General features: G+C 36.6%; 23 protein-coding genes, 1 long non-coding RNA gene and 1 pseudogene across 60 annotated transcripts in view; 14 read left to right on the forward strand and 11 right to left on the reverse strand.

The window, feature by feature from the left end:
* Positions 1-5,272, forward strand: part of LOC127809608 (uncharacterized protein At2g39795, mitochondrial-like) — a 24,647-nt gene extending 19,375 nt beyond the window's left edge. For 6 of the 11 annotated variants that reach the window (XM_052348525.1, XM_052348529.1, XM_052348532.1 and 3 more), the window contains one exon: positions 4,295-4,573. Coding sequence is in view for 4 of the 11 variants with exons in the window: in XM_052348526.1 (XP_052204486.1) it covers positions 4,295-4,484 (190 nt within the window). In the remaining 7 variants the exon portion in view is untranslated. Of the gene's footprint in view, positions 1-4,294; positions 4,574-5,052 lie in introns of those variants that run through there. The other 5 variants (XR_008025145.1, XM_052348528.1, XM_052348531.1 and 2 more) reach the window with 5 other exon arrangements.
* A 19,197-nt stretch (positions 5,273-24,469) lies between these two features.
* LOC127809396 (calcium-dependent protein kinase SK5-like) lies at positions 24,470-25,779 on the forward strand. Its single transcript, XM_052348155.1, has 4 exons — positions 24,470-24,490; positions 24,575-24,704; positions 24,821-24,973; positions 25,107-25,779. The coding sequence occupies exons 1-4, from the start codon at positions 24,470-24,472 to the stop codon at positions 25,244-25,246; spliced, it is 444 nt and encodes a 147-aa protein (XP_052204115.1). The 3' UTR covers positions 25,247-25,779.
* A 17,449-nt stretch (positions 25,780-43,228) lies between these two features.
* Positions 43,229-45,626, forward strand: LOC127809609 (uncharacterized). 5 transcript variants are annotated; one of them, XM_052348535.1, is made up of 5 exons: positions 43,229-43,434; positions 43,827-43,959; positions 44,137-44,199; positions 45,004-45,192; positions 45,282-45,626. In XM_052348535.1, the coding sequence occupies exons 2-5, from the start codon at positions 43,930-43,932 to the stop codon at positions 45,366-45,368; spliced, it is 369 nt and encodes a 122-aa protein (XP_052204495.1). In that variant the 5' UTR covers positions 43,229-43,434; positions 43,827-43,929; the 3' UTR covers positions 45,369-45,626. The 5 variants fall into 5 exon arrangements, with proteins under 5 accessions (XP_052204495.1, XP_052204496.1, XP_052204498.1 ...); XM_052348536.1 differs by lacking the exon at positions 43,827-43,959 and having other exon boundaries at positions 43,230-43,434; XM_052348538.1 differs by lacking the exon at positions 43,827-43,959 and having other exon boundaries at positions 43,240-43,434; positions 45,088-45,192.
* A 1,224-nt stretch (positions 45,627-46,850) lies between these two features.
* Positions 46,851-61,757, reverse strand: LOC127810502 (uncharacterized protein At5g08430-like). 2 transcript variants are annotated; one of them, XM_052350021.1, is made up of 13 exons: positions 61,540-61,757; positions 61,245-61,364; positions 59,519-59,598; positions 59,069-59,256; positions 56,649-57,600; positions 55,968-56,071; positions 53,257-53,316; positions 51,962-52,012; positions 50,852-50,922; positions 50,322-50,473; positions 49,188-49,298; positions 49,033-49,071; positions 46,851-47,155 (listed from the first exon to the last, which is right to left on the reverse strand). In XM_052350021.1, the coding sequence occupies exons 2-12, from the start codon at positions 61,343-61,345 to the stop codon at positions 49,067-49,069; spliced, it is 1,875 nt and encodes a 624-aa protein (XP_052205981.1). In that variant the 5' UTR covers positions 61,346-61,364; positions 61,540-61,757; the 3' UTR covers positions 46,851-47,155; positions 49,033-49,066. The 2 variants fall into 2 exon arrangements, with proteins under 2 accessions (XP_052205981.1, XP_052205980.1); XM_052350020.1 differs by lacking the exon at positions 49,033-49,071.
* Positions 61,758-64,893: 3,136 nt separating this feature from the next.
* Positions 64,894-66,978, reverse strand: LOC127809418 (pentatricopeptide repeat-containing protein At3g62890-like). Its single transcript, XM_052348179.1, has one exon. The coding sequence runs from the start codon at positions 66,935-66,937 to the stop codon at positions 65,039-65,041; it is 1,899 nt and encodes a 632-aa protein (XP_052204139.1). The 5' UTR covers positions 66,938-66,978; the 3' UTR covers positions 64,894-65,038.
* Positions 66,979-68,639: 1,661 nt separating this feature from the next.
* On the reverse strand, positions 68,640-70,970 carry LOC127810360 (mitogen-activated protein kinase kinase kinase 17-like). The gene has a single exon (XM_052349795.1). It carries the CDS (start codon positions 69,965-69,967, stop codon positions 68,843-68,845), a length of 1,125 nt encoding a protein of 374 aa, XP_052205755.1. The 5' UTR covers positions 69,968-70,970; the 3' UTR covers positions 68,640-68,842.
* A 150-nt stretch (positions 70,971-71,120) lies between these two features.
* On the reverse strand, positions 71,121-82,771 carry LOC127810359 (uncharacterized). 3 transcript variants are annotated; one of them, XM_052349793.1, is made up of 21 exons: positions 82,664-82,771; positions 82,312-82,373; positions 80,233-80,337; positions 79,460-79,516; positions 79,292-79,362; positions 77,871-77,970; positions 76,932-77,002; positions 76,639-76,739; positions 76,442-76,545; positions 76,298-76,351; positions 76,087-76,142; positions 75,942-75,980; positions 75,695-75,839; positions 74,169-74,350; positions 74,029-74,096; positions 73,725-73,797; positions 73,596-73,657; positions 72,588-73,515; positions 71,874-72,164; positions 71,349-71,658; positions 71,121-71,279 (listed from the first exon to the last, which is right to left on the reverse strand). In XM_052349793.1, exons 2-20 carry the CDS (start codon positions 82,366-82,368, stop codon positions 71,382-71,384), a joined length of 2,841 nt encoding a protein of 946 aa, XP_052205753.1. In that variant the 5' UTR covers positions 82,369-82,373; positions 82,664-82,771; the 3' UTR covers positions 71,121-71,279; positions 71,349-71,381. The 3 variants fall into 3 exon arrangements, with proteins under 3 accessions (XP_052205753.1, XP_052205752.1, XP_052205754.1); XM_052349792.1 differs by having other exon boundaries at positions 71,121-71,658; XM_052349794.1 differs by lacking the exons at positions 76,639-76,739; positions 76,932-77,002; positions 77,871-77,970; ... (3 more) ...; positions 82,312-82,373; positions 82,664-82,771 and having other exon boundaries at positions 71,121-71,658; positions 75,695-75,834; positions 76,442-76,480.
* A 1,544-nt stretch (positions 82,772-84,315) lies between these two features.
* Positions 84,316-98,384, reverse strand: LOC127810438 (uncharacterized). Its single transcript, XM_052349928.1, has 5 exons — positions 97,945-98,384; positions 88,560-88,754; positions 88,358-88,433; positions 88,012-88,138; positions 84,316-84,685 (listed from the first exon to the last, which is right to left on the reverse strand). The coding sequence occupies exons 2-5, from the start codon at positions 88,671-88,673 to the stop codon at positions 84,490-84,492; spliced, it is 513 nt and encodes a 170-aa protein (XP_052205888.1). The 5' UTR covers positions 88,674-88,754; positions 97,945-98,384; the 3' UTR covers positions 84,316-84,489.
* Positions 98,385-99,417: 1,033 nt separating this feature from the next.
* On the reverse strand, positions 99,418-110,635 carry LOC127810708 (cytochrome c). The gene is made up of 3 exons (XM_052350319.1): positions 110,349-110,635; positions 108,271-108,404; positions 99,418-99,872 (listed from the first exon to the last, which is right to left on the reverse strand). Exons 1-3 carry the CDS (start codon positions 110,458-110,460, stop codon positions 99,777-99,779), a joined length of 342 nt encoding a protein of 113 aa, XP_052206279.1. The 5' UTR covers positions 110,461-110,635; the 3' UTR covers positions 99,418-99,776.
* A 3,107-nt stretch (positions 110,636-113,742) lies between these two features.
* Positions 113,743-117,049, reverse strand: LOC127810706 (uncharacterized). 2 transcript variants are annotated; one of them, XM_052350317.1, is made up of 3 exons: positions 116,902-117,049; positions 115,604-115,679; positions 113,743-114,969 (listed from the first exon to the last, which is right to left on the reverse strand). In XM_052350317.1, exons 2-3 carry the CDS (start codon positions 115,604-115,606, stop codon positions 114,046-114,048), a joined length of 927 nt encoding a protein of 308 aa, XP_052206277.1. In that variant the 5' UTR covers positions 115,607-115,679; positions 116,902-117,049; the 3' UTR covers positions 113,743-114,045. The 2 variants fall into 2 exon arrangements, with proteins under 2 accessions (XP_052206277.1, XP_052206276.1); XM_052350316.1 differs by having other exon boundaries at positions 113,743-115,679.
* A 4,757-nt stretch (positions 117,050-121,806) lies between these two features.
* Positions 121,807-133,731, forward strand: LOC127810705 (probable serine/threonine-protein kinase At1g09600). Of its 3 annotated transcripts, none has more exons than XM_052350313.1 (9): positions 121,807-122,395; positions 122,466-123,155; positions 125,262-125,546; positions 128,635-128,952; positions 130,335-130,562; positions 131,284-131,384; positions 131,663-131,777; positions 131,945-132,430; positions 132,946-133,731. In XM_052350313.1, exons 2-9 carry the CDS (start codon positions 122,697-122,699, stop codon positions 133,156-133,158), a joined length of 2,205 nt encoding a protein of 734 aa, XP_052206273.1. In that variant the 5' UTR covers positions 121,807-122,395; positions 122,466-122,696; the 3' UTR covers positions 133,159-133,731. The 3 variants fall into 3 exon arrangements, with proteins under 3 accessions (XP_052206273.1, XP_052206274.1, XP_052206272.1); XM_052350314.1 differs by having other exon boundaries at positions 122,500-123,155; XM_052350312.1 differs by having other exon boundaries at positions 121,807-123,155.
* A 601-nt stretch (positions 133,732-134,332) lies between these two features.
* LOC127810707 (glucuronoxylan 4-O-methyltransferase 1) lies at positions 134,333-135,742 on the forward strand. Its single transcript, XM_052350318.1, has one exon. The coding sequence runs from the start codon at positions 134,476-134,478 to the stop codon at positions 135,349-135,351; it is 876 nt and encodes a 291-aa protein (XP_052206278.1). The 5' UTR covers positions 134,333-134,475; the 3' UTR covers positions 135,352-135,742.
* A 2,766-nt stretch (positions 135,743-138,508) lies between these two features.
* Positions 138,509-149,842, forward strand: LOC127810480 (ras-related protein RABD1). The gene is made up of 8 exons (XM_052349992.1): positions 138,509-138,674; positions 138,799-138,871; positions 139,381-139,428; positions 139,528-139,575; positions 141,414-141,485; positions 148,119-148,274; positions 149,246-149,349; positions 149,505-149,842. Exons 1-8 carry the CDS (start codon positions 138,661-138,663, stop codon positions 149,593-149,595), a joined length of 606 nt encoding a protein of 201 aa, XP_052205952.1. The 5' UTR covers positions 138,509-138,660; the 3' UTR covers positions 149,596-149,842.
* Positions 149,843-152,508: 2,666 nt separating this feature from the next.
* On the forward strand, positions 152,509-158,259 carry LOC127810286 (elongation factor 1-gamma-like). The gene is made up of 8 exons (XM_052349672.1): positions 152,509-152,629; positions 152,747-152,792; positions 153,678-153,824; positions 153,953-154,013; positions 154,109-154,161; positions 154,355-154,456; positions 155,718-156,231; positions 157,635-158,259. Exons 2-8 carry the CDS (start codon positions 152,784-152,786, stop codon positions 158,012-158,014), a joined length of 1,266 nt encoding a protein of 421 aa, XP_052205632.1. The 5' UTR covers positions 152,509-152,629; positions 152,747-152,783; the 3' UTR covers positions 158,015-158,259.
* A 2,299-nt stretch (positions 158,260-160,558) lies between these two features.
* Positions 160,559-171,656, forward strand: LOC127810371 (uncharacterized). 2 transcript variants are annotated; one of them, XR_008025417.1, is made up of 3 exons: positions 160,559-160,711; positions 164,845-165,121; positions 171,250-171,656. XR_008025417.1 is itself a non-coding variant. In XM_052349810.1 (2 exons), the coding sequence occupies exons 1-2, from the start codon at positions 160,636-160,638 to the stop codon at positions 165,084-165,086; spliced, it is 318 nt and encodes a 105-aa protein (XP_052205770.1). In that variant the 5' UTR covers positions 160,559-160,635; the 3' UTR covers positions 165,087-165,263. The 2 variants fall into 2 exon arrangements, 1 of the variants encoding a protein (XP_052205770.1); XM_052349810.1 differs by lacking the exon at positions 171,250-171,656 and having other exon boundaries at positions 164,845-165,263.
* A 5,628-nt stretch (positions 171,657-177,284) lies between these two features.
* LOC127810111 (regulator of nonsense transcripts UPF3-like) lies at positions 177,285-189,811 on the forward strand. Of its 5 annotated transcripts, none has more exons than XM_052349374.1 (14): positions 177,285-177,402; positions 177,506-177,841; positions 179,025-179,131; positions 179,398-179,493; positions 179,584-179,682; positions 179,813-179,892; positions 181,093-181,206; positions 184,226-184,370; positions 184,651-184,724; positions 187,297-187,732; positions 187,918-188,016; positions 188,183-188,307; positions 188,409-188,464; positions 189,045-189,811. In XM_052349374.1, the coding sequence occupies exons 2-13, from the start codon at positions 177,702-177,704 to the stop codon at positions 188,445-188,447; spliced, it is 1,554 nt and encodes a 517-aa protein (XP_052205334.1). In that variant the 5' UTR covers positions 177,285-177,402; positions 177,506-177,701; the 3' UTR covers positions 188,448-188,464; positions 189,045-189,811. The 5 variants fall into 5 exon arrangements, with proteins under 5 accessions (XP_052205334.1, XP_052205335.1, XP_052205337.1 ...); XM_052349375.1 differs by having other exon boundaries at positions 177,321-177,398; XM_052349373.1 differs by having other exon boundaries at positions 177,349-177,841.
* A 1,009-nt stretch (positions 189,812-190,820) lies between these two features.
* On the forward strand, positions 190,821-195,480 carry LOC127809691 (stromal 70 kDa heat shock-related protein, chloroplastic-like; annotated as a pseudogene).
* Positions 195,481-195,876: 396 nt separating this feature from the next.
* On the reverse strand, positions 195,877-199,690 carry LOC127809690 (leucine-rich repeat receptor-like serine/threonine-protein kinase BAM3). The gene is given in 5 exon segments (XM_052348702.1): positions 195,877-196,489; positions 196,678-197,088; positions 197,166-197,684; positions 197,687-198,278; positions 198,280-199,690. Coding segments are annotated over 5 exon segments (3,015 nt in total). The 5' UTR covers positions 199,339-199,690; the 3' UTR covers positions 195,877-196,055.
* Positions 199,691-204,682: 4,992 nt separating this feature from the next.
* LOC127809560 (coatomer subunit delta-like) lies at positions 204,683-210,626 on the forward strand. Its single transcript, XM_052348434.1, has 12 exons — positions 204,683-204,887; positions 205,213-205,273; positions 205,441-205,480; positions 206,196-206,419; positions 206,801-207,043; positions 207,148-207,325; positions 207,975-208,279; positions 208,583-208,775; positions 208,920-209,073; positions 209,681-209,743; positions 209,850-209,946; positions 210,380-210,626. The coding sequence occupies exons 2-12, from the start codon at positions 205,271-205,273 to the stop codon at positions 210,467-210,469; spliced, it is 1,590 nt and encodes a 529-aa protein (XP_052204394.1). The 5' UTR covers positions 204,683-204,887; positions 205,213-205,270; the 3' UTR covers positions 210,470-210,626.
* Positions 210,627-212,377: 1,751 nt separating this feature from the next.
* Positions 212,378-236,036, reverse strand: LOC127809559 (uncharacterized). Of its 3 annotated transcripts, XM_052348432.1 has the most exons (17): positions 235,838-236,036; positions 233,503-233,589; positions 226,257-226,541; positions 225,993-226,177; positions 225,779-225,856; positions 224,951-225,194; positions 221,398-221,646; positions 220,455-220,667; positions 219,346-219,582; positions 214,743-214,982; positions 214,398-214,636; positions 214,122-214,325; positions 213,905-213,997; positions 213,414-213,773; positions 213,241-213,326; positions 213,093-213,144; positions 212,378-212,730 (listed from the first exon to the last, which is right to left on the reverse strand). In XM_052348432.1, the coding sequence occupies exons 3-15, from the start codon at positions 226,444-226,446 to the stop codon at positions 213,297-213,299; spliced, it is 2,562 nt and encodes an 853-aa protein (XP_052204392.1). In that variant the 5' UTR covers positions 226,447-226,541; positions 233,503-233,589; positions 235,838-236,036; the 3' UTR covers positions 212,378-212,730; positions 213,093-213,144; positions 213,241-213,296. The 3 variants fall into 3 exon arrangements, with proteins under 3 accessions (XP_052204392.1, XP_052204393.1, XP_052204391.1); XM_052348433.1 differs by having other exon boundaries at positions 213,093-213,326; positions 226,257-226,500; XM_052348431.1 differs by having other exon boundaries at positions 213,093-213,326.
* A 4,167-nt stretch (positions 236,037-240,203) lies between these two features.
* LOC127809937 (probable ion channel SYM8) lies at positions 240,204-251,425 on the forward strand. 4 transcript variants are annotated; one of them, XM_052349119.1, is made up of 12 exons: positions 240,204-241,065; positions 241,222-241,290; positions 241,946-242,575; positions 243,330-243,512; positions 243,643-243,702; positions 243,829-244,032; positions 244,947-245,195; positions 245,707-245,805; positions 247,180-247,374; positions 249,113-249,205; positions 249,489-249,755; positions 251,022-251,425. In XM_052349119.1, the coding sequence occupies exons 1-12, from the start codon at positions 240,472-240,474 to the stop codon at positions 251,028-251,030; spliced, it is 2,652 nt and encodes an 883-aa protein (XP_052205079.1). In that variant the 5' UTR covers positions 240,204-240,471; the 3' UTR covers positions 251,031-251,425. The 4 variants fall into 4 exon arrangements, with proteins under 4 accessions (XP_052205079.1, XP_052205080.1, XP_052205077.1 ...); XM_052349117.1 differs by having other exon boundaries at positions 240,205-241,065; positions 250,812-251,425; XM_052349120.1 differs by lacking the exon at positions 251,022-251,425 and having other exon boundaries at positions 249,129-249,205; positions 249,489-249,671.
* LOC127809939 (uncharacterized) lies at positions 250,080-263,829 on the reverse strand. Its single transcript, XR_008025313.1, has 3 exons — positions 263,716-263,829; positions 259,347-259,413; positions 250,080-250,635 (listed from the first exon to the last, which is right to left on the reverse strand). It is a non-coding gene; the product is annotated as an uncharacterized LOC127809939 (long non-coding RNA).
* On the forward strand, positions 259,755-260,965 carry LOC127809938 (WEB family protein At2g17940). Its single transcript, XM_052349121.1, has one exon. The coding sequence runs from the start codon at positions 259,992-259,994 to the stop codon at positions 260,703-260,705; it is 714 nt and encodes a 237-aa protein (XP_052205081.1). The 5' UTR covers positions 259,755-259,991; the 3' UTR covers positions 260,706-260,965.
* A 4,219-nt stretch (positions 263,830-268,048) lies between the features above and the next one.
* On the reverse strand, positions 268,049-275,644 carry LOC127810638 (ATP phosphoribosyltransferase 1, chloroplastic). Of its 3 annotated transcripts, none has more exons than XM_052350209.1 (11): positions 275,246-275,644; positions 275,089-275,148; positions 272,840-272,953; positions 271,322-271,387; positions 271,072-271,179; positions 270,874-270,957; positions 270,446-270,547; positions 270,218-270,331; positions 270,071-270,151; positions 269,755-269,874; positions 268,049-268,576 (listed from the first exon to the last, which is right to left on the reverse strand). In XM_052350209.1, exons 1-11 carry the CDS (start codon positions 275,498-275,500, stop codon positions 268,481-268,483), a joined length of 1,200 nt encoding a protein of 399 aa, XP_052206169.1. In that variant the 5' UTR covers positions 275,501-275,644; the 3' UTR covers positions 268,049-268,480. The 3 variants fall into 3 exon arrangements, with proteins under 3 accessions (XP_052206169.1, XP_052206168.1, XP_052206170.1); XM_052350208.1 differs by having other exon boundaries at positions 269,637-269,874; XM_052350210.1 differs by lacking the exon at positions 269,755-269,874.
* Positions 275,645-280,709: 5,065 nt separating this feature from the next.
* LOC127810482 (probable magnesium transporter NIPA4) overlaps positions 280,710-284,459 on the forward strand; it is a 6,913-nt gene continuing 3,163 nt past the window's right edge. Inside the window, exons 1-5 of one of the 5 annotated variants that reach the window (XM_052349994.1) lie at positions 280,712-280,882; positions 281,052-281,267; positions 281,840-281,896; positions 284,105-284,195; positions 284,272-284,432. In XM_052349994.1, the coding sequence (XP_052205954.1) occupies positions 281,102-281,267; positions 281,840-281,896; positions 284,105-284,195; positions 284,272-284,432 (475 nt within the window). In that variant the 5' untranslated portion in view covers positions 280,712-280,882; positions 281,052-281,101. Of the gene's footprint in view, positions 281,268-281,839; positions 281,897-281,920; positions 282,081-282,102; positions 282,930-284,104; positions 284,196-284,271; positions 284,433-284,459 lie in introns of those variants that run through there. The other 4 variants (XM_052349995.1, XR_008025458.1, XM_052349997.1 and 1 more) reach the window with 4 other exon arrangements.

A 284,459-nucleotide genomic window follows, 5' to 3' on the forward strand; every position in this document is an offset into this window, starting at 1 on the left:
TGGGCCTCAAACCCAGTTTTAGGATGCCTCGTGTATGTATCTTTAGAGGCTGCGGCCAACATCTTCCATCATATGGCTACCTCTTTATTGTAGTGAAAATAATTATCATCACCAACCTTTGAACTTATTAAAGTGCTTAACATTGAGGAAGATGCCACGTACTTGGCTAAAATTCCATAATTCAATTTTTTCCTTCTTGTTCATTCACTTTTTGTTAGGATGAAACAACACTCATGGAGTCTCTGTTCAGCTTTTGTCAACATTCCTAGGTTTGGTTACTTATTAATCAATTTAGTTGTTTTAACTTCGTTGTAACCCTTTATAGCGACGCGCTACACTGCCCCCGTGTAGTGACAAGTGAGCTAGGGCCGCTGCATCGGTGCCCGGATGTAGTGATAAATGAGCAAGGGTTCTCGTATTTGTTTGGACGGATGTGGGTAAAGAAGCTAGTCCAAAATCAAAATCAAAACTAAAACCAAAATCAAAACCAAAACCAAAATCAAAATCAAAATCAAAATCAAATTTAAAGTCAAGGCCAAAAACTAAATCAAATCCAAAGTCAAGGCCAAAAACAAAATCATAGATTAAGGATTGGGTCATGGAACATAGGAACATTAACAGGCAAAGCTATGGAAGTGGTGGATGTGATGATTAGGAGAAAAATTAATATTATGTGCCTTCAAGAGACGAGATGGGTAGGGAAAAAAGCAAAAACTTTATCAGAAGCTGGATATAAAATATGGTACACAGGAACTGATCGAGCGAAAAATGGAGTGGGGATTATTATGGATAAAAGCTTAATAGATGAGGTAGTGGATGTAAAGAGAATATGGGATAGGATTATTATGGTGAAGATTAGTCTAGGAAGAATGACTATGAATATCTTTAGTATATATGCACCACAAGCGGGGTTAGCTGATGAGATAAAAGCAAAATTATGGGAGGACCTAGAGGGACTCATACAAATGATACTAAGAGGAGAGAGAGTGATTATAGGAGGTGACTTAAATGGGCACGAGGGTAGAGACGGAAACGGATATAGAGAGGTACACGGAGGGTATGAATTCGGGAAAATTAATAATGAGGGTAAATCTATCCTAGATTTTGCTATGGCATATGGGCTCATTATAACCAATACTACGTTCAAAAAACGGGACGAACACTTAATCACATATAAAAATATCACCTCAAGCACTCAAATAGATTACTTCCTCATGAGACAAGAGGATCGGTTATGTTGTAGGAATTGTAAGGTGATACCGGGAGAGTGTTTGACTACTCAACATAGACTTCTAGTACTTGACGTCTAAGTAAGAAATTGGAAGAGAAAAAATCACATAAAACAAAATCTAAAAATCAGGTGGTGGAATTTAAAAGGGGAGAAACAACTAATCTTCATAGAAAAATTAAGGGGTAGAAGGGAATGGAATGGAGAAAGACAGACAAACCAAATGTGGAAAGAAATGGTTAATGCTCTGAGAAGCACGACAAAGGTAGTCCTTGGAGAGACAAATGGTAGAGCTCCTAACCTTAAGGAGTCTTGGTGGTGGAATGAAGAGGTACAATTGAAAATTAAAAATAAGAAAACTTGCTATAAGGCGGTATATCAATGCAACAATGAAGAAAATCAAAAAAATTATAAAGAAGCAAAAATGGCAGCAAAAAGAGCTATTAGTGAAGCAAGGTCAAAAGCATATGAGAATCTATATAAACGACTTGATACAAAAGATGGAGAAAGGGATATATATAAATTAGCTAAAGCAAGAGAAAGAAAAACACGGGATTTAAATCAAGTGAAATGCATAAAAGATGACAATCAAAATGTTTTAGTAAATGAGGGAGCGATTAAGGAGAGATGGAAGGAGTATTTCACAAAATTATTCAATGATGGTGGTGACACAAGAGTTAGGTTGGGACATCTTAGTAACTCCAAAGGCAATGTGAGCTACACATTCTATCGACGCATAAGTTCAAATGAAATAAGGTAAGTATTAAAAAGGATGAAAAATCATAAGGCAGTGGGACCAGATAATATACCAATAGAAGCATGGAAATGCATGGGAGAAGAGGGCATCTCCTGGCTAACGCAACTATTTAACGCCATCCTTAAATCAAAAAAGATGCCAGATGAGTGGAGGAAGAGTACTTTGGTTCCTATATACAAGAACAAATGAGATGTTCAAAACTGTGAAAATTATAGAGGAATTAAGTTAATGAGTCATACCATGAAACTCTGGGAGAGAGTAATAGAGCAGAGGAGGAAACAAAGGTGTCAGAAAATCAGTTTGGTTTCATGGCTAGTAGATCAACAATGGAAGCTATATATTTACTGAGGCGTTTAATGGAAAGGTATCGAGATCATCAGAAGGACCTACATATGGTGTTTATAGATCTAGAAAAGGCCTATGATAGGGTCCCTAGAAAAGTATTATGGAGGGTTTTAGAGAAGAAAGGAGTCAAAATAGCCTATATACAAGTCCTTAAGGACATGTATCATGGTGTAATGACAAGGGTGAGAACATGCGGAGGGGATACTGAACCATTTACAACTACAATAGGACTGCATCAAGGTTCTACACTAAGTCCATACTTATTTGCCCTAGTAATGGATGAACTCACTAAAGATATTCAGACAGATGTGCCATGGTGTATGCTATTTGCAGACGACATAGTGTTGGTGGATGAAACAAAAGAAGGAGTGAACACTAAGCTTGAGTTGTGGAGAAACAATTTAGAATCTAAGGGATTTAAATTAAATAGAAAGAAAATAGAATATATGGAATGCAAATTTAGTAAAAATGCAAGAGTGGATGATGTTATAATAAAATTAGAAGACCAAATCTTACAAAGAAAAGACCATTTTCGATATTTGGGATCAGTGATTCAAAAAGATGGAGAAATCCACGAGGATGTCGCACATAGAATTAAGGCAGGTTGGCTAAAATGAAGAAATGTATCGGGGGTGTTATGTGATGTTAAAATTCCATTAAAATTGAAAAGAAAATTTTATAAGACAGCTATAAGACCAGTCTTGCTGTATGACTCAGAATGTTGGGCAGTCAAATACCATCATGAGCAAAAGACGAGTGTAGCGAAGATGAGGATGTTAAGATGGATGCGCGGACATACAAGAAAGGATAAAATTAGAAATGAAGTTATTCGTAATAAGATAGGAGTAGTGCCAATCGAGGAGAAGATGAGAGAGATTAGACTAAGATGGTTTGGTCATGTGAGAAGGAGACTAAGAGACGCTCCTGTGAGGAGAGTTGATGAAATAGAACAATTAGTCACAAAAAGAGGTAGATGTAGACCCAAGAAGATTTTGGGAGATATATTAAAATTTGATATGAAATATATGGATCTAAATGAGGATATGACAAAAGACAGAAATACTTGGAAGTCTAGAATTCATGTAGCCGACCCCACATAGTAAGATAAAGGCTGGATATGTTATTGTAACTTAATTTCCAAATCCATGTGGTTTAAGTCATGTTCCAGAAACACTTTGGGGTTGCTTAGTTGTGGGAAGTGATTTCTAGTTTCTATCTCCCATTTTCTATATATTCTCTTGTTTTCATTTTCCATAGGAAAATTGAAAGATGTGAATACAGAAAACTAATTTCCAATCTTGAAAAGAGAAACATATGGTAAAATAAGGGAGTTGTCTTAATTTCTTTTGTGTAACTTCTGTTAGAGAAAGAGATGGGGATGATTTATGAAGAACTTTTGGAAAATGCTCCAAATTAATAAGGAAAACTTGGAAAGCTTGTTTTAGGAGTTTTGAAGTTTCGTTCAATTTGGGAAAACCATGTTTTCGAAATCTTCATTGTCTATTTGGAAATTTTTTGTAGTTGAACAAGTTTTCTAATTTTTCATTTTTTATGTAGTATTTTTTCTAGAAAACTAGAGCAGTTTTCCACAACTAAACAATCCCTTTGAAGCTTGAATATAGGGTTTGGAACAATACGATGACTTAAAGCACCACCTAACTTTTCAAAATGTTGAGAACTCCTCATAGTGGGAAATTGCTTTCTGGATTAGCCTTATAAACTAAATAACTGGACTTTAGTGCATATTGTTTTACAAATAACCACTAAATTTTGTGTAATCTAGAGAAATGAAAAGCACCAATTAATTATTTTTTTTTGTTTGTCAAATGAACACAAATGTATTGGGGATAATAAATAATCCAAATACTGACAAGATTAATGTAAACTTTATTTTGTTAGCTATTTTCCTTGCAACAAAATCTGTGGAACTTCCAAAATGAAGTAACACTCTTTATGATGTGCAGAGATCTTGATGAAAAGATGAGAGATGCACTACATAGTTACATTGAAGAGCGAGGTATAAATGAGAGCCTTTTTCCATTTCTTCAAGCTTGGCTTTATGTTAAGGATCACAAGAATCTGATGCGTTGGTTCAAATCAGTTGGCACATTCATTCATGAGCACAAGAAAGTTTTAGATTCTAATGCTGTTTAAGGTGGGTTTTTGAAATGATTTAATTATTGTCTATGATGTTAAACGTCGTCATTTTGCAAGTATAGGCTAATTCTCGTGTTTTACCTGAATTTTAGGTTTTACACTTGCTTAGTGTTTAAATTATGACCATATTTTCTATTATCTCTCTTAGCGAGCTAGAATTTATGTAATCGCCCTCACTAAGTGCAGGATAAAGGCTTAATGCATTATCAACAACATAATTTTTGCTTTTTATCAATAACATATTTTATTTTTGAAACAAGCAGAAAAAACTCTCTTGCTTGATTAAATTCTAATGAACAGAAGGGCAGAAATATATACAACATACATCCTTATCTTTTCTCTTATAAAGTAGGAGATGAGATAGGATATGCTATCTCTTAAATATTAGGATATTCTATCTCCTAGACACTAATTTAAACTTTAAAAATACAAGTTTACAATATTTAAACTACAAGACTAAAAGTCTTATCCATCGGTTAACTATCTTTAAATTTGAATTTCTCTTCCTTGTCTGACCATTTTGTTTTTTTTTTGCTCTTCATGGTACCCATGCATACTTCTGTAGTCTATGCCTGCTTTGGTTCCCATCAAGCTTTGAAACAATTGGATCATTCCTATTACCATCTATTTGTGATTGGTATAAGCTTCTTCTCTATCTTGTTATTGATTAAAGCTTTCATTTAGAATCTTACATGTATAGAATCACCAAAGTGTTTGTGTACCCTTGGGTGACAACCTAATTATTGAAATGAGAATTGATGTTTTCTGTGTTGTATTTGCACCTTTTGGGTGTGTGGTTGCGTAAATGACAACATTGACCGTATTATAGCTGGATTGATTGTATTTTTGTCAATTGTGACTTTAAGACTTGTGGGTTTTAGAGAGAGGTCGTGTCTATGTGAGCAGTGTGTTAAGAGAGAGGCAAGAGCTAAACTGCATACCGACAACACCACTACCCTTCTCATCCTCTTGTTGCCTTGTTTGGGATTTTTGATATTTATGGTTTGAGCTTCATATGGGTTGGTTGGTGCTGTAACTCCAGATTTTAAGTTTCCCTTTTGATAAAAGTTGGCCAAATTCATATTTTTGTTTTTATATTTTCACGTTTTTCTTGTGTGGCTACTTGAAACTTGAAATTTTTGTTATTTTGATTACATTCTTGAATTTTATTTTTGAGTCAATTTAGCCTTTGTATTTTTTGTTATTTTGATTATATTCTTAGATTTATATTTTTGAGTTAATTTAATTTTTGTACGTGAAAAAAAAGTAAAGTGCGATGTCAAATTAAACGTCAAAATACAGAGGTTAAATTGACTTGAAAATGTATATTTAGGAGTTAGGTTGCACGGAAACAGAAACGAAAGACGTTTCCAATAGAAAATGGAAATGCGAAAATGTATTTTTTTAAAAAAAGTAGGAAACGAAAACTTTGAGTAAACTATAAATTTAAAAAATATAGAGTTTTTTTTATAAATATAATTTTAAATAAAAAAATTCAGATATAAATAATAAACTTAAGTTTTATAATGTATTCAAAGTTCAAATAAACATAAATATAAAGTTTACAATGCATTTAAACAACTATCAAAGCTCAAACGTAAACATTCCAACAATATCACAATTCCTCTTTACAAAAGATCAACTCAATAAATAGAAGTTGTTTAATATTTTTAATATTACACATTTATAGTTAAAAGACTTGAATAAAAAAAAACATTCAAACCAAGTTTAAACGTGTTCATGTCATCCTTCCATTGAACATCAATTAATTGTTCTTTAGTTTTTGATAATTTATTAATAAATTTGATATTTTGAAACAATCTATAGCTAATTGGAGTCTGAAAAGCCCAAAATTGCCAATGGATGAGAGAAACCCACAAATTGTCACTGTGCCTCTCTCAAAACTTTGCATAAAGGGCAAGAAACTTAGAAACATAAATATATATATATATATATTGTGTGAGAGAGAGGGGGGTTACAGAAAGGAACTGGCACTGGCAATGAGATGGTAGAGAAGGAACGACCTATGGTGCGGGTGATCGAAGGATTGGTGGTGAGGGCAATCGAATTGAGGAAGTATTGGAGTAGACGATAGAGGGCTGATAAGGACTGACGGCGAGAGCGATTGAAGCACTAGAAGCAAACGGCAAAGCGACGAGGGTGATCGAAGCATTGGAAACAGATGATAGAGCGATGAAGATGATTGAAGCATTGGAAGCAGACGGTGGCGAGGGTGATCGAATGAGAAGAAATAGCTAGAAGATGAGGGAAAAAGGAAGGAGGATCGAATTTTTTAGGGATTCATGCCTTTGGGCAGGGTAGCACTCGCCAGAAACGCGTTTCTGGTCAAGTCTTTTAAATTACAAAACAACTTGAAATTTTGCAAAAATTATTTAAACGGCCTAAAATTTTGCAAAAATTACACAAATGGCCCGAAAAACGTTTTGGGCCATTTTTTGTGTTTCTGAAACGGAAAACGGTTCGGAAACACCGAAACGGCATCTCCAAGCAATTTTCGTGCTTCACAGTTTAGGAGTATAATCGAAATAAAAAAAAAATTCAAGTTGTTACATTGAAAAAAAGATTAAAGTATATGAATCAAATTGATTTGAAAATGCAGGTTTAGGAATGTGAAAAGTTTGAGTGATCACATGAAAAAAAAAAGAGTGAAGGTACAAAAGAAAAAAATATAAGTTTGGCTGCATAACTAGGTGTTATTATTATTATTTTTTTTAAAATTTATTAAGAACACCAGTATAAGATTCATGAAAAATGAGTCACGGACAACAATGTCAGTCACCTTTGGTAGTAGGTAGGTAGCTATTATTTGATGGTATGTATATATGAGTAGAATTGAAATTCTAAGACAAAACACATGGTGCAGATCAAAGTCCAACTTATATAAATCAGAGGCTAACAAAAGAAAAGAAAGCACAATGGGTGTGAGAAGACCCTTAGTTTTAAATGTAGGATTTTGTTTTTAGAAGGGAATAGAATAGAATTGAGAATGAAGAATAGGAAACAGAAACAAAAAGAGAATTGAGAGAGTGGATGGAAACTGTTACGGGTATTTTTTAGACTACACTCTATGGGTTGGAAACAATCAAGTGGATTAGCCCAATATTTCGAAGCCCCAATAAGTCCCAAGTTGAAGACATCAGGGCGAGGTCACAGGTCACTTCGATTGAGTTCAGATCGCAGAATGTCTTAAGCTGCGAGACACATCGTCAAGTTACTCAGCTCGCATCACGAAGAGATAGTGAATTTATTGAAAACGGTTAGAGAAGAAGTCAACATTTCTAATCTAAGACAAATCGGATTCCTGCAAATGCGGAATTTGTTCCTGATTAGGTGAAACTGAAACTGATAAGGAAATATTATCTTCATGATATTATTCTTTAATTTTAGATTTTATTCAAATTGTAAACACCTCATATTATAAATAGAGGTCAAAAATCATTGTATCGGGGAGAGCAATAATATACTATGAGTTTGCCGAAATAATCAAACTGACAGTTGTGGACTAGACACCGTTCAGGCCGAACCATATAAAAAAAAATTTCTTTGCGTACTTTTTCTTTCTTTCTTTCTCCTTGAAATCGTGTTTATTTTCTCAGAGCAGGCAAACAAATGACGGTCGACTGATTCCCAACGTCGATAGAATTTTTTTTTTTTTTTGAGAGGGGTGGGGTGGGGGGGGGGGGGTTGAAATGGAGAGAGAAGCAAGCAAAGAAGAGAGTAGAGAGAATGAATAAGGCTTAATAATAATTTATGGATTCTTCATAATTTGGTTCGGTAGCTTTATGTATAAAAAGTTATCCAGCGATTTAGTTTTACAGATAAGTTATATAACTATTTGTAATACCCGGTATTACGTGGTATTAAAAATAAATAATTTTTGAATTATTTTGAAAGGACCTCGTGTGGTCCGAAAAACCCAAGAGTCGGTTTCGAGAAATTAATTAATAAAATTGTCGAATTGGTGCCCGGGAGTGCCTCGGGACTTGGATGTCCAAGAAAGAGGGCATGAGATTGGTGAGCGTCTCGAGATGAGAATAGTGACGCTGGTGACGGTCCGACCGGGAATAATTTGTGGAATAAATTCTATATAAGCCCGAGTGGGTGCTAATACCGAATGGTTGCAGGGGATCTCCTCGAAGTTGATGGGACTCTAGGGGTGGTTCGATTTTTTGAGTAAGGCAACCCTTAAGTGCTTTCGGGTCAAATAAAGGTCCCGTGTAGGCGCAGGGACGAGGTAGGTATTCCCGAGTAACGGTCGGTTATTAATTTCGAATAAATCAAGATTTTGAGTGGCTTAAAAGTAATTAATTAAAGCATTGGAGGGTCCAAGTGCTACTTATAAGAATCCTCAAGTGTAATTAAATTTCTAAATGGAATTAATATGATTAATGGGGATTAATGTGTAAATTAATAAATTTAGATATGTATATATGTGTGTGCCGTGAGAGGAAGCTTCCTTGAAGCTTTGCCTCTGTTATTTCAAATACAGAGAGGATCAAATGTGTAATGGTGTATATTTGTATATGAGGGCGCGTGAGCTTGGGGAGCAAGCTTGCTACAGTACCTCATTTCTCTTTAATTTGAATCAATTATTTTCTCTGATGGAGGCATTTGGTTGAGAGCGAGAGTAGAGGAGAGTGAGATCAAAGATGAGATTGAGAGAGAGTTGGGCCGAGGGAGCCTAACGGAAGCACCGCGTGAGAGAGAGCTCACGGGAGAGAGAGGAAGAGCTTGGTGGCCGAACTCGGCTATGGCGGTAGCAGCTTCACGCTGCTGTTGCAGTGGCTGAGAGCCTTCGCGAGGGAGAGAAAATAGAGCTCGAGAGGGAGAGCATTGACGACAGAGAGGGAGTCGAGAGAAGCTTGGTCGAGTCTTCGCGTGAAAGAGAGTGAGGCATGAGAGCTTGGGCTGTTGCAGCGATGGCAGGCCATGGCCGACGCGAGCAAACCAGCAACGACGAACCAGCAGTGGCAGAGGCGGCTGGAGGGGTCACGATGAGGCTGTCTTAGGCTAGCGTTGGTGACCGAAACGAGCTGGTGGCTCGCAATGGCTGAAAGCTGAAGCGGCGGGGGCCATGGCAGCGCGCAGGGCGCTGCTGCTTGCAGCGAAGGTTCGTGGTGGCTCCCGCTGGAGGCGACGTTGGCTGGTGGCTCTGCATGCGGTGGTGCTAGGATGACCGGCGGCCGCGGCTGGCGGAGGCTTGGGCGGTCGGCATCGTGAGGATGAAGAAGCCGCGTGAGGAAGACAATGAACAGGAGCCCCTCGCGCGCGGGAAGAAGAAAGCAAGGGAAGAAAGAAAAAAAAAAAGAAAAAAAAAAAAAGAAATAAAATGGAGAAAAATGGGAGGAAAGTTTGGAAAGTATTTTGGGACACAAGGAGCATGCCAGAAGCTCAAAAATGGGGTTTTGAGCATAAGGTGATATCCCATGAGGCATCGCCGGATTGGGCATTTTTGAATTCGTTCCCCAAATTGGCTAAGGTAATTAATTAAAATTTTTGTTCGAGTTAATTTTGCTTATTTGAGATAATAAATTGTGTAGAGTAATTAATTGTTGGATTAAACCCTGGGTTGGGGTTGTTTGAAAATTGTTGACGGCTGATGTATGCCGTGGGTGGTGTTGTTTGGAGATAGTGTTGATGGGTGATTTTGCAGTGTAAGCAAAAGCGAAGGCGTTGGTTAATGTTTGATATTGTGGGGTTTTGTGTGTATTTGCATCTAGGTTCGACCGGGGAGGCGATGACCCTAGAAGAGCTCGGAGCTCCGGCAGGCGTTCTCATCGAGGCAGAGATGAGGCTTCGAGCCAGGTAAGGGACGGCTCCAAGTGGAGGTGGCGTTGCAAGTTGGTAAATATGTTTAATAATATTTTTATGTTACATTGAGATGTAGTGGTTATATCTTGTGTGATGCAAGACCTAGTGGACCTATGGCCATATGGAGGACTAGTGTGGTGGGGGCTGATAGGTTGATGCCTCAAACCTTAATGGGTTGTGAGGATGAGTGGGCCTAGCCTCATTTGCATGTGTTTGACATACATAAACATGATTATATCCATATTTACATGCATTGCACCCTTACTGAGTCTTTATGACTCATGAGGTTTTACCTCGTGTAGATGATGCAAGTTCGGATGCAAGCAGGGATGGCGCCGAGAGGCCCTTGTGGCAACTAGCTGTGTTGCCCGAGTTAGGTATTTTATTATTGCTTGTATGTAGCCAGGGAGCGTTGTGTATGTATACCCCTGTGAGTAAATGTATGTGTTATTGAGTGTAGATGTATCTAATTGTTGTAATCATCAGTGGGATAGATGATTGTGAGTCTGCGTGATTTATATGTGGCTTGAGTTGTTGAAGCCAAGTTCGGACTGATTAAAGACTAGCGAGGTATGTTTTCATAAATCCCCAATACTCAGCGAAATGTTTGTTTTGCTAGCTTTGTGCTTGAGTCACCTTTGGCTTGCTATAGGGCGAGCTGAAAAGAGGTGAAACTCACCTAGGTTTCTAGTCTTGGTCCGCTGAGTTTTTCTTGTTTGAGGTGGGACCGATTCTTGAGTGAAACGAAGGAAAGGACGAAGCCTAGTTCTTATCTAGAGCGTTTTTTGTTGAAACATAGTCCAACCCTTCAATTGTGGTTCGTCGGGTGAATAATCCGGTCGATTATTTATCGGTGGCGCTCGTAAGTGGGAGGGGATCGATACATTATTTCTCTACTATTTTAATAATTGTAAATAATACTTTACTATAAATAACTGCTGCCCTCCTGTTCTGCTCTTACAAATAATTGTTCCTAATTCAACGAGAAGAAGAAATGCATCTAGTTAGTTAGTTAGTTCTCTTTGATTCCAAACAATGGGTGATAGGTAGGGATATGTATATATGGGGACAATGGGTGTTTAGTTTACGTTGGAAAGGAATGGGTGGTTGAATATAATATTATTATTTGTGTCTCACTCTCCCTCTCCCGTGTAGCGTAGTAGTTTGTTTAGAGAAATGCTATCTGGCATGACTGATGATTATCATTAGTCAATGTGGCATGGATCTCACTTATTAATTTATTAAAAAAAAAAAAAAACAAACCCACTAAATCAGAGAATGTTTCTAGCTTTCGTTAACTTTTCCACGCCTATTTCTTCCTTTATACCCACCTTTTCTCTCTCCCTTCTCTAATGAAATTTCTTTCCTCTTTGATGAAATTTTCTCTCCAACTTTCTTTACGCCAATTGTCATTCCTTTAAACTCATCTTCTCCCTCCCTTTGCTCCATGGGTGGAGCGAAAAAATTTTACATGGGACCTTCAAATTTTTTTTTCCAACCATGAACTTTATCAATAGAAAAAAAAAAATAAAAAGATAAAAACAAAATTAACAATTTGGAAAAGGCCTTCATTTTTCTCAACCCCATTCTCATTATTGGAGCTTCAAAAATCATACAAATAGTCCAAAAAAGAAGAAGACATTTTTGGCACAACAGATCTAAGCTCATCGACAATGCTTAGTGTTGATGATATTTGCCGAACATGACAAATCCAAATTTATTGACATTTTCTTTTAAAATGTGTCCAAAATTACCAGCAAAACTCGAATCTAGTTCTGGAATAGGGTTTGAATTGGTCTGGGTGAAACCAATTTTGAACATCTTAAGAGTTTGCATAAGAGTTTACAAATTCCTTCAATAATGCTAGATAAACTTGTAGATTATCAACCTAAAAATCATACATTAACAAATTAAATCTAGAAAGTCAAAGAGATTAAGGATTTAAAGTTTCATCATACTTGTTGTTGGAGGGCAAAATTTTTGGATTACAACCATAAATGGGATCTTAAAGCCTAGCTTGGGCTTCATATGAAAGGATAATGATAGACGTATAACGATCACTTATTGGAAGCTGGACCAGGAGTTTAGAAGCATTTCTAGCACCAAAAATCGTGTGGATAGCTGCAAAAGAAATAGGTCTTTGTTCATGACTGAAGTAAGGGGCAAAGACACACCCTTGGATACATTTTTTTCTCAAGAACCTACAGGCACCACATTGAGGCCATGGTAGTAAAGGAGGTTGAGGGAGCAACATTGACAACAGTAGCATCAGTGGCCATGGCAGAACTTGATGTGGTTTTTACTCTTTGTTTTTGGACAGAAGAAAGACTAGAAAAAAGAATTGGGCTCTCGATTTTCAGCTGACAGAAAAGCTCTCTAGTGAACAATGGACTTTTTGATTTTCGTTTAATCTTAAGCAGATGGATGGAGTTCGGTTATATACAACCGGACCCGACCCGACATGGAGACAGACATTTTGCGAAACCAGCCACAAAATTTGCAGAAAGTCCGTGAGACATGCTGGAGAGAAATACGCGGAGGAAAATCGGGCTGTTGGGGGGATTGGGATTGGGTTAGGTTGTAGGGGGTTGAGATTGGGTCCCCCCAATAGCCCAGCCCCTCCTCATTTTCTTCTTTTCTTTCTCAGAATCCATATTCTATTAAAATCCCTCAACGTGTCCAGCGTTTGTTTCTCTCCAACAACTTTCCAATTTCTACGGCTGTTTTTCAGAATTCCAGGGGTGGTGTTGTGCGTCCAGATGCTATCGCGATCCCAACAACCTTTCTGATTTTTCTCCGCATGTTTCTCTCCAGTATGTCTCGCGGACTTTCTGCAAATTTTGTGGCTGGTTTCGTGGAGTGTCTGTCTCCATGTCGGGTCAGGTTCAGTTGTATATAATTGAACTCTGTCGATCTGCTCAAAGTTAGACGAAAACCAGAGAGCTCTTTTACCAGCTGAAAATTGAGAGCTCAGTTCTTTTTTCTAGTCTTTATCCTGTCCAAAAACATAGAGCAAAAACCACTTCGAGTTCTGCCATGGCCATCGACATTACTTCTGTCGATGTTGCTCCCTCAACCTCATTTGCTGCCCCGTTGCAGCTTCGACCATAATTCTAGCATTTGGTTCTCAATGTGGTGCTTGCAGGTTCTTGAGAAGAAAATGTATGCAAGAGTGTATCTTTGCCCCTTACTTCAGCCATGAACAAAGACTTTCTTCTTTTGCAGCGATCCACACAATTTTTTATGCCAGAAATGCATTTAAGCTCTTGGCCCGGTTTCTAGTAAGTGATCGTTATGCAGTTGCCGTTATACTCTCATATGAAGTTTAAGCTAGGCTTTAAGATCCCATTTATGGTTGTGTATTCGAATTTTTTTCGCTCCAACAGCAAGTATGATGAAATCCTAAATCCTTAATCTCTTTGAGTTTCTAGACTTAATTTGTTAATGTATGATTTTTAGGTTGACAATCTGCAAGTTTATCTAGCATTATTGAAGGAGTTTGCAAACTTTTAGGCAAACCCTCGAGATGTTCAAAATTGGTTTTATCCAGAAATCAATTTAAATCCTATTCTAGAACTAGATTCGAGTTTCACCAGTAATTTTGGACACATCTTAGAAGAAAATGTCGAAAAACTTGGATTTGTCGTGTTCAGCAAACATCAACACTAAGCATTGTCGATAAACTTGGATTCGTTGTGGCATAAATGTCTTTTTTTTTTGTTGTTGGACTGTTTGTATGATTTATTAAGCTGCAACAATGAGAATTGAGTTGAGAGAAATGAAGCTATTTTTCAAATTATTGTTGTTTTTTTTTTTATCTTTTTATTTTTTTCTATTGATAAAGTTGTTGGTTGGGAAATTTTTTTTGAAGCCCCCTCTAGTAAAGTTTTCTAGCTCTGCCCCTGGAGTAGAGAGAGGGAGAAGATGGGTTTAAAGGAATGAAAACTGCCGTGAAGGAAGTTGGAGAGGAAATTTCATCAGAGGAGAGAGGAAATGTGCGTATGAAGGAAGAAACAGGCATGAGAAAGTTGGAGAAAGCTGAAAACATTCTTTGATTTTGTGGGTTTGTTTTTTTTTTATTAATAAATTAATAAGTGGAATCTATGCCACATAGACTGATGATGATCATCAGTCATGCCAAATAACATTTCACCACATATTTCTTCCTTCATACCTACTTTCTCTCTCTCTCATCTTTGATGAAATCTCCTTTCCAATTTCCTTCACGCCATTTTTCATTCCTTTAAATCAATCTTCTCCCTTTCTCTACTCCAAGGGTGGAGCTAGAAAATTTTACTTGGGGAGACTTCAAATATTTTTTCTCAACCATGAACTTTATCAATAGAAAAAAAAACAAAAGATAAATTTGTTTTTTAGCAATTTGGAAAAGACTTTCATTTCTCTCAACTCAATTCTCATTGTTACAGTTTAATAAATCATACAAATAATCTAACAAAAAAAAAGAAGAAGACATTTCTGGTACAACGGATCCAACTTCATTGACAATGTTTAGTATTGATGTTTGCCAAACACGATGAATCTAAATTCATCGAGATTTTCTTCTAGGATGTGTCCAAAATTACCAGCAAAGCTCGAATTCAGTTCTGGAATAGGGTTTGAATTGGTTTTTGGGTGAAACCAATTTTGAACATCTTAAGGGTTTGCACAAAAGTTTGCAAACTCATTCAATAATGTTAGATAAACTTGTAGATTGTTAACCTAAAAATCATACATTAACAAATTAAGTCTAGAAACTCAGAGAGATTAAGAATTTAGGGTTTCATCATACTTGCTGTTGGAGGTCAAAAATTTCGATTACACAACCATAAATGGGATCTTGAAGCCTACCTTTAGATTCATATGAGAGTGTAACGACAGTTGCATGACGATTACTTACCGGAAGCTGAGCCAGGAGCTTAGAGACATTTCTGACACCAAAAATCGTGTGGATAGCTGCAAAAGAAATATGTCCTTGTTTATGGCTGATGTAAGGGGCAAAGACACACCATTGGATAGATTTTGCTCCTTAAGAACTTGTAGGCACCACATTGAGAACCAGATGCTGGAATTATGGTCGGAGCTGCAACCGGGGCAGCAAATGAGGTTGAAGGAGCAACATTGGCAGAAGTAGCGTCGGTGGCTATGACAGAATTCAAAGTAATTTTTGCTCTCTATTTTTGGACAGAAGAAAGACTAGGAAAAAGAACTGGGTTTTCGGTTTTCAGCTGGCAAAAGAGCTCTTTGGTGAACAATGGGCTTTTTGATTTTCATCTAACCTCTAGCAGATGGATAGAGTTCAATTATATACAACTGGACTCGATCCAACATGGAGACAGACACTCAGCGAAACTAACCGCAAAATTTGCAGAAAGTTCGCGAGACATGCTTGGAGAGAAACACGCGGAGGAAAATTGGAAAGGCCGTTGGGATCGTGATAACATTTGGACGCACGACACCACCGCTGGAATTTTGAAAAGCAGCCGTAGAAATCGGAAAGCTATTGGAGAGAAACACATGCTGGACACGTGGAGGGATTTTAATAAAATCTGGATTCTGGGAAAGAAAAGAAGAAGGGTGGGGGGAGATGGGCTGTTTTGGGGGGGAGGGGGGAGAGGGGGTAATCCAACCCCCCCCCCCCCCCCCCCCATAACCCAGCCTAATCCCAACCGCCCCAACATCCCGATTTTCCTCTGCTTGTTTCCCTCCAGCATGTCTCGCTGATTTTTTGCAAATTTTGTGGCTGGTTTCGTAGAGTGTTTGTCTCCATGTCGGATTGGGTTCAGTTGTATATAACCGAACTTCGTCCATCTGCTCAAGTTTAGACGAAAATTAGCGAGCCTATTGTTCACCAGAGAGTTTTTTTGCCAGTTGAAAATCTAGAGCTCAGTTCTTTTTTCTAGTCTTTTTTCTGTCTAAAAACAGAGAGCAAAAACCACTTTGAGTTTTGCCATGGCCACCGACGCTACTGTTGTCGATGTTGCTCCCTTGACCTCATTTGCTGCCCGGTTGCAGATCCGACCATAATTCCAGCATCTGGTTCTCAATGTGGTGCCTGCAGATTCTTAAGAAGAAAATGTATCCAAGGGTGTGTTTTTGCCTCTTTTTTCAACCATGAACAAGGACCTACTTCTTTTGTAACTATCCACACGATTTTTGGTACCAGAAATGCCTCTAAGCTCTTAGCCCAGCTTCCGGTAAGTGATCATTATGCAGCTGCCATTACACTGTCATATGAAGCTCAAGTTTGGTTTCAAGATCTCATTTATGGTTGTGTATTCGAAATTTTCGCCCTCAACAGGAAGTATGATGAAATCCTAAATACTTAATCTATTTGAATTTCTAGACTTGATTTGTTAATGTATGATTTTTAGGTTGACAATCTATAAGTTTATCTAGCATTATTAAAGGAGTTTGCAAACTCTTGTGCAAACCCTCACAATGTTCAAAATTGGTTTCACGCAGAAACCAATTTAAACCCTATTCCAGAACTGGATTCGAGATTCGCTGGTAATTTTGGACACATTCTAGAAGAAAATGTCGATGAATTTGAATTCATCATGTTTGGCAAATTTCATCAACATTGAGCATTGTCGATGAACTTGGATCCGTTGTGCTAGAAATGTTTTTTTTTTTTGTTGGACTGTTTGTATGATTTATTAAGTTGCAATAATGAGAATTGAGTCGAGAGAAATGAATGTCTTTTTTAAATTGGTTATTTTTTTTTATTTTTTTTATTGATAAAGTTCATGGTTAGAAATTTTTTTTTGAAGCCGTCCAAGTAAAATTTTTTAGCTCCACCCTTGGAGTAGAGGGAGGGAGAAAATGGGTTTAAAGGAATGAAAACTGGCGTAAAGAAAGTTGGAGAGGAAATTTTATCTGAAGGGAGAGAGAAAAGGTGAGATTATGGAGGAAGAAACATGCGTTGCAATGTTGAAAAATTGGAAACATTTTCTGATTTTGTGGGTTTTTTTTTTTATTAATACATTAATAAGTGGGATCCATGCCACATAGCAGGATAACATTTCTCATTTGTTTAAGAGGCAGTATTTATTCAAAATCTACTATTGTCTAAATAATATCTATCAAGAGAACAAGCACAATCACGTGGGAAGAAAATAAGCTGTCTGGTCCCACGGGCATAGTATGGTTGGTTCTTAAGTAATAGATTACACCCATGGATGTAAGTCTGAGTCATTGCAGTCGCAATGTGAGAGTTTTACCCTTTTGTGGGAGTGGCTTTTTGTGAGCACCATGCACTGTGTCTCCTACTTGGTGCGCTGTTGTGTACCATAATTAATCCTTTTCATGTACATGGGGCAGTGTGTGGGCCCTTAAGGTGAGGGATTTCATTTTTTGCACCCAAGAAAGCAAATTGTTTGGTCCAATGATGATGTGTTCACGGTTTACCACCAATATATATATATATATATATATAATATGTGGAGGAGGAAAGGAGAGGAGGTCACAATCATTTATATAAGTATGTATTTAATATGTGCATATATATATATATATATATATAAAGCTCAACATAGAGCATTTGTATCACATTAAATTATATTTAAATTTAAATCACATCACATTATTATATTATTTACAAAGAACTATTTTAAACTAAATTAAATTAAATTTAAAACTATTAAATTGTATTATATTGAAATAAAGTAAATAATTGTTATTTCAGTTCTCAATTTTTGTTATTAAAAGGATTTATGACTTAATGGAATTTGAAAGATTAGTTTAATAGATCAATTTTTTTTTTGAAAAACTTTAAATAAATGAACAAACAATAGAATAAGTTAATGGAATAGAATTCTTTTCTTCTTTGGTAAGTAAGAGAAAGTAACATAACTCTAATGGAAAAAATAATAAATACAAAAAAATTATCTCTATTGATCTAATAAGTTATATTAAAAATGAATTGTGTTCCAATGAATTAAAAAAAATATATTATGAATGTAAATAATTAATTACTTTTCTCTAGTTTTCTAATTATATAATTATTTGTTCTTTTAAATCATTGCCATAAATAACATATTCAATCAATTCTTCTTAGTATTTTGAAATTTTAAAAAACGATTGTTACACAACTTTTTAAATAAAAATAGGCTATGCACCTCATTAGCTAATGTATAGATCCAATATTATTCATGTGCCAATCTTTAATTTTTTTATTTTTTATCTTGGCAAAATATGCATTGATGATTGTTACCACATTGCAGTATCTATGTATGTATGGATACAACATTACTAATAGTGTTATTAGCAATACCATTATTGATGTTTCTTCATAAATTTGTGTTTTGATTTAATGAGAAAAAATATTAATAAATTTGATTTGATGATGATGATTAAAATAATTTAGTTAATTCTTAAGTTTGGCAAAATTTTAATGAGTAATGAGCAAAAAAATTGAGTATTATTAGAAAATTCTTTAAGTATAAATCTATCGAGTAATGTTCAGTATTTTAAAAATAATCTATTATGAATATAAGAATAATCGAGTAAAGATGATAAGAAGTACTCGACTAATTTAAACCCTGTAGTCAAATGTGTAATTTAATTTTCTGTCATTTTTAACTTAATTGAGTAAGGTGTTTTTGTAATCGAGTAATAATCGATTTGTACTCGAGTGAGTTTTTTTTAATCATGTGATCTTCAATTAATATTTTTGGGTATCTTTTTTCTTGAGTGAGGTATTTTTGTATTCGAATAATGTTTTTTTTTGTATTTTAGTAGATATCCTTTATAATCAAGTAAATATAAACTGAAAATAAGTCAAATCTCTCTATTTAAAATTTGATCGAGTAATAATCTTTGTATTTGAGGAATGATCATAATTAATCGAGTAAACATTACTTTGTAATCGAGTAGGTAATGCATTTTTCTATGGCTTAAAAATAATTGAGTAATGATATCTTCATACTAAAGTAATTGATTACATAATACATATAGTCAAGTAAAGATTATACTTGGTTGAGTAATGCTAGTTAATACTCAAGTAATGCGTGTCAGATTTTGAAAAATGTAACTGTTACACTGCATTTAATGAGTTTACCTTTATATTTTAATGCATTAAATATTCTTTAAACAACTTGTACATATTCTATGAATTGTTAATGGTTTGTTTGATAATTGTAGAGACAAAAAAATGGCAATTGTGAGACAAACAAATATTTTATTTGTTTATTAACCTGTCAGCATCATTCAATACAAAAAATCTATAAATAGGAGATAAAATATGCTGAAAAAGGTTACCAGTTTACAAAAGTTTGAACACAACTTGCAAATACACGAGCTTTTTGATCTTCCATTATCGTGCTTTCAAAGTTTGGTTTGTCATAAATCTACTTAATGTGCTAACTGCATGGGCTAGGTTTGGTCTAGTACACACCATGAGGTACATAACCGATCCTATTGCATTTGAATAAGGGACTTTACTCATGTACTCCTCTTCTTCTTTGTTAACTGGAGATTTTTCTTTTGACAATATGAAATGGGCTCCTAAAGGTAAAGAAACTGATTTGCTTTCATGCATGCTAAATCTTTTTAGAATTTTTAACACATATGAAGTTTGATGCAAGAACAACATGGAATTTGACCTATCTCTTATAATTTCCATACCTAGGATTCTTTTAGCCATACCTAGGTCTTTCATGTCAAATTCTCCACCTAAAGCAGATTTTATGTTATTGATCTTTTTAACATCAGGGCCAATAAGAAGCATGTCATCAACATAAAGTAAAAGAAATACACAGTCATTTTTATTTTTATGCTGAAAATATAGGCAATGATCAAAATCACTCCTTTTAAAACCAATTGATTTAACAAATGAGTCAAAACGTTTATACCATTGTCTAGGAGATTGCTTTAAACTATATAAAGATTTTTTCAAGAAACATACAAAATCTGGTTTTTTCTTATCTTCAAAACCTTTGGATTGAAACATATAGATTTTTTCATCTAAGTCACCATGCAAAAAAGCAGTTTTAACATCAAGTTGTTCAAGTTCTCAGTCAAAATATACAACAAAAGCAAGCATGACACGAATGGTGGTATACTTAACAACTGGTGAAAAAATCTCATTATAATCTACCCCTTCCTTTTGTGTGAAACCTTTGGCTACTAACCTAGCCTTAAATCTTATAGGGTCTTTTTGACTTGTACCTTCTTTAACCTTAAAGATCCACTTACAGCCCACAATTGACTTATCTTTAGGTCTAGGTACTAATTCCCATGTATGATTTTTATTTAAAGAACTCATCTCATCTCCCATTGCTTCTTTCCAGTTTTTAGAATACTCACTTCTAATGGCTTCTTCATATGTTTTTGGCTCCTTATCGGCTAGATCTTTGTAACTAGCAAAAGCTAAATCAAAATCAGATTCTAGCCTTTGAGGAATCCTATGAGATCTCCTCTCCCTATCTCGAGCTAGTTGATAATTTGATAGTGGAGGCTGTTCTATAGGAGGCTGTTCTTCTACTATCTCATTTTTCTCATTTTCTTCAGTCTGGTTTTGTATCTCCACCTCACTTGAGGTGGTGGAAATGTTGGTGCTAATATTCCTAGACTCTTCTAGGGAATCCTCACCCTCACTGTCTTGCTGTTTGTTATTGTTTGATTGTAAACAAGGCATTTCAGCTTCATTAAATGTGACATTTCTACTTACAATTATTTTTACTCATTTTTGACTTCTATCCCAAAGCCTATAACCCTTTACTTCTTTAGGATACCATAAGAAAACACATTTTCTTGATCTAGGTTCCAATTTGCCTTCATTCTGATGAGAATAGGCAGCACAACCGAAGGTTCTAAGGGTGGAATAATCTGCACATTTCCCATGCCATTTCTCATAAGAAGTGTCACCATTTAATGTGGCTGATGGGGTTAAGTTAACCAAGTAACAAGCAGTCATCACTGCTTCTCCCCAAAAGGATGTAGGTATATTAGAACTAATCATCATACACCTAACCTTATCTAGAACGGGTTTTATTCATTCTTTCAGCCACCCCATTTTGCTGTGGGGTGTGAGCGACAATTCTATGCCTTGTTACACCATATTCTTTACACAAATCATCAAAATCCTTGTTGCAAAACTCTAAACCATTATCAATCCTTAGATACTTTATTGTCTTGCCTGTTTGATTTTCTATTTGAGTTTTCCAAGTTTTGAAACTTTTAAAGGTTTCTGTTTTGTCTTTTAAGAGAAAGACCCATACTCTCCTAGAAAAATCATCTATAATAGACAAAAAATATCTATTCCCACCAAATGTAGGATTTGATGCTGGTCCCCATAAATCTGAATGGATATACTCTAAAACCCTTGAGGCTCTATGCACATTTGAAGAAAAAGATAATCTATGATGTTTGCCTAACACACAATGGTCACAAAAGGGGATATCGGACACAGTCCTCACCAAAGACTCCTTTATCATTTAGAAACTTAAGACCTTTAATACTAACATGAGATAACCTATTGTGCCATTTTTTAGTGACATCAGAATTGATTGAATCAATGTGAGAGCCTGAGCTACTCATTACCTCAGCAGTTAAGGCATATATCCCATTTCTTCTAACTCCCTTGCACACCATCATTGCCCCTTTAAACATTTTAATCATTTCATTTTCTATTTTTCCTATAAATCCATTCTTTTCTAATTCTCCTACTGAAATTAAGTTTCTAGCCATTTCAGGAATGAATCTGACATCTCTCAATTTTAAGACATATCCTGATTCTAACTTAAGAGTGATATCTCCAATCCCTACAACCTTATAGGCTATATTGCTACAAACTATGGCATGACCACCTACGGATTCACGCATATTTTCAAACCAATGTCTTTGGGATGTGACATGGAATGATGCACCTGAGTCAAGAATCCATTCTTGCCCATGTGCCCTAAGTGTAGCATTAATTTCAGCAATGTCAGAATCTATAAGCATGTAAACTTCACTAGGGTCGAAAGAGGTTATTGCATTTGCTTCTTCTTAATCCTTTAGTTTTTCTTTTTGCTTATTTTTCTCAACATAACAGTCTTTAATATAATGTCCGATTTTCCCACAACCAAAACACTTACCCTTTCCCTTTCCTTTGGTCTTAGACTTAGACCTACTTCTACCTTTCTTTTTACCACCTCCCTCATATCCTCTAGATTGAGACCTACCTCTCATCAAATGGACCTCTCCATGTATTTTCTCACTTTTTAACTCCGTATCTTTGCTCCTAAGGGAATCTATGACTATTTCAGGTGTCAAGGTGTCTCTACCATACTTAATGGCATTTTTAACTTCCTTATATGCATCTGGAATTGCATTTAAAAGAATTATGGCTTTGTATTCTTCAGTTACCTTTTCACCACAATTAGTTATATCTTGCACCAACTTATTGAAGATATCTAGGTTGTCATCAAGATCCCTAGAGGAGTCTATCTTAAAACTAAAGAAGCTTTCAAGCAAGAAAAGTTTGTTGAGTGTGGATTTTTTCACATAGAGTTTTTCCAATTTTTCCCATAACTCTTTTGTAGAATCAAGTTTTCCTACCTTTCTTAGAACAGAATCAGAAAGATGTAAATAATAGAAGTATAAGCTAATTCATCAGCCTCAGTTTTTTGTTCAACAGAATATGATTCAGGGTATTTGCCATCTAAGACTTTAGAAACTTTCTGTTGTACCAAAATTCCCCTTATTTTTTGTTGCTAAATTGAGAAATCCCCTTTTCCATTGAAAACCCCCAATTCAAAATGATGTGCAGACATGTTCACACAACAGAATATGTTTTACACACACAAACAGAATAATTTTAGGGTTTTAATTTCAACCTAACAGATAGAAATAACTAGGGCAGATTTCACATAAAGCACAATAATACTGATTTTCTAAGCAAAACTTAACCGTACCAAAACAGTTTATGCTAGCACAAGAAAATCACAAATAACCCTAAGTCTAGCAACAAGCAATGGTTACCACCACAGGATAACCCCCAAACCTAATGGTCACCCACACACGATGACCTGCTAATTGCTAGAAAAGGAAAACAGAGAAGTTACCAGTACAGATCTCAAGGCTGAGATCTGTGAAAGATGCAGGCACAGATTTGGAACAAACGAGGGGCACCCCGGCCTCCACGTGCTACCTCACGCGCTGCCGCCTACACGCTCACGCGTCGCTGGTCGGCAGGCGAGTGAGCAGCCATGTGCTGCTCAGAGAGAATCCCCACGACTTGCTAGATCCAGATTTGGGGTCCTCGCAACCCAACTCACAGCCTGCAAGAGTCAATCGAAAAAAAAAAAAATTCGAGATCAGATCTGATATGGAACAATCTTACCGTGAGATCGGATCTGAAAACGATAGGGCTTTTCGGATTTGATTCGAACAAAGCACTACCCAGGAGCCACACAAGGCTCTGATACCATTTGTTGTGGAAAATCTCTTCGAAACAGAAAGGGTTAGTGCAATAGAACGAATCAAAACATAGATCAAAAACAGAACGAAAGTAAACAAATACAAACTCCCTGTTTTAACCGTTCAAGGCTCAGATCTGAAAGACCAGTTACCCCTCTTGGTAACACCAACGAATAGGAACCACAAGCCCCTAATGAAGCTCTCAAACCGTAAGCCCAAAAAAGCCCCAATACCTCTTGGCCAAACCAGCAAAGTAAACCCTCTCTCGCTCAAACGATCACAGCCACACACACAGTAGGTAGATCGGTCACAAAGACAGCAAGATCAAGGCTCAAAACGAGGAGAATCACTTACCCGAAAGGTAGAACCCAGATCTGAATAAATAGGGTGCTCCCAGCGACATCAAAGGGACCGCATTTCTCACAAAAGGAAAGGTGGCTAAATCCATCAAAGGAAACAGCATCCACAGAAGGCAAGAGTGCTTTCATCGCTATCGGATGAACAAGGACTGAAACGATGAAGCAATTGGCCAAGATAGGAAACACAAGAGAGAGAGAGAGAGAGAAAAAAAAACTAGGGCTCGACCAAAAAAGATAGAGACGCCAACAGAAGAGACAAAAGTCTCTTTTATATGTGGGCCAAAGAAGACATAGGCTAAGCTTGAGTGGGCTTCACCCCCATTTGAACAAATGGGCTGAGGCCCATTTCTCCTCTAAAATGGGGAGTGGGCTTGTGACCCGACTTCTAAAATGGGTTGCCTAAAGAGGACGGTAACGATCTTGGGTCATTCAATCCTGGGCCGAAGCCTATGAAGACCCTCCTGAAAAAATCGTCATTGCCTTGGGTCTTATTAGGGAACAAAAAACAACACATACTATGTTGCCCCAGAAGTATTGCGCAAGCATTACGGACCTGAAGCTGATGTATGGAGTGCAGGAGTTATTTTGTACATTTTACTCAGCGGGGTGCCACCTTTTTGGGCAGGTTGCTATTTTTTGTTTTCAACTTATGAATATGGTTCTTCCAAAAAAAGAAACCTTCACTCTATTTGCTTCCACTACACAATATTGATGCTGGCCTTTGCCTCTGTTTAACTCCAGAAACTGAAATGGGGATCTTCCGACAGATATTACAAGGAAAATTAGATTTTGAATCTAAACCATGGCCTGGAATTTCAGACAGTGCCAAGGATCTGATACGTAAAATGCTTGATAGAAATCCAAAGAAAAGGATCACTGCCCATGAAGTTCTAAGTAAGTCTGCTACATCTTTGAAATTATCTGGAACCTAGAGTTCAACACTAGCATGAAAAGCATCTCTTATGAGGTGATTATGATGAAGTTAATCTTTTTCTATTTAACTATTGTTCTTATTGTTTTTGGTCAGGCCACCAGTGGATTGTTGATGACAGCATTGCCCCAGATAAACCTTTTGATTCTGCTGTGTTATCACACCTGAAGCAATTTTCTGCAATAAACAAGCTTAAGAAGATGGCTTTGCGTGTAAGGTTTCAGTTAACATATTAAGAATTATATCTACCTAAAAGAACTCCCAAATTTGAACCCTATTATGTAAACATACTAATGTTATGAGAAACAGAAAATGGCAGCGGAAGAGGATGTAGACTGAAGTACCGTGAGAGTTGAATATAGTAAAAAACAGCATAGTTGAACATCGTTGCAGTTATAAATAAGTAGACAATAGGGCAGCAGCAAGGGATAATTGAAGAAACTGAGGACCTATAGAGAAAGAGGGAGAAAAGAAAACTAAAAAAGGGGGAAGAGGGCAGAGATCAAAGAAGAATATGCACAAATAGGGAAGATTTTCTTTAGGAGAGGTAATTAGTAGTAGAGGCTTTAGAACCAAGAATGCAGAGTAGTTCAAGAAAATAGAGAACCTGCAAAACAGCAGGAAAGAGAGTTTTGGGAAGTAAGACAAAAAGGATAACAGAGGAAAGAAACACAGGGAATAAGGAAGATCAGCAAGACAAGAAAAAGATATAGGAGGGGAGGAAGAGATATAGAAAAATAACGGAGAATGGGGAAGTGGTAGGGGAAGAGAGAGAGCGCGCGCGCTCAAAGCTTCCTCAAATATTTGATTTTTATACATCCACAAAACCATAATTTCAATGAATAAGCTATATTTAATATTTATAGGCTCGATAAGACTTATAAAACAGCAAGAACTTTTCTGTAACTAATTCTACATAATATTAAAGTCCTAATTAAACTAAAATGCATCAAGATAAAATCAACTAAGATGGACACTGACACAATGTGTAGCGAGTGTGTAAAGAAGCACACGAAAGAAACCCTTGAAAACAAGCTTCAACAGCTGAAGCTTGGATTTCAAAAATGCCCAAAACTGAACCTGTTTTGTTGGAAAGAAACACGAATAGGCTGTTGTAATTTAATTGATAAAAAGTTGATTACCAACCCTAATTTCTAAGCATATACATATAGTGTTCAACTAATCCATTTAATACTTGTAAATAAAATCCAACTAGAATCTTAATAGAAGTAAAATCCTAACAAACATGAAATAAAATTAACATCTTAAAACATATGAAGTATTAAAATACTATTTTGCTATTGTTCCGTTATTGTTTCGCTACTGTTTGGGACGTTCTGGACTGCCCAGTTTAGATCGGGTCGGCCTTGGGCTAGGCTGGGTTGTCAGCCTTAGGCCCGGTCTTCAAACAGGAATAGTGACCACACCATTCACCTCCACTTGAGAAGAATTCGACCTCGAATTATGATCCGGGTATGACAACACAACATTCGACAAATACAAAGAAAGATCAACAACATTAAAGGTTTTGGAAATATTCATGTGATTAGGTAAATCTACAACATAAATATTGTCATTGATCTTCTTTGTAATCTTGTAAGGACCACAGTTCTTAGCTTGAGCTTGTTGTGCTTTCCTACTGGAATCCTTTCCTTCTTCAAGAATACCATGACTTCATCTCCAACCTCAAATACCTTGTGCTATCTATGATTGTCAGCTGCCGCCTTGTACTTCTCATTCACCTTGTGCAACTTTTGCTTGACATCCTCTTGAATCGGTTGAACTTGCTCAGCTAAGTCACTAATTGCAGCACTGAAACCTGGTACCTTTGGCAACTTTACCAAATCCAATGCATGATTAGGAACTTTCATGTATATGATGGAAAATGGTGATCTTCCTATTAAACTATGCACGGTGTTGTTGTAGGCAAACTCCTCAGGAACCACATCGTGAAATTCCTCCAACAATCCTTACACCTCCACTGGAATTTGATTCACCTTTAGTGGCTCACTCACACTCTCCCCCTTTACAACCAACAAGTGAACCTCTCGGCTATTCTTACACTCCCTCATAAACTCAGAGTATTTATGTGCAATGGTAAGAAAATTCTTCCCTTCCACTTTAGAAGCTTTGGTATGGTTCTTTTCCACCATAGGTAACAAGGTATAACACACACCTTATTTCTCAAGCTGATATGTGTTCTTCCTACTCGAGTGCTTAGCATCCACATCAAATTGCCAAGGTCTCCCAAATAAAATATGGCAAGCATCCATATCAACAATATCACAATAAATTTCGTCAGAGTACTTACCAGTAGAGAAAGACACCTTGCAACGTTCATCCACACGTATGCCACTAACTTCTTTAATCCATCCAATCGTGTAAGGGTTTGGATGTTTCTCAGGAGTTAGCTGCAACTTCTCCACCACATCTTTTCCTATGATGTTTTCCTGACTTCCACTATCAATAATCAACTCAAAGATATTTCCCTTCATCGTACACCTCGTGCAAAAAAGCTTATGTTGTTGAGTAGTATCTTCATTCTTTAGAGATAGCATTAGCTTCCTTACTACATATGTATACGCTTCATGGTCATACTCTCCTTCATCATCCTCCCCATCAGGCCTTCAATAGACTTCTTCATCAGCTACATCTTCCTCCTCCCTTTCTACAATGTTAACTATTTTCCTCATTTGGCAATCACTAGATCGATGTCCAACCTCATTGCACTTGAAACACTTTAAAAGAATAGGCTTTGCATAAGGATTAGGGGATTTTGGAAGATTAGAAGTAGTATCTCAAATGTTTTCCCCTATTGTAGCCTTATTAGGGTTGACTGCATGTGGTGGATTGGAGTGTTGCGCTCCCTGAATCGACTTGTCTCTATCAAAAGCTGCTTGTTTATTTTCATTCCCACTATACCTGTAATAGTTGTCAATACGGGCTCTCTCACTCAACATTAACTCAGCCTTTAAAGATAAGTTTCGTGCTTCTTGCATACTCAGAACCATTTGAACCCCAATTTTATCACAAATACCAGGGTTCAAATCATTCAAATAATGAGCTGCCTATTGATTGTCACTTTCTGACAATTGGTTCCTCTTCGCTAATCTCAGAAACTCAGAGGTATGTTCATTCACACTCCTCATTCCCTGTGCACATTTTTGATATGCTTCAAACATGTATTGTTCATAATCAAGGGGTAAAAACCTACCTCTTAACAGTTGCTTCATTCGTCTCCATGTCTGAATTGGGTGTTGAACTTCCCTTAATCTCGTCTCTCTCAATCGCTTCCACCAAACAGATGCACCGCTCTTCAATCTGTAAGCCGGTAACTTGACTTGTCATTCATCTGGGATCTCCATGTATTCGAAAAATTGGTCAACCTCAGTGATCCAATCCAAGAACCCCTCAATATCAAGATCTCCACTAAAGATTGAAATATTAACCTTTAGTTTATACTTATCGTTGCCCCAATAGTTGTGCTGATGCGCATTCCTCCTAACCCCTCTACCACCAGGATTAGCTATTGCTTGACCAAGATCATCCTCTTCATCGCTATCTTCAATCATTGATTTTCTAGGATTAACAAGGACATGATTAATGGGTGGTCTTCCCGCTTCAACTTGATTCACCCCATTATTCAGATTGTTGTCATCATCAACTTGTAGTAAGACGCTCAATTGATTGCTGATTTGCTCCAATTGTTGCTGGATGGTACGAGTTACTTCCTGTTGTTATTCGATTGCCCTCCAAACCGCAAACAATGCCTAATCATTGTCACAAGGTTGGTTGCTACCGTTACCTTCAAGATTGGCCATTTGATTGGTTGATTAACTGCTTTGATATCACCTGATGCAGCGTGTAATGAGTGTGCAAAGAAACACACGAAAGAAACCCTTAAAAACAAGCTTCAATGGCCGAAGCTTGGCTTTCAAAGAGGCACAAAACTGAACCTATTTTGCTAGAAAGAAACATGAATAGGTTGCTGTAATTTAATTGATAAGAAGTTGATTACCAACCCTAGTTTCTAAGCATATATATATATAGTGTTCGGCTAATCCATCTAATACTTGTAAATAAAATCAAACTAGAATCCTAATAGAAGTAAAACCCTAACAAACATTAAATAGAATTAACATCTTCAAACATATGAAGTATTAAAATACTGTTTCACTACTGTTCCATTACTGTTTGGGCCATTCTGGACTGCCCAGTTTAGGTTAGGTCAGCTTTGGGCCGGGTCTTGGACGGGCTAGGTCATTGGCCTTGGGTAGGGTTTTCAAACAGGAACAGTGACATCATCAGTCACAAAGACAAAAACTCCTTCTACTTGTCCACACGCACTAGTTGAAAAAAGTAAAAGGGTGTTCAAGTTCCATTTTGCTCATATGAGACAAGATATAAATGATTTCTTCCTTAGTACCTGAAATAACCATTGAGAAAAAATAAATAAAAGTAATAAAAATCTGAAATGTAAATCCCAAAATTCAAATCAAACCTTAATCCTAGTATCAATCATTAAAATTTAACATTTTTTTGATCAAATATCCTGCCTATCATGCCCTGATCACTTCTTCGAGTTGGCATGCAATAGTTAGCTAGAAAACAAGCTCCTCTTGGTGCTAAGTCAGCCTTCCTCTGGCCTTGCAACTTCAAAAGCTAGTTACTTTTAGAGAGTTAGGCTGAGAAACTCTGAAAGAGACTATTGTATTGCAAAACTGAAGTGATTACAAATGAAAGAGTCTATTCCTTATATAGGCTCTTCAGTACATATAAAAGGACATGGAATGTTCAGGAATATCCTAAGAATATCTAGGTGTTGAGAAACAATTTTTAAACTAAAGTTGTTAGACAAAATACCAGAATGAAACCGAATGTTAAATCTCTTGGTAAGAGGGGCGATGATACGTCTTGACGATAGTCAAAGCCCCCCTCTTTGCCAGGGATCCAGCAACTCTACCTTCCGGGATTCAACTAAGCTTGGATTTGATCCCATTCCCTCATGGTTTTGTTCTAACCGATAGGGAACCAAGTACACCTCACCCTTTTGTCTAGATTGCCAATGTATAATAGTGTATATAGATATTATAATTATGATTATTTAAATATTAATGGCAACTCCTTTGGACTTTTAATTGATCTATGTCTTTTGCAGATTCTAATTGATGTGTAACCTTTCTAGTTAATGTATAAGTTAATGTATGTCTTTTGGATAACCAAGCCTATTGGGTTTCCGACTCTTTAATTTAAACTAATTTACTTAATTTAAATCATTTATCAACAATCCCCCACTTGATTTAAATTAAACATTGTTGTATCTAAATTTTACGGGCATTTAGGAAGTAATGTGTTGTCACAGTTGTGCTTTGACCATAGCAATCCTTCTAATTCAACATGAATTAGAAGGGAAGGTTGAAGAACCGTGAAAAGGGGGGAAGAGGTTGGAGAAGAGAATGAGAGAGAGAGAGAGAGAGACAGAGAGAGAGAGAGAAGTTGAGAGAGTATGAATCAGATTCTTGATAGAAAAATATTCGATGCTTCTTACAGGAGTAGCCCAAGCTTATATAGTTTGTTCTAGAGTGCTGCCATAGCAGATCATAACCCTTATAACAAACTATTTTGTTCTATTCTAGCCACCTTTACACTTGGCTATACTTCCTAACTAACTACCAACTGGAAAAGGAAAATTACAATTAAAATAGTAAAGAGAAAACAGTAAATAGTAATTAAATCCGCAGCAAAATTGGCCATGATTTAGCCTCTGTTTCGTGACACGTGCATAAGTGAAGGTACCTTCAGGGTTTGAACCCTTACATAGTTCCAACACCCCATGGTTATTTGGACACTATATAGGCAGCCTTGAGCTTAAGTGTTAGGAGGATTATGATTTAATTATAGTCTACATATTAACTGTATATTTTGTTTGTATCTCTATTATATATTGTTTCTTTCCTTATATTAGTATCGGATGCATGTATATAATACATTGTACTTACTTATTTGTGAAGTACATTGAGATACACTATTTTATTTTACATTAAGAAACAAGCACGGACTAAGATAATGTACATTGATCTAGAACCACATTTGATCTTAAGTGGAACCTTGAACTTAGAACCCATGCTTACAACCAAGGGTGTCACACACATAGTACTTCAAAAGTCTTTGTACTTCTAAAGCTAGCACTTTTATAGTCTCTGCTCAATCCCAAATTCACTAAGTGCTCTAGAGATCCAACTATCTCATATGAAGTGACTAGCGTCAGCAGTTAGGTAAGCCTATCAAGAGTGTCATGTCACACTCCCAAACTGGTTTATGGACTTATTAAGAGAATGATCTCACCCTCTAACAACCAGGACTTATGTATAACCGGGAAACACAAATTATTGAGATGGACTTGATTTCAAACAAATACATCACAATTGACACATAGCTTACCTCCAATTGAACCCACATATTTCAACAGGTTGGGCTTCTGCTAAGTATGCCCTCAATTATGTAACTTAAGTCCCATCTTCTTGGCTGTCAATGGGATCAAATCTTGACCGAGGCCTTTAGATAAAGGATTGCAAAATTCTCCTTCAATTTCACATATTGAATGGCTAGATTCCATTAGAAATGAACTCCTTCACATGAGTATACCTCAATCATAATGATCTGGATTTACCCCTATAGATCTCATTGTAAGCCTTCTGCATTGCAGCTTGATTGCTTACTTTCCAGCTGAGGATAAAGCTATAAATCCCAATTCCATAGAATAATGTGTGATACAAGTATGCTGCTTTGATTTCTAGGAAGTAGCACCACCAGATAATGTAAATATCCACGCACTAAATGATTTCCCATTATCTAGTGATGAATTCAATGTAGCATCACTTTACCCCTCTAGTACAGTAGGAAACTTTCCATTGTGCAGCCCATAGCGCAAAGTACCTTTAAGGTATTTGAGAACTCTAGTAAGTGCAGTGTGATGCAACTCTCCAGGATTGCCAATGTATTTGCACAACTGTCCAACTGCATGGGCTATGTCAGGCCCAGCACAGTGAATCAGATACATAAGACTGCCAATAATCTGAGAGTATTTGAGCTGGGAAACAGGTTCTCCTTTATGCTTTACCAATTTAACACTTGAGTCATAAGGAGTGGAAGTCGGAGAACACTCAAAGTAATTGAATTTCCTAAGAATTTTCTCTACATAACTGGACTGAGTTAGTGTGATGCCATCATCAAATCTTCTTATTTGAATTCCAAGAATAAAATCAGCTTCTCCTAGATCTTTCCTATCGAAGTTTGTAGATCAAAACTTCTTAGTACTGTTTATACTCTCCATGTCAGTACCAAACAAGAGCATATCATCCATGTATAGGCATATAATGACTCCAGTATTTTCCTTAAACTTGCTGTAGACGCAAGTATCAGCACCATTAACCTCATAACGATCCACAAGCAAGGTATTTTTGAACATATGGTGCCTGCTTCAGTCCATACAATGATTTAATGAGTTTGCAGACCTTATTTTCATTTCTTGAGGACGGAAAACCCTCTGGCTGCTGCAAACATATCTCTTCATCTAGATCATCACTGTTAAGAAAAGCAATCTTAACATCCATTTGATAAATGAAGAGATTATGTAAGACAGCCGAAGCGATAATGAGTCTAATAGTAGTAATCCTTGCCACTGGTCCGTAGGTGTCAAAGTAATCATACCCTTGGTGCTAATTGTAGCCCTTTGCAACAAGTTTTACTTTATAGTTTTGGATTGATCCTTCTGGTCTTAACTTTTTCATGAAAACCCACTTGCAACCTCTGGGTTTACAGCCCTGTGGCAAATAAACCAAAAGCCATGTATTATTAGACATAAGAGAATGCATTTCATCACCAATAGCCTCCTTCCAAAATCCATGTATTGTTAAACAAGTTCTGGTTCATTTCTCTTTAGATTTTGTGGCTCTTCCACCTCCACTGGTTGAGTTCTGTCCCTTTCTGATTATGGGCTGACATGGACGAGCATGCGGGATTGAGGTGGTTCACTTGCTCCCAAGCTACTCTTGCATTTTTTCTTTTTTTTAAAGTAGTTTCAGCAAACCTTGTTTTGGAACAAGCCTTCCTTGTTTCAAAACTAGGGGAAGTTTTGAAACCTACATAGGAACTTGGTCAGCAACTTGACCATCATTTAGCACCCATTTGACCTTTGTTCAACCCAATTTCAAAACCTAACACCTTTGTTTCAAAAATTGCTAAAACTTCAATTTCTCTTTGATTTTTCACCAATCAAATCCCATAACACGTTTAAACCATTTCTAATGTGTAATGACCCGAATTTGGTTATGCAATGTTTTATCATGCTTTGTGGTGGAGTGGGTTAGCCGTGAGGCGTAGTATGTGTCCTGAAACAAGAGGAAGGCCGGAAGTCTGAGAAATTTTGCTGCAGATAGTAAGTATAGATTAGCTATTTTCTTTCCATTATTAATTAGAGACTTTTCCATTTCCAGCTGGTAGTTTGTTAGGCTGTTATGCCAGGTGTAAAAGGGGGCTAGAATAGGACAAAAGAATCTATTAGAAGAAAGAATATCTGTTGTGGAAGCACCTATGGGTCCTATAAATACTATATCAGTCCCTTTGAAGAGAATCAATCAATTAACCAATTTTAGATTCCTACTTTCTGTATTCTTTCTCTCCATCTCTCTTTCTTTTTCTTTTTTTCTTCCTCTCCAAACATCTCTCCTCTCTTACAGTTCTCTAGCGCATGCTTCCAATTCACATCGAGTTGGAAGATCGACTATGGTCTTAGCGTAACTGTGACATTTGGTATCAGAGCCTCGGTGCTGGCAAGAAGTATTAAGGTCGCAGAAGATGGCCGAAGGAACATGCATGAAGAACATGGAGTCGCAGCTCTAGTAGCTCAACTCCACAGTGGGAGAATTTTAGGATCGGGTGGACTGCCTAGAAGTCAGCAACCAAAAAAACCATGATGCGATCATGACAGTAGATCGCAAGGTGGAAGGAGGACTTAACCAAATGAGGGAAGATATCAACCAGATGAGGGAAGAGATGGGTAATCAGCTTCAATAGTTTATGTTGATGTTTACTCGCCAAAATCAGGTTAGGCTGTCTCCCGATTTCCTCATAGAGATAGAAACGACCATATTTTACAGAATGAGAGGATAAACAACAACAACAACATATCCAGCCTTTATCCCACTATGTGGGGTCGGCTACATGAATTCTAGATTTCCATATATTTCTCTGTCTTTTGTTATATCTTCATTAAAGTATATACACTTTATATCAAACTTTAATATCTCTCGCAAAATCTTCTTAGGTCTACCTCTACCTCTTTTTTTGACTAATTGTTCCATTTCATCAACTCTCCTCACAGGAGCGTCTCTTGGTCTCCTTTTCACATGACCAAACCATCTTAGTCTAGTCTCTCTCATTTTCTCCTCTATTGGCACTACTCCTATTTTATTACAAATAACTTCATTTCTAATTTTATCTTTTCTTGTATGGCCGCACATCTATCTTAACATCCTCATCTCTACTACACTCGTCTTTTGCTCATGCTGGTATTTGACTGCCCAACATTCTGAGCCGTACAACAAAACTGGTCTTATCTGTCTTATAGAATTTTCCTTTCAGTTTTAATGGGATTTTACCATCACATAACACCCCCGATGCATTTCTCCATTTTAGCCAATCTGCCTTAATTCTATGTGTGACATCCTCGTGAATTTTTCCATCTTTTTGAATCACTGATCCCAAATATCGGAAATGATCTTTTCTTTGTAAGATTTGGTCTTCCAATTTTATTATAACATCCTTCACTCTTGCATTCTTACTAAATTTACATTCCATATATTCTGTTTTCTTTCTACTTAATTTAAATCCTTTAAATTCTAAATTGTTTCTCCATAATTCAAGCTTAGTGTTCACTCATTCTTTTGTTTCATCCACCAACATTATGTCGTCTGCAAATAGTATAAACTATGGCACCTCTGTCTGAATATCTTTAGTGAGTTCATCCACTACTAAAGCAAATAAGTATGGACTTAGTGCAGAACCTTGATGCAATCCTATTGTAATTTTAAACGGTTCAATATCCCCTTCGCATGTTCCGACCCTTGTCTCTGCACCATGATACATGTCCTTAAGGGCTTGTATATAGGCTATTCGGACTCCTTTCTTCTTTAAAACCCTCCACAATACTTCTCTAGGGACCCTATCATAGGCCTTTTCTAGATCTATAAACACCATATATAGGTCCTTCTGATGCTCCCGATACCTTTCCATTAGGCGTCTCAGTAGGTATATAGTTTCCATTGTTGACCTACCAGGCATGAAACCAAACTGATTTTTCAAGACCTTTGTTTCGTTTTTAAGCCTCTGCTCTATTACTTTTTTCCAGAATTTCATGGTAATGGTTCATTAACTTAATTCCTCTATAATTTTCACAGTTTTGAACATCTCCTTTGTTCTAATATATAGGGACCAAAGTACTATTCCTCCACTCATCTGGCATCTTTTTTTATTTAAGAATCGTGTTAAATAATTTCGTTAGCCAAGAGATGCCCTCTTCTCCCATACATTTCCATGCTTCTATTGGTATATTATCCGGTCCCACCGCCTTATGATTTTTCATCTTTTTTAATGCTTGTCTTATTCCATTTGGACTTATGCGTCGATAAAATGTATAGCTCACGTTCCCTTCAGAGTTACTAAGATGTCCCAACCTAACTCTTGTGTCGCCATCATCATTGAATAATTTTGTGAAATACTCCTTCCATCTCATCGCTCCTTCATTCACTAATACATTTTGATTTTCATCTTTTATGCATTTCACTTGATTTAAATCCCTTATTTTTCTTTCTCTTGCTTTAGCTAATTTATATATATCTCTTTTTCCATCTTTTGTATCAAGTCGTTTATATAGATTCTTATATGCTTTTGACCTTGCTTCACTAACAGATTTTTTGCTGCCTTTTTTTATGCTTTGTGATTTTTTTAATTTTCTTCATTGTTGCACTGATGTACAGCCTTATAACAATTTTTCTTATTTTTAATTTTCAATTGTACTTCTTCATTCCACCACCAAGACTCCTTAAGGTTAGGGGCTTTACCATTTGTCTCTCCAAGCACTACATTTCCTGTGCTTTTCAGGGCATTAGTCATTTCTCTCCACATTTAGTTTGTTTGTCTTTCTCCATTCCATTCTCTTCTACCCCTTAATTTTTCTTTGAAGATTAGTTGTTTCTCCCCTTTTAAATCCCACCACCCGATTCTTGGATTTTGTTTTATGTGATTTTTTGTCTTCCAATTTCTTACTTGGATGTCAAGTACTAGAAGTCTATGTTGAGTAGTCAAACACTCTCTCGGTATCACCTTACAATCCCTACAACATACCCGGTCATCTTGTCTCATGAGGAAGTAATCTATTTGGGTGATTGATGTGACATTTTTATATGTGATTAAGTGTTCGTCACGTTTTTTGAACCTAGTATTGGTTATGATGAGCCCATATGCCATTGCAAAATCTAGAATAGACTTACCCTCATTATTAATTTCCCCGAATCCATACCCTCCATGTACCTCTCTATAGCCGTTTCTGTCTCTACCTACGTGACCATTTAAGTCATCTCCTATAATCACTTTATCTCCTCTTGGTATCATTTGTATGAGTCCCTTTAGGTCCTCCCAGAATTTTGCTTTTATCTCCTCACCTAACCCCGCTTGTGGTGCATATGTACTAAAGATATTCATAATCATTCTTCCTAGAATAACCTTCACCATAATAATCCTATCCCCTATTCTCTTTACATCCACTACCTCATCTACTAAGCTTTTATCCATAATAATCCCCACTCCATTTTTTGCTCGATCATTTCCTGTGTACCATATTTTATATCCATTTTTTAGCAAAAGTTTTGCTTTTTTTCCTACCCATCTCGTCTCTTGAAGACACATAATATTAATCTTTCTCTTAATCATCACATCTACCACTTCCATAGCTTTGCATGTTAATGTTCCCATGTTCCATGACCCAATCCTTAATCTATGAGGGGACCAATCCTAGGTGATGGGTTAGAAAGTGTGAAAGGATGTTTGAGTGGTACAATGTACCAGGAGAAAGAAGGGTTGCTTTAGCGGGAGCTTACTTTGATAACGGGGTGGACGCATGATTCCAAGGTTGGACTCGGGGACGGGAGAACTACACCTAGAGGGAGTTCTCTGAACGGTTGTGTGAGAGGTTCGGGGAGAGGAGCATGTCAAACACCATTGAGGAATTTAACAAACTAAGACAGGTGGGTGATGTTGGAACCTACTTAAGGAGATTTGAGGAGCTGAGATCTTTGATGAGTAGCCATGATCCTCACCTAACGAAGGCATATTATGTCTCTAGTTTCCTCAGTGGCCTAAGCGAAGAACTGAGGCCTATGGTGAAGATGATCAGGCCATGAACCTTGGAACAAGCGGCCGAGAGTGCTAGGTTGCAAGAAATGGTAGTTGAAGTTTTGTTAAAGAAGCAGAAGGTGCAATAACAAAGAACTGCACACGCGGGGAGTTGGCAGCAAGGAGGAAGCAACAAATGGGTTGACAAGGAGATGGTGAGGAGTAATGTTGGAGGAAGGAATTTTGCTAATTCCAACCTTGGAGGAAGGCCTAATGATCCTAGACGGCAACTTAGTTCCTGTTACAGATGTGGGGACAGATACTTCCCAGGGCACCAATGCAGACGGCAGCTGCTGTTATCAGAGGGCCGAGGGAAGGAAGAAGTAGAAGGCGAAGAAAAAGAAGAAGTAATCGATGAAGAGGGAATAAAGGATAATGGAGAGATATCCCTCCATGCCCTCAAAGGGATCACCAATAGCAAGATAATTAAGGTGGAGGGCAAGACGAAGAGAGGCAACTTGTCAATCCTAATTGATAGCGGAAGCTCCCACAGCTTCCTTGACGATGGCACTACCAAGAAACTGAAGTGTCAGCTCACTAATACAATGCCTCTAAGTGTCACAGTGGCTAATGGAAACTGAGTAATAAGTAACATGGCCTGCTTGGGATTCATATGGGAAATGCAGGGGGAGAAGTTCGAGGCAGATCTCAAGCTGTTGCAATTAGGAGGGTGCGATGTCGTTTTAGGGGTGGACTGGATGAAAAAGGTGAGTCTCATATGTTTTGATTTCAACTGTATGGAGGTGACCTTTGAAAAGGAAGGGAGAAGAATGACACTCACCAGTGGGAGAGAGGTTGCTACCTGCAAGATTATTACAGGTAGGAGGTTGCAAAGTGTCCTCAGAAGCAAGTGGAGTCAACATACACAGTTGTTCTCCATTGTGGAAGTGGAAGGAAATATTAAGGAAGAGGAGCCAGGAGAGCTACAGCTCACTGTCAGTCACCAATAAGGGAGAATCGACCAGGTATGCACCTTACCACTTATTGATGAATTGTTTGAAAAATTTAAGGACCTCTTTGTGGAGCCAAATACCCTCTCTCCTAACCGAGTCTTAGACCATGCCATTAACCTAAAACCGAATACTGAGCTTGTAAACATCAGATCCTACTGCTACCCCCTGCCCAAAAGATCGAGATTGAAAGAATGGTGAAAGAAATGATGAGCCAAACTTTCATTAGACCAAGATAGAGCCCCTTTGCCTCCCTAGTTTTGTTAGTTAAGAAAAAAGATGGTTCCTGGCATTTTTGTGTAGATTATCGCCAACTTAACACTCTAACCATCAAGGATAAGTTTCCCATACCACTTGTTGAAAACCTAATGGACGAGCTTAACCTAGCCAAATTCTTTTCCAAGCTGGACTTGCACTCGGGCTACCACCAAATCCGGATAAGGCCTGAGGATATCCACAAGACTGCCTTCCGTACTCACCATGGCCATTTTGAGTTCTTGGTGATGCCCTTTGGACTCACCAACGCCCCGGCCACCTTCCAATCCTTAATGAACCAAGTCTTTGAACCCTACCTAAGGAAATTCATACTTGTGTTTTTTGATGATATCCTTGTTTACAGCCCAACCTTGGACCAACATCTTAACCACCTAAGAACCACTTTTGAGGTCCTTAGAAACAACCAGCTATTCATCAAAAAGTTCAAGTGTGCATTCGGTCAAGACCAAGTGGAATACTTGGGACACTTAATCTCGAGCAAGGGAGTCAACACCGACCCAAGGAAGGTGGAGGCGATGCTCAACAGGCCGAGACCCACGACCATAAGGTCTCTTAGGGGTTTTCTAGGGCTCACCGGGTATTATCGAAGATTTGTGAAGGGATATGGGGTTATCAGCAAACCCCTCACCAACTTGTTGAAGAAAGGGAACTTCCAGTGAAGGCAGGAAACAGAAGATGCCTTTGAAAAATTGAAGGTGGCAATGAGCAAGGTCCCCACGTTGTTGGGGCTGCTGAATTTCAGCAAGCCTTTTGTGCTAGAAATGGATGCATGTGGCGTGGGAATTGGGGCTGTGTTGATGCAGGATGGCAGGCCATTAGCTTTCTTAAGTCAGGCCCTCAGTCCAAGACACCTAGGCTTGAGTACATATGAAAAAGAGTTTTTGGCTGTTCTTATGGCTGTTGAGAAATGGCAGCACTACTTAGAGGTCGGGAGGTTGTGATCAAAACTAATCACTAGTCCTTGAAATTTTTGCTACAACAAAAGCTCCAAACCCAGTTGCAAAAGAAGGGAATGGCAAAATTAATGGGGTTAGATTATTCCATATAATATAAGAAGGGCAAGGAAAATGTGGCCGCTGATGCCCTATCAACGTGTGAAGAGGAAGGTGTTGCAGCCCCCATAACCGTGGTGATTCCTGAATGGTGCAAGGAGGTAGTGGATAGCTATGAAGGAGATGAACACATCTAGAGCCTGCGGGAGAAATTAGCCTTGGGCAGCAAGGAAACCGAAGACTACACCATGGTTGATGGACTGTTGAGGTATAAGGGAAGAATTATAGTTAGCCATGATGAGGAACTCAAGAAAAAAATCCTACAATCCCTGCATGACTCCCCCCTAGGGGGGCATTAGGGTATCCAAAACACTTACTTGAGGGTGAGGTAGTTGTTCCATTGGCCGCAACTTCAAAGGGCAGTAAAGGAATTCGTGATTGGTTGTGATACTTGTAAGAGGTGCAAGCAGGAGAATATGGCCTATCCAGGGTTGCTGCAACCCCTGCCAATACCGGCACAGTCATGGACAAGTGTGTCCATAGACTTCATCGAAGGTCTGCCAAAATCAGAGGGAAAGATTGTATAATGGTGGTGGTAGACCGACTTACTAAGTATGCACATTTTATAAGGTTGTCTCACCCCTACACCACCCAAGAAGTAGCCAAGGCATTCATGGATAGAGTGGTAGCTGTGCATGGGGTTCCTCAATACATTATATCTGACCGAGACAAGGTGTTTACCAACCATTTTTGGAGGGAATTGATGAAGAACTCAGGCATAGGACTCAACCTTTCAACTGCCTACCATCCTCAGTCCGATGGGGCAAACAGAAAGGGTCAATCAAAGCCTAGAAACCTATCTTCAGTGCATGTGTTTGTTGCAGCCTAAGAGTTGGCATAGGTGGCTGGCATTGGCACAGTGGTGGTATAATTCTAGCCACCATGCTTCTATAAGGAGAACGTCGTTTGAAACAGTGTTTGGGTATAGCCCACCGACCCTACCGGCTACTGGAGGGCACACCATTGCCCCAGCTGTGGAAGAGTACTTGCAGCAGCGAAGGGAAGTGCTGCAGCAACTCAAATAGGAGCTGGCATCGGCCCAAAACCGAATGAAACAATATGCCGACAGGCGGAGGAGCGATCGAGAGTTTAATGTTGGAGAACGTGTTTACCTCAGACTTAGGTATCCATACCTTAAGTCCATCTCCCAAGGGCCAGTCTCTAAACTCAGCCCTAAGTACTTTGGGTTGTTCCCCATAATCGCTAAGATTGGCAAAGTAGCTTACCAATTGTGGCTGCTGGAAGGATCTAGAATTCATCCAGTTTTTCATGTGTCCTTACTAAAATGGACTACTGGCAAGGAGAGGGTTAACCCCGAGCTACCTGCACTACCGAAGGAGAAGGAAGGAGAAAAGGAGCCCGAGGCTATACTGGAAAGAAGAGTGGTCTACCACCAAGGAGCCCCTCTCATCCAAGTGCTGGTAAGATGGCAAGAAGAGTCTTCGGATAGGGCTACCTGGGAATATCTCCCTCAATTACTACAAAAGTTTCCGAGGGCAGCCAACCTCTTGAATATTTCTTAAGGACAAGAAATCGCTGAAATGGGGGGTATTGTCACGAAACAAGAGGAAGGCTGGAAGTCTTAGAAATTTTGCTGCAGATATTAAGTTTAGATTAGCTATTTTCTTTCCATTGTTAATTAGAGACTTTTCCATTTCTAGCTGGTAGTTTGTTAGGCTGTTATGCCAGGTGTAAAGGAGGCTAGAATAGGACAAAAGAATTTGTTAGAAGAGAGAAGATCTGTTGTGGCAGCACATATGGGTCCTATAAATACTATGTCAGTCCCCTGGAAGAGAATCAGTCAATTAACCAATTTTAGATTCCTACTTTTTGTATTCTTTCTCTCCATCTCTCTCTCTTTCTTCCTCTCCAAACCTCTTTCCTCTCTTACGGTTCTCTAGCGCCTGCTTCCAATTCACACCGAGTTGGATGATTGGCTGTGGTCACAGTGCAACTGTGACAGTATGTTGTTTTTGGGATTATTAATTAAGTGTTGGGTCTAAGCTTGGAGTATCCAAATATATATAACGTTGTATCTGAATTAGAGCTTAGATATTCGGATGGGAATGTGATGTATTCAAATATGGAGCATGGATATCTGAATAGGGTATAAGGTATTCAGATATTGGGGTTGGGAGATCCGAATAAGGGCTTGTGTATTCAGATATGGTGTTGTTTTGGCTTTGGCATATCCGAATATGGTGTCTTGTATTCGGATATGCTAGTGATTTAGAGAGGTATCCGAATACCTATGGGCTTATTCAGATACCCCATTTACAAAGTATGTTATCCGAATACCAAGCATGGTATTCAGATACCCTTGCAATTTTGGTGTCTTGTATTCGGATATGAGCTTGGGTATTCGGATATCCCTCTTGGTTTTGTCACGGCTTGGCCTGAGCATATCTTAAAAAATCAAGATAAGAGGTCATTAATGATTTTTTCAAGAATTGTCAGGTAAGCTTAATAAACATGTTAGAAATGATAGAAGTCCAAAATGCATCCCATATATTGGCTATATCTTGATAAACAAACGCCAAATGTGAAAATGTTAAATAACATATATATGAGTTTTATAAATATAGAATATCTAAAATTAGTTCAGACTGCAATTTGTTTTGCAATCCGAACTAATCAAAATGATGTTGTTTTGATCATTTCCCTTCATTATCTCACTTATTTTCTCTTATCATTTTCTCGTCTTATGTTCCTCCTATCTTCCTAGATAATTGTTGAATATTCAATGGCAAGGTTCATTGGGGAGGTAATTGAGGCTAACCAACAACGCTACAGGAAAGAGTGACAATGTGGTAAATGTAAGTTGAAAACATATCCAATGGTGAGGCGATCGAAGCTCACTAACAATGCAACAAGAATGAGCGACAACGAGATGAAAAGTTGTGTAGGTGACCAAGAAGGCAAAGGGTTGTGCTAGCTATTTTGTCATTGTCAAATTTGCCTTTAGTGTTGGCTTTGCCGTCGCTTGTTTCGTCTCCTCGCCATTGTTCTACCGCTATTATATTTGTCTTTAGCATTTACCTCGCCATTGCTCCTAGTCGCATTGCTAATCAACCTTGTCACCCTATGTTGTTAGATATTCAAGTTTTAGGTGAAGAGAGGACTTGACATCAATAAAAGCAAAGACAAGAAGAGGAAGGGAAGAGAAGAGTAAAGGAAATGAGAGAATAAGGAAAAGATCAAAACAACATCGTTTTGATAAGAACGAACTACAAAATGAATTGCAATCTAAGTTAATCTTTACGTATTTTGTTAGAAATATATATTTAAATAATTAAATTTGCTTTGGCAACAAGTGACTTATGAGTATTTATTTATTGAATATAGAAAATAATCAACTAAAGATATTCAAATTATTGTCTAAATCAAGATCCTAAATCAAAAAATCTTTCTTATTGGAGACTGAATAAGTTAGATCTGGTTTTGGGTAAACCCGAAATAATTAAATTTCAATTTGCCCGAATGACTGAGCCCAACCCGATTACCCATTAACCCATATGACTGAACTCGCCATTTCTTCTCCTATCTTCTCTCAACACGAGAGCAGCCACCGTCGGCGACGGCGTCGCGCCCCCCCCCCCCCCCCCCCCCCCCTTCTGCCATCGCGCCACCATCGACACCGTCGGCCTTGAGGTGTCGGGCAGTGTTGCTATTCCGTTGACGACGATCTTGCGCCAGGTACGTCCTGTAGTGTAGCGTTTGTGTGATTCGGAATTCTATTCTCTCTACATTCTTCTACGATTTTTACGCAATTGGCCATGAAGGCTTCTTCCCCATGCCGATGGAACCCTAGATCCACCAACAATTCCCTTCGCTCGATTTTTTCTGTTGGAATTATTAAATTGCGAATATAGTTCATCTTTCCCGCTATCACAGGTTTATCTTCTCTTGTCTCGATTTATTTTTTTTTTTTTCAAAATTTAAAATCTCTGTTCCAATTGATAGGCATTTTTGCTTTTTCTCTGCTTACTTTCCGTCAGATTTTGCTTTTGATTGGATTCAGTTTTTCTACGGCCAATAGTTGAGTTCCCGATTTAATTTAGGGTTTATTCATACTTGCTTGATCTTAGGTGTATTTTCGTTTTCTACCTTTTAATTCCATGAACTCGAGCTCAAGAAGCTGTTATGAAGAAAAGAAAACTGAGAAGAATTGGATCTTGGCTATAGAAGGGGATGACGATCTTTGTATTTTTGATGATTTTAGTATTCTCTCTCTCTCTCTAGCCATATACTTTACTGACAATTTTAACTTGCTATTTCTCAGTTCAACGTGAAACTAGCCTGATTCTTTCTGAATATTGTTCAAACTATTAAGTTACGGCTTTTTTTCCTATTTGGATTGGAAACGTGATGTGCATTGTTTCTTACACTGCTGTACAGCTTGAATACTTGGGAGAAATGCATCCTCCTCTAACATTACACAGACACCCAATGTGTGCTGAAGTAAGTTATTCTCTGGCTGCTCATCAAACAGTGCATTTTATGCGTACAAAATATAAAAATTGTTACTTGGGATACTCCGTTGATTGATGCTCTCTGTATCTGGCACGTGTGTGCACACAAGCTTTAGGTTGCTCATTGGTTTTGGTATGTGTCTAGTTATTAAATTAATATATTGTTCAAATTGGAGGTTATTGGATGCAGTTGCTCATTTGAATTTTTAATTTTTCTTTGTTCATACTCTAATTGTAAATCTAGATACATGTTGAAACATTAGCTCCAACCTGATTACCATCCTTTTATTGGAATTTCCTACTGTGACACTAGGAGATTGTTGAGAAAGTAGGAAGATGTTCCTCTTTCTATGATAGCATATTAACCAAAGTGTGATTAACTTTCTCGGCTTATGCCTTTCTAATATGGTTACTTCAAACATTCAGTAGAATTTTTGGATGTAGATGGTGCTAAAACTCCTAAGTCCTAACGCTTGTGGGACCTTGTCCTGGTTGCACACAACAATGTTCAATCCTGATATTTTTTGATGGCTTGTTCTGGTTTTGGAGTTGGGACCGTTGTGTTTTGCTGTCTGTCACTGTGTAACCTTATTAACTTTTATGGGAACAAGAAGTCCTGAAAAGATTTGATTAAATATTAGACACTTCTGGACATGTATTTCATGTGATAATGAACATATTGGATTTTGCAAACTTGTCTTTTATTTTTTTCTAAGCCAAACAGATTGTAGTTCCCTTTTGGTGAAACTAGTTTCTCTTCCTACTGAACTGTTATTTGTCAATCCTATGCAAGGTTCTGTTCCTGGTTGAAATGGTTCCATGCTTTGATAAATGTCTAACCACCGGAATTGTTCTGTTGGCGGCCTGCATGGTGCAGATCATTGAGCAGTTCCAGAAATGTCATTTAGACCATCCCATTGCTAAATTCTTCGGTGAATGCACAGATCTTAAGATAAAGCTTGATCGCTGTTTCCGGCAGGAGGTGAGTTTTTGTCAACTGGCAGTTATCTTTTACTTCCTGTTCGGGATTTTGGTTGAACCTAATACCAATGCTTTCCTCATCGTTCCCAGAAAGCTTTGAGGCGAAAAGCGAATTTCGAGGAGAGTAAGAAACTGAAAGAGAGGCTAAAGGCCTACAGAGATGAAAATGCCGAGTGAAGAAGCTCATACCAATGCTTTCCTTCATTTGTTTGTCTAGAGTTTATGCAGGGCCAAATATGATGACATTGATACAAACTTGAGAAAAGATTTATTGTAGGAATGGATAAGTCAGTGTACTTATGTTACTCATAAGAAATTGAATAAGGATAAGATCGGATGGGGATGTATTTTGTAATAGTTCTCACTTCATTCTCCACTGTGATACCTAATTTACCTGTTTTTGTCGATCAATGGAAGAGACTTATCTTTGTAGTAGTCCAAGAATGAAACACTGCCGTTTAGGAAGCCCGATATTCAACAAATTTGAAATGAACAACTATTATTTTTTTTTAATTTGAAATGACAAGATTACTCCTTTGTGATGTGACACGTGATTTAAAGTATAAATTACGAAAATAATTAATTCATAAAAATTTAAAGAAAGAATTGCATAATAAATAAGATTCTCTTTCTTAAGTGAATCGAATGAGCAACAAACTTGAGTTACTGCAATGAAATAATTTATGTGAGTAGACCCATCTGCATAAATGCATATTATTAAAGCCCATATATATGCCCTCCTCTCATGGCCTCTTCACTCTTAATAGGTGAACTGTGTTGATCACCCTTGAATGTTGGCCTAAATACTAAAAAACAAGACTTGAGTAAATACAAGATAAAAGATATAAATGTTTGGTGGAAGGTTTGAATAAATGAGGGTGATTGTGAAAAATTATTGTACTTTTCTTTGCTAAAACGCATTTTATTTTTTGAGGGTATAATAGTTATTTACATTCCTTTTTTGAAAATATTTTTGTCGTTGAACATTTGTTATGTTCATCATTTAATGACGGGCATTCGATCTACATATAAAATATATTTGCTAAAGCCTAAAGAACACATGATTTGTAACTTAACCACCTTTTCCATTTAATTGTAATTACGTCGAACTTCACATATTAATAGGAACTTCGGAAAACAGATCATTAATGATTATGATGCAAAGTTACCAAAATTTTACTTTGATCCTAGTTTTCAAACATGTTTATGCCTGAAATCCTTTCACTTTGTTGAATGAATATACCCAATAAATAGTTGTTTGGCAAGAAAACAGAAAGCATTCTCAGTGGGCAATACTCTCTATCTGTAAATGGATTTAACTGTTTCCAAAGAGTTAAAATAAGATGGTGTTAGGTGATTGGAAATATGAGAAAAGATGAAGGGTATATTGGTTTTAAAATAAGTTGTGTTTTAAGTGATGGAATTCATTTGCAAATTCCATCTCTTTTAGTGGAATTTGCTTTAGCTTTGATGAATTCCATGGAATTCAATTCCACAACTTTTTTTCATTCCAAACACTAATTTTGTGGAATTCATTCATTCCAAATGGATTTAACTGTTTCCAAAGAGTTAAATCCATAGACTTCTAAGTCACAAAAAGAGCAATATTATCATTTTCATCGAGGCTAATTCTCATATAATTATTTATGGTATTTCAAATGAAAAAGTGAAAAATCATCATTTGAACATTTCCAATTAATACCCTGCTTTTTGGCCAAGAAAACATCCACTTCTGATGTCTTTTGGCTTTCTCTGAGCTATGCTTTTAATGCTACACGAAGACAGCTAAAAGAAGAACAAATTTATGAACAGGATAAGTTTACCCAAGTCCTCTAACAAAAAGATCATCTTCCAAAACTTTAAGCTTTAGACAATAAAACAAAATTTTCAACACCCTGCTGTGATCTTCTCTGGATCTTCTTATGGGCTTTGCTTCTCTGCAGCAATAGGCGGAGTAGACTCATCTATCATCCAAACAAATAGAGGATTTGTAAACTAAGGAATGAACACTAGCTAGAAATTATACTATTCAATGATAATTTAAACTGCAAAGGTCCACATATATACAGAAAAAGCAAGACAATGTACAAGAGGTCAAATCCATGAGTTTTAATGTGAAGATGATGATATTTTATCTCTCTTTTCTTTTGCTTCACCTCCCCTCCCCCCCCAAAAAAAATAAATAAATAAATAAATAATCCCCTTTGTAGTGGTAGTGAGATAAATTTATTTTCATTGAAGTACTTATTTGGTATGTATCCTAGAACGTACAGAAGTTGAGAAAATCAGGAGGCATTGAATATAGGATGAGCTAGAGACATGTAAATCACAAATTGTTGGCAAGAGAGATAAATCTCATGAGAAAGCAAGAGGATGCAAATGAAACCATGAAAGGACACACTACAATGCAAATATCCTCATCAGAGATAATAGTCTAAATGAACCACAAACTCATCAGAGATGACACTCATTTTAAGCCTGCAGTACTAACTGAACAAATTTTCTCCTGGACAAGTTCAAAGAATATAATGTGAAATTTAGTAGTAATTTTTTAGCTATGTTAATTTTGTTTCTTAAATTACTTAGGTTACTAAAATTGGTTTGGAGTTGATGTAAGTTGAAAAGTTAGTCCTTCCAAAACAAGGCCGCATTAAGCACCAAATGTTGATTAATAAAAGGATGAGTAACTTCTTGACCTCATCTACTACCACCTCCTTACAAATTTTACACTTGGCATGCACCTAACAACCCAAAATCCAAGGCATGTATACTACCTTGAAGATCTAAACTCCAATAGATCCTTGGTTGCCTTTGAGTTTTTAAAATAATACTATTTTGGTAAAATATTATCAATATAGGATTGGATTCAAAATATTTACCAATCTAGTATTGGCCTTGCCACACTATGCTATGCAGGCAGGCCAGCTTGTGTGGCAGCACCAACACATAACTGCTCATGCCATAAGAGGTTATGAATCTCATCTGTAACCACTTGCGAATCGAGGGGTTTCCAACTAGCAAATAAAAATTTAATATAGACAAGTTAAAACTGCTGGTGGTAACTTGGCTATATTAAATTATTGTCGGTCTAAAACCGCTCCTGTCATGAGCGGTTATGTCTTGGGATTGCCACGCAAGCGGCCTTCTCATATGGCATATGGCGTGGCAAGGTCAATACTAGATTAGTAAATATTTTCAAATCACTCCAATTTTGATAATATTTTCTTAAAATAATATTATTAAAAAAAGCTGTCTTTCCTAGACATCTAAAATCCAATATGTTCTTGTTTTCACAGGCTTAGATTCTAAGAGTTGTTAGGTGTGGCTCACCCAAGACCTTATATGCCCATGCAGCACTTCATTTTCAAGCGATATGGGATATGGCATTCTTTCCCACTCAATCACATAATACCTTCATCAGGCTGGCTCCCAGTTCCCCAAGCCTGGAGGGGCCCACCTTGACTTGAGTCTTGACTCTAATATCTCCAATGGACCCATAACAACTGTAGAGGAATCTCATCCCTGGGTCCTACTCTGATACCACTTTGTTGTGAGCCCACATCCTTAAAGCACTTGTTGTTAGGTGTGACTCACCAAAGATCTACATGCCAATATTATACTCCCATCTCCAACTAATACGAGACATGGCATCGTCCTTTCTTTCTTGGATGAGAAAGGAAAGGAATGAGTGGGAGACAATAAAGGCTGCAATAAGGTAATTCTACAATGTTCCAATTTGTACTTTTGAGCTAGAATGATAGAATTCCTCAACACTTTTGCTCATATCTATATGCAGTCATGAAAATGTAGCTATGATAATTAATAATTTTCCAACATTTACCATAATCGGTCAGAAGTTGACCCCATCCAATAGCTCATCCTTGCATTAAAGGGCATTAGTCAACTAAATGCAACACAAAATGGAGCCTTTGCCACTGATATTAAAATAAAGTATAAGACACCATAAACTCAAAGTAGTATGGTAGCAATTTAAACCTTGTATGCTTTTTCCAACATTACTTCTCCATGTTGGTTGTGATTTTAAGTAAGCTGAACTGGGTTTGGTATATCCAGATGAGTTTCCATAAGCAACAGCAGCTCTATGTCCTGTATGCATTGCACAAAGTATCAACAGTTTGCAATGAATATGATCTCATTGAACCATAAACAAAGGACAAGGCTACTTCTATGATTAACATTTAACCACCCAAACACAGATTTCTAAAGAGAATATAGAATAACTATTATCTGAAGATTAAAAAGACTATTTTTCCAATTTCCTGTTTCCATAGTGGTTACCACCTAGTTACTTGAGCACCTCAACTATAAAAGTGCTTTCATCTGACACAAACAAGCAAAATATCTGTGCTCATTGAGGGGCTGGAACCAATTACTGTGCAATATATCTTCTGCAGATGCAGTTGGACTTCCCAATATGAATGACACCTTAACACTTAAGCCACAAGGAATTTGAAATGGTTTGTTTGATCATAGCATATAAGAAAACCAATCTTGTTGCATTTAGAAGCCCTCTGTTGGAGTATCATGAAATAGTGTCAAAATAATCCTAAATGACTAAATGAACATTGATTACATTTATCCATTTTGAACGGATGTTAAACTTATGACTGTAACCCTGTAGAGGTTATGACTAATGTTACAAGTAATACTCCAGTTCTAAGACCAGAGGAGGAGATGCACGTTCTTCTAAAATTTACGATTCTTATTTAGACAAGTTAAAAAATAAGAGAATTTTTTTGGAAATAGACTATCCAACCGGAATTTTCAACTCTAACCTTTTTATATTTCTCAGTGATCCTTCTTGTGATTGAAACCATTAGATTAATTCCTTAACTTGAAGAACCTACATAGAAGCAACAAATTTTGCAAAACACAAAACTAGATTGCCCAAAATTTGGAATTTGAAATTGCATGAAACCAAAACCAGATCTTAAAGTTACTAAATTGTAAATGTTTCATGCATGTATCTCCCAATCATTATTTTTTCCATGATAAGTGCTTATACATTTTAATCTCCCACTTAATAATTGAACATCATGGTTTCGTATTCACAACATCCAATAGATTTCTTAATAGAACTAAAGGCATAGAAGTAGAAACTTATCAAACCTCCAGATTCATCTCGTTGTTCTATAGTGGCATCCTTGGACCTAGGCTTGACTTCCACTCCTTCTGCAATTACCTCGGGAACCTTCTGTAGCAACCGTGACTGTTCTGCTGATGTCTGAAGCAGTTGTTTCCTCTCCAAGTATTCAAAGAGCGTGGAACATGTTCAGGTTAAGGATAAAATTAACCTTCCAATGTAAATAATACTTTATAAATACTGAAGAATGCACGTGGCATGTCTGAGCAGTAACAAATTCTGCCCACCAATGCCAAGTAACCAGAGGTAATGTGATGACCATGACAAAAATACTCAAAAACTGTCTTAGCATCCTAACTCTGAAATAATAAGTCAAGATGTTTGTACACAAACCATAAAAACTGGATTTGTTGGTCCATCAAATTAAAAGATTCTAACTTCTTTTCCACATTGGTTAAATGAACTCTTTTGATTGTGAGTATCTATAGAAAAATAGTTAGAGATTGTTCAGCATCACTTCATTTAATCCTCCATGCATTCCATCAGGAAAGGATATTCTCTTCGCCGCCCTTTCTCATTTGCTCGATCAATGAGGTTTTGTAATAAAGCTAGCTCTCTGAAAATCCACTGGCATTTTCCATAAACAATAAAATTAGGTAGGCAGAAGAAAGTATAAACAAACAATTTAACCCATAGGCAAAAAGAAAACAATGAAAAAGGCTCAGATGATCTAAAATAAATTCTTAATTTTTTTTTTAGCTTAGAAATGAATTCTTAATATTTAGTCAACTAATTTAACTTCAACGCAACACAGTAATGACATAAATGGTATCATTTTACAGCAATCATTTTGGGATTTAGCTCCAAATGAGCAGTACAGCATGGAGGAACGACATACTGAGATAAAGGGGAAGAAGATCTTTGAATGGCAGTAGACATTCCCAGGAATAAGATTTATTGGAACTAATTAATTAGCACAAGGAATGGTAGTAGACTTTGAGCAATATAACATTTAAGTATCATAAGTTCCTCATGGACCATTATCTCAACCTAAAACAACGCCACATAATCTTAAGCAAGTATAACAATGGGAAACACTATCTACAACAGCAACAACATATCCAGCATTTATCCCACTATGTGGGGTTGGCTATATGAATTCTAGACTTCTATGTGGGTTACGTCCCAACAAATAGTTTGTCTAGAATTCATAATTGGATCCGACTAGGTTTTACACTGGCTATCGGTTACCTAACGCAACCCTCCTCCTTTATCCGGGCTTGGGACCGGCAATGGATAACATCCCATGGAGGAGTAATGATGAAATGAAGTTTCAACACCATCTTCATATAAAGAACTCTCTCTCTCCATACACCTAGTAAACCCACAGATGAATAAACACTAGTATGTACAAAAATACAATACCCCTGGATATACAGAGGGTACATCCTTGAATCTTAAACCAAGGCCTCCTAAGAATCAGATAATGCAACACAGAAGAAACCCAGAAACTATTACAACAGCTTCTAATGATATGACTCTCATTCTATTTGTCTTGGTTAAGTTATCATTAGAGGCAACTCTTGTGTTCTTGTATGAAAAGCACAAATAATTGATATTATGTACTATTTGAAATAACACTCTAATACTTAAGTAGAAGTCTTACATGCTTTGTTATATCTTCATGAAGAACTCTGGCCTTCTGTTCGAGCTCCACCTGTCACATAAAAAGTGTTGACCGAACAGTTCAAATAATGCTCTCATTCAAATATATAAACAATTATTTCAACAGATCGAAAGAAATTGAAACATTTACTGTATCAACAAGAGTTAAGTCCACATGACCCTAGATTGAGAGACAATAGAATTATAATCACTACAAAGCAATGCCATTAAGTGTAACTAAACACAAACAAACTCAAAGTACTTAGTGAAATGGGGAAAAATGACTTAAGGAGCACATATCAAAAAAATATTAAAATATTTAATTTACTGATAAAATAATTGCAACCAGAATTCTATTCAGCTCCAACTGCAGCTTAAAGGAAGTATGTAATGTGGTTTTATGGTGCGAATCAGAAACGGAATCTACCAATGAAAGTTGTTATACAGTTCGCCTCAGAGTACTTGTAATTTCCTTTGGGTAGGATTGTCAGGAGATAAACATTGTGTGGATTGATTTCTTCTTGAGGTCAGTTGTTTTTCCAGGATGTTCAGATATTCAAATTGTTTCTCTTTTGCAACAATAGTCAAAGAGTACTATATGTTCATGAAGCCAACAACATGAGGCCCACAGATACACTTTAAGTTTGTCTACAAGATGCGGAACAAGCTCAGGAACTGAATCTTCACCCGGCTAAATCTGTGTGATAGAAAGGTAAAGGAACCCCAGCAGTCTAGGTTAAAGAAGTACAAGTAGAATAAGGGTATGGCTTGAGGAACACAATAATTAACAGGTCTTGAAGCAGTTTTGCTACATCACAATGGTGCAATTTCCAGGAACACATATCCTGCATTTTTAAGGCTAAATGCTAATCAAAATGTAGGTGATGTTTCACTTCTGCCTATGAACCATATCTGTCGAAGTCCACAAACTAAAATTTGGGAGGAGAATGATCAATTCATCAGAGCGCAATAGCAAAAATGTAGCCAACATGCCCATAGAGAGCTAATTAACCATGACCTTTACAAAAATGGAGGATCCCAGATGATTCATGTGTCATGGATATCTTCATTCCAGATCACTGAAAGACATTCCAGGAGGAACAGTGACATGCAAGGATAGATAAATCATATTACTCTAAACAATGATGTCCATGTTACTGCATCATCAGGAAGTTCTTTATTTTGCTGAGTCCATCATCACGAAGTTCAAATGCAAATTAAATTCATTACAAAGGAAGTTTACATACTTCTCTGTATAGAAAAATATAAAAAAATAAAACTTTTAAGGAGACTTACTATAGTAAGCTTTTTCAGTAGACCACCTATCACTTGTTGTCTTAAATCTTCACATTCTTCCTGAATATGAATAAAATGAAAAGCAAAAAAAATGAGTTACAACCATCTTGATTAGAATTTTAAACTGCTGCCTGCATGCTGAACCCTTCAATTCTCACTAATGCTTTATTTTAAAGCAAACATTTGGGATAGGTGTAGACTAACAGAAGTAATAAGACAACATTATTAGAGAAAGCAGCATCAGCAGTCCAGCATAAAGTAAACAATGACAATATTTTAATTTCTTATGACCTCAAGATGATCATCACAACCAGGCACCCCTCCATACGTAGCCCAAAAAACAAGTATGTTGTCATCAAGCAAAAAAAATACAAGTATGCTGGAAGAGTCAATAACAGGATCTTTTGCCTGCTACAATAATGAATCATATTGATAGCAATGAACCATTGCACATGCCAGAGAGAGGTGCAGGCCCCATGACTTATTGAGTGGGAATATATAAAACAATTAGTTCATGACATTAAGTAGAAGCACTTTGCTGCATGTATCAATTCTTGTGCATATGCTAGAGAGAGGTGCAGTGCCCCTGACTAATTGAGCAACAATTAGCTCAAGACATTAAATTAGAATCACTTTGCTGCATTTATCTTTGTGTGGGTATGTGAAAGTGCTGGTATTCAAATTCATGTAGAGAAGTAAAACATGGGAATAATAGGTGTGGAGGAAAGGGACAAGAGAGAAAACAAGACTAGAAAGGGGGAGACAGAGAATGTTTCATTATCAGAATCCCGTAAACATGAATTCTAGGAATTCCTTGGGGTGAAAGCCCCCAACACATGAAGTACAATATTTAATCCAGCTTGGAGATGGTTTATAATAAGGATAAGGATAATCTCAATCTGGAGTCGGTTGGACCTTTCTGATGATATGTCCTGCCCTTTAGAACCATTCCTAATAGTATTGAAAAATAAAAACTCCCTGGGCTAAGGGATGTTGTGCTTGAATCAGCATAGGGCTTAAGTAATTGAATGAATGCATTGATGCAGTGCAGTGTCAGCCAAATTGATGGGTTATTCTGAAGTGACAGGAAAAAATGAGCCTCCCATTGACTCTCCTTGGTGAGATTGTTGACATTGAGAGGTATTCCACTTGGTGCCATTGTTTCCATATTTGTTACATCAACATAGGAGTCACCAAATTGTGGGTATATCTAAGTTCTGGTGATGAATCATGTAGAAAAGTGAAGAGGGACGGCAAACAGAGAAACAAGGAGATGCTATGAATTCCTTCAGGTGAAAGCGCCCAATATATAGAGGACAGTAATCCAATCCACTTAATGAGATAGTTCCGGCCAAAAACAAGAACAATTCTAAACCTAAACCACTTTAAACTATCTATCAACATGCCTTATCCCATAGAACTTGTTTCTAATAAGATTGAAATAAGAACTCCCTCTCCAACTCAACTCCTGACACCAAATTATCCACTTGGATGACCTGCTATGGCAATCCTCTATCTCGGGACTCTGAGCCACATAACTTGAGAATTCTCAATTAAGTCTCTCCTAAGGTGTTTAGTGCCACATACATCTTGCAAAAGGGGTTTAGTGCTACAGTGATTCACCTTTAAGGGCAGTGTCCTTATCCTCATTGCTATTATCCTATTTGAGTTGTTCGTGTGTACCCTAGGACACTGGCCATCCTAGTTGCCAAGGGTCCATTTGCATGAATTCAAACGCATGTTAACCATTTAAACACCAAGACAGTTGTCCCAATCTAAGGCTAACACAATCAGTGCTTTGAACTCATCAGAACATCCACGTGTACCTAGGTAATAAAGTGCCTACCCTCATGTAATCTGCAAAAGTATTCTAAAAAATCACATTGTAACTGATAGCATTTATTTCTATCTTTCAAATTAGTTAAATAGAGGAAAATAATGACAAGATACTTCAAGAACAACATGCTGATAGTACAATATAAATACACGATACATATATTATTAAAGAATTAATAGTACATACAAGCTGCATCTCCATATTATCAGGCTGGCATCTGCTTAAAAGTGTTTTTATTATAATTGCCTTTACATAATTGATAGTTCAGGAAATGCGATATCAATTGGAGGAGCCAATATATTGTAGATTGACAGTGTAATAACATTGAAACTCGCCAGTACTCTATAGTACTTGATGGAGAATCTGCTCAACAGACACCATACAGAGCCAAGGTCATTTTCCTAAACTTAATGCGAGTTGCTAAATCCTATTATCTGGAAACTGTTCTCTGATTGGCAGGGAAATAAGAGACCTACTTTTACCCAATAAAGGTGATACACTAGGAGATGGTCTGAAAGCTAGAATTCATATAGCTGACCTGATCAAGTGGGACTAAGTCTTGGGATTATTGTTGATGTTATTGTAAAGGTGCTATGCTATCTCCAGCATATGATAGAGCTTTCAATAATGATCCAGTACAAATGAATCACCCTAAGCTATTTAAAAAAAAAAAAAAAGAAAAGAAAAAAGAAAACTACAGTTTAACATGCCTTTTATATGCAATTAACCAAAGAACTATTGTTTAACAAATAACAATGAAGAAGAACAGAAGATGAAGAGGCAGAAAAATATAGAAGAAATTGGGAAGATGAAAGAATGAAGAAGGGCACCGAAAATATTTTGACATGATACGGTATTGTTGTTGTATGGTTACCTCTGAGAAATTATCATCTGATAGCATGCTGATGCAAATATCTTTTGACATATTGGAAACTTGGAGAATAATCTCTGTATTGTTTACCTCCAGCTCTTTTATGCCTGAGATCATATACATGGTAAAAATAGGGAGAACATCAAAAGTTTGATGATAAAGGAAAATGCTTGAGAAAGGTAGAGAGCAATAGATCTCACCGGAAATAAAATATTATCTACACAACCATAAAGAATTGCCTAGGTGCAAGATTTAGAATAAATCAATGCAGAGAAAAAATTAAATGAATATCTAACAATAACACACTAAGAATCAAACATGACTTTAAGGATTAAACCATAAATGGCAAGTTATTACTTGTGACATTTATGATAAATATTTCTATCATGATTCATGAACTAATATATTGGAACAATATTTCTGTAAAAGAAAAAAAAATATTGGAACAAGAAAATATGAACAGTTGGAGCAGTAAAATGCAAAATGATCACAATTACTACAAAGCACACCATTCTACTCTTACAACAGAAATAAATCAATAATACTATCATTTTCATAAGGGTATATAGCTTTCTAGCACAGAGTTTATTGCTTTTCAATAAATCAATGGCACCACAGAATATCGCGTAACTGCTAGGAAGAAATAGCCTGGTTAACTCATCAAATATCTCTACCAACACAAACCTGTGACTTGCGCAAGCTGATGAGATTTTGTCTGAAAACGGTCGCTGGGATCTGATTTGACTCTCACAAAGCTTCCTATTACCTTGGATCCAAAGGTTTCAGGTTGCTTTGACAGCTCCTGCACAAGGCTCCTCTTCAGGTAGATAAGTTTAATGTTCTCAGGAGTGATGGCAGCAAAACAGCTCTGGGGAGCATTGACCACTGCTTCCTTTTCCTGTGATTTCAATAACGCACTTGACTTTTTCTGTTTTCTAAAGGCCAGTGCAGCATTAGCAGCCTCATCTTCCAGTGACTTAATGAATGTACTTGGTTCTCTACAGGTCACAACTGCATTATCAGCCTCATCTTCTGAACTGTATCCCATTTCATCCTCCAATGGCTCTAAATTCTCCAAAAAATGGGATTCCAAGAGGTCATATATTTTATTTCTGTTGATTATTTTCCTCCCAAAAACAGACTCTAGCTTTTCATCACATAAAATCTTCCTCTTTTTGTCTGGTTGGAAAAGCTTATTTTGGTTGATGTATCCACCAATGATAGAAGACACGTCGTACTGTGACAATTTTTTGGTAGTGTCTTTACCAATTGATACAAGAAAATCCAAAAGTGATTTTGATCCCCAATCATTGAACTCTCTTTTGTTTGATTTGACCCCCTTCTTAATTAAAAGTCGTCGATCCTTGGATCTCTTTCTTTTCTGCACTGGTAAGCACTCGTCTAGGCCATCCTCCTCCTCCTCCTCCTCCTTATCATTATCATCATCAGATGCTAAATACAAATCTTCATCCTTGTCAGATTCATCTCGATATGAGCTTGACTTTTTACCCTTTTTAATTACAGCATCAGCAGCATGGAGATGTTGTATTGTTAAGCCTTCTTTCTCCTTGATTATGTCCCAATATTCAGTGAATAGGCCCTCGTATGTGTTCCGATCTTTCAAGTCTACCTTCTCCTGCAATGCAATCAGAGTATGTCAGTGAATATAATGAGCAACAAAACCTAAGTTCCTCTCAGCTAAGTAAGGCACTGAGCTCCCAATTCAAAATCATGAATAAAACAAATCTGAGTGACTTCAAGGAATTTTGACAAATTTGATAGGATCAAATTTCTTCATAATTTCAAGAGTATGAATTCCAGAAAGCATGACAAGTCCATAATTCTATATGGGCATGACCTTGTCTACTGACAACTTAACATGCACCTAACATGCTTTATCTAGGTTGGCATAATACAACTTTAATTGAGCTAATAGGCAGCAATGAACATTTTATTGAGGCGGTGGCTGGAAGTAAGAAAGAAAAACCTGTGAAAGATAGCCAACAAAATGATCTGAACCAACCATATAGAAGATGTGAGCCCCTAATAAACACGCACCAGTTACAAGCCTTCATTTGCGATGATGAATGATGTGTTTAAAACCTACTAATCACAATCAAAACAACATGGGCACGTTGTTCACGTAAATGCATATTTATTAAAACCCATATATTTTCACTCTTAAAGCATTCACACTCTCAGTAGATCTTCTTTACAGTTTATACATATGAACAATGGATTCTCGCACTCCCTTGTCCACTTCCCCTCCAACTCTACAAACTACTTAGGTTCTTGCAATCTCTCAATGAGAATCGAGACAAGTAGCTTGATGGAATATCACGTGCTATAGAGATTTGCATCAAGTGCCTCTTTCTTCAAAAGAAGTAATCATCTTAAACCAAATAAAATAAATGATGACCAAGGAATTTGTTTTGCAACTCAAAAAAGCCAATAGTTGTTGATGTTTGCCTCGAGTTAGCCTAGAAGATCAGTGAAGACAGTGGCTTATATCAGCTAAGGTTTATATAGGCAGTTGTGTTTTTTATCCTCTAAATGTAATTAGTAAAAGTTTGGGGTTAAAACTGGAATTATCTAAGTCCAATCTGTTATATTGGGATGTCCGCCCCTATTATAAATAGAGGGCAAGAGTTAGCTGGTAGGTAAGGGTTCTCATTTCTATTGTAACGAGTGTTGTGATCGTTCAGAGAGAAAGGCTAGAGAAAAGGTAGCTTTGTAATTTTGGGGAACGAGGGTTGTGTGGTACTCGGGAATAGAAGGGAGGGAACTTGCTGTTGTACTGATCATTTTCTTGGAATAAAGAAGACTGCTCGCGGGGTGTTTTGACTGCTGGATGTAGGGTTGCAACACTAGCAATCCGAACCAGGATAAACTTCAGCTTCTTGTGGTTTGGTTTTCTGGTTTCTGTTTAATTTGTGAATTCTTTACTTTCTGTTTGTGTTAACATCTCTTATAGTTGATCCAAGAGTGAGAAAAGAATTTGAGAGAGAGAATTGTTTGTCTAAAATCTGCCTAAACCAGTGAGTCTAAAACAACAATAGTGCATCAAGAACGTAATATACAGATCTTCTTGGAAATTATCATACCCCATCAGAGTCGACATCCATGTTCTCTTCCCAGAGTAGTGCAAGCTTTAAACAGTTGTTGCAGAACCCTTTGTTCCCTCTAACACGTGCAAACTCCGCATTCAAAATGCAATGTTGGCACACAGCAGTTGGACAGCAAAAACAAAGGAATTTTGAGTTCCTCTGGCAAATGAAGCAAGAATGCCAATCTGAAATAAAAAATGGAAACAACTTAGACACTGCTCTGATAATTGTCCAATGCAATGGAAGCAGAACAGGCAAAAGTGTGTTTCATTAACACTAGATATTGCTATTTTTTCTAATCATTTGGGCGGCTGGAAACCTTGAGATCATTCAAAACTAAGAACGTTACCAAATGATCATCCTTATGCATGCAGTAGAGTCATTATAAATAATAAAATAGAAAACAATAAAAAGAAAATCAAACTGCAGAAAAAATAAGTTGCTTACTGCAAATCCAGCTCTTTTCAGTCTCAAAAAATGATTCATCCTTCTCCACACACTCAGCATGATAAGCTTTCAGACACTGCCTGAACCAGTGCATTTGATAATACCACATGAATAAAAATTACTTCTTGTCAAGAATAAAAAGAACTCAGTGCAAAAGAGGTACCATAAATAAAGCAGTATAAATGCAGAATTAATATAGAGGAGAAACATCCAGCTTAACTTGGGTTAGTAAATATATAAGACAATGTATAAATATTCATGCACCAGTCTCTTGTTGCTAGAAACTGAAAGACATGAACCATTTGCCAGACATAAAATGTATAATATATCATGATTTAGGTAATGAATTGTTAAATAGCCAACCACACCTAGTGGGTTTAAGGCTTGGTCTGTTGTTGTTAGACAGCAGCTACCATGTAAACACCTCTCTGAATTGAAAAGCTTAAGACTGTTATGAAAGAGACTTGACAATGTATATCAACCTTTCCAACACAGGTAATACAGCTGCAAACATACACAAGAAGTACCAGAAATGGTAGGCCTTGTTAGTGCATTAAAATATAAGACATTGCAAACCCGCCCACTGCATTAGGTGTCAGTTACTTTCTGTATTGGTCAGTGTTAACAGAACTTTGAGAACAAAAAACGACCAGAATGTTCGGAAAAGTATGAATATTCTTATTCATTTTCATATTTCTAAGTTTGATCTAGATGTTTTCGATTGCAATTGCTGTTCCTTGTCTTTCTTTCTTCCTTTCATCTTCTCTTCATAATAACACATTGTTTCACATAAAGACAACGTTAGACATGGTCCATAAAAAAGAGTTACTTCGCCCATATGACCCTCCCACAAAAAAATAAGAAGCAAGGAGTCGCTTCTCTCAAGCAGATAGTATAGCTCTTAGGTGATGGAGAACGGAGAACCACTGATGATGAAAACATAGTGAATACAAAGCTATACAGGCTCAAGCACACATATAGGACGTGGGTGTGTATCTAGGTTCTGGGTCTTTAGAGAACCGTAAATTTCAGGATCCAGGTGCATCTCCCTATTGATTGTTACCAGTGTGTACATTAAACATGAAGACGCATCTACATTTAGTTGTACATAACATAAACTATTACATTGCAAATTGCCCCTTGGATTTTGCTCCAATTTAAGTCACAAATTTAACCTCTCAAATTTTCTATTTAAGGACTACAACTTTAACATACTAAAATGAATGCAATTCAATCATTAACTTGGTGGGAAAACCTCACTTTGCCATATCATGTATTTCAGATTAATTACCTTAAATTGAGAATATAATTGTCCAATTTTTAATTTAAAATCAGAATTATCCTTTCTAATTTCTACTTCTTTTTTTGATAAAATCATAACAATTACTTTTTAATTTCCAATTCCTTTTCAAAATCATAACAATTCTTTTTTTTAATTTATTTGAGAACAATCGTCTCAAATTTTCAAAAATAAATATTTTCAAATTTTACTTTTTTAAATTTGGGCAGGGCAGGGCCGGGCCCCAGACCCGGCACTGCCCTATATATTGGGCCGGGCTCCGCATGGCCTCCTTGCTACAGACTACAGTGAGGGGCAGCCCGGCCCATTTGAGATCTGCACTGGTTTGACCCCAAATCACTGTCCCCACCCCTCGATCGTCGACGGAAAACCAGAGCCAAGAAAACAGAAAAGAAAAAAGGTTTAGGAATCAGTTTCAGAACTCACTTGTGGTCGCAAACTATAAGCTTTCCCCCATCTTTACAGGAAAAACACCAGTCCTCAGCAATTTCTACCTTGTTCTGGCTCTTCCCCTTCTTCTTCGCCATCGCTCCTTCAAACTCGACACTGCAATCCACGAGCAACCCAGTTCGTCCGTCAATTTGGAAGAAAACCAATTAAATCAGAAATCAACGAGAAAAACATACAAGTTCAACGGAGCAAAGAAGAGTAGACTGCTTTATCTGTAAAAAATACCCTAAACCCACACGACAACGAAGCAAGAAAAGAAAGAGGAGCATACACTGAATCAGACGCACAATGCGGGTCTCGCGATCAACGAAAAACACGGCCGAGAAAATAAGGGAAATCGAAGCTTCAAAATCCACCGAATGCGAACGATCACCACAAACAATGCCGCGACTCCCCGCCCTTTAGGTTACATGGGTTTAGAGAGAGAGAGAGAGAGAGAGAGAGAGAGAGTGAAGGGTGGGGTTTGACAAGCGGGAGAAGTGGATTCTAGAAGCAATTCTCGCTCGATGGAGTCGGGAATATATATATATATATGTATAATACAAGCAAATATATTGAGAATTATTTATTTTATTAAAAATAAAAATACCTAATTTATTTTTAAAATAATTTTATCACTATGTTGAAATTTATTTTATTTAAAATCTTATCTAAAAAATTAAAATATAAATTATAATTATCTAAACATTTTAATTTTGACAATTATATCCCAATTAACTCAATTAAATATAATTTTATCTTACACTTAAATTTAATTTAGAAGACGTATATCATTATTGATGTAATGTCATAAAAAAATATAAATAAAACTCATATATATATATATAATAAAATTATACATGTAAATTTTACTCTTCTGTGTATATGTAAGTCCCACTCGTATAATTTTTTTTATAATAAGTGATTTTGCCACATCACCTCCTAAATTATTTTGAAATATCGATAAAATTACACCTAATTGATTTAATTAGAATATAATTGTTAAAATTAAAATATTTGAATAAATTTATAAATTCATGAAAATATCTTAGTTTATTTTTTACTATTTACCCTAACATAAATCGATAGTGTTGGGACGATTCAAGCGAAGACTGTGGCGGGGCTTCTCAAATTTCATATTAAAAAAAAAAATTAAAATGGCCCAGCCTGCTTTGATTTTCCTACACAATACCTAAATTAGATTATATTTTTATAAATGTATTTATTTATATAATTCGGACCGTACTAATCACGAGAAGCTTAGCTCAGCATTAGACCCATAACCCAACACCAAGCTCGATCTCTAAACCCAACCTCAACTCACAACAACTCAATATCACCCTCATTCCTTCAATACCATCCGATATCCCCGCGCTTGTAACATGTCTCAACAATCTTGAGATTCTCGACCCTTCAACTTCGCCCTCATCCTCAGCAACGCTAAGATCCTTGGCTCCTCATCCTCCCGTAATGGTTGACGATTACGCAAGAATTAAACTCTCCCTTTCTCCCTTATATAAGCCCACTTTGTCACTAATCGAGATATGTTATTTTCAAGTGCTACTCCTGTCACGTAAACTATTTGTGACTAGATTTGTTGTTGCCTCAAGCTCTTTGGCCAACCACCACTTTGGGTTAGAAAGAACATAATTAAAATATTTTTTTATAAAAAAAATTTAAATACAAATCAATCTTCTTGCATTTTAATAATATATTATAGGTATATCATATTATTATTTATGATCAATAAATAATATTATTTATTTTAATTGATTTTCAATTTTGGACCCATCTCGAAGCCGATTAGATTGAAAATCGGTTGAAGTCTCCGTCCATTTTGTATTTGTTTCCAATGAAGAAATAATAATATCAATAATAATGATGACTTCTGGCCTTCTGTTCAACCTCCACAGTCAGATAGGAAGTGTTGATGGAACCGTTCAAATAAGGCTATGAGCCAAACATAAAAATAAGGAGGAGGCTATTAGTATTTTTTTTTCCCAACATTTTGAGTTACATAATATATTATAAATGGCTAAAATATCATCCGCATGTTATTATCTCGTCTCACCACCTCGAACTATCTTACCATTTTGGATGAGATATTTTAGACATGCGACTTATGCTGCTAGGGCCGGCCATGAGATGTTAAAGGTTCTAAGCGAAATTTTATATGAACTCTTATGTTTAAAAATAAAATTATATATAATAAATATAAATAAATTTATTTTACTATATAAAAATATTTAAAATTTTCACAATAATAGTTTATTATAAAAACATTCAAAATTTTCGGCCCAAACTTCTTTCTTGGGCTAAAATTTTCATTTATTACATATATATATATATAAGTGGCACTCGCAGTGGCAGCCCGAGAAATAGAGATGGTGGTTTTCAAATTTCTTCCTATGCCACCTACATCAAATCAATTTATTATATTCTTTTCATTAGTTTAATTTTTTAATTTAAATTTAATTAAACATAAAATTACCTCAAACTAATTTTAGATGGGTCCATGCCTACAAGACCACCTGAGCCCATGCCAACAAGGCTAGGACTGGCCTTGGTGGAGGGGTCCAAGGCAATTGCCTTTGTTGCCTACCCTCAAGGCTGGCCTGATGCTGCCTCAATTCATCGTCTTGGATAAAGGATATTTTAAGTATTTTAATTATATTATGTAGTTTAATGTATAACTCATAATGTATCAATAGCATTTTTTTAGAAATAATAATTTTAAAAAATTACAAAAAAATAAAAATGTTATGTTGTCTACGTCAGATAACAAAACCTTTGTCAAACATGAATAAAATGGAAGGAGGGTGTGACTCTTTCTGCCCCGAAACACCCCCCCCCCCCCCCCCCCCCTCATATGCCAGTCGGGTTAACAAATTTGCACAAAGAAAATTAATTATTCAAAATAATTTGTTGTGTTAAGCCCACATAACCCTAGTTTGAATATTACACAAGAAATTGTAATTACTTGATGTTGATAATAAGTGATGCAATTTAAGTGTGTGTTAAAATGTTTTAACTTGCTGATAAGATAATCATCAACCAGAATGTTCTAGATATGCAAATTGTTTCTCTTTGGCAACAATAGTCAACAGTAGTACATGATCATGCGATATGAAGCCAACATAGGGCAGGGTCAAAGTGAACATTCCCACCAGTGTACTGAGGATAAATATGAAAGGGATGCCTCAGGGAAGAACATTCAGGACTTGGGGGGCGTTTGACTTTGGCTTGGCCGCTTATAAGTTGCCCATTTTTAAAAGCTCTATAATTAATTTAATTACACGTTTATTAAAACTTAAATTTTCAACTAATTTATTTTATAAAATTCTCATATTCTTTCAATTTTAATAATATTTAACTAATATTTCAATTCGTTGTTAAATTCTAAAATTTGTGTTAATTTTTTAGTCTATAAACTGTTATATCCTAAAAAACAGATGTCAATTAACCTCTAACATTTTTAATGAGACAACAAATCTATTTTAAAAGAACTGTGTGTTGTACAAATCTTAATTTTATTATTCTTTTATATACTATTATGTTTTTGTTTTTTATTATATAATATTGTATTACTTCAATATTTCTGTACTGTTGATTTAAATATAATATTATAAATATAATTATTATTTGTCAAACAATATAATTATTTTATTATGGTTGCCAGACAGTTTCAACCCACACCAGAGAAAAATCAAATGTGCATGAAAACAACATGAGACAATAGGAATTGGTCCTGAATATTCTTTCCCTTGCAAGAATGGAGCATGAAAGAAAATCTACCAATAATCAAGACAAGAACAGTTGCCCTCCTTAAAATGATGAAATCTGCTCCCATCCCTCACGATTATCTCCCGCATAAACACCTTTGAAACAGCCTTGCTGAAGTCATGGCAGTCTCCACAAACTCTCAAGTTCTTGACAATTCGAATACAATCCCCACAAGCTGTGACCAAAAAACCAAAAGCAATTGCCAACCTCTCACTGTGCTCCTTGATTGCATTCTCTTTTTCTTCCTCTTCTATATCGTGCATGACAGGTGAAACATTGGGCATGTAACCACCCTCTCCTATTCGCTTTCCAATGATTTGAAGCATCTTGTAAATCTCTGGATACCTCTCATGCCCTTTATCCCCTGCAACAAATCGATGAAGTCTGCCCTGTGCCTCGATCAAGCTCCAACCAGCAACCTTATTAGCTCTTCGGTCAACCATCAATCTTCTAATTCTGACTACATCTGCCCATTTCCTTGCTTTGGCATAAATACCAGCCAACTGTACATAATTTCCATCATGGGTTGGATCCAATTGGATTAGTTTATTCCCTATCTGTTCACCCAATTCAACTAATCCATGAATCTTGCAAGCACCAAGCAGCGTGGTCCATAACACGGGGTCTGGTTGAATGGAAATCTTCTCAATCAAATCCATGGCTTCCGGGACCAATCCAGCACGGCCCAAGAGGTCCACCATGCAACCATAATGCTCCATCTCTGGCTCAATACCATAATTCTCACTCATCATCTTAAAATAATGTTGCCCCTTGCTGACCAAACCTGTCCTACTACAAGCATTCAAGACTCCAACGAAAGTCACATTCACTGGGCAGAAGCCTTCACTTGTGAACCTTTCAAAGAGGGAAAGCGCTTCCATTCCAAGTCCATGCGCAGCCAATCCACAAATCATAGCGTTCCATGAACAAACATCTTTTTCAGGCATGGCGTTAAAGACAACTTTAGCCTGGTCAATGCACCCACATTTTGCATACATGTCGATAAGACCTGTGCCGATAGGAACACTCAATGGGAAATTGCAAGAACTGATAACGGAATGAACTAATCGGCCCTGATCAAGTAAACCCAATTGGGCTGATGCTGAGAGAACCGTTACCAGAATGGCCTCGTTCGGGACCAGCCCTTTCTCTCTCATCTCCTTAAAACTCTGTAAACCTTCTTCCAACTTCCCATTTTGCACATAACCCATTATCATTAAACTCCATGAAATAACATCTCTCTCAGGCATTTCTCCAAATAACTTCTCCACTAGTCCAATTTGTCCATCCCTCACATAACCCCCCAGCATCACGTTCCAAGTAACAACATCGCGGCACTGGGGACTTTCGTCGAACACCTTCTTCGCGCACTCAATTTTACAACAAGCACAATAAAACTGAACCAAACCATTCCTAACAAAAACATCTTCACCGAACCCAATCTTAACGACATGAGCGTGAACCTGAATCCCTTCAACCAACGCCAGTGCGTTGCTGCAAGACTGCAACAAGAAAGTGAAAGTATAGTTATTGGGCTGCAACCCACTTCGCCGCATAAACGCGTAGAGACCAACCGATTCACGAGGCGATTCACTCTTGGCGAAGCATCGGATCGTGTTGTTGGCCAGGAAAACACGGGGGTTTTGGATCGAATGAAAGACGGCGTGGCAGTACTCGGATGGGGCGGACGGGGAGTGAGCCAAGGCGGCGATGAGGGGGCCCATGAGTTGGGTATCGGCGCCGAGGCCGGCGGTGATGAGGCGAGCATGGGCTTGCTTGGTTTGGCCGAGAGAAAGGCTACGTGGGAGGGAAGACAGTGGTGAATGGGAACTTGCCGCTGAGAAATGACGGTTCGTAAACTGGATTGAGAGGGAAAGCAGGATGTGGGTTCGTCTATAGGCCAGCATAAAACGCCCCCTTTTGATCCAAAGCTACTCTTAAATTTCAACTGGCAAGTGTTTGCAACATCAAACAGAGAGCTTTAAACCCTTTAAAAAACTTTTTGTAATTTTAAAAATCTCTCACATAAAATCACTTATTTAAATATTTAACTAACAATTGATACATATACATCTTAACGCAATAATTTTCTAACATCTTCTCGAATTCCTTTCTTTCTTTGGCATCTCCTCAACTTGTCAGCTCTTCAAAGTCTCCTCAACTCCCTTTTTCTCTCTTTAAGTGCATATCTCTTTCATAATTCAAATGAAAAGAACTTCTATATTATGATAAAATTGTAAATGAAATAAAAAATAAAGATATAAATCTAAAAGAGAGGGGACTAAACTCTACACCGATTGTTTCCCTTTTTTATTCTTTAAAAATATATAAAATTAAGATTAAAATAGTAAATTAATTAATCTTCATGTTGTTTAAATATAATAAGTTTAAATATAATAATAAATTTATAACTGTACGATAATATATGCCTCAAGCTTTTAGTCTAAGGAAAACTTGCAAAAGAGGAAATAATTAAGGGTGCAAGGTATTTTTCATATGAGCCCTCGAATGGTTAAATTAGCCTTCGAAAAAGTATAGGAAAATAAAAATATTATAATTTGTTTAGAGTTTTACTCTTCCCTTGATCAAATGAATCAACTTTTATTAATAGAGGTCAAAGGTGACAGGTGAAGAATAATTTACCTTTTTTCGGACCATCTATTTTAGATTTTCAAATAGAGATATCGAAGGTGAGTTTGACATATTTTTAGATTCGTGAAAGACTCTTAGAAGAGTCTCTCAAAGTACTCAGGAAATACTACTCGAGCTTCTTTTTTGGATTTCTTTCTCTTGAGCCTATTTTAGACTTAGACCCACTTTCTTGTACACAACAAATGTAAAGACAAACAATTAAAATTAAAAAAACAAAATAACTAATAATAGATTTAGATGCTATCTTAAATCTACGTGTTACCCTACTCTATATCTAGAAGGTCCAAGACACCATGGTATAGTTGTAGCTTTTTTGTACTTCAAGGAATCATATCTAAGCAATTGGGCTGATCTTAAAAATAACTTGACACACACATGGAATCAAAATAATACCCAGTAAATTTGTGAAAGAGAAGTCCATATTTTAGTAGAGCAAAAGTTAATTAAGGAAGTAAATTATATATTAGTTACTTTTAACTTATGATAATTAGTTTTTGGACTGTTAAAATCTTATTTCTCTATGTGTTTTACTATTCACTTAGCTAACATTGCTTATAATTATGAAGGAATAATATCACATCAAATGTGAGTTAAGAGAGAATTGTAAATTTTAAGTAAGGGGGCACCCTTTCCCAAACACCTTTTTTAGGACTAAACAATGCAAGTCAGGCTTTAAGTGCGTACAAAAATATTATTTGAATACTCACTTGTGATACTTTTATATGATACTCGTGTATTGATATGTTATACATTTATATTAATATACCAGTGTCACTGAAGCGTTACAAGTGAATATCCAAATAACATTTCGGATATATCTATGATTGAAATAGATAATATCTCGTGTAACTAAAATTAATATTAATATTCAAGAAAAGGGTCAGAAAAGTGAAATAGTAAACCATCCATATTGATTGATAATGATCAATGGAAGTTATAAAATGAGGGGGGGGGGGGGATTGAGGCAGCGCTTTAGTTCTCCACATACTTGTTTTTCAAGTATTCTGATGAACAAGAAAAGAAAAGCAATTAAGAGAAGCCATTTTGTGCCTCACTCTAGTCTGTCTATGGTCTAGCTGTACAGTAAAACATTTGTGTCTAATGAACTACTATACATTTCAAAATCTCTTTGGTTGAAATCTTTTTACATGAATTAATCTTCAATCAGATGATCTAACAGTAACCCAATCCTCCTCTGATGAGCAAAAATCACATTCTAATGATCCCACCTGATGTTCCCATGGACATTGATTTCTCTCCTCACAACAATTGATTGAAGATGAGGTTCTAGGATTGAACTCACCCTCCTCAACCTCAAGTGATTCATCAGATTCATAGCCTGGCTCACAGATGATCCCCGCATCTAAGACACTTGCCGGTGAGCAAGCCCCTTCGGTCTCCATCTCCATCTCCCTCACACTCCTACCCTTACCCTTCCCTATATTCGAAACAAATGGATGGTTCAGCAATTCTGCAGTGGTGCTCCTCTTTCTGGGGTCCCTCTCCAAGCACTTTGCCAAGAAATCCAATCCCTCTCCCGAGAACTCGGCTGGAAAATGTGGTGTCTCGTCGCTGCAGGCGATCTTCACAAGCGCAGCCATTGGGTTAGAAATGTTGTCGCCCCAAGGAGGCCTACCGGTGGCCATTTCAATGACGGTGCAGCCCAAAGACCAAATATCTGCTGCAAAATCCAACCCTTCGTTTCTCAGAACCTCAGGAGCCGTCCACAGAGGAGTCCCAACAATGGATTTTGAAGGCTGCTTCGATGTCCCATTAGTCTTCTTCAAGTCACTTAGCCTCTTTGCACATCCCAAATCTGCCAGTTTGACATTTCCAAAGGAGTCTAAGAGCACATTCTTGCACTTGAGATCACAGTGCACAATTCCATTCTCATGAAGATGCTTGAGACCGAGAAGAATCTGTCGAGTGTAGAGGCTGATCACTCGCTCGTCCAGCACGCCTCCAAATTTCTCGGCCACATCTAATAGACTGCCACCAGCCATGTACTCCATGAAGAGATTCAGTCTCTTCTCACCATTTGCACCATTCAACAAGTATCTCCCTGTGCAATTTACAATATGTGGAGAGTTCAAACTCTCAAGAACATTTGCCTCATTCTCAAGAGATTGAAACCCATCCTTGGACCATGCAGATTTCACGACGAAAAGTGCCCCCGTGATGTTGTTCATGGCCAAGTGAACCGTGCCAAATGATCCAGATCCCACAAGTTTGCCCTTCACCCATTCTCCAGACTGGGGAGTAGGGCATTGCCAGTTTCTAGCCATGTCTTTCCCTTCAATGGCTTATCAGTAAGTTGGATACTGTAAATAGTTTGGTCAACCTTAAGGTGGGTGCTGAAACCCAACTTAGTGACCAAGATTTCTCTCTTTGGAAATGCATAAAGATTTCAAGTTTCCTTCAGATGAACCTTAAAAAGTTCATATAATGTGGAGGAAGCAAAACATGAATAAATAAAAAAGCCAGGTACTTGTTAGCTAGATGGGGAAAAGATAAAAAAAAAAAACAAACAATAAACCTTGTTGATAAGAGAAACAGGGGATTGAAGATTGAGACCTTCTCTCCAACTTGCCAAAAGTATCAAAGAAATTATGATGAGAATAAAGAGGAGCGGTTTTCCGTGTGCTGGAAAACCGCCCAGAATATAAAAACCACCACCTGTGTTTCACCAGTGGTTGATGAGATTGTCTGGCTTCTTTTTATATCTGTTGAAATTGGAAACTAAAAGTTTCAAACGAACGGTCAAGGAGGCAGGGAAAGAAAGCGGTTGGCCACCCAGCATTTTGGGAGTCTGATTGGATGGAGGCTTTCAAAGAATGGGTAATTGCCACATGGCATTCAATGCTCTCTTGGTAGATTTTTGGTGCTAAAAAGAGGAAAGAAATATGGGGGTCACTCTATAATTTCAGTTGCCAAAAAGGGGACTTTAGTTATTCTAAAGGAGAGGTAGTTAATAAGTGGCCATTTCAGTTACTAACGGTTATTTGTGAAAGAAGAAAGAAGATTCACAGGTCATGGATGAAGCCCTATGAAATCATGCCACAAGACATGAATATAAGAGATAAATGAATGATGGCAATAAGAAACCAATCAGATAAGAAAAAATGGTATTTTTGTAGGATGTTTTGCATGAATTTCAACAATATAGAGGATAAATGTTTGTGGAGAAGGTCAGTCAAATAAAAAAAAAATAATATGAAAAAGATAATTAGTTCATCTGTATGTCTAATTTTTTTCTCAAAATGTCTTAACATATACTTGAAATTTAATGCATAATTAGTCACTAGCATTACTATAATAAGGGGTGTTCAACACCCTGCAATTATCTTAAATATTGGGATCTATGCAAATCATATTTACTAGATCCAGACCATGTCATTTAGAATCAAAACTAATTGGCAAAAACACAATGACAATAACTTACGGAATAAGCTTAGATTTCAAGAATCAAAGATAAAGAGTCACTGCCCCGAGTTTTAGCATCACAATGAATAGAGTTCAGTGCAGTGGCTGACATCCACAAGTTTTCAGTAAAATGTTACCATCGTCGCTCTCTGTACTATGATAAACTCCCATTTCCTATACCATTTTTAACCATATAAGATAAACATACAAATGTATGTACGCACAGCAATAGAAGCGGCCTACCTTAAACATTCTATACTCTTGCAGAAGCTCTTCTTACAAAAGGATCTTCTTGCATGTGTAGTCATAAATCGCCTGCAAAAGAGTTCTAGAGCTTTCCTCTTCTGGCAGCTTAAGGAAGTGTGCAATTCTCACGAACCCTGTATGGTGCTTCTGCAAGGAATCATCCTTCTCCTCTGGCTTTATCTCATGCTTCAAATTTCTTGGATGTGATAATGCCCACTGCATTGCCCATATGGCCAAGGGGCGCATGTATCCCAGAGATCTGTACTGATCATCCATGTTCCAAGCCTCTGGAGTTTGAAAAGCATACCTGTGAAAAGAACAAGAAGAATTTGGTGCGCTAGCATTAGGGGGAAAAAGATACCCATACAATTTCAGGGAGGTGAATAGCTTTGTGTATTGGTCATAAATGCAGAAAACAGGAGCAAGTCATTTCTAGGAAAAATAATTCAATAAGACAAGATTGTCCCTGTTCATCCACCAAGTCATTTCTATCAAGAAAAGGTAAGAACAGGCCATACTCACCCAAGTCCTCCTTCGGACCAAGCAGCCTCGTGAACTCCTTCTGCAGTTCGAAATGCCATGTCAACCATGTCTTCATGAATCATAGCAGCAGCAACAGCATAAGTAACTCCAGGCCATATTTCTCTTGCCTGCATCGATGAAATGTCAACTTCTCCACTCGGTAGCATGCCATTTGCAGCCCCTCGCTTCCCATCCTTCACTTTTAACACATTGAAATTATAAACTTTCTCAAGGGCACTTCTTGCTTTGTCTTCATCAACAATTGGGGAAAGACCGCATGCTCGAGCATACCTACAAAGAACTTTATAAGTATCTATTAACAGTATTTTCATTCCAAATCTTGACTAAAGATGTTGCTGCAATATAAATCCATTTGGAAAGCAGAAGATGCCCCAAATCTCTCTCTTCCTCTCTCCACAGGCCAAAAAAACTCAAATTTTATCTGCAGGTTTTAAAAGAGAGGCAAATCAAGCCTATCCTGAGGAGTAACTCATTGATGATGAAAGGTGGGTACATCAGGGATCCTTAATTAGCATTTTTTTCTACTGCTTCCAAAAGCAAAAGTTACAATAAAAACCATTTGTCTGAAATCCACTGAAGCATTCCCACGTCCCACCCAATGGAAAGGACATAAGAAAAGTGCATTTACTTTCAAATCAAAGTTCAGCTGAATTATTTGATACGAAAAAAATCAATAATTGGTCAGCAGCAGACCATTGTCCAGCCAACTGATCTGCTTGAATAGATGAACTTGCGCTCCCGCTGCTATCATCATAGTTGAAGTAAGAACCATTCCACAATTTCTCATACACTACTTTTGCCTTCTGAAACTTGAACCAAAAGTAATCTTCTGCATCCCTGTCACCAACTTCTTGAGCCATGGCTGAAGCAGCCTGCAAGGCTGCTACCCACAGCCCACCACAATATGCACTCACCCCAGAGGCAGCCCATGTATCATAGGTCTGATCAGGGAAACCTTCATTTTCTATCATCCCATCCCCATCCTTATCAAACTGGTCCATGAAAGCCATTGCAATATAAACTGACGGCCAAACAGCTTCTGCAAACTTCTTATTCCCTGTGGCAACCACATCCCTGTAAACTTGCAGTACGAATTTTGAATTCAAATCTTTCCACCTATTAGTGTTATAAAGACAATATGTATTTACTTCAAACCATGGGTCGAACATTCCCAGATCATGAGGAACAGCACCAAGAACCTTTCTGGGGACCCATTTTCCATCGTGTAGAAGCCTTATCTTACTGGGATCATGCCTCGTTACAGCAGCTGCAAAGTCTCTCTGGATGCTAAGTTCAAGCTTTGGGAATAGCATGATTAATGCAAAGGATGCATAAAAGTGAACATCATATGTGTTCCACATTGGATACTCAATACCCTCAAGATACAGGAATTGTCCAATGTTCTCCTCTCCTTCCTGAAGGAGACTATACCCAAATGAAGAATTAAGTGTTGCTGGGTTGTTTATCTCCTGAAGAATTGAATTCATCGTCACAAGAATTTCTGAAGCAGTGTCATGTTGATGAGGTGTGCTAGTAGCATTCTTAACTTTTGATCTGTTCAAATCAAGGGAAAACCTTCTGTCTCCAAAGCTTGCTACACAATGGACTGGCAGTGATCCGTCTGGAATAGGATAAAAGGACAAATTTTAGATTCACCACTTCAGACTCATTGAGAACTGTAGGCTTATGTTTAAAAAATACCTGTCCAAACTGTTCCTCCTGAATTAAGATAGTAGAGCTCATTGAAAAGAGTGACCTTATACCTGCAAAGAATCACCAGAAGCTTAAAATATGACAAGTGCAATCAGAAAATGACATCTCAAACCTTACCATTCAGGGAGTCTAGTGTCTTCAAGAATAGGTCTTTGCCATGCTTCTATCTGAGATTCCCAAATGTTGTGGTCTATGTTTTAAAGCAAAGTAACAAAAATAAGGTCTTTGAACCAACTAATTGCTAAAAATGCAATTCTGATTGATAAAGTCAAACAACATAAATGGATTAATATCACAGGAAAGATACCAAGCATCTTGCAAGGTCCAAAATCAACTCCCAGTATGCTAAACACCAAAACTCAATCCAAAATCAGAGTCCTAATTTCAACCGTTTATTAGAGAGACTACAAGCAAACTTTACCAAGAATGGCATCACGTGCAATATTTGCTGCAGCATTGCCATGAGTACCATAAAATTTGGTGTAACGCCTGGTTACAAAAGTTCTTCTTAGCAAACCATAATGCTTTAATCAGTAAAACTAAAGGTTTTCAGCCACACACCTGTGATAAGCTTTTTTACTCATGAATTTTACATCAGGGCAGTCCCATGCTAAAGAAAATGTAACACTACGTACTGAATCTGATGGAACTGTAACAGAAGCAGCAACAGCGGCTCCAATAGAAGATCCCGGTTCTGAAGGCATCGATGTTTCCGCTGAGTTTAGGAAACCAAAGGATCCATGCTAATAGTATATGGCAAAAAATTAGAGACAGAAAAAAGGATTACAAAAATAAATAAATAAAAAAAAGTGGCCAACATGTAAGGATAACTCTCAAATTCAGAAGAGAGAGAGAGAGAGAGACTTTTGATTGATGTGAAAATTCAGTTTAATTATAACTGTAAATTAATAAACTCTACAACCTGCCTGTACATTGAACTCAATTCCAGAAGTAATCAGAGTGAGCTACGATATCTTGCCAGAATAAATGGAAAGATAAATCATTCCCACACTCGAGCATCACAAGAACATCTAATCCAGTATATTTTTCAAAATCTAGACAAACACATTTAACAGAGCTTAATTCCTATGAAAATTCCTTCCGTGACCATACTCCATTAATTCACCATTATGTGCAAGGAAACAAAATGCAAAGAAGAGAGGAATATGAAATCCAGATCCATTTTGCTGCCAGTTAGAAATTGAAAAGGATTAACATCCCCAAGATGATAATGACCAGCAACCTGACATGGAATCCAGCCTAACCATTAGTTCATCTTAGCTAAAACCCAACAAATGAGGAAAAACCATATCATCTTGTTGCTGCAATAATGAACAAGCAAAAGAAGGTTGTATAAACCTCTGTCCAATCAACAAATCATACATGCCCACATTCTTTCTAGATCAAGCTTCCAATCTTCACATCTTTTTATCGCAATTTTGAATTATCCACTGGAATTTCATGTATTATCTCAGGCAAGAAAAGATGGTAAGAAAGGGATAAAGATTTAAAATCATCAGAGGCTTGGGCTAAGAAATTACAAGCCTGAAAATAAAATAAAAGAAGCTTGAACTGAGTCTCCGGATGAAATACCTCTTTTTGAGTAATAAGTAGCAGCAAAGGAGAGCATATGCCCTACTAAGGAGAGTAGACAGAATGGAAGAAGTTGGTAGGACATGAGGTAAAGGAAAGACCATGGAAAACTTGGCGGAAAACTCTTAGGTTGGCATGGGTTACAATGGACTTGCAAAAGATATGATCATAGATAGAAATAACTAGAATCCGAGTAGCCAATGACTCCTAATGGGAATAAGACTTGGTATGCTGTTGGGTAATAAGTGGACATAAGATGCAAAAGAAATATGCTTGTGTTACTTAAGAGACCACCAACTTTGATAGTAATATCCTGATTTTATAACCAACTCAATTTCATAAATCTAACACGAGCACAATTATTCAAATATCAAAAGATGAGAACCCATAAAAAGAAATAGAGTATCAGTTCCTTAAAAATTATGTAGGCAGGCTAGCAGATTAAATATTTAACCCAATTTTCCTAACAGGTATAATGATATAGGTCGGCCAACCTCTTTAATTTCATGCCACATGTCTTTTGCAGTTATACCCAGGGAGTTTCCAGCTATAACAAAGCAAGGGCACTCTGAAACACAAACACCCTTTGTCTCTTCTGCTGCAATTGCAAAAGTTGTAGGAGATAGTCCATTTGCTGTTCTGTGTCACCATATATGGGTGTTAAAATCATATACATTTAACAAGTCAGAAATAAAAAAAATTAAAAAAAGACAGAAAGACATAGAATAAGTGGGAACTTGCATGTGATGTAGGAGCACGCCACGAACACCATCATTCATCCTAGAATGATAATTTACATTATTAGACTACAAACGTATTCTAATACATACAATCTTCCAAAGCCATTCACCAAATCTCTGATCATGATTCATAAGTTTGATCATACCTCATCTTTGAATTGTAGTGATGACCAGAAAATCCAGAATCCCCACCAACAGAATTCTGAATGCACAAAAACAAGAACAGTTTTTATTAGCTTTCATGACTAAGATGGATAAACCTAAAAACTTCAAGGACATGACAACGTCATTTAAGTAGAAAAAGAGAAATTATCTCAAATAGATACAAAACAGAACTAAAATACAAAGGCAACTTACTGCCCATGTGAAGAGAAGGGTCACATCTGCAGCAGTCTTTCCCAAATTAAATAGCTGAAGATAATAAAAGTAATCTTTTTATATCAAGGCTACAGGCAGAAGATCACATTTAAATCAGCAAATTTCAGTAAAACACTTTCCTACCGTGAAAGTAAACACTGCCACAGGGAAGCTGCTCTCCTTGTAATTGTGGGGAAGAAAGGGAGAAATCTGACGACAAACTATCCTAAACAATGGTTCGGGTTCACCTTGAAAAGGGTATCAATGTAAGAATCAAATTATCAATATTAAAATTTGAAGGTGAATAAACTAATAGAAAACCAGTTCAGAGTACAGATTACCATCATATACTGTCCAAGCTCTAGGATACAATGCATGATATGTAGAGCCATGCCCCTTCAGGTTCCAGTCCCAAGACCCAATCCCAAACGCCGAGCTTTCTCTGTTCATCCGAATAACTTTTTTGTGAGCTGTCTTTGCTTCTATGACATAAAAGCTTTCAAGTACAATTAAAGGTAACAAGGATACCGGAGGTTCCACTTGCCAATCAAAAAGCAAAATCCCTATACAAAAACATGCTACAAAGAAGAAATCAAACTCTACTTGTGTACTAAGGAGGCAATGCTATAGTTACTTTGACAATTCTGGGCACCCTGGGGAGAGTACAGTAGAAGTTTTTTCCCCATTGGAGCGTGAAATGAAAACCTGCATGAGAAGATTCACAGACAGATCAAGAGACTAATAATACTTATAGCGGAATGACCTGTAGGCAATTATGGTACAAGCTTTCTAAAGGGAATATAATACTAATAGATCTGACATAGTATTAAGCAATCTCAAAAGATCCAAAAATGTAAAAATAAAAATAAAAGTAAAAGATTCAGAGTTCGAGCTGGAACTTGCTAATGAATACATTCAGAAATTCATCATCTCCAATTACATAGTACTGGCTACATGAATCTGTTTCCAAAATTCAATCCATTTTCCTCTCTATAAGCATAAGCCAAACGTCAATAATGGACTATGTTGCTTTCTTGATTATTCAGAGACTTTCTATATTTCTTCTCATTCTTAAAGAGCAACCCACTACTCAAGATTCCCACCATTCAAGGGTATGCATACCTTAAAAGCAGAAGTAATCTATTGAAGAAAGAAACAAAAATATAGCCTTCTGCATTACCTTTTCAAGGATCATGTAAGCATCAAAGTTACTAATGATCCAAATGTTATTAAAAACTATCAACAGCATATTACGAAAGAAGGGAAGAGAAAAGAAAAAAGATGAAAGGAAGAATCGGGGTGATGTTCATTCGCTTTCTTGTATTACATGACTTCATTTTTGTAATCATACCATCAGAATAAAAGCGTCATATCCTTTAAAACAAAAGATTTAGAAGTCCTGAAGGAAAAATTTTGAAAGGTAGCAGTGAAGGACCCATAAAGTATTACAAAAGAAAGGAGGTAGACAACGAAGTGCCAACAATTGATAGAAGGAAATAAATAAACATGCTGTATAATTGAATAAAATGAAGATAGCATGATAAAAGCCTTTACAAGAAAAGCATCAACATACGGAGAATTGATTTGCTAAAACTGGTTTATCTTCACATTTTCCAGGGAATAGTTGCCAGCGCTGGAATTCACCTTTGTAGTTTCTTTCAATGCTTCCTGCACTGAGAATATTTTTTTCTCAACAACCAAGATGACTTCTATCTTTATTTTTTGGTTAAGCAACAAGAAGAAACAAACACTAGGATAGGTGTGAAATTTGTAAGTTATGGTCCTATAATGAGTTTTGGAAATTTCCATTATAAAATTACTTGATTAAGCAGTCATAGATTTTGTGCAGAATCTGCTGTCACATTATCTGATAGCGCAATCTGTGGACGTCGAGATGAACTATTGCATCCCAAGAAGGTCATCTTGTGTCAAAAAGACACAGTAGCGTTCACCATTTTGAAATAGGAAACAATTTTATGAAATTTCTGGTGAACTATTACTCACTAATATCTTCTGTAATACCTCGAAAGCCCAAAGAAATTAGTATATATCGAGAATAGTGTAAGAAATGAAACATCACTAGCTGGATACCTTTTGGGCTGAATGTTGGCAAAGAACTCTCAAGTTAAGCGTGCTTAACCTGGGGTAATCTAGGGATGGTGACCCCTCTGGGAAGTTCGCATAGGCCCATCAGGGTAAATTGTTTCGGTCCTTCCTATCGCTCGAACGGGATGTTACAGGTGATATCAGAACTGACCCCCGAGCCTCTGAGAGCGATGATGGGGCAAACCTTAGCGAGGAGGCTGAGTCCCGAGGGGGGTGTGTGTAGGCCCCTATGGGGGGTGCATGTAGGCACCTTAGGCAAATCCCACATCGGCCATGCAAAGGGGGAGATCTGGGACTGGTTGTAAGGTCGCATGACGAGGACGTCATGTACTTAAGGGGGGGAGAATGTAATACCCCGAGAGCCCAGAGAAGTTAGTATATATCGAGGATAGTGTAAGAAAGGAAACAACACTAGCTGGATACCTTTCGGGCTGAATGTTGGCAAAGAACTCCCAAGTTAAGCGTGTTTAACCTAGGGTAATCCAGGGATGGGTGACTCTCCTGGGAAGTTCGCGTAGGCTCATCAGGGTAAGTTGTTTCGGTCCTTCCTATCATTCGAACAGGATGTTACATCTTCCTATGGTGATAACATTTATTGAATTTTGTTGTGATAAAAGAATAATTTTAATTGTGAAGCATGTTTCCCACACAATCATATGGTTAGATTGGTGAACTAAGCAGAAATAAGTTGGATGGTTTTGTCTGAGACAGAACCAGAGTCAGCGTTGTGTGGGATGGAGTGTAATCTCCGACATGGAGCAGCATCGTGTACTTGTAGTAAGCCAGAGAAAGAACTCCAAGAGAGCATCTCGAGTAATTATGCTTGCTGTTGGTGTGGATTCTTTTGATTAAAAATGGTCTGGTTGTTAATGCAGAATATTGACCTACCCTATACCACCTAGTGGAACACCATGACATGATGTGACACCACGCGGCAGAAAAGGATTTATAAATACTCCCTGCCAAAAGAATAAGAGAAGCAAATTCGATTAGTTCTCTTATCACAGCTAAACAACCATCAAAATAATTTTTAATTTTTTAGTGAAAGAAAAATACCCTTCCTTTTGCTGTTTCCGCTCGGACATGACGCCATAACCGGTAACCCATTGGAGCCTATAAAAAGCAAAAAAGAGATGCTATCAATAACAAAAAGCTATCTGTGGCCATGTAGGCCTCAAGACTCACATTCACATATCTATCATGTACTACAATATCACTAGTGCTAGTCCGCATTTCAGCAAATTTGGAAGTACACATGTTTAATGCACTTATCTTCCCATGTTGTTGAGATGCACCGCATTTTAGTTTGGCTTAAGTTCTAATTTTATAGTGTAGATTAATACCAGCATAGAGAAAACATTTGTTTGCAAATATTGTGTTCACTTTCAGTGACATAATTCTGTATCAAAGTTACAAACAGAAAATTAAATTTCAATGTACCAACGGGTTTAAAAGAGAATGAAGTTAACAAGCTGGTACATTTATGGTTTCTAATCAATACAGCAAATCAAGATAATGCATATCAGGATCTGACACACATATGGATAACCATAGACCGTAGACATTCTCATAATTCTTTGGCAGCTTGAGCAAGACTTGCTTAAAAGATACTTCACAAACTTCTCGATTTGCACCATGCATCCTCCAAAGTAGCAGATCAAACTTCCTTATAATATTAAATATTTTCAATTTGAAGATACTCTTTTCATGATCAGATAAATACATACAGCTTAACGATTGACTCATTCAGTCTAAAAGCTAATATGCAGAGAACATGTCAATGCATGCAAAATGCCACACACAGATTTAATAAAAAATTACAAACTTACCATACGAATCATCTCTAGAAAACTTAGACTGAACAGGGAAGGGACATTGGCCTCACTATCTATTCTTCTGTGCCAAGTCAGAGATGCAGGTTCTGCAGGGTCCACCTTAATATGGAAAAACAGAAAAGTAAAAGGAGTAAAAATATGGAAGAAAAGCACCATTTCTGGAGCACATTGGAAATTGTCAACAGAACCTCAGAAATCACAGAAGCCCCAAAGGGTTAGTAGAAGTTGTACTGTAACGTTACGCCAACTAGTCTAATGTGGCAAATAAACAAGAATTTATGTTTTTGTTTTATTTGATCCGATGAGTTTTACATTCATTGTCAGCTACTTAACATAATCTTCCTCCTTCATCCATGCTTGGGTTAGACAGTAGATGAGAATTTATAGGCACCATTTGATGTGACAAATAGTAAAAATTAAAAATTATTTGAAAAAGCAAATTTCATACCCAAAAAAAAAATTATACAACCAAAACTTTTATACAAAGAAGTAGGCAAATTTATATACACACATATATATATAACCAAAAAATTTTATACAAAAAATTTGTTAAAGCAAATTTAGACAAAATAAATTTTAGACAACTAAATTTTTTACTTTTGCTAAGTAAAAAAGTCTTTATCTAAAAATTTTATATTAAACAAATTTTCCTTTTATGCAAACATTACATAAAATTTTTATACAAAACTATAGTTAAAATTTTGATTTCATAAGATTTTAAAAAAGTGCTTCCCTAGAGTACAAGACTCATCATTTTGCAAGGATAGGGAGAGGGTCATATTTATATGTGATCTTCCCCTTGATCTTTTTGTAAACAGGCCATTTCCAAACCTGCAAAGGAGCAACTTTACCATTGCTACCAAGTCTTGTCCTCTTTTACAAAATTTTAATATATACAAAATTTATTGTGAAATTTTTTTCTAATAAATATATGCTTGGAGAAATTTTTTTAAATAAAGTCTTAAGTACAAAGCTATAATAAAAAATTTGGTTGTATAAAATTTGGTCTGTCAAAAAATTGCAAGTTAAAATTTTGCTTGTATTTGTTTTGTCAAGGTTTTATTTGTATAAAATATTTTTTTATAAATTTATGTGACAAAAGATAAAAATATATATCTTATGATTTTAATATTTGCCACATCATAGCAAATTACTGCTAATGATTGATTTGGATAGAGAGTGGACGGTATTTCATAATTGAAACAGATAATAAAATTTGATGAGATTATTGAAAAAACTAAAAATAGAGTCTAAAGTGGGAAAAAAGAAAATGAAAGGTTCAGTATCTTTTCACATAAAATATCACTTAAAATTTTTTAAAGCTAACATTTTCTGCAATCAGCCTTAAAATTGTCCCAATTAAATTTTAAATATTTTTAGTCATTTAAAAGCACATAGATTTATAATTGAAAGTATATTATGTTTATTCTTATGAAATATTTATTTAAAATAAATATTTTATATCCAATAAATGCAAATATTTAACAACTTAATTACTGGCAATTTTGCAGAATCAATTAAGCACGCCATACTTTGTTAGCAGAAAACCAAGCTCCAAACAGTGTGTTTTTTAATTTTAAATATTAGGCACATATATAATGTAAGACCTTTCAAGTTGTTAATTAATTAGCAACTCAATCTTGATCATTTTTAGAAAATACATCTTATATTTTGTCTTATTTCTTTTCTCATTTAGAAAGTTCCTACAAACTCATTGAAACTAAAAATAGAATCCCTCTTTGTCTAGCATTAATCTTTTAATTGAAAAAGATATGCATATAAAATAAATTTTAATACTCAATTTCTAATTTTGTCAAATAATTTATCTTAGTAAAACTTGTCTACAACATATTAATAATTAAAATTAACTTATAGTACCATGTTCAATAACTTGAGTTGATGAAAAGTAAATAAATACAATATATACACATGAATCTCTTCTCTGAGAAATTTATAACATATAGAGTTAACAATTTATGGATATAAACAAAAATTCAGAAGGAACATGAAACGAAAAACAAAACAAGAGAGTATGTAAACTACGTCAAATATATAACTAAGCAGGAAACCTACCTTTTCACGACTAGAATTCCAAGATTTTTCACCATTATCAGAACCATTCACCAACATCTTGCCTAGAAAAGCAAATGAATACATAGAGTAAGAAGTCGTCAGCACACACACAAACAAGGATCTAACACTCCACCTCAGCAGAGTGGAACAAGCAAAGTTGACTATCACTCGCATGAACACAAATACATACACACATAAGAAATAGGTTTCAAAAAAACAGAAATTCAACCGTTCAGATCACTAAATCCAGTCATCTGCCATTCAACAAGTGATCCAGATTCCGAAAATTACAAAGCATTGCGTAACAGAGGATCAGAAAGTGATGATGAAGGAAGGAGCGTGAAACCCTAACCTGAGAGAGCAGATCTTGCAGGACAAAGCAGTCCACAAATGCCGGCGAAGTGGAGATGGTATATATATATGCAATAAGTGCGTATATAAATCCTTACCGGGTAGGAAATCTAGCGGTTAAGACTTGGAAAGCCGAAACCATGAATTTTGTCTTATTTGACTTTTAGCCCTGTAATATTATTACTCGGAAGTCCCTGGACTTTGTGCTTATTTATGTTTATAACCAGATTTGGAGGTTGGCACATAACGCTTACTACTTTGATTTACGAAAATGCTACGCGTTCGCATCTCGTAGATATGCCTATTTTATCGAGCCTCGTCGAGATATTGTTTAGATTGTTCATTTTGCATGGGTTAGAACTTATTCGATAAGAAATTTTATTATATTAAAATAGTTATAGTTACCATCGTGGTTCAATAGGACTTTAGTTGCTAGCTCCTCTATCATCAACTTTCTTAATCTTTCGGCACTCCATAGACGTCAGCTCTATACATAATCTTATGACTTTATAACACTTATAATGACACTATACATTGATAGTCAAATACTCATTGATAATTATTCATTGCATCATAAATAATCACTAATTAGTAAAGAATTATTAATAAATATCTAACTATTAATATAAAGTGTCATTACAACTGTCAAATTTAAACGTTCATAAAATATTTTATTTGAAAAATAAGAGTGTTGTGAAAAATATTTATTTCTAACACATCAAAATATTAACACATTTATGACTTATTTGACTGTAATTTCATTTTTAACATTTTTGTAAACAAAAACGAAATCATAGTCAAATGAACCCTCTTATGTGTGTGTATATATATATATATGTATATATATATATACATATACATATACACATACACACAGCCTTAACTCAAGACATAAGTTATCAAGGTCTATGCTTAGCCCAAAATCACTTATTAATTAAAATGTATGTTTTAATTTTTTGAGATATAAAATTATTAATTATATTTTATGTTAATTTTTATTTAAATTCATGATCTATTTATTTTAGTATTTTATTTAAACGGATAAACTCCCGATTCTTTAAGTCTATGAATTATTTTTTAATGTTAAGCAGTGAATCGTAAGATGTCATTTAATCAAGAAGACTCCCAACTCTCCCCAAGTCTACGTATTATTTTTTAATATTAACCAATAAATAATGAGATATAAATTAATAATGTAACATAAAAATAAAATAACATTATATTAGATGAATAATTTGATAAAATAATTTTTTAGATAGCAAAAATTTTGTTTAAAGAATTCACATTAACCTAGACATTAAAGAAAAAAATAAAAATAAATCGATGACTTTTCAATTTACAAAACTTAACTCGTGAACTTTTCATATTTTTTTATTTATTCAACTCTTTTATTTTTAGATTTTTTTCTCTTGTTTATATAATCAATTAAAAAAAATTACTTTCTAAAATACAAAAATTTAATAAATGATTTTACATATAAAGAGCAAGCAAAGTAAAAATTAAATAATTTTTAATATTTATTTATATTATTAAAAGGCCACCACAGTGACTCTCCCCCTGGGCCATAAATATTCTTAATCCGACCTGCACACTTGAATTAATTTGAAAACTCAAGTATTATGGGATAACTTTGAGCATAACGCTGAACATGAATGCGAGGAAAATGAAGCTTCAAAATCCCTTGTAAGTTGAGAAACAATTTTCTAAATTACAGTATAAATAAGACAAGAAATAGGAAAAAGCCCTAATGGATATGGATACAGATTCTAATCCACTCCTCTGACAAATTTGCTAAGATATTGGGTCCAGAAATTGCTAAATTTTGATTTATGAATCTGAATCTGGATCCGAATCCGAATCCGTATGCGACTGCAACTCCACAGGCATCCTTCTGTTCATATTAGCTTCTAGTGGTGGGAGTCCATCTTCATCACTTGAAGTAAGTTCACTCTCATCCTGGGTGGAAGCTTGTCCAGGGAAACTTCTAGAACTGTCCAGGATTGGGGATTTGAAGATTTCTGGCCTGCAACATTTGGCAGGGCTAAGCATGATCAGTCTAAAAGTTAGCCCGCTAAAGAAACTAACTAATCAGCTCCAAAAAGCAATTTGTCTACTGAAAAATACACCCGACAAAAGTAAAAAATGATATGGCCATGGATAGAGATGATTGGAAAGTAAAATCTGCGTTATTGACTTCACCTAGTAGGATTAAAGCTTAAGATTGTCATTTGTTGTGTCTCGTATGGGGGGGGGGAAAGATCATCCAACCTTCATGTACTAAATAGAGAGCCATCTTCATACAGAGCAAAACAAGAAAATTTTCCCTTCAACAGGTTTACAAGAGATCTCGAAACAAGAAGAACAATAACAATGGAAGCCCGGACATTGTAGTGTGTATTCTGTTTCTTAGTACCAATCAGCAATAGATCAGCTACTCCACAGCTAATTATGAGCTGAGCTGAGCACAGGCGGGGCTCTAGGCATAACCCGCCACCATTAACACCGTAGTTTTATCTCTACCCACAACATTTTTTTGTAACCACACAAAATATAAAAGAAAACACAGAAATGCTATTTGGACACTCAGTTGTGACACTCACGCATGGATGTGTTGTACATTTGCATTGATATGACACAAAGTAGAATACATCAATGCACGATGTCACCAAAAGCTCCACTCAAATGGGCTTTTCCCATTTCTCTATACAAAAACCCAAAAGCACCATTCAATGTATTTTCATTATTAGTGTCCACATATATAATAAATACACATATTTTTGCAGTTAATAGTAGTTTCATGGAGGAAGTGATACATTTGGGGGAAGATCAATTTTGAGCTATGGTTTCCAAATGATGGATGAAGATCATTGTGTATATGTCTTGCATTCCAAAGACAAATTTGTGGTCATGTCACTATACGTAGATGACATTCTATTAGCAAGTAATAACAAAGGGTTTTTGAAATTCATCAAAAGATGGTTATCATCAACCTTTGAAATGAAAGATATGGGAGAAGCTGCATATATCCTTGGAGTTCAGATTCTAAGGAATCGGGCTACAAAGTTGCTAGCTCTATCTCAAGAAACTTATATAGATAAGATTCTTGAATACTTTCATATGAAGGATACTAAACCAATGAATACCCCGATTGCCCATAATGCCAAAATTAGTGAGGCAATGTGTCCACAAAACCCTCAAGAGAAATATGAAATGAAACAAGTTCCATACTCAAGTGCTATAGGGAGCCTCATGTATGCCATGATGTGTACATGGCCTGATATAAGTCAAGCTGTTGAGTTATTAGCCAAATATCAATCCAACCCTGGAAGTCAGCATTGGAAGTGTATTAAAAGGATCTTCCGTTACCTCAAAGGTACGAAAGATTATTGTTTATGCTACCAAGATGGTAGTTTACAGTTTGTTGGATACACAGATGTTGATTGGGGAGGTGATAAGGATAGATGCAAATCTATATAGAGTTATATTTTTCTGCTGAACAATAGAGCTATCTCTTGAAGTAGCAAGAAGCAAACTTGTACGGCTTTATCCACCATGGAGGCTAAGTTTGTGGCGAGTTTTGCTGCTGTATAGGAAGCAATATGCCTTTGTCGTTTTATTTCTCAAAGTATAATGCCTTGTAAGAATGAGCTTATCACAATATGTTGTGATAGTCAAGCAGCTTTGGCTTATACAAAGGATCCAAAGTATCATGGGAAAACCAAGCATATTGGGATAAAATATAATTTAGTGAGAGATGCATTTGAGTCCAAAGAAGTTTGTTTGAAATATATACCTATGACCGCTATGGTGGCAGATCCTTTAACTAAGCTTATACCACCTAATTTATTTGCCTGTCATGTTCAAGCAATGGGGTTGCATAAGATATGATTGTACTTCCTTGTAACATGCAAACCATATTGTATTCAAGGTTGTTTTATTAATGAAATGAGTAGATGTATTCTTTTCATTACCATTAGCATATTCCATAACACTTAAAGAATATGTCAAGTATAGTTGTGCAGAGGGTGTTCTACATAGTGACACGCGTTTTAAGATTAAATCCCAGAGTGACAAAATCGGGGATTGGTTGCGACCTGAACCGGACAATACGTTGCTATGTGGATCCCGACCGTTACAGAATAGTATTAGAGCTGACCTCCGAGCCTCTAAGCGCGGTGGTGGGGCAAACCTCAGCAAGGATGCTGAGTCCCTAGGGGGGGGGGGGGGATGCGTGTAAGCACCTTAGGCGAATCCCACATCGACCATGCAAAGAGGGGGAACTGAGCATATAAGTGTGGAGGGTGTTCTACATAGCGACACGCGTTTTGGGATTAAATCCCAGAGCGACAAAACCGAGGATTGGTTGCGACTTGAACCGAACAATACGTTGCTATGTGGACCCCGACCGTTACACATAAGTTGACAGTTCCTTTGGGTAAGTTGTACCACTAGTTTGATATCATTTTTTTCACAAGGTTATCAATTATTTAATAATGATTATAGCAAGTTTTCTTATTTCTAATTTTCAATTGTACCTCTTCATTTCACCACCAGGACTGCTTAAGGTTTAGGACTCTTACCATTTGTCTCTCCAAGGACTACCTTTGTCATGCTTCTCAGGACAATAGTTATTTCCCTCCACATTTGATTTATCTGTCCTTCTCCATTCCATTCCCTTCTACCTGTTAATTTTTCTTTGAAGATTAATTATTTCTCCCATTTTAAATCCCACTCCCACCCACCCCCAAACTACCTTAGCTCTCTTATTTTCCGGCTTCAGACTTTAGTGATTCACACAACTCATTTCCCAAAATAATTCCCAAAAGGACATCAATCAACTTCAGCCTTTCAAACACCATCGCTCACAATTTAAAACTTTGAATTCCTTTTGTCTCATAGAAACATTATCATTTTTTTTCTACTCTGTATGGGGGGGGGGGGGGGGGATCTAATCATTAAACAAACATCTAGAATTGTTATAACCGCATTAGATAATAATCTCTTTAAGGGACAAAATTGCTAAAATTTAATCTAGAATTATCATAATCAAATTTTACAAAGACTACAATCTAAGAATTAACTTTTTATCTATTCTTTTTGAGTTAAAAATCCATGCAAAGGTTGGCTTCAACAAATATTTTAACTTATGGAATACCAAACATAGTTGGGTACTTCAAAGTACATATTATTTCTAATGTATAATATCTCAAGGCCAAAATTAATTCCATGACATTTTACTCCAGTTCCCAAAATAAATCCCAACTTCCAAAACTTTGATAGCATGAAAACAGAAAATCAAACCAAACGAAAAAAAGTACCAAAATGAGAACATTAATTTCGAACACAAACCATTCTGGAGATTTCTCGAGCACACGAACTTGTTCGTGAAAGAGAACTTGAGAAACAACACATGTCACTTTTCTACCAGATTCAATGGCCTCCTCTCTTCCACTTACGTCAGCCACAACAAAGCTCCCTGCTCATACAAAAAACAACTTAAACATCACCCTAAACCAAGTGGCAATAACATAGAATGGTGTGGAAATATTGGATAAATTTTATCCTCAAACGCCCTAGCCAAGTACTCCATAAAGCACATGTACATATAAACATTGAAGGCCAGCAGTTTGGATAACTGACTGGCCATGAGAGCATCCAAACAGAATGTATTAATGATCTAATTTAAACAACAAACCTCGCTTTATCCACATGCTCTTTTGGAACTTAGCTGGAAACAACGCTAGTGCTTTCTCGCCCTTTGCATCCATGACCTTTCACAAAGAGACAAACAGGTAACAAAATTCAAACCAACACTCAACTAAATGAGAAACAAAAATAAATAAATAAATTCAAGAATAAAGCAAGAAGAACATTTATGGGGCACAGTCCAATGATACCTCAATGAGGTTTGAACCTCTAAGGGACACAACTTGCATGATGACTTGGCCTTGTTCAAGAGTTGTTGTCTCTTCTTCTGTTGCCCTCTTCAGATTTTTCCTTCCTCCTCTCATGGTATCCCCCAGATTTACACTTCAATTTCCCAGGCTGGCCACCGAAATCCTTAGTCCAGAATGAAAGTGTAGCACAGGCCCCTTCATGAAAATTCAAATTATTGTGGCATTTTATCAAATAGTTGGCGAGCCAGATCAGAACATGTAATCCGTACTTTGCATTTTTGGGTTCAAACCGAAAGAAAACTAGAAATCTTATGAACGAATTCATAAACCCAGGCTGTACAGGATCTATCAAAAGAGAATACATAAATATCCTCAAAAATCACCAAGGCAAATCACGCCTTAAAGGATATATCAAGTATAGGTGTGCGGAGGGTGTTCTACATAATGACGTGCATTTTGGGATTAAATCCCAGAGCGACAAAACCGGGGATTGGTTGACCTGAACTGGACAATACGTTGTTATGTGGACTCCGGCCATTACAGAATGGTATCGGAGCCGACTCCCGAGCCTCTGAGCTCAATGATGGGGCAAACCTCAGCGAGGATGCTAAGTCCCTAGGGGGGTGCGTGTAAGCACCTTAGGCGAATCTCACATCGGCCATGCAAAGGGGGGTGTTAAGACTGAGGGGTATTTTTATAATAAGTAGAAGGAGAATGGAAGGCAGGAGAGGAGGTTAGAACTAACTAACCTACCTATGAATAAATAAAGGAAGAATGCAACAGAAAGGCAGTTTTTGGAATGAATACAAACTCTCTTCTTTCTCAAGTCTATTCTCTCATCTCTCTCTATCTCTTTCTTCTCTCTTCCTAAATCTATTCTAATGGAATTTCCCAAAAATTCCGATTCATCTCCAGCCCATTTGAGGGGCTGGACAAGTGGTATCAGAGCTAAGCCTTCCTCGGCGGCTTCTGGCGTGCAGTTAGAAAGTGACGGAAGATCCAACTCAGCAACCACGAAGGCATGGTGGAAGGAACGCGCCTTAAACAACTGGAGCTTCGCCTGGAGAATCTTGATGGATTAATGGGCCAGACGCATAAAGATGTGAGGGCCCAACGAGAAGACATGGCGATCCAGAGGGAGGATATGGCAATCCAGAGGGAAGATTTAGCTGCCACCATAGACAGTATACGGGAGTTGGAAAAGGGCCAAGAATGGGCCGACTTTTATGGACAAAAGATAGATCGCATGTTTGCGATCATGTCGACATGGCCACAATTCCAATCGCAAGAAGAGTCTGCTCCAAGAATGGAGACAGACGTAAGAGGCGATGGAATATTACCGAGACCAGGAGGCTCGAGGGAAATGGAGGAAAGGTATGCATGGGAACGTGAAAACCGTGGTAGGAATTCCGGGTCAAGATTTGATGGGGGACACCCGCCAACGCCAAGATTGGAAATTCCGATCTTCGATGGTGGGTACGACGATGTGAAAGATTATTTGAATTGTACTGGATAGGAGAAGAACAAAGAGTGACGATGGCAGCGGCCTACCTGGATGATACCGCGGATGCGTGGTACCAAAGTTGGAGGCAATCAGAAGGGGGATGGGTGTCGTGGACCAAATATTCCAACGAACTGTGTGGTCGTTTTGGTGAACGGAATTTGGCGAACACGGTGGAAGAATTTAACAAATTGAAACAGCAAAGATCGGTCGAAGATTATTTGAGGCGGTTTGAGGAATTAAAGGCGTTGATAGGAGCAACTCATCCGAGCTTGCCTAAGTCATACTTCGTGTCGAGTTTCATCAGCGGACTCAGAGACGATTTAAGATCCGTAGTAAAGATGCTAGGGCCAGTGTCGGTAAGACAAGCAGCAGAGAAAGCATGTCTCCAAGAAATAACATGGGAGGTAGTATTCAAGAAGAATAGGCCATGGCCGTAAGGAGGGTCAGCCGTCAACAGAGAAGGAATTTCTTTCGGAGGAAGTAATTTCAAACTGGGCATGGGAGGAACAAACCAAGGAGGCGTTAAGAATGGAAATGGAATAGGAACAAACAAGAATACGACAATAGAGTAGAAGCGCCAATTAGGCCTATGCTTCAAATGTGGGGAAAAATATGGACCTGGCCACCAATGTAAGAGATTGATGTTAAAGATAGAAGCCTCTGATGATGAAGAGGCAGAAGAAGATACAGAAGAAGAGCTGCAGGTTGAGGAAGAACAAGAGGATGATGGAGGACAAATCTCCTTTCACGCGCTAAAAGGGGGCCCTACAAGGAAGATTATACAAGTTAAAGGGCAGGTAGAAAAACGAAGACTAACGGTGCTGATTGATAGTGGAAGCACCCATAGTTTTGTAAATAAGAAAACAGCCCAAGATCTCAAGTGTGAAATGACCAGAACCAACCCACTATCAGTAACGGTCGCCAATGGGGACAGAATGTACAGCAACCATAAATGTTCGAATTTTAAGTGGGTAATGTAAGGAGTGGAATTTGTGGCAGACTTAAGAGTCTTGGAGTTAGGGGGGTGTGATATCGTACTGGGGGTTGACTGGATGAAGAATGTAAGTCCTCTAACATTTGATTTTAAGAAGCTGGAGGTGACAGTGGAGGTTGAAGGCCAAAAGCTGACACTGATGGGAAGCCTAGATCAAGGGGAATGTAAAATAATATCGGGAAGGAGGTTACACAAGTTAATGAACCGAAAAAGGGAGCAGATTGCAGAATTATACTCTATTCAAGCAATGGAGTATGAGGAGGAAGAAGATAACAGTCCACAGTCCAAGGAAACAGCAACAGCTAAACTGCAACTTCTTCAAATGATAAACACTCATGATCCCTTGCACTTATTATTGCATGAATTCCAGGATCTCTTCCCAGAACCAACTACCCTACCACCCCAAAGGCCTTTAGACCATGCTATCCATCTTAAACCCAACACAGAACCTGTAAACATTCGCTCCTACCGATATAACCCTGCCCAGAAAACTGCAATCGAAAAACAAGTAAAGGACATGCTAAACAATTCTATCATACAACCCAGCCAAAGTCCCTTTGCTTCTCCAGTCCTCCTTGTCAAAAAAAAAGATGGCACTTGGAGATTTTGTATAGATTATAGACAGCTCAATTCCCTTACCATAAAGAATAAATTTCCTATTCCTATCATTAAAGACTTATTAGATGAGCTCAATGGTGCTGCCATTTTTTCTAAACTAGACCTAAGGGCTAGTTATCACCAAATTAGAATGAGACCCATTGATATTCCTAAAACGGCTTTCCGAACACACCAAGGGCTTTATAAATTCACTGTCATGCCCTTCGGGTTAACCAACGCACCAGCCACATTTCAAGTATTGATGAACCAGATTTCTAGTCCCTACCTTCGCAAATTTATACTTGTTTTCTTCGACGACATTCTTGTTTACAGCCCATCCCTACAAATCCTTCTATCCCACCTCAAAACCACTTTTGAGATCCTGCGAGTTCATCAATTATATGTCAAGATGTCTAAGTGTACATTTGCTCAAGAAAAGGTGGAGTATCTAGGCCATGTCATTTCAGCTAAAGGAGTAAGTACAGATCTTAAAAAAATAGAAGCAATGGTGAATTGGCCGAGACCTAAGAATGTGAAGGAGTTAAGGGGTTTCTTAGGCTTGACTGGATATTATCGAAAATTTATCAAAGACTATGGAGTGATTAGTCGGCCTTTAACAGAGCTGTTGCGGAAGGACAATTTTCATCGGAATCCTAAAGCTGAAGCAGCTTTCGGAATTCTTAAACAAGCCATGACTCAAGCCCCTGTTTTAGCTCTGCCAGATTTTTCAAAACAATTTGTGGTTGAAACAGATGCCTGTGATTATGGGGTGGGAGCAATTCTCATGCAAGAAAGAAAACCTTTAGCCTACATAAGCCAAGGGCTAGCTCCTAAACATCTAGGCTTGAGTGTGTATGATGAAGAACTGATAGCAGTATTGGGTAGCGGTGGAGAAATGGCATCATTATTTAGAGAATAATCAGTTTGTGATTAAAACGGACCATGAAAGCCTTCAATTTCTACTCCAACAGCAATTACACACTCATTTACAGCTGTTGAAGTTTGCCTCGAGTTTTGTCCTAGAAGATAGTAGAACCGGAAGGAGTATAAAAGAGTAGTTTTGGCTGAAGAAATTAGGCAGCTAGGGGTTAAGTGTAATTAGTACATTTTGTTGGGGTTAATATGTAATTTCCCTAAGTTAGTTAGTTGCCCAAGTGTGTCTGCCTCCTCTATAAATAAGAGGGCAAGGCAACAGTCTAATAACTCCTCTCTCTTGTCAAGTTCTCTGTTTCTATTGTGAGTATTCTTTGTTCTAGAGAAAGTGAGGCATGTGTATTGTGTTCTTGAGTTTTCTTGGAGTGAACAAGGGTTGTACTTGAGCAATAGGGTTGAGAGAGAGCTTGGGCTTTGTACTGATCAGTTTCATCCTAATAAAAGGCTGCTCTTGGTGGGTGTTTGAAGGCTAGATGTAGGATTGCCAAAGGCATTCTGAACCAGGATAAATCTGCGCCTAATGCTGTTTGGTTTGATCTTTTAAATTCAGTTATTTTCTTTTCTGTTGTTCAGTTGTATGTTCTTGCATTTACATTGCATCCGAGAGTGTTTAAGAGGGTTTTCTCGCCTAAGGTTGTAATCTAAGAGTCCTAAGGTTAACAACAGCGAAAAGGCGTTTCTAGACTCTTGGGATTGGATTATACAATTCAATAAAGAAGAGGGAAGGAGAATTTGGTGGCAGATGCGCTGTCCAGAAAAGAGGAAAAAGGAATTTACCAAGCTATATCAGTTGTCACTCTCAAATGGGTGAAAGAGGTGGTGAGAAGCTACGATCAGACACCTTGGTTGCAAACGTTGTTACAGCAGTTAGCAATAACACCTAATGCACAGCATAATTATACTCTTGTTGGGGGACTCATCAGATTCAAAGGCTGCATTGTTATAGGGGAGGATGACCAGTTGAAGTTACAAATTCTGAAGGCCATGCACGGATCAGCAGTGGGTAGACATTCAGGGATAAGAGCCACTTATTATCGGGTGAGGCAAGTTTTCTATTGGCCAGGATTAAAGAAAACAGTGGTGAAATATGTGCTGGAATGTGATATATGTCAAAGATGCAAGCATGGAACAGTGGCCTTACCAGGTTTATTACAGCTACTACCAATTCCAGATCAAGCATGGGAGGATGTCTCAATGGATTTCATAGAAGACTTACCAAAATCGGAGGGAAAAGATACAATTTTGGTAATTGTGGATCGCTTAACTAAATTTGCTCATTTCATGAGTTTGACACATCCATTTACAGCTCCGGAGGTGGCCAGATTATTGTTGGATTCAGTGTTTAAAATTCATGGAATTCCCAAGACTATTGTATCCGATAGAGACAAGATCTTCACCAGTAAATTTTGGCAAGAATTATTCAAGAATTTGGGGGTGGGTTTACACTTATCTACAGCTTATCATCCAGAAACGGATGGACAAACAGAGAGAGTCAATCAATGTTTAGAACCCTACCTTCGCTGTCTGTGTTTTGCTAGGCCTAAAAGTTGGCACCGTTGGCTATCACTTGCTCAATGGTGGTACAATTCTACATATCATACAGCCATTAAACGGACCCCTTTTGAAGCTGTGTTTGGGTACTGTCCACCGTTGCTTCCTGCCATTTCCAGTTCCACAGCTACAATGGCAGATGTGGAACAATATTTCAAAAAAGGAGAGAAGTATTATTGGAACTTAAAAGGGAATTGGCAACAGCCAAGAGCAGGATGGTACACTATGCAAACAAAAACAGAAGTGAGCGGCAATTCAATGTGGGGGATGCAGTGTTTTTGAAGGTTAAACGATTTTTACAGCTAGCTTTTACTAAAGGTACAGTCTCCAAATTCAACCCCAAATATTTTGGACCTTATACAGTCATGGAAAAGATAGGAGAGGTGGCCTATCGGTTGCAGCTACCAGAAAACGTGAGGATTCATCCGGTATTTCACGTATCGTTATTAAAGAAGTCTAAAGAAGGAACAACAGCCAATGAAGCTTCATTGCCACCATCAGACGAAGGATTCTCAACTGCTGTATTACCAAGAATAGAAGAGGAATCAGAGGAGCCCATTGAACCTCGAGCAATTGTAGACAAAAGGGTGATCTATAGAGGAGCTGCCCCTATTACGCAAGTGCTGATCCGATGGTCCCATCTACCACCAGACCAGCCAACTTGGGAATACCTGCCAGACATATTGACAAGATTTCCCCATGCTATCAGCTTGCTCTAAATTCTTGAGGATAAGAATTATTTCATGGGGGGGGGGGGGGGGGAATTGTTAGGACTGAGGGATATTTTTGTAATAAGTAGAAGGAGAATGGAAGGCGGGAGAGGAGGTTAGAACTAACTAACCTACCTATGAATAAATAAAGGAAGAATGCAACAAAAAGGCAGTTTTTGGAATGAATACAAACTCTCTTCTTTCTCAAGTCTATTCTCTCATCTCTCTCTTTCTTCCTAAATCTATTCTAACGGAATTTCCCAGAAATTCCGATTCATCTCCAGCCCATTTGAGGGGCTGGACAGGGGGGAATTAGGCATATAAGTGCGGAGCGTATTCTAAATAGTGATGCGCGTTTTGGGATTAAATCCTAGAGTGACAAAACCAGATATTGGTTACGACCTGAATCGGACAATACGTTGCTATGTAGACCCCGGCCGTTACAGAATGATATCAGAGCCGACCCCCGCGCCTCTAAGCACGATGATGGGGCAAACCTCAGCGAGGACGCTGGCCCCACCACCGCGCTCAGAGGCTCGGGGGTCGGCTCTGATACCATTCTATAACGGCTAGGGTCCACATAACAACGTATTCTCCGGTTCAGGTCGCAACCAATCCCCGATTTTGTCGCTCTAGGATTTAATCCCAAAACGCCCATCACTATGTGGAACACCCTCCACACTTATATGTCCAGCCCCCCCCCCCCCCCAATTTGCATGGCCGATGTGGGATTCGCCTAAGGTGCTTACACGCACCCCCCCTTAGGGACTCAACGTCCTCGCTGAGGTTTGCCCCATCATCGCGCCCTTTAAGGACTCAGCGTCCTCGCTGAGGTTTGTCCCACCACCGCGCTCAGGTGCATGTAAGCACCTTAGGCGAATCCCACATCAACCATGCAAAGAGGGGGAACTGGGCATATAAGTGCGGAGGGTGTTTTACATAGTGACGCGCGTTTTGGGATTAAATCCCAGTGCGACAAAACCGGGGATTGGTTGCTACCTGAACCGGACAATACGTTGCTATGTGGACCACGGCCGTTACATTATGTCCTTGCCGTAATATTGCACTCCTTAACAATCGACTGTCATGTGTCGATCCCTCCCAACCGGCAAACACATATGTAAATTTCATATCAAATGTGTAAGCTACTAAAACATTTTGAGAAATCACTTGCTTTCTATTGCAATACCTAGCTTGTTCTTCTAAGGGGACATTCGCAACAATATGTGTACCATCTATTGCCCCTACAACATCCTTTAACAAAAAAAGGAATACTTTTATTAAGAAAATTACTTTAGAATATTGAACCTTTACAAAATATATAATGAAATAATTTTGACCCCTAACCTGAAAATATGTGAGCCAGGGCTTGACATTTTCTTTCTGGTATGGTGAGTTGCGAACAATAGCGTTATTGACAACATCTCTATACAATTTGAGACAAGCGTGTAAGACCCTATGGAAGTAATAACTCACTGTTTGTCCAAATCTAAAGAAAGTAAAACTTCCAGCTCGATTACGTTCGTCATGCCTGACCGTGTTTAGGAAAATAGCCACTTGTTCCTCAACTACGATAGATCTACTATCAACCAATCCATATATTCGTAACCGAGCACATAATCTATGAAACGACTCTATTTTCATCCTAAGTAGGTTATGACAAATTCTATCACTCATTCCAAACATTTGCATAAGGGTCATTTGTCTTTCAGAATCCCAATTTATATGAGGAGCCCTTGGGAGATGTCGGTTGCGACGCCTAATATCATTATATATCACAATCGCTTGCATGACCATCGTCCAAAATAAACCCAAACGTTGTCGTTGCCATCGACGTTGATTCCTTGTTGAATGCATGTTGAAGTTTGCCTCGAGTTTTGTCCTAGAAGATAGCAGAACCAGAAGGAGCGTGAAGGAGTAGTCTCGGCTGAAGAAATTAGGCAGCTAGGGGTTAAGTGTAATTAGTACATTTTGTTGGGGTTAATATGTAATTTTCCTAAGTTAGTTAGTTGTCTAAGTGTGTCAGCCTCCTCTATTATAAATAGAGGGCAAGGGGTAGCAAGAGGAGAGAGAGTTCTCAGTTTTCTTGTTTGTAAGACTATTGATCATACTCTTGTGCGCTAAGTGTTGTCGGAAGAAGAGATCAAGATTGTGAGAAAAGTGATTCTTGGAGCAATCTGGTGGAAATCTCTTTGGTTATTTTCATTGTACTTGGGAGTGTTGTAACAGGAGGGAGTAGGGGACATTTGTACTGCTGTAATCACTCTCAATTTCTAGTGAATTTGTCTCGAAGAGAAGGCTGGATGTAGTATTGCACTTTGCAGTTCGAACCAGGATAATTCTGTGCTTCTTGGATGGTTTGATTGTTTCTTGTTCTTATTTTTCATTCTGTTTTGATTGCTTATGTTTTTGTTTTCAATTCCTATTATCGTTGGGAAGAGTAGAGAGTGTTGAGAGGAGGCATATATCATCTACGGATAATTCCGTATAGTCCTAGGATAACAATGCATGTTACTCACTACCACGTATAAAATAAAAATTCAATAAAATCAACATATAAATTATATAATAATATAATTACATAAGACACGTCCAAAATATTTTCACCATTAAAAGTGAACAAAAACTCTCATAATCTTACACAAACTAAATAGTAAAGACTGCTTTTGGCTTACCTAAGTTTTGCAAAATTAAAAATAGCATATGGGTGGCATCGCCACTGCCTATCCATTGAGCGGATTTGCTTCTTAATTATTTGTTTATCAAGCTTAATTAGTGACAAACAGTTGGATTAATTGTCCATGGTTATCCATGATCATAATTTTTCAGCCAAAAGCCCCCCACACATATATATACACACACGCGCGCACACAAAATTTTTATACAAAATATTATATGCATAATGTGAGACAGTTGTTTTCTGTAATAATAATTTTTTAGTACAAAAATTGCCACAAAGCAACCCTAAACATCTAAATTTTCTGTAATAATAAGTTGGACTCGTGAAAGTTTTCTGTTAATTATAAATTTTTAGTACAAAAATTGCCCAATGAAGGATAAACCGAAAACCAGATAGGGTTGGGCCGGAAAGCTTACCGTGGACGAAGATGGCGACGAGGATGAACGGCGGTCTGCAAGTCGGAATCGGAGGTCGATTTCGGCGGAGATGGCGAACACGAAGATCGCTCGCTGATGGAGATGCGCCAGTGGTCTGAAACTCGAAATCGGAGATGGTCTTCTGCGGAGATGGCGACGAAAACGAAATCAGAGCTCGTCTTCTGTGGAGATGGCGACGAAGCCCAATACGGAGCTCGTCTTCGGCGGTGGATGGAGACTCACAGGAAGTCGGAGATGGCGACGAAGCGAATGTGCTGTGCCAAAAAGTCGGAAACGGAGATGGCGACTCAAAGGAAGGGGACAAAGCCGGCTCGAATGGGAGAGGAAAACCCCAAGTGTAAATTGTGTAATGAAGTGTCTGCTCAGTGCTCAGTATATTTGAGAAAAGGAAGAAGAAACGTTAGGGCACAGTATGCTTCTATCTCCTGGCAGTCAATCAATTTTTGTTCAATATAAAAAGGATTTTTAATATTTTATAACTTAATCGACATATATATATATACATATATAAACTTTGTAATAACACGACATTAAACGAAAATGGAAAAACAATTTTCTTTTAAAAAAAAAAGTGAGAACATAAAGGTGCAAATAAAATAATATAGAAATTTATTATAAATATAATTTTTAATATAAAAAATTTTAAAAATAATTATTCAACCAAATATAAACATAAATTTCATCATCCATTCAAACAAACACCAACACAACTTACTTTTATCTCTAACGTGATCATTAAAATATTGGTGACAAAATTATCTCCATCTCTAAAGTGGTTGCAAAATAAAAATATATTTTTAAATTAAAAATACCTTTATAATATTTTTTAATATTATGAAATAACCTCAAAATATTTTTAAAATTACAAAATAACTTCAAAAAATATATATTTTTTGTGTGTTTCTTGATGTTTCCAAGTAAAAAACGTTTGGGTATTTAATTTTCAACATTTATTCTGATAATGGCATAAGTCTTAGAAAAGTTAATATAAAAAAATATTTCTAACTTTTTTTTTTTCAAACCCTAGACAGGAGATAATTCAACAAGCAAGAAACAACCATGAAAAATAAAAAATACTTGTCGCTCTCACGTTTACGATTGTGCTAGGAGTCGAAACTTGCCTGCTGAATTCTCTAATTTACCTCTCCTACTGAAATCGTGGGGCCGAACAGGAACGCTCGTGATGATGCGTTGACAAAATATATATATATATATATATTTCTATCTTTTTCTTCCATCTTGTAGTTCATGTATATGCCATTAGAGATCATATACTTCATCATTGCTTGAATTGTGAGGTTAGAGAACACAATGGGTTTAGGAGAGGAACACAAGAGTCCACACATATCATCAAACTCTAATATATTTACTCTCACCAACATAACAAGCTTTTACAACTACTCTCATCAAAGACACTAGAATTAGTACACACAGGGGGAGACAAAAGGGGACTGAATCTAAGGCTTAAAAGTCTTGCTTAACATATTAAAGATGTATTTCAAACACTCAAATGGTCATAGTGAAGAAGTTGCCAGATGTGAGATGTTCCATGCAAGACAGCAAAAAATTCTCAGAGAAGAGTGCTGGCTTTAGCCATTCACTTCAGTTCAGACAAAACAGCGTACGTAGCTAGCACAGACCTAATAAACACCTGTCCGGTCTATCAATTTTATTGAATAATCGTTATCTTATTTAAAGGCTTCACTACCATCATCAGGAAAAAGAATTCCTATTATCATGCAGTTTGACCAAATTATACTACTATTCCAGTTGACGCCCATTACAACTCTGCATACAAGCGACGAAAACAATCATGAACTAGTTGCCTCCTTCAGATATGCTATCAGGTCGGCGCGCTCTTGTGGCTTCTTCAGTCCGGGGAAAACCATCTTGGTTCCAGGGATGTACTGCACAGGCAACAAACTCAGTTAGGAACCTTGTGTCTAAAATGGTGTATCATGAATAGAAGAAACCCAACAACTCTATTGAAAATTTTGATCTCCAAGTTCCATTTTATAATTCCCCGGCCACATCATAAAAGCTGTAGTCAAAGGGGTATCCCAATGAACATGTGATAAGAGTTGCCACATTCTCCTCATCAGTTGTGACAAGATCTTCCCAAAATTCACTATTTCACCATATTTCTTAGTACCAAAATTCAGTTTCCGTTTCAAATGGGATAAGAAAAAATGATTGTCCAAAACTATTCGAGAGGGCTCAAGTTAAGCAACGGTCAACATCACTAGAGCCAACCTGAGAATAGATTTGCCGGGGAGACAGGAAAAAGACAGCCTATAAGGTAGCTATGCGGGTGGCATGTAAGGTTGTGCACTCTGCATCCTCTGCCATATTTCTGCTGAGGCGCTTCCAACAAGGTTCCTCCCCTTAATATTAAGTTAACTGCCATCACACATTGCCAATTTGGCAACAGAAAAGTCCTTCAATTTTCTTTTATTTATAATGTTCACTTTGAATATTCTTACCATTAGAGTAGTTTGCGCACTCAATCCATGTGATAATTTCCTCACAAATATTATAATTGAATAAAAGACTGTTTATACATAATGAGCCATGTGATGGCAAATAATAACCAAAATTTTTCAGGCTAATAGATTTCACTTGTTTAGACAAATAAGGGAGTTCTTAGAATGCAAAATTTTTCACAAAACTTTACAGACAAGTACCACAAAGGGCTCATGACTTTCAAAAGTAGCATGTAGGAATAGAGAGACACCATCCAAAAATGAGAATATTGATTATATAACTAGAAGAAAACCCAAAAAAGAAAAAAAGAAAAAAAATCAGTTGTGCTTCCCAAATACATGTAAACTTCCTACAATGAAAGAAAGAGAATGAAAAAACACCAACACCGCATCGTCAGAAGAACAGACCAGAAATGGTGCCCCTAGAGTAAAATCTAGCTATCTTACAGAGGGAAGTGTTTTGCAGTATATGAACCAGTAGAATATTATCTTGCATAACATAATCAACATAGCACAGTAAGACCTAGACATCCATTTGGAATGAATGAATTCCACAAAATTAGTGTTTGGAATGAAAAAAAGTTGTGGAATTCAATTCCATGGAATTCATCAAAGCTAAAGCAAACTCCACTAAAAGAGGTGGAATTTGCAAATGAATTCCATCACTTAAAACACAACTTATTTTAAAACCAATATACCCTTCATCTTTTCTCATATTTCCAATCATCTAACACCATCTTATTTTAAGACAAAACTAGGGTTTTGCAATAGAAGAAGACATTCTGTCTCAGCAACAAGGAATTTCTGCAGCAGCAAGGAACTCCTGCCACCCTCTCTGTGTATATATATATGGCTCGTAGCCACCCACTGTTTATGTATACGTGTGTGTGCGTGTGCATGTGCATGTGCATGTGTGTGTATAAATTGATAGTTTTGGTTTTTCTGTTTTTCTTTTTTTATGAAAGCAAATTGCGAGTGCATAATGAACATGACAGGCCTCCATGTGTTTTATTATTGTAAACCTAATGGTGGCTTTACATCTCTTTAGATAATTATTTTGAGAGCGTGTGTCATGACCTTAGGAGCAATAGAGAGGCAATATGGTAATGGGCTTACAATAGTTGTTAGGAGATATTTTAGCAATTGCTTAGAAGCACATGGGTGTTGTTATGCATTCAGTTAGGAGCCAGATATGCCTATAAAAGGCTACTGTAAACGGATGGGAGGAACATGTTGAATGATAATTGAATCATATTTTTCTCTCTCAAATTCTCTTTGATTTCTTCCTCCCGTTCTAATAAATTCTCTCACTCTGTTCTGATCTTCAACTCTCCCCCTCATTTCTATCTGTTATCTTTCCCATTTCTGTCCAATTTCCCCCCTACAATCATTCTGTTCTTGGTCCTAAACCCATCGGATTCTTCCAATTTACAATCCAATCTTAGGTTAAACCCTAGGTACACGACAACGTGGCACCATTACTTTTTATTAATCGTTAACATGTATGCTACATGGAATATAAAAGTGAAATGTGTAGTCAAGCTCTTTTGTATGTTTCCTTTTGAATGTTTTGAGTGGTTGTAGCATGGATCTTGAGTAGTCTCATGTTTAACTTCCAATTTTGATGTGAAATAATTCTGGATATTTGATATGCTTATGTTTTTTGTTTGAACTTGTTACGCTAACTAGTGTTGGTAGAAGTCATAGTATAATTGCATCGATAGTATGTAAATAAAGCAGTGTGCTTAGCTGGAGAAACTGTTCCAGCATGCACAATCGCGTGAAGCGATTCAAGGCGCGCGTAGACCACTGTCCACTTGTAAGTGCACATGGCCACTTGTGCAGTCACATGGGAGAACCAACAGCTTTTGGCGCCTAACTGATTTGATCAGTATATAATCTGATCAAGGCGCTTAGTTGGGATATGTTGAATGAAATCAGGAAATTAGTTTCCCCCTCACTTCTATTCCTTCTAAATTTCTCTCTATTCTCCCTCCCATCTATCTCGAGCCTTCTATTTCCTCTTCCCTCATTACTCTCGACTAGCCGGTTAGATCTGGAATCTGACAAATTGGTATCAAAGCAAGTTCTGGGCCAGATTATTGAAGGCGATCAAGTTAATGGCGAATGGTACAAGGATGCGTCAGATGGAGATGCAGCTCCAATAGGTAATAGCGACAGTAACAGAAATGCAAGGAAGAGTTGATACGGTGGAAGAAAGAATCGGATCGACGATGGATAGGAAGCTGGAGACTCTGTCCGATCGACTCAAGGGGGATATGCGTTTGCAAATCCGAGAGGAATTGCAAGACGTTCGTGATCAAGGCAATTTGTTGCGAGATCAACTGCAACAATTTATGTTGATGTTTGCAAATCAACCACAGGTAAGGATCTCCCCTGATTTTCCACCTAGAGAACGGACAGAACCAATTCTACAAGGAATTGGTATACCACACCGACAAGAAGGAATTACCGTGTCAGAAGAAGAGCCTACGATTGGTGAAGAACTAGTCGTGGACCGGAGGCGGGGATTTCCAATTCCTAAACTGGAACTCCCAACCTTCGAGGGGATTAAACCGTGATGGTGGTTAAGAAGGTGTGAGAAGTTGTTCGAGATTCACCAAGTACCAGAGAGTCAGAGGGTAGCCCTAGCAGTAGCATATCTTCACGATGAAGGAGATGTGTGGTTCCAAGGGTGGTCCAGGGTGAGAGCGAACTATAATTGGGAAGACTTCACTCAAGGCCTCAATGAAAGATTCGGAGAACGGGGACGGTTGGATATAGTACAAGAATTTAATCGCTTAAGACAGGAAGGAACCGTGATGGATTATCAAGTGAAGTTTGAAGAGCTCAAGTTCTTGATGCTCAATAGGAATCCCAGCCTCACTGAAGATTATTTTGTATCCAGCTTTATAGGAGGACTTAATGAGGAGCTTCGATCGGCAGTTCAAGTCCTTAGGCCCAGGACGGTCTCGGAGGCAGCAAAATGGGCTTACCTACAGGAAATGACGTTTGATGCGTTGCTGAAGAAACAAAGGGGACAAATCAAAGGAAATCAAGGAGGAATGGTATATCAGGGTGGTAGACCACCAGGAAGAGAGGCAATCAGGACGGGCCCGCATACCAGGTATTCCGCAGTACCTGCCCCCCCTTAAATACATTGAGCAGAGACAAACTGCTGGAGCAAAGGAGGATAGCCGGACTGTGTTTTAAGTGTGGGGAAAAGTACACACCGGGACACCAATGTAGGAAACAATTATTGTTATTGGATGGTGAAGAGGAAGGAGATGACACAGAAGAATTGGCAGCAATAGAAGAAGGTGAGGACGAGGGCAGTCGCGCCATATCCTTACACGCTATAAAAGGAGTGGCTAACAGCAAAGTTATAAAAGTAGAAGGGAAGGTGCATGATAGTTCTCTCATGGTATTAATCGACAGTGGGAGTACCCACAGTTTCATTGATGAATCGACAGCTAAAAGAATGGGGTGGCCAACGGCGAGGACACAGCCATTATTAGTCACGGTAGCTAATGGAGATAAAGTCCTCAGCAAATCAGCTTGCATGGGGTTCTGTTGGGAGATGCAAGGGGAAGAATTTCAAGCTGATCTTAGGCTACTCAGATTGGGGGGTTGTCATATTGTATTGGGGGTAGATTGGATGCCGGAAGTGAGTCCCATTAGCTTTGACTTTAATAATATGGAGGTGACGCTGGATAAAAAAAGGAAAAAGAGTGGTGCTGCAGGGACACATGGAGGTAGGAACATCCAAATTGATAAGGGGCAAGAAGTTACAAAAGATGTTCAAAAAGAAGTGGGCGCAGGTGGCTCATCTATTTTCCATTGAGGCCAGCGATCAGAGGCAAATTCAGACAGTTCTGACCCTTTTAGATTCATTGCTGAATGAATATCAAGATCTCTTCGTGGAACCTAAAACCTTACCTCCCAAACGTTCCTTAGACCACACTATACCTCTTATACCCCAGGCTGAACCGGTTAACATCCGATCTTACCGATACCTGCCTAAACTCAAATCTGAAATTGAGAAAATGGTCAGGGAAATGTTAGATCAATCCCTAGTTCGCCCAAGCCACAGCTCTTTTGCTTCTCCTGTTCTGTTAGTTAAAAAAAAAAAGGATGGAACTTGGCGTTTTTGTGTTGACTATAGACAGCTTAACGCCATAACTGTTAAAGATAAGTTTCCTATTCCCATCATTGATGATCTACTTGAAGAACTCAAACATGCAACCATATTTACTAAGCTAGACTTAAGGGCTGGATACCACCAAATTAGAGTCCATCCTGATGACATTTTCAAGACAGCTTTTCGAACACATCATGGGCATTTCGAGTTTACCGTAATGCCATTTGGCCTCACAAATGCTCCCGCTACATTCCAAGCCCTCATGAACCAGATTTTTGAACCCTACCTCAGAAAGTTTGTGCTGGTTTTTTTTGATGACATACTAATATACAGCCCATCCGTTGACCAACACCTTAACCACCTTAGGGCTACATTTGAGATCTTGCGATTCAATCAGCTATGTATCAAGCGGTCGAAATGTGCCTTTGCACAAACCCAAGTCGAGTATCTCGGACACATTATATCAGGAGCTGGTGTGGGAACTGATCCCAAGAAGATTGAGGCAGTTATGGCTTGGCCCAAACCTACTAATATACGGGCCTTAAGGGGTTTTCTGGGGCTTACTGGTTACTATCGAAAGTTTGTAAGGAACTATGGCTCTATAAGCAAACCACTGACAGAAATGTTAAAGAAAAATGGATTCCAATGGAGTACTAAGGCAGAAGAGGCCTTTGAGCAATTAAAAGCAGCCCTCAGTAGCGTGCCCACGCTTGGATTGCCGGATTTTGATAAACCCTTTTCGTTAGAAACTGATGCAAGCAACACGGGTATAGGAGCAATATTGACTCAAGAGGGAAGACCCTTGGCTTTTCTTAGCCAGGCCTTGGCCCCAAGACATCAGGGCCTTAGTATCTATGAGAAAGAACTGATGGCAGTGTTAATGGCAGTAGAAAGGTGGCGCCACTACTTGGAAGGAGGAAAGTTTATCATCAAAACGGATCATGAGAGTTTGAAATACATCTTACAACAAAGGTTGCACAATCAACTACAGAAAAAATGTATGTCTAAACTCATGGGCTTAGATTATGTGATCCAATACAGGAAAGGCAAAGAAAATGTTGCAGATGCATTATCCCGCTGTCATGAAGAAGGAATGGCTGCAACCTTATCTACAGTGGTACCCGATTGGCTCCAAGAAATTACTGACAGCTACCACCAAGACGAATAGGCCAAGAATCTTCTGGAACAGCTAACCGTGAGCATCACCAGCAAACCAGGGTACTCGCTGACCAATGGAGTACTCAGGTACAAAGGCAAGATAATAATCAGTGATTGCAGGGAGTTGAAGGACAGAATAATTCATGCATTGCATGGATCTCCAATTGGAGGACACTCGGGTATCCAAAACACATATCATAAAGTCAGACAGTTCTTTTTCTGGCCACAGCTCAAGAAATATGTGTGGGAATATGTTTTGAGATGCGAGGTTTGTAAACGTTGCAAGCATGAGACAGTGGCTCACCCCGGCTTGCTTCAACCTTTAGAGATTCCTGATCGTGCTTGGACTAATGTTACTATGGATTTTATTGAAGGCCTACCAAAGTCGGAAGGAAAGGATTGTATCCTAGTAGTTGTCGACAGATTCACCAAATTTAGCCACTTCATCGGCTTAACCCATCCGTTCTCAGCTCAAGAGGTGGCTCGAATCTACTTGGATAATGTAGTCAAGCTACATGGTGTCCCTAGCTCAATTGTCTCTGATCGAGACAAAATCTTTACCAACCTGTTTTGGAAGGAGCTGATGAAAAGCCTCGGAACCAAACTTCTAATGTCTACTGCATATCAACCGGAAACGGATGGCCAAACCGAACGCGTTAACCAATGCTTGGAAGGTTACCTGCGGTGCTTCAGTTTTGCGCAGCCCAAAGGATGGCATAAGTGGTTAGCAATGGCACAGTGGTGGTACAACACGAGTTTCCACAGCTCTCTTAAGATGACTCCTTTTGAGGCCCTTTATGGCTACAAACCAGATTTACTTCCTGCCCTAGGAGGTCACACAACAGTGGCTACTGTGGAAACCTATCTTCAACAGAGGCAAGAGGCGTTGAGAATGATGAAAGAGGAATTGGCCAAGTCACGTAACCGAATGAAGCAACAAGCTGATCGGAAGCGGAGTGAACGAGAATTTGCTGTAGGAGATGAAGTCTACTTGAAGCTCAATCCGCAACACTACAAGGCATTGACTAAACAGCCCACTTCAAAGTTAAATCCTAAGTTTTATGGCCATTTCAAAGTTTTGGAGAAAATTGGTGTTGTGGCCTACAGACTGGAACTACCGGCTGAAGCAAGAATACATCCTGTCTTTCATGTATCCTTGCTGAAGAAGTCAGCGGGTAGCCACAGCTCTACACCAAGCTTACCGCCTATAGCACGTGAGATTCCACCGGAGGCTGTTCCCATGGCCATCATAGACCGACGGGTGACGCACCACAATGGCGCTCCTATGATTCAGGTGTTAGTTCAATGGACTTCTTTGCATTCCGACAACAATACCTGGGAATATTTACCAGACCTTCTCCAGCAATTTCCCAATGTGGCCAGCCTACTTCATATTTCTTGCGGACAAGAAACATCTTAAGGGGCCGGGAATGTTACGCTAACTAGTGTTGGTAGAAGTCATAGTATAATTGCATCGATAGTATGTAAATAAAGCAGTGTGCTTAGCTGGAGAAACTGTTCCAGCATGCACAATCGCGTGAAGCGATTCAAGGCGCGCGTAGACCACTGTCCACTTGTAAGTGCACATGGCCACTTGTGCAGTCACATGGGAGAACCAACAGCTTTTGGCGCCTAACTGATTTGATCAGTATATAATCTGATCAAGGCGCTTAGTTGGGATATGTTGAATGAAATCAGGAAATTAGTTTCCCCCTCACTTCTATTCCTTCTAAATTTCTCTCTATTCTCCCTCCCATCTATCTCGAGCCTTCTATTTCCTCTTCCCTCATTACTCTCGGCTAGCCGGTTAGATCTGGAATCTGACAGAACTTTAACAAGATTATTACATCAAGAGTATTTTAGGAAATAATAGCAAATGAAACTTAAATTATGGGTTCATTCCAAACATAAGTTAGTGGAATTCAATTGAATTTCATATCTTAAGTTGTACCATTCCAAACATAAGAATTCATTTGCAAATGAATTCCAAATCTTAAGTTCGTTCATTCCAAACGAAGTAAGAAACACCCTTATAGTCTTATACTATCCCTTTAAGCGTCATGTTTCACTTGTAAAGAAGATTGACACACAATTCCTGCTGCAATGAGGCAAGTGACAAAAGAGAACTGTTACCAGTTACCCCCACACCAGTCAGAAAAATGGACAGCGTATTCAAATAAGTATATGCTAGTACTACTTTTTATTCAATTCCTTGACAACTTTTAAATGCAGTTAAGATCAGACCTTGCAAAAAAAAACAAAAATCAAGTGGTACCACAACCGCAACTGAGACTGTCAATTTGGCAGTTATTTCTTTCAGAAATGAATTCTCACAATAAAAAAGACTCCACCAACAAGAGCATGAACATGGTAAAGACTCAAACAATACCACACCAGTGTCTCCCAGTTACTTTATCCATTCCCAAACAGCATATATAGGTTTGCCTGAGACAGTAAGCTTCTCATCAAGAGATCCACAAAAATTATGTAATCAACCAAGGGATAGAGGAGTTCCTCCTGTACCTTCTTTGGGTTAAGCAAGTAGTCATACAGTGCATTCTCTCCCCAAATGACGGCCATGTTCTTGTTGGCAGTAGAGTATGAGTAGCCAGGAGTTGTGCCAGACTGCCTCCCAAACAGACCGTTCAAATTTGGTCCTAAAAGTTCAACATTACAAGAAAATCATCCTCAAAAAGCTAATGGAGATGATAGAAAATACACAAGAGAACAAAAAATAAAACAGACATGTAATGTTGAAGCAGAAAACAGCCTAATTCATCACAAACAGTACAACTAAATAGTAAAAAAGGATAATCAAGTCAAATCAACAACACAGGCAATAAGAATTGCTTGTTCCAGTGGTTAAATCATGAGCCTGTCCCATTAAAAATAAAATAAGTTCAGGACTTGGTAATCTAAATGAAATATGAAATTTAACATGGCAACATATGCAACAAGCAAGTAATGTCAGGTTGCAACTTGCAAGTAATATGAGGTATAGAGTTATAATGTTTCATGTGCTCAAACTCGCTCATAAACACAAATTGGATCATAAGGAGCCATTACTTCAGAAACTTCATTGTCAGCTCATAAATAGCTAGAATTACTTTCATCCTAAGTTTGCCTCAACCAGGGAAAAACATCAGGTTAGATTTTCTACACGATAATATTTTTGCATCGAGAAAATAAGAAAATTGTTCGAGCAGAAACAGTCTTATACTAAACATAGAACAGCATACGCACACAAAGATGCATGCACACACAAAAACATAAGAAATAGCATCAAACGTGACAACTCCAAGTCCAATGAACAAAATCTTGTTGCACTCAACTAGGTGTCAAATCCATGATCTAACGAGGGAAATTCTCTTTGATCCAAGAGAGAATTCACAGGAATGTGAGGGAGAGTAGAATTAGAGAGTTGAGGGAGAGAAATCAGAGAGAGTGAGAGAGAACAAGAGAATTGGGAGGGAAAATGTCTAATTCCAATTATCAATCGATAGCGTTCAAATGAGCTGGGCCAATCTTTTATACGGCCTCAGCTTGGGATTGGCGCCAAAACGGTTGCCAAGTCCCTTCTAGAATCATTACAAATTGCCTAACAGTTTGCATACAACTTGCATTGCTGGAACATTCTACCAGCAAGCTTATTCCCTCCAAAATTACAATTATAGCTACTGATCACAAACATAGCAACAAAGTAAAAGGGTCGCAGCCTAGGTACGTGACACTAGGCCACAAACTCAAGCCACTTATACACGAATGAAAAAGTGAATTAAATCGGACAAAACAAGAGAAAAGCACTGTGTAATGCTATATGATGCATGCTCTTAGACAAATTGTAACAGGCATTTACCATATCAAATCTAAGACATTATGGAAGAAATGAATGGACAAATTGTATGAAATGCCACAACTGATGCAAATCTTACCTGCCCTACCTATGGAATATGGCTGCATATCTACCACAATTTCATCTTGATTAATTTAAAATCTAACAGTATGTTGATACATTCAAATTTTTGTGAACACTTATAAAAGAATTCCAAATATCCCACTTTTCAATTACCAAGTTCCAATAATCTAAAGAAGCTACCACGTCCAAACTTCCTAAATATATTAAACTTATAAGAATTTTTAGTTGTCATTTGCAGAAACAGAACACATTAATTATGTTAAAACCGCAGTTCATATTTTAAAAGCAGCCAACGGGATACCCACAGCTGATATGAATCAAGCAATCCAAACAACCAAGCATAAAACCTTAAGCTCCCACTACTAGACAATGAAACCATAATCGCCTTCTATTATTATACCGAGCAAATACAACTAGAAAAATCCACCATCCCCGCATACAGAAAGCCAAAGGCATTCGCACACATCCATTCCACGCATACAAATTAAACATAACACGCATAGAAAATCAGGAATAATTAAGTAAAAATAATAATACAAGATCTAGCTCACGCTACAAACCCGCAAATAAAACAAGGAGCAACGAAATGCATAACACACACTGGAACCTATAATACGAAGCAATTTAAGAACTGGAACAATCATGTAAGAGCAAGATCGAGGAGAGAAAGGTAGAAAAGCGAAACCTTGCTTGTGGCCAGCGCCCTTGTCGACGGTGTGGCACTGAGCGCACTTGGTTTTGAAGATCTTCTCTCCCGATTTGGCGTTGCCGGGCGGTGCTTCATCAAACGTCGCCATTCCCGAACGCACAGCAAAACAAAAATCCGAGCCCTCTCGAACTCGAATCAAATACTTCACCTTCGATGACAATGATTAGGCGAAGCCGACTAGGGTTTTGGTTACAGCCTTCCTTATTTGCTGGAGAAAAAGAAGAAGGCGGCGCGGAGGCGTCTGGGAAGCACGTGCCTCTCCAGGTGGTGGTGGCGGCATTAGCACGTGCCTCTCCTGGTGGTCTCGTAGTGGTTGGGCATACAGTGTTCATTTGGTCCGAATATCGGATCGAGTAGCCTAAAATCGGATCGGACCGAACCGGTTTAGTTTGATTTAATCGCACTTTAATTGATTTTAATTTTTTTATTTTGTATATAAAATTTAAAAAATAAACACATATTATACTATATTTAAATATTATATTATATTAATTATCACAAATTTTTAATCTTAGAAACCGATAGAAAATTGATTTAATCCTATAAATAGGTCAAGCTCTCGAATCAAAATTTGAGCACCTCTGATTAGTGTGACTTGTTGGAAACTTAAAATTTTTATGTAATTCAAGATATATGATGTATATGTTATTCTAACAAGATCTATTAATTGATTAATAAATTATTTTATGACATCTTTATTTATTGTCTTATTGTAAAAAATTATATTGACTCGATCTGCTATAAGTAACTTCATATTATTTTGAGTAAGATTCGACAGTGAATTTGAGTCAATGATTGAAAAACTTTATTTTCTTAGTCTTGATTACAATGCATGTAAGATATGATGTTCTTATCTACGCACATGCTATTATTTAATGAAATAGTGTATTTTTGTGTTGTGAAATTTTATTAATAAAGTGAGTTCACAAAATATACTCTATATATTTTATTTGAAGAATATAAATAAGTTATATCAATAATATAACTGTCAACGTGCGGAATTGGTCGATCATGATTTGTAGGTCAACAATAAAAGAATGAGCACAAATGCAAAGAGAATAAACAAAATAGAACAAATAGTAAACTATACACGTGAAATTTTTTACGTGGTTCAGTTAGAATGATGCCTAATTAATGACTACTCTCTAATTATTCCGGGAGAGTAATAGTGTGTCATTCTTATTCTTTCTCACACAATGGTTTTTGACCCTTATTTATAGTGTGTGATGTTTACAATTTTTATAAAATCCAAAATAAGAAGATAATATTATGGAAATAAAATGTCTCTATCAGCCCTATAAAATCGGGAATGGATTTCGCATTATAAGGGATCTGATTTGCCTTAAAAAAGACAAATGGACATCACCTCCAATTATTATTCTATGGCTTTTTTGGTTATGCGAGCTGAACGGTTTAGCTAGTGAACTGACAACATCACTTGGTTCTCGCGGTCTGAACTCGGATTTTGACAATGTGCGACCTCAGTATGACGACCTCGATTTTGGGCCCGTTGGGTTTCGAGAGGTTGGGCCGGCCTGTTGGGTCGAATCTAGTCCATAAAAAAAAGCGGTCCGAAAAATACCCATACCAATAACAAATCCAAATTTATCACTAAGCTAAAATCTAATATTCATTTAAATTTTATCTAAAAAATTATAAAAACTAAATTGCAAATGACAATTATCATTCAAATGATCTTTCATTTAAAAAATAAAAATTATTTTTTTTGAATTGTGGTTGAACATTCGACACGTGGCAAGCAGTTAGTGTTTCTACTTAGAAGCGTGTGGTGAGTTCGTTTACGTGGTTGGTTGAATCGGCCCACCGGGCCTTTAATTTTATTTATTTTTTGTAATTAATTTAAAAACTGCTTTCTAAATATCATAATTGTTAAATGTAAATATATATCACAGAATAAATCACTAAAAAAATTGCTAAGAATTCTAATTTTGTTTCGATTTTATAAAGACTTTTAACTTTTAAAATTTTCAATTTCAATAGTATATCAAATTTCTTGTTTAATTCATAATTTGTATATTTATTTATTTTAAAAATGTTTATTTAATTTATAGACATATACAAGCACATGTGTATTCAAGAAATATATATTTTTTTTAAACTCATCATCCACTACTTAAACCACATAACGAGACCGGTTGGCTACGATATTAAAATTCAATATCTTTTACAATAAATTACCCTCTATTATTATTATATAATAATTTAACTAAAAATTTTAACGTAACAAAATTTGACTTTATGATAAACGAGGCCTTAATTTATCAGGCGTAACGAAATTTGATTGTAAAATAAAAACAAAAAATTAATCGTAATGTTAGAAGGCTGTCAATATACATATGAATATACAAGTATCTCATATTATGCTTGTCTACTACAAGCTGTTTAGAATTGCTTCATCTGGTTGTAGTGCTGAACAATTTGAATATATATGAAATTTAATTAAATTCTTAAAATAAAATAAAATAAGTGAGGGTTCTTAAATTATAAACTGCACAATCATGTTCAACAAATAAATTTTATAAATAAGAGTAAGAATTTTGAATCCACCGAATTGCTCAAATTGAATAAATAAAACTGTGTCAAAAATCGAACTGAAACCCAACAGACTAAATAAATTCCCAAATCAAAAAAACCAAACAAATCAAAATAACAAAATATAAAAACAAATTTTTTAACATGAAGATTGAACCAAAACAAAATAAGTGAAATTGTCAAAATTAAAAAACGAATCGGATTAACCTACAACTAGAACCGACCTACAGCATGAATCAAACCGAACTAGCAATTTCAGCAAGTTTAATTCGTTTTAACCGAAATGTTGCTTAAACCTACTTATAAATTGACATGACACAAATTCATAATAATCATAAATAAAATTAATAATAAATTATTATTAATTGTGAATAGAATTATTATGAATTTGTAAAAGTTGGTTATCAAAGTTGTTCGTGAGATGCAGTACCCTTTTGCTATGCCCATCCTAAATATAGCCAGGTTTAATGCCTATGCAATGAAGAAAATAGTGTTCAGAACCTTCCAATTGAAACCAAAGCGCTATACATGAAGTGGAAGAAAAAGCATCCAAAGCAAAATACTAACTCCGATTCCTATTTACTCACTCACAGTCAGTACCATCACAATGCACCATTAATACACCAATATCAATTTAAGTACTGTTTCAACAAGACGGGAGGAAGAGGAAGAATACCTGGAAATGCGGCTATTTCTGGGGAAGTTCAATCAAGCAGCAGCTGCCTCCTGCTTCAAGCTCCAATCAAATAAAATAGATTGGAGGTACCAATTTAGCAAACTAGCCAATCCAACTAGAAGGAATTTAACCAGATAAATAGAGAACAAAATAAAACAATATATACATTCTTTCCTCGCTGTATATAGAAGGATAGATCTTGACTTGGAACATGAATGCACTGTTAAATCGTTAATAGGAATAAAACAGCAGAGATACAGACAGACCATGAGTTCCACCAACAAAAATCAGGCGGGCAGCAGGCAAACCATTATATCTCCTAAAATCGAAACAAAAATGGGGAACAAAAAGCAATCCTTATTAAACCTAAAACCCTATACAAACAGTTTTTCTTTACCACAAAAAATGATTTTTTTTAACACCAACTTCACGCTACTTTTGCTTTTACGATCCACGAACATGTGTTGGCGGCGGCATAGGCCACCCAACAAGTTGGGGGGAGCCTGGTGGAGTAGAGTTGTGACTAGGAGAGAATAGGTCGAGTTCCACAACTGCCCTGGAGGTCTCATCTTTATCCACAGCCCAAAACGAAATAGATGAACGTTTTGCTGAAGCAATCGAGCTTCTCCCAGGGCTACTTTCAGCAATTTCTTCTAGAGGGCTTTGGTTAGCAACTAGTGAAATGGTGTCATTGTATTCATTGCTGTTCCTTCTCCTAGCTTCTGTCTCTCGCAGATTCCTCAGAGCTAAAGAATCTGCAATTGGGTAATAGACAAGCATGGAAATACCCACCGCAGCACAACAGAAAAGGGAAAGAAAAGCCAAGAATGTAAGAGCTTCAAAAGGAAAATGCTCCGGCTGGGATAGAACAGATAAACCAAGGAACAAAACCCTTAAAGGAAAGAAACTGTAAACAGATAACATCAATGTGTACACTCTCCTTTGCAAACCCTTATTGATGACCAAATTTAGAATCCGCTTTCCAACCCAAAACAAATAGATAGTTAGGGCAGTAGCAAAAAGACCTAGGAAGATGATGCTTAACAAAGGATAGGTGCAGAAGGCAACATCATCTCGGTTGTTCGTCTTCAATGCAGTAGCTGTTCTAGTGAAATAGTGCGGTAAGTTGTTCATCAAACCCTCATCCTTGTTAAATTCTGGTCCAATCAAAATAACAAGCAGCTGAAGAGCTAAGACTGGGAAACAATAGAGAAGAACATAACCTGCCGTCTTTCCATTCCGTTTTCGACTCATTGTCCCCATCTCTGTCTTCAATAGAGATGCACGAAGGAGAAACACGAGAGTGAGGAACAAGCAAGGTTCTGCAAACCCCAGGTTCGAAACGATGTAACATTTGCATATGGTTTCCTGCCATTTCAATTCAAGGCCATTCAATACTCTACCCTTCTGTCTAAACAAATCCAAACGAACAATTTCGCCTAAACCCCACCAAATTGCAAACAGAATGAATGCAATTCTAATCATCCAAGGGCCACTGAAATAACTGAGTTTAACAAAAACTTGACCATGGATGTGGGAGCGGAAGTAGAACAAGTACAAGATGCAGCACAAGCCCAGAAAAACCAGAAGAGCAACAAGACAAATAGTCACCACACCAAGTGCATCAGTAACAAATCTCGACAGGGGCATTACCCAAACAACAGAATCCACGCATGCTCTCTGCCAGCATGGATGCAGAAAAATCCCCTGATATATGTACACCTCCTCAATGACTGAAAATCAACAGAGGCAAAGACACAATTATGTTGGATATCTGGTGCTGCCTCAGGATGATAAGCCCGCAACCAGAACAAACCACAACACATATATCTCTTGTTTGCCACTTAGAGAAAAACAAGTATTTCTCCACAATACCACGACTGGGAAAAGCTTTCTTTGGCATCACTAACCATGGAGAAGTCCTTGTCCATGCTAAAGTTGCATACCCAAATAAAATTGGTAAAATTCAACGAGAAGCATCCAAACCCAATAAGTAGCTCACCATTCAATTTGAATTATCAACTCCACATATGCACTTTTAGCCATCAAGCTTAAGCCCCAAGGTATTGCGTTGACAACTACAAAATATTAAGTCAAACAAACCAATGAGTTTTAGATGCGACAAACAACATGATAGAGACAACAACATTTTTCAATGGAAAAAAAGAAAACTCTATATCCAGAAAGAAAAAACCACCAAAAATTAGGTCAACAAAGCCCATGAGCTTCAGAGGCGACAAACAACATGATGGAGAAAACAACATTCTGTAATGGACAAAAGGAAACTCTGTATCCACAAAGAAGGAAACAACCAAAAAGGAGGAGGGGGGGGGGGGGGGGGGGAACCAACTACCAAGGGACAAACATCAGTTAAATGTAGCACAAGCCCCAGCAAATGATAAGCAGGATGTAAAATGTAACCCTGGGAAGCTGAATTGAATCAGACTTCATTCGACTGCATAATCAAATATTTCAAAAAATGAATTTTATTCCCATCATTCCATTGAACAAAGGATAATGATTTTTTGTCTTGTCCCTGCATATTACTGCCCTTCAGCAAAAGTGAAAATCATATGGAAACATAAAAATTTGCTTAATTTGCGGAAGGCTTAGAAAAACTAAAATTTCTGCTAGCTCTTACTTTATAGCCATTGACTCCTAATTTCCTTTTACTCCTAATTACTTGGCCCAGTTATATCACGTTTAAATAAACTAGTTGAATGGATTTTCCTTCAAAATTTTGCCGTGGAAACTGAAAACAAACTAGCTTGCTTTAAAATTTTTAAAGAAAAACCAACTAATTTGCATATAACCACTGCTTTCAAACTGAAAAAATTAACATTCTAGGTCGACAGGTGCCATAAAATCCGTATTTCTTACCTAGTAAAAAAAAAAAAAAAAAGATAGAAAATGAGACTATACGAGAAAACTGAACATATACAAACATAAATCGATATATTTATGCATGTACTCAATTTCTCTTCCTCCTAGTTGAAAAAGGGCAACAAACTATACAAACATGTTGCGTGTTCGAAATCCTATTCACTGGCAAACTCTACCAGAGTTGAAATTCTGCAAATTAACCCCTAATTCTACAAATCACAACGAGAATACAAAAAAGAACATGAAATTGCTATCTACCAACTAAAACTGCACAGTACATTAAAAAACACTTATAATAAACAAACATCGCACACAGTAAAACGCAGAGATTCAGACAAGACTGCACACGCATTGATCCGATAATGCAAGCGAAAACACACCAGAATATAGAGAACAGAAGATCAGCAGAGCACTTACCAGACGAAGAGGCTCGATCTGCGGAGCTTGCGGTCGCTGAGCCGATTGGAAACCCTAAGAGTGAGAGAGCAGGGGGTGTGAGCGAGAGAGATTGTAAGGAAGAGAGAGAGAGAGAGAGCGAGAGAGAGTAGGCCTTTGTTGGCGCCAGGCTGTCTCCAGCAAATAAACCAACGGTGAAAAATGTTAAAGAAAAGGAAATTAGGGAAAGACAGCTGTACACAGCTGGGATTGCCCGAACCTGGGTTGGTTCGGGTGCGTACGAGCCTACTGGCAACCTGACCAGGTCAACGTCGAAGGCGGTGCTTGTTGGCTGGTTTCGAATTTATTAAAGTGTTTATTCAAATATTTTTAATAAAATTTATATATTAATGTGTTATATTTTATATTATATTAATATATAATTTTAAAAAATATATTATAATTTAATATTTAAATAATATTTTTATGGAATGATTAAATCAAATTAAATAGAATTGATAAAACAAAAAAAATCAAATCACACCAATAAGTTCAATCAATTCGATTCAATTAATTCAAATAAATTTAACTTTTACTTTTCTATGATCGAGGGTCGTTGGATTTGATTGACGAATTGTTAAAGATTCTCATTGCTTGAAATGGCCCAAGTAGTCAAGAAATTGACAAATTTGGTGTGAATCTCTTCTAAGATGCCAAATTTGATCCTTTTGTTATCTAAGTTGCTTGTCGCAAAAAATGTCACAAGTTAGATTAAATCGTCGAACACTAGCTATAGGGTCACTAGATTTGTTGTTCTTAAACTTGAAACTCATAAAAAATGATTAATTTTGAGACATCTCGATAGTCAATTGCTAAATCTCTCATTAATCATCAGGTGACGATAATGAGTGGAAAATGCTAAAATTTAATAAGGAGGAAAAGATAATCTATAGTGGTGTATAACTATTACGGCACAAATTTTTAAAATGAAAGTATGATGTGTTTTAAATCTATCATAGTTTCTTTGATCCATTTTTTAAAATTATTGCTAAAATTTTAAAAATAACATACAAAAATAAACAAAACTTTCACCGTTCCAATTTGTTGGAATAAAATGAAAATTTTGAAAATGTTTTCAAATATATCCTAAATCTTTTAGACTAAATAATGGATCAAGTGAAAGGAAGACACACTTAGACCAAACTAAATTCAATTCATTCCAAAGTATTTTTTTCATGTTTTTATATGAATTTTGAAATGAAATATATGCATTACATATGTCAAAACCTAAAAAATCAATTATTTTCGATCATAAGATTAAAAGAAAATTAACTACTAATAATAGCATTATAATTACAAAAATAATATGAATATTGTTCATTCCTGATCGAGAATGGGGCGATTGGAGGCGCGATTGTAACGACAAGGCGTAGGCTCCGGCGACGAGTTTGTTCTGTGGGGGACTGACACCTGCAAGTACTCCGACGCTCAAGTGAGTAAGAGTAAGAAAATGAGCAATGTATCAGTAAGTTAAATGGCAAAATATACATTGACTCTAAAAAAAGCTAGCTGACATAGAATGAGCAGACGTCCTCCTGCATGCATGCATCTGCAGGTGATGGGACTGATTGTCCAGCATCGGTGGAGATTCTCAAGTAGTAGCATGGTGACGACGAAATCCTCATTAATTAGTTATAATCGGTCATTAATAAGGATGAGATATGTGGGGGCCGTGAGGATACCTAGTAGGGGTCGCAATGATGTTGAGGCAAGTTGGCGCATGATCAAAATATAAGCCGAGAGAAAGGGCCGATATTGGGCACAGAGATAGTCTGAGTGAGAGGGCCAATATTGGGCCCAGATATAGGTCGAGAGAGGGGGCCAAAATTGGGCCCGAACGATCCAAATATCTAACTAATTTAAACAAATATGGGTTTAGGGTAATTCCAATGGGGTATGGAGGGTAATATAATGGGTTGCATTGTTTTGTATCAAGTTAGTACCTTTTGGTTTTTCATCCAAAATAGAAATTGGGATTGATATTTTTTTTAACATTTTCATAAAATGCTAGATTAAATTATATTCGGCCCTGATTGAATCGAAATTTTCGATTCAATTTAGTTCGATATTTTGATTCAGATTAAAATTTGAACATTTAGTTGATCCAATTATTAAATGTGTAAAATGCTGGTGTTAGATAAAACTATATCGTTGGTTCCCATGACAATGAGTCATGAATTAAAAATCACCCATCAACGAGATGATGACAAAAAAAAAAAAGAGAATGAAAATACATTTAAAGGCAATATGGTAAGAAGTTAAAGTTGAAAGTTATATAAGGTGCAAAGCTCCCATCTAAAGAGCCAACAATTTACCGTAAGACAGAGTTTGCTTTGGAGCCAAGAAAAAGAAATAATCCTTGATAGAGATGTCACCCCAAGAGGCTTGGAACAAACAGACCATAAGTGATGTACATCTGTTGGAATGCATTGAGGTGTGAAGCCCAACTAAACTGAACCATAAATTAGAACAACTTGGATGGCCCATGTCGACTGCTCAACCAGTCCGCTTCTTTTTGAGAAATATGCCCCAAAATGACGTAATATCAAGAGTGGCCCGTACTTGTGATGCACAAAAATGTCTCGAGAGTGTTATTTTGACCTTTTTAAAAGATTTTATGTACCGAGACGTCGAAAAATACTCCAAAAAAATGTTTATGGGTAGTTTATGTAATTTTAAAAACACTTTGAAACTATTTTGTAATATTTAAAAAATATATAAAATATTTCAGAACTGTTTCATAATATTAGAAAAATATCATAAACGCGTTTCTGATTTGGAAATGCATTTCTGTCCATAGAGAGATTAGAGACGGGAAAAAATTTCGTCTCTAGCCAGATTATGTTTGATTATTTTATTTTTAAAAAGTTATTACTTATATTATATTTGATTATTTTTTAAAAATTTATTATTTATTTTTAATTAATAAATTGTAGTTTACGGATAATAAAACTTATGTTTATATTTGTTTGAATGTATTATGGAATTCATGTTTAATTTTAGGTTGAATAACTATTTTTTATAATTTTATATATTTAAAATTATATTTATAAAAAAACCTCTATATTTTTTTATTTGTGCGATTTTGCTTTCTACTTTTTTGAAAAATGTCATTTTTTTTTCATTTCCGTTTCATATCAATATCATATATGTTTTTTATTTTTGTTTCTGTATAATCTAAATTTATATTATGTTCGTGCAAATAAAGAAATAAAAAATATAAAATAAGAGTCAATTAGATAGGGTTGAATGGTCATAATTTAATTTTTATTCCTTTCGACCAAATTTCGAACACAATAAATTTTGGCCTCGTCATAAAATTATTCATATATCTATTATAGTTTTTTTTTTTTGTTAATATAATTTATTAAATTGAGTAAAACACAAAACTAACACAAAATCACGAGGCCTCGCCCTCTAAAAGCCAATCGTAAATCATAAAAACCATAAAGAACAAACTTGAAACTATGTATCATATCAAGTGCCAAAATTGGCATAATTAATATTTCAGTTCATATTTTGAAATTTAACAAAAAAAAAATATATTATTTTAATAAATATTTATCTAAATAGCCCAAAATTAAAATTATTTATTTACGAGATCTAACATAAATCTAAACACTTTATTAATAAAATCTTATTTTGATGTGAGATATGGTGACGTCTTGGCCCACATTAAAATTAAATTTATTAACAAATAACTCATTCGATCTATTTGTTAGTTATCCCACCAAAAATTACTAAGAGATCTTCATTGTTGTTGGGTTCAATTGAATGAAAGAGGATCGACTAATGAAGAGGAACAAAACCTAGCTTTTGTTGCTACTAATTTTAGAGATTGAGAGAATATCAAATATTAAAGATGAAAGTAGCCGCCAACAATCTTTGAGGTACATAAGTTAAGTTAAATGTTAATTTATCCCAAATTGTTGTACCTAATAAGGTGGGCATAAGTCCAAAGAAATAGGGCAAAAAAACATATATAATAGATATACTGAAACAAGTTATAGGTGCATGAAATATCAGATGATCGAGAAGCTCAACAAACATCAACTACATGACCAATAGAGTCTATCTCTAGGCCTTTGAGAGACCTTATCGAGACCTCACTTGAGAGCCTATCTTAAGGTCTTTGATAGAACCTATTGAGAATTAATGCGTCACTTATTCACTATTATTTGAGAGACTTTCGTGGACCTTTAATATCATCGTTTATAAATTAAAAAAAAAGCCCAAAATGCTTGCCAAAATTTATGGCTCTCTCTCCAACTATTAGAGTTCTCCCTCTTATAAATGTGAGACTATTTTATAGTAAACATGAGCTCGAAATTATAGTTTTTTGCATTTTACATATTTATTTAAAGATTAATTTAAGTATCAAATGATTTATACGGAATATCGCTACGCCCTTAATCAACTTGTTCTTTGTAAGTCAAATCCTTGACTTTGAGGTTATCTATAAATACCTCGAGTGAGATATTATTTATTATAAAAAAATTTATTATTATATTATTAACAACAATACTAAACATTAATTTACATGATTCAATCACACACAACGACAACTATTATCCCCTCACGATGGCATTCTCCCATTGATTGTGACCTTATTTCACATAGTGATGGTGAGTGAAGGAGACCTACAATTAAGGTATTATAATAACATAATTATTTTAAAGTAAGTCTTAAGGTGACCCTTAATTTAAAAATACTAAGTAGCGTATATTAATTTAAAGTAAGGACCGGTCCTATTGACACGTCGCCCTAAAAATATCCCGCGATTGGTGTGGCCCCCACACACCGTCTATGATTCTATCACGTGTCAACGAGAGAAACCATCTCTCCCCTGTAGTGCAGCGTTAAGCAGGAGCAGCAGGAGCAGTTGTGGACCCCACTGGGTGGGTCGCTTCCACCATTCCCTTGCCTTCTTCCTCACGAGACTGCCGTTTCCTTCTCTCTCTCTCTTCTCCCTCTGATATCTCTCCCTGAACTCGCCGCAGCTGCAGAATCAGAATCGGAGGTTCCCTTTCCCTCCCTTTTGATTTGAATCATCTATCCTCGCAACCAAATCCCGCTCTGTCTTGCGTGTTTCTAGGATCTTCTTCCCAGATCCGGGAATCTCTCTCGCAGCCTCCATTTTTGATTTGTGGTCATCTGTTGGGTTCTGTGTCCGGCCTACCGCTGCTGCACTGTTTGTTTTCAGTTCAATCAACGGCTTTAACCGATTGGTTGCAAGAAAACCCTGATTCCGTTCCTCGGATTTGAAAATTTGATTTGGGCTTTCTATTTGAATTGCGTTGGGTATGATTTGCATTCTCAATTTTCAACAATGTGCTTCTGTTTGCGTTGATTTGGATCTCGGTTGCTTGTGGATTCACGTTCTGCGAGCACATTATTGGGATTTGGGCTTTACGTACCTGCTTTGAATTTCAGTTTTTGACTGGATCAAGAGTTGGGTTTATCAATTTTCAATGAGGTAGCTATTTGAGTATTTGGTATTGACGCGCTCTTGTTTGTGTTCTGAATTTGATTCAAATGTTCCACAGATCTATAACACATGCTGGTTGGTATATTTATTAGGATTGAAATGTTGGATTTGGAAAAATGGGAAAGATCTTGATTGATGACGAGTGTTGGGTATTTTGAGGGAAATGTGGATCGAATCCGATATTAGAACCGTATGAATTACAGCCAATTTATCTGGGTTTTGTGTTGGGAGTTGAATAGGGTAGCTCTGTTTCTTGTTCTGGAGCCGAGGACTGTGAAGTTGGATCACCATGGGCTGCATTTGTTCAAAAGGAACTTCTGCAAATGAGTATGTTGGGAACAATGCGAGGGACAGAGAATCCAAACGATCTTCAAAGCGTTATATTGCTTCATCGAGAAGAGAGGAAGTTGTAGTTGAGGTTGATAATGGTGGTAGCGATGCAACTACAAGGCTTATATCAACAGAGCCCACCGTGGAGAATTTGGCTTCCATTCCGACTGCATGGGATGAGGGGGAGAGGAAGGATATCGTTGTTGAAAAACAAGCAAAATCACAAATTCAAAAGCATGCGGCAACAGATGGCGGGAAGAGTGGGCAATCACAGATATCTCAGGCATTTAACATTAGCAATGGAGTTGATGGAGCACAAGTTGCTGCTGGGTGGCCATCCTGGTTGACTGCAGTGGCTGGAGAAGCTATCAAAGGGTGGGTACCTCGAAAGGCAGACTCATTTGAGAAATTGGACAAGGTCTAGTTATGTTCAATTCCTTCCATTCTATGCCCTTGATTACTGCACGTGTAGCGCACTACTTTGCATTATGTTGGCACACTTGGCAATTTTATTTTTCTAGTTTTTTCCTTTTACATTGGTGGAAAATTACACATGTTCATGACATCCTTTTCTTGTCTTTATACTAGCCACTACTTTGCATTTGTTGGCACGCTTGTCAATTTTTTTTTTAGTTATTTCCTTTTAAATTGGTGGAAAATTACACTTGCCATGGCATCTTTTCTTGTTTCTACCCTAGCCATTTATTTTCTTTTCTTTTGCTCACAACATAATGGAATTTCTTTGTCATGCTTCAGTCATACAAGAAAAAGAACTACAAAAATAAGTTTTATTCTATTTGGTTACAAGTTTATTTAGACTAACCTTGAGCAACAATTATAAGTTTTATTCTATTTGGTTAAAATGCACTCTTTTTTCAATACCCATAAGGGATCCGTAACATTTTGCTTTTGTTTTTGCTTTTTTTTACTAAGATGTGATGTTTTTGTTCAAGGTTAGTCTAATAACAGCTGTTATGAGCATATGTGGCCTTACATGTTCATGACATCCTTTTCTTGTCTTTATACTAGCCACTACTTTGCATTTGTTGGCACGCCTGTCAATTTTTTTTTTTCAGTTCTTTCCTTTTAAATTGGTGGAAAATTACACTTGTCATGGCATCTTTTCTTGTCTGTACCCTAGCCATTTATTTTCTTTTCTTTTGCTCACAGGATAATGGAATTTCTTTGTCATGCTTTAGTCATACAAGAAAAACAACTACGAAATGAGTTTTATTCTATTTGGTTAAAATGCACTCTTTTTTTATTACCCATAAAGGATCTGTAACATTTTGCTTTTGCTTTTGCTTTTTTTAACTAAGATTTGATGTTTTTGTTCAAGGTTAGTCTAATAACAGTTGTTATGAGCATATATGGCCTTACATGTTCATGACATTCTTTTCTTGTCTTTATACTAGCCACTACTTTGCATTTGTTGGCACGCTTGTCAAATTGTTTTTTTTAGTTCTTTCCTTTTAAATTGGTGGAAAATTACACTTGTCATGGCATCTTTTCTTGTCTGTACCCTGGCCATTTATTTTCTTTTCTTTTGCTCACAACATAATGGAATTTCTTTGTCATGCTTCAGTCATACAAGAAAAATAACTACAAAAATAAGTTTTATTCTATTTGGTTAAAATGCACTATTTTTTCATTACCCATAAGGGATCTGTAACATTTTGCTTTTGTTTTTGCTTTTTTTTACTAAGATGTGATGTTTTTGTTCAAGGTTAGTCTAATAACAGTTGTTATGAGCATCTGTGGCCTTCTACTAATACATTGAGTCATTTGCAAGGCAAGCTGGGACTGCACGCCCTCAATGAAAAGAAAGATAAGATGGTCATTTAGGGATAATATTTGGTGTGTAAAGGTCTTTAGAATTTCCTTATTTCTATTATGTTCTTCTCAGAAGAACCAACATTGCTGGTTGGGTGAATTCAGTAGTTCTTTGCTTGATAACTTATAATATTCTTTATACCCCTTTCACTGTTAATTATTACAGTTCAAAAACATGACAAGAAAAAAGAAAAACATATTTTTGTACTTATGCCCACTTTGAATTGTTGGTAATGTTAATTCACTTTTATTAAAGATAGACATTACAAGCTTTATGTGGCTTTGACAGATGCAACAATCAGTTCTTTTGGTAAAAGGGCGCATTATACTTCTTGATATATATAATACATGTTTTCTGCCTTGGCCATAAATAATTTACTTGAGAGCCAGTTTTCCACTATTAAATAAACTGAAAGATTCAAAATTAGTATTTCTATTAACCAACAACATTTTAAGTATTGAGGCTCATATTACATTATTGAATGTTCACTTTTAGTTTTTCCGGACTCAAACAAGTTAAATTAGAATAAAATATCACATGGGTAAACTTTGAATTGTATGTCATTTGAGTTGTTACTGCTGAAACATAATTTAGGAATTTTTTATACAAAACCTTTTGGTGTTAAATAGTGTTTATGCCTGTCATTTTTCATCCATTTGTGTCTCTGACTTAAATTGATATGTTATGCAGATTGGACAAGGTACTTATAGCAGTGTGTACAGGGCCCGTGACCTTGAGACTGGTAAAATTGTTGCTTTAAAGAAGGTCCGTTTTGTTAACATGGATCCAGACAGTGTTCGTTTTATGGCAAGGGAAATTCTTATTTTGCGTCGACTTGATCACCCAAATGTCATGAAGCTTGAAGGTCTGGTCACATCAAGGATGTCTGGCAATTTATACCTTGTATTTGAATATATGGAGCATGACCTTGCTGGTCTTGTTGTGTCACCATTGGTCAAGTTTAGTGAACCACAGGTATGTGCTTCTCCATTGCCTGGGTGCTACAAGATAACTGTTGTAGAAATTGCCAGTGAAGTAATGGGAAATCCTGCAAAATTTTCTGTTATATAAATTCTGCAAAAGCTTATGAAAATTGATACCAACAACTCGACACAGATGATGGGGGAAGATATCTATATATATATTTATAAATATATATATATAAACACAGGCAAGAGAAAGGAAAACTAAAGATTTGAATAAAGTGAAATCTATAAGAAACAACATACCAAGCCTTTACCCCATTATATAGGGTCGGCCAAGTAAAGTGAAATCCATAAAAGATGAACACCGAAAGGCACATGTAAGTGAGGGGGAGATCAAGGAGAGATGGGAAAAGTGTTTCTTGAAGTTATTTAATGAAGATTGGGAAACAAATGTTATGTTAAGGCATCTTTGTAACTCTGAAGAAATTAGATCTACATACCTAAATGAAACAAAGCAAGTATTGAAAAATATGGACAATAGTAAAGCAGTTTGACTAGATAATATCCATATAGAAGCATGAAAATGCTTGCAAGAGGACATTTTTTGGTTAATGAAATTATCTAATGTGATCCTTAAGTCAGCAAAGATGCAAAACAGATGGAGGAAATGCACTTTACTGCCTATAAGGAAGAATAAATGAGATGTTCAAAGTTGTGAAAATTATAGAGGAATCAAGCTAGCGAGCCTTGCTATTACATTGTTATGTGCCAGAGTCTTGTGAGAAATTTTTTAAGTTAAAATTAAGTGGGTCAAGTAGTTTGAAAAAGTCTAAATTAGTTAATATTAGAATATTGATGTTTATTTGAACTATTCAAGATTGTTTCATTGTGGGAGAGATTTTTTTAGATTTTATAGGAGAGTTTTTAGTAAGTACTTGCTAAATTCTAGAGAAGTATGCTATTTTTTTTGTTAGAATTGTTTTATGAATAATGTAATTAGTTTAAGGAGGGAGTCAAGCATTAATCCTACAAACATTTATTGTTCACTATTTTGGAGGTTTAAGGTTTCCCTAGAAGCAATCCTATATGATAAAACCCTAGGGTTTTATTGGAAAAATTGAAAAGAGAATAGGGAAAAGAAAAAGGGATTTTGATCTCTTCGAGGTGATTGACCTCCAAATTAGCCAAGGCTTTGATTGTATTTGATTGCTTGAAAAATAAACCAAAGGCAATTACATATATATAGAGTTCCCTTAGTTAATTTGGATTTGTATTCCTTAATTAGTTAGGATCTCTAATAAAAAGGGAAACAATTAAGTCCCTAATCTAATCTAAAGCCCTAAATTTAAGGAATCATAATCAAAGGCAATCAAGTAATTAAAGATAACTAATCTAATCTAATCTAATCTCTAAAATTAAGGAACTTTATTATAATCAACTAGGATTTGTAATTTAAAATCAAAATCAAAGAAAATAATCAAACCCCAAAATTTTGGAATCCTAACACTATATCAGCTTCTCTTCTCTAACCTCTTTGTTTTGCAACACTGTGTTCCTTTTAACCTTCCTTTCTGCTACCAAAATTGATCCCAAACATAGGGCAGAAAAAAACATAACACTCCTCTTGCTTACCCTCCATCTTAATCTACCAGACAGCAAACTAGATTTCTTACAACCTTAAGTAATAGAAACTTTTGGAGAGAGTGATTGAACATAGGTAGAAGTAGAAGAGAAACCAAGTTGTTTGAAAACCAATTTGGTTTCATCCCTGGTAGGTCAACAATAGAAGCTATATGCTTGTTGAGATGCCTAATGGAAAGATATAAGATAAACAAGCGGATGGAAAGACTATTGTGGCTCAACACAGTGCCAATATAGTGTTTTTAACGGTGCAGTTATTAATGTTTTACTCACTCATCAGCATCATTTGCTCCTTATCCTCACCAAGTTAGGTCTGGTGGCACAACATTTATAATATCAATTGATTTCTAAAAGTCACATTGACAATACAAATCCATGCAAAAAACAATGTGGCAAAATTTTACCCAGATGCTCTTCCTAATGCAACCCCTTGGCAAGGGAATGATGACCTTAGTCTGTACCTAATTAGCTGTTACAGTCAGCTTTCCTTTCAATTTGGAAAGAGAAATATGCTGGGATTGGGTTTGTTGCAGCTTGAGTGATGTTGAAGTGTAAGCCTCTTGTCACTGAGACAAGCAGGAAGAATCTCATACTTAGTTTGTTCATGGCACATTGAATTTCTTTTAAATTTATGAGTCATGCTACTTGTACATCACTTTTGTACATCTTGGGCTACATAAAGGAATATTATGACCAAAATACCCCTCACCTCCATGCGCCTCTATGCGTTTCATGAGGGATTTTTTTGTCATTGGCACACCTTTATGTAGCCCAAGATGTACACAAAGGTGTACCAATAGCATTTTCCTAAATTTATTTTGGCCATTTGGTCAATTGAGGGTCCTCATGCAAACTCCTTGGGCACCATGGATCTTTGCCTAAAGGGCTAGCTGAAGGTGACTTGTGGGCTTATGAGACCAAATAACATACAAAGACATCCAAGTAGACTATTGATGTGGGACTGGGTTGTGTCAAACTTCACTCCTTTTAATTCTTGGCGTGCTTGCTAAGCCAAAAATCTCACATCTCTATCTGATCCAAGTTAGCCTATAACACTTTCCTAGCTGGAATTCAGTTGGTAGTGCTATTTGGTTGCTTTGATACCATTTGTTACATCTTGTGTCCTCACTGAACAGTGCTAGTTGGAGGAGGTGATTTATGGGTGTTCAATACCAAGTGATATACTCTGAGACCTCTTGGTAGATCTCAGATGTGAGATTGGAATTGTGACAGGGATTAATGATTAAGACTTTAATTTCTGCCTGTTGCCATCTATAAAATGTCCAATCATGGTTTACAAATTATTGCTATATAAATTGGGTTGTATTTGGATTCACAGGGAATTTCATAGACAAAAGTTAAGGAACCAACTCTTGCTGCTTTGTACTTGAGATCTGTAGTTTTTTGGTTTGAGTGTCACTTCCATTTCTGTAATCTTCAGCTACCTTTGGAAGAAAGATTAAGCTCTGTATTGAATGTCCTTTTATGGCCTGCAGATCAAATGTTACATGCAACAGCTACTTCGTGGACTTGAGCACTGCCACAGTCGTGGGGTCTTGCATCGTGACATCAAGGGCTCGAATCTTCTTATTGATAACAAAGGAAATCTCAAGATTGGTGATTTTGGGCTGGCAACATTTTTCCGCTCCAATGCAAAGCAACCTTTAACAAGTCGTGTTGTAACTTTGTGGTATCGACCTCCTGAGCTTTTGCTTGGTGCTACAGATTATGGAGCTTCTGTTGATTTATGGAGTGCTGGCTGCATTCTTGCTGAACTCTATGCTGGGAAGCCAATCATGCCTGGAAGAACAGAGGTACATTTACCTGCTTAAAAGGTTTAATCGATGATTGTACGAGCTGATCATTTGTCTGTGTGCGTGTCTCTTGAACATAGAAAATATGACCATGGATAGAGATGGCTGGAGGCCTAGAATTCCTGTAGCCAACCCCACCTAGTGGGATTCGGGTTTGTTGTTTGTGTTTTGAAGCTTATGCTTCTAGATGAGCAGCACTCCTTTTTATAATCAAAACATAGGAATTAAATAGCAAAACTAGAATTGCTGGAACACAGAATTGCTGGAATGCATGAGTATTGTTAGTCATTAGTGATGTTGTGTTTGACCATTCCTGATCAAGTTATTAAACCTTCTCTTGATCCATGTTGCCCATTGCCTGAAGTTTTTGGCTGAACATCAGTGATTGGCAATTCTTGCTTCATGCATGCTTTTATAACTGGGAAAATGGGTTGCAAAACTAGGTCAAGAAACTGAGAAGCCAAAATACTAGTTTCACTCAGAGATGAATTGACAACATGAAGAAAACAGAATTTAGGTGGCCGAGGTTTGCAATATCTTTATGAACTTTGATGGGGAAGATGAACAGAGTACAGATTGAAATCATGTTAGATGCTTAAGGCATAGCTTAGAGCATTTTTTTGTTGTTGTTGTTGTTGTGGCAGTTAATAGTTACAAGTGAACGCCTCCCAGATTGAGTAATGATGGCTTTGTAGTAACTGGATTGGACCAGAATGTTTAAAATGAGTAAGAAATTTGTGTTTGCTTATCACTGGTTTCAGGTATGCCCTTAGTGGGGCTAAATGGCCAGTACTTCTTGATGAAAACTCCAAGTTCTTGCAATTGAAAGCCTTTTCTTAATGTAAGAAAAATATTTGGATACAACTCCACCAGAGGAAGGGCTTCCATGTGCTTGGGCTGCATGAAAAGATTTTAGACAGTGCATCAGTGGACATAGGCAAGGTCCACTTTCACCACCAGATCTGAACTGCCTTTTGATAGATGACTTGACTAGTATAGCTTGTATGTACAGTACTCATCAAAGCAATCATTTCTTGTTGTATGCTCCTCTGAATGGAAAAATCAAGATGGAGAAAGGAAACAAACATGCACAAGCAATGATGAGAAGGCAAACAAGAAATTGGGAGTACTTAGAGCAGGGAATATATTCATACGTGGGTTCAAGTTTTAGGACTTTGGTGTTTGATTGTGAGTTGAAATCTGGTACTTTGTATGGATTGATGTGGCTGTCCTTATCCTGCGTGTTTGCAAACCATTGTCCTTGTAATGCAGGAGAGCAATCTTCAGAAGTTTGTCTGAGATTTTGTTTCATGGTTATTTTTAATTCTATGATCCTTAGGATTTGACTGGTGATTGAGAGGCTCTTCTTGTATCATTTACAGGTGGAACAACTGCATAAAATATTCAAACTCTGTGGTTCTCCATCTGATGTATACTGGCAAAAATCAAAATTGCCTCATGCAACTATCTTTAAACCTCAGCATCCTTACAAACGTTGTGTTGCTGAGACATTCAAGGACTTCCCTTCTTCAGTTTTAGCTCTTTTGGACGTCCTCCTTGCTGTAGAACCTGAGAGCCGGGGATCAGCTTCTTCTGCCCTTCAAAGTGAGGTAAAGCTGAGATTCTTGGTAGTTCTGTCTTTTTTATCTTTTCATTTTGGCTCGTGTCATTTTTTTAAGTCTCTGGCATTTTCTTTATATGTTTCAAGTTTTTGAAATTTGGTCCTTGTAGTGGGTTCATATTCTATCTTTTTTTGTTCCTAGTAGAAGAACCACCAACTTGGAAGCTTTTAGCATGCCCATTTACTATCCTCCTTGCGAATTTCCTGTCTTCTTGTACCGTTAATGGTAGCAACAATTTACATCCTGCATTTTCCCCTTCTCAATTTAATTAGATCTGGATGCTTTAGGGGACATTTCTTGTCTTTCTTTCCTTTTTGTGTTTGTGGAAGGATTCTAAATTAATACCTTTCTTTGGTTTTCTCTTTTCTGCCTGAAATTGCCCCTTCCAAATTTTGACTGGATGGGATGCCTCAATCATTTCATTGGAACATGCGCATGTAAGATTTAAAGTAGCCTATTTGCAAGTGGGCTTATGGTTGCTTAAAACTGACACTTCATAGATCCTGAAACCTCATGCACTGGGCTGTTCTTTCTTTCATCCATTTTTATTTTAATGTTTTCTGTCTAGACTTGGATATTCATACTGATATTGATTATTGTTTGGATTGCCACCGTTTGTTACTTTCTTAACTTGGAATCTTTTCCTCGTTGTTGCTGTGTTTTTTTTTTTTTTTTTTTTGGGGGGGGGGGGGGGGGGGGTGTTGTTCAGTTCTTCACAACAAAGCCTCTTCCTTGTGAACCATCAAGTTTACCCAAGTATCCACCAAGCAAGGAGTTCAATGCCAAACTTCGTGATGATGAAGCAAGAAGGTATGCATATCATGCCTTTAACATTAACTCTATTTCATCCCCCATATTTTTTGCAATTTGCCTACAGCCCTTTGTTGGAAGTGGAAAGACAGTGTTTGGGGGGGGGGGAAGGAGTTGTTGAGATTTGTTGCATGTTCTTAGTGTCTGTATTTGCAATGTTGTAACTGTAGGAATAATGCAGCTTCTCCTGAACAAGGGGCAGCTCTTGTTTGGAATCTTTAATGCAATGAAATTCTCGTACACTTAATTCACAGATTGCATATGATCCTTTATGCCAGGCAAAGAGAAGCTGCAGGTAAAGGTCATGTGCGTGAATCTTACAAGAAAGGCTCCAGAGAATCTAAAGCAGTGCCGGCACCAGATGCTAATGCGGAGCTGCATGAGTCCATTCAGGTAATCTCTTGTTCTGTAACGCTTATGTGCATAGTTGTCCAGATATGCACATAACTCCTGTCTATGCTCAACAGGCATGTGTATGCATGGTAGAACAAAAAAAATTATGTGGCAACTTTAGTTTTCATTTTTGGTTTTTCCCCATCCTTTGGTCTTGATCCATCCAGAAGCGACTGGGGCAGTCAAATGCTAAAAGCAATAGTGAAAAGTTCAATCGTGAAGAAGATGGTGGGTCTGGCTTCCGCATGGAGCCTTCTAGAGGAATGCAACAAGATGGTCTCTCACATTCCGGCCAATTGGTTCAGCATGTTGATTCTGGATCTTCAACAAATAAAAGTGAAGATCTGATGGGTTCTCAACCATTTGCTTCAAAGAATGGTTCAGTTTTGAGGACCCAGAACTCTTTCAGACTTCAGGGATTAACCCAGTTTTCCAGGTTTTCCAATTCAGTTGCAGTTAGAGGCAGTTCACGTTTTGATATGAGCGGAGGAGCAAATGCGAACCCGCACTGGCCAGAGGAGCGCCTGAATGCTCAATATGGTCAGCTGGATGATGCAGAATCCTCTGTAAACCAGGAATGGTCGCAACATTTGCTCGACGTGCCAAAGTCTCATTCCAAGGACAAACAAGCACCTGGGAATGAGTCTACAATGGTAATGGATAACTTCAACTCAACTATTTCCCTTAAGAAAGTTAAAATGAATGGCTCAATATTAACTGGTTTATGGATTTCCCCGAGATTGAGACCAAGTTGCTGTGCATCCTCTGTTGGGAGATACTGAACTTTATGAAAACTCAGGTTCTACTGATGGGAAAATCAAATTGAATTTTTGACAAGAATGAACCATCTTGTGGGGTAACCACCCGCAATTTATCTTGTGTCCCACTCTATTTCTCTGGAAGAGAATGTCCCTTGGGCCATGTGCCTAGGCTGCATTGCCATAAGGTGACTTGATTCAAGTCCCATTGAATTACCTATCTTAAAAAAACTGAAAGAAAATAATAGAAATTTCTAGGTAGTCTAAAGCCATATTAACTGGGGAACTTTGAGACTACTCTCAATGGTTCTTGACAGTCAAAAGGGCCTACTTATGACTGACATTTATTGAAGTTCTGCAGTTGCACAGGCTTTTTATTTGATGTGCTTATCGCTTTGATTTTTCCTTAGGCTCATGCTCCGAAGAAGAATAGGATCCATTACTCTGGACCATTGCTTCCTCCAGGGGGTAACATTGAGGAAGTGCTCAAAGAACACGAGAAACAAATCCAACATGCTGTCCGCAAAGCACGTGTTGACAAGACCAGAGCCAAGACCAAGAAGATGTATGGCGATAATGGACAAACTGAGTCGCTACTGCACCATGGGGTAAATGGCCGATGACCTTTCAGAGGAATTCTAGGACACCTTTACATGGATTTTCAGGAAGATCAGCAGAATGCTGCTGCTATCATGTAAACCATGGGGATTTCAGCAAGTTCATTGCTGGGAGGTAAACCCTGGATTTCAAGGACGATTGGCTATCATGGAGTCAGGAAAATCCCCACTCTTATAGTTTCAACCTTCCAAGAACATGCAACTGATGAAGAAAATTTCGATGGTCCACGAGCTAGTCGAGGAGGTTGATAGACTGGTCATCGAGTTAGATAGTGAGGTGACTTTTAACTGCTAGAGATATTCATGTACAGCTCAAAGCCAGTTCCATTTGGCCCAATTTTGTATGATGTACTGATATAGAGGCTAAGCCATTGGTGCAAGTTCCTGGGAATTTTGCGCCTCAGGCCATCGTCTGAGTCATTGCCTGGACATCCATTGCACAACACATTTATTCTTTAGTCTGCAAATTCTTTTCTTGTGGCATTAGTTTGTGGCCTAGGGGAAAATATCTTCTCCGCTGGGCATGATATGAACTGTTTCTCAACAATGAGTCAAATGACACATTTCTGCTGCTTCTAATGCTTGGTTTTGTCCCTAGATCTTTTACTTTCTGCCATTGGAGAGGAGGATTTGAGATAGTTGGGACTACTTGTTCTCTGTTTCTTGAAGATCACAGTTGTGTTGCAAGCCTCTAATAGGTTTATTTATATATATGTATATTCTTCATAGCCTAAATTTCCAAGCCCTGCGTAGCAGAAGTTTTGATATTTTACCAAATTCAGAAGATATGGCGATGAACAGAGATGATATTAAGGCTTGTTGAATGTGATGATAGTGGCTTCAAGTTCTCATATATAGAAAAGAAAAAGAAAAAGAAAAGAACTCCTTAAGGTTATGAACTGTACTAAGTCAGCCTCCTTTCCCAGAAATTGAAGGTTAAGTAGCTCTGTTCTTGTGACCTAACTATAATCAGATTTTGGCCAAAATCATAGCCATGTTTGTGAGTACCCACCCTGCCCTGCTGCACTAAGAAATAAACAACATAACTCTCAAAATGACAAGCACCTAGTACTCCACCAACTTTGCAGATCTACCAACCACTCTTCTTGCTTCATCCAAACTCTTTTCAGTTCTCTGGTCTTCGTCAATGCTTCAATAAACCTCTCCCTTCATCTCTAAGTCATCTCTGATCATCAAATAGCCATCCCTGCTTTCATCCACTTGCCTCCAGATTCATATCCTTTCCTTTGTCTCCAATTCAAACCAAATTCTGACCTTTCATTCACCCACCCTTCAATCTCTTTCTCTCCAGAAGAAGAAAAGATGAGGCCGAAGAGCCAGAATCCCCTGAACTTTAAGCTTCTGCTCATCGGTGTCTTCCTAGCTTTCCTTCTCCTCTTCGTGTTGAGATCGCGCTTCTCATCTTCGGATGAGAGCCCGTCTCCAATCTCTCAGACTAGTATTTTCCCAAAAGCCTCACATTCATTGAAAGATGCAAAGCCATCCAACTGCTCATCAACCTGCACCAAAATCCCACCTTCCCTGGCTCAAGCTCTCGTCCACTACTCAGCCTCAAGCATCACCCCACAACAAACCCTCAAGGAAATCTCAGTGACAGCCAAGGTTTTGCAGAGGAAGTCCCCCTGCAACTTCCTAGTCTTCGGCCTAGGCCACGACAGCCTAATGTGGAGCATGCTAAACTATGGAGGGCGGACCATTTTCCTCGAGGAAGATGCGAGCTGGATCGAGCAAATCAAGCTGAGATTCCCCATGTTGGAATCGTTTCATGTGACTTATGACAGCAAAGTGAACCAAGCCGATGATCTGCTGCAAGTTGGCAAGGGTCCTGAATGCACTGCAGTTGGTGACACTAGGTACTCAATGTGCCAGCTTGCCCTGAAAGGGCTGCCGAGTGAAGTTTATGAAACAAAGTGGGATCTGATCATGGTGGATGCTCCAACAGGGTACCACGAGGAGGCTCCCGGGAGGATGAGTGCCATATACACTGCCGGCATGATGGCTAGGAACCGCGATGATGGAGAGACCGATGTGTTTGTGCACGACGTGAACAGGGATGTTGAGGATAAGTTCTCTAGGGAATTCTTGTGTGATGGGTACCTGAGGAAACAACAAGGGAGGCTAAGGCATTTCAGGGTCCCAAGTCACAGGGGTAGCCTGCCCAAGCCCTACTGCCCTTGATAAAAACCATACTCTCTTCCTTTCTTTCTTCCTTTCTATTGCTTCTTCTTCAGCTTTTATCTTCTCCTCTGTGAAGGGATTGATCATTGATCATTGAGCCATTTCCATTTTTTCAAGTTTTTTCAAGTTCTGATGATGCCCGTAGAATGAAACATGAAAACGAGATGCCTGCAACTGCCTTGATGAAGCTTCCTTGAACTTCAATAAAGTGGCATAATGCCCACAAGCTATAGCATCATATAGTTTAGCTTAGCTTAGCTCAAGTTTGTGTTATATATATATATATATATATGCTATTAGACAGCCAACCATTTGATCAGCCATTTGAATGCCTCTCTGTTCTGGAAATTAATCAAATTCACACTTTGAAGAGAATTCCATGATTTGGACACACAGTGAGCTCAATAAGTGTAACTGTGTAAAGATACAAAGAAATTTGTGGAGATAAAGAAATAGGATGTTTTTGCACCTATAACTATTTATTTGATTCGGTTCGAATTGAATTAGACTGAATTTGAACCAAGATTCATAAAAAATCTGGACAAGGACTGGATTAGACCAGTTTGGTCCACTCTAATCCTAATTGGGCCAAACCTCTTTTTTTCTATTTTTAATATTAAAATTTTAAAATATGCATATATTTATATATATATCGTCTAAATAAAAAAATTCAAATAAGAATTTATATGACGCAACATTCTAAATTTAACTTTTAACTCCGTATATGTATATTATTAATAAATAATATTATTTATCATTGTAAATTATAATTTAAAAAATATATAATTATTAACAAATAAATAACCAGATTTTTTTTTGTCTTGAATCGAATCTGATAAAAAATCTGTTACAGAAACAACAAATCCAATAACTGATCAATCCAAACTAAAATTTGAATACCCTTACATATTAAAAATGACAAAGTGAAAAGAATATCGTGTAAACAAAATATATAAAATGAAAAAACAAATAAAAGCAATATCTTTATGCACTTTTAGACACAAATTACTAATTATGTACCATAGATCTTTTAATTTTTTAAATTAGTACATAAAAATAAATTATCTTATTCTAATTAAATAATTTATTCATTGATCTAAACAATCATGTCGATGGATTATTTAATTTTTTGAACTTATTTTTTAAAATAAATAATTAAATTAATGTTGTTCGCACTTTGACTCTACTTATAAGTTTAGGAATTATTCTCTTTGTGTTTCAGGTTTAAGTTTTGAATTTATTTTTAGTTTTATCTTTTAAGTGTTTCTTTTGAAATTATTAAAAATAAGTTCATTTTATCTATAGTGTTTTTCATGTTTTAAAAAATTTAAGTTTGTTTGTGATAAAAACAGTTAGATTTTTTTATTATTATTTTGAGTTTATTTATAATTTTTTTCTCATCTTCAAAAATATATTTTAAAAAATAAAAAACTAAACACGTTTTTACTATTTTAAAAAATTAAAAACAATTTAAAAATAACAAGGACTTAGATTTGGATTTCATGAACTTATGTTGCATATAACGGCCGTCTATGTATGTAACATAACTTCTAATCAACCATCAATGTCAACATCCAATGTTAAACTCCACTTAAGCATGGTCATCCAAACTTTATCCGAGACACAAGACACCAATTTACTTTATCTCAGTATAACTTTCATCGAGCTATTCACGATAGCATTTAGTTTTAAACATGATCATCTAAACTTTTGTAAGACACAAACTTCAATTTATCTTATCTTATTATAATTTTTTTATTTTTGTAACATGCAAAACTCGAGCACTCTTTCAATTAGAGTCAAATTTTAACTCAGATCTATCGTAACCTTTTTAAAACTAATAATTCGTCTATTTCATAATTTTAGATGAACAAACAAGTTCACTACGAGTCGAATCCTATGGATTGGTCATTCGGATAGACACAACAATCGATTACGCATTTTCTCACGAAAACATAATTAAATATATGACCTCGCAATATTCTAAATTTTCAAACGTATATGATAGACTATCTCCATTATCGTTTAAGGTTTTCATTATAACTTTCATTGAGCAATTACTTGAAATGAAGTCTATTTTAAATTTCAGACAAAAAGGAAAAATACATCAGATAATGAGTAGATAATTAATATAAAAATAAAAAATTATTAGATATTTTAAATTTTAAATAAATGATAAAAGATGTCAATAACCTATGTTGCACGGAAATGGAAACGGGAAACGGGGAAACGCGGAAACGGAAACGCGGAAACGGTATTTTTCAAAAAAGTTAGGAAACGGAAATGCGGGGTAAACTGTAATTTTAAAAAATATAGGGGTGTATGTGAAATTAATATATCATTTATATACTATAAATAATATTAAATTATAATTTTACAAACTAGATATAATATTACAATATTACCCTATACCGCAAGCTCTCAGAGATGAGAGACCCATGCCTTTGTTGTCAATGGCCGATTGCGCCTCTTCCTCCGCCTGCCACCGTCGCCAACTCGCCGCCTCTCTTGCCGTCGACGCATCTGTTGCCCTCGCCTTCGCCCTCGCCGTCGATCTCGCCTCTCTCACAGTCGATCTCTGCCATCGTTGCTGCCTCTCTCGGTCGCCATCGACGAGTCTCTTGCCCTCAGCTTCGCCTTCGTCTCGCCTCTCTCACAGTCGAAGTCTGCCACTGTCATTCGTCTTTCTCGCCATCGACGAGTCTCTTGCCCTCACCATCGAGTTTGATCTCGCCTCTCTCACAATCGAAGCGTTTCTGCCACCGTCGCTCGCTTCTCACCCTCGCCGCCGCCCACCGCCGTACACCATCTCTCGCCTCGACCGTCGCTACATACTCCATATCTCGCCTCCCCACCGACCGTCGCCGCCTCGCCTCTCGGTGACGATCGTCTTCCTCGCTGCAGGTGAGTGACTGGTCGCTGGAAACGCGTTTCAAGTGTGAAACGCATTTCCCATATTTTCTGTAAATTGCGAAACGGCCCCTAAAACGTTTCGCAATTTACAGAAACGTTTCGAAGGCCATTTCAGGCCATTTTCACGTTTCCGAAACGGGAAACGGTTCGGAAACGCCGAAACGGCGCTTCCGAGCCATTTCCGTGCTTCATAGTCAATAACATTGGTAGATCATGAGTGGCAAATAACAACGGGGGCAATTAGGTAATTAGGCACGGCAAAGAGAAATATGCTTTCATTTTCTCTCACTTTCCCTTCCCTTTTCTTCAGTCCCAAACGTATTCCCTTCCAGTCTCAAGCCAAGGCCCCCTCTCGAGAATTTGAATTAACGTCCATTTTTGTCGATCAGAGAGAACATGAGCAACGAATAGTAAGAATCTCGCTCTCTCTCTCTCTCTATGTTTGATTCACGATTTCACTCGTTTTCTCTCCAAGTTTCTTGTAGACCTGTGCAAATGTCCTCTTTATGCATATTATTCATGGCTTGTTTGTAGCGACTATCTGTTCAAGCTTTTGTTAATCGGAGACTCTGCAGTCGGAAAATCATGCCTCCTCCTCCGATTTGCTGTAAGTTCGTCCTAATTTGACCTCTCTTTCTCTCTGCGTATTTCACACAGACACATCCACATCCACATATAGATACTTATATATATATATATATGGGTCGCGTCTTTATTCCATCTCTTTTCGTTGTTTTTTTCTTTTGTATTTTCCTCTTTCTGTCCTTGGACCATGCTTGGAGCTTGGAGTTCTAGGGGGGAACTAACACAGAAGAACGAGAAAGACTGGAAAAGTGAATGGAGGGAAGGAAGTTAGATTCATTTGTTTCTTTATTTTTGTCTGGGTTACAGGCAGGAAGAAAAAGAATTGACGCTTGTCAAATTTTTAATCTCTGGGTTTCATTTTGCATGAAAAAATGTGTGCTGACCCTAATTTTTCCTGCTTTCCGTTGAGAAATCATAGCTCCAAATATAGCAGTAATGTTTAGTCTTCGGCAATGAATGCGTTCCAGTTAATTTTGATTTAAAAATAAAAAAATTAATAATAATAATTTTCTTTCTTTTTTGCAATTTCAGGATGATTCATATGTAGACAGTTACATTAGCACCATTGGAGTTGATTTCGTGAGTCTCTCTCTCTATCCTTTTTTAACCCTCTGCATTTGATTCACAAATTCTGTTCCCGAGCTACGAACAATACCAATATTTGTGGTGCTCTTTCAGAAAATTAGGACTGTGGAGCTGGATGGAAAGACAATCAAGTTGCAGATCGTGAGTAATATATGCATTTTCTACTTAAATGAAATGTATATGCAACAAAAACAACAACACAAGCCTTGATCCCACTAAGTGGGGTTGGCAAAGCAAATTCTAAACTTCCAGCCATATCTTTCATGGTTATCTCTATCTATGAAATGTATATGCTGACCCTAATTGTATAAGGTCCGGCTAAGGATTTGGTTGGTGTCTTTTTAAGTATTTAGTGAAAGTTGGTGCCAGTTTAATTCAAAGACTGCATTAGAATCCAATAAATTTATTTACGAGATCCTTGTTTTTTTTTCTAAAAAGACATAGTATGCACTGAATGGTTGTAGTTATCCAGGTGATTGCACACACCCACAGGGTAAGGAGATCATTAGAATAACAAAGTTTTGTTTTTTTCCTGACGTAAGAAACTCGCACAGACACATGAAGACAATTGTTTACCACAGGGCAGTTAGTTGGCCACCATATTGCTGAGGGATTGTTAGTTGTTGTGGCCCCATCTAATTAAGCTACAGCGTTCTGGGCCTTTTTCAATGTTTAGACGTGTTAGACTGTTAGTCCACTCCGGAGTCCAAACATTCTTATCTTGCTAACTTTTGGGCTTTTCTATTTGTGTTGTCTAGTAAAAATCAAAGCTTGATCTTGAATAGCTGTGTTATTTTGTTAGTGACTTACATAGAAAGAATATAGATAGTTTCACATTTTGATAATGCTATAATTTTCTTGTTCTTAAATAAATGAAGAGAAAGGTGGATGGTTCTTGGAGAAATTTAGAAGAAGTGGAAAGAAGATTCTTCTATGAGTCCGAAGCCCAAAACTGACCTGGGGCTGAAGTGAAAGACTTTGCTAGGGCTCTTCCCACCTCATCCTCCACGCTCCCCCTTCTACTTTTTTCTACTCTTAATGATTTGTAAGAACATGGATTTTATAATTACCAGTGGTCTATTGAAAGAGATGGTTTATGAAGCTAGTAATTAGGAGCCCCTTCTACTTTTTTCTACTCTTAATGATTTGTAAGAACATGGATTTTATAATTACCAGTGGTCTATTGAAAGAGATGGTTTATGAAGCAAGTAATTAGGAAAAATAAAGTTTAGGTGCTCTTCTGGGTGTTTCAAATGGTACAAGTGTTGCTTGGAGTCATGTAGACAAGTTTTGGTCAGGACCAAAAGATGGGGTTCTACTGGGAAATTTACAATTTGAGAAGATGGTTAAAAGAACAATATCTGGTTATGGCTCCCAAAAAAGCTTTGGCAGTTAAAAATAAGTTGCAAGAATAAGAAGAAAGATGATAAAGACCCTGTATATTGCGCCTAGATTCTTATAAGCATCAAGTGTTTGTCAAGACTTAAAATTACATTAGTCAAACTTGGTAAGTGTCTAAAAAAGCTTTAAATTCTTTTAAACAATCTCCCTTGAAGCGTAAGCGTTAAATAACTTTGTTTGAATCTCCTTTATTGTAAATACTGGAGGCTACTTATTTGAAAAATCAATGTGTTGACTTTGAAAGGCGTCTACAGCCCAAAACTTACTGAGGAACCTGTTCTTAACTACTAAAAACTATATGTATATATATGTGTGTGTATGCCCAGCAACACATGGAAGATAAAATAAGATTACTAAGGCTAGAATTAGAGCAGCCAAAGGCTTAAAGAGTGCAAAGGTCTTGAAAGCAACCAATTCCAGTTTCAACCATTTCATTAAATTTATTTTTTATCACATTCCTAATCATCTATTATATGTCATTCTATATTTAATAACATTATAAAGGGAAGAATTGGCATGCAAGAAGCTTTATCAGATTAGAATTGCTTAACAGTACTTTCTTGTTGACTTTTGTTTAGTGGGATACTGCTGGACAAGAGCGATTTCGGACTATAACTAGCAGTTATTACCGAGGGGCACATGGCATCATTGTAAGAAATCCTTCCTGTAGTATCTTTTGATCAAATAATTTCTTTCTTATGTAGATTCTTTGCACTGTTTAGAGAGTCATTCTATCACAATTTTGGGTGGGAACCATAAAAGATCACTGTTGACTTATGTAATTTATTGGTTGCAAATGAAATTACGTGTAGCCCATTTATATAGTTAATATATGGAAATTTTGAATTGGAACTATAGAATATAATCGTGGGTTTATACGCAATTTACTGGTTCCAAATGAATTTGTGTAGCTAGCTTGCACTCTGTGATATAAACTGCTGTTGGCATATTTATGTAAGTAGTCAGTGTAACAGCTCTTTGTAATTTTTTGCACAAATAGACTACATAATCTATTCGGAGGAGGCTCTCCCATTTATTAGTTATACTAGCAAGACGTGCTTTCCAGAATCACATGTGCATTCTTTTTTTCAGTTTGCTTCTCCCTTCTAATCAAGTCTATATTCAGATGAGGATGAGAATGTATTCAAACCTAAAATCCTATTGCTTCTCTTTTCTCTCAGAATATCTTATCACATCAACTTGTGCCAATTATCAATTCTGACAGCAGTTAAATGTGAATTGTGATTTAGAGATTTATGAATCACATCTAAAACCAAAATGAAATGGCTGCTTATCTAGTGTCTCTTTCATGTTGAAGGAAGCAGCTGTAAAGCTCTCTCCCCACCACCCACCCTTTGATTTTGAAAGTATTGTTGGTGGACAAATTATAATTTCATAACAATTACTCTTTGTTATTGAAATGCCAACGCATTCATGAATAGAAATGGAGGAGAAACAAGATCGACATTGTTGTGGCCAAAATACAACAATTGAAATTTGTAGTGCGAGAATATTGCAGCCACGACAGAGTGAGGTGAACAATTGACAGGTGTCTGCTAGTGGAAATATGTAGTGGGTGGCTCCGGCTTTTGGTTGTCTAGTAGGAGTGGTCTGGAAGGACGCCATGGCCTAATAGAGCTTCTTAGTTGTATCTGTTAGGTGCCTCCAATTGGAATCTCAAATGAGCCTTTGGGTGTAATTCCAGTAGAGGATTAATTATTTCGGGAAGAACTTCCTGGGTGTCCGACGCAAAACTGTACTCACAATAACAAGTTAGAAGGTATGCGGGGATTCCTCACCCACATATGCCCTCCAATGCTTAAGTTAGTATGTGAAGGAATGGTTATCTGAGGGAACTCGTAGAGGTTCTTCCTGGTGTGTAATAAATAAATAATACAATTAATGAATATAAAAGAGGTACATTTCTCGACGAGAGATGGGTCGTTTATTATGTTTTACTAGATGTCGGGGATGAACAGCTTAAGAGAAATCCCCCCCCCCCCCCTTCCCCGGAGAACTGAATAGTCTAAGGAGTCCTTCAGGAGGATGTGGGCCTTATGGCGAGCTGCAAGAGCAAGGTCTTGGCCTCTAAGTGGCCTGCTCGGATGAAATTTCGAGATGGCGGAGAATGTTTTCGAGTATTGTTTATTATTCTGAATTTAGTATGATGCTTCTGAGGTTACGTTCCCGTTGTGCGAGATATAGATTAATTGACGTGTGGGACCCGTTGGGTACTTACATATGGAGTTAATTATATGTATATCACATAATTAAATAATTCATTATACTTATGCTACAATTATATGTTAAGTACAGAATGCAATTGGACATGGCACAAATCAAGTCGTGGGACCCATTGGGCCCTTTTGCATGTGGGAATGGCTTGTAGGCAATTATATAAGCATATGCATATAAATTATATAAAACCATAGGGTCCGTTATGCATTTGTCTGAGACATGCCATTGAATATACTTATATTATGCCTATTATATGTTTATATTATGGAATTATATATAGGATAAGCCACAACCATAGGGCCCATTATGCACTTTGCTTGATGGAATTGGGAGACACATGTGGAGGAAGGTTTGAGAAGAATTTGTAGCAGACACTTGGCTGGCCAAAGGGGGGCCATGTGGGCTTGAAGGCACTGTTTGTTCACTGGAGGAATTTTGGAGAAGTGGTAGCAGGAGGAGCTTTGAAGAGGTGTTGGTAGGCAAGGGACCCACAGGAAACATTCTGCACATGTGGTTGGCATGGGGGGAATGGTAGACATGAGGTGGCTGGTGGTTGGAAGCAATCGGGAAGAAGCCCCTTACAACCATGCTAGGAGGAAGGAAAGCACGAGCAACCAGGAGTATGGCCATTCTAGGAAGAAGGGTTGTTCCGAGAAGAAAGGCTGCTCGGGAACAATGGCTACGCGGGAAGAAAGCACATCCAGATTCCAGGAAGAAGGAAGCGGGTCTCGAGAGCAAAGAAACGAGTCACGGGAGGAAGGCTACTCAGCCAATCCAGGTGAAAGCAACGTGAGAATAAGGTGCGACCATTCCGGGAAGAAATGTATACAACCAGCTAATTCCCCATGTTGTGCGTCCACCTCCATTAAAAATTATCCTCATCTTATTATTGAAAGGAGAAAGGAAACGAGGGATGGTAGCTAGGTTAGTGCGTGGGACCCTCAAAGCATTTAGCTTGGCAAGGAGGCTGGAAGTAGCCCAGGAATAAGGAAGTAGCCGGGAGGATGTCATGCCACATGGTCGCACTCCTAACTGCTCGCGCTTTCCTTCCTCCCGACATGGCCGCAAGAGGCTTCTTCCCAATTGCCTCCAACCACCTCATGCCTGCCATTCCCCCCATGCCGGCCATGTGTGCTGCTTGTTTCTTGTGAGCAAGCTTCTCTTGCCTGCCAACACCTCTCCAAAGCTTCTCTTGCTACCATTTCTTCAAAATTCCTCCAGTGAGCAAGCAGTACCCTCAAGCCCACGTGGCCCCCCTTTGGCTAGCCATGTGTCTGCCACAAATTCTTCTCAAACCTTTCTCCACATGCGTGTCTCCCAATTCCACCAAGCAAAGTGCATAATGGGCCCCATGGTTGTGGCTTATCCTATATATAATTCCATAATATACATATAATAGGCATAATATAAGTATATTCAATTGCATGCCTTCCAATTCCCTCCGGCAAGTGCATAATGGGTCTCATGGTTTTATACAATTTATATGCATATGCTTATATAATTACTTACAAGCCATTGCCACATACAAAAGTGCCCAATGGGCCCCACAGCTTGATTTGTAACATGTCCAATTGCATTTTGTACTTTAACATATGCATGCAACATGAGTATAATTAATTATTTAATTATGTGATATACATATAATTAACTCCATATGTAAGTGCCCAATGGGTCCCACACGCCAATTAATCTATATCTCGCACAACGGGGACACAACCTCAAAAGTGTCATACTAAATTTAGAATAATAAACAATACTCAAAAGTATTCTATGCCATCCTGTAATTTCATTCGGGCATGCCACTACCTTGCTCCTACAACTCGCCGTTAATGCCCACTTCTCCATATGTAAGTGCCCAATGGGTCCCATACGCCAATTAATCTATATCTCGCACAACGGGGACACAACCTCAAAAGCGTCATACTAAATTTAGAATAATAAACAATACTCGAAAGTATTCTATGCCATCCTGTAATTTCATTCGGGCATGCCACTACCTTGCTCCTACAACTCGCCATTAAGGCCCACTTCTCCTAGAGGACTCCCTTGGCCATAGTTCTGAAAGGCGTGAGGCACAAAGGGTCCTGGAGCCTAAGGCGCGAGGCGCATGAGGCGAGACGCACCTTTTAGAAAAAAAAAAACTCAAAATCTTGTAAAATCATAAAAAACTATCAAATTATCAATAATAACACATGCATATCATTAATGATTCATTATCTTCAAATTCTAAACTAATATCATCAAAGTTGATTCATTCATCATGCAAATTCTAAACTAGAAGCATCGTCAAAGTTCAAACTTAAAGTCTCAAACTCAAACAAGCACCAATCATCATGTAAAGTTCTAAACAAACATATAAACACTACAAGTCTACAATCAATAAAGAAGTTTTAATTAATCATCATCAAGGAGATCATCAACATCAAGGTCAATATCTTCATCATCCCCTTCAATCAAGAAAATGTTTTCATTTTGAAAAATGCTATTTTTCTAAGTCCGGAAGATTAGTGCATTATAAGGAGACATATAAGAAAATGTTTTCATTTTGAAAAACTATCTCTCAGTATTTTGATAGCTAATATTCATTGTTGTTAAAATGATTTTTAATGAATTTTTCAAGAAATAATAGGTATGTATTTTAGGGGTGATAAAATCGCTAAATCCTGAGTTTGTACTAAAATCAAAATTCTATTTTCTTATTCTTATGGATTTTGATTTTTTAGATATTTTTATTGAATCCAAATGGGGGGTACTTTCTTATTTACATTTATGTATTAAAGAAATGGAAGGTAAAATATAAATAAAAGAAAATGTGGACATTTACTTAAACTAAAGAAATGTAAATATGTTGTAATGTATACATGTTGAAACTGAGAAAATGGGAGAAATTGGGTTGCCTAGATTTTAATTAAAACCTAGGTTTCATGAGGCGCGCCTCTTGCCTCGGCGCCTCATTGTGCAAGGCGCGCGCCTCACTAAAATCGCCTCGCCTCGGCCCAAGCGAGGCGCTGAATTGGCGCCTTGCGCCTAGGCGCGCCTTTAACAACTATGCCCTAGGCTATTTAGTTCTCTGGGTGGGGATTCCTTTTAAGTCATTTGTTCCCAACATCTGGTAAAACATAATAAGTGGTCTATCTCTCGTCAAGAAAGATACCCCTTTTATATTCATTAATTGTATTATTTATTTATTGCACACCTGACAAAACCTTTACAAGTTCCCCCGAATAATCATTTTCCTTCACATACTGACTTAAGTATTAGAAGGCATACGCAGGTAAGGAATCCCCATGTGCCTTCTAATTGTTGTGAGTACAGTTCTACCCCGAACACCCGGGAAATTCTTCCTGGAAGGATTAATCCTCTACTGAAATTACACTCAATGGCTCATTCGAGATTCTAATTGGAGGCACCCCACAAATACAACTAGGCAACTCTCTTGGGCCATGGTGTCCTTCCAAACCACCCCTACTAGACAACCAAAGGACGGAGCCACCCTTTGCATATTTCCACAAGTAGACACCTACCAATTGTTCGCCTCTCTTTGCCGTGGCTGCAACGTTCCCGTACTACAAATTTCAATTGTTGTATTTTGGCCACAACAATTTGGCGTCGTCTGTGATAAATACAACAAAAAGTTAGACAAAATGGTGATAATAACCCGATTTGCTTGTGCCAGGAATCAGTTGGGTGATACAAAAAGGAACACCAAGCAACACACCCCGTTCGGGGGGCTAAGGGTCCTATTTGTCGACGGGGTCCTCCGACATGGAGCTGTGTATGGATTTACACACCCCGTCAGATGTTGTGTATGGATTTTCACGAACCCTCAATAGCCCTAAGAGGATATCCTTAAGTGGCCACGGGCATACTGGGGTCCTCGGTAAAGCGTTGCCAACTGTTTTGCTCACTAAATATGAAGATCCAACGAAAGATCATAATGTATCGAAGAAGGGACAAGGTTGGATAACGTGACCGTGTGCCATGCACTCCACTATGAATGCTCCAAGGAAAGAAGAATTCAACGTACCTACTCAGCATTCAACAGAGGCCGCATGAGTTACTAAGGCAATATTATTGTTTCAAAAATGCTACTCTAGAGATACGAAATTTGCAGGACAACACAACAATTACAACATATCTCCAAGGAATAATGTGTCCACCGTTGAGATAATTTTGGGCTTTTGGCCAGCGTTTTCCTTGGTGAATCTGCCTGTTTGAGCCAGCATATATGTTGAGCGGACGGAGATTTGGAATATTTTCAATCCTCCAAATGCCTCTAGTATGAAGGAGGTGAAGAAGAGAGATAGGTGAATGAAGGGCCCAATGAATTTGAGAGGGCGACTCGCTGGGTGTGAGACTATAACAGGTTTCAGTTTGCAACATGTGCTCCTCTCTTTGAATCTCGGGCCACCATCTAGTCTTCCACAGTGCACACTAGGTTAATCGACTTTTCTCCTCGCTTCAACCAATCGCAATGAAGGGACCTTAATCCATTTGCAAATTTCATGGATGTATGAGTTACGCCACCAAGCAAGGTGTAATCAAATTGAGCAATTGATTAGCTAGAAGAAACTGGATTTGGACATGCTAAGGCCATAACAGAAGCCTTCCAAGACGGTGGCAGTAACTCTTGAGTTTACATTGTGAACCCAGATGTTTTGTTTTGTTTTGCTTTGATGACTCAGATCAGATGTGGGAAACAAAAGGCTTCTACTTTGATTTTTTTCCCCTTATACAATAAATATAAATATTAAGTTCAATTCAAATTCTTAAACTTGAGAAACAAGCAGTATTATGGTCAGTGTTACCATGTTCCTTACTATTTATATGCATATATGAATATGTAACCATATGATGTATCTGATTTTTTTTTTGTTTTTTAATAAAATATGGAAGAAATGCATGTGGCTGCAGAACTTTTGCTAAAACTTCTTGCTTTAGGGGAAGCAACCCCTTTTATATATATATGAATACTAACTTATGTATGAAAATAGACAAAACACTAATTTGCAAAGAGTTCTTATGTGTTCTGACATTCACAACAGATTGTCTATGATGTGACTGACATGGAGAGCTTCAACAATGTCAAACAATGGCTGAATGAGATTGATAGATATGCAAATGACACTGTATGTAAGCTTTTAGTTGGGAACAAATGTGATTTAGTCGAGAACAAAGTTGTGGACACACAAATGGCAAAGGTATCTCTGTTACTCATTTGAGCTTATATTGTCATATTAGGGCTGGTTTATTTGTGTGATTTAGTACTTGGTTTCTTCTCCAGCACAAGTGTACTCGATCAGGATTGCTGTGGGCAATTTTATCCACAATACTCATCTTTCTTGGTGTTAAAAATTGGATGCATATTTTATTGGATTGTTAAGACTTCCTAATTATCATCTGTGGCTGTGGGCTGTGAACTGTTTGTTCGCTCCTGCAAACTGCGATTGAAACATGAATTGTGATTTCCTATAGGTAAACATAGGTGCAAACATAAGATAATGTTTTTTTAGGAGTGTAATTCTTTTATAAATGTTGATAAATCATAATATTTTGGATGCATCTTCGCATAGTTTATTCTGTTGGAAGTATGACCCCCTTTAAAGGCTTAAATTTTTAGGACAAGTGGTAAGTTCTTACTGATCCTTTTGTGGGTGATCAATTTATAACTTCATTGTTCATGTTTTAACTTCATTGTGCTACTTGCATTAAATTTTGTGTAAAAGTATTTAATTGCCAGTCCCCAGTTCTGAAAGTAAAGAATATTTTCTTGATTTTTATGTTGCAGGTTTTGATTTAAACAATTGCAATGACCTACAGAAAGGAAGCTAGAAACTCAATATTGAATTTCATAACATACAATGTTTTCAGAAAATTTAAAATGTTGCTTGCATACACGAATAATTTCTTCAAAAGCATTGTCAAGACGCAGAAACATTTTTTTAAAAACTGTCATCGGTCTTTTTGCCCTTAATCTGGATATAAGAACATACCCACATCGTTGGATAAAGGCCTGGGATGTTATTTTATGCACATGAGAATATTTAATCTGTTTTATCTATTTTTCTTGGGAGATAGTAATGATATTCATTGGCTGCCTGGACACAATCTAGCGGCAGATATCTGGGGGGGTTTTATATGGTCTACCATTCTTAACATGAACGAACTACAGGCTTTTGCAGATGAGCTAGGGATTCCTTTCCTCGAGACCAGCGCGAAGGACTCGATCAATGTGGAGCAAGCTTTCTTGACTATGGCTGGCGAGATCAAGAAAAAGTAAAAGCTCTTGTGAACTCTTCACAATCTCTGATGTTATCGATAATCTGATCTGTTACCAATTCAAAATTTCTGACAACTGGTATCGATATCCTTTAATTCTCGACATTTATGGTAACTCCATGTTTACAGTTAGCTGTTCAATGTATCTGCAGGATGGGGAACCAGCCAAGTGTAAACAAGTCAGGAAGCCATGTTCAGATAAAGGGGCAGCCAATCCAACAGAAGAACAATTGCTGTGGTTAATTGCTCCTGTTGTGTTGTACTTCCGGTTTCAAAGGAAGTAGTAACCCAGTTAGCACCTCTCTGTTGACTGAACTGTTGCATATGGATCTGTAAGTGTAACTGTTTCCATCCCAGCTTTTGTGTTTTATCCAGTCTTTCTAGTCACTGTATCTTATTTATCTGGTGAATGAGGGAATGGGAAGTCTTAGTATCGTATTAAGTGCACTGCAGGCTTACTATCGTATTAAGTGCATTTCAGCCTTCCAAACTGCAAACAAAGATCAGGGTGAACAACATTTCAATTAAATCAAAATAGCTTAACTGAACCGGTTAAAATTATTGGTTCAGTTTGGTTCAACTTGTAGATCGATTCGATTTGATTTTTAAGTTTGGTAATTTCGGTTCGGTTTGGTCTACGTATTTAAAAGAATCGAAATAACCAAATAAATTAAAATGTCAGAAACGATATCGTTTTTGTATTTTGTTATTTTGGTTTTTCAATTTAAGAATCTATTTAGTCGATTCAGTTTGATTTTTGACACATATTCGATCCATTCAGTTTGAGTAATTCGGTTGGTTCGGCATGTTTATCTCTAAAAAAGAATTGATAAACAAGTTAAGCTGCTTACCTAGACAAGTTAAGCTAATTAACTAGCTCGTAATAGATAAGTTAGGCCAATTAACTAACTTATGTATGAGTTAACGAACAGGGACATAGACAAGTTAGGCCAATTAAATAGTCCATGGGTTGGAAAAAAAAATTAATAGTGTTATCAATTAATATGTTCAATTTTTATTTCTCATTAAATATGTTCATTTAATAGTGTTATCAATTAAAGATTTTTTTTCTTCTTTTTAAAGTGAATAATATTAAGAAATCTTTGAGGTGAAGTGAATTTTTAGGAAATATTAGCTTATTATTTTTAGAGTAATTTTTATCTATTGAGCGATAGCCCTTCCACTTAGTATCGTCGAATCATTAAGATTGACTTTCATCCTTGCTCGATAGGGTTTTATTACATATATATATATAATAAGATAATGTTTGTTAAAATAAAATAAGTAAGATAAATTTATATCAAGATAAGGTTAAAATATTTTTTAGACAAAGATATTATACAATGATTAAAATAAAGTAAAGTATTTTAATATTTTTATTAAATTATTTGTTAAATTTTTTGAAATATATTAAGTCTTATTTATAATAATTAAAATATGTTTATTTTGAGAGAATAAAAGATAAATATATCTAAAAAAATCAAATAAAAAGTTACGTGATTTATTTTTAATAATGATTATATAAGTTTAACAAATAGATTAAAAATAATAAATATTTAAAATATTTTTTATATTTTATATTTTTTAATTTATATTTTAATTAACAAACCATACAAAGATGAAAAATTTGGCCCATGTCCCTGAAGATCCACGCGTTACAATTCAGGTTATATCCATAAGGGAAATTTTATTCGTAACTATACTTTTTGCTCTTCGCAATTAGTATAAGTAAAATATTCAATTTTATTATTTACAATCACGTTTATTACTTTATGCAATTATTTCTATTCTAAATATACTTTTTAAACACCATTCCTAAAAAAAGACATCTCATGCGCATCAAACCCTCTTCTTCTTTAGACCAATAGAATTATTTGTTTTTATTTGTTGTATTATTATAATTATAACTTTTGAACGTGAATTAAGTTATTTGTAATAATATTTTATTTTAGTATTTGTTGTTATATTTTATTTAATTTAACTTTATTTAATTTATGACAAAATATCATAAATTTAATATAAATTTTGAAAAAATAAAAATAAACATAATTTTATTATGATTTGCATTTAACTAAAAAAAATATAAAATTAAAGCAGCATTAATTCAAGAAAAAATAAATATAATATTAATCTAAAAATTCGGGACACGAAATAATTTATATACAAAATTATTATATATATATATAGTTATAATATATATGTATATAATAGTATATAGAATAGTATATAATATATCATATACATATAATAGTATCCATTCTCCTTAATTCAATTATATGTTATAATATTATATAACATATTATATAATAATATGTAATATGTTATTTACATATAATAGTCTCTCGAACCCATGGGTTCGGGAGAATTGCATTCTCCCGAATTAATGGATTTGGGAAAAATAATTTTTTTTCGGAAGAATTGATTTTTCTCGGATCTATGGATTCGGGGTCCTTACCAAACCCTAAGGTTCGGGGTTCCTTGAACATCCAGAATGCTAGGGTTCAAGCAGTTAGGGGTTCCTCGAACCCCAGGGTATTCCCTAACCCCTGAATCCCAGGGTTCAGGATATTAAAGCAGTGAAGAGGTATTTTTTATTTTTTAATTAATTTTATTTTTTTAATTCATTCGTCGTGTATGTGTAAATTATGTAATTGAGTCAGTGATAGATGTTGTAAATTGTGTTATTTCTCGCCAAAACAGGAATACTTGTTATCTTTTTCGTCAAACTCTGCGTAAATATTTGCAGACAATAATATTATATCGGTGATAGTAACTGGTAATTGACTATGGTGAGAAGAATTGGGTTGAGTAATGTTTGATATTGAATAATAGTAGATGTGTAATGCTCGGTGTTGAATAATAATGGTTGCACGATGTTTAGTTATGAATGAGTAAAGTGACTGTGGTGATGATGATCGAGAAAGTAAGTGTACGCGCTTGAAGAATAATGATAGGTGATTGAGTATTAAATATTTAAATGAAGGATAAATATGAGTTTTTATTTTAAAATATTTTAAAAATATTAAAAGTGAGTTGTGGGAGCAAAAGATTTGGCTACCAATAGAATTTCCAATCCATGAATGATCCGCACGTGAAAAGACAATCGGGCCATATCCATCAACGTAGAATGGGGAAAATCCGATCCGAAATGAAACCGGACCATAAAAGATCGGACTCGTTACACCTTTTTGGGCTCTACAAAACCCTACCTTTGCTGCTCGCGTCTACCTCAGTCTTCCTCCCGACGCTTCTGCTTCGGAACAACGCTCGTATTCAGGTCCAATCTTTCTGTCTCTGTCTCTAATTTTCATCAATTCAGCGACTTGCGCTGCAAAATTGTATCCAAGTGCTATACAATTTTTCGTTTTTCACCATGTTCCTTTGTGTTTTCCAGATCTAATATCAGAAGCGGACGCTTTCTCCGATAAGCAATGGCGCTGGTGAATGTTTCTTTTTATTGTAGTTGCTGTTTTCTTTCATTTTTGTTATAATTGAGATGTTTATCGTCTTATCGGATCAGGAGCAATTTTGGTGTTTTTTTTTTGTTTAAATTCTGATCGTCTTTAAAATTAGAGTAATGCTATTCATCTCTGGTATGAACAACGGTGATTTTGAAGTGTTTTGCGCCCTATAGATTTTATTTTTTATATTCTTTAAATAGATATATAATATCAATTAAACAATTTCACATAGACTGTCACATCAGTTCATCTTTAGTCTCTACTAGAGATGAATAGAATTACTCTTAAAATTAACGTGTTTATATATACATGTGCATATGCATACGCTGGGTTCGGTCTAAGACAATCATTACTAAGTTCGGAATTGTACTACTGCTTTTGTATTTTGAACCCTTCTGCATGCTCCTTGTTGCCTCTAAGTGCATGTAAGAACTCATGATTTACTTAGATTGCATGCAAATCTGGTAATGATGTTTTATGTCTTCTCTTTCAATCTCTCTGTTTTTTTTTTTTTTTTTTTGCTGTATCAATTTCAATCTCTTTGGTTCTTGAGAAACTATCTGGAAATGGGAGGAAGAAAAGGAAATGACAAGGGTTTTCCTCTCTTGCCTTCTTTCAATGTATGCATCCACTAAGGTTGTTGTCAAGATATGCATTGTTGAAAGTGGAAATTATGGTTTTGTGATGTTTTCTCTCTTATGGTTGAATGTAATTTTGTAAGATTTTCCTTTTTAGTTCTAAATGTGCATTGATGAGTAGGAGCTGTTTCTGGTCCATTGAAGGATTTTATGTTAACAGTTCTGATATCAGTGTAACTATATCTAATTTAGGAGAGTGGATATTGTTTTCTGGTCTATTTTGTAGGTGTTGCATGCAGGAAAAACAAACAAAAATGCTTTCAAAGCACTCATTGCTGCAGAGTACAGTGGTGTCCAAGTTGAACTGGTCCCAAACTTTGAGGTGGGTGCAAATAAAACCCCAGAGTTTATCAAGATGAACCCCATTGGGAAGGTAAGCGAGAGAAGTTTGATAGTTTATTTGAGCAGTCAGATGAAAGTCAAGTTTTAATAATTTATTTTATAGCAATCAGATGTTTAGTTTATTTGTTTTATAACAAGAGATATTTCAATGATATGTAGGTTCCTGTGCTGGAAACTCCTGATGGACCCATTTTTGAGAGCAATGCCATTGCACGTTACAGTTAGACAAATTCCCGCTACTTATTTTATTTTTCTTTTGGGTATAATTATCTGGTGGTCATAGTTATATTAACAACATTTTCTTGCTTGCTGCAGTTACTCGCTTGAAGCCTGACAACCCTCTTTATGGCTCTGCATTGATAGATTATGTAGGATACTATGTTCATATTAATTTATAGTTTTTCTTGAAGTCATAGATGTAATCTACTTCTATTTTGAAATACTTACATTTGTTAATCTCATTTTAGTCATTTTCTTATTTTATTATCAACCAACATCCACAGGAAAGAAGAAACTTTCCATGTCTCTAGTACTCATGTCATTTCTGTTATGCTTCTCTAGGCCCGTATTGAACAGTGGATTGACTTTGCTTCATTGGAGATTGATCCAAATATTTTGAATTGGTACAGACCAAGAATGGGATACGGAGTTTACCTTCCTCCAGTGAGTTAATTCTTGTCAGTGGTGGTTGTTCTATTTCCATATGAAATGAGAGAAAAATGTCTCAGCACAAATGAGTGTGTAATTTGTTACTCTTTCAATAAATTCCTTTCTTTTTCTTTGGGGGAAAAAATTTACATTGGATTACATTTTGAATATCTTACTACGGAAGTGGACTTGGGGAGAGAAGAAATTCAATGTGATACCTCTTGATTTTACTAGCAAGGGCAAGAAATTCGAATATACCTGTTCTGACCGTTTTGCTACACCTTGTTTTTTAACAGAGGCAGTAGCAAATGTAAAATGTATTAAATACTATCCGCTTGGAGGATTCTTATACAAAATCTCTTTACTTATTAAGGGAAATAGAACTTTATGGATTCTCAGGATGTGTATACTTAATATTTTTGCTGGATGTGCTACTGAAAGCAATGTGTAAAAGTTAATCATGAAAGCTTATTCAGTTTTAGGATTCTCGTGTCTGTCAAAAAAAATCTCTCTCTTATGGAGCGAACTAGAGTAACCAAATCTTAAAATAAGCATGTAAATGGTTTTGCTACACATGCTACTTGAATCAGATTGTTTAGAATGAATCATATAGCAGATCTCTGTCCATCATAATCTTCTTATTGAGTGAGTTCCATCTCTGCTGACTCCTCAATTGCATTCTTTACTTCTTTTTTTCCCCATCAAATCCTTTTCTCCTTTATTATCCCACAGTCAAATGCATTTCAGTTTATCAAGTCAGGGGCAGGGTCCTGGAAAAAGTGGGATTCTATCTAAGATGTTCCTGTTTCAGAATTCATGATTGATATAGGAAGGCTGATTTCTTTTCCGTTTCTTAATTTAGTGTAGGTATCTATTTCCATTCACTCCTGAATCTTAGAGGGAACTGTCTTGAGTCGCAGAAAAAATTTATAATTTCATTTCCTTGACTTCATTTCTTCTGATGAAAATGATGATGCTTGCTGCATTTTGGACAATCAGCATTTTCCGTTTTTCATCCAAAATACCAAAAATAACATTTTAATTTGATTCTTTACTTTCTATTAAGCTACAAACATTCTATTTCCTTTTTTATTTTTCATCTTTCTTTTTTGCTCTTTTTTTTTTTTTTTTTTTTTTTTTTTTGGGGGGGGGGGGGGGGGAGTGGAGTGGGGTTGAATGGTTTAAAAAGTTGTAACTTGGTAAAATGAATTGCTAAGTAATTATATTTACTTGATGAATGATCTGTCGTTTATCCGAGGATATTTTTTGTTTGCAGGTTGAGGAAGCTGCTATTTCTGCGCTGAAGAGAGCCCTTGGTGCTTTGAACACACATTTGGCTTTAAACACCTACCTAGTTGGTCATGCTGTGACTTTGGCCGACATTATATTGACTTGTAACTTGTTTTTGGGATTCACCCACCTTATGACTAAGAGCTTCACTGCTGAGTTCCCTCATGTTGAGAGATACTTTTGGACTCTGATTAATCAACCAAATTTCAAAAAGGTACTGGGTGAGGTAAAGCAGTCTGATAAGGTCCTGCCGGTTCCATCTGTGAAGAAGCCTTCCAAGCCTAAAGAAGCTGCTAAATCAAAGCCTAAGGAAGAGCCAAAGAAGGAAGTTAAGAAGGAAGCTGCCCAGCCTGCAGCAGAAGCTGGTGAGGAAGAGGAGGCACCAAAACCCAAACCAAAGAATCCACTTGATCTACTTCCCCCAAGTAAGATGATACTGGATGAGTGGAAAAGGCTTTACTCAAATACCAAGACCAATTTCCGCGAAGTTGCAATTAAAGGTATATGTTCATTATTTTACTTCATTATTTTGAATAAACTGTTAAGAGGTTGCGAATTCTTATGTTTTCTTTTGATAATTTTCTGGTGTGCAATTTTTTACTTTCTTAGGAATAAGATAAAGCTCTACTTCTTGCTGTCCACTTAATTGAGGGTTATTAGTTCCTTATAGAAGTTGGCTCATCTTTCCACGCACTAATACACAAGTTGGTGTCTTTGACATGGTGCCATCTAGGTAGCTCATAAGTCATAACTATCAGGAAACTCGAAAAGTTTTGGGAACCTCTTATAAATCTGAAGGAAAATGTCTCCCAGAAGGTTCAGGACCTCTAACATTTAAGTAGTTTATCAGAATCTCTTGATTATTTTACTGAAATTCCTGAAAAATATTATTTTTATAATTTCAACCATTTTTTATTCTAAGATCTTTTGTTTGCAAGAATAATATACAATTGGTGATGATTTTCTATATGTAGTTGATGTTGTATTTATTTTTATTGATAATAAAGGCATTTTAATTTCTTATGCTGATCTGTTTAAAGTTCTTTTGTAAATTTTCTCTTTCGATCATGTTCCTGTGCCCACGTAGTAATTTTTGAGCCATTTTCCATGTTTCAGTTTCTCGTCTTTCCCCACTTCCATTTCCTATAATGGCAATTCTGTTCTAGCTCCACCAACTCATTGACTACGAAATTCTTTCGGCTAGTTTTTTCTAAAATGGTAGCACCCACCAGTCTCTCCTTTTTTTGGGTGGTTTTGAACATGTTTGAGTGGCATAAGCTACTTTGAAGGTGTTTCTTTGCTAGGTGTAATATCTTTGAAGACATTAAGGGTCTGTTCAGTTATGGAAAATATATCTTGTTTTCTGGAAAATATACTTGTTCGAGTGCTTGAATATTTTTCCCAATTTTCTTTCATTCATTTGTGCATCTCTTGCTTCTAGTATCAAATTGAAGTTTCAAAATTTAAGATTTCAAAGTACTTATACGACCTAGACTGCAGATAAAAATTATCATGATAGGCCATATTTCTGTCCATGCTAAGTGACTGCTTACATAGGGTATAACTATTTATGTAGAAGTGCATGCATTTTGATGAACTTTTAAGGCAATGTTTGAAACTAGGATATTTCAGTGGAAAGGAAAATAAAAGGAAGATGATATTATTTATGTGTGTGTGTGTGTGTGTGTGTTTGCATGCAGGCAGAGATTATTTATTCTCCTTTTCTTTTGTTCTTCATTCCCAAAATCCTGGTTCCAGACATGTCTTAAGTAGTTTGGATGTTCTGCGCTTTCCTTTGCCTGACCATCTTATTATTATTAGTGGTCCTTCCACCTCTGAATGATGGCATACATTTTACAGTTTACAGACAAAGTGCAAATCTAACATGCCATAAACTTTGCAGGTTTCTGGGACATGTATGATCCCGAGGGGTATTCGCTTTGGTTCTGCGACTACAAGTACAACGACGAGAATACAGTCTCATTTGTTACTATGAACAAGGTCGGTGGATTTCTTCAACGGATGGATCTGGCACGCAAATACGCGTTCGGGAAGATGTTGGTGATTGGGTCGGGGCCCCCATTCAAGGTGAGGGGACTGTGGCTTTTCCGTGGCCAGGAAATCCCGCAGTTTGTGCTGGACGAGTGCTATGATATGGAGCTGTATGACTGGAGAAAGGTTGACATCGCGGACGAAGCCCAGAAGGAAAGGGTCAACCAGATGATAGAGGACCAGGAGCCCTTCGAGGGGGAGGCTCTTTTGGATGCCAAGTGCTTCAAGTAAGTGATCAGATCATCATCAAGAAGTCGTCTTAGAATTTGTCTCATGCTGTTCTGTTGGATGGATACATTTGATAGTAATCTAGCATTTTTGAGTGTTTAAAGACCTTTAAGGTGTAGCAAGCAAGCATATGATGATCTATATTTTTGTAGTCTGCCTTGAGTGTTTTATCCATCTTCTCTTCTGTACTGTAATTTTGCCATTGCCAAGTAATATATTTTATAGTTGTGCTGGGTGCATTGCATACCCTTATTGTTGTTATTATTATGTGCCCTTTTTGCCAAGGCTATGTATTCTTTTGTTCTTTATACCTGTCATCCTCTCTAAGAAAGTTTTAAATGTATACTCAAACGATCAACTTTGTCATATAGCAAATAGTCAAAAAGGATATTTAAAGTTAAATTCATATTTATGCTAGTGTACTTTTCATATTTTTTTCGTGTGATCATTCAAATTTTTTATTATTTTAATTTTATTTTTATACTTATATTTTTGACTTAATTTAATTTTTATATTTTGATTTTTTTTATATGGCAATATTAATTTTTTATTGTTTTAATTATATTATTATATTTATATTTTTTAAATCAATTTAATTCATGTATTTTGATGAGTAACAAAAAAGTTAAATTGGCTCATCTCATTTTATTAATTATTTTTATATATCAAAAGTAGAAGAATTAAATTGAGTTAAAAATATCGGTAAAGTGGTGTAATCGAAATAATGAAAAGTTTGGATTATTACATAAAAAAAATAATTAAATTGACTCGAAAATATAAATTTATGAATGTAATTGAAATAACGAAAGGGTTAGATGGTCATACTAAAATAATATGAAAATACAGGATAAAAGATATGGGATTTGGCCGAATATTTAATGTAATCATGTTATATTATACTGCAATATAAGAATTTAAATATATTAATTTGTAATGAGCTCTTTTTATTTTAAAATTTATATAAAAAAAATTAACCAGTTATGTAACAAAATTTGTAACATAAGATATTGCTGGCTGGATTAGGATTTGATTAAATAAATTTTTATTTATTTCACGGGTAAAATAAATTTCAATCATAGGTCTAAAGTTTACATTGTTACTTGGAGAATATGTTACTCATATAGAATGGGAAGCCCCGTGCAAGTCATTGTGGATGATATTTGATAAACTATTAGCAATAACATTGTTATGTTATTCACCTTTAAAATTCTCTTTTTAACATAACCAAAAGTCCTATACAATAGAGGACAATACTTAAAAATTGGAGCCTAACTTTAATTAAATTCCATTTTAGGGCATTTGTTGACGCATTATCATAGCTAAATATATGTACATATATGCTATTACATAAGTAAATAGTATGTCATGCTATTATAAATCGATACCGATAAAGTATTTTTTTAAATATTTTTATGTATCTTATTTAAAAAATAAAAATTAATTACGTGAGTTAGATTTGAATACAACTTTACCTTTATATCATCTCATTTTGTTTAAATCTTATCAAGAAATATTAAAAAATAAATTATAATTATCAAATGAACACCTAATGGATAACAACCAACAAAAGTTTTTGTTTAGTTATTTGTATGTAAAGAAAGTCGATCTCTACCTAGCTCGAGGAAACCTTTGCACGCCTCCAAAATGTAGCACAACACAGAGCGAACCAAACACTTGTTCAAACAGGGCTATTGACAAATGAACTAGCTTCTTAGATCATCAATTAATGAGATGATGGGGGATAAGCTTAATTGTCGAGAGAGAAATAGCTTGGGTCACCAACTAAAGCCCTTAAATAATCGCTCGATGATAAATGAGATCAAAGTGCAAAGATAATCAGGAGATTTGCTTAGAGACTACCCCTTTAATGTTTATATAAATCTAACGTAAAGTGAGTTTACAAATTCACTATACATTTCATTTGAAAAATAAAAAATAAAAACATTTACTAATAAAAGATTTAAACTCATGATATTTAAATGATGGGATACTTAAACTTATCACCACGCTAAGTCATCGAGATAGTGCATATGATCTATTGTACATGTTTGTGAATTTGGGCTGTAACAAAATCGTGGGTCCGATTCTATCTCTGTATATGTGTTTATAATTTATGTTTATTCGAGGGGTTAAGTTTCAAATTTTAACATACGACTTACTTTTTTGTCTAACAAAGTCATGGGTTTTAGAATGATGAAATGGTCCCGGGCAAAGATTGTGTATTGATCAAGATCTTTTAAGTTTTTCACACTAAAAAAAAAAAATTATCACCGTACCAAATATTTTTTATTTAAATTATTGCAATGACAAATTATAGTCAAATGATATATCATTTAAAATATTTTATTTTTTAATTTATGCGCAATTAACACGAGGAAGAAACTATTGAGTCATTAATTTTATATAAAAAGAATAAGTCAAAAAAGGTCCAATGTTGTGTTGAGGAGTAAAAGGAAGAAAATGGAGAAAAATGGGGGTGGGAGTGTTAAAAACAGAAAATAGGGTGCCGCTACCGAAATTAGTTGAAACAAAGGGGGACGACGGTGGCTTAATCTTCCAGCAGAGAGAAGCCCCACATTTCTATAGACAGAAAGGGGGAGAAGCTTTGAGAGAGGTAAAGAGAGATGATTGGGATCTCAAGAAGGAGATCGTTCCGCTTCCTGCTACTGTTCGTGTCAATTTCTCTGCAATTCTTTGCAGGTTTGTCTTTCAGATCTTTCCGTAATCAGCACTATATACATAGGGAATGTAAAATTCTATAATGTTTTTCCTGAAGGGAGTTCGCGTTGATTTCAAATCGATACAGATCTTGCGGAATCTTAACTTCTGGTTTCGGCGAACGTATAATCATGTAGTCCTTTTTTTCCAAGATCGACGATTCATATGTGAATTTCCATTTTTTCTTGGCCGTCAATGAATTTGATTCTTTTTATGCGTTTTTCTCTCGCATTTTCCACATTTGAGTTCCATGTCAATGCTATTCTGTGTCTGGTAATTTAGAGGGAAAATTTGAAATGATGTGAAGATTATTTTGATCATGCCATATAAATGTGTTGATTTTTAATGGTTACAGTCATAGAAGAATGTTTGCGTGAAGTTGGAAGTTCTTTTTTAGGTTTTACGATGTTTTCCTTTACGAACCAAACATATCCAATTATCGGTTTGGGAATTTTCTAGTTTTCCATTTCATATTTTTGGGACAACAAAAGAGCCACAGTGATGTAGGACGACTAACGAAGCAAATAGAAGAAGAATTGGACCAAAAGAAGCAACACCCTAGCAACGAGAAAGGGAGGGTCGACCATGAGGGCAGAACCGTCGTTAGTTTCCATTAGTTTCTGTTTTAATTGATTTAATTTTATAATTACAGATGATGTCTACTTTAGTCTTTTCTGTTTTAGGGTTTTTTTCAATTGCGTTTAGGATTGCTGATTGCTAGGAAGTATTTAAACACTTTTCTCTTGTTTGAGAGAGAGTTTTTTTTTTGTTTTTCAATAAACTTATGACCCTAAGTTGCTGGTGGAATCCAGTTCTCTTTGTTTCCCTAAGGTCTTCGCTTGAAACCTTTACTTCTAGCTACGTCAAGTGGTATCAGACCAAGGTTTGCCTCGTGGCACTCTACGCAAATGGTTTGGCATGAGGATTCTGCTGACTGGGGGAGTTTGTCGATCAATTAGCGTGAGAATTCTGTTGTCAAGTCAACAGCTTTCTGGGTAGGAGTGTCTGATGAGAATCGTCCCACATCAGCTGTTTAGCCTGCAGACAGGCTCCTTATATGTGGGTGTGCCCCTCCTCTTGGTAACTACAATTTTTGGGGGTGCATGCCCCTGCATCATTTGGTATTAGAGCACGGTTTCTCTGTCTCCGTATCGTTGACTGCTATCCTCTTCCATTGAATCTACCATGGGCGATGAAATTGCGACCATGAGGGGCAGTACCATCATTAGCTTCCATTAGTTTCTGTTTTATTTGATTTAATTTTATAATTACAGCTGATGTCTATTTTAGTCTTTTCTGTTTTAGGGTTTTTTTGAATTGCGTTTAGGATTGCTGATTGCTAGGAATTATTTAGACACTTTTCTCTTGTTTGAGAGACAGTTTTTTTTTTTTTTTTTTTTCAATAAACTGTTGTAATCACTTGTATTGGATTAGCTTAAGATAGTATCGGGAGGGTTTTCTGTTGTAATATCAGTGAGTTGCATTTGTATATCACTTGTGTTATTCTAGAAGGCTTGTTTCTAGAAGGGTTGGTTAGTGATATAGGCTGGTTAGTTGGTTGTAACTACCGGATAAGTCTTTAATTTTTACCGCCTCTATACTTTATAAATAGGGGTCGGGTGAGGGGGCATTAGTATTCAATTCTATTCTAATTTCCTGTCTTGTGATAAAAAAGAGAGTGAAGTATGCACAAGGGTAACTCGAGAGTAAAGAGAGAATATCTTTGTAACCTTGGGTTAGGGAAACTCTATACAGTTCTGTATATAAGGCTGTGGGAGAGTTGTAGTGCATGTAGTGCTGTGGAGAATAGTGCCTTGGCAGTCTGGATGTAGATCTTCTTTAGAAGACTGAACCAGGATAATTCTTGTTGTGTTCTTGTTTCTATTTTGTGTCCTTTATTTTTGTGTTTTGTTATTTCTTGTTGCTGTAAGGATTTGAGAGATTCTAGTTGTGTCTTGGTGAGTTCGAGTGTCAAAGAGATTGCTGCAAATCTATTCCAACGTAAACTTACGAGTTTACCCTAAATTGCTGGTGGAATCCAGTTCTCTTTGTTTCCCTAAGGTCTTCGCTTGAAACCTTTATTTCTGGCCGCGTCAAGTGGTATCAGAGCAAGGTTTGCCTCGTGGCACTCTACCCAAACAGTTTGGCGTGAGGATTCTGCTGTCGAGTCAACAGCTTTCTGGGTAGGAGTGTCTGATGTAGGACGAGAATCATCCCACATCAGCTGTTTAGCCTGCGAACAGGCACCTTATATGTGGGTGTGCCCCTCCCCCTGGTAACTGCAGTTTTTGGGGGTGCATGCCCCTGCATCACGCAATATGGCTGGTTGGTTGCTTGAATTGTGATATAATGTATTGCAGCCGTAAAGTAAAAAGTTTGAGCTAGGGTTAGACCGTGGTTTTAGCATTCTATGTCTTTTCTTTGGAGTTCGACAATAAATGGTCAGTTGCAAAATGCATTCTTAACTTGCAGCAGACTTTTTGAGCAGCTATTGTGTCAAATGTAAGGTGACTTTTGACTAAATTGGTATTTTAAAACTGCAAGTATGGATGGCAGCAGGATAGCTATGGGATGGGCCTCTATATTCCAATCCCATGCTGCCTAGAAATAGCTCAGCTTTGCCTGGCCCCAAAATTTATGTTGGATTTCTACGTGTGATCTCTCTCTAAGCAAGAAAGGTCTTTGCAAAGCTGTTCCACTTATATTCTCCCAAGAAGAAAAGATACTAAAATATGAACAGATGGTCCACAATATGTGTAATATGTGCCATATTATGTATGTATCCTATATGAATATAACAAGGCTTAAGTTAGATTTTTATAAATAATAAAGGATCTTATGTTAGCATAGCATATAACATATATTGTATAGTATTTTTAAATGTTCACAGCATGTCCACATGGCTATATCTTAGTTCTGGTTACGTATCCTAGTGCCCAAATATTAAAAGGTTTTGAGAAGCCAAATAGCCGCACAAGATATTTGCATGGTAGAAGATCCTTTACTTCTCCTTCTGTATCTGAGAGAGTGTGCTTATCATGTCACCAAAATCAGATCTATTGGAGTCAGTACCTGGATTTCTGTTTTGCACTGGGCTTTTATCTAAAGCCATCTCCTTGGTTACAATCATGTTCTTTCTCATACATCCTTTTGCTTTCTGTTGATAAATACAGCTGAACTTTCTTTTATTAATGGGTGAATTATATTGTTTCCCTTTGACAAATAAAGCTGAACTTTATTTTATTCATGGGTGAACTATATGTAAATTCATAGTCTTCAAAGAATTTCTTCAATGAAGTACTCACTTTAGGTTTGGCACATAACACAATGAATTTTATAATGCTAATCCAAATTCTCATTTTGACCATGTATCCATATAATTAAGTTGTTTATGTAAGACATTAAATTATCAGAATGAATAGGGCAGTGTTCCCACAGAAGTAACTAGTTAGTATGATGATTTAATGCCCCCATCCATAATATTTATCAGAACAAAAAGAGAAAGTTATCAGCCATGATAGTTGAATGGTGTTTCTGGCAATAATTTCTGGAATTTACTTCCAAAGTAGTGAAAGTTTCGCTTTATTGTGAGAACACTTTTACTGACGAAGTTAAATGCAATATAATAATCTTGCAAACATTCACTTTCAGAAAATAATTGAATTTTGGTTAATGTTTATTTGATTTGAGTTATCGCATAACAAGTGATAACATTGATTCCACTGGTTCTGTTTGCTTGAATAATCTTGGTGAGTTATGTTCACTTGTACTGTGTTTAGGGTATCAGTTTATGCAGTATTGACAATCCTAAAACAGATGCCTGCCTGAAGATGATGCTTGGAACTAAAGGAATGCCCTCAGAGGAAAAGTAATAATGTTCAATGTATTGGTTTAAGCAGAATTTTAACATCCTAAAACAGATGTCTGTTCTGAGGTGATCTTTGCAACTAAAGAAAGGAATACCCTCAGTGGAAAAATAACTATGTTAGGATATCAGTTTAAGCAGTACTTAACATCCTAAATGATCCTTGCAACTAAAGGCCTTATAGAAAACATAATGACTGTTAATCTGAGTAGATTTGTTGTTACAGCCATCAATTATTTCATCACTGCAGGCTTGTCAGATGATTCATCAAGTTCCAAAGAGAAGACAAAGGCTGATAAGAAAGCTACTCACCACACTAGCACTGGGTCCAAAATAGTTATCATATGCCTTGTGCTTGTGGTAGTTGTGCTTTTATCATTTGGCCTCTTCAAATTGTGGCAAAAGAAAAAACGTGAAGAGCAGTATGCCCGTCTGTTAAAGTTGTTTGAAGAGGATGATGAACTAGAGCTTGAACTTGGCCTCCGGGATTGAGGTCCTGGTTATATAGATCATACAGTGTGATTGAGGTAGACATTCAGTTTCCTTTGGCTGTCAGAAGACAAATTTATATTTGCAAATCTTTGTCTATATAAATTCTCATTTGGTCTCTAAAGTATTTTGATTTCTTTATCAATGACAATTACACTGACGATGGCTTTTGTATTACAACGATAGGGGGGCTGAGTTATTACACCATTTCTTAAGTTGTTATATTAACTAATAAATTGGTGTCCCCTGCTCCACAAAAGAGAGAGAGAGAGAGAGCTGTTTTATTATGGTGCAATTTAGGCTCTATCCTCATTAAATGGTAAGGATATATAACTTCACTTGAGGCCTTTTCAGCATCACATTGGTTATTCAATTAGTGAGTTTCCCTATTTTGTTCCCATTGAGTATGGGGAATGGATGGGGTCAGAGTTGTCCAAAACTATAACAATGCTTATAAGATGGGAGTGAGAAGAGGTCAGATGGTGCATTTTAATTCTAAGCCAAAAGAAATAATTAATTCTAAGATTCAATTTAAGACCGTGATTTTATGACTTCTTGATGCACCATCCAGTTAATTTATACAAGGCTTCACCCAAAGTAACGCCAAATTGACTGTTTGCTTAAATAATAGACAAGATCCGATTTTTTCATGCCTTTATGCTCTATGCCCATTAATCTACTTGAGTTTCCATTTAATTACCCAGGGTGGGAAGTTTTATTGTTCAACTTAAATGCTTTACAATGATGAGGTGAGCAACTCAAAGATATTAGCTGAGGTAGGAAGAAATGGTTATGTTACCATTTGTTGTGTAGAATATATGACCTCATAGAAGAGCTGTAAGGACTTATAGCAAGCTTGAGTTGTCAAGATATTTTTAGGTTGTGAAATATCTAGGGTGTGGAATCAATGTAAGGCTGCAATATGCATCAGAACTAGAGGACTGGGGAATGCTTTGCCTTATCTTACTGGGGAACTGGTTGGGGACGTGAGGTTTTCAAACAAATTACAGATTCTGCAACACCATTTGCTTGGGTGTGCATGAAGAACATTGTATGGATTTTCAAACAGAGACTTAACTGTTGGATATGAAAAACTATGAAGAAGGAAATGATGGAGGTTTTGCAGAAAAGCTCTCTGAAAACTGAACTGAACTTCTAGTCATATATATGTAACCAAGACAAATAGGATTAGACATCTTACCTACAACACAAATCTATCTCCTTTATGTTTGTCTGATTTTAAGAACCACAAACTAGCAAACCAAACATCATTAAATACAGCAAACAACCAATTAAGCTTCTGTAAATTTCTCCATCCACTTTGCTTGCTCCATCTTCCATGCACAACTTTCCATTTTGCACCAAAGAAGTTCTCACAGACTTGCAATTCTGCATGCCAAATTTCTTCAAAATTTCATTTGCATATTTTCTTTGGCATATAAAGATCCCATGCTGAGTTTGGTGAATCTCTATTCCAAGAAAGAATGACCTCTCCCCTAGATCAGTCATCTCAAACACTTTTTTCATTTCCTTGTTGAAATTCTCTACCAAAGTTGAGCTGCTGCCTGTCACAAGCAAGTCACCAACATATAGGGAAATCACCAATAAATCACCACCAGTCTGCTTCACATACAGAGTATGCTCATTCACACTTCTACTGAATCCAAGACTCCTCAAATAATCATCAATTCTGCTATACCAGGCTCTAGGGGTCCTACTTCAATCCATACAAAGCCTTTCTCAGTAGATACAATTTGTCTCCACATCCCTTAACTGCAAAGCCTTCTGATTGCTTAATAAAGATTTCTTCCTCCAAGTATCCATTCAAGAAGGCTGATTTCACATCAAATTGGAAATTTTCCAACCCTTTTGTGCTGCCATAGCTATCAACAACCTTATTGGGTCATATCTTGCAACTGGAGCAAATGTGTCAGTAAAATCAACTCCATATTGCTGTGAATAAACCTTGACAACCAATCTTGCTTCGTGTTTGTTGACAGAGCCATTTGGATGAAGCTTAGTCTTGAAAACCCATTTACACCAATTACTTTCTTGTCTTTTGGTCTATCAACCAAACTCTAAGTCTCATTTTTTTCAATTATATTCAGCTTCTCCTCCATTGCTGCCATCCATTAATTAGATTTTGAAGCCTCAATGTAATTTGAAGGCTCCATCATTGCTACATTACATCTGTCATAAATATCAGTCAAGAGTCTAGTGCCTCTGACTGGAATTTCAGAATCAGAATCTGAACTCTCTTCAATTTCAACTTGATCGTGATCAACACTATTCCTTTGTTGAATTATTTCAACAAATTCAGTTTCATTATTGTCCCAGTTCCAGAATGCACTATCGTCAAATTTCACATTTCTGCTAACTAGTAAATTTTCAATTTCCAAATTGAAAACCCTGTATCCCTTTGCTGTGCTGCTATATCCCACAAAAATCCCAACTTCATATCAAGCTTATCTCTTTTCACATCTGGTATATGAGAGTAGCATAAGCTCCCAAACACCCTGAGATGCTCCACAACTGGTTTAACCCCATACCCAAGCCTCAAATGGAGTTTTATCCTTCACAGCCTTGGTTGGAAGTCTGTTTAGCAAATACACTGCTGTGTTAACTGCTTCTGCCCATAATTTCTTAGTAACATCTTCTCAAAAAGCAAACACCTTGCCATTTCCAATAGTTTTGTTCTTCCTCTCACTCACTCCATTTTGTTGAGGAGTGTAAGTGACGGTCAACTGGTGTCCAATTCTAGCTTCAACACAAAATTTTTCAAACTTATCTGATGTGTATTCAGTCCCGTTATCTGTTCTTATCACTTTGATGCTGCAATTGGCTTGCTTTTCCACCGAAGCCTTGAATTTTTGAAACACGCCAGCCACCTCTGATTTCTGCTTCAAGAAATAAACCCAACACATTCTGGTATTATCATCTATATGCAAGATGAAATACCTGCTTCTGCTCAATGAGACTGTCCTCATTGGTACACATACATCAGTATGAATCAACTGCAGCCTTTCAACAGCTGTCCAGGCCTTGTTAATAGGAAATGGCAATTTGCTTTGCTTTCCAAATTGTCAGACTTGACACACATTCTTGTTATCACAAATAGCAGTCAGGCTTTGGGTTTAGCCTTTGTGATGCAAATGCTTGAGTGCTGCATAACTAAAGTGGCCAAACCTTTTGTGCCCCAAACTAGACTTATCAAGAACAGTGGTATATATGCATGCAAATTAGTCTCTTTCGGCTTAATTGCAAAGCTCTTGTCTCTCACAACTAGCATGATCAACAACGGTGCAAGGCATATTTTTGGAAATGCAAAGAGTAATTCTTCTCTAGCATTTGGCCCACGCTTAGTAAGCTTTGACTTATCTTAGGCACAAACAAAACATCAGATATGCATTTAATACCTGTTGAAGTCTCAACAGCAACAACTTCCTTGCCTTTGACATCAACAAGTTCTCCATTCTCAATCTTCACCTCTGAGTTATATGTCTGATCCAACACTCTGAAGTACCTCAATTCTGGTGTCATGTGGCTTGTGCAACCACTATCAATGAGCCAAGTTTCAGTGCAGCTGCTTGTTGGATAGCATGTGGCAACAAACAACTGCTCATCCTGCTGTTGCTGCTGCTGATTTTCTGTTATTTGTGCCTGCTGCCCTTGCTGATCATTTTTGTTCTTGCATACCCTTTCCACATGACCAAACTGCTTACATGACCTGCATTCTACACAAGGTCTAAACCAACAAAAATTCTCTGAATGACTCTTCTTTTTGCAGTGAGAGCATGGAGGAAATCTCCTTTTGCCACCACTTTTACTCCCTGGTCCTTCATTCTTTTCCTTATCCTTCTTTTCACATTGCTTCTTCTCACCACTTTGAGAAGCTTTTCCTTTTTGTCTTACAAGAAAAGCCCCTTTGCTGCTGTCTTCTTGTCTAATTGATCTCCTTTGTTCTTGGGCTTGAAAGGCATGAACATGCTTTGACAAGAAAATCTGAGATAAATCCTTCGGGTCTTCAACAGAAGAGATCTTGGACTCAAATCTTTCAGGCAAGCTCACAAAACCTTTTCCACAACCCTCTTGTCTGGTACTTAAAAAAAAAAAAAAAAAAAAAAACCTCGTCTGTTAAAGGGTGTTTGGCTTACTAGTTTGACCGCTTATAACCTACTGAATTAACTTATACACTACATAGCTTATTTTTTTATGCATTTAGCAACATTTAAGAGCTTAAACGCTATATAGCTTATAAGGTCTTCCAATAGCGTTTGAGAAAAGCTGGCACCCCCCAGCTTTTCCAAATAAGCTCCTAGGAGTTTTTTGCGCTAATCAAGGAAATGTTTGATTTACTCTCAAACAAAATACATATTTCCAACCAACACCCTTCTTCATCCCTCTGCCTTCTCTGTTGTCGCCGTCGCCTCTAGCCAGACCCATCTCTGTCGTCGTCGCCATTGCCATTGTCGTCGTCTGTCGTCCTCCATCTACCTGCATCACTGTCGTCCTCCATTGCCTTCATCTGTCGCCCCCGTCGCCTCTTCCGTTCACTGTATATATATATATATAACATATATATTTAATGTATATACATATATATATTTAACATTTTTATTAAAAAATAGTATTTTATGAATTTTATTTACATCATTCAATAACATGTCTATTTTCTTCTTTTTGTCAAGTTTTGATAGCTTTTCAGCTCTTTCAAACCAAACACATAATTATTAATTGATAGCTTAAAAACACATTTATCCATACATGTTATCAGCTTAAACGTTACCCAACTTTTAAGTTTTATACAATTTAAAAGTTAAATAGATTAAAAGCTATTGAAAAAAGGGTAAGCCAAACACCCCCTTAACTCCTAACCAAGAAGCCTGATCCTGTTGACAAATGTTATGAGCCTGTCAACATACTCCTTGATGTATTCACTGTCTTTCATCTTCAAGACTTCAAATTCTTTCCTCAAATTCAGAACCTGCATTTTCCAGGTTCTATCACTACCCATAGACTCCTCTTTAGCTTATCCTGTGCCTCTTTTTCCATTTCACAAGCCATGTACCTTGTGGAGATTGAATCTGAAACTGCAGCATGGATATAGGCCAAAGCTCTTGGAGCTTTTGTTAATTCTTCTTCATGGATTCTGATTTGATTCAAGGTCAGATTTGCTCTCATGGGTGTTGGTTGTCTATCAGTTTCAACCCACTGCAACAAACCCAGGCCTTTAAGGTAGGCTTTCATCTTGACAGCCCAAACCTGATAGTTTTTGCCATTAAAAACTGGGGGTGAAAGAGAGGGAGAACTGCTGGAAGCCATGAGGGTTTAAAGTCTGGGTTTTAAGAGTCTTTTTGGAGGGGAAGCTTTCCTGGTTTTCTCTCTTTATTGCTCACTGGTCCTCAAAGATCAGAAGTTGCTCTGATACCATTTGTTGGTTATGACAAACTGAGGAGGAGGAAAGGGGTGGAGGATTTGCAGAAAAGCTTTCTGAAAACTGAGCTGAACTTCTATTCATATATGTGTAAATTACAAGACAAGTAGGATTAGACATCTTACCTACTACACAAATCTATCTCCTTTTAACTTTTTCTGATTTTAAGGAGAACCACAAACTAGCAAACAAAACATCATTACATTCTGCAGCACATAAGCTGCATGTATTCAGTCAAAGTAAACTGACAGCCAAAACAACATAGTCTTAACTCTAACCCTGCTAACTTTCTAAAGCAATGCACTGCCAGTCCAATCAATGATCACAATTAAGTTCTTGAGATGTGAAGGTTAGTCTTAGGTTAACTTGGTAATGAACTATAGGATATGGAGCCAAATTGAGGCAATAGTTAAAAAAAGGTGGTTCCTGGACCTTCAGAAAATTAACAGTAAACCTTATTCTTTATTTGGTTTGAGTCACCGCTTGTGAGTTAATGTATACTCCTTAAATGTAGCTACTACAATTTGGAAGTCATTGGCCAGGTTCTCAACGTCTTCTTCATGTTAGATTAGAGTTGGATTTTATATCTTTTTTTATTGGATTTTCAAAAATCTTTCCTTGCATGAGAAATTTGTTGGTGCTCTTAATATCTCGACTTCCGGGGGGAGCTTTTTTCTTCATTGCAGTTGATCTGCAGTCATTTTAACTTTTGGCTTATTTTTGTGGCTTCAGGTTTTTATGTACAAGAGGTAAATGGCCACTCTCTTGGTGGAGGCCAATACCGGGGTGGTGATTGTCAAGGGGTTGTACTATTTTCTGAGGTCAGATATTTCTGATTTCATATATGTAACATTTGTAATATTAGGGTCAAACAAAAATTTTCCCAAATTATTTCATTTTTTTCATCTAAAGATCAGGGAAGAGCATCAACTTGGTAAGGAATGTTTGGCGAGTTCTAGTTGCAGTGTGTAAAATGTCTAGTGCCTTACTTCTATTGTTCCATTAAAGCTACTTCTTTTGGGGTAGTGTAGAAGAAAGATGCACTTTGACAGCGAGAATTTATATAGCTTTACTTGGTAAAGATGTATTTTGGTAAATTTGGGGTTAAATGAAACGGCATCCTGTTTACATTCTCTCTATAGGGTCGAATTAGTAGATGTTGGATGTTTATAGGAACTGCTCGTGCATGATCTTTGTTTCTTAATTTATTTTTGCCCTTTCTGAGCTAAGATTGAGATGGATGGAACACTCTTTTGACTTTGATAGGTGCTTTTTTTGTGAACATGAAGCAATGCATGTGTGCTACGCTTGAGTTTGGTGTATATGGAGCAGATATGTCAAACGACCACTGTCAAGCCATATGCAAGGCTAGCCCACACGGTGCGTGCTGTCCCCTGGACTAAGAACACTCTTTTGCCTTTTAGCCTGTAGGCTATTAGCAGTTAGTTCCAACTAATGTTCCTTTTCCCCTGGGTAAGTTTCTTACCCGTACCTCGTCTATCTGACACTGATAGCACCCTTTTGCGTCCAACTTGTACATGTTAAGCATGCTGCAAGCATTTATCCTAAACAACAATCAATCCTTTTTGCGAGATTTTGTAGTTGCATTAGGTCAGGAACCCGATCCTGACTAGGTTTACTTCTAAGATATAATCGAAAGAGTAAGAGAAATAGAGATAGAAATGGGGGAGAACAGACATGAGGAAGAAACAGAGAGAGAAACGAAGGAGAAGCAGGAAAAAACTGAGAGAAAATAAGGAAGAATTGCAGAGAAAAAGAGAGATCTTTTTAATTCATTTAAAACACAATGATACTTGATCATGTGGGTATAGATTTATATTAAGCTATCCGCAGCAGTTACCACTCCTTCATTACAGGTACTTGTTCTTAAAGTACTCCATAACTTACCATAATTTGAAAACAAAGGCAATAAGTAATTCTTTTTCAAAATAATACAATCTGTAAAAATTAAAAATAAAAATAACTAGATAAGTCTTGACACAGTACCAATAGCTGAATTCTGAATCATCTTTATGTTCAATCCGTGCCTTCATATATTGGTATTGGTTTGAAGTTTTGTTCATTTGGGCACAACAAGAGAGCTAGTCCAAATAGCAAAACTAAGGGAAGATCAGATTCAGACCCCACCCTATCCTCTTACAATTAGTTAAGGTATCACATCAACTGAGAGGCCGGCCAGCAAACAAACATGGTTGCTAGTAAAAAAACTGGATGATAGCAGTGTCGGGACTGTTCTTAGTTCTATTGGGAAGCATTGCCTTCCATGATAATGTTCATGATTAAGATATCATCAACATTTAAAACCTTTGTTAATCCGTGAGAGATATTTTAGTCATTTGCGTTCGTGTTGTTCAAGGTGTAACTCTTGATATACAAGTAGCATGGTCTGAGAGAAAATATAACATATATTCATGTGTATATGCATGGTGTCAATGCCAAGGTTTTGCAAATCAAGTAGCATTTGGTTAAACCCAATTTGCTTCTTCTTCTTTTTTTTTCTTTTTTCTAATATACAACTTGTTTTTAGAGTATTAACTACTACTTTTAAAAACAATTAAAGCTGCTTAAAAATAAGTAAGTGATTATTTATTTTTCCAGAAACACAATAATTTATAATAGGGTCTATCATTTTCAAAAGTTGTAGGATGATTGTACTCAGTGCCGGCCCTACTGTAAGGCCAAGTAGGCGGCTGCCTAAGGCCCCAATTGTGAAAGGGTCTATTTTTAAAATTTTATAATTTTTATATATATTTTTACTTTTTAATAATAAATATTTTATTAAAAAATTAAATACAAAATACTAATTTTATATTTCTTTCCTATACTCTCTGTCCAATTTTGTATAATTGTCTGTCCAATTTTGTAGTGTATTCACAGTTTTCAATTCTTAAACCCACATATTAAATTCACTTTTCATTTCTCCTTTCCTTTCTTCCCCCCTCTCTCAAAATCCCAATTAAACCTATTTTTTCCTATTCTCTCTCTCTCTTTGCAATTTGGGTCATTGGCTTACTGCATGTTCTTCCTCTTCACTTTTTAGTTCACTTATTCTTCTCACTTCTTAGTGCCCCCCCTCTCTCTCTCTCGCACTTGCTTGCTTGCTTCAAAGTTTAGGCTTCAGACTCAATTTTCACAAACTCACAATACGATTTGTACCCTCACTTCAAGCCTTCAACTTCAATCTTCAGGCTCCATCGCTTTGACAAACTGCAGATAGCAACAATAATATCAGTGTTTGATAACTTTGATTTTTTTTATTTTTAACTTTTATTTTTTAGTGTATAATATATGTTGTTTTTCAGGTTTTTGTATTCTTGTTTAGATATTTTTTTGACTTTAATTTGTTAATTGTTGGGTTGTGATTATTGATTAACAGCTAAACTAGTTTTTTTTTTTTTTTTTTTTATTACTTTTCAACCATGTATCTTTAACCATTTTTATTTAACATAGATGATTTGAGACGGAGTCTAATATAAATTTATAATACATTTTTCATGGGTCTAATGTAAATTTAAAAAAAAAATCATTAGATTATTTTTAATATTTAATTAAATTACTCATCTAATTTATAACTAATAATTGTAATAATTGAATTAATGTAGATCTACCAATAATATTTTTTTACCCATAGTATGAATTTGATATTGAATACAAATTTAGTAAAATTAAAAGATGTTTTTAATTTTTTTAAAAAAATTAATAAATAAAAAAATGACATCAATTATGTAATTGATTAAAATAAAAAATGAACAAATTTTGTAGTGGATTGAACTTTATTTTTTTTTTAATTTAATGAAATGATGATTTTTTTTTAAAATGTGTTATTTATTTTTTTATAAAAAATTAATATTTTTAAAAAAGCCTCAAAATTTTTTTTTGCCTAAAGTCCCCAAACTGGTTGGGCCGGCTCTAATTGTACTCATCTCCTTTGTTACGTTAACAGACATATAAAACTTTTATATATATATATATAGTGATGTGGTTCGTGTTATGCACGTGTAAATTAAATAGTTAAATTTAATATTCTAAGTTTTTTAGATAATATTTATGTGATGTAAGTTTTAAGTCTTGTTCATATATTATTTAAAAAAAAAACAAAATATTCATGAAGTTTGGTAACACCAAGATAATGTGTTTGTTTATATAGTAGAAGATAAAAAAAAAAATTAAATATATGTGTTCTTATATATACATAGAATATAATCCATTTATATATTCCTTGATCGGTTCCACTTAAGTGGGTTCATCAACAATGTGTGTGCTTTTTTTCTTGCAATAAATTGTTAACTCAATTTATTTTTAACCAAACCTTAAAGAGCATAGCATGAAATTTACCTATTAATTTCTTAATAAATATGTATAAATATAAAATGAGTAAATTGTTCATACAATCCATGTGATTTAGGGGTCTGTTACTCTGATACCTTTTATGAATTATTTTAGCAAATTAGTTCTTATACTTAAATTGTTAAAATATCTCGGGTTAATTACACCAATAATTACTCAATTTTGCATTCTGTTACTATTTGATGACTGAACTTTGAAATGTTACCTGTTAGTCACTAATATTTTAAAATTATTACTGCTTAGTCACTGAACTTTAAAATGTTACATGTTAGTCATTAATATTTCAAAATCGTTTCTCACCCGTCACTCGTTAATCACTGAACTTTAAGGTCACGAATGACGGATGAGAAACAGTTTTAAAATATTAATGACTAACAGTTAATATTTTAAAATTAAGTGATTAAATTAAGTAGTAACAGATTTAAAATATCATTAACTAATAAATAACATTTTAAAGTTCAGTGATTAAATAGTAACAAAATACAAAGTTGAGTGATTATTAATGTAATTAACCCAAATATCACCTATGAAACTCGCATGGGTTTTGAACATTCTTTACTTTCTATTAATTTATTTTTATTTGTTTTTTTTAATTAAAGATATTAAGTTTAATAAACCTTGTTAGTTATAAAATGACGTTCTCACAATTTAAGCAAAAAGTACACCGACTAATTTGACTAAAAGTAAATCATGGGGAAAAATACCCAAATCACAAAGGGTATATGAGTAATTTTCCCAACAAAATTTTAAGGTTTAATTTCACAAATCACCATTAAGATTTGTTTAAATTACACTGACTACTAATGCATTTTTTAAAATGGCACAATTCCCTTTGGTTAGTCACCTTTCATCACATACCCCCCAGTTGTTACTTTACAGCAGTTAATTATATTAAAAATCTAAATTACCTTTATAATTATGGACAAAATAAAAAATACTTCTAGATGACCAACAATGGGTACAATCACTGTCACCACAAAAAGTCAAACCCAACTTTGAATAGAAGGGTTTCATTTGAATTGAAATTAATTGCTCATGGGTTTTCTTGAATTCAATTAAAAGGGTTTCATTTATGTCAAATTTTAAATTTTAACAAAACCCATATATTCAACTTTGGATTTTGGTTCAAACCTAAGTTTTGATCGGAATAATACACAAAAGTGAGAGATTGATACAGAGAGAAATGAGATTGAGAGAAATAAACCCCATCAATGATCAGAGATAGAAAGTTATCGCCAAATTGTCATCGTTTTTCTCATCGTTATGCATTAGTACCTTATCAAGATAAAAGATTTTGCAATGTTCGTTGGATAGGAAAAATAGAAGAAAATAAAAGATAAAAGTGAAATAAATAGTAGACAATAAATAGAACACTTGAGAAAGTTAGATAAAGAAGAGTTGGACAAATGGAGGACGGTAGGTCAAAGAGAGAGAGAGATAAAAAATAAAATAAAAATAAATAGAAAAAAGGCTTAGTTAATATAAAAATAAAGGTAAAATGGTCAATCAAATACATTTTTAACAATTGAAGATACTGGTGACATTTTTAAAAACACAAAAACTACAACCCTTCTTAGTAATTTTTTTTTGTGTTTATTAGTAAAACAAACTTTTCGAGATATAGAATTTAAACAAATTTTATAAATGATGTCAAATTTTCTCAAATAGTATTTTTAATTTGATTCAATATCTCGACAAAATTTTTGCATGTTTATTTATTCATAGGATCCATGTCTCAATGGTTTACATTTATTTTTATGTATTTTCAAAAAATACATTATTAATTCATAGAATAAAATAAATATATTTAACAATAAGTTTGAGAAAATTTATAAGTAAACCTACTCCTAATACAAATTGAACCTAAACACTTCATCTCTAGCCTAACCACTAAACAAAGTGGTTTACACACTTTTTATATCTAATTATTCATCTCGAAATTTCATTTATAACAAAAATTATCATTTATAAAGAAAAAATCTAATTAATTGTTAAAATTACAAACAAATTTGATAAATAACCATTATAAATTGACGATCTCGTTGCTGTAAATATAACAATTAAGATTTATAATACAGAAAGCTCGAGCTAAGGTAAAGTCAGTCAAAAAATAAAATTTTGAAAAACCAAATTATCTAAGAGGATTCCTTTCTCCGAAAGAAAAAAATACTTCATTGGAGAGAATTATATGTGTCTCCGAGAGACTAATGCTACAATAGACGTGATATACATAAATTTATAATAATTTTAGTTATAATTAATAATAATTTATAATAGTGAGTAGGTTTATTATTAAATTTAATTAAAATCGTTATAAATTTATGTAAAATTATTATAAAATTTGTATATTTCCTTTAAACATTTAGGCTTTGAAGTCCAAACTCCACGGTGACATAAGACGCTATACACAATACATATGCATATACATACACATACATATATATATATATATAAAATAGAGTTTTACACAGAGAAAGGGATTCAATTCAACTCAGCAATTAGAACACACAATCGTATGTACGAACTGGAAAATCCCTTTTCCGTCGCATTCCTCTCTCTTTCTCTTCATATATTTTCGGTATTTCTGGTTCTACGCTTTGCCTCCTCCCTCTCTCTGCAGTTTTCTCATGCATGGCGATTTCGGGTCAAATTCCAAGCTAGGGCACGATCGTTGGTGAAGGCGCGGAGGGAAGATGTGATTTCGAGGAATTTTAAGCGTTTTTAGGGTTTTGAAGCGTCAAATTTGGTTGTCTTTTACTTGGGTTGTCACTATCTAATCGAATTTCTAGGGTTTGGTTCCGAGGTGAAGTTTACGCATGAAGAGCGGGTTCGATCGAACCAAGGTTGTGGTCCGGCACCTGCCGCCGACGATTTCACAGCCGGCGCTCTTGGAGCAGATCGATGCCCGCTTCGCCGGGCGTTACAATTGGTTCTACTTCCAGCCCGGAAAGACCAGGTTGGGGTTTTTCATTAGTGTTCCGATTATGGGTTTCGTTTGTTTTAATGTGGTATGTTTTGGTTTTTGCAATTACTGGCTTTCAGTCTTCGGTCTATTTCCCAGACGAGCTTGAATGGTGTTGGATTTGGGTTTTGAAACTATTGGCACATATAATAGTTTGTTAACGTTGTGACGACTGAGGATTGCAGGGATCACATCGCCTTCCAATAAGTTGCATATTTAAGTGATGTTAGGGTAAATTTAACTTGAAAAAGAAGTGGAAAAATGAATGGAGCATTGGCGGGGAAAGGATCCGAAGATTTATACCTAGTGGGTGAATGGGCAGGTATTGATGCGTGGGGAATAAGGAATGGTAATGGTGGAAATGTCAGAACATTTTCTACTTTCTCCTTTGTAATTCTTGGCACTTCTGTGAAGCGAATGAGTTAGTTATCATGACCAAGGCAACCCCTATTTATGATGAAGAAACTAACATTTTTGGGTAAAGAATGTCTTACCTGTTGTTATTGTCTTCTTGAGTCCTCTCTTTTGGGCATTGGTTGTGTTTTTTCTTTTTTTTTGGAAAATGTATTCTGGATTGAGCCTTCTCTCAATAGTTTGACTTATCCCAAAAGGAAGTAAGTACATATTATGCTTCAGACGGTAAAAGGTTGACATGTTATCAGCAACCTTTTACCATTCAGTTATTTTGACTTTATTTTGTTTTGTGGGTTGTGAGTTTGGAGTGGAGTGAGGACCTTGTCTCATATTGGGGGTTTCTTATGCTATATATTTAGGGATTATGGTAATTGGTAAAAATTTGAAGGAGCTCCATGCATTCTTATCCAAATTTGTGAAGATTAGTGCCATGCTATAGAGCATTGCTGGATGTTTTTTTTTTACCTTCCACCTAAATGTATTTTCCAAAGTACAATTGTTAAAATATTCTGTTTTGTTATTTTCTCGAGCAGGGTTCTCCTATAATGAATGCTAGGTCACTTTGAACATTAATTTTTAAATTAGATGTTTAGTGTTGTAGGCATATTTTAAAATTTTTCACATCTTTACTTTTAAATGGATGAGTTCCCTTTATTATTCTTATTGTATCATCTTAAATACTGTAAAAGGAAGGATCAGGAAAAAGTTCAGGTGTTTATGAGGTGCATTCTCTTAATTTTGAATTACACAACTGATTTTGCAGCCAGAAACATCAAGCTCATGCTAGAGCCTACATCAACTTCAACAGGTCGGAGGATATTATTGAGTTTGCTGAGTTCTTTGATGGGCATGTTTTTGTCAACGAGAAGGGTAATTGAGAATATACTGCACACAAAAAAAAGACATGTCAAAATCTTATTAATTACTAGGTTTTTTATAAATGGTGTAGGGACTTGTTCTTTCCACTACTATCAATAAAAATATGTAAACAGTTTAGGGATGTCATGTGATTTGAAGAAAATTTTGATTATTTACCCTGTCTTTCAGTTAGTTCCCCAAAATGCAATGTGCTGATATTATCCAATTCCTCTCCCCCCCCCCCCAAAAAAAAAAAAACAAAAAAAACCGGTGAACAGGCACTCAATTTAAAGCCGTTGTTGAGTATGCACCTTCACAACGCGTTCCAAAGTTGTGGTCTAAGAAGGATGGACGTGAAGGGGCCATCTCTAAAGGTAAGAAAACTGGTAACTTTTAGTGCTGATTAGATTTTTGTTTTTTTATTTTCTCAAGTGCGGTTACTTTACTTCTCTTGATGGTTATAGATCCAGAGTATTTGGAGTTCCTTGAATTTCTTGCTAAGCCTGTTGAGAATCTTCCAAGTGCAGAGATACAATTGGAGAGAAGGGAAGCAGAACGAGTGGGTCAGTTAGAATTTCTCTTTACGTCATTGTACAGTGATACCCATTGCCCACTTTTATTTAGGGTTGAAGGGGCTACAAGTAGCAGTATAATGAAAATTGATATGATTCTTCTCCCGTCTCTTATTTTTAGGTGCTGCAAAGGATGCTCCTATTGTCACACCATTGATGGATTTTGTTCGTCAGAGAAGAGCTGCCAAAGGTGGAAGTCGGGTAAAGATGATCAAACCTGCTCTTTTGAAATAACTTAGAAAATCAATCAGTTTCAGTACTTTTGAATGAAAAATCACCTGTTAATCTAATTTTCTTTGTCCATTCTGTTGTAGTGGGTACATGTTTTTCTGAGGTATTTGATTTATTGTATATTCAAACTCTTACCTGTTGGTGGATCTAGATATTTCTAATTCTAAAGTGAGAAAAGGCTGATTTAAACAATTATAGAGATATAATTTGTTAGTACACTTAAACTTAAAAGACATATTTCTGTATGATAATATGATGATATCTTCATCATCCGTTAAGTTAAATATTTGAAGATAGAGAAGGAAATTGAAAGTTCAAACCAGAAAATGCATACACAAAAATAGCAGTAACCAAGGAAAAAGATCAACAATAAGTGGACCTCATTATGTGTTAATTATCATTTCTTCCTATGTTCATTTCATGTGGAAATTTACCAACTTCAATATGCACTATCACTCACCTGTATGCTTCAAGTTGTAGCACCACGAGTCCTTACCCACAATGCTAGTTGAAGGTGATTATTGGGTTCATGAAACTAATTAATATGCCCAAGACCTCCCCACTACACTAGGAATGTGAGATTAGTTCATGTCAAGCTCCCTCCTATTTAATTCCTGATGCCCTTGCCAGGCCAGAAATTATCTCAATCTGACCAAAACTAATTTCAAAACAGTTTCCTGGTGTGTACCGACTTGGTAGTGGTCCTAGGTTGACTTTGATAGGAATAAGACAGATTAGTTTGACAGGCTTAGTCTTGAGAAACCCTTTTGATAAGATTTTGGAAACTAGCTGCCGTCCAAAGATGGATGTACATTCTTATTATGGCATTGTGTCTGACATGTGCCTTGCTGATTATCCTTGGCATTTGGTGATATGAGTCGGACATGTGACTATCAATGTATCTTTTCAATTATTTTTATTTCTAGTTATCAAAAAATATGTGCATGCTCTTAAATCTTATACATGTTAATGATATAAAATTGCTTGCTTTGTAAATAATTTATTATATATTTTCATTACTTTGATCTCTTTTGTACTTCCAAAAAAGTCCCATATTGCCATGATGGTTATTTGTATCCTTCCACTGTTCTCGTACCCTGCTTCTTAGTTGCCACATAATTTTTACTCTATTTCAGTGTGTAGAATATAATTTTGTAATAATCCATGCAGAGGTCCTCATCTAATGGCAAGCCAACCAGAAAAGCTGCTGGAGCATCATCTGGGAGTTCTAGTTTAAGTTCATCAAGAAGAAGTTCAGAAAAGCGAAGGACTTCTACCACCATGGTACTCATGTTTCTGATACATTAGGGTTTATTCTAATGGGAAAAGCAATAAACCATATTGTTATGCTGGTTTACCTTCATTCAGAAGTTGAAAGTATTTTTTGACCAATTATTTGGTTTCCATGAGATACTGTATTGTCAGTTTTGGTGCACTTTTGATGTTATTTTTGTACTTGCTATGCTCAGATGTCATAAAAACTCCAAAGTTATGATTTTTTTTTCATCATTACTTCTAGTCATGCATATAAATTTTTTGTCTGCTATTATAATACACAGTTTGGACAATGAAATGGTTATATATATGATAAACAACATATATATTTTTTTAATAATCATAATCCTCTTAGGAATTTTTTTTTGAAAAACAGGGCAATTTTTTAACTAAAATGGATAAAACCACTTATATATATGCAACTGAGTTCATAACATCAATAACCTTTATGGGTTTGTGCTGCTTTTTGCCTTGTGGCTTGAAAGAAAGGGGTGGGATTCCCTGTTTCTTGCTCTGAGTTCATTAGTTTAGGTCTTCTACCACTTTTTTTTTGGCGTTCTGTCGTTAATTAGTAATTAGGTTTGTGTTACTTTGTTTATGTTCCTTTTTATATAAATTGTATGAAAATTTAAAAAAAATTACTTAGTATATTTATATAAAGTTTATATACAAATTTTAAATAAAAAATTGGCCGAACATATAATTAAAATAGTTTTTGGTTTGGTTTGTGATTTTTTTTTTTACACAAACTGAAACCAAACCTTAAACCATTTTTCTCAAGATTTTCGAACCAAACCGTTTTGTTAAAAAACTAAAATCAAGCCAAACCAAACCAAACTAATCGGTCCAGTTTCTTTTAATGGTCTAGACCAAACTATGCACACCCCCCCCCCCCCCCCCCCCCCCCCCCCACCCAAAGCAGAGCATAAGACTCTTCTTGAATCTATTTATGTAATACCACAATCTTTATCCAGAAGTGTTAACTAAAGGTAACACTTGTGTTCATGGGACCAAGTGATTTATGCCCAAGGTCTTCCTATTAGACTATCGTTGTGGGATTGATTTGTGACAAAGTTCCCTCCTTTAATTCTTGGCATCCTTGCTACACTAGGTCTCTCACATCTTAATCTAATCTAAGTCAGTCTCAAACACTTTCTTGCCTGGCACCCACTTGGTAGTGGTTGTATTTCTACCACTTATAATTCCATAGATCCTCACCTAAAAGTTCTAATTGAATGCGACCTTTGGATCCATGGAATGAAGTGATATGCACAAAACCTCCTCAATACACTACTAACATGGGAATGAGTTGTGACAATTTATTTCTTGTTCCCCCTCCCCCCTCCTCTATATTTGTAGTTAATTTTTTTCCATTATTTGGTGGGGACATAAAAGATGTGGATTATGGATCACATCTTGTTTTCTTTTTTCCCTCGGTTCTTTTTTTGGGTTTTGGGGGGGGGGGGGGGGGTGTTAACCGTGCTTCTGTTTTGTGCTTTACTTGGACGATGATAGGAGTTGTTTCTATTTTGCTCGACTTTTAATCCTTTCTGGTCTACTAGGTGTAGGATTAATTTTGGAAATCTTTTATAATTCATGTTGGTGGTTATATCCTTTTAGATAAGATAGTTTGTATCTCTTAGTGGTATCAGCATTCATTGGCCTGGGCACAAGAAATCCTTGGAAGGTTTCTTATTTTGGAAAGAAAAAAAATGGAAATAAAGGGGAGAGTGAAGAGATGTAAGAGCTATTATGTTCATTTTCGGATGACGGTGTGTATTTGCATCAGATTGGTGTGTTACTGAAGAGATGGGTGTTTGCATATGGTTCTTTGATGCACAAGTGACCAATTTCTACATGATGGACTGACAAAGTGATGAAATGCTTTTGAGAATTGTTAAGAATCTGTACCTACTGGAAGAAATGATGTGACAGGATGGGTTTTGCATCCAGGGCTTTGTGGCACATATTTTAAAAGCATTAGTGGATGAATGAAAGTGTTTACAGTGTAAATATATCCTGTAATATTGAGAAATTGGCACTATCTGGTATAGTATAAGGAGATATATAATTGGTTGGTTATTTGAAACAAAGAACAAATTGATTGAGTATTTACTTTATCCAAGTTGATAAACCTGTGTGTTTGTGGATGTATTGTAATGCAGAATATTAATTTGAACAAGATGAGTTGGCCATAGCATGTTAAACTAATTTTTTGTCAATGAGTAGATGGTTGGGTCTATTTTCCTATTGATAGACAGGTATCTGTTTTAGTACAAGTTCAATCTATAACAGGCTGCTGGAGGTGATCAGAATGTGCAGTGAGCTGGTAGATGAAGGCTAACCAAAATCAGGGACACTGACCTAGGATGTTCAATCTAAGATGGTTTGGTCATGTAAGAAGGAGACCAAGAGACACTCCAGTGAGGAGAGTTGATGAAATGGAACAATTAATCAAAAAAAGAGGTAGAGGCAAACCTAAGAAGACTTTGAGGGAGACATTAAAGTTTGATATGAAGTGTATGGATCTCAATAAAGATATGACAAAAGATAGAAATACATGGAAGTCTAGAATTCATGTAGCCGACCCCACATAGTGGGATAAAGGCTGGATATGTTGTTGTTGTTGTTATGTGTAGAAACTAAATATCCATACAGGCAACATAGTCTGATGCTTAGGAGGACAACCTAGGATTATTTGCCTGGGCATATGAAAAGTAAAAAGTACTCATTTGGCTTGACCAAACTATGGCCGTCAAAACTGGTCCTTGTAGGGTGCTGGTTTAAGGAGGAAACTGATGTGTCATATGTTGATTTTTAAATATATGTGATTGTTCTGCAAATAAGTAACCTTGTAATATTTTCTGCCTGCAATATCTAAATGTAAGTCCAGTCGTTCGTCTTCCTTGGTGCAGTTTCCCTTCAATGATCTTTAACTTATAAAGAAAGTCCTGTTTTATCATATGACCGTCCTTCATATAGTACAACGAGATGGAATTGTTAACTTTCACTTCCATCTGATTGACAGTATGTTTTAAGGGATCCGGCGAAGAGTGCAAATGGGAAAGACAAAGCTGTCACCCTTATTTCTAAACGAGATGATCAGCAGCTTTTTGAGAAGTCAGTTGTTTTAGCTGGTGCATCTAGACCTGAAGCCTCAGAAGAGGAAAGTGGTATGACTTGTTAAGATTCTTGACTGGTTATCAGTGACATTTTTATTCTATTTGAGATTGTAGCTTGTATCTGCAAGTGCAGAATGGTATAGTTTTACATTATAAAGATGTCCTATACGGATTTATATAATTAAGGAGCCTAAAATCAAATGAATGATATTATCACATGCAATTTTTCCATATTGAGAATACATGAAGTTGCAAAATTTGTTTGTTCCCCTGTTGAGGAATGCATACTTTTACATTTGACATTTTGTACACCATGTATAATTTGTTTCAGGAACTTCTGGAAACATTGATACAGGGAAGAAGAAAATCCTGCTTTTGAAGGGGAAAGAGAAAGAAATTCCTCATGTAAGCTTCTTTGTTTCTTGCAGACTTCCCTGCCCCAATTATCTGAAGGCCCCACATTCTTTCAATTTTCACGGTTTCCTCAGCTTTGCACAGTTCCAGTTGTTTTAATGCATGCCATGTGCACAAAGACATGAGTGGAATGGTTTTTTGTACATTGATGTTGTTCATCACAAAAATAGATGAAAGGGTGTGCCTAGGGCATGAGGCTCCTTGGGGAGAGTCATTTTTGTACACAGCCTGACCCTTATTTTCGTAAGGAGGCTGTTTGTACAATTTGAACCTGTGAACCTTCTAGTCATAAAGGAGTAACTTTATTGTTGCCATCAAAGCTCGCCCTCATTACAAATAATAGATGTGAAGGAATATTTGTAGTCTAAAACAATTTACAAGCGAGAACTGGAAGTTTCCTGGCTGTTAAATTTTCACTTTTAGATAATCTGATTTTGAAGCCTGATATCATTCCATGAGGTAGGGAGGGAGGGAGCGCTCACCTATCTCTCAACCACTCCACAAAGCAACAGAGATCTCAGTTACAAAAGAAAGTGCAAGATAGTAAAGGGAAAGATTGAACTATTTTTGACCCCAAACCCCCTGGTGCGCCCAAATCCTTCCAACCTTCCACAAGTAAGTTAAGAAGGCAAGGAGAAATAGGGTCACCCTGTCCCAGACCCCTAGAACTATCAAGGAATCCTTTCAGGATCCCATTAACTAAAATGAAGGGCCCATTTACAAAATCAATTCACTTACACCGCTTAGAGCCAAACCCCATCTTATTTGAAAGGAAAAGGAGAAAACATCACTTGACACGATCATAGGTTTTCTCAATATGAAGCTTACATTTAAGGCCATTGGATTGACTTTTCGGTTTAGTAGTCAGGTGTTGCTTACCAAAATGGCATCAAGAATCATACCCTCCTACAAAGGCATTTGGGGTCCTGGGATCAAAACCTCATCGACTTCCTCAATCCTAATTGGAAGGATCTTAGAGGAATTTTGTAAAACTACCCACAATGCTGATATATAAATCTTTAAGGTCCAAAATCTCCTCCACACCCGCTGCCACCAAAGGAATAAAGGTGATAAGAGGAAGATAGCTCGCCCCAAAAAATGACCTGCCGTTGTCTCCTTGTGACACATAAACCTTGGAGGAAGCCCACTCAAAACCATCCCCTCCATTTTGAACCTACAGGACACTGAAAGAACACTTAAAAGACTTGTCAAGTAAACCAAAAAGTCACTTGTCCCAGAATAATAATACCCCAGCCCTAGTACCAGAGTGCCCAAAAGCAACCCAATACCACCATAGGCTTCTGACAACCTCCTCTAATGTCCTCCATTTTAGTCTCTTGCAGACACACACAGATGATAACAGACAAAATGTTATGAACCTTTTCGGATCCTTAACCTTCCTATATGTACTGCTTAGTCTTGTCAAGTGTAAAGACCTAAACAAGTTCTTTGAACATATTCTATGACTCTGGTTTACACCCTTTAATCAGTAGGCCCATAACCTGACAGAATATTTTTATTCTTTTTTAAACTTAGCAAGAGTTGTTTCTATATGGAGCCCTTTTCTTTGCAAAGAAAATTGTAAAGTATCAATAAATAGAAAAAATGAGTAATATTAAATAATAAAAATATTAGTACAAGAAAATTTCTAAAATTTTAGAAAATATTTAGAATTTGTAATCAATATTGTAAATGGTTGTCATTAATATTATAATATTATCAATATAGATCAATCTAATTTATACTCCATTTTAATATAAATGTATAATATTACTAAGAAATTATTATCATAAAAATTTTAATGTTAGCAATATTATGAATATTATATTGCATTAGTTTTATAACAATAATAATATAATTATTAGTATTATAATAATATATTACTAACATAATATTGAAAACACGTTTTGTATAAACTATCTTGAACACATTTTTTTAATTTTTAAGATAAGAAAATAGTTTCCCATGTTCAATAACTAAAGAGTGATTTCCAATTCTCTTGTGAAGATGAAAAGCCCAAGGTGGAGAACTGGGGAATATTTTCCGTTACTAAATATAATGTGGAAAAAATAAAGAAAGGAGAATATTTTGAAATAAAAATATACAAGAACAGACTACCTTAACAGGCACCTTGTCAGGCACAGAGGAGTGCCTCCACTGGCCCACACCCCAAGTGCTCCTTCATTGTTCCTTGGGGAACCCTGTCTCAAGAAACAAAAACTTTTTAAGTGCTTATGGCACACTTGAACCAAATTATGCATGTTTAAGTGTTGACTGAACCCTTCTTAATGGGGTTGTAAGAAAATGGACAGGCCTACACTGTTGCCATTGCTAATTTGGACTATGGTGCGACCCAAATAATCTTCGCTTACAGAACATAGGGCTCAGAACATCTAATTAATGTTTCATGCTGGTAAAGACATTGAGTTAACACTTCTGCCACTTCATATGTTGGTTTAAAGAATGCACATCCATTGTCATGTTTCTTACGAGTTGTGTTTTCTCTATTTATGTAGTTATATTGTTAAATAATGTGTGGCTGGGATTCTTACCACTTATACAGTTGTCTGGTGGCATTTTATTGCAGCTGAGTGCAACATCTGTAAAAAATTTGCCTGGCTCAAGTGGCCTTAAACAGAACCAGCGACGTGAGGCTAGTGGAAGGATGATCAGAAGCATACTTCTGAACAAGGATGCACGTCAAATTCAATCATCTATGGTCCATTCTGAGCAGCAAATCCAGGCATCTAATCTGGAAAAGGATAAAAGACCTCCTCGACCCCAAAATGTTCAGTTGATCACAAAGGATACAAATGGAGCACTGGAAGATGTACATGGTTTTTTGAGTGAGAAGCAGGAGAAACGCACAAGGAACAAGGATAGGCCTGATCGTGGGCTTTGGACTCCTCTTCGCCGTTCAAATGGATCACATGCTAGTGATGAGTCTTTATCCTCTTCTACTTCTCAATCTACAAATTTACAGCCAGATCTTGCAGAAGGTGGCTCCATTTAAGTAGCTAGATTCTATATGCGAACATCTAATCCATAGTAGTCATTTTCCATGCTAACCTGCATTAAGTAAATGAAGTATGGAATAATTCCTGTGAAGTAAAATGTCCCAGTGCTGCTGGTCTTACTTTTTGAGTAGTTATTAGGTGCGTTTTCACTGTGTTTGCCTTTCCAGGAGGTCATGGAGATGTGAAAAATGACATTTTAAATGCAAGGAGTGGGGAAGGCAGAAGTGCTACTAGTGGACGCAGCAGTTATGCCTCGCAAGATAATGGTTAGTCCTGCCTCTGAACTTAAAACACACACACACACACACACACACACACGCAAGATATGAGTCTGTCTGATAATATATTTATCTTCAAGTTCCTTTCCTCCTTAAGCCGCCCATTGGACTTCTGATTTGCGCATCTCAACTCATGTTGCTAGAACTTATACAGGGTCCCATAAACATGGTGGTCGCCGGGGGTTAGCACATAGTGTGAAGGATGCAGATGGCAATGCTATCATAGGTGACATGAAGTCGTTGAAGAGAGGAGGTTCTTCTGGTCATGGCTCCCATGAGGTCTATTTGCAATCCAATTTTTGTGTCTACTGTATCTAGCAGGTTTTGATTTGTTGTTTCCTCATTTCCTAATCTGCTTGGATTGGTAATTTTGAATGCAGAAACAAGTGTGGGTTCAAAAGTCTAGTGCTGGTACTTAAAAGTGTTATTTTAACTGGTAAGCCTCTGTTCTTTATGAATACACTGTTTATATAATTACATATGGAAGAGCAAAAATGATACTTTCCATTTCAAATCAAAATGCTCAAGCAGATAAAAATCAGTGGATATGTATATGTTGGTTTATGTTTTTGTTTTATTAATCAAACATGGCAATGGTTAATCTGCGGATAAATACAACCCTTCCTCCACCTCAAAGCGGAGAGCCTCACTCATGGAAGGCAAGATAGTTAAACATATTCCTTTTTCTTGTAACATATAATCCATTTTTTTTTTTCAGCTGAGATATTGGATTAATGCTTTGTCGTGACTACCAAGACAGCTGTATAGGGAGTAGGATGCCTTGTATGCTGATGTGCTACTTTTTAGCATCAGCCAATGATCTAAACATCCAAAATTTTCATAAAAACAATCCCTTGAGGGGCTTAGTGATGCAATGGGCCAAGATTGGTATATCATACCTGTGTTCATTTAAGAAACTATACAGTCGAGTTGATGCACTCTTTTATGTCTAAAATTGTTGAAAGTAGCCATAGGTGGTAATTGACCCTCTCGTTGTTGCATTTAATTGTTTGCAGTGAAGTTCTTGGTCCTTCAACATGTTGGAGTGTACTTGCACTAGTTGGCTGGGAGCGCTTTTTTGCTAAGACAAATCATCACATGTCAGCAAAGTCAAGGGAGCAAACCAAGTGTCTTTTGAATGAGACCATGGGGGAACTCCAGGTAGCCTGACGATGCTGGCAGATAATTCATGTATTTACGGTTTGGTGCCACGAAGAAAATTTCAATCCCTTCTTAAGTCAGAGATCGCAGTAGGAGGAGCAAAGTGGATAACAACCGATTGGAATGGATACTTAACACGGTATAAGCACTACTATATAACACCACAATTTTCATGAGTGCCCCTTTTTAACTTGGGTTGCTTCTCACCGTGGGAGGAAACTATGTAGGATGTCTTCTTGCTGATGAATCAGCTGGCTATCGAGATATTTAGATCATAGGGTGAGCGTTTCTTCTTTGAGCTAAAGCTGTAAATATAAATGTGGAATAGGCGTGCACAGCATCCAGTACTTCCTGTGTCTATAAATACACACCTCGTTGAGCAGTATGTATGCCATTTGACCTTATTTGGGTGCATGCATCCTGTCTTTATAATAGTGTTTTAAGATCATTACAGGATTTGGGAGATGGCTCTGGCTCCGGCTTTGGCTTTGTGTATGTTATTAGGTACTGGAATGACTTTGAAAGAGGTGAGGAAATGAGTGGAGTTGTTTTGGTGTGAGGTGTTGATGAGATTGAAAAGGGAACATTTGCATTGTGAATGATCTTTAATTTTCACTCTCCAGTCTCTCTCTCTTTGTTACTTGCAATTCTATTTTCTTTCTGCAATTTATATTACTTGTTCTCAAACCATCTTGATATTTTATAAAATTAAATTAAAATGGTTTGCTATATCTTCTTGAATTTATTTACAATTCCTTTTAGTTTATCCCTCTTCCCTTTTATTTATTTATTGCATATTTGTAGAAAATTGTGGGTTTTTATATATTTTTTAAATTGTATAGTTTACACTAGGGATGTTGCCCGTGTCTGTAAATTAAAAAAAAATATATTTAACGGTTAAAATTTATTTTTTTTTAAATAATATTTATATGAAGATGAGTTTATTAGATGTTGTAATTAATTAATTAATCTTTTTGCTTAGTGTACTACTTAGTGGGTTTAACTATTTATTTTAGAAATGATAGGAATTGAAGATTGAAATTGCTATTGAGATTCAAATTTAAATTGGTGTCTTAAAAATACAAATAAAGTTAGTAGTGAATAGGTTATAATAAATTGAAATATTATTTGTACATTCAATTGATATATTATGTTGTGTGTTATATTATATATACTTGGATTAAATAACACAAAGAGTAAAAATAATAATAACATATTAAATTGTATGTAAAATTTTTATCATAGTCAGAGCAAAATTTTATTTTTTGTATGTTTTCTAGAACTAATTTCTTCTAATAAGTTATCCTAATCTATATAAATTTATTATTGTTATTTAAAAAAAGAAATTTGTGGCAACAAACACGGCCTTAGTGGTCAATCGACTATGGGCCTTCAACATACAATACAGTCCGGCCCAGGACTAGGCCCAGCCCAATATGAGACAACCGACCACCTCGGTATCATCATCCGGGCAGCCTAGAGTTTCAATCGGACGGTCAGTAATTCCTGCCCGGTCAATGATTCGGTCAGCCTCGCAAGATCTTTCTGGAATGCGCCACGTGGCATCACCTAACTCCCTCCTCCCTCTTATCTTCTTCAACCTCTCAGCTGTGGTAGTCTCCTCTTTCCAAAACCCTAGCCCCCCCGAACCCCCCCCCTCTCCCCTCTCTGTCTCTCGATATATAAATCGAAACTATAGATTCGTTCAATTTAGAGGGTTAGGGTTGGGAATGGCAAGTTCTGCGGCTCAGATTCACGTTCTTGGAGGAACTGCCTTCGATTATTTGTCGAGGAATTCGAGTCCGAAATGTCCTCGGACGGTGTTCTTTGGCCAGAAATTGAACGCTGGAACGGCTTCGTGCCGACTGCCGAAGTTGAATAAAAGGAGCGGTGGTCGCAGGGGCTGCCGCGTGGGGCCAGTGAGGGTGGTGGCGGAGAAGGTGGTGGGAATCGACCTCGGGACGACGAACTCCGCTGTGGCGGCGATGGAGGGAGGCAAGCCGGTCATTGTCACCAACTCCGAGGGGCAAAGAACGACGCCGTCGGTGGTGGCCTATACGAAGGTCGGGGATTTGCTTGTCGGCCAGATTGCGAAGCGCCAGGCGGTGGTGAACTCCGAGAACACGTTCTTCTCCGTGAAGAGGTTCATTGGTAGGAAGATGTCTGAGGTCGACGAGGAGGCCAAGCAGGTTTCTTACACCGTGGTACGAGACGACAACGGAAATGTCAAGCTCGAGTGCCCTGCCATGGGCAAGCAGTTCGCTGCCGAGGAAATTTCAGCTCAGGTAATTATTCTGTTGCTTATATGCCTATCTGTTAATTGTTTTGGATTCTGCATAACCTTGTAGAATAGCTCCTCGGGATATTCCTGGAAATTTACCAATTTGAGTTCTGTGACATGCTGACATCACATGCTTGTTTGTCATCACCTTTTTCCTTTTTTGCTCCGAAAGGAGAAGTGATGGAATCGGTGCTCTTTACAGATAGTGACTGATAATCTCTCTCCTCTTCCTGGATTAGGTTTTGAGAAAACTTGTGGATGATGCGTCTAAGTTTCTGAATGACAAAGTTACTAAAGCTGTGGTGACAGTACCTGCTTACTTCAATGATTCCCAAAGGACAGCAACTAAAGATGCTGGCCGAATTGCAGGCTTGGAAGTTTTACGAATTATCAACGAACCTACAGCTGCTTCATTGGCGTATGGTTTTGAAAAAAGAGCAATGAAACCATTCTGGTATTTGACCTTGGAGGTGGTACCTTTGACGTTTCAGGTACTATGACCGTCTTATATAGAGGTTTCCTGTTTCTGAGTCATGAATGCTCTGGTATCCCCTGTAATGATTGTGGACATTCTTATGAATGGTTTTGGTGAAGGCATTTTATAAGAAGATACACGCTTTTAACTGTGACATGCTTTCATGCTTCAGTTCATCCTCCCTCGAGAACTGCACTTAGTCTAATTGGTGTATTTGAATCTTATTTTCTCAAATTTTAAGTTCTTATAAGTATGAGCTTCATGCTTTATACAAAATTGATTAGGATAAAGTTATCAATTTCCATCTCCAACCTGCCATTTTATGACTGTGTATAAATTTAAGGCTGTTGTCCACTTGCTCTGTGAAATAATCTTTTACACCTTTGGGAAATAGTTCAATCTCTGCCGCATAAGCATTTTGGTTCACATTACTTGTGTTCCTTGATTTGCAGTTCTTGAAGTTGGTGACGGAGTATTTGAGGTACTTTCTACTTCTGGAGACACACATCTGGGTGGTGATGACTTTGACAAGGTTGGCATTCTTTATTTATTGACTATGATCAACTATTTTTTAGTTCACTTTTGCCTTTTACTCTTTACATTTTATTTATTCTTATGAGTTATTCTTGAATATGTTTTGTGGGTTAATCAATATTCTCCTTGCAGAGAATTGTGGATTGGCTTGCTGCCAGTTTTAAGAGAGATGAAGGGATAGATCTTTTGAAGGACAAACAAGCTCTCCAGCGACTCACTGAGACAGCGGAGAAAGCAAAAATGGAATTATCATCTCTGACACAGACAAATATCAGGTATGTTCAGTTTGTCGACCTTCTTCAGCTTCTTGAATCTCCCTAATTCTGAATAGCACTGTTCTTTTCCAGTTTGCCTTTCATTACAGCCACTGCAGATGGCCCCAAACACATTGAGGCCACTCTTACGAGGGCAAAATTCGAGGAATTGTGTTCAGATCTCCTTGACAGGTAACCAGTATCTCAGTCTAAATGCCTCTTTCTTTTTCATGAATCTGTTAATTTATAAGTGAATTTTGCATTAATATGGACACATCAGAGTTTAAGTTCTGTTCTTGGCCTTAGGCTTAAAAGACCAGTTGAAACTGCCTTAAGGGATGCAAAACTCTCATACAACGATCTAGATGAAGTGATCCTTGTTGGTGGATCAACTCGTATTCCAGCTGTTCAGGAACTTGTTAGAAGAATGACTAGCAAGGAACCCAATGTTTCAGTAAATCCCGATGAAGTGGTTGCCCTTGGCGCTGCCGTTCAGGTCAATCCATCTTCTTTTCCTGTTATCTTCTTTTCCTTTGTTATCATTCTTTGAGGTGATTATCCCATGTAATGGGAGTGTTGTGGTTGTTTTATGGTGTACTTTTCTGATTTGAACCCTTGATTAGCTTTTAGTTGTGGAATAAAATTTTGTGCTTTTATTGGATTTGTTCCAGGCTGGTGTTCTAGCTGGAGATGTCAGTGACATTGTCCTTCTTGATGTATCTCCTCTATCTCTGGGTCTGGAAACTCTTGGCGGTGTTATGACTAAAATTATACCGAGAAACACAACTTTGCCTACATCAAAATCGGAGGTGTTCTCAACAGCTGCTGATGGGCAAACAAGCGTAGAGATTAATGTTCTCCAAGGAGAAAGAGAATTTGTTAGGGACAACAAATCACTTGGCAGCTTCCGCCTGGATGGAATCCCTCCTGCCCCACGTGGGGTTCCTCAGATTGAAGTCAAGTTTGACATTGATGCAAATGGAATTCTCTCTGTTACTGCAGTTGATAAAGGCACCGGAAAGAAGCAAGATATTACTATTACTGGTGCTAGCACCTTGCCAGGTGACGAGGTATTGCTTTGTGAAGAATTTGTATTATCTAACTAGATACTTACCGTTATCAGTAGTTTCACCAGCAGCATGAACCCCCCTTATACGTAGTTATTTTGTTAAGAATTTGTATTATCTAACTAGGTACTTACCGTTACCAGTAGTTTCTCCAGCAGTACCTACCTTAACTAGATACTTATCCCATGCTGCATCCAGAATATTGAAATAAAGCCCAGTGAAAAGAAAGAAAAATGCTGCATTGATCAATATCTTCTATTTCTGTGGGTTCTTCCCCCCCCCCCCCCCCTCTCTCTCTCTCTCTCTCTCTCTCTCTCTGACCATTGGGTTGGTTCGAGCTTCCTAGTAGAAGAGTAAGGAAGTTCTGATTTAGTATCCCATTTTGTCTTGAGGATGTGTCTTCTACTTAGTTTTGTTGTCTTCTATTAAGAAATAATGATATTAAATCCTATTGGGTCTGCCGACTTAGTTGGCTGAGTGGGTTGAAAGCCCACAACACCCTTGCGTTTGCAAGGGTGAAACGTTAATTGTTGCACATGTAGCTCACAATGTAAATTAGGACATGTTTGGCCTTCTTGTGAAATTTTTCTTTTGTAAGATTCTCCTGCAAAATTTACTCTTGCAAGCTTCACAGCAGGAAAAAAGGATTCTGCTATATATAAATGGACTTTATTATGGCCGCCAAGTGTGCGCGTGCATGCGTCTTTACTTGGAAGCTGTCCTACAGTAGAGACAACTAGGCATTTCAATTAGATTTTTCTGTCAATGGATCTTACAACTTACACATGCTCTACCATAATTGCATGGACAGCCTCGTGCAAGCTTCATGTACTCCCCTGTTATTATTTAATGGAACTGGGTAGGCAAGTTAACTTTCTATAAACACAGTCCTAATATAACATAAACTGAGGATAAGTCTGAAATGGTGCAGGTAGAGAAGATGGTTAGAGAAGCTGAGAAGTTCGCCAAGGAAGACAAGGAGAAGAGAGATGCCATAGACACAAAGAACCAGGCAGATTCTGTTGTGTACCAGACAGAAAAGCAGCTGAACGAATTGGGAGACAAGGTCCCAGGTGCAGTGAAAGAGAAGGTTGAAGGCAAACTGAAAGAGCTCAAGGATGCAATCTTAGGGGGCTCAACCCAGGTCATGAAGGATGCCATGGCTGCTCTTAATCAGGAAGTCATGCAGCTTGGGCAATCCCTCTACAACCAGCCAGGTGCTGGTGCGGGACCTGGTACTGGCCCTGCACCCGGTGGTAGCACTGGACCTTCAGAATCAGGCAAGGGACCTGATGGGGATGTCATTGATGCCGACTTTACAGACAGCAAGTGATATATAAGATAGCAGGGGATTATTGTCAATGGTCAGCTGATTTTTGTCTTTCTGGTTTCATTTTTCAGCACAAATGTGTATAAGTAATGGATTACGGAGTTTGGATCTGATGCTGGGGCTTTATCATTCCCGAGGGTTTCCATTATTTCAGTTGGAGAAAGGATATTAGGACTTTAGAGGATTTTGATTTTTAACTGTCTTCATTGATATATACCCATAATATTGAGAACTTTCAGGAAGTCCCATCTCCTTGATATTTTGAAGCGTGAGGAACGAGGATGAATATGATATATGATATGCAGTTGACCAGTGGTGTTGAGTTAATAAGATTAAATTGTTCTTCGGAATTCTTTCTTACCTCTCGAGAGTGGCAAAATTAAGCCTGTCATCATTTGACTGACTTATCTTCTTGTGATTACAGTTGATTGTTTTCTTACTTTGTGGGCACACGTGCATGTGGTGAATTTGGTGATCTTTTGGGTCTAGTAAATGTATTGCTTGCCCTGGTTATTACCCGTCAGTGTGAATTGTTAACGATTGTTCAGACAACACTTCCAATCCCCACACTTTAAATTTAGAGAAGTGGGATAAATCACACTTTAAATTTAGAGAAGTGGGATAAATCCTTGATACGTTGTTGATTTTGGTTAGGATAATCATAATAACAAGTGATAAAAGTAAAGTAACTAGGGATTATGTGACTTGGAGAAAAATAATTTTTGTCACAGAATCATTAGACAGAATAGGCAGCTGAAACTGAAAGTAGGGCAAAGGACATACTCATTTATCAAGTACCTATGGGCTATATGCATTGCATGTAGTGTTAAGTTTGTTACAGCTGAAGCTCAGAAACGCATTTACAATCTTCTGCCAATCCAATCCTTCCAATTTTCTGGGGTTATTAGGAGGTTAGGGGAGAAACTCAGTTGGAAGCTTGGATCATTTCTTCTCGTCTTTCTGCAGCAGCGGCAGCCTCTTCGCCTGCGGATCGAGGAACGGGGAAGACTGGAGCCGGCGGCGAGCGGGGAGCCGGGAACTCTGACAGCATTTGGATGACGTCTCTCATGGTTGGCCGCTCGACGCTGTTTTCTTGGACGCACAGCATGGCAATGAAGAACAAGTGCATGGCAATGGCTTCATCCTGAGGCACTCTGCTGCCTCTGCCTGCCCTTTGATCAACAATTCCAATGACTTGCTCCTTGCTGCTGTTTGTTGCCATCTTGGCCCAGTGTACAACGTCCAGCACCCCTTCTCCGAACTCCCCCACCGGACGCCTCCCCGTCACAAGCTCTAAGAGCACAACCCCGAAGCTGTACACGTCGCTCTTCTCGTCTACCTTTAAGGTATATGCATATTCTGCATGAAATTCCCAGTAAGTTCTAGGGTTTAGGCCGAATTAGAGAGGGTATATATATATACATATATATATATATAGAGAGAGAGAGAGAGAGAGAGAGAGAGAGAGAGAGAATATTCAATGTGACTGTGATCTTATTATGGCGTTATCATGAACAGGTGGAGTTGGTGAATTATGTGCTTCTAACCAGGAGCAATGTAGCCGTAGGACCCTGCAATGGCGGACATGCACTGTGAAGCGCCACTGTCCACCAAGAACTTGGCCAGCCCAAAATCTGCAACATGAGCCTCGAAGCTGGAATCCAGCAGTATGTTGCTGGATTTCACGTCCCGGTGAATGATCAATGGCGAGCAATCGTGGTGGAGATAGCAGAGGCCTCTGGCGGCTTCAGTAGCTATTTTGTACCTCAAATTCCATCCCAGGGAGCTGCCTTTCTTCCCATGCAAGGCCTCTCCCAGGCTTCCATTTCTCATGTACTCGTACACAAGCAAATTCGTCTCCTTATTCGAGCAGAACGCCAGCAGCCTGACAATGTTCCGGTGCCTGATGTTGCCTAGAGTTTGAATCTCAGCTCGAAAACCATGGTCATGGCTGTCACCTGTTGGCAGACAAATATGAACATCAGAATGATTCTGCATGTAAAGAAGAGAACTGAGAGTTCATTGCTGATCCTACCAAATGAGAGAAGCTTTTTGACTGCAATTTCAGTTCCATTAGCCATTTTGCCATGGTAGACAACTCCAGCGCCTCCTCTGCCAATCACATTCCCATCTTTGACACATTCGAGGACATCTGAGACCTTGAACTCGAGCTTTTGGAACGCCCTCATCTTCCAAGTGGCCGAGCTGCTTCTCTTGAATGACTTGGCCTTGAGAATGGCAGCAGCCGCAAAAATTAGAGAGCAAAGCAACAGGCCAAGGGCAAAGATCAGCTTGAAATCCCTCTTGGTCTTTTTGTGTGGTTTTGTACCGGTGGTGAAGTTGCAAGGGTTGTTCAGTAGTGATCCGCAGAGCTGAGGATTACCCGCGAAAGATGAGGCGTTAAAGATAGTGAACTGGTCGGATTCAGGGAGGTTTCCACAGAGGTCATTGAAGGAGAAATCTGCAGTTGTGAGGCTTTTCATGGAACCTATTGACTTGGGTATGGTATCATTGAGTTTATTTCTTGACAAATTCAAGTAGTTCAGGATTCGATATTGGAAATTTCAGGTGGGATTGAGCCAGAGAGGTGGTTGTTGCTCAAGTCTAGGTAAGTAAGATGGTAACACTTACCAATTGCCACTGGAATTTCACCTGAAAATGAATTTCCGTGGAGGTCAAGCTGCAGTACTTGGTGGAGTTCTCCTATGGAAGATGGAATTGGACCTGAGAATTGGTTTCCTCCGAGCAGAAGGATTTTGAGGGACGAGAAATCAGGAAGGGAAAACACCAAGGGCCCCAAAAGAAGGTTGTTCGACAGGTTCAGCTGGCTTAATTTTGCAGGCTTGGGAATGCTGTTACCATCCCCAGAAAAAATCCCTGACAGATAGTTATCTTGCAGCTCAACTAAATTCAGCTCAGGCAAGTAAATAAGGCCGCTCGGGATACTGCCATTCAAGTAGTTCTGCCCCAACCTCACTCTAACAAGGCTTGAGCATCTCCCCAGGCTCTGTGGTATTGATCCAAACAGAAAATTTTTTAGGAGAATCAGAATCCTGAGCCGGCCTAAAGCACACAAGTTTTGGGGAATGGTCCCGGTGAGCTTATTTGAGGACAAATCAAGGCCCTGAAGCTTCTGATTTTGGCCCAAGATTCTGGGGGATTACACTTGTGAAGTTGTTCATCCACAGATGGAGAATCTCCAAGTTGGGCAAGTCAGCAACAAAGTCCGGTATAGAGCCGTGCAGCCTGTTCATAAACAGCTTCAAAAGTCTCAGTTTTTTGGCACTGCCTAGCTGACAAGGGACTTCCCCAGTTAGTGCATTGTTGGAAAGATCAAGATAGATCAAGCTTGTGAGGTTGCCTAGCTGATCGGGTATCGAACCGGAGAGCAGATTAGTGTGCAGGAAGAGTGTTTCCAGGGACTTCAAGTTCCCCAGCTCACCAGGAATTGAACCGTCCAATTCACACACTGACAGATCCATGTAAACTAGATTTACCAGCCTGCCAAACTCTTCTGGAATACCTCCTTCGAAGACATTGCCATGCCCCAATTCGATTCGTTTCAAGTTGGTGAGGTTTCCCAACTCGCGAGGAATTTTCCCTTGCAGATCATTTCCAACGAGTGACAAGTACTCCAATTCAATTGGATTCCCATAACTTTCCGGGATTCTGCCATAGAAGTAGTTTCCTCCCAGCTCCAAGTACTTGAGTTTCTTCAAGCTGGAAATCCCAAGAGGAAGCAGAGCAGTGAAATTGTTATCATAAGCATCAAACACCTCCAAATTTGCCAGGCTCGAGTAGTTCCAGTCTAGGCTGCCAACAAACTGGTTGCTCGATATGTTTAGTGATCGAAGACTATTCAAATTTGCCACCTTGATTTCGCCGGTGAAGTTGTTTCCAGCTAGCGAAAGCTTAGTCAGCTCATTGAGGCTTAAGAGAGCCGGGGAAACAGAGCCATAAAGATTCATATTCGATAAATCCAGTGAAGAAATTCTTCCTTTGAAGCATCTGATTCCAACCCACGTACAAACTGATGTTGGATTTGACGAATTCCAAGTGCTCAGGGCTGGCTCGGTGAATTGAAAGCCTTGTTTTAGAGTGATTAAGGCATTAAAGTCACTAACAAGGGAAGCTGAAACAGAAGTACCCACAAGAAAGAAGAGTGTCAAGACAGTAAACAGAGGCATTGTTTCTTGGAAAATTTTCATGGAAATTGTATCTGGAAGAAGAACGTGTTCACTTTAAGGGCTGTGACGAAAACGGGTTTTCCAGAAAAGGGAGGGAAAGAGAAGGGAATCCAAGAAACTTTCAAGTGTGCATAGATCCATACAATGAATCATGTTGAAAGCAAGAGGGCTTGCAGTTAGTGGAAGGAAGAAGCAAAATCCCCCTTTTTTTTCTTTCTCTGATTTTCTTTTTCTCTGTCAGTGAAGAAAGAAGAAGATTGAAATTGTGCTGAAATTGGTTTAAGTTGTGAGGAACATCTCTGTTTATCCATTAAAAGCTTATCTTCTCGAGGCAAAAGCTAAGAGCGGACAAGAAAAGAAGGAAAGAAGGGCTTGTGCCTGTGGGAACTGAAATTAAAAATACAGCCGTTGGATAACAGAATTTTGAAAAAGTGCGAACTCGGGGTTGGGGACAAGTAGGGTTGATCCTCTCTCTCTCTCTCTCTCTCTCTATTTCTTTTTCTATATGACAAAAATACCCTTCAGCTTTAATCACCGCATGCACTTTGCTTTTCATACAAGTGCACTTTCATGCATATATATAAAATTTGCTAATTTCTCATCATGGATATCATAAAAAAAGTGATGGAAAACATGTATAGTGCTCCTATGCCAAGCTTGAAAATGACTTGAGACTGATTAAGATTAATTGCCTTAAGCATTTCAAGTTTCTTTCTTTTCCATAAGTAGTAACTTATCAGATATGAAATTTATGACTGTTTGGAAGAAGTTATACTTGTTCAATCATGTTTCTATTGCACAACATCAAGAACCAAGATCAAATTTTTGTGTTCTCTATGTTAGTTTGTTTTTCCTTCTGAAACTGAAAATGATAAGAGAATTTACAAACACTTCATTATTTTCCTATAATTAATGCTCTTAATGATCCATCCATTGATTGCAAGAAACTGTATATGTACTTCTATGCAGAAGAATCATTAAAAAATTGAATTTGAGGCTGCATCATTACTGACTGTAATCTTCTCGGGGTTGGGGCAACAGCAGTGGATGTAAGGAGGAGCAGAAAGATGATGATTATTAGATTTGTCATTACTATGCTTTCTGTTTCTGAATGATCAGTGTGTAATTACATTGCATAGATGGATAGAAGAATGGTCCAAGCCAGGCAAGCTTTTTCTTGTGCTTTCTTCCTTCCTACTTGCTTGCCCTGAAGTCTTAGGGAAGGCCCCAACTCTGCTTTATTAGAAGATTTTGAGCTGAGGTTGTGTTAAAGAGAGGGCTGAAAAGTAAAAGCAGTGCCACCTGTTTTTGCTCTTCCACTTCAAAAGCAAATTAAAGGGAAGAAAACCCCATGATCTTTAGTTTTCCTTGGAAAGAGTGCTCTCTTTAATCCACCCACCAGGGCTCATGTTTGAGACTCCAAGGGCAAGATATGTGTAAGTACCGAGATGGGGGCAGCCCAAATTTCATTTGCTGGGGCCAAGTGCTGCTGCTCTATTTAGGGCATCTCTCTCGCTCCCTCTCTCTCTCTCTCTCCCCCTCCTTGAAGGGTAGCCCTACCCTTTTGAAGGGTCATTGAGACTCTCTTGGTGGACTCCTTGGAAATGTGTTTTCATTGCCATAATCAGATCTCACTTTGAAAGTGTAATTTCACAGTTCTTATTTAAAAGTTTAACCAGAGGTAACTACTTTTATGAATTAAGTAATATACTTAAAAAAATTTAATAGACTATTGATGGCTTACACTCATAGTAGTGGTTTCTAAATTAATTTTGATACCAATTAGTGGGTCAAATTTGAATCATTAGAAGTAAATTTATACTCATTCTTATATCCTAAGCCCTAATGCGCATGAAGGAGAGAAATAAAATTTGTAATGGAAAGCAAAAGCATGAGCCCAACAAAAAGAAGAAAAGCTCTTGGAGGGCTTCACACTTTGAACCACACGACACCTTTGGCTTTGGGGATGCCCTAAGAAACTTTCTCCAAAAGATGGCTAATTTATGTAAAAGCACATTGGAAGCATCTTTAGAAGGTCACCATTGTCCTGTTCCTTTGAACTGTTGCTGAAGGACAAAGAAGTATAAAAATTGGTGGAAAAAAAAAATGAAACGAAGAAGAATAAAAGTGCTTCTTAGCTACTTGCCAAACAAGTCTTAGACAATTTACTAGCCACAGAAAAGAAAAAAAAAATCAAAATTAATACTATGGGTATTTTTCGGATCACTTTTTATGGGCTGGACTCGACCTAACAGGCCGGTCCAATTGCCTTAAAACTCAATAAGCCCAAGGCCAAACTCGTTAGAACAAGATCGCACATCGTTGAGACTTGAGCTCAGACCGCGGAACCGAGTGAGCTCCCAGTGATGCTCCCAACTCGTTGGTCTAATCAAGTGAACTCTCAGCGATACTTTTAGCTCGTTGGCCTAACTGTTCAGCTCGCATAACAACAAGACCACAGAACAACTGGAGGTAGGGACCCACCTACTTTATCTGAGGCAAACTAGATCCCTAGTAATACGGATTCACTCCCGATTTTATGGAATTGATAATAACATCTTGTCTCCATGATATTGTCCTATCATTTTGGACTTTTATGTAAATTGTAAACACCTCACACTATAAATAGAGATTAAAAATACCATTGTAAGGAGGATGAACAATAATGATATACTGTTACTTTGCCAGAATAACTAGAGAACAATTGTGAATTAGGTATTGTTCTGACCGAATCATGTAAAAATTTCCTTACGTACTGTTTGTCATTCGTTCCATTTGTTCATCATTTTTGCTATTGTACTCATTTTTCTCATTGCGAGTCTACGAATCACGATTAACCAATTCCAAACGTTGACAAATACTATTTTAAAAGCAAATCTCAAAGTACTTCTCCCAATTTATTTATCAAAATACTACTGATTCTTGAGAATTTTGATTATAGTTTATAAATTTTCTTTTTAAATAATATTATTTAAAAAAAATGAGCACAATTTTAGAGAGATATTTCTTATTGGTAATTGTCTTAGTGGCAACCAAAATAAAATTTGTGTATTTGTATATGATGTATCAAAGATCAAGCCCATTAAAGACAAAGTCCAAATCTAAGAAGAGAAAGAGATATAAACCTCAAAACTAAAGAGAATATATAATTTTTGAGAGACTATACAATTCTAAGAAAAAAAATGATAACCTCAAAATTCGAGAGACTGAATAGGTCTTCAGGAGACTATTGATAGTTTCAAGAAGATAAAAAAGTAACCTTAAAACTTGAGAGACTATCCAGTCTTGGAAAGAAGGTTGACGAGAAAGGTTTCGAGAGACTAAAAGGTCACCTAAAGACCTCATTTTCTCGTGGAAAGCTCCAAGCAAAATGTAAATATGATAAAACTCCAACGTTTGAAATTTTTTTGAAAAATTCCATAAAAGATAGGCATTTTTCATAAAAGTTTTAATCTTAGTTAATTTTGGAATATCAATGATAATTATCATCAACTTTCAAACTCATTTATAAATAAGTGAGCTTTTATTCAAAAAATGGATACGTTTTTAATACTAATTTCAATATTATTTGCAAGTCTTTTACAAATTTAATTACTTAAGTATTAGAGTATTTATGTAGGGACATTGATGTGCCATTTGAATATGTTTTGTCTTACAATATTCAAAAAGGCTTGATTAAGAATTTTTTGATTATAAATTTATTATTGTGTCACGACGACATTAATATATAAACATAATATTACAACTTCTTAATATTTATAAATTAAAAAATAATTTAAGTAATTTTATTATAAAAAAAAATAATTGTTATGCAATATGAATTACTTAATAAAAATTCTCTATGAATTACCATTTTCTTAATATCACTTTGAAAGTTAGCATTCTAATTTATTTACTTTGTAAATAGATTATTTTCATAACTTGGACATTAAATCTTATTATTACTAAAATTATTTTGATAAAAAGTATATATATTTTATATTACATCAATATAAATATATAACACATTACTATAAAGTGTTGTCAAAAATATTATAACTAAGTATCCAACACATGTATTATTAAAGCGTCACAATTCACAACTTAGTGTACCAATAATATTTTCAAAATTGGAGGGAAAAAAAAAAGAAATAAAGAAGAATAAAAGTGCTCCTTAGCTACTTGCCAAACAAGTCTTAGACAATTTATTAGGCACACAAAAAATGTTTTTTTTTTTTCAAAATTAATACTATTTGAAAAGAAATTCTCAAACTACTTCTTAGTGGAGAGTAAGAGTTCAATTTATCCGAACTAACCAAATTTTTTGGTTTGGTTTGATTTTTTTCTTGCATCGATTAAGTTTGATTAATTTTTCTCAAAAGTTTGATTTTTCGAATTTTTGGTTGAAAGAATCAAACTAATTGAACTGACTGAACTTTAAAATAATATTGTTTGGATATTTATAAAACGACGTCATTTTTTTTTTTAATTTTGTGTGTTTTCTATCAGTTGTTTTGATTTTCTTCAATTTTTTTTTATGTTTCTTCAGTTTAATCAATTTGATTCAATTTGATTTATACGATTTAGGTTTAATTTTTTGATTTAATTTGTCGGTTTGGTTCAGGTTTGCTCATTGATTTGGTTTAATCGGTTAGTGAATTTCAGTTCAGTTTGTCAATCGTTTGCACACCTCTTCCCTATTAATTCTCCCAATTTATTTATCAAAATACTATTGATTCTTGAGAATTTTGGATATACTTTATAAATTTTCTTTTTAAATAGTATTAGTTTAAAAAAAGAAAAAAAATGAAGCACAAGTCTAGAAAGATGGTTATGATTGGTAATTGTCTTTGTGATCACACAAAATAAACTTTATATATTTATAATAAAATTGTTATGTTGTCTGCGTCAAACAATATAATAATTGTTCGATGAGAGTAATTTGAGAGAAGAGGCATGAGCTTCGTGGGGTGATACAGCCCACACACCCTTTTGCTAGCCCGCGATGTGAGTAATGTATCAACCCTCAATGATTCAAAGATCAAGTCCATTAAAGGCGAAGTCTAAATCTAAGAAGAAGTATAGGTATACATATTAAAATTTGAAAAATTATATAATCTTTAAGAGATAACCTTTAAAATTGAAAGAGAGTAAATAAATCTTTAAAAGATTGGCGACAATTTTAAGAAGAGAAAAGAAGTAAATCTCAAAACTTAAAAAATTATTATTTTTCGAGAGACGTCTTCACTTTCGAAAAAAAAGACTAACGAAAAAGGTTTCGAGAGACTAAAAAAACTAACGAGAAAGGTTTTGAGAGACTAGAAGATCAGCTAGAGTTCTCTCTCGACCTATTTGGTGATAATGCACAATTTTATCAAACAAAGATTATAAATAAAAACAAAAATTAAGCACTATCACTGCCCTTGGCAAATTTACCAAAGGATTTCTCCTACCTTGGTCTGTTGGCTAGTTCGACGTTGTGAAAGAAACGGCGGCGGACTGGCTGTGGCCTGCAAAGTAGAGTAATCGATCTCCCAGTTCCCTCCACTGCCCTCTTCGGATCTGTCTCTGTTTCTTAGATCTCATCTCAGGTACGATCCTGATTCATGCGCCGATTCGAATTGTTAACACACACACACGCTCTCTTATCTCTGGGGAATTCTCAATAGACTTGAAGCTTTTTACAGATCTAGGGTTTACTTAATCCCGGATCTAGGGTTTTCGATTCCGCTTAGCGTTTAGAAATTGTGATTGTGGTTGGTCTTGCCATGAGACTCGATCAATTATCCTCACTGCTTTTTAAAATCAGCTTCAATTCTTGTCTTCGTTACTTGGACTGACTTATTCATGTATTCATACATCTAGTACGAATGGGTAATTTTATTTATTAACTTGTCTTGATTGTCTGGGTGCAAGGTACTGCTTGGGTTGCGGCTGCGTCTTCAGTGAGCGTCCCCCTGCGTTTTGGTTAAAAATGGTATCTTTTTTTGTTAATATCTGGAGCTTTGAAATTTAGTTCGGGAGGATGTTATATTTCCTGTTGCTAAATTCAAATTGGAGGATAGTTTTTCTAACGCATTTGCAACTTTTAATTTCATTTGAATATTTGTTTGGGTTACTCATTGCAGATGTTTACAATTGCAGGTTGTTCTGGCGGCTTCTATTGTAAGTAAATCTGGGAAAGGTGAGCCTGCCTCTCAGTCTTTTGGGAGTCGCATATGTTGTTTGTGGGGGGTTTTCATTTTTTTTTTCTTGGCGGGTGGGTGGGGGGTGGTTAAAGAGGCCCTTTAAGCAATGTAACAGTGGGAGAAAACTAGGGTCTGAATGTTAGGTTGTGAATTTCTTTTACTTAATTCAGGTTCTCTTGACAAATAATTTTCTAGGAAATGACATGCTCTCTCTCTCTCTCTCTCTGAATTTAACATCCTTTACAGCTTTAGTTGCCATGTTGATTGTATATGCTTTAGTTAATACCCCAGCCAACATAGGAATAGAAATTGTTATTCTATTCTGAATTCTTTAGACATTGGGTGCAGTGGCAGTGAGAACCTTAGGTGGCAGTTGGGGTGCATTTGATTCTGGTCCTGGATTTGTCCTTTTAGTATAGTTTGTTTGACCTTTTGTTCACGCTTTTTAATGGGTGGATTATTGTTTGTTCAACATTGCATCTCCATTATATAGAAGCTACTGGCGTTAATTCTGGAAAAGGGACTGGACAATGGATTTTATTTGTAAATGACATTTTTTAATGGGCAATTGGAAGCAGACCCTGTCTTTTTATCTTCAGTTTTCTTTGCCAATCTAAAGTTCCTCGCGCCCTGGTCCCAGAGGTTTTTAATTTTGTGCATGTTTTAGGTGCTAATTTAATGATTTTCTCTAATATGGGTATTTATTTGCAGCACTTGTCTCGAGACAGTTTGTAGATATGTCTCGCATTAGAATCGAGGCGCTTCTTGCAGCTTTCCCTAAGTTAGTTGGAGCAGGAAAACAGCACACATATGTGGAGACTGAGAATGTGCGCTATGTTTACCAGCCAATAGAGGCTTTGTACTTATTGCTGGTAACAAACAAACAGAGCAACATTCTTGAAGATTTGGAGACACTGAGGCTGCTTTCAAAACTAGTATCCTTTCTGTACTCATATGTCAACATTATTTAGCTGATGTTTGCATCAATAACTTGACTTTTCTCTTGATATATGGATCCATTTTTCTGAATGATGACATTTTCATCTCATTCGGAACAGTTATGCCTCACGTGCTCCTCAATTAACAAGAAAATGAAAGAGCTTAGTGGGGCCTTGTGCATTCTGGTTTTCCCATTGCAAAGCTATAACCCGTATTTTTCTATTCCTAAGTTAATACCAATCAGATTTTTCTATCATGAACCTATGCAACTTCCTGGAAGCCCTTCTAATCACAAGTTTTCTCAGTGGTGGTGATGCTTCTGAAGATATTATTCTGTCATAGATGGAGTCCATCAGGTTTTCCTCAACTATGTACAGGTGCCTGAATATTCTGTTTCATTAGATGAAGAGGGCATTTGCAAGACAGCTTTTGAGATTATTTTTGCATTTGATGAAGTTATCTCCTTAGGGCACAAGGAGAATGTAAATGTTCCACAGGTTAAACAGTACTGTGAGATGGAGAGTCATGAGGAGAGATTGCATAAGTTGGTCATGCAGAGCAAGATCAATGACACTAAGGATGTCATGAAGCGCAAAGCTAGTGAGATTGACAAAATCAAGGTTGTTGCTTGGTGCTCAAAGGAGTCATCTGCATTATTATTTTCTCATTATTTTTGTTTGTTTTATCTGGCTATGTTCTTATATAATAGTATAATGTGTTACAGATTGAAAAGAATAGAGGTGAAAAAGGAGGGTTCATGTCTTTACAGTCAATGGGTTCTGGGAGAATTGATAGCGGTTTTGGTAGCAGCATGAACATATCTAGCAGTGGAACTGGTTTTGGGAGCGGTTCTGGGTTTGGATTGAGCACTGATGTGGAATCCTTTTCTAGCAAGTCTAAAGGTCTGTCCCTGTTCATCTTTGATTAATTTAGAAATATACAATGCCATTTTGACCTAACTCATTACGAATAAAACTGAAAGAAATTCATGAGCCTCTTTTTTGTTATTTAGTTCCTTTTTCTGTTTAGTTTTAAGTGGAAGGGATAGAGTGGACATTTTATTTGGATGATATCATAGCTTCTTATCTAGTTTTTTTGCTTGTTTGGATATTCCATTTTATTCCTTAAAAAGTGCTTGTACCTTGCTCATTTTTCCATTTCAATTAATACGGAGAGTCATTACATGGCAATGAGAAATAGAGTATCCGTTCCTTATTTGCTTGATAAACAGACTCAATTTTTATTTTTATTATGACTGAAAGTTTGCCTTACATGAATGTGTTACATCTCCCGAGTGTTTCTAACAGAAAAACTACCTGCATGTACAGCATTTGCATTCTGTTCAGATTTGTCTTTTTTAAACAGCATTCTTGATATTGGTTTATATGTGATACTTAATGAGATCAGTTTTCATCTTGCAAATATTGTGTGTCCCTTCAAATTCCTGGTTGCTTGACCCTAATCAACAGAATGTATTTGTTGGGAATATGATATGGGATGACTGGACATGAACTAGAGACATATTTTGATTATTTATGGTCGCTTCATTAGGTCGTCCACCTTCATCTGCTACTGCCCCACCAAAAGGTCTTGGTATGCAGCTTGGCAAAACCCAAAAAACAAGCCAGTTTTTGGAATCGTTGAAAGCTGAAGGTGAAGTTATTCTTGACGATGTGCGCCCAAGTTCTGGTCCATCCAGATCAGCTGCTCCACCACCAACTGATCCTATCACATTGTCTGTTGAAGAGAAACTTAATGTGACACTGAAACGAGATGGTGGTGTCAGCAACTTTGATGTTCAGGGAACCTTGTGTCTTCAACTTCTTAACCAGGATGACGGGCTTATCCAAGTGCAGGTTCTCCCTCCCTCACATTTTGGTTTTGTGTGATGTTATATGGCAAGGTTGGGGGGGGGGGGGGGGGGGGGGGGGAGATTCAGAATGTGTGTTACTTGTTTTGTGTTTGATAAAACAGGGCTTGAGCCTATTTGGTTTTCAACTGAAAATTGATGGTTTCCCACTTTTTTTAGAGAACTGTATTGTTGCCTTGATTATATTTGTGTTGTTAAATAGTTAAATAGTCATTTAAAACCTAATTTGTTGTTTCTCTCAGAAATATTAATTAAATGGTATGATTATAACATCATGACTTAATTCCAGGTCGAGACTGGGGGCAATCCAGGCATCCTCTTTAAGACCCATCCTAACATCAACAAAGAATTGTTTTCCAATGAAAATATTTTAGGCCTCAAAGATCCTAACAGGCCATTTCCCGCTGGTCAATCAGGTGATGGTGTTGGTTTGTTGAAGTGGAGAATGCAAGGTGTAGATGAGTCAGTTGTGCCATTGACAAGTGAGTTCTTATTCCATGATTTTTGTTTTCTGGTATTTAACTTCCTTCCCCCCCCCCCCCCCCCCCCCCCCCCCCCCCCCTTCTCCCTCCCTCCCCTTCCTTCTTTTTTGGCCTTGTACTTACTAAACTCTCTTCTTGTCTCAGTCAACTGCTGGCCCTCTGTTTCTGGAAATGAGACTTATGTCAGTATTGAGTATGAAGCTTCATCAATGTTTGATTTACAGAGTGTTGTGATTTCAGTACCTCTTCCAGCACTTAGAGAGGCACCAAGCGTCAGGCAGATAGATGGTGAATGGAGGTGAAATTCTAAGTATCTTTATAAATTACTGACGTGTGTATAGTTTCCAAGGATGTTATCTATCCTTCAGAACTGGGCAATGTTTTCATGGTGCCTTCTATTTTAGTGTTAAAATTTGATTCATTCATTTCAGGAGGAAGTGATTGTGGGTAGATTATGGTGGCATTTTTAAAAGCTATATAGCATGCTAACATGATTGCATATTATGGCCTCTTCGTTCTAACCTCGGGATTTTCACATCATTTTCTATATATGGCATATGAGCAAAGTTAGACCTGAATATTTTTTTAGGACCATTTAGTGTTCTCATACAAAACAGTCTTCTTACTTTTGCTTCTTGGGATACCTTAGATTGGCCCTTTAGGAAATAGACTGGGCATGCCCGTGTATCAAGCTTTCTTATTTACCTGACTGGAAAACATAGCTCAATTATCCCGAATAACTACTCCAAACAGCCTCACATATCAGCATGTACACCCATATTCATTTCCCCACTCTGTTTACTTTAGCTTGATTTGCTACACATTATCAATAGACTTCAATTGATTTTTGTTCTACTTCATAGTTTATAGTGGAACTACTGAACATTTGTATGTTCTTCCCACAGGTATGACTCTAGAAATTCTATCTTGGAGTGGTCAATACTTCTAATTGATAACTCAAACCGGAGGTCAGTCCAATAAGGAGTTTACTATGTTTGGATTTTTTCTTTTAAATGTAGCTACAATCCTTGGTGCTGTGTCGGTTTCTAACTTTGTTATGGAAAAACTTTGCAGTGGATCCATGGAGTTTGTTGTCCCTCCTGCAGATTCATCGGTCTTTTTCCCAATTTCAGTGCGTTTTACTGCTTCAAATACATTCAGTGACCTAAAGGTTTACTTCTCTTTTTGCCCTTTATATTCTGAACTGTAGTAGTTCGTGGATCATAGTATTGCTTGGTAGATAATGTGTGTCTGCATCATCCGTGTATGGACTTCTGACATGCAATTCTTACACTCCGCCCCCCCTCCCCCCAACATGAGAAAGAACAGTTATCACCACCATTAACAGCAGCAGCAACAAGATGCCTTAATCTCATGTTCAGCAAACGCTGATTCTAGCTTGGCACTCAACATTATCTGTGACCATTATATTATACCTCCTGTCATTTTTAACAGTTTTTTGCCAAATTTTTGGTCTCTGCCCCTCTTTTTCACTAAGGAAATTCTAGTCTGAAGATATAAGTTTGTTGGATTTTAGTTGAATGCGTTGAGAGTTGATCAAGTTTACCTTCATTTCTGCATAATTGACCCTAAATCTTTGGCAGGTGGTTAATGTCTTGCCGTTAAGAGGAGGACCGTCTCCAAAGTTTTCCCAGAGGACAGTCCTAACCACGGAGAACTACCAAGTCCTGTGAGGCCTGAGGCCTGTAAAACCATGCAAAAGGCAAATTGGCCACAAATGTTTGTAATTGTAGTACATTGCCAAAGACTTTTCTTGTCCATTTTATGGTTCTGATATACTCTCTTGTTTCATGTCAAACTTTTGGATGAAGTGGCAGTATTTCTTTTCCATTCGTTGCTCACAGGCGAAAATATTGGCACTGTTGGTGGTTGTTAATGGGCCTCTGATCCGTCTAGACCACGGGCTAACACTCGTCGTTTATGGCATGGACTACCAGGGTATCTAATTCTATTCGCTCCCCATGCTTTTGATCTCCAGTATCAGTAGGGACCCAAAGAATTGTCTTCATTTTTGGCATTCCTCTGTAGATCTTCAGATTTCACCCTTACACCAAATTTCATACACTCTCTCAAAGTGAATTGGTTTTAAGAGCATCTTGCCAATTTTTGGTGACTTTCACTTTTAACCCGGTTCACCCTCTACGTGTCTTTTTCGCCTAGTCATTCCAAAGAACACTTGTCCCCAGTCTTACTGCCACTGCTGGCACGGAGTTAGATGGGGCTTTTTTCTCAGAGTCCTGTCATCATTGTGCACTCAATGAAAGAGCTTTACAAGCGACAGCGTCCTCCTTTTTGGCTGATCATCCAAAAAACCCAGCATCAAAACCTCTTAGAACTAATAACAGGCTCTACTCCAGAACTATGCCTTGTCCTGGAAATGAATTGTTCAGACTATATGCTGAATCTTTAAATGTCATGAAAGCTTTCGGAGTGAGGAGTTACCGACGTAAGTGTAAGTGATGTTACCATTACCAACAATCACCTGAGAGCATGCTGGGACCGCCGGAGGCATTTGAAGGAGAGTCGGTTCGTGGCACCAGGTGTCTGTTGGAGCCGGTGGGGGCGATAGTGTAGATTGCAGTTCATGGCCATCCCTTTTCTTATTCCTAGTGTGTTGTAACCTGTAAGAACTCAAATCTCCAATTCTGATTTTCGAAGCAAGATTGGCTTATTAATTAATTATAGGGGTTAGAACTAAAGTTTTAAGGAAGATGGGGCTCGAGTTGCTTATACCATGCCAGAGGTGATGCGCATGCACTGTGCATGATAACCATCAACAAAATGAAATGATTTGTAGCCACGCCCATATTTTTGGTCCTTTTCTTTTGTGTTTTTTTCGTGTGGCCATCTCATATTTTTATTACTTTAATTATATATTTAAATTTATATTTTTAAATCAATTTAACTTTTGTATTTTAAATTTTTTTTATGTGCCAACCTAACATTTTCCATTGTTTCAATTATGTTCATGTACATGTATTTTTAAGTTAATTTAATTTTTATATTTTGACATGTAAAATAAAAAAAATAAATTATCTCATCTTACTTTATTTTATTTTTTTTATACATATTAAAAGACATAACTAAATTAACTTTAAAATGCAGGTACAAAAATTTAATCAAAACAATAAAAAATTCGAATTGTCAGATGAAAAAAAGATCAAAATATAAAAATTAAATTAATTTAAAAATATATGAACAATAATAGAATTAAAATAACAAAAAATTCGAATAACACAAAAAAAAACATAATAATAGAGAGGCAAAAACATGAATTTACCCAATGAATTGCAGTGGAGTGGCCGTTTGATATCACAAACATTCTGGTTTAGACGTCATTTTTCTATTAATGGTCTTATTATGTTAATTCATCTGGGCAGGATAATACACTACTGTTGCAAAGTATGTATAGTTTAGAAACCATAAAAATGCTGTATATTAACTGAAGAAACGTTCGTATCACCTTCCATGTTAGAATTAGCTAGGCAGGCTGTACTGTCATCAATCAGATTTCAAACCTTTCTCTGCCTCCAGAATCACACATTGGGGAGTTTAAGTTTCTCTTCCTTTGAGCAGTAACCTAAACACACTAATATATAGTGCAATATCCATAAATGAGATTCTACCTGCTTAGAGTCAGAGGTTAGCGGATAGAACAATAAGGTCAGGATAATTGGCCAAACAACTTGGAACAAAATGCTAGTCTAGGTGCAAAATATGTTCTATATCCACATGCCATTTCATCCTGCAGTTTACTCTAGCAAACGATATTTAGATTCAGACAAAGCATCTTCAACCCTCTGTTTAAACAACTATCATATTCATATTGAAATTTTACGACTGAAAAAGGCACCAAAGGATCACTACAAAGTACAACACTGATGCCATGGCTGGAAAGGACATCGACTCAGCATCAACGCCTTTCACCAGAAACCTGCAAACAAAATAATGAAGCAAGGAAGGTGGAATTATAATCCATAAGAGATTTAAGTAAACCTAATTTGGTGCAAGTGTTGCTAAGACGTGGGAAGCCCAGGAGCATTGGTCCTGCAACAGGTGTCTATAATGTCAACTGTATTGTTCATGATCCAATGACACCTCGGAACTTGGCTCCAAGATAAATGTCAAAATCCACACGTCAGAAAAAACAAAGCTGGAAGTATTGCATGCAAAAGGGGTGCTTTGGAATACAATGAAACAGAAAATCCAGTAGTATGGTCTCTTCTCCGAGTACTTTAGAGCAACCATACAAATGAAGTATTGTGAATTAAAACAACAATAAGATACAAATTTTACCTTGTAGTTGCAGGTACTTGTATCATGCTTCTTTTCTCTTCACAGTATGGCTCTGCAACTCATATATTACATAACTGACGGTTGCAAGATATGCACAATATAGAACAACACTAATAACACATTAACAATGGAAAGTGACTTCATTAACCTGATGAGATGGAATGCTCAATAAAATGACGACGAATGTGCTTGCAGCTGTGTTGTTCACTCAGAGCTGCTGGAGACATCTACAACCTATAGAGACCAAAAAGGATTGATTGATTATGTTTTAACACAAAAAGGATCACTTCAAACTAAATGCACCCAAATATGAATTATCACCTCTCTAACATGCGAAGGTTCAGATGGTGAACCATGCTTGCCGGGGAAATTCCTCAGCATATTCGACATCATTGACATCATATCAGCCATTTGGGTTGCCATCTGCCTGTATGTCTGCTCCATGGCCATTATTTTTTCCATCATATCCTGTACATTTTCATTACCTTCGGATACACTTCTCATGGCTCCAGCAGGGAGAGGTTTTGGACTCCCCATAGAAGTGGGAGAGGGACCCAATCCAAAAGTCTGCATATGGCCAGGTGGTCCATCAGTTTCCATGACCTGAGAAAAGACATCATCTTCACCAGAACCATTTTGGGTGGTCTCCTGCTGTGGAGCTGCTTGTTCATGAAGTTGTGACTGCAAGAATGAAACGTGGTATTCAAATTTTACTATTAGTCAAATAAACTGACTACTGATACAAAATAAAGAAAATCAACACCTAAAGGAAATCATACAATTCTTAAGTATCAGAATGTGCATGAATTTACCTGCTCCTCACGTATTTTAGCAGAACTCATTCTCCCTCTAATGTGAGTTATCTTCTGATTTGCACGACTAGCCTTATTTGCAATACTCCGGTCCTATGATGCGGCATATGCATACACATCATGTTTTCATCTTCCATTAAAAGATAAGGCAAGACTCAAATATATTATCGACTAGACTAGATTGGCATGCATAATCATATCTCGCACCCATTTTTACCTTTGCCGCTCTGGAGTTCCAAAATGAAACCAGGATCTGCCACTGACCCGGAAGGACCCTCTCATCACAGTCTGCCAGCCTTTCCTCATCAGTCTCATGAGTATTGTAATGGTACATCTTTAAATGAGCCTTCCAGTCCTTCCATTTTTTTCCAAGAGACTTCAAGACCCAACGTCTACTTTTTGGATCTATTTCAAATTTAGCCTGCATCATGCATACAACATGCTATCACTTGACATAAAAAAATATAAAACCCAATGAAAACCTCTCTGATACCTGAACTTGCTGCCACATCATCTCTTTGTTTTCATCTGGCAATGCTCGCCAATCAACATAATTAAGGGGCGCAATATGTCCATTTCGTGCTATGGTGCCGAGAAAGTTGGTGAGTTTAGGTACCCCAACACCAATAGGTTGGCCAAGCTCATTGGTGGCAACGGATACCTTACCTTCCCTATTCCATATCTTGAGGCACCGAGTTGGGCCACGAGTATTCTTCTTGATGTTGCTAGAACCTATCCAAAAATAAAGACAAAGAATAGATATGTAAAAAAAATATAGGTTAAAAGGCATAAAATCTAGTCATATCCACACAAAAATGATAAAACTGACAGAAAATACCTGCACTTCCCATATATGTGCCAATCTGTGGATGGGAAGGCTGGGGCTGGCTAGAGCTCAGCTGGAACTGGTAAGTCCCCTGCTCAGGCTGATGTGACAGGCTATTGCTCCCCAAAAGCTGCAACTTCTGGCTAGGTGTTGCATGGTCCTGCTGCTCATGGTTGGCATAGTCAGTCATAGGACCCACTGGACACCTAGACTCACGTATATTGCTCATCATCACAGACTCCTCTGGAGGTGCTGAGCACAAATTACCCCCATAAAAGAGACAGCTATTAGAAAAATAGTAGCGTATCTGAAAGGATTAGGTAGAAGAATTAAGAAAACATTCCACCATGAATGATTCATTGATCTGTGAGACTTATATACAGAAAACTCCTAACAACCTGCTAAAAATTCTCCTAATTATTCTCCTATTTTATAGGAGTAGATTACAACACTTTAGCTATCTAATTTATGGATTTAGATTAGCAAGAATTTGAATAATTCAAGACTGATTTATCCTTATTCTTTCTTATCTTTTAGTTTGGATTTTTCTCGTATTGATCTGCACTACTGTGTCATTCATTCTTCCTTATCTTCTTCCAACACTCCTCCTCAAGCTGGTGAATAGATGTCAATCATTCCCAGCTTGCCTCTAAGTGATTCAAAACCTTATTTTTGCATTGCTTTAGTCAAGATATCTGCCTCTTGATCTTCAATAGGAATATAAGTGAGTCATATGTCTCATTTTTCCATCTCTTGCTCGACAAAGTGCCTATCAACTCTGACATGCTTCATTCGGCCATGTTGTACTAGATTATTTACAATGCTGATAGCTGATTTGCTATCACTGTCGAGTAGTTTAGGAGAGGATATAGGCATAGACAGATCTTTCATCAATCTCTCTACCTATATTATCTCACAAATCCCTTGAGCAATGGCTCGATACTCATCTTTTGCACTGCTACGAACAACAACTTGTTGTTTCTTGCTTCTCCATGTCACTAGGTTTCCCCACAGCTTGGTACAATACCCTAATGTTGATCTACTATCCTCAATAGAACATGCCCAATCTGAATCCACATAGCCACTTATTCCTCTATCCCGATTTTTCTTGAATAACAATCCCTTTCCAGGTATTCCTTTGAGATACTTGAGGATATGATAAGCTGCTTCAAGATGTCTTTTAGTTGGTAAATGCATAAATTGGCTGATAATGCTTATAGCATATGCAATATCCGGCCTTGCGTGAGATAGGTAGATGAGCTTCCTTACTAAGTTGAAATCTTCCTTTGTCAACCTGATATTCTTCTTTCTCGTCTTTATTCTTCCAATTGGGCTCTAGGGGAGTACTTGCTGGTTTACACCCTAGTTTGCCTGCAGAGCCGGTTCAACCAATTTGGGGGCCTTAGGTGAAAAAATTTGTTGAGGCCTTCTCAAGAGTATTAATTTTTTTTTGTAAAACAATAAATAATATGTTTTTTTACAAGAAAATTTCATCATATCATTAAATTAAAAAAGGGAAAAAAAAACTGAAGTTCAATCAACTACAAAATACGATAATCTCTTAACGATAGTGAATTTTCAACTAAAATATAATGTCTCAAAAATCAAAAGAAACCAAACAACCTACTACAATAAACAAAGAAAAAACAAAACTAATTTTTTCTTGAAACTCTTAAAGTTTGTGCAAGTTGAGCAAAAAACTATACATTCCAAATTTTTCTATAGAAGGAAACAAAACAAAGTATTAAACTGATAGTATTAAAAATATGAAGTTCACCAATAATGAGCAAATTTTCATTTCACAAACATGTATTGAACTATGTTTAATTTTATGTAAAATCAATTTTTCTTGTCTTTTGAGATGCAAAATTATTGATTAAATCTCCATAATCAAGTTTATCCAATAAATGATATTCAATAGATAGTAGTCATTTACCTACTTGGACCTAGAAACATGCAATGATCCAAGTTGAAGAACACATAGACTTGAGCCAGAGAAAGAGAAGTGGGAAAAATTGGGAAGGGAAAAGTGGGTTTAATGGGCACAGACAACGGTAAAAAAATTGGGAAGAGGATGGGGAAGACAAAAGGTTAGATTGTATTTTGTATTTAATTTTTTCAATAAAATATTTATTATTAAAAAATAAAATATATATATATTACACATTTTTGAAATTTTGGGGCCTTCCTAATTTGGGGGCCTTAGGCGGCAGCCTATGTCATTTCACTATTGAGCCAACTCTACTTGCTTGTTTCTCTTAGCAAATCTAAGATATATTTCCTTTGAGATATGAAGATACCTTCCTTGCTTCTAGTCACTTCCAATCCAAGGGAGTATCTTAATTCTCCTAATACTGTTACCTCGAATGCTTCCCTCAGCTGATGCTTTAATTTTCCAATCTCTTGGTTGTTGTCTCTCGTGATGATAATATCATCTACATAGACTATCAAAATTGTTCTTCTTCCATCACTTTCAATCTTTGTGAAAAGAGTGTGATATGTATGCTCTTGCTTGTATCCAAGCTGGTGCACTAGGAGATTGTTTAAGACCATACAATGATTTCTTTAGCTTGCATACCTTCCCTTTTGTGTCATTTTCCTCAAAACCAGGTGATATTCTCATATAAATTTCTTCTTCTAGCTCACCATTCAAGAAATCATTTTTGATATCCAATTGATGCAGTCTCCAATCTAGATTTATTGCCAAGGATTATAATACCCGAATGGAATTTAGTTTAGCCACTAGAGCAAATGCTTCATGCCTGCACTATCAGCCATGGCAAAAATTGCACAAGAAACAGATTTTGGTGGCCTAGGATGAGCTCTGATACCAATTTATCAAGGACCTGGATCTGATAATGTGAATTCTCAACCAATGGTGAGAATTAGGGCAAAAAGTGGCAAGAATTAAGGCAGAAAGGAGAATTTGAGAAGAAAATTAAGAGGGAGAGAAGAACAGAAAGTTGTGTGTGTGTGTGTGTGAGAGAGAGAGAGAGAGAGAGAGAGAGAGAGAAACAGAGAATTTCGTGAGAGAAAGATCAAGAGAGGGAATTGGAAAGAGAATTGATAAACTGAAATTTTAGTAATTCATTGAATGCCTCCAAACAGATTTATTAGCTTTATATATAGCTAATCAATCAACTGCTACAATTCAGTTACAAGTTGTAACTGCTCTCTACAGAATTAATATGCTACAGTTGATATGCAAATCAAATTGCCACATCCTACTGATAGGAACCAGACAGCAAGCAATGAACCACAAGTTGTCATCAACCCCCAAAGGATCAAGGCACACATGGTTCGCAGTACATGCCCCCAGCAAGTGATCCCTTAAATTGCTTTAGGAAGGCACTTGACAAGCTAAGTGAGGCCAACTATGTAACCGAAACCCCTACAAGGAACAAGACCTGTCAATGAGTACAAGCCACACATGATATCACTGCCTGCATAACCAAGCTTTAAGCATAGAGCATTCGAATCCCACAAGCAAGCACATGTCCAAGGTTCACTTGTCTTAGCCAAGCTACATGGTTGCTAGGACGAGGCCGAACCCAGCAGATGCCCCTTTTATGGCACACGACAAGCAAGATAGCACCCCAATAGCCCTCTTTGTCCCTAGCATAAGTGTTATTGTCAGCACACTTGTGGCCTACTGCCAATGCACACTGGAGCCTCTGCCTATGTGGCATTACCCAATGCCAACCTTCCTAGCCACCAATGGCATTGACCACCAGCTCCAAGCACAAAAAGGGAACTATGAGACCCTCATGCTAACAGAAGCACCTCAAACCACCATCACCAAAGAGGAGTTAACTTAGCACTAGGACCACGCTTCATGCAAGGGGAAGGTGGGGTCAATTCTAGCATTTTGAGTCATATTCAATGTAACAACTTGAAACATTGCCATGATCCAATAATCATAATGGCTCCAGAAAAAATTCACCTGAACTTTGAATTCAATTTTGTCAATTGCATTGGACTTCTTACGATGTATACTTTATCCAATACTAGAAAAAAAATACTTGGGTCACCTTAAGCATGTGATCTTGACTTCTGTTACCAAGCCCGCCACATGCATGGCATGACTACCCATGCTGGCCAACATGCAACCAAACTCCACTTCCTTACCTCATATGGGTCGTCAAGACAACCAGTCTCTGACACCCTGCTTACTATAAGGCAGCCGCAACACAAATGAGATTCTAGATGCAATAGGATTGCTACGTGCTGGTCAAACTGGAGATGCAGCAATTATCTAAGGCTTAATAATCAAGAACAGTTTGTTTTATGGATTGGATTTAAGGAATTTAAAATTAGTTTTATGGATCAAAACAGTTAGTTTTCTGGATCAAATTTGGAGCCATTCCATCTTCTAGTAGCTACACAGCGTAAAATTAAGGGTTTTGATTAAATTAGAAGAATCCCAACATATTCTTCATTTTATCCTATACAGTGTGCAGTTCGATAATTGCTAAAATACATCACACTTTGAAGTGTCTTTCTAAACTGTAGCACAAATTCATGGCAAATCATATTATGCAATACAGTTTCTGACTTGAGCAAGATTAAGAGTTACCAACCAAATTGACCTAGATGAACCTATAGCATAACATACCTGTACTAGCAAAACTCTTTCCAACATGTGGCTGGGGAAGCTGTGGCTCAACAAACTTTGGCCGGAATAGACATGGTCTCCGCGCAGTCTGAGGTGCCTGGAGGTAACTTGAGGCCTGATGCTGATGAAGCTGTGGTTGATTCACGCCAGACCTGACTGGGTTCAGGTGGGGTGGGTAGTCAAGCATAAAACAGGTTGGACACCCATGCTTGCTATAAGTATGCCCTCCCATAGCCTCTGCAGAAGCAAGTATGAATATCTTCCTTGGAAGTAAAAAAGAAAAACAGCATCGGACTATAGATAAACAAGCACACAGCCCGAAACCAGCAGCATATGCGATGATTTGTTCAATTGTATATAGGGGAATGCATAACTGACCCCACATAGTGGGATGAAGACTTGGTATGTTGTTTATATACACTATATAGGGGAATGCATCAATGATTTTCATTGATGGGCACTAGCAGATTCACTAGTGACTTATTTTTCATGGCGTACAAAGCCAAGCCAGCTTCTAAAGGTCAACTATGCTTGTTAATTAATCCAACTGAGACATCGAGGAATGTTCAAGTCTTCAGCATGTCCTGTTCTGCTGCACAAGACAACAGCTGGCAATAATTAAACCTTACCTTGAAAAGGTAGGCAATAGACTAAGTCCTATGAGTCTATGACATCCATAGGGCCACTGAAAAGCAGGGAATGGGCTCAATTCCATTTTTTATGCTCTAAAAGGTGATAGAGAACTTCAAGAATGCTCTAGAAGCTTGTCTTGCTAACATCCTTATTTAGAAGCAGCACAGAACTAACGCATAAATAGAAAGCACAGGATGTTTTTTGGGTGATTTAGGAGGCAATCCCTAATTTATGCCAAGGAAAGGAAGCAAGGGCAACCTGTAAAGCTCAAAAATCAATAATAACACCTATGGAGTGTATGGTAGGGTGAGTGCTTGATGTTTGCTTAGGTGGAAGAGCATTAATTAAGCTTTGCAACATTTGGTGTAGCATGCCAAAAATGGAGGATACTCATACATGATACACCCCTAGGTTAGCAAGAAGAAAGAAACGCACTAAGGCAAGATATCAGTCATTTTCTCATGATAATATAATACCTGCAATGGTAAAATAAGTTGTAACCCGAGGAAGGCGAGGCTGAGATTGCCCAGAGCTTGTCTGGCATTGATAAGATCCCTGTTGGGTCTGACAGGGCTGGCTGCAGTTTAGTGATGGCTGATGCTGATGAAGTTGTGATTGGCTCAGGCCGGTCAACCCATGGCCACGTTGGTTCCATTTTGCAGCCTCAGTATGACTTAAGTGCAAATCTCCTTCAGAAAAGAAACAAGCATATATTTATATAATACAAGCAATAACATTAGCATATGGTACTGTATCTGGAGAAGTTACATATGTCCCAGCTCCACTTTTGGCTGGATGGGCAGTTAGTGGCCACTTATCTACTGCATATGTCCCCGCTCCAATGCCGATGCACACTTCTTGTTTGCTTAGAGTTAAGACAAGGGGGAAAGGGAAAAGCAATCCTTTAAACACACAGCTAAAGCGGAGCTGAATAGTGACCATGCAGTGGGGAAAGGGGGACCCACCAATCCAATCAGCCATGCTTTTTTAACATTTAGTAAAGTTGATGGCTTTTCTTGCAGTACCAACACCGCAGTAGTTAACAAAAACAATGAGGTAATCGACAGTGATTCATAATTAGGGATCAATGAGACACATAGAATCATCAAATGAACTAATAACAGTGTCTTTAGAAGGCCCCATGCACCAAGATGTGCGGCAGTCATTCCACATGAGATCTTAGACAACCAAACATATCAAAGGACAAACAACAAACATAATTTAATATAGTGGAAACACACTGTAAAATGAATCTAGGCATGGTATGATGCATTTGTAAGTCGTTGGACACATGGGACCTTGAAAGCCAGTTGAACAACATGAACTTGAATCTAGCATGGCATGATGCATTTGCTAGGCAATGGACAAACAGGGCCTTGAAACTAGGTTGAACAAGATGAATTTTAAAATGCAGCATACCAGCACCACCGCCATCTCTACCAGCCTGTGGATGGAAAGTCTGCTGCTGGGAAGAGTCCAGGTGGCACTGGCAAGGCCTACGCTGGTGCTGATGTAACATGACACAACCCCGTGAAAGATGAGAGGGGCTCAGATCCATCTGATCCTGTTGCTGATCTCCTGCGTAATCAGCCATAGTTTCCAAAGAACTCCTATGCCCATGTGTGCTGCACCCCATAGTAGAATCTATGGAAGGTACATGTGAATGTCCTGCATAAAAGAAAGACATCCATATAAAGTAGCAGCAGATGGTATTGAAAGATGCAAAGATGAATTTGAATGAGAAAAAACATGTAGACTAATTTACACAAGTAGGGGATCACTTTAACCATTTATCAAATTCTATATGGTCGGCCATTCTAAGCATGGGTTATCACAAAAAGACTAGTTTCTTTTAAAATAGTACATGAAATAAACAAAAATATACAATCAAACAACATTACAATATTACTTTTTGTTTATCCATGTAGATTAGTTGATTTTTTATTACCATTAAAAACAGGGAATGTATGCCTCTCTAGATAAAACTTCCACTTTTTCTTTAGTTGCATGCGACGAAGTCATGGAATTTAATGTTTTAGTATCTTAATATTAATATTTTATCCCACATTTGATTTATTAGGCAAAGAAACCTCAATTATTGCAATCTCTACATCTTTTCTAGGCAATTCCACAAATTAATAACTACTATTCTCAATTTATGCTACTCTAGCAAGTAATTTATATTAGTCTACGCAATGAGATTACAATCAAGCATTTTCCTAAATAGTTTCCAAAAGCTCTCAACAATTTCAATTTCCTCAAATGAAATGATGTTTGTTAGAGCATGATCAAAATAGCCCACGTGCAAAAACATCATTGCAAAATAGTTATTATGTGTTATGACACTTTTAAGATATATTGTGAAGCATTATTCTAACATATTTGTCAGTAATGGTAGCAATGGTAAAGTTGCTCCTTTGTGATTGGCAAGTCACAGGTTTGAGTTGGGGAAACCTCCTTTTTGCAGAGCAAGGGTAAGGCTACATATAAAACAACCCTCCCCCAAGCCTTGGCCCTCAGAAAGCAGGGTAGCTCACACTGTAGGCAAAGGCGAGCACCTGGTTTGCCTAGGCACTCAAGCGATGCAAGGTGCCAGGGAAGTGCCTTGCCTACTGCTAGGCAAGGCTCCTTCACAAAGGCGCTACCTAGGCAAGCGGCTTTACTAAGATGTTGAGCACCTCAAGCACCTGCCTAGGCTGTAACCAGACAAAATCAAATGAAAAACTGAAGGATTGTTTGTGAAGGGTCTCTCAGTGTAATAGGAAGAGAAATGAAAAAACAAAAGAAGAAAAACAAATGCACCTGGCTCCTCCGTTGTCCACCTAACTGATCAAAACTCACACTGTGAGTTCCTCCATTTTTGTTTTTAGATTTTTAGTCAATACCCTGTTAATGTTTGCTATAATTGTAAGGCTGAAACATTGTAACTTATAACTTTATATATAATAATGTTTGTGTGTTAATAGTGTATACTATGTAACTTTATATTAACTATTATATAACTTAAATTTTGTGCGCTAATTTCATATATTCTATTGTATCTTTGTTTGCTTTCCTATTTAAGTATTTAGCATCGTTTATTTTTTATATAAATATTGAACATTTATTGTATAACTTAGATTTTGTGTGTTAATGTTACATATTATATAGTTTGACTATCTTATTCACAATAAATATATTTTTATTGATTTTTTTGGGGGGGGTAAATTTAGCTCCTCACTTTGGTCAAGTGAGCACTTTTAAGCGCCTAGCGCCTTAGTTGATATAAGGTTCATAGCGCCCTAAGGGCGCCTTTCGCCCTTAACTACCTTGGTATTTTATGCACTAGACACCTTTTTTTTAAATTTCCATCAGTTGTTCCAATGCCTGCAGGATATGATTCAAGGTATTAGTAGTTTCTTGCCTGCAGAATTTGCCTGAAACATGACATTCCATACCCTACTTATACAGAATATGATATAGCTTTCCCTAGCTTGCTTGTGCTTTGTTCTCTATAATTAATTAAGACCTATATACATTGTTCTCTATAAATAACTAAGACCTATGTTTGATTTTGTACCCCTCCTAAGAAACATATAAAAGAATTAATACAAAAAGTTAATGGAATCATTAGGATCACAAAGTTCACTGTTCTAAAATAAAGTGTATCATGTTTCAGAACTTGCATACCAGCTTCTGTATTGCTGGGATATATGTGTATTCTAACAACACTATTTAAGAGTGTTAATCATAATCACTTTCTTTAATCCTTCACAGTGATGATTCAATCATGATGCATAACAACTTAACATGAACAAAATGAAGAAATTATCAACAAGTTCTTCAATCCTTCACAGCCTTAATTGCATCATATTCTGTTTCATCTTCAAAACTAGACAATTATCACATTCAATTGGTTAATTAACACAGAGTTGTAGCATTGCTGAAGCGGTTATCAATAGGTTAACCAACACAGGGAGGAACCATTACAGATGAGGATAATATTAAGCTGCTACTTTCAGTAGGGAAAACAGTATGATTCAAACTCAACTCAATTAAGCCTTTTTCAGAACTACTTTGTCTGTATGCCTGTATCATTTTTCTCCATTATCCACTATAGAAGATCAAAATCCATAAACGATCATAGTTTTGATACAACCCAAACATGCCATGTTCTTCATTATATAAACTCAATTTTGGTATCCCATATTTGTTATTATGCATTCACAAAATTGTCCAATGACTTATCCATTGCCTTGCTTGATGAATGGTTTCATGAAAATGGAAATGAATTGGAACAATGTCCAAAATGAGTGGAAAAAGAGATATATGAAGTATGAAGTTATTCCCTAACATTACTGAAATATATATATATATATACATATATATATATACATATCACCACTTCTCCTAACCAGGCATCCATTGGTCTTTGTTACACATGCTCAAACCATCTCAACTGGCTTTCTATCATCTTATCACCAAAAATATCACTGCTATTATCTCAAGATTTGGTTTGGTCCCAACCCCATTTCTTTTAGTTATAATATATATCCAGATTAGGCTTCTCATCTTAACTACATTTATTTTACTAGTAAGTATGTCAAATAATGAAAAAAAAAAATTACAATTAGTGAATTACACCATTTACTGCAGCAACTAAAATCTCTCACTCTGCGAATAAAAAATCCACTCAATTTATAAATAATCGTTAGATATACCAAATTAAATAGTAGTACACTTTTTTCTTGAAAAAGGCACCACCTGTAAACAAGAAGATTTTCTTGATGATCACACTTCTTGCCATATGATCACTAACATGAGAGTATGGTTCAAAGAACCAATGGACTAAATTCATTTGTTCCTTGACAAATAACAATCCATAATTAGAGGGAGCAAAGAAGTCAAAAAAGATTATACTGCCCAGCTTTTTAACACACCAAAGAACATGAAATGCACGGAATAAGAGATAGCATAACCATGAAAGGCTTACCATTGATCTCCTGGTGTTGTCCCCTATACAACCCAGCTTCTGACCAGTACTTTGTGAAGTTCTTCTTCACCCTCTTCATAAGCACCAAAATATACTGACCTTTTTTATTATACATGGAACAGTTATCCCATATGCACTGCACGTCCTGGAAGATGTCCTTTGAATTCTTGTACTTCACACCATTTTCAATGTTGCTACATATTGTACCAAAATCCATGGGTGTATCAATGATACCAAAATAATCCTGGTCCAGTCCCATTGCAAAACATACACAAGGAAACGAAATAGAAGTTAACACAATCTAATAAAACGAGTTTGAAAAAGATTCCAGAAGAACATTATATGATCTTAAGACATTTAGATTTTCGTATCTGCCAATAATAATTTCCAGCTGACCCTGTACTTCCATTAGACAATTTCAATCAAAATATTAGCATAATATTAGTCCTGCTGGTTACTAGCATATTATATTTTCTAAAAGTTAAATTTCAACAAAAAGCAGTTGATATAAATGTGAAAATGGATACGAGACTTAATAAACTAAAACACTTGCTGAAAACTACAACTACAAATCAAGCCTTAATCCCTCCCAGGAGGGGTACTTGTTGACAACTAATCAGCCCTAATCCTTAAAGCAAAGAACAGCAACAAATAGAAACTTAGGAAGATTTCTTTCCTCTCAGAGATTTAACATTTAAACACATGTATCTCATGGCCACGGTCACTCTTAGATTTATAGACCTATGCAAAAATGTGAATACTTGGATTTATGAACTTATTTCAGAAATTCCTCTTCTTCTTCTTTTTTTTTAAATGTAACAGACTTACAGATATGCCCAGAGCAATAGGATCCACTGGAGTATTGAAGGGCTCAGCCGCATCCATTGTCATGACTTTCCTAATCACCTACAAATGGTTGGTCACTCATTAAGAAATAAGTAAAAGTTCAGTAAACATGCTCTAAGCAAATATTGCAGTGGGAAATTGAGTTTTGGGCTTAATCAGTTATAAATAATAGATTAGTTATATATCAACAACATACCGCCAGGGCAGCTTTAAGTTCTTGCTCTTTATATTCAGGATCCTGAAACAGTTGAGGTCCTTTCAATTTTTTTAGTAATGTACTCCCACCTTGCATCAGTTCCATATTCCCAATTTGCTTTGTATGAGAAGAAGACCCCCTTGTTGCCCTGGTCATTATGCTCCTAGCTTTTCTGGGCAGATAAGCTGAGATACAAAAGTCATTTCAGGAAATTAGCACATCATAACCTCTGCCCCCTCATAACTACTAATAAGTATTTCAAACCTGCTTGCTCCCCACATCCATTGTTGTTGGGTTTTCGTATTTCAGTTCCTATTCTGGAGTCAAATTCAGTATCATAGAAAGCAGAGTGATCTTGAACGTTTGGGTTCACAGTGTTTAGAAATCGGTCCGTTGAGCCCACTGCATGTGCCAATTTTGGCTTGCATTTATCGCATCCACGCTTGCGCTTCATTACCTTGCTTCTAAGAAGTTTGGGCAATAAGCTTTCTCTGGTTGCAGAAGCCTCCTAAAGCAGGAAATAGAAGAAACTTGTTTCAGATCCTTGTCCTATTCCAACAATTAAACAATTATTCAGCATGCATTCTCCCTACACTATAAAACTTATAACATGGGCATAAGCAAAAGAAAAGCAAAATAGAGCTCATAATAACTCCAACTTGTTAAGTGGTTTTAGATGGACTCTTCTATTCCCACTTCAGACTTCTTTTGTCTCTCATCTATGAAGATAATGTCATTTGCATATAACATACACCAATAACATCTTAATTCATCAATAGAACAAATTATAATTGCTCTCAATATCTTCCTCGCAAATCCTAACATTCATCTGTGCCTTGTGACACATGTATTTAATAACTTAAATATAAGTAACTTGGACTGACTTCCTCTCTAAAACACTCTATAAGGCTTCTCGAGAAACTTTGTATGGGCTTTCCCAAGTTCATAAAATCAAATGTAAATTCTTTTGTTTATCTCTCGACCTTTTCATTAGACACCTCAATGAGCATATTGCTTCCTTAATTAACCTATTAAGCATGTAAATTTCAAAGACCTTGATTTCTCTTCTTAACCTTTGCTCAATAACATTTTCCCAAAGTTTTATAGCATGGCTCATTTGCTTAATGACTTAATTTTTTCACCCAGACAACTAATTGGATTGTTGTTGTCAGTACCGAAGGGACTAACAAGGATTATCAATAGAATTCCAGAAGGAATTCTTTGGTTATCGAAGAAAGAAGAGGAAGAGGGGGGGAGAGAGAGAGAGAGTAACAAGAAGGAGAGAGAAAAGATCAGAATATTCTCATTAATTGATTTCCTTAGGCATGGCCCTCACATATATATAAACGATTAGGGTCCTTCTAGAAGGTGGCCCTACTACGTAGTACAGCCTTGTAATGGCTAAGGGCTTGCATGGCAAAAATATAGACAAGATATAGAAATTAGGGACATGGACCAAACTACCCCTAGGAACATAACAATACCCCTCCCCTTAGAAATATTTCTTGTCCACAAGAAATTTACAATAGCCTGGTTACTTGGGGAAATTGCGTGAGTAGCTCAAGTAGATACTCCCGTGTAGTGTTGTTTGGGTGAGGATTGGTCCATTGTACCAGCACTGGCAGAGAATCGTGATAGGTGACTCTCTTGTCTAGCACAGCCAAAGGTTATGTCACCTTCGAACGATCTGTCTCGAACGTGGGCAGGTCTGAGTTGACTAGATCATGGGGTCCTATTGACTTCTTTAGTAGTGACACGTGGAAGAAAGGGTGGATTCCAACTCCTTCTGGAAGTTGTAGTCTATAAGCAACCCTCCCCACCTTGGCTAGCACTCGAAATGGCCCAAAATACTTTGGGCCGAGTTTAGATGGGGCATGCCTTGTGAATAAACCTCCTTACCTTCAGAAACACCCTATCCCTTTCCTCAAAGATCCTTTCACTTCTCTTTCGATCTGCCATTTGTTTCATTCTATTTTGTGCCACTGTCAACTCCTTCTTTATGACCTATAGGGCTTCCAGCCTTTGCTTTAAGTGCTGGTCTACTACTAACTCCAGATTTGAGTAGTGCATCACTGCTGGGATCAATGGGGGTTTGTAATCAAATAATGCCTCAAAAGATCCCCTTTTAGGGGAGCTATGGTAATTGGAATTGTAGCGCCACTGGGCGAGTGGCAGCCATTAGTTCCAACTCTTGGGTTTGGAGAAGCATACATACCTTACGTAGGCCTTTAGGCACTAATTCACTCGTTTGGTTTGTCCATCTGTCTCAGGGTGGTAAGTAGAGGACATGTGCAGCCTTACTCCCAACTGTTTAAACAATTCCCTCCAAAAATTGTTGGTGTACACCTTGTCTCTGTCTGAAGTGATGGACATTGGTAAACCATGCACTTTAACCACGGAAACCAACAACAATCTGGCCACCTCTGGGGCTGTAAATGGGTGGGCTAAACTTAGAAAATAACTGAACTTAGTCAGCCTGTCCACCACCACTAAGATAGTACTCTTCCCTTCAGACCTTGGAAGCCCTTCCACGAAGTCCATTGAAATTTGTTGTCATGCTTGCTCACGTATACCTAGGGGTTGAAGCAAGCCAAGGTATGGAACCTGTTCATGGTTGCATTTTTGACAAATAGGGTATTCTAACACAAAGGTAGTAACCTCTTTTTTCATTCTCGGCCAATAAAATAGTTGCCAGACCTTGTTGTAGGTGACATTCAAGCCCGAGTGTCCCCCAATGGGTGATGCGTGCAAGGCTTGCAAGATCCTCTTTCTAAGCTGGTTGTCCTCCCCAACTACCAACCTCCCCTTCTATCTTAACAGCCCAACCTTCAATGTATGCCCCTTGTGCTCCTGTGGCCCAGTTGCTAACTGAGTCATCAAATCCCTAGCCCAAGTTGTTTGTTCACAACTCTCAAACACTTCCTTGATCCAATCTAGGACTACCACTGATATTGCTTAGCACTCCCCCATTTCATCCCTTCGCAACAGTGTGTCAGCCACTGTGTTTTCCTTACCTTTCCTGTCTCGGATAGCGTAATCTAGTCCTAGTAACTTTGTCACTCCCTTCCTTTGTAGCTACGTGTGTTGCCTCTATTTCCCTAGGAATTTAAGGCTCTCATGATCCGTTTTGATGATAAATGGATTCCTCTCCAAATAGTATCTCCATTTCTCTACTGCCATGAGGACTGCTATAAGCTCCTTGTCATAAATACTCAGCCCCAAGTGTTTGGGAGCTAAGGCTTGATTAAGGAAAGTGAAACTACCCCTACTCTTGTGTCACATGCGTTTGTTTCCAAGATGAAGGACTTGGTGAAGTCAGGCAAAGCTAATGTGGGCTTGGGTCATTGCTCTCTTAAGGGAATTGAAAGCTGCCTCTACCTTGTCACTCCATTCAAACCCATCTTTCTTGAGCAACACTGTCAAAGGCTTGTTGATCACCCCATAGCCCTTAACAAACTTCCTATAGTACCTTGTTAACCCAAGAAATCCCCCTAGCTCCTTGATGGTTTTAGGTGTTGGCCACTCCACCATAGTCATGATCTTCTTAGGGCCTGTCATTACTTCATCACTTGTGATTATATGCCCTAAGTACTCTACATTCCTCTCTGCAAAGGTACACTTAGACTTCTTTACAAACAACTGGTTAGACCTGAGGACTTGAAAGGTGGTTTAAATGTTGTTCCATGGTAGGGCTATACACTAGGATGTCATCAAAGAAGCCCAAGATGAATTTTCTGAGGTAGGGACAAAAAACATGATTCATCAGTGCTTGAAAAGTCGCATGAGCATTAATTAGGCCGAAGGGCATAGCCAAGAATTAGTATGATCCTTTATGGGTGCAGAATGTTGTTTAGGTATGTCTGGGCAACTCATTCGGATCTAGTGGTACTCGAATCTGATAATATAGTTGCACTAGCTAGTTCATCTAACAAATCATCTATGATGGGGATGGAAAACTTGTTTTTATTGGTGTGGGAGTTGAGTTGTCTATAATCTACACAGAACCTCTAGCTTCCATCCTTCTTATTAACAAGAAGAACAGGGGATGCAAAAGGGCTTTGGTTGGGTTAGATTATGTTTTTGGAGAGCATGTCCTTAACTAAGTGTTCAATCTCTGCCTTTTGAAAAGGAGAGTATTTGTAGGAGCGGACATTTATGGGTTCTATGTTAGGTTTAAGGTGAATGGTGTGCTCTAGGAAATGGTTAGGGGGTAGGGATGAAGGTTCAATGAACAAATACTCAAATTCAACCAATAGAGAGTGTAAAGAGTCATTAAGAGTTACCTCGCTCGAGGAACTGGTGAGGGCTTCTAGCTTGAACCACTGGTGGTCCTCTCCTCGGGGTTTGCCATCCTTCTTGCACTCCTCCTCTACCTCAACAGCATACACGGAGTGTAATTGAGCTATGACTCCTTCTTCTTGCTCAATTAATTTCTTCAGGCAACTCCTGAAATTGCCCTGCATTCCCCTCCTTCCATGCACCCGGTCAGTGTCAATCTTCTTCCCCCCTTTTCAAAATTCACCTCTAAGGTGTTGAAATCAAATATTAAAGGACTTATTATCCTCATCCAATCGACACCAAGCACTATGTGAACCCCCCCAAGCTATAAGATCCTTAGATCTGCTGAGAATTCATACCCTTGCATTCTCTAGGTGAACCCTTGACACTTATACCTGCTAATCATCTTGTGGCCATTGGCAACAGTCACTAAGAGGGGTATAGTGGCTTACAACATTGTGTTTTCATCCAGGAAACTATGTGTGCTCCCACTATCAATGAGCACTATCAATTTCTTCTTCCCTACGGTCCCTTTAATCTTAATCACCTTCTCTAAAAAGTGGCCTTCCAATGCATGAAGGGAAATCTATCCCCCTTCCTCCCCTTCTTCGGCATCACCCCTTGCTTCATACTCCTTTGTGTCCTCTTCTTCTTCCTCTCTTTCCTCATCTTCCTGCCCTTCCATTTGCATCAAGTGCTTCCAGCATTGATTTATGTGGGTGTACTTATCACCACACTTAAAGCATAGTCCCATTTGCCTTTTTTAGTCTAGTGTGAGGGACCTTACTAGGGTGGCCTAGATTGGGGCTCTTGGTAAGTAGCCCCCCTATTCATCTACGGGTTGCCACCCCTATATCCTCCTCCCATAAGGCTCTACCAACCCCCTCCTAATCCTTTTGGGGAAATCTTATGTTTCTTCACAAAGGCTTCCAGGGACAATTCATGTAATTGGGCCTTATCTGTTGTCTGCCTCACAGTAGTGGGTTGCAACATCTTCACCATTGGCCTAAGTTCATTATTTAATCCACTAAGGAGGCTCGATACAAAGTAATGCTCATCTAATGTTGGACGGGCATAACTAAGTATAGACTTGAGCTCCTCAAATCAAGCCTGGTATTCTTCCACCGTGCCTTCTTGCTTTAATTTGTTGAATTGTTCCACTACATCTATCAAGCTATTCTCTCCAAAACGGGCACAAAATTCCTCCACAAATTCTGGCCATCTCCACTCATTCCTCTGTCCACTCCAACTTTGGAACCAAGAGTCTACTACATCGTTTAAGTATGCAACTACCATATTCATCTTATTCTCCTCCGCCACCCTGTAGTGATAGAAGAAGCATTCGCATCTTCTGATCCACCACCGGGGTTTCTCCCCCTCGAACACTGGAATCTCTAGTGTAGGCATAGAAGCATTGGGCTGATTCACCACATTTCCTCTTAGTGTGGCTTCTGCTACAAACTCCATCTGTTCTTCCCTCTCCTGTCTTTCCCTAGCTCTAGGAATGATCAGCACTACAACTGCTCTTGGTGGGAAATCCACCAACAAGCTTGAATTTGGTTGCCTAGAACAAATGGCAGCGTAGCACTCAACTATTGGCTTAGCCCATAGAATTCCTCCCTCATACGTGAGAAATCCTCCCTTACGTTCCTTTTGACATCTGACACGTCAGCTGGGATGCGGCTCACATCCTCTTGGGTGTTTCTAACTCCCACTTCTACGGTCTCCAACCTCTTATCAACTTGTTCGTGGCTCTACCTCAAACCAGCTTCTACATCCAATCACAATTCCATCTGCTTCATGTGAGTTCCTTCTACCATGTTTTTCAGTTGATGATCGATGGCTCTGATATTAATTGTCACTACCGAAGAGACTAACAAGGATTAAGAATTCCAAAAGGAATTCTTCGATTATTGGAGAAAGAAGAGGAAGAGGGAGAGAGAGAATTGAGATAAGAGAGAGAATAACAAAAAGGAGAGAGGAAAGATTAGAATATTCTCATTGATTGATTTCTTTAGGCGTGGCCCTTACATATATATAGACGGTTAGGGTCCTTCTAGAAGGTGACCCTACCGTAGGTAGCCTTATAACGGCTGAGGGCACCTAATTTTGCATGGAAAAAATATAGACAAGATATAGAAATCAAGGTCGTGGACCAAACTACCCCTAGGACCATGACAGTTGCAAGCAAAACGAACAAGGCGTGCATTGGAAGAAGCAATTTATTATCGAGTTTCCTCTGTAATTTTCAGATTGAACAACTTTGTTAATTATAAAATAGTTTCTTCTCACATGCATTTTCATGCTTCTATTGAGATAGTTTTGGCCTAACCATTTTATCATTCTTCATTTCTTTCATGGCTTGGTTCACTTTCTTCCAAGCAAATATGTTTATAGAACATCTAATTTCTATCTTCCTTTAAATTACCAAGATACCCCAACTTTATATTCATTTAGTTACCTTCATTAAATGGATTGAATAAATACTCATTAGTCATTCCTTCTCTCCTAAATTGCTCCCTCATTTATTAGCACCTTTGATCTTTCTTATACACCTTAATTGGCTCAAATCTTTTATTATTATTCTTCTTCTTGCTTTAGCCAGCTTGTGTATATCTCTTTTCCCATCATTTTTTGTCTTTTTGAAGGTACAAATTTCTACAAGCTTCGACCTTCACTAACTACTTTTTGTTAGGATATGCATAAAAAATCTTGAAACAAGATCTCTTGTTCTTAATTTTTTTTTCTAAAACCTCCTTCCTCACCATAACTCCTTTTGGGCAGGAGTGTTTTTGTTCCGACTCTCACAAAACAGTCTATGAATTTGCCCATCCTTGCAAGTCTTACAATACAACCAATCCTTTGATTCATACCATGCTACCAAAATACCCACACCCCCATATTTTCATCACAAACACGTGCATAAACATTAAATCCACCAAACCAGCCCTAAAAAAATGAAAATTAAATTAAAGTCACATGACAAACCAAACACATACATAAAACCCTAAATGTGCCAAACTAGCCCTAAAAAATGAAAACTCAATTAAAATTGGATGACAAACCAATTTTACAGATAACTCAGTTTTTGTAAGGGGGAAAGGAAGAAACCTAGTCAGAATCTACCCGTCTAAGTAGAAAAGATGGATCCAGTACAATCAAAACCAACCACGCTTTAAGCAAATTAAACTGAAAACTGGCTTGATCTACACGATATGGATAGAGATCTTACCTCTCTGCCGAGCTTCTTGAGTGATCCGATCAACTATCAGAGAGAGAGAGTGAGTGTTCGAGTGAACAGCTTGAGCAAGTGATGAAGCTTTAAGGCAGTTGAAGAAGGAAACCAATGTCAGCAAAGATAAGCTGGCAATTTGAGGAAACATTATTGGATTTGTGCCATTTTACTTTCATTTTCTCGGCATTTCTTCTTACATATTCACAGCCAAAATTTATAGAATGGGAAAAACTCAAAGAATTAAAATTATTTATATTTTTTATGAAAAGCATATATCAAATTCAAAATAGATAACATTTGTAATCAGAGCATGAGGATACTTCATTTACAAAAATTATTTAAATAAGTCAAAAGGTAAAAGGTAAAAATATTTTTAGCTGCAATGATTCTTATAAATGACAAAGAGACGTTTCTTCTACAGGCATCCATCTCCTAGACCACAAGCTAGGATCAAATTCATCTAACGGCCTGCAAAGAGTGAGCTTTCATGTACATTGTCTCTTGGTCTTCCACTCACTTAGCCCCTCACATTACAGAACATCATAGATAATATCATAGAGATCACTAGATAATTATAGAGCAAATAATAGCAGTCCAAAACAATTTGGGTAATCTATAATCTTTATGCATGCAGCATTCCCAGTTATCACTATGTGCATGTGTAGCACTTACATCATCTTTGGTTTTCACACGTCCTAATAAATCTGCCATGCAGTTGCAGGCATCACGTCCCCATTGTGCATGTGTGGTGCTTGCATGAACACTGTTTTGTCCCCACGCATCACGTCATTGTTTTGTGCATGTGTGGCGCTTGTATCACGTCAATTCCCTTTGTCGACACTTATTCTTAATGGGGATGATGTTTGGCGGCCTCCAATGGTAAACCTGATACATGTCATTAAAAGCCTGATTGGCCTTGAGCCATCTTTTCATCCTATTTGCCTGTCTTGGGACATCACCATCCTATGTGGCATTGCTAATATTCTAGTTTCAGTAAGTTGAGGGAACTGTAATTTGTATTAGTATTTTAAAATGGTAAAATGGGTATATTGGATAAATTTTGGTGAGGTTGTGTTAAGCCTTAGAATGCAACCAATGTGAGTTGAGTTGAGAGTTCTATAGAGTTGCCAAACTTAGTGTTTGATGGCAAACACAACTCAACTTGCCTCAAAATTATAACATAATTAGTACCTAATCTATTAGAAATAAATGTAAAATAAATACATTTATACATATATTTTATAATAAAACATAATATATTAGCAATTATGTAATTTATATTTCTATTTTCTTTATTTATAATATATTTGTGTTTATAATTTATATTAGTAATTGTAAATTAGTTATCATCATATAATATAATAGTAATCATATATTTAATATATTAGTAATTATGATTTATAAGATATTGCTATTTTTATTTATAATCATATATTTAATATATTAGTGCTTATAATTTACAATAAATTCTACCACATTTTTTATTTTTTGCATCATAAGATGTGTTCTTTTATAATATATTTAAATTTTTTTATTCAATCTTACCACCGGCGCCTGCTACCGGCAGAATCCGAGTGGGATTTTGTTCACCCTGGGGTGACTTTACTCTTGTGGTAAAAAAGTTATTTTGGCCTCCCTCTCTACCCACCCCCTCTCTCTCCTTCATCCCGCCGTTGCCTCGCCGCTGCTCGCCGACCCGCCGCCTCGCCTCGCCGTTTCTCTCTCCTCTCTCTCTTTCCTCCCGCCGCTCTGCCTCGCCGAGGCAGCGATGCAGCGGGAGGCGAGGCGGCGAGCAGCGGGAGGCGAGTCGGTGGCGGGAGGAAGGAGAGAGAGGAGAGAGAAACGAGGTGGTGGGCGGGAGGCCCAAAATGACTTTTTTACCCTCAGGGTGAACAAAATCGCACTCGCAGAATCTGGCCGGTGATTTCAGTAACCGAACCGACCATCGGATTCTTCTCATCTAAGTGAGTCACATAACAAAAAATGGCAGCGATCCAGCGGTCTGATTACAGAGATCTGAAAATTAATTGTCGGCCTAAAAGTCGCCGACCATCGGTACTAATAATCGGATTCCCCCACCTACGACGACTCATATATCCAAAAATTAGAATGATCCAAGTGTTAGATTTTTGCAGATCTGAGTTTTAATTATCAGCCAAACATGGTATATTTTCGGTAAAGTGATGTCGGCCACCGTGGACGGTGGTTTCCGGTGATCGGAGACTATAACCGGCCTCCCCCGGTAATAGTGACTAACATACTCAAAAACCAAGATCAACTGATGCCTAATTTTTAGTAGATCTAGCTTTAAAAAATGGGTATATACGTATACCTGTATTTGACTGTTAGCAGGTGCGGTGGCGTTCGGCAGTCGCGGGCCGTGACGGTGTTGCACAGTGCGGCAGCAGTGGCGGTCAAGCGTAGCAGCACTCCTGGCGGCGGTGGCGGTATAGCAGTGGTGGTAGCGATGCGGTGCAGCAGAGCTGTCGCCGGCGTAGGCGGAGGCGGCGGCGGCGGCGGCGGCGCAGCACTCTTCTTCTTCCGTCCTTATCTTCACTCTCACTCTCTCTCTCTCTCTACATTCGTCGTTTCAATTATGAATTAAATTTTAATTATTTATTATTATTATATATATTGTTATGAAATTAATTGTTTTTTATTGTTATCAATATTTAATAATAGTTTTAATTGATTTTAATAATATTTTACATTCTTTGTGAATATAATAATAATTTTAAAAAATCATGGGATTTTTTAAATATTTTATGAATAATGTTTTAATTTTAAAATATTATTTTGTGAAATATAGTTATTATTAGTTAATAATAATAGTGTTTAATTATTTTTTTATTATTATAAACTAATAATATTAATTTTTATTAATGTGAATTATATTTTAAATTTATCGTTAATATAATTAATAATTTTTAAAAAATCATAAAAAAAAATAGATACACCACTAAAATTTTTATTTATTGTAGGTTTGTTAATAAATTGAGTCAAATATAGACTCGACTCGTATCAGGCTTCTTATACCAATCTATTTGATGGATTGGATATATATAAAATCCATTAGATTTAAAATTATTCTCAATCCCATATTCTGCTAGATGCCTTACGTTTGAAGTAATACCGAAAGATGAGCTTGACTTCTAACACTAGATATTAGGCATTAAGAGCTAGAAGGCAAGCAAATGAAGGAAAGCATTACGGGTTGTTGTTCCCTGCACCTCGAAGGTCTAACATTTCGCTCATTCACTACAAAAGGAGCAAAGTGAATAACCATTTGGAATGGAGTTGTTGCTATACTAGTTATATAGTATTGGTTATTAGTGGTAGTAGATTTTGTTTTTGTTTTTTTAATTAATATGTATAGCAGGTGTTGTTTAATAACATTGACCCATTTTTAAATGGGTATAGATCTAGTATTGTTTAATGACTATGGGTTTGATGAGTCTAACCTAGACTCGACTAATTAACAAACCTAAGTATGTGGTGATAATGAGACACTGGTAAGACAGTGTGATAATGGCAGAGAGGCGGAGAACCTAGATGTCGATGACAAATAAAAGGTTAATGATAAAAGAGATTGAGAAAAATGAAAAGACAGTCATGTGAGAAAAGGAATGAATAGTGGGAAGAGGAAATGTAGTATTTTATTTTTGTTATTGCCAAAAAATACAATAATTAAAATTTATAACGCTAGAAGATCAAATCAAGGTAGAGTAAGACACAAAATGAGAGGTAACCACTTGTCCGAGAGAGAGAGGGAGAAAAAAAGGAAAAACGCTGCTATCCAGAAGAAAACTTGCACTGTTATTTGGCAGAAAGCTCGACATGTTTATATCCTTCGAAAAACCAAATGTGGGCTCAAACAAGCAATAGAATGTTAAATTGGGATAGAAATGAATGGTTGTCTGAGAGAGATTTTTGTTGTTTAAGATAAAATAGCTACAAAATAGAACACAGTCAAAAGGCGTGCGAGGATTTCTTTGGCGTAAGTCCTCTGATACATACATTAATACAAGTCACGGTAATGATGAATAAGCACGTTAGAAGTAGTCCAAAATAAGAAATGGTTGCTCTTCCAAATAAATAAACAACTTAATGATGTGCTTAAACTTAAAGTATAAAGCTTGGTGTGTGTGTTTTTTTTTTACTTATTTAGTGTAGTTGTTTCAGGTGTTTTAGATGTGATTTCTTTCTCATTTTGTAAATGAAGGATAAATGGTATTTATACCTCCTAGAATGCCGATAGTAAGACATGTGACACACATACATGAGGTGTGCACAGAGTTGCCTTGGGTTAAGCATAAATTAGGCTTAGAAGGAATCTCCCAAAAAAAACATGAACCTAGTGAGTCTTTTGGGATAAAGAGTGACTTAAGTAGTTGTTATTGCTCGAACAATAACAAGTTATTTATATGAATATTTTATTTTTGTTAATATTTTGTAAATATAGTTAAATTCTTTAGTTATTTATAAATATTTCTCAAATATTTTTTGGTTAATATGTTTTTTTTTTATTTTTCAATAGAATTTTCAATTATTTTTGTGATTATAGTTAATAATTCTTAAAGAAAACATATGGTTTTATTAATTATTTTTTATTGTTACAAAAAAATTAATTTTTAGTAGTTATTTTTTATTGTTTTGTATAGTTTTAATTATATATTTTTGTAATTATTAATGATAGGTTTAAAAAAATCTCAAAATATTTAATTATTTTATTACATATAGAAAAATAATTTAATACAACCACGCAAAATCAACAAAAATTGCCAAAAACAGTTGTTGCAAAAAACCGTTGGTAAATGACAAGAAAACAAATGAATTGTGTACATTAGCAACGGTTTCAAAGCCACTAATTCATAACAATTAAAATATATAACTCGTAACTATCAATACAATTGCCATAAAAAAGCCTTCATAGAAAAACTACCAATAAATAATTTATTAGCGATGGTTTTAAAATCTTCGCAAAAATACTAATTTAGCTGCGATTATTTACATTGTCGCAAAACTATTATTAAAACCATCGCAAATGACAATATTTTTAACATCAACAACTTTCTTCTTTTTATTTTTCCTCTCCCTTCACGTATCAGATAAGTTTAATTTACAAACATATACGTAAATCGCTCTATCTACTTGTTATATACAAGAGTGTAGACAATCGTTAATAAATTTCTTATTTTGTTTAGTAATAAAATAAATATATTTCTTTTTTTACAAATAAGATTTCATCGAAACAAGATCTCATATTGTCTATAACTTTAACTTAATGCATATTCCGAGACTTACAATGAAAATTAAAAATAATGAATCTAAACTAACAAATAAAGAACATATCTTCAACCAAAAAAAAAAAAAAATTATAAACACCGATATACAAATGTTAGAAGACGTTTTCAAAATGCTACACTTAAAAAAGATAAAACTCCTAAATGTTGCAACTTAACGTAACTTTGTAAATTTATTAAACTTTTTTTCTTAATTCAAACAAAATCTTTCCTCACAATCTTTTCATTTTACTTCGACTACACCCACTTAATCCCCCCAAAAAAAGGCCAAGTATGTCTAATGGCCCAACACTTTGACTTTAACTCTTGCAAAGCCTATATTTCATAGTGGTAATGTAATACCCCGAGAGTCCAGAGAAATTAGTATATATCGAGGATAGTGTAAGAAATAAAACAACACCAACTGGATACCTTTTGGGTTGAATGTTGACAAAAAACTCTCAAGTTAAACGTGACCTGGGGTAATCCATAGATGAGTGACCCCTGAGAAGTTCATGTAGACCCATCAGGATAAGTTGTTCTGGATCTTCCTATCGCTCGAACGAGATGTTACAGGTGGTATCAGAGCCGACCCCCGAGCCTCTGAGCGCGGTGGTGGGGCAAACCTCAGCGAGGAGACTGAGTCCCAAGGGGGTGTGTGTAGGCTCCTATGGGGGTGCGTGTAGGCACCTTAGGCGAATCTCACATCGGCCATGCAAGGGGGGAGATCTGGGATCGGTTGTAAGGTCACATGACGAGGACGTCATGTGCTTAAGGGGGGAGAATGTAATACCTCGAGAGCCCAGAGAAGTTAGTATATATCGAGGATAATGTAAGAAAGGAAACAACACCAGCTGGATACCTTTTGGACTGAATGTTGGCAAAAAACTCCCAAGTTAAGCGTGCTTGACCTGGGGTAATCCATGGATGGGTGACCCCCTGGGACGTTCGTGTAAGCCCATCAAGATAAGTTGTTCTGGATCTTCTTATCGCTCGAACGAAATGTCACAGGTAATACCTCTTATTGTGGGAGATATTTGTAAGTATTTCGATAAATTTACGATCAAATATGCAAAACACAATAATCTTAAACTAAATAATAAGTTATCATCACGAGAAATTAACATTATATCCAAAAATTATGATCTCCTCTGACGATAACTCGACGTTATACTTGTGAGATAAGTCAAACCCATAATATTAAAATAAGTCGTAAATGTGATACTTGATCTTGTGCGCTATAGTAAGATTAAGTCGAGGAGCTAGTATTTTTAATAATAGTTATAGTTTAAATTTAATATTTTTTAATAAAATGTAATGTATTAAAAATATATTTAACTAAATTTAAAAATATTAGTTAACACAACCATCCGATAAAAGAGTTAAAAAGAGCTTAGAATTTAAGATAGAAGTTCCCGACGAGTACTAGTGGCAGTAGAAACAAACAATCAGGGGGAAGGCTTTGTTCGCCATCGCTCGCTTGCTTCCTCTCTGTGGTACCATTCCACTCCAAACTAGCTAGATCACTCTCTCTCTCTCTCTCTCACTCTCTCATGGCTTCTTCATCTTCTTCTCCTTCTTCCTGTCTATCAAATCTCGACTGCAAACACGCGTTACTGTGATTTCTTGCAATTCAGCAACCCTTTCATACATATATATATATATATGTATATGCATCTGTAGAATGAGTCAGAACCATGGAGACTCGAAACAGAACTCAGGGGCATCGATGTCGAGCTCCAGCTCGAATCCGGATCCTAAAAAGGCCGAGAGGCCACCACTGCTCAAGAAATCCAAGACAATTGCGGACTCCTCTCGGACTCCGCATTTCCCCGGGCCGCTTTTCCCCGCCGTCCGCCTATCGACCTCGCCGCCGTCTCGCCGGTCGTTTGAGTCCGAGGACTGTTCCGTCGGGAGTGATCCGGTTGGGAGTCAGGGCGTTGTATTACCCGATCGGGACTGGCTGTATCCGTCGTTTCTTGGGCCCCACGCCGCTCGGAATAGACCAACGGTTAAGTCGTCGAAGTCGAATCGCTCACCGGCGAATTCGGACGCTGGACGTGGCAAGGAGGGAGGTCTTGTGCGGCCTATTGGAGCTCCGCCGGGGCTGCGGGTTCCGGAGTCGAAGGCAAAGCCGAAGCCGGAGACGGAGGCGGAGGAAGAAACGAGGCCACTGCCTGTTCAAGATTTGGTTCCTTCTTTGTCTTCGCCAAGCTCAGCTACTAACTCCGCTGCTCCGCGAACTGGAAGATTCCACAGATCCGGGATCACGTATTTGGTTAGTCATTCTAGGCTTTTATTTTGGTTCTGAATTTCAGAGGCCGAGCCTCTAAACTCGGCATCTAAAATTCAGAATGGTTTTACATTGTCGTTACAACTTTTCTTCTTCCGCATGTAATGGTTCTGATCATCGTGATTGGTTTCATCTATGCAGCTGATCTTTACTTGTATCCTAGCAGTGCTTTATGCATTTTGTTTGCAAGCTAAAGTGGCAAGACTTCAGGTACTCAGATCAGTCTTACTAGCCAAATTCAAACTTAAATTACGAAAGAAATACGAAGGGTGAATGACCCAAAAAATGCCAACATTTTTACCTGATTTTCAAGTTTATTCATAAGTTTTAGTTTTACCAATTTACCTCCTAATTTTTTGAATCCGTTATTGCCAATTTTCAGATAATGCTCAAACTGTTAGTGACGTGCTGTTATGTGACTGTTATTGCTGATTGCACAAAAGTCGTGTGAGAGAGCATGTGACTAGTGGTTAGGGTATGATCCTAATGAAAGTTTAAAGGCAGTAATAACATTGCAACATATTTCAAAGATTACGAGGTGAATTGATAAAATGGAAACTTCAATATAAATTTGGAAAACAGGCAAAAGTTTGACATTTTCTCAATTATTTACCAAAATGGGAGCAATGAGGGGTCGAACCTTGATTTTTTTATTACCTGGGACTTGGGAAAAAGTTAATCTACTCCCGGTTGGTTATTTGAGCTTTATATTTGATCTAATCGAGTTTTCAATTTAGCAACTGAAAGTAAGAAGTTCACAAGACATAAAATTTTCATTTTCTTATATTTCTTGGCTGGGAACACGAGGATGGTGTTATGGATAATAACTCTGGAGTAACAGGTATTTTATATAATTTTCTTGCAGGAAGAGAATACTAACCTTCATAGATGTTGTAACCACAAAAATTTTGTTCACAAGGGCAGCATTGAAGATCTGGAACTGCAAAATGAGAGCTTATCTTTTTCTTTTGGAAACACTAACAGTAGAATCATTGCTCTGTATACTGCTTTGTTTACCCTCATCATTCCATTTGCATCCTACAAATTTATTGATTATGTTCCAAGGATTAAGAAGCTGTCAAAGAAGACGAAGGATAATAAGGAGGAGGCTCCTTTGAAGAAAAGAATTGCATATGTGGTGGATGTGTGTTTCTCTGTTTACCCCTATGCAAAGCTGCTTGCTCTTCTCTTTTCAACCATATTTCTTATAGGATTTGGTGGTTTAGCACTCTATGCTGTTGGTGACGGTAGCTTTACTGAAGCTCTTTGGCTTTCATGGACTTTTGTTGCGGACTCTGGAAATCATGCTGACATAGTTGGCACTGGTCTAAGGATTGTATCAGTCTCAATTAGCTCAGGAGGCATGCTAATATTTGCCATGATGTTAGGGCTTGTTTCAGATGCAATCTCAGAGAAGGTGGATTCGTTGCGGAAAGGGAAAAGTGAAGTAATTGAGAGTAACCATGTACTGATTCTTGGATGGAGTGACAAATTGGTAATTCTCTAGGTTAATTTTGAATTTAAAGCAAAACTTTTGTTCTTTTTCTTTTCCTTCTATTTTGTTATTAAGTTCGTGGTTTAGCTTATGGACTAGGAGGGATGAATAGATAGAGCTTTGACTGCAGGATGTTGAGAAGAAATATTTTTTCTTTTTTCTTTTTTTTTTTTTTGGGTAAGTGAAGAAATTTTTTCCTTGTATGAACTTTAGGAATGTTCTAAAATATAACTTATACTGTTACCTATGTGAGTAATGTTGGTGACTGGTGACCTGTCCAGAATCTGTGGCCTATGTGCAGCAGCCTATTTCCATATCAGTCCTGTTCAACTAGTTCATACATATCCAATCTATTATAACTGGTTCTGATACATATCTTTGTCTATTTATACAATATTTCTGGAAAACTTCCAGGAACACATGGAAATCCTCACAAAGGAAAACCATAATCTGTTTAAAATATAGGATTCATTTTAGAAATTTCTTCAAAATACATGATTAATCCACCTAGCCAATGTCATTTCTACTTCAATATCTTTTTTCTCCTAACCAAGCATGTCAGAAACATACATGATCCCTAGTGCCAAGCATGAGACACAGGTGTTAGAGCCCTGTAACATAGCTTTTGCTTCTCTGTGATTAAGCATTTTGTTCTGCTAAGGAAGAGATTCTCTGTGTGAAACTTGGATTTGAAATTCCAGGGATTTTGAATAAGAATAGACAAGTAAGAGAAGGTGTTTGAACTTTGATCCAGGGTTCACTTTTGAAGCAGCTAGCAATAGCAAATAAGAGTCTTGGTGGCGGTGTTATTGTTGTACTGGCAGAACGAGACAAAGAGGAAATGGAGATAGATATAGCAAAACTAGAATTTGACTTCATGGGCACATCTGTTATATGCAGAAGTGGCAGCCCTCTTATACTTGCTGACTTGAAGAAGGTAAATATCATCCTCTACTTCTTCTACCTTGTTTTCACATTATTTAAAATTCATTGTGTTGTACACCTATGCATCCTCTCTTCTCTTTCTTCACTGCAATCAGTTGCTAACTCTTATTTGTATTAGCCAGGTTTCAGTTTCAAAGGCGCGTGCCATCATTGTATTAGCATCTGAGGAAAACGCAGACCAGGTTTTCTCGCTCTTCAATCCCTTTGATTTTATTTATTCTCAGTCAGTAAATGTCTTTTTTCCCCATTTAAGTAATCATAAAATATTTTTAAAAGAATTAATACCTTGTGTTTTAATTTCTTATTAGAGTGATGCACGTGCTCTGAGGGTTGTGCTTAGCCTCACAGGAGTAAAAGAATGCTTGAGGGGTCACGTTGTTGTTGAAATGAGTGATCTTGACAATGAGCCCTTGGTGAAGCTTGTTGGAGGAGAACTCATTGAAACAGTTGTTGCACATGATGTGATTGGGCGTTTGATGATACAATGTGCTCTCCAGCCTGGCCTTGCGCAGGTCTGTTATTTATGCTGTAGTTAATACTTCCCATACATTGTGGTATCTGCTGTGGCTAAAGTTTGACTTGAGGAGGGACAGCTGCCATCAATTCCAATTATTGTAATAATTTGAAATAACAACATTGCTAATATTTGTTGTCAGTCCTAACCCAATGAAGCCATGCATTTTCACTGAGCTGTGTTTTCTGCTGGGAAATGGGATGGGATTGTGTTTGATGAATTATATGAATCTGATGTTCTTTACTTAGATGGAATAGGTCAACCCCTTGAGTTATCTAATAATAAGATCGGTTTCTTTCTAGTAGGACAGGGTAACAAAAATCTAGTTAAATGAAATGTTTAATTAATGTTTTCTATTTTGAAATTAATCTTATTGCAGTTAAGTATGTCAAAGCAGTCAGTTTGCTTATACTGGGTCCTGTTATTCTTCAATAAGGGAAGCTGAGGGAAGTAGTAGGAATAATCTTTTTGGATCACAAATTTGTTATTTTGGAGTGCCAATGCCTTTTGGAAATGGAGTTCCAAAGATAATAGTTTCCTTTTAATTCTTCATATTTCTGCTTTACAATTTTGTTGTGTTTCCTTCTACTTTAATTTTTCTTCATTATGGGAATCTGAGGGTCTTAAGTAGAAGAGTCCTTTTACATCTCTAAATTTGTCATTTGGTGAGCAGGTGCCTTTTGGAAACTAAGTTCCTAAGATGATAGTGGCCTTTTAATTATCCAATTTTCTGTTTTACAATTTTGTCATATGCACTCTATTATGATTGGTAAGATTTGTGCATTTTCCTTCTACTTTTTGTTCTTTATAAAACATTTAAATAACTTGTGAAATATGCAGACTACTGTTAGTTGTTCAAAAGTGAAATCTCTTCTGGTTAATCACTACTGTTATTGTTTTTGTTCTTGGTAGATATGGGAGGATGTTTTGGGGTTTGAAAATGCTGAATTTTACATCAAAAGGTGGCCTCAGTTGGATGGTCTTTGTTTTGGAGATGTACTTCTTTCATTCCCTGATGCAGTTCCTTGTGGGGTCAAAGTTGCTGCACAAGGTGGGAAGATTATATTAAATCCAGACGACAACTATATTCTTAAGGAGGGTGATGAAATCCTTGTTATAGCCGAGGATGATGACACCTATGCACCCGGTCCTATTCCACAGGTCATCTTTCCTTTCTTGATGTAGGAGTAGAATGGGGTTTTCCTTAGATATTTTGACAACTTTGCTGCTGGGTAATAACGCCCTATCTTATTTACCAAAAGAAGGGTCTATCTTTAGCTGATTGATGCCATATACTTCTCTTATAGATCTCCTTTTCCTTAATACAGATATCTCAATTTGCAATAGATATTTTAACTTAACAAATTTGATTATAGCATATTATCTTATGTCATGTTGTTCATTGCAAATTAGGTCAGGTGTAGATTTACTTATATTCTTCCTTTTTTTCTATTTGAAATATGTTTAACACTGTTCTTTCAGGTGAGTCTTAATTTGTTCTTTTTTTTTTTTTTTTCGTGAAACTTAATATGTGATGCATCTCCCTTCTCTTTTCAAGTGAAGAGAGACATGATGCTTGTCTTCTTGTTAGAATGATGTAATTATTGCAGTGCAGTAGAAAGTTCTTCTAAACTGTGGTTTTTCTTATATCAGCTCTGCATCATTATTGCAGGTAAGTAGAAGTTCTTTTCTTAAAATCTATGACATTCCAAAATATCCGGAGAAGATACTATTCTGTGGCTGGCGACGTGATATTGATGACATGATTATGGTGAGCAAATATATACACTTTTTCCCTTAGCTGAAGGCCTCCGCTGCCTGCACCAATCACCTTGTTTGCTCATGTATTCCATTGATGTGCAAAGGGCGCTATATGGTTTATGAGAAACAGGAGTGGATAGTTGTTTTAATCATTGTTGTGCTTCTGTTTTTTGTAATTTTCAGAGGGTACTTCCTCATGATGTGCAGAGTAAAAGATTCAGGCTCCAGTACAGGGATATCATCCAAGCTCTCACTTCTGAAAAATTGCACTCTGGAATATGAAACCTCCTTGGCCTTTCTTTTTCTTTATAACCCTGGAAGGTGCATGAGGAAATATGACTATAAAGTATTTCCTTTTACTAAACTGAGATTGTTGCTCAGGGATGAAAAAGGAAAAAGGAAAAAGATACTTGCGAAACCATTTGCATAAATTTTACAAGTATACAAAATACCAAGAGTTACAGATTTTTGGAAATGTTTTCCATGAGTTTAAAAAAGTAACTCTTTTCTTCTTCTTCTTCTATTTTTTTCCCTTTCTTTTTCAGCCCTGAGCAATAATCTCAGTTAAGGGAAGCAACTACTTTATGGTGATATTTCTTCATGCACCTTTCACTGTTATTGAGAAAAAGGAAGACTTTGGAGGTTTCATATTCCAGAGATTGCAATTTTTGAGAAATGAGAGCCCGGGTGATATCCCTGTACTGGGACCTATACCTTTTACCCCGCACATCATTAGGAAGTACCATGATGTATTATCTTTTTTTAATTATTAAAACAAAGCAGAAGAAGAAAGGTGTCGTTCTACTTGTATGTGCCACTTTGAACCATTTGTTCTTAAGGAAGCAATTGTTTCTGTATACACGTAAAAAAAACTATAACTGTTGTCTGCATGTAGTTCTTTTTCTATGTACTCACCATTGTGTGTGGTACTTCCTGGCTTGTTAATTGTTCACTGGTTATTTTGCTGCATAAACAATGCGGATTATTTCAAGCTTCAGCTGAATCATTTTTACTCCAACAAAAGATTTGCAGTCAAACAAGTTTAGAGAATGTTTCTGAAACCCTGCAGCTATGCAATTTATTGTAGCAATATAACCTAAAAAGTTAAAAGCATTTGTATGATAAACAATATTATCAGCACAATTGATCTTGAGATGTATCTTACAATCTTCTCACAGATGGATTAATAGAGCTGATTTCCCTTGGTCTTTGCAAAAAATTAATACCTTGATTTTCCTTCATTAAATTGTTGGTTCTTTATAGATCTGGTTACTTGTCATCCTATTCAATTTTCTTTCATTATCACTAGGTAATTTATCTTTTTAATTTGCAAAATCTATTTTCTTTAGCCTTTTCTTTTCTTGTCTGCATTTGGTCTTCCCAGGTACTTGAGGCCTTCTTGGCTCCTGGTTCAGAATTATGGATGTTTAATGATGTTCCAGTAAAAGAACGAGAGACGAAGTTGGCTGATGGTGGGCTTGATATTTCAGGACTAGTGAACATAAAACTTGTTCATCGTGAAGGGAATGCTGTAATTAAGCGGCATTTAGAGCTCCTTCCGTTGGAAACATTTGATTCTGTAAGTTCAATTACCTTCCTGCCCACTTTTTTATGATGCCAAAACATTTGAACCTAGATGCTTGAGAAGGGACATTATGGAAGTAATCAGTTTCTCTCTAATAAAAAAGGAAGTCACAATTGGAATACCCATTTTAAGGGGCAAAAATGTGTTAAGTTTTGTTTTTGTTTTCCATTTTCTGTTTTGTGCATACATTGGAGGACAGGTGTAAGGATTACTTCATGTGTGGTAGATTGAAGAAATAAAAATTTGGCCTGAAACTCTGATAATTTCTTTTATGGTCACAAAGGAAATTTAGATGCAACTCTCATGTCCAAAAATTGAGGATTTTTTTTATATTTAAATTTCCTTGTACCCGACCCACCACCTTTCTCGGTTAAGTTGATTGATCCTCATCCTCTAGTGGGTGGCACCCTTGAACTTTATCTCTATTCTAATTTTTTAAGGGTGATGAATAATTAATTTTAAAGTGTTGGGTCGAACCTTAATAATTTATCTTTGTTTTAAAAATATCCTCTTTAATGTATAAGTACCACCTCCTTGGTGTGGCAACACCAAGCTGGTATTGGTCACTTGTTTCTTAATATTCGTTAAGCAATCCATACCAACACCTTCACTTAATTTGACTATTAGACCAATAAAATCTTTTTAAAATTTATGAATTATATACCCTTGGAATGAATACAGATGCCCAGAATGGTGAAAAAATGAAATTTCTGAAGAATCCTCCAACTTTGGAAATTAATTTGAGGAATGACCTGAAATTTGGATATGCGGTTGCTCTTCAAAGAGGATTCCAATGGTATATAATTCATAAATTTTAGATAAGAGTTTATTGGTCTAATGATTAAATTAAGAGGAGGTGTTGGTATGGGACAGCTTAATGAATATTAAGTAACAAGTGACCCATACCGTGAAGTTTGGTGTTGCCATACCAAGAAGGGTTCTTATACTCTAAAGAGGACATTTTTTAAACAAAGATAAGTTGTTAAGATTTGATTGAATACTTCAAAATAAATTATTGATCGCCCTTAAATTAATTAGCAATTAAATGGGAATAAGGTTTAAGGATGTTGCCTGCTAGACGGTAGGGATCAATCAACTAAACCAAGGTGAAGGGTTAAGTAAACTTTAGTTGGGTAGGAGGGAAATTTAAATATACAAAAACAGTTCCCTAGTTTTGGACACAAGTGGCACTCCAGGAGGGTGGGGCCTTACACTTCATATATTAAATGGTGAAACAAGATTTGTTTTGTGATTGCAAATGGCAGGCATAAATTCATTCTGGAGACAATTTTGTCTTCTTATCATTACCCTATATTTTTTTCACTCTTATACACCACAGAACAACAAATGGCATTGATTTTGATTGGCACTCACATAAGCCACCTTTCCATCATGGCTTTATTCAGACCAGCCAAAAGAATCAACGGATCCTAACTTGAACTAATTAAATTGCAGCTGCTTGCTTACAGAGAACGCACTCTGTTTTCTCCCAATTTTACGTGATGGAATTTTATTCATGCTGTCCAAGTAAAGGAAGCAGTCTTTTGTTTGCATTATTGCATATACACACATATGAACTTCTTCCCCTCATAGACATTGGAACCTTTTTTAATCTATTTAGGTCGTGTTTTCCTTTTAATTTCCTCCTTTCCTGTTTCTGCACGCGGGCTTTGATATCTGCTAGTGTTCATTTGTCATCTGCCATGACCAATTACTAACTTTAAGAAGACAGATATTAATTCTTGCAGATGAGTCTGTTGAGGACTCTGTTGTACATTCTGACTCACGATCACTGGCCACCCTCCTCCTCATTAGAGATATTCAGGTAATTATTACAGCTCTTCTTTAGTCTTTGATGAAACATATAAAATCAAAAACCAAACTCCTAGGAGATGTGAGCTTACAAAAGATTCTTTCTTGTGATTAATTAGAATGTTTATTGATGCACTGTTAAACATGTTAAGTTTGAACAGTTTCAGAGAGGTTGCAGTTGAAGTTGGTCCTTCTGTAATCTTATTGCACTGACCATATGTTATCTTTCTTCTGGCCTGCATGTATTGAATTCCTTTCGGAGCTAATTAAAGTTACTTGTATCATATCAATTGCAGTCCAAGCGCCTCCCCTACAAAGATACTCGATCTATTCCTCTAAGGCATTCTGGGTTCTCCCATAGCTCATGGATCCGTGAAATGCAACAAGCTTCAGACAAATCAATAATTATAAGTGAGATCTTGGATTCCAGGACTAGAAACTTGGTCTCTGTCTCCAGAATTAGTGATTATGTGCTATCAAATGAACTAGTCAGTATGGCACTAGCAATGGTAGCCGAAGACAAACAAATAAATCGTGTCCTCGAGGAACTCTTCTCAGAAGAGGTACGAAATCATGCCTTGCTCTCAGCCTTAAGATTTTCATGAAAATGAACTATTAACATTCATGCTAGTAAAGGAACATGTTATCTAGTCAAGCTTTCTTTCTTCCTGTTCCCCTCCTTTTCTCTTTTTTGGAACTAATTAACCAAGATTCAAATATTACTTCAAATGATTAATTAGGCTTCAGTTCAGTCAAGTTGTAATTAATTTTACCAGGCATGCCAAACCATGACAAGGATGGAATTCTGTTGTTCCATAGAGTTTTTTGTTTTTTTCCCTCGCATTACTGCAGTTGCTTGTGATGATCATAAAGATCTCAGCCGTAATTTAAAATTATATTTAGGATCTTTTAGGGGTTAGCAAATTTACAAGGTGCCAATTACTTGGCATGCTTTGCTGTAATCATGCTTTCTTTGAGGGAGAATGGTAGGGGCTTAGGGGACGTGGGGATACATTGAGGTGGAGACAGTTCCAGTTGTTCATAGGAATGAAAGGAAGTTTCAAGTGACCTCACCATTTTCTCAGGCCAATCTGGACAGAAATGAGGGAAGAGAGGACCCCTTTACATTTTCCCCCTTCAATAAGCTCTACCGAAATGCTTAAGGGCATGATGGTTAGATGAAACCATTTGGACTTTAGGAGGATTAATAGGAAAGATGGTCTTCAAGTAGAATATGTGTTTTCTCGCACTCTTAACAATTTGTATGTGGATCAACAGCCTTCAATGTCACCAAAAACAAATCTCAGTATAAAAACATTCCAAGAGCAACATAAAAGATTGTACGTTAGATGCAACATTCCCTCTGATGCTTTCATGAAATTGTAGAAGTGAATATGTCACCATCAACGTTCATGTGGACAGCTTCCAACCATTTTACCTTCACTGCAATAAGCAAATTTTTCGTTAAATTTAGGGATTTATTCAGTTTCTTCTGCTCAAATCTTGCATCTTTCTGGTTGATTGCTTATGCTCAACATTTTGGTATTTCAACTTCAAAAAATAGACACAAATTTATGGATTCACAGAGGAAGATGTATTTAGTTTCTTGCTTTTCACAGGGAAATGAGATGTGCATCAAACCAGCAGAATTCTATTTATATGACCAAGAAGAACTCTGCTTTTATGATATAATGATTAGGGGCCGTCAAAGACTGGAGATAGTGATTGGTTATCGACTAGCAAATGCAGAGCGTGCCATAATTAATCCCGAGCACAAGCTCGAACCAAGAAAATGGTCCCTTGATGACGTTTTCGTTGTTATTTCCCAGGGCGAATGAGAAGTAAATCAGCAGCAGGATTTTTACAAATATCAGTAGGTGCAGGCAGCTACTGTATACTGTTAGCTTAGCATTAGCAATTGGTTCTCCCCTGGAGCCTCCCAAATTAGAAGAAAGAACTGTCCCCAACTTGAAATCAGAGGTAACATTTTCATTACTCTGGTTAGTGAAAGATCTGCATATGACCAGACGGGCAGGGAATGCTCATATTCTACGTCCTGATGAAACTCCTATCCTACCCTTCAAAGTAGAGAAATTTCTCGAGATTAGGTTGGAATTTTGTACAAATGTAACGTGTTATTTGTTGTGTAATTTAAATAAGACCCCAGTTGATGTATTTGTATTTGACCCCTCTTGCTAACATTCAGAAACAAATAGCCTTTCATATTGGTTTTACATCTGATTATAGTTCTAGAAAATAATTCCACTTTGTGTTTTGGTCTTGTCATAAAGTTTAGTTACGCAAATATTTATATATTCTTTTGCATGCATGTCATTTGATCTTGGAATATGGCCATCCAGAGGTTTATAATTTTGCCCCTGTACTCTCATTTTTTTTGGTTATTTTAATTACACAGTTAAACATGATTTTTTGAATCAATTTAATTTTTATGTTTAGACCTTTTTTTCGTATGGTAATTTAAATTTTTTGTTGATTTGATTACATCATGTATTTTTGAGTCAATTTAATTTTTATACTTTGATATGAACTAAGTATTTGTTATTTTATTTTATTTGTTATTTTTATATATAAAAGTACGAGAATTAAATTGACTCGAGAATGTAAATTTAAGAGTAGTTGAAAAAATAAAAAATTTAAATAATTATAAAAAAATCATAAAAGTATAAAAATAAAAATAAAACTTTGGTCAAAGAAACAACTTGATGTGCTGAATGATCAATTCTAAGATTGCTAACTAACATGTAGCAAATTTTTGTTTAAATCCTAAGATGTTTTTTGGCATTTATGAAAATGGTCATTCTTAATTCTTAAGGTTGTGTTTTCTTTATTTTTTTTTAAGTCATTTTTAGTTTGTAATTTTTTAAAATAATGAAAACGCGTTCTTTTTCTTATTTTTAAAAATATATTTTTAAAAATAAAAAAAATTATAAAGAAAACTCAAAAAATTATTTTGAGTGTTTTCATCCAAAACAATTTCTAAACTCAAAACATATTTATTTATGTATTTATTCATATTTTACTATTATAATAAAAAAAATATTACAAAATTTATTAACTTTAAAATGTATATATATTTTTTAATAATATATTAACATTAAATATTTTTAATTTACTGAATAATTAATTTTTTTATAAAATATTATTAAAAAATTATTTTCAAAATTTCAAAGAGAACGCGTTTTCTAATTTTCTGTTTTGAGAAATAGTTTTTTAAAATGACAAAAAGAACGTATTTTCAATTTTTTAAAAACAGACTATTAAAATAAAAAATTAATTCAAAACTAAAAATTAAAAAATAAAGAGAACACATCCTAAACTTTTCCTTGATCTAAACAAAACGTCACCATTTACCGTTTTAGAAAAGCTCAAGTATTTTTTAGAAGGTTGACTCCAATAAAACATACTGCAACTATGTTGGCATCGGCTTCACATGCTAATGGTATATAGAACATACAATATGTGCTTGATAAAGACAATTGTAGATAATCACAATTTCATCTTTGATAGGCCAGCACGAGGTTTCTAGACCTGATTTAGGGTTTTTTAGGTTTTTAAGGAAGAAATAGAGAATAATTGAGAAAGAGAGAGACAAAGATTAGAAAAAAATGAAATCAATGAAAGAAATAGAATTATATTATTTTATATAGTGAATAATTTATGAATAAGTTTATTTATAAATACATTAATATATTTATTTATAATTTTATAAATATATTATTTAATATAAAATTATTAAATTTTAAATTATTATAATAATATAATTAAATTAAATAAGTTCTGACAGGGCTCAACAACAAGCGTTGGAGTTTATTTCATCAACCTTTTGAGGGTAAATTACACTAAATATCACTAAATTTTAGTGTGTTTTTCATTTTAATCACTAAACTTTAATTCTTTTCAATGTGATCACAGAAATTTAAAAATTTTTATAATATGGTCACATATAAGATTTTCTTGCTAATGTACAAATAATAAAAATTATTGTGCAATGATAACATCAGAACGTGTCACGTGTCAATATAGAATAGTATTATATTAAAATATTATTACACAATATTTTTATTATTTGTCATATCAATGCCACATCACCCACTTAGGCTATAAAGTGGCTAAAAAATCTTATATACGACCATATTGTAAAAATTTTTAAATTTCTGTGATCACATTGAAAAGAATTAAAGTTTAGTAATCAAAATAAAAAATATACTAAAATTTAGTGATCTTTAGTGTGATTTACGCACCTTTTGACGAGCTATACTTTAAGGTTCGAGCATAACTTGAGAAAGTAACTAATCAAGTTAAGTCTGAACTCAATAAAGTAAAACTCAATTCAGTTTGATTGCAACTCTGCTTTGCACGGATCAATCCCTGTTCTAGCACTGATCAAATCCTCAGCCACCTCCTTCGAGTCTGAAACAACAGCCAGTTCTCCACGACTCACTTCCTATTACTTTGGCGGCGACATCAAACTCGCAAACCGATGAAGAAGATCATTCACCTGCTTCTGCGTTGCTTTCACAGCCTTCGTCTTCGCCAAGCAAAAACCACGTCATCCATGGCCTCATCATTCATATAGACCTCGATTGTGATCTCTGGCTCATCCTTGCAAGGCACAACCAAATTGAACAACATCAATATCACATCGTGCGGCTCTGAAGCTCCGACGTCGCCAACAACCCCCTGGCAAAACCGCCTCGGCCTCGCACTCGCGTAAAACCTGAAAGCGTTATTATGCGCGTCCTTCGACATCAACGGCCTGTAATTATCGTCTTTGGAATCCCCAACCCCACGCAAACTTACTGAAAATCGAGCCCTTCATGGCGAACTCCCGCGCCCGAGCCAACGCAACGCCCTCACTCAAATTGCTACAGGAGACGAACATTGATAAATAAAGCAATCAAGGACGAGCCTCAGACAATCTCAACCGTGTATGATCTCGGAGCATCGGGAACCTTATTAGGTTTCGGATCCTCGGTAAATTCTCCGGATTCCGGGAGTGTTTTCACCAGAAGGCCTTCGAATTCGTCCTCGTCGCAGTCCTCCAAGGACGAGGCGGGCGGTGGATGGAGTGGGAGGTAGATCGGGAAAATTATATATATATATATATATATATCAATCATGAATGTATGCGTGCGCACATGCATGTGTGTGCATGTGTATGTGATTGTGTGGATATGTACACAAATTTGTGCGTATATTGCTGTGTTTATATATACGTTTGCATATGCACGTGTGTATATATATAGGCTAAAGAGATACTCAGTCCCTGATCTTTCACCATTTAACTATTTTGCCCCCTTAAGTTAAACAAGGAGCTATTAGCCCTCATCAATTTCTAATTTTGAATCTTAGAGATACCTGGGTCAACGAATGTACACACGCGATTGAGGTGCGTGCAACACATCACTTCCTTCTTGTCTCCGGAGACCTCCCGCTTGATGCCTTTCTCCTCCCGCTCGCTGTCTTTCTCTCGTTCTCTCTGTCGGTGGTCGCTAGCAACGTCGGAGGGGTCGACCGAGGTTGGGGGGCTGTCGATAGCAGCAACCAGACGTGGGCGGGCAGATTTGGGCGATGGCGTCGATTGGGGTCAGGGGGCGGCGATGGCGTCTTCCTCTTCCGCGGTCGTCTTCTTCCTCTCTCTCTCGCTCTCGCTCTCTCTGTTGGTCTCTCTCGCATCTTTCGCTCTCACTCACTCTCTCTGTCTGTATCTCTTGCTCCCTTATCTCTCGCTCTCTCTCTGTCTGTATCTCTTGCTCTCATTATCTCTCTGTCGTTTTAGGCAGCTATCCGTCGCCGGTGGCTGCCAACCCTCTTCCTCTCTTGCAAATCGAGACACGTGGCACATTTCCATTAGCTTGGTCAATATGGGGCCCACATCAAACGGCATATGGAACTCACGCAGTAATGTTTGCTGCACTAAGGTATGTAGCTATTACAAAATTAGTAGTTGAGGTACATGATAGGTTTAAAATTAGGAGTTATGGGGGCTAATAGGTTATTGTTTAAGTTAAGGGGACAAAATAGTTAAATGGTAAAAGGTGAGGGGGCTAGATATGCCTTTAGTCTATATATATATATATATGAATGTATGTATATTGTGTGTTTATATATTTATTTATTGAATAATGTTAAGACTCATGATTGATAATAGTGTCATCAATTATGTATCGTCTCTTTCAATAAAAATATGACACATAATCCATGACATCCTATTAATATTTTTATTTATTAAAAAACACATGATATATATATATATACACTAATGTTTGATGAATTTTTTTTTATTAATTTTAGTACAAATAGGAAAATGACTTATAAATTTTGAATTAATAAGACATTTTACATCACTTGGTGTAACCATTTTTTTTTTGTCAACTAAACAAGAAAATTTCTCGAACAATATTTTACACCCAAACAATCAAATCTTAAAGTTGTGTTCTCTTTACTGTTTTCAAGTCATTTTTAATTTTTGATTTTTTAAAATAATAAAAACGCATTCTTTTTGTTGTTTTTAAAAATATATTTTTGAAAACAAAAAAAAAAATTGTAAAGAAAATTCAAAACAATAAAAAATTATTTTGAATGTTTTCATACAAAACAAACTCTAAATTCAAAACACATTTATTTATTTATTTATTCATATTTTATTATTGTAATGGGAAAAAATATTACAAAATTCATTAACTTTAAAATGTATATATTTTTTTAATAATATATTAACATTAAATATTTTTAATTTACTGAATAATCAAGTTTTTTTAATAAAAATCATTAAAAAATTATTTTTAAGATTTCAAAGAGAACGTATTTTTTAATTTTTTATTTAAAAAAATAATTTTTCAAAATGAAAAAAAGAACGAGTTTTCAATTTTCTAAAAATAGACTATCAAAACAAAAAACTAAAAATGAATTCAAAACTCAAAACTGAAAATTGAAAAGAAAAGAGAATGCAACCTAATATATTTAATCGAGCCCTAAGATATTAATTAAAATAATTTTAAGATACCAAAATGACTTTGTTTTTTAAGACTAAGAACACACAAGATCTTTGAGATGACAAAAATTTTCATTATTCATTTTGAATTTTTTATATTTAAAATTAAGTTGTTGGATAAATATAAATATAAAGATCTTTGACAATATATTTGTTAGTTTTATGTTCTCATTTTTTTTTTATAAGGGGGTGTTTGTTAATTAAAATAAGAGGGAGAAAATGTCAAATATAAAAAACATTCCGGATGTTTTGTTTTTTCAACATGTTTGTTAAGCTTATTTAACCACTTCCAAAAAAGCTCTCACGTGACTTCTTATTTCCTCTTTTCAAGATAAATTTAACTGACCTCTCAGATAAATTTATCTAGTTTTTTTAAGATAAGACTCAATTACTTACATGCCCCTTATAGGATAGTTAATGCCATTTAATGCATTTTAAAGATTTAAATTTATTAAAAAAACTTATTTATTTAAGTCTTATAATTAATATTATTTAATACATTTTTAAATTATTATATGTTTTGACAATTTTTAAATGACATTATTCATTTCATTAAATTTTAAAATTTAAATTTCTCTCTCTCTATATATATTTTATTAATTAATATAATTCCTTTCACCATTTTTTAAATTATTTTATTTTATTTTATATTTTATTACCTGTTGTACGCCATTCCTGCTTCACTCCTCGTGGGCCGGGCTCAGTTCAATGGGCCAGCCCAATCACCTAGAGCCTAGAAAGTCCAGGCGACCTCGTTAAAGGAAGTCCGTACACCACCAAAACCCAAAGCCCGTAAAGCAAGCACCTTGCGAACTCCTGGTAAAACCCCCTAGTGAGCTCTCAACGATCGACTAACGAGCTCGCTATAAAACCTTCAGTTCGCTGGACCGCCCAAGTTGCTGGCCTAAAACCGCCAGCTCGCATAAATGGTAAAACTGCTGAGAAGTCAGAGGTAAGGACTATTCACTTTACCTACAACAGCCTATGCCCCTCGTAATAAGGATCTCACTCCCGATTTTGTGTAAACGATAAAGGTTGTTTGTCCCCCATTATGTAATCATTGTATTTCTATATGTTATCTAAATTGTAAAAGCCTCTCAGTATAAATAAGAATCATAGATATCATGAGGGGCAGGGGACAGAAAGAATAATCATACACCGTCATTCTAAAAGAATAATCAGAGTGCGGTCGTGGAGTAGGCATCGTTCTGGTTGAACCACATAAAAATTCTGGTATCGACTCACGTCCGAGATCTTTGTTTTCTTCTTCTTGGCACTTTGGACTTATTCACCGTAGCCCAAAAACGAATCGGGGTCGGCTGAAATTGAACGTCAACATTACCTATTATGAAAATATGTTTTGGCCATTTTTAATTATCTAGGTGGAATTATTGTAATTCTAACAATAATTATTTCTATTTTTTAACTCTTTTTAAATTTATTTTTGAATAGGAATTTAGAAAATAAAATATTTTTTTTAATTTTAATTTTGTTGACAATTCATATTAATCATAAAATACTATTTTAATCATAAATTTGGTAATAGAGATATTTTGGTAAAAAAACTCTTAGCTTGATGTTTATCATATACAATAACAAACACATAAAAAGAAAAAAATACAATTATCAGTGGATTTTAAAAAATTTAACAAACACTCTGATATGAATTTTGGAATGCTTTCCAACCTTATGTTGATCCGAAATGCATTCCAAACTTATCTTGATATCTCTTATATTGTTCATTTTAACAAACGCCCCCTAAATGAAAAATATACACAAAATATTTCATTATTGTAAAATGTTCATCTAAAGTAAACTAGAGGTAGCATTAAGTTTGACTATTTGTTTATTTATAAATTTGTTACAAATATATGTTTGATTCGATAAATTAGTAACTAGATAAAGTTAATATATTTCTTAAATCTAATAGTTACATAAATTTTATTTTTCTATTTTTTAAATCTATATATAAAATATAAAGAAAGAAAATTGCAAAAAGAAATATGAGAAGTACTTGAAAATTTATCTGTATTCAATTTATATTTTTCTCTTTTTAAATTTTAATTAGATGTTTTGATTTACTAAGATATTTTTTAAAAATTTTAAACAATTTTTTCTTTAGAATTTACTTTCAAAATCCAAATATTTTTATAAGAATATTTTATTAATTATTTTCTAACATATAGTCAATTAATGAAAGAGAATCAACCCAACCACCAACTATGTATTGTCTAAGCTTATTTTAATCATCGTCTCATAGATTTTTCCTCTGTAAGATAAATGACGTCTATTAGTAAGTGTTAAATAACAATAATTCATCTATAGGAGATGTTTTTAGAGCATATGATAGAAAAAAAATAATATTTTTCTCATATAATAGGTAACAAGACCCTTTTCGTCGAGTCACTATTCTTCTCAGTCCACAAACAAAATGTGAGACTGATATCAATAGTTCATCACGAAAGAGATGATTAACTAAGCCAAGATCACTAACTAATACTAATCTAATAGAAAATACTAATAAAATAGAAAAGAACTATCTCTTCTTAAAAAAGCTATCTACATAGAATGTGGACTAAAACAAAAGATCAGATGACAATTCTAAAGAACGAATAGACATAGCTAAACAAACAAATAGCCTAAAGATACAAGACTACACCAACCGTAAACAAAAATAGAAAGTACCAAACTACACAAACACCTAATATCCAATGGATGGGAAAACGATCTTCCATATTGGGAAGTGAGGGTTGTGAATAAGGCAATTGTATGATCAATCTCCTTTGATAAACAAATGCACTGAGACTAGACTTAAGAGAATTCCGAAGAGCCAAAGCACCATTCCCTAGTCTCCCTTCAAGGAGATTGCCTAAGCTACCCCAAAAGGTATGTCTTAAACAGATGCTTTTAACATGATAATATAACAAAGCCTCCAAATCAACCTACGAAGAAGCAAAGAGTCTGCTTTTCTATCTCATGGAGAAATAGATTATACAATAAACGATAAAAAAACAAATTCTATAGTTAATGACTTAACATGTATGACTGTAAATGCAAATTAATAATAAGAAAATACATCAAATAGATTAAACAATTTAAAGGGACAAAAATAGAACTGCGTGTCTGCACTTATACCAACCTGAAGCCATGAAACCTCTATGCAACAGTCGCTCTCTACCAATTCATCAATAACAACCATTTGTCACCTAAAGATCAAAGAAACATGTGTATCATACAAAGATTATAAGGCACTTGAGTGATGGAAGTCAATAAACATACAGGAGACAAATACCATCATTACGTAAGGGACTCTCACGCCCGCGTTCCCTGGTTTAGGGTCTAATGTATAGTTATAGTTCATTTAGGTCTCCCCGGGATAGACAGGGTTAGGTGCTACCAAGGTCACGTCTTGATAGGTCACCCTGGCTATCCCTTTAAATTAATAATTAGCAAAAACAAAAAATACTAACACATGTTGACATGATAAATACAAGTGGTTGAGTTGGAACTACTTGCATGGTCCACAAAGGTTGGGCTTGTGCCTTCTTTGAGGGTTCAAGTGGGTTGAGTTGTCCCTTTTCTTTCAAGCCCATGGCAGAATCTCTTCTGTCTTAACCTTCAAACAACAGCCTCTCACCAGCTTAGCACATACACCTCTCTTTCCATGAACTTGTACTGGAGTAAAAGCAAAGAAAATTGAGGTCTATCCATCATCATCAAATAGTGCCCCGTCTTACACAATATTCGCAACCCATATTCTGATTCACTTCTCATCAACACCATCATGGATCCTCAGACTCCTTCCCCTCCCAGTGAGAAGCCAACCGGCACAGATCACCACTTGAAAGCCACCATCGACACTTCTCGGCCTTTCAGCTCTGTCAAAGAAGCAGTGGCCATATTCGGCGAAAAGCTTCTGACCGGAGAGCTCTACTGGTCACCAAAGCCTTCCACTGGCACTGCCAGCAGTACTCCAAGGCAAGAGTACTATTACTCACCATGGAAACTCTGTCCAAGTCCCACGAAAAGTAATAATCAAGAACAAGAAGAAGCCCTAGTGGATACTGTAAAGAGACTTGAGGCTGAGCTTGAAGAGACAAAAATAGAGCTGAAGGTGCTGAAGAAGAAAGAGTCTGAGACCGAGGTGGCTTTAGCCTCACTGAATGCTGAGCTTCACAAGAACATGTCAAAGATAGCACAGGCTGAGGCAGCGGCAGCAGCAAAAGCAGTGGCAGTGAGAACAAGCAGCTTGGGGGAAGAAGAGAAAAAGAGGGGTTTGGTAGTGAGAATGGAGGATTCACCAACTCTGGCTCGTATTCTGGATATTGGAGAAGAAGAGGATAGGCGCCTGTTCGGAGGAAGAAAGGAGAGGACCATGAAGATAAGGAAGAAGAAGCCTATTGTTCCTCTTGTCACAGACTTGTTTTCAAGGAAAAAGGATCAATCTCCTGCTAGTATCCATAGCTCTCTCTTTTCATCTACCCATGTGTTTCTTTGAGAAAATTTGGACACTCGCCTATATATTTCAATATTTGTAAGAGTTCGTGCATGCCACTTGTGAACAGGGCCAAGAAACATGATATTCAGTTTTCGACAACGATTTCATATTTCAAGCTTGCTTTTGTTTCATTTTCGTCTTTTTTATGGAATCATATGCCCGAACATGTTCGTATATATAATTATGTATTTGGTTTTGTCTGGAACGTTTGTTTTTGTTTAAAGTTTTGAAAGCATGCATGGAGACTAATTATCACGTGAAATGATAGCAATTTGAGATGGTCTTGGCCATTTACTTTCAATTTTAATTGCATTACTTCAATTGCTAGGTCTACTTTTTCCTCTCTCTTGTAAATTGAAAAGGAAAATGATAACTCTTATGGAATTTTTCGATAGGCATCACCAACAAATGAACTAAACAGGATTGCCCCTTCCCCAAAGTTGATTTATCCATCATCCTTTATTAATTAAAGCCTGACTGTGTCTTCATCTGCAACAGAATGTAAAATACAGGGGAAGCTCCTCATCTTCTTAGTGATAACAAAGTCTGATCACTGAATTAGAATCAGCAGTGAATACCCATGGTCGCCTAAAGGGGAATTTACAGTAACTTACTCATGCAAAACCCACCACCATCAAGCACAAATGATATAATCTCAATCCAAAGCTGGCAGATGTAGTCACTACACATATCGACACTAGAAGGGGGGATCTGGCTTAACTAGCAAGTCTCTTGATAATCATACCAGTTAACTGTTTGATCAATTGAAACTCGGTCCTGCAACTAGCTAGCCAACAATAAGATGCCCAAAAATTTAGGTGACCTGCCTTCAATTTCCAAGAGGCTAACATTCTATTTCCAGTAGGTGCCAGGGGAAGAAAACTTGTTGTGAGAAAGGAGAAACATCAAAACCCTAGAGATGCACAAGGAGCATTGCTCACTATTTCAAATCAAGATTCAAATGTCATCTCCATAATCTGTTTAAATTAAAACCAGGTTAGGCAACCTGAAAACATTGAATTATTTACAAGTGATAGTACAAAAAAAATGTGCAATTGAATGGTACTGACAGTGACAAATCTGCAATGCCCCCATCCTCTCATCTCCCAACTCCCCTGTCAAGGTAACCCATTATAGAACACCACAAAATCTATTTTGTGATCTCACTATCTTTTATTTTTTTGGAAATATACTTCAACACTAAAGCAAGGAATTTCTGTGAAACCTATTGCACCATTGTTGGTCTGACCATCTAATGGAAAATTGGAGGTGCTACTCAATAAGAGAAAATATGAAGAATGCTGTAACCAACTTAGCAATTTTATCTCAATCATTTTCTCTACACTCCAATTTCACCCATGCATCCTCTCCTCCTCCTCCTCCAACTCCTATCAAGGTTCTTCCATTTTCTTTCCAACTATCGGATGACAAAAAGCAAACTAGAATAGGCTGATTGATCCAGGTAGCGACAGGCTGTCAAATCTATTTCCCCTATAAATTTATAACCATTTTGCACATGTGGGTGTAGGTGCGTGTCTGTGTTGGTATCTCTGTAGGCTTTGATCAGTTCTCAAATCACTCTACATCAACATATACTGAACTATTGATTGATAAAAGACCAATCAATACTCTACAACCATTTGTAACCCCCCCAAAAAAATCTGGAAGTGTAAGATCAGGATTCAATATGGCTGAGAAACAAAAGCAAAAGGAACTAGAAGCCATCACCAACACTCTCTCTGCGCCTGTAACTATGGATTCTTCCGTGACAACTGACATGCAACAGACCTTCAATTGGCATTCCCATTTTATGAAGTTGTGCCACAATTTCTGTGGCAATTTTATTTTTCAATAGTTTATATATTTACTTCTGAAATACTTTTTATTTTGAGTAATATTTAAGTAGTTATAAGATAAATATGTAACTTAAATTACTTAATACACATAAGATATAACTTCTCAATGCCTCTAAGTAGATATAAAGAGAGGGAGGAGAAGAATATTGATGCACAAGCTATATAGCACACACAGAACATGTGTCCATCTCTTCTAGTCTACATATATATAAACACGGACAACATAAAGTGAAATAGAGAAAAGAGGAAAGCAGTGAGTATTTACTGAATTAAAATTGTTATATTTCACTAAGATAGTTGCATTACAAGCTTACTTGGGCCTAGTGCAATGGGATTAATCTCCAAGAACAAGTCACCTAAACTTCCCAGTTTCCTTACTTGAGGAAGCCTAAGTTCAGCTTTACTACTGCTTTGAAGGCTTGAAACCTAATTTTAGACTAAGAAAAAAAGAAAAAGGATAGCAAAGAGAACACTCAAATGTGTTATAAGAGGCTCTCTATATTAAAAATGTCATACTTGTGTGGATTCCTTGAAAAATAGTACCTTCTCTATATATAGTCACCTAAAGAAAGAATAAGAACAACAACAACAATATGAGGCGTAAAATTCCCCTAAGTGGGGTTGTTATGTGAATTCTTGCTCACCAGTCATCTCTATTCACGACTACATATTTATGAGGCTATTATATAGTATGATGTATGACAATTTTTTGTTAAAATTTCTTTGGTCTATTCTGCTACATATTTTTTGCATTCCATGCACTCCCCTCACACATACATCCATTTCACTTCCAAACTATCTCAAATGTTTTCTGCCCATCTTATATGATCATACTATCTTAAAATGCATTTCCCGCATCTCCTCTTTAATAGGTTTCACTACAACCTTATTATAAATAACCTCATTTCAAATTTACCATTTCTTGTACATCCAAACAAAGAAATAATAAGAGACAATTCTTTCTAGAACCTTATAGGGAATCCTATACTCTTACATAGCCAAGATCGTTGCCAACTTGAGCAATTCGTGACATTCAGCTTTAGTTTATAACTCGTCTTGAACAATAAAACAACCTAATATATTAGGGTTTTGGCAGTTTTCTATTCTTGGGTTTTCCCAGTGAATGTACTTCATTATCGTCCCCGTGAATGTACCTCATTATCGTTGCGAACGGAAGATGTGACTGGAACCAGAATGAACTTCCAGGGCTTCTTCATCGTCATCATCTCTACGTTCTGCTTCGTATCGTTCCATAGCCTCAATGATCATAGACAAGGAAGCATTTAGGAACAGGAGAGAGCGAGGGAGATGGTTGGGCGGTTCCTTTATATTGTTTTCAAAATGCAAATATTCTTTTATATTTAATTTCGTCTATTATTTTACTTCCTTATTCATTTTCAATTTAAAAAAATAAAATTTCTTTTCTTTTTTGTTAACTTTTTTATGGGTTTTCAATTTAAAATTTCTTTTCAAAAACAAACAAAAGATATTCCAAAAATCAAAGAATTTTTATTCTTTTATTCAATAAAATTGTGATTGACATATCATCCAATATTTAGCTAGTGCATTTTTATAATAGACATTTCTCTACTAAAGTTAAGATTTTGACTTGCAAGTGACGATGATGTGATGGAGAAAGACTTGGCATTCAAGCAAATTGCGCGATGGTATGGTACACAGTGAGTGCAATTTTCTTCACCCCTTTAACAGGGTGAATATAACTCTCAGTCCTTTGAGAGTTAAAATTAACAGAGGGGCATTATTTTGATTTGCTATTTGGCTGCCCCTCTGTTAATTTTAACCCTCAAAGGACTGAGAGTTATGTTCACCCCGTTAAGGGGGTGAACAAAATCGCACTCCATAATTGATAATGTTATTTATATATTAATTTTGGTCAAACTCATATTTTTCTTATGAACTTTATATGAAAAATCTATCATCTTCTTGAACTTCAAATTTGACCTATTGAATATGTAACATTTATAATTTACACATATTAAGTACCTAATTATCTAGTCAGCATTGAGTATGTAATGGACGTGACATTAAGCAAATAAAAACAAAGTAACAAAACTTCATACCTAGCGACCGTCGAATTATAAACTCACTAGTAGATAGGTTGTGGGTTGTCACTCAGAGCAAAGAGAATGGAGAAAGGTGAGTTGATTTCCAGTCACCAACTGTAGCCAGGGGCGTATCTAGCACTCTAGCACATGGGCGGGGAGCTGAAACCCCCCTAATTTTTTAAACAATAGACTTTTTAGTCTAAAAAATAATAAATTTTTTCCAACCCCCCCCTCCCCCAAACCCCACCAGATAGACCCTTTTCTTTTAAACAACCTAACATTTTGGCCTTATTTTTAAGAAGGCATAAGAAAAACCAAGCCCATGTGATAATAGCAAGCCATTAGGGTTTGGAAATTTTTTTTTGAAGCTGCCCCAGTTAAAAAATCTTAACTCCGCCCCTAATTATAGCAAAGAAGAAAGGGAATGATGGGTCAATCGCAGATCCCCAATTGAAGTAGGGGAAGGAAGGGTCAATTACGACTCGTGGGTCGCCAATCAAAGTAAAGAAGAAGGGTCGAGATTGATTAGATAGCAATAGCTGACGAGACACTCAATTCTTCCATTCGGGTCAAAGGAAAAATAAAGCAAAGCCAAAGGTGAAAAGGAAGGCAGAATGAAACATTGGCTCAATCAGTTTTTCTTTCGTTTTTTCTTCTTTCCAACTCACATTGCGTGTAACTATTGAGATAAATTGAGACAACAACGACCAATCAAAAACTCAATTCTTCCATTTGGGTTGATGAAAGACAAGAGTAAAGACGAAGGCCGAAGATGAAGAGGAAGGCATAAGAAAGGAACAGTTCAGTCCATTCTTCTTATGTTCTTCATTTCTTTTGTTTTTCTTCTTTTTATCTCACCTCACATGTAACTCACTAATTATTTTAAATTAAATTAGGTAGTCAATAAATATAAATTATAAAGATTAAGACCATGTTCTCTTTACTATTTTTAGTTTTCAATTTTTTAAAATAGTAAAAACGTGTTTCCTTTTATATTTTTTAAAACACAATTTCAAAAACAAGAAAAAAATTTATAAAGAAAACTCAAAACAATAGAAAAATCATTTTGATTCTTTTCATCACAAATATACTCAAAATTTTCAAAACACATAAAATATTACAAACAAGAAGTAGGAGTGAGCACAACTTCGGTTAAACCGAAGTAACCGAATCGAATCGATCGAACTTATCAGTTCGGTTCGGTTATTTTTTTTTTTAAATTTTGATTCGGTTAATTTTAAAAAAAAAAAATCGATTTTCGGTGTTCAGGTCGGTTATTTACTTGAAATAACTGAAATACCCGAATCGAACCCATAACCCATCCTCCTGTGACCGCCCCCCCCCCCCGGGCACCCGAACCGAAAATATTACTCGCCCATAAGTCCTTGACCCAAGTTGGGTCACCCAGCAACATCCCCCCTCGTGAGATAGACACTCACCTGGATCTGGAGACCAAGACCGACTGATAGAGAGAGAGAGAGCCCCCAGCAGATCGCACAAATTGATCGATTTTGTGTCCGTTGGTGCGTCGCCATCGATGAAGGTCACCTACGCCTTCGCCGTAGGCAGTCGGTTGCGCCCGCCTTTCACTTCGCGGTCCGGTCGTCCCCTTCGTCTCCTTCGTCAGACCCACACCAACGCCATTTCATCACTGTTCTTCCTTTCCTTCCTTGTGCTTGGACGATCGATCCACACCAATGACCACCGACCGTCGAGCACTCAGGTTAGTATCGACAGTTAGGTTAGGGTTTGTAAGATTTTTTTAATTTTTTTGACTTTCAGTTGGGTTAATTTCTTGATGTTTTTTTCTACGGGTTGTTCGTTTGTATTTCCACAAACGGATTTGTATTCTCTTGTGTATTTCTTCTGTTCTTCTACTACTCTGCATTGTAAATGGGTTTGCATTTTTCTGTTCTTCTTCACTGTAAATGGATTTGGATTCTCTCTTGCGTGTATTCCTTCGTTTGCACAAACGGGTTGCACAAACATTGTTCCTCTGTTGCTGTAAATCAATTTCTTTCTATGTCAATTTCTGTATCAATTTTTGATTTTGCACAATTGATTTTCGGTTTCAGTTATCAATTCGATTAACTCAATTTAGATTTCGGTTAGTTCAGTTTCAGTTAGTTTGGTTAGCTGAGATTAGTCGGTCGGTTCGGTTCGGTTATTGAATGAGGGTCGGTTCGATTCGGTTAGCATTTTTTGGTCGGTTCGGTTCGGTTATAACCGAATGCACACCCCTAACAACAAGAACGAGTTTTCAACAATTTCAAAACAGATACTCAAAACACAAAATCAGTGTTTTAAAAGACGGCTGCCTCACCACCTAAGCGTTAGTCGACTACTGGACGCCACGATTGATTGGTGATTGGCACCCTTAGGCACCAGGCCAATTACTCTAGCCATTGATGCTAGGCGACGCTTAGCCGTCTGGGTAGCCTAGCCGCAGGTGCACACCTATCTACTTGGGTAGCTTGCCAACTAGGTTGTCTGGGTCGTCCCTCGTCGCGCATCGCCTAACTCGTCGTTTGTTCTCTCATTGCCACCGCCACTACGAATTGCCTCCTTGTTGTTCTCGATCTTCTTCCTCCAGTACGTATGACCATCATCTAGGTTTGAAGTTCTTCTTGCTGTTGTAGCAATTGCAGGTTCTCGGTCTTCTTCCTCTGCCAAGCGTTATTATAGCAGCTACTTGCTGTTGCTACTTCTTGTACTTTGTTGCATTGTTGATTTGTCTGTTTTGTATTTTGTTGTTAGCTCTATTATTTTTGTTATGTCTTTATTTGATTCTATTATTTGTAATGCCCATAAATTGTGTTTCACAAAGTCAAGAGTCTAAACCCTAAACTTAATAATCTATGTTAATTTTTCATAATCTTTATTTAATTTATATGTGTATTTGGAATAATATGAATTTTAATTTATATGTACATTTGGGATAATATGAATTTTAATTTAAAAAATGATAATTTTTCTAAATCCCACCTAGTCCCTGCCTAGCGCTCGACTAAGGCTTAATGCATTTTAGAATGCTACACAAAATTGAAAATAAATTTAAAACTCAAAATTGAAACACCAAGAGACCAGCTCTTAAGTATTTAATTTAATATATTAAATTTGAAGTTCAGGAAAGTGATAAGACTTTTCATGTAAAGTTCAAGGAAAAAAATATGAATTTAACCTATACCAAATGGAACAATGAAATAGAGCAAGTCATTCCATTCCATTCCCTTTCCTTTCAAAATCATTCTAACCAAACGTATCTTCAATACTATTTTAGATAATTTTAAAGAAATACTTATAATTATAATTATGTAAATATCAACTATTGGTATACAAATAACATTACCCTATTACAATTTACAAGACATTCATACTTTAGCATGTCCACACATATCAAGTGCATGACAAAAGAGCAAGATTTGATAAATAAACTGAATATGTACCTCTCTATCACTAAAAACCATAGACGTCCTTGAAGTCCAACTTCCACATTGGAAAACACAAACGAAACTTGGGCAAAAGCTTAGAACCCATTGAGCAGAGACTCTTCACATCCGCATGGCTGAAGAGATAAAGGAGTAAAAGCTAAAGAGGTCAACACGAAGAAAGCCATATGGGCTACAAAGTAACAACAGCAAGAGAGAAGCAACACTGATGAAAGATTTCAAATTAACAGGCAGATAAGATAATGATGCTTGGCTGGGCTTCATTAACACAAAATTTTCTTAACTTCCCAGAAGAGCTATGCCCCCTGCACCAACAGATCATTCCATAATATAAATTTGTGAAGTTCTTGGACAATTTTACTGCTACAGAATGCAGAGCAGCTAGAGGCATCTCGCGAATGGGATCAAAGCCCGAGTTTCGAAAGGAGTTCTCGCCATCTTGGAGTTTCTTCGTCGAAAATGTAGGTCAGAGGCGAGATCAGAACTCCACTGCCACCAATCTGCATTAGAAGAGAATAAGCTCCCACAATGGCCCCAGATCTTCAGAAAGGAAAGTAAGGGAATCCCATATAAAATTTCAAGAGAAGGAATGTAAAAACTCATAATAAATATAGCACTTCAAGGTAAAAAGATGGAAGTGTTTTCTTAGTCCATTCAAGTAGACTGCCTGCCCTATCCTGACTAAGGGTTTCTTTCATGGCGGTTTAAGTTCTCTTCTCTTGCTTGTGAATTCTGTTATATCTTGCAGTTGCCATATCTACGGTTTTCTTGGTTATAGCTTACCTGCAGCGAGTAAATTCCTTACTTTTTGAAGGTAGGAGGCTATGTAGGCTCCACATTAAGATAGTCCCAAAAATATGACATAATAAAGTGGTATCAAATTACTGAATCAGGTTCAACAAATCAGCCATTTCCCTGGCTTTGTTTACCTGCATCATGCTTTTTTATTAAAAAGAAAAAAAAAAACTAGTCAATAGATTAAGATCATTACTCCGCCAGGGGATGTTATTCACTGCCGGTCCCAAGCCCGGATAAAGGAGGAGGGTTGCATTAGGTAGCCGACAGCCAGCGTAAAACCTAGTCGGATCCAAATATGAATTCTAGACAAATTATCTGTTGGGGCGTAACCCACATAGAAGTCTAGAATTCATGTAGCCGACCCCACATAATGTGATAAAGGCCGGATATGTTGTTGTTGTTGTTGTAGTCAATAGATTAAGAATCAGTTGAACTGGTTGGGCCATTGTATGGAAAGTTTCAGTTCTAAGGTCGGACATAGTGTGCATGAATGGTAATACCAAGTTTTCATGTTCTTCAAAAAGTGTAATATGAAGGTATAAGACCGGAAACATTTAAAGTATCATTTGTCTGGCTTTATTTACTTCAATAGGACTGCAGTTACAGAGCACAAAAGATGGGCCATTTGTTTTTCTGATTGGTGTTGAGTGGCAGATTAAGTTTGGTTGCGTTTGCACAATATAGCTATTTCATACTATCTCATTCTCAGACACCAAAAAAGCAGGGTTCTACCAATGTAAACAAGTTGAAGACAACTCCTACCCGACACTGGGTTCTCTCTCTTGGAGCTAGCAATGGGTGAGAAAAACCAGTTTGTAATCTTGTCATGATGATATATAAGTAGAAGAGAGAGAGAGAGAGAGAGAGAGAGGTCTCTCACCGCTCTCAGCTGTTGAACCGACTTGTAAAGCAACTTTTTGGGTACACATATGACTATTGCAAAGTAATCAACTGTTACCCTTCCATTACGTTTGCAAAAAACTGGACTTATAGTGGGCCCCTGCATCATGAATGTGAAAAGCATATGAGAAAAACCAAGTCAACACTCAACGACTGCTTGCAGAATACACAGTTGGATTTATCACATCATAATCCTGCTTCTCAAGCCCAAAGAAGACCCTCCTTCCCTCAAGAGTCATAACATGCTACAGTTTGATGCTTATTTTCTTGAGAGAGCAAAACACAAAGAGGTTCACCTGCAGACCCGATAGTGATGTTTGGCTCAGGATTCTCTCTGCCACCTCATCTGCACTGCTTCCCCTCATGTTTGCAGTAACCTACCATAAATAAAGTGAGACGACAAAGAACAAGAAATGACATTATATGAATAAATACGGCAATACCGTGAACTGTCCAATTGCCCTCAAATGTGCCTCCAATCTTTCAAGAATTTCATGAGTGGCATCCAATACACCTTTTCGCAAGGTCAAGGACTTCCTGCTAGCAACAAGGACAGCCTGAAGACATGGCCAAATAAAGTAGACATAGTTTGAAATTAATTGCCTAAAAGATCCCCACATGATAAATTGTCAAGTATTGTTGCCATGATGTCAAGTAAATAAAGAGTTCACCTGACTCTTCACGATGACTCCGCCTTCAATTTCTTTCAAATTGTTCTCTCTAAGTGTCGTTCCACTACTCACAAGGTCAACTATAGCATCAGCTATTCCCATCTAGATTAACAAAAGAGCTAGCAGGTAATATTAATACATGAGACATTATTAAAAACATGCATGTCTAGTGGTTGGCTTTAAATTCCAGGTATGGATTTATCAAATAAAAGAGCCAAGACTTAATGCAAGCCCAAGTAAAGCTAACTTTATAAGCACTGAAGCAACAATTCAAATAAGCATTGAACCTACAAAGAGTAAATGTATAGCAATATTGTCAATCCAATCCCCCCACTCCCGCTCAAGAAGGCAAGTGTGATTATGAATACTCACGAAACATCAGCCTAACTATATAGCGACATTGTCTGTAGAAAAGAAGCAGCTCTCACCGCAGGTGCTGCCTCTAATGCTCCATCAGCAGTTGAGAAAATAACATGCTTTAGTCCATTTTCCTTCATAAATTTTGGAGCCAGCTATGCATAAAAACAGAATGGTTGTTTAATGCCTATTGAACCTCCAAAACAAGAAAATTGGTTGTAATGAAGAAATAATTGAACAGTAATATGACAAAACTGATGTATACATACATAAGTGAAACCAGTGGCAACTCTCAGAGGTTTCTTGGCTGTCCACTGAGGCATCTGTGCCAGCTCCCTTAGTGAATTTATATTTTCAAAAATCCCATATTGGGGTATCTGAAAAAAAGAAAGATGTCACACCTAAAAGAGTAGCAACAGTGGAAAAACTATGTGCCATAGTATATGTTGAAAGGCAATGACAACTTGGCCAAGGATAAACAAAGACACTAGTCTACGTTAAAGGAGAACGATGACTTACAGCCAAGGATAAACGGCAGTCTCCAAACTCAAGTGCATCATGAACAAGAATTAGATCTTCATTCCCCTGCAAAGAATAATTCACACCATGAAACTTACTAATAGTTTCCAATAACATCAAAATAAAAAATGGAAACAAAAGCTCAAAAGAATTAACAGTACCAGAAAAAATTCAACAACATTGTAAATCATAACACTTGCTAATCATTTATATCTATGTAAATCTTTTGTAAGGCCCTTATAACTCATATCACACTTCATAATCTCCCACCAAGTTTTTCTTGGCCTTCCTCTGCATCTTTTGCCAAATATTTGTTTCATTCCATTCACTCTCCTAATAGAAATCTCTATTGGTTTTCTTCTCATATGATCAAACCATCTTAATCTTATCTGACGTATCTAATCTTCAATAGCAACTACTCCGACCTTATTACAAACAATCTTATTTTTTATTTTACATTTTCTTGTATGGCCACACATCCATCTTAACATCCTCAACTCCTTTATGGCCATACTTTTCACATTTTAGTGTTTTACTACCCAATATTCTGTGTCATACAACAAATCTAGTCTTATAATTTTTTAGCAATAGGAGTCTTAGTATCATATAAAACTCTAGGTGGATTTTTCCATTTTAACCATCTTGCCTTAACTGTGTGGGTAATATCCTCATTAACCTTCCCATCTTCTTGGATGATTGATTCAAGGTATCAAACATAAATATGCATTACCACCTCAACATCATCAAAAGTTGCACCAATCTTCTTTCCAACACATTAAGCACATGCGTGCCACTTCAAAATAAAAATACCTGCTGCACAACAGCAGCCTGACAAAAAATACAGACCAGATTTACCAACTTAAAAAATCATACAGCCAATTTTAAATACGTGAAAAGGCAACACTAACAACATACCAAGCCTTTATCTCTCTATATAAGGTTAGCTGGTTGGCTATACAAATTCTAGCTTCCCATTCATTTTTATCTATGGCCTTATCTTTTGTAAGACCCATGTAATTAATAAAAATGTGAAAAATAACTTTATAATTAAACAACAATAATAATAGTAACAGTGACACATAGAGACTGATTTCTACCTCTTGCTTGCTTGCTGGGACCTAAAATATCAAAATTACCAGTCCATTCAAACCTCAAAAACATATCATTCAATGAATTTCTCATAGCAGGTTATTGGCGAGAAAAATTCAGTTGTAACTAAAATCAGAATAGTTCAATCCAATAATAATAAATAGAATGTAGCCAAAAGCAGATGAAGGAGAAAAGTGTTGCATCTTAACTTTAGACAAATGCATAAAGACAGAAGCCATATATCCACTATGAAAATGACTAAAAGTAAATACTGAAAACATGTGTTTAACCAGACAAAATTTCTTTATCATACAGACGGAACTGTTCAACGGGTATCCAACAATATGATCATGCAGTCCACTATTTGCTTCAGACAACCATGAATTCTCCCTTAAGAAATCAAAACACAACTCACTACGCAATTATTACCTGTCCATATTCACTAACGGTATCGAGACCCACAATACCTAGGTCTAGATCACCTGATACCAATTTCCTTACTACGTCTTTTGGCCGCTGAAACCATACTTCCAGGTTTGGAAGCTGCAACAAAATATTATACATCATTATCTCCAGCTACATAAGACAAAACTTTGAAGCAAATTTGTGAGTAATAATTTATGAATATTCAACCATAAACAATGCACAAAAGGAGGAGAAAACAGCATCTAGAAGGGAAACTTCTTGGTGAACTTCTTAGACAACAAAGAGTTAGTACAGGGAATTACCACTTGCGTGACAGTACCAATAACTTTTTTTTTTTTTTTTGATAAACAGCAGAGATATGATTTATTAATAAGTACCAATAACCTTCTAAATTAGCCTGATACAAACTTTGGTGATGGAGAAATATAAATCACCAAACACAAAATTTAAAAGGTTGGTTGGCAATTGGTTTTATTTTGGGGGCCAAATATGTTGAGAAGAGCTCAAGCCCACTCAGACCTATTTTTGTTTACCAATTACTTTTAATATGCTTAGAATGTGGCTTCCACGTGTAGGAAGATATTGTCACAGTTATGGAATGTGACAGTAACAATCCTTCTAATTCAATGTGTATTGGAAGAGATAGTTGAAGAACTGTGGGAGGAAAGGGAGAGATTGGAAGAGAATGAGAGAAGGAGAGTGTGAGAGAAGTTGAGAGAGTAAGGATTGAATTCTTGCTTGATAATCGATAATCTCTTACAGGGAAAGTTGTGAGCTTATGTAGCTTGTTCTGAGGTGCTGCCACAGCAGATCATAACCCTCATAACAAACTATTTTGTCCTAACCTAGCCACCTTTACACCTGGATATTCCTTCTAACTAACTAACAGCTGGAAAAGAGAATTACAATTAAACAATAAAGAGAAACAGTGAAAGTAAATAAATCCGCAGCAAAATTGGCCTGGGTTGGCCTCGGTTTTGTGACAGATATATTATAAAATATGTAGGTGTAAAGCAATAAATAAACAAGAATGACAAAATCATACCATTATATATCTTGGAAGCTTTAAAAGACCAATAAATAAGAAATTAATGAACTCTTGGAGACTTTAAAAGGCCAAAATCATTACAACAGCATAAGCCTCAATCCTACTAAGTGGGGTCAATGACATGAATTGATCTTCAATTATCTCCATGACCATTATATCCCATGTCATATCCAAGGGCTTTTCAACAATTTTATTTTGTGTGTGTGTGTCTTCCTCTACCTCTTTTACTACAATATCTTCTATACTATCCACTCACTTTATAAATATATCTATTAATCTTCTCAAATGTCCAAGTTATCTTAATCACATCTCATACATCTTATCTTTAATAGACGCCAGTCTAATCTTATTATGAATAATGCCATTCTTATTTCGTCTTTCCTTCTATGGTCACACATCTACCATAATATCCTCATCTCAATTACATTCATATTTAGGTGCTCAACTGGCCGATAATTGCGTATCCATTCAATAAAACTTCCCAATTAACTTTAAAGAGATTTTATAATTGCATAAAATGCCAAATGGAATTCTCCACTTTACTCATCACATCTAGATTCTTTGAATAACATCTTTAGTAACCTCCCCTTCTTTTTACACAGTTGATCCAAAGGACCATAATCATAAAGACAAAAATTATTTATGTTCATTGTCTACCATGTTGTTAAACCCTCCCACCAATGACCATCTCCTATGCCCGTAGCCATCCTGCTAGTTGTTGCTTTCCCATCTATAGTAGTTTATTGACCTTAGAAAAATATACCAATAGTTGAGGATCTACACAACAGGAATATTGGCCATTCACTCAAAGTTTACTGAGTACATAAAGCAATACGCCTATCAACATTATCCAAACTGCAGATGGGAACTGACTTCACACTTAAGATTGTCGGAGAGGCCAGAGACCAGCCTGAGTGTTGTTTTACACTAAACAGCTCAATATTGCGTGTGTATATAAATGCACCAATATTTTAGCTCAAGGAATTCAAATTCCGAAGTGATGATATGCAAAACCACGTACAAGCCTGTAAAATTTTTAGTTCAACTCTGCTCTTGAGAATTAGTTACATGTTTAACCTGAAGTTTGGAATAAAATACAAGAACAATCAAGAGCTTCAAAACACGTATCTTCCGCCTTCTATGATTAATGACAGGTTTTAGCATTTTCCACTTTACAATTTCAACTGGCCAATAATTCGCGCACCTGGGGAATTTCAGCAACGTACTGCCGAGGATTGACCTGCCTGACCGATAATTGGCAATCCTGCACGAAACAGCGAAAAGAAAAACCTAAGAGTCCCAAATAGCTATATAAATATATGCGCAAATCACAAACAGATAGGGAGAGAAAGGCAAAGTACCTTGAGGAGATCGAGAGTGTCGGAGGCCATACGGCCTTTGCTAGGCAAACCGAGACGAATTTCGTTCCTCTCAGGAACTTTCTGGTCGACATTTCCGTTCACCGAAGTGGCCGGAGACGCCAGCGAGCAACAAGAGACGGTGAATGTCACAACAAAACGAACGGATGGCGAAGAGCGAGGAGACGAAGAGAATGCGGAGAGAGAGTTGGCATAGGAGAGGGGACGCTGTTGGAGTGAGGGGCTCATGACGGACATGGCGGCGGATATGCGGTGGGGCAGCCGGATAGACTCCCTCTCCCTCTCTTCTCTACAGTAACTTCCTTGCTGACTGTTTGTGGTCAAGATACTAATCGCCGCCGCGGAGGAAGCAAATTGCAAAAGCGAGCTGAGAGCTTGAGACACGAAGGGGTTACGGTAGATCCTAGGGGGGTTCTTTATGCGATATCTTGGTTAATTACACTCAACTCCTTCAACTACTGCCTAATGCTACTTTAACCCCCGACATAAAATGGATAATGTTATTTGTATATTAATTTTTATATTTAATTTTGACATTTAAAAATAAATAAGGGTGTTCAAATTTTAATTTGAATCGATAAATTGATCCAGTACAAAGATCGAATAAGTTCCATCCAATATTCGATTCAAATAATTTTAAAAGTCGATCTTCAATCTAATTCTTATATATGTAATAATTTTAAATTAGATTGGTTTGATCTGATTTGATCCTACCCTTATTCGGTCTAGTCTTCGATCCTGGTTTTGTCTAGATCAATTGAACACCTTTACTCATAGAATTATAAATATTTCTTCAATAAATTAACAATACTTATAAATTATAAGTGTCGAATGTAGTGTATATATAGTATTATCGAATTTAAAAACTATATACCACTCTATAAATCTAAGATAGTGTTTGTTAACCAATATATAGATCGAAAAAATGAGATAAAAAAGATATTTCAAATAAAAGTTTTTTTCATTGTATTTGTTAAATTTATCTGACGACTATTGAAAAATAAGTCATGTGACTTCTTATTTTAGTTTTTCCAGATAAATTTATTTCTCCATCTCTAGATAAATTTATTATCGTGGTCCTTACAGATAAGAAAAAATTATACATGTGTCTTCCAATGCATTTCAAAAAATTTAACAAATAGTTTAATAAAAATCTTAAAGTGTTTATCAGACTTATCTTGACTATTCCATATATTGGTTCAAGAAATATTTCAACCTTATTTTGATACAACTTTATCTTACTAATTTTAACAAACACTACCTAAGAGTTTAGGCGTTTTCAAGTCTCATTTGGCATTGAGTTTATACCTATTATGTTGATATGAGTTTAATGTTAAATGCACTAAATGGCGTGTTTGATAAACGTGCAAGCTTTTTAACTCATCTTACGTTACATATATTAGGATCTAAACTAAACTTTAGTATTTTGATGTGTTACGAGTTCAATTGTTTTACTAAAAAATTATAATTAAAACTTAACTCAAAACGGATTATTGTCTTGTTCGGAAGATTTAGTTGAGTAAGCTGGTTGAGGTAAACTAAGATATATTTGATTACCAAAAAATGTTTGGTAAATTTGTCAAATTGAATTAATTTTAATTATAATTATTTGGTTAAAACACTTAAATGCCCTTAATACATCAAAATACTCAAGTTAAATCGAAGAATTTATATGTTTATAAAACGAAAAATGATTTATAATCGAATTCATAATAGAAATCATAGGTCAACTGGGGTGAATTTATTGTTTAAACCCTACTCTACACAATACGTGAAGTTCTTGATTGTGTCGTAGTATTCAGTCCAAATTTGAATTGACTTTAATTATCCCTTACCCAACAAACTAATTTTCATATTTAGTCTTAAAATGGCCTAAAAAATAAGTAAAGTCAATGTCAAACGAGGTTGACTTCAACTAATTTACTCATCTTAATTCAAGTCGAACCTAAATCTTCAAATAAATAATAGAATCGTAAATAATATTATTCATTCTTAAATTTTATATTTTATAATAATTTGGTATTTATACTTTAATTTGCCTCATTACGATTTAGTTATATGTTAAAAAATCCATAAAAAAATATTTTATGACACATCATAAAAACTACATGCATATATATATATATATTATATATAACATAGAAGTTGTGATTTCCAATTATTGCCATGGTAATCGCTGCTACAAACATAGGGGTGAAATAATCAGGGTTGGCTTAAAGGTTGGTGGGATCGTAGACTATAGGCGGTAAGCGATAGATGATAGCAACGCAGTCGATCGCAGTGCTTTCTTTCTCTTTCCGTCCTAATCGGTGACCACATGTTTGTTGTCTCTTATTCTTGGTCCCATTCATCTTGCTAGCGACCACATCTCCTCATCTCACAGCTCTTGTTGGCATCCGCAATCTCCTTTCTCTAGTGTCTCTCTTATTCTCCAGCGTCTCTTCATCCTGGCATCTTTTTTAGCATCTCTTATCCTTCTCTTAGTGTAACATCTTTTTGGGGTCCTTTCCAGCTAGTTTGGTTTTTTTTTGTCTAAAATTATTGAGTTTTCTTCCAAGTTAATATTTTTTTAATTTCTCAAAAAATTAAGCCTAAGATTAAAGAGATTGTTTTTTTGCCTATAATATATTTATTACAAATTTCATATATAAGTGAAATTATGTATATATAATATATATATTTGTACAAAATCTTCAAAATGTTAAGTGAAGGCCTTCGACAATCGCTGGTTATTTGTTTTTATTTTATGTATTTGTAATGTGATAATTTTTTAATAAAGTGTGACGAAATTTGAGATGAAAAAGTAATTTATAACAAGATCAAAAATTTAATTATTGTTATAAGATAAATAGAAGTATAAAGATTATTTTGTTATAGAGCATATAGATTTAATGGACCAACTATGTTATTACCTATTAATAAAAGATAAATACTTGCCCCTAGGGCATAGCTCCGCTGGCAAAGGAAGAACCTCTTGGGGTGATACTTTTTGGGTTTTCAGATTTCATGTTTGAGCCATGTCCAGGGGAGGAAGTTCAGCAGTCAGAAGTGATCTTGAAAAATTAAAAAATGCTTGTCGCTCTCATGTTTGTAGTTATGCTATGGATCAAAACTGGCTGCTAAGTCCTTTGATTTACATCTCCTGCTGATATCGTGAGGTCAAACAGTGGGGGCACTTGTGATGGTGCGTTAACAAAAAAAAAAGAAGAAGAGAAATACTATATTTATAAATTAGTTTGACAAATAATGATCACAAATTGACGTGAGATATATAAATTTACAATAGTCTTACATAAGATTAATAATAAATCCACTTATTACCGTAAGCGATTGTTAATTTTGAGTTAAATTATTATGAATTTATATGTGTTACGCCAGTTTGTAAAGATTATTTATGAAACTTATTTGTGGACATAACATTTCCCGTAATAAAAAATTATCTGTTGAGCCAACTTGTTTATATTAATTAAGTTTTGATGATTAACAATTTTTTTTTATGATATAAATGTATTTCTTTCTCATATAAAAAAATAAATTTATTTTGAATTAAAAATGAGTACAAAGAATAAATTTATTTTGAATTAAAGGTGGATCGTTTTTAAACACGTTTTATTCTTTTCATCATTTATGTCTCAAAAGTTTATGTTTGAATTTTTATTTATTGATAAATATTTTTATTATTTATGAAAAAAGTATATTTATTTTGAATTAAATGAGAATTACATTTAGACATATTTTCTCTTTCTCATACAAAAAATAAATTTATTTTGAATTAAAGATAATTAGTTTTAGACATGTTTTCTCTTACTCATGAAAAAAAATAAATTATTTTGAATTAAAAGATATTGCTTTTAGACATATTTTATTATTTTAATCATTTATGTCTCAAAAATTTATATTTGAATTTTCAAATCTTGATTTTTCATACAAAAAGTAAATTTATTTTGAATTAATGTGAGACATGTTTTCTTATTATTTGAGAAAGTCTAAATATTTTTTGAATTTCAAACTTCATATTAACCATTTTTTAGTGGCTAAAATGCTTATAAATACCCTCCAAACTCATTTTTTGAGTATCCATCGCACATATTGCACATCCAAACCTCCCAAAAGCTTTCAAGCTAATTTTCAAACATTCTAAAGCTCTCAAATATTCATTGTTCATCTACCGAAGAGCCATAAGGCAAGAAAAGAAAAAGATATTGCAAAGGCGAATCCGATCTTTTCCATTCAAACTGAGGTCACCGTTTATTTATTTATTTAAATATTATTGTCTTCTATATTTTGTACTTAATTGCTTATTTGTGTCCAAGTGTGGACAAATTATTTGTAACATTTAAATTATTATTAAGGATCGTATATGTTTTTTAGATTCGTTAAAATCTAGGTGAATCTAGTTTCCAAAATGAAATAGAGAGAAAACCATAGTAGTTGCCTAAAACCCATTGTAATCTAGGTGTGTATCTAGTTTTCAATGTGAGCTAGTGTGGAAACCTTGGTCATTTTGATTTATTGGAACCCCATTAGTGGTTAGATCTTGAGAGAATGGATTAGGTGTGTGTAAAGACACCGAACCACTATAAATTGTGTTATGCCTCATTGTATTTATTTTTGTTATATATTGTGGTTTACATTTATTATTAATCTCAAATATAATTTATTATATTTATCAAATATGTATTTTTCAATAAAATCATTAATCAAGAATATTTATTAAAATTGAAAAAAACTAATCACTCAATTCACCCTCTCTCGAGTGGCTATACTCAAGGGACCAACAAAATGGGTTATAGGCAAAAGACAATTAAAAAAAGTCTAAAAGCCAAAATATTTTTTTTGACAAAAAATGTGTAATTTTCACATAATGAACAAAGCGCAAACAAAATAACTCCCATATCAGAAAATATATTCGAGAGTTATATGAAAAATGATGAACATCATCCCATAAATGTCATAATTCTAATGAATAATAAAATGTAAGATAAACATTATGTATAAGAATTATGATTCTAGTGAATATATGAATATTACAATAAACATTATTTGAAAGAATCATAATTTTAAGAGATTTAAAAAAACTCAATACTTTTCTATGAATAGATGATTCATCATTTTTAAAAAAGTACGTATTTGATACTGATTTTATTGGGGTGTTTTGAGTAGAGATTGACTTGAACTTTTTGACCATTTTTTTATTTTATAGAGTTTAAGTGACTTAATGATGATATTTTTTATTAATAAATTTATTGTTGTATTCGAGCGATAACCCCAAATACTAATTGAATACTTGGTGACACGTGTGTATTTGGGCATTATGTTATATATTTAATTAATAAGAATATATAATATATTAATATAAAAATATTAAGTTAAAACCCCGAAATACCCTCGGCTACGACCGAGGACCGGCTTTCCTCTGGTTTCTTCGTCTCCTTTTGACTGCAAATGGAATCATCCGGTGGTCAATTCCTACCTTTTCCCCATCGCTTGGTGGGAAAGAAAGTGAAGATATATAGAAAACAAAACCAAAGAGAAAGGAGGAGATCTATGGAGCGGGCTTCACAGTGAAGATGGAGTGTGCGATCCATCAGAACGAGTCGAAGAAGAGTCCTCCCTTCGGTAAAGACCGAACCAAGTTCTCTCTCTCTCTCTCTCATCGGATCCGAGCTAAGAAAGCATCAGTCTGAGCAAGAATTTCATTCTCTCTCCACGCCATAGATCTCGGCACACACCTCTATCTTTATATGAAAGATCGATTAGTTTGGTTACTGAATTGATACTCTTGAAGTGATAGTTGGTACGTTGAAATGACCTGCGAGAGCTAGGGCATGCGTGGTAATGGCGACGGAGCTAGGGCATATCTGGAGAGACTCGTACAAGGGGATGTCTTCCGACAATGTGAAGGGCTTGGTGTTGGCATTGTCCTCGAGCATCTTTATCGGGGCGAGCTTCATTGTCAAGAAAAAGGGATTGAAGAAGGCTGGTGCCTCTGGAATTAGGGCAGGTACTACCTCTTTTGGATGCACATATACTGGCTTTCACTTCAGACTGTTCCTTGAATTTGGGGGTCCGTAGCATTGAGAGAGGCGGCTGTAAATTTAATCACCAGGGCAATTGTAGTATTGATTTGCTAGCTTGCTGCATTTTGACTGCATTAGAGCATGCTATTAGCACAGATCAAGTGAATATGGAACATAATTTAGCAGTTGAAGCAATGGGCTTGGCAATGGTGGATTTACAGACGTATGGGTTAATGCATACATATGGTTTCGTAGAGTTAAATAAAAAAATAAATAAAGAAAGAGACAGAAGTTGGAAAGAGCTGATCCAATCTGGATCTCAACGCAACAATATCAGGGCAGCACATTATTTAACATCTAAAATGCTCATTTGTAGAAACTGTATATTGCATTAATATGTACATGCTTTAATATTGAACATTTGCTTCATCCTGCACCTGTAGCATGTTTTTCAAGGCGAGTCCTTTCTTTATTTCTCCGGGATTTACTAGATGTATTTTCCTGGTCATTAGGTGTGTTTTTTTAATTGAAAAACATTTTTTCTCTATGTTGACAGGTTCTGGAGGTTACTCGTACTTGTATGAACCACTGTGGTGGGTGGGCATGATAACAAGTGAGTGTTGCATAATTCTTGCAAGTCTAATTATGAAAAGCATGCCTCCATGGCCGTGTATGAATTTGTCATTTGATTTGAAGATTTCTTACAGGCAGAGCAATGAAAGTGAATCTTAGCTACTTATTCATCCACTTGAATAGAAGCAAAAAGGATTCTCTGATCTTACTTATCAGAAGAAAAGGTGTTCAAATTTGTCATTATTGTGTGTTCGAATGTGAGAAAAATCATGTGGCCTTGTAGGATTAAATTATTACAGGTGATTGATGGTGAATTTTGTAAATGAGCCATGCATTATGCTTTTTAACATGGGGCATGAAATGTCAGGTCTATAATAGTCCCTTGTAGAAGGAAGGTAAGTGGGTGGGGAGGGCAAGGATTTTTGGTCTCTTCGCATAAATGGGGGAAAGCAATGCAGTGGGGAGTAAAGAATGCATCACAAGCTGGGCCTATTGTAGTGGATACTTCCTTAGTTGGACTACCAACTAGGTCACTGCATATCTATCTACTTGAACTGTGTACTAGCACCATGTTGTGTCTTGTGTCAGATCCCCCAAAACTGCAAACCTTTGGTTTCTGGACTAATACCAAAGTTTTGGGTATGAATGAGTGAATATGTCTTGTCACATTTGAATAGATTTGGTTTTTTCATAAAGTGCTACAGTGTAGGATCTCTTTTATTGTTCAAGTAGTTGAAATTACTTGGGAATAATTGAAATGCAGGATTTTATCTCCCTATTCACACTAGAGCAATTAAATGTTGTTTTGGCTATTCAATTTGTACTTCTTATTCCTTCATACAGTATTGAGGATTGAAGTATCTATTTGGGTTAAAAGTACATATTCAAAATAGAGATGTTGGTGTTCTCAGTAATTAATAAAGTTAAAGGACACTTTGGACAATCCCTAAATTCGTGGAATTTATCTTCTCCTTTCATGCAGCCACTCCAATGCAGGTGTAATTACATTTTGTTAACATGGTGCAAGTGTGGGCTTTATGTCAGACTTAAAGAAGTTCATAATTTCTATGCTTGTGAGTTGGACTTCTAAAGCTTGTCAAAGTTCTCTGGCCTGACTATTTTAAGCTGAAAGGCTTATCTGGAGGTTATTCCATGGGAAGATGTTGATGGGTGGATAAGCATAATTTGCTTTGCTAGTTAACAAGAATTTTATTATTGTTGTTGCTTCTTTTGCAGATAATATTCTTCCTGTTTCTTCCAACCAAAAACAAATAAAAAGATTAGAAAACTCACCTCGATTCAAAATAGATGCTTTCCCTTTTCCTGGGGTCAACTACTTGGATTATTTTTCCCCATTCCCCTTAGTCAAGGGCTATAATTTTGTTTAAAGTACACTATGTCATTTTTTTTTTACTATTTTGATCAAAATTAATTTTGGTCTCCCATGTCCCTTAGTAATGGTAATAGTATTGCACTCGATGGATATGGTTTCTCATCCCTACTGGGGATTTTTTTTTATCTTAGTTGTACATGCCCAAACTATCTCACCTTTTTTTTTTCTGAGTCTATTTTCAATAGATTAAATTTTAGGAGGCATAAAAATTTGAAGTTTGGAGTGGGGCTACTTGGATCCTTGCTGGTTATAGTATGAGTGGATGCATATTTAAGAGCTAAGGGCAAGGCTGTGTATAAAAATGACCCTCCCCTGACCCTTGCAAAGTGGGGAGGCACAAGCATTGGGATCATATTCTAAGAGAATTCAAGGTTCTGCAGTACCATGAAAGTTTTTGTGGAAAGTTTATTTGGAAGAGGAAGAAAATTTAGCCTTTAATCACTGATAGTTACTCCTTTATGTCATAAGGATTAAAGGAATAGTGATTCTTTTCTTCTCAGATTCTGCAGTGCCATGAGAATCTTTATGGAAAGTTTTTTTTTAATAGATGTAATTGACGTTGGTTTACCATTTAAATGCTAAGCTGTCTGTGTGATTTGTGGCCACTTGTGCATTATCTTCTACATACTATACAACTTCCACAAGCAACTCAAATGTTCTAAACATTTTCTCTTGTGTCTCACCTTTTTTCCCCCCTGATAGTGAAAGGAAATTACTTGGAACTTTTCTTAGCTGCACCATATTCATATTATTCTAAGTACATATATTTCCTTGCTGTCCTGCTGCATGAGTTACTTCTAGTGTACAAAAGTTAATGACACGTCAGTTCTAATGGATAGTCCTTTTTTGTGACAGTGATTGTTGGAGAAATTGCAAATTTTGCTGCTTATGCATTTGCTCCAGCTATTCTGGTTACTCCTCTTGGTGCACTCAGCATTATTATCAGGCATGACTGAAAGATATATGCCATTTTTAAACTTTTCCTACCTGGTTTGACTGCTAATGTCCTAGTTGTACTGCAGTGCTGTACTGGCACGTATCATTTTAAAGGAGAAGCTGCATATTTTTGGGATTCTTGGTTGTGCTCTGTGTGTTGTGGGTTCTACCACAATTGTTCTGCATGCTCCTCAGGAACGTGAAATTGAATCTGTGAAAGAAGTGTGGGAACTTGCTACTGAGCCAGGTAGCTTTTGCTTTATGCTGAAGATGG

Source organism: Diospyros lotus, chromosome 9, assembly GCF_014633365.1.
Source record: "Diospyros lotus cultivar Yz01 chromosome 9, ASM1463336v1, whole genome shotgun sequence".
NCBI lineage: Eukaryota > Viridiplantae > Streptophyta > Magnoliopsida > Ericales > Ebenaceae > Diospyros > Diospyros lotus.

What these genes read in the sequence shown, in the direction of transcription:
- LOC127810707 (XM_052350318.1), top strand. Translation starts at nt 134,476, where the DNA reads ATGAGGCCGAAGAGCCAGAATCCCCTGAACTTTAAGCTTCTGCTCATC.
- LOC127810705 (XM_052350312.1), top strand. Translation starts at nt 122,697, where the DNA reads ATGGGCTGCATTTGTTCAAAAGGAACTTCTGCAAATGAGTATGTTGGG. An exon ending in TCATGCCTGGAAGAACAGAG is followed by an intron (nt 128,953 to 130,334) that starts GTACATTTACCT and finishes TATCATTTACAG; the next exon opens with GTGGAACAACTGCATAAAAT. An exon ending in CTGGGAATGAGTCTACAATG is followed by an intron (nt 132,431 to 132,945) that starts GTAATGGATAAC and finishes ATTTTTCCTTAG; the next exon opens with GCTCATGCTCCGAAGAAGAA.
- LOC127810502 (XM_052350020.1), bottom strand. Translation starts at nt 61,345, where the DNA reads ATGGCGAAGAAGAAGGGGAAGAGCCAGAACAAGGTAGAAATTGCTGAG. An exon ending in TCAGCTTGCGCAAGTCACAG is followed by an intron (nt 56,072 to 56,648) that starts GTTTGTGTTGGT and finishes ATATGATCTCAG; the next exon opens with GCATAAAAGAGCTGGAGGTA. An exon ending in ATGAAGATATAACAAAGCAT is followed by an intron (nt 50,923 to 51,961) that starts GTAAGACTTCTA and finishes GGAAAATGCCAG; the next exon opens with TGGATTTTCAGAGAGCTAGC.
- LOC127809560 (XM_052348434.1), top strand. An exon ending in TGAGGCTGCTTTCAAAACTA is followed by an intron (nt 206,420 to 206,800) that starts GTATCCTTTCTG and finishes AACTATGTACAG; the next exon opens with GTGCCTGAATATTCTGTTTC. An exon ending in ATACATTCAGTGACCTAAAG is followed by an intron (nt 209,947 to 210,379) that starts GTTTACTTCTCT and finishes AATCTTTGGCAG; the next exon opens with GTGGTTAATGTCTTGCCGTT.
- LOC127809937 (XM_052349117.1), top strand. Translation starts at nt 240,472, where the DNA reads ATGAGTCAGAACCATGGAGACTCGAAACAGAACTCAGGGGCATCGATG. An exon ending in TCCAGCCTGGCCTTGCGCAG is followed by an intron (nt 244,033 to 244,946) that starts GTCTGTTATTTA and finishes TGTTCTTGGTAG; the next exon opens with ATATGGGAGGATGTTTTGGG. An exon ending in CACCCGGTCCTATTCCACAG is followed by an intron (nt 245,196 to 245,706) that starts GTCATCTTTCCT and finishes TCATTATTGCAG; the next exon opens with GTAAGTAGAAGTTCTTTTCT.
- LOC127810360 (XM_052349795.1), bottom strand. Translation starts at nt 69,967, where the DNA reads ATGGCTAGAAACTGGCAATGCCCTACTCCCCAGTCTGGAGAATGGGTG.
- LOC127810706 (XM_052350316.1), bottom strand. Translation starts at nt 115,251, where the DNA reads ATGCCCCTGTCGAGATTTGTTACTGATGCACTTGGTGTGGTGACTATT.
- LOC127810111 (XM_052349374.1), top strand. Translation starts at nt 177,702, where the DNA reads ATGAAGAGCGGGTTCGATCGAACCAAGGTTGTGGTCCGGCACCTGCCG. An exon ending in GAAGGACTTCTACCACCATG is followed by an intron (nt 181,207 to 184,225) that starts GTACTCATGTTT and finishes TCTGATTGACAG; the next exon opens with TATGTTTTAAGGGATCCGGC. An exon ending in AGCCTCAGAAGAGGAAAGTG is followed by an intron (nt 184,371 to 184,650) that starts GTATGACTTGTT and finishes AATTTGTTTCAG; the next exon opens with GAACTTCTGGAAACATTGAT.
- LOC127810708 (XM_052350319.1), bottom strand. Translation starts at nt 110,460, where the DNA reads ATGGCGACGTTTGATGAAGCACCGCCCGGCAACGCCAAATCGGGAGAG. An exon ending in GGGCGCTGGCCACAAGCAAG is followed by an intron (nt 108,405 to 110,348) that starts GTTTCGCTTTTC and finishes TTGAACTTTTAG; the next exon opens with GACCAAATTTGAACGGTCTG. An exon ending in ACTTGCTTAACCCAAAGAAG is followed by an intron (nt 99,873 to 108,270) that starts GTACAGGAGGAA and finishes TTGCCTGTGCAG; the next exon opens with TACATCCCTGGAACCAAGAT.
- LOC127809609 (XM_052348535.1), top strand. Translation starts at nt 43,930, where the DNA reads ATGACGATCTTTGTATTTTTGATGATTTTA. An exon ending in TTGTATTTTTGATGATTTTA is followed by an intron (nt 43,960 to 44,136) that starts GTATTCTCTCTC and finishes ACTGCTGTACAG; the next exon opens with CTTGAATACTTGGGAGAAAT. An exon ending in ATCGCTGTTTCCGGCAGGAG is followed by an intron (nt 45,193 to 45,281) that starts GTGAGTTTTTGT and finishes CATCGTTCCCAG; the next exon opens with AAAGCTTTGAGGCGAAAAGC.
- LOC127809418 (XM_052348179.1), bottom strand. Translation starts at nt 66,937, where the DNA reads ATGCTGGCCTATAGACGAACCCACATCCTGCTTTCCCTCTCAATCCAG.
- LOC127809938 (XM_052349121.1), top strand. Translation starts at nt 259,992, where the DNA reads ATGGATCCTCAGACTCCTTCCCCTCCCAGTGAGAAGCCAACCGGCACA.
- LOC127810480 (XM_052349992.1), top strand. An exon ending in GCACCATTGGAGTTGATTTC is followed by an intron (nt 139,429 to 139,527) that starts GTGAGTCTCTCT and finishes GTGCTCTTTCAG; the next exon opens with AAAATTAGGACTGTGGAGCT. An exon ending in TGGACACACAAATGGCAAAG is followed by an intron (nt 148,275 to 149,245) that starts GTATCTCTGTTA and finishes AACGAACTACAG; the next exon opens with GCTTTTGCAGATGAGCTAGG.
- LOC127810438 (XM_052349928.1), bottom strand. Translation starts at nt 88,673, where the DNA reads ATGAGAGGAGGAAGGAAAAATCTGAAGAGGGCAACAGAAGAAGAGACA. An exon ending in GAGCATGTGGATAAAGCGAG is followed by an intron (nt 88,139 to 88,357) that starts GTTTGTTGTTTA and finishes TTGTATGAGCAG; the next exon opens with GGAGCTTTGTTGTGGCTGAC. An exon ending in CTCGAGAAATCTCCAGAATG is followed by an intron (nt 84,686 to 88,011) that starts GTTTGTGTTCGA and finishes CAAATGTTGCAG; the next exon opens with GCCAGAAATCTTCAAATCCC.
- LOC127809559 (XM_052348433.1), bottom strand. Translation starts at nt 226,446, where the DNA reads ATGAAGCGCAAGCGTGGATGCGATAAATGCAAGCCAAAATTGGCACAT. An exon ending in AAAGAGTTTTGCTAGTACAG is followed by an intron (nt 214,983 to 219,345) that starts GTATGTTATGCT and finishes ATTTGTGCTCAG; the next exon opens with CACCTCCAGAGGAGTCTGTG. An exon ending in GGAACTCCAGAGCGGCAAAG is followed by an intron (nt 213,998 to 214,121) that starts GTAAAAATGGGT and finishes GCCGCATCATAG; the next exon opens with GACCGGAGTATTGCAAATAA.
- LOC127810638 (XM_052350208.1), bottom strand. Translation starts at nt 275,500, where the DNA reads ATGTCCGTCATGAGCCCCTCACTCCAACAGCGTCCCCTCTCCTATGCC. An exon ending in CCGTTAGTGAATATGGACAG is followed by an intron (nt 271,388 to 272,839) that starts GTAATAATTGCG and finishes TATTCTTTGCAG; the next exon opens with GGGAATGAAGATCTAATTCT. An exon ending in TTGCCACTGGTTTCACTTAT is followed by an intron (nt 270,958 to 271,071) that starts GTATGTATACAT and finishes TTTTATGCATAG; the next exon opens with CTGGCTCCAAAATTTATGAA.
- LOC127810371 (XM_052349810.1), top strand. Translation starts at nt 160,636, where the DNA reads ATGATTGGGATCTCAAGAAGGAGATCGTTCCGCTTCCTGCTACTGTTC. An exon ending in TTCTCTGCAATTCTTTGCAG is followed by an intron (nt 160,712 to 164,844) that starts GTTTGTCTTTCA and finishes TCATCACTGCAG; the next exon opens with GCTTGTCAGATGATTCATCA.
- LOC127810359 (XM_052349793.1), bottom strand. Translation starts at nt 82,368, where the DNA reads ATGTTGGTGAATGGTTCTGATAATGGTGAAAAATCTTGGAATTCTAGT. An exon ending in GGCGTGCTCCTACATCACAT is followed by an intron (nt 75,840 to 75,941) that starts GCAAGTTCCCAC and finishes ATGGTGACACAG; the next exon opens with AACAGCAAATGGACTATCTC. An exon ending in TGCACGTGATGCCATTCTTG is followed by an intron (nt 73,798 to 74,028) that starts GTAAAGTTTGCT and finishes TTTAAAACATAG; the next exon opens with ACCACAACATTTGGGAATCT.
- LOC127810286 (XM_052349672.1), top strand. An exon ending in CAATGCCATTGCACGTTACA is followed by an intron (nt 154,014 to 154,108) that starts GTTAGACAAATT and finishes TGCTTGCTGCAG; the next exon opens with TTACTCGCTTGAAGCCTGAC. An exon ending in ACGGAGTTTACCTTCCTCCA is followed by an intron (nt 154,457 to 155,717) that starts GTGAGTTAATTC and finishes TTTTGTTTGCAG; the next exon opens with GTTGAGGAAGCTGCTATTTC.
- LOC127809396 (XM_052348155.1), top strand. Translation starts at nt 24,470, where the DNA reads ATGGGTTGCCTAAAGAGGACG. An exon ending in TGGGTTGCCTAAAGAGGACG is followed by an intron (nt 24,491 to 24,574) that starts GTAACGATCTTG and finishes GGGTCTTATTAG; the next exon opens with GGAACAAAAAACAACACATA. An exon ending in CACTGCCCATGAAGTTCTAA is followed by an intron (nt 24,974 to 25,106) that starts GTAAGTCTGCTA and finishes GTTTTTGGTCAG; the next exon opens with GCCACCAGTGGATTGTTGAT.